The sequence below is a fragment of the Amblyomma americanum genome, chromosome 4 (assembly GCF_052857255.1).
Source record: "Amblyomma americanum isolate KBUSLIRL-KWMA chromosome 4, ASM5285725v1, whole genome shotgun sequence".
NCBI classification, from domain to species: domain Eukaryota; kingdom Metazoa; phylum Arthropoda; class Arachnida; order Ixodida; family Ixodidae; genus Amblyomma; species Amblyomma americanum.
In genome coordinates, this window is record NC_135500.1 from 50,243,485 (window position 1) to 50,531,842 (window position 288,358).

General features: G+C 48.1%; 6 protein-coding genes and 1 non-coding gene across 9 annotated transcripts; 2 read left to right on the forward strand and 5 right to left on the reverse strand.

Annotated features, from left to right (window-relative positions):
- Nucleotides 1–4,835: 4,835 nt before the first annotated feature.
- On the reverse strand, nt 4,836–41,836 carry LOC144130113 (uncharacterized). The gene is made up of 4 exons (XM_077664128.1): nt 41,728–41,836; nt 27,532–27,660; nt 22,217–22,453; nt 4,836–6,599 (listed from the first exon to the last, which is right to left on the reverse strand). Exons 1-4 carry the CDS (start codon nt 41,784–41,786, stop codon nt 6,527–6,529), a joined length of 498 nt encoding a protein of 165 aa, XP_077520254.1. The 5' UTR covers nt 41,787–41,836; the 3' UTR covers nt 4,836–6,526.
- A 6,468-nt stretch (nt 41,837–48,304) lies between these two features.
- LOC144127937 (uncharacterized) lies at nt 48,305–94,914 on the reverse strand. Of its 3 annotated transcripts, XR_013313637.1 has the most exons (10): nt 90,173–94,914; nt 89,167–89,259; nt 86,584–86,837; nt 81,729–81,849; nt 78,378–78,474; nt 76,054–76,179; nt 75,412–75,592; nt 55,948–56,045; nt 51,630–51,804; nt 48,743–48,882 (listed from the first exon to the last, which is right to left on the reverse strand). XR_013313637.1 is itself a non-coding variant. In XM_077660950.1 (9 exons), the coding sequence occupies exons 2-9, from the start codon at nt 89,204–89,206 to the stop codon at nt 48,755–48,757; spliced, it is 1,122 nt and encodes a 373-aa protein (XP_077517076.1). In that variant the 5' UTR covers nt 89,207–89,259; nt 90,173–94,914; the 3' UTR covers nt 48,305–48,754. The 3 variants fall into 3 exon arrangements, 2 of the variants coding, with proteins under 2 accessions (XP_077517076.1, XP_077517079.1); XM_077660950.1 differs by lacking the exon at nt 55,948–56,045 and having other exon boundaries at nt 48,305–48,882; XM_077660953.1 differs by lacking the exons at nt 55,948–56,045; nt 90,173–94,914 and adding an exon at nt 89,337–89,454 and having other exon boundaries at nt 48,305–48,882.
- Nucleotides 89,481–107,603, forward strand: LOC144127938 (vesicle transport protein GOT1B). The gene is made up of 6 exons (XM_077660954.1): nt 89,481–89,635; nt 89,862–89,953; nt 94,921–95,099; nt 96,906–96,987; nt 106,229–106,928; nt 106,974–107,603. Exons 1-5 carry the CDS (start codon nt 89,611–89,613, stop codon nt 106,271–106,273), a joined length of 423 nt encoding a protein of 140 aa, XP_077517080.1. The 5' UTR covers nt 89,481–89,610; the 3' UTR covers nt 106,274–106,928; nt 106,974–107,603.
- Nucleotides 107,604–121,898: 14,295 nt separating this feature from the next.
- LOC144127940 (ADP,ATP carrier protein) lies at nt 121,899–176,714 on the reverse strand. Its single transcript, XM_077660956.1, has 4 exons — nt 176,619–176,714; nt 175,689–175,887; nt 127,197–127,585; nt 121,899–123,574 (listed from the first exon to the last, which is right to left on the reverse strand). Exons 2-4 carry the CDS (start codon nt 175,855–175,857, stop codon nt 123,221–123,223), a joined length of 912 nt encoding a protein of 303 aa, XP_077517082.1. The 5' UTR covers nt 175,858–175,887; nt 176,619–176,714; the 3' UTR covers nt 121,899–123,220.
- On the reverse strand, nt 152,546–152,617 carry TRNAP-CGG (transfer RNA proline (anticodon CGG)). Its single transcript has one exon. It is a non-coding gene; the product is annotated as a tRNA-Pro (tRNA).
- Nucleotides 176,715–198,206: 21,492 nt separating the features above from the next.
- LOC144127941 (ADP,ATP carrier protein-like) lies at nt 198,207–201,166 on the forward strand. The gene is made up of 2 exons (XM_077660957.1): nt 198,207–198,435; nt 200,019–201,166. The coding sequence occupies exons 1-2, from the start codon at nt 198,279–198,281 to the stop codon at nt 200,759–200,761; spliced, it is 900 nt and encodes a 299-aa protein (XP_077517083.1). The 5' UTR covers nt 198,207–198,278; the 3' UTR covers nt 200,762–201,166.
- LOC144127939 (U1 small nuclear ribonucleoprotein 70 kDa-like) lies at nt 200,913–264,366 on the reverse strand. The gene is made up of 10 exons (XM_077660955.1): nt 264,074–264,366; nt 263,598–263,660; nt 261,916–261,970; nt 260,708–260,772; nt 259,140–259,202; nt 248,104–248,185; nt 229,170–229,271; nt 226,103–226,193; nt 214,096–214,215; nt 200,913–205,193 (listed from the first exon to the last, which is right to left on the reverse strand). Exons 1-10 carry the CDS (start codon nt 264,215–264,217, stop codon nt 204,698–204,700), a joined length of 1,281 nt encoding a protein of 426 aa, XP_077517081.1. The 5' UTR covers nt 264,218–264,366; the 3' UTR covers nt 200,913–204,697.
- Nucleotides 264,367–288,358: the final 23,992 nt, after the last annotated feature.

Below are 288,358 nucleotides of genomic sequence, written 5' to 3' on the forward strand. Positions count from 1 at the left end.
TTGCCAGGTTCGCATCCCATCAATGGCGGCCTGTCCGAGGCCAGCGATTCTTAGCACCCTGCGCTGCATCACACAGCACTGACCGCCGCATTGGTCAGTTGCTCCGCAGCCGCTGGGGACTGAGGGCCGATGGTTAATTGGTTTGTTCATTGAAGGTAGTGGCCAAGTGCTGCACCAACCAGGGTGGCCAAATCCTGTTCTGGTGAGGGAGTGCGTTGCCGGTTCTGGTCGCCGAGATCAGGCCGCACCCCAGGCCTGGATATGCAGCTCCATTGACACGCGGAGTTTTTTTTTTAACTCAGGTTTAAAAGTAGAGAATTGCGCGGCCCCGGGATTCGAGCCGCAGACCTCTCGCACGCGAGGCGGATGTTCTACCTCTACGCCATCGCTGCACCAACATCCCTGCCAATACCAATATCCCTTACCAATATCCCTCAAGAGAAAAGTATACAACACCTGTATCTTACCAGTACTCACCTACGGGGCAGAAAAGTGGAGGCCGCGGCCGTGCTAGCTGCATGACGTCTGAAAGAATTGGCGCACTTTCTGACGTCACTTGCACGACGTGACGTCGTATGCCAGGTATCGCGCGAAAGCCTGGCACCGCGCGTCGCCGCGAGGTGCGAAATCAGGAATTTTTGAAAATTTATTGCAAATTTCCTGCTCGCTTTTGAGGTCTCGTATGCGGCATGAACTCTCGGTGGCCTGTGCGCTTATAGTCCAATCATTTTAAAGTCTAACTCGAACACCCTTTTCTGTGGTCCTTCAACTAGATGGCTGCGACGTAGCAGAATAAGTTACCTGCATTGTCGTAGTGAGGCTTGAAGGAGCAGACCTGAAGAAAACAATTTAGAAGATGAAAATTAAGACGAGCCACTAGCAGCAGGCTCGCGTATTAGGCGAGTGCTGCGAATACGTGTATAAATAAATAAAACTCTGGTGCTGGATTATGCAAGAATATTCATTGCCGAATTCCCTGTTAATAAAATGGCCCAGCACAGTATTTGTACAGCAGTTTCATAAAGCGTTACACGGATGAATTTGCAAACATATTAATCCTCCCTCTCAGGGGTGACCTCAAAATAAGCCTACAATACGCCATCTTACGTGTGCACAGTCATAGCTTGGAAAAGAACCCAACTGCCCTGCTCTGGGCGTCCTTCTATGCCGGCGAGCATAAGATTCCACTCTTGAAAACACTCACCTTTATGCCACCATAACAGTCCTTTGCAGAGCGCTGTTGGTTGTTTCTTAGGCATGTTCCAAAAATGAAAGTGCCTCTGAAAGTCGCGACCGGAAGTCATCGTGGTGCTGCAGTTGGGTTGCATGCGTTGGTGCTGTTGGGACCAAGAGGGCGGTAGTGGTAAGGGTGGTCTCAAAATGGGAGTTCACAGAGAAACATCCTTTCACCTGTCACCCGCTCCTCAAATACTCTCATTCTCAGTGTGCTACCTGACCTCCTCGTAACTTTTTTGTTGCGGAATAAAATTTGATTTGGTTGCAGTTAGATCCTAAGCAGAGCCTTTCACATGCCGCATGCATAGCTGAAAGCCTATACTTTGCATTCTCACTTCACTTTTCACCTCTTTTCCGCCAAAAGGTGCAAGTTGACTTCCGCATCCAGACTGCAAATTACCAACGCACGCACACTGATGCCGTACCAACAGAAAATATTAAGCGCAAAACTGCGTTTTACCAAAGACTTTGTCTGTTCAGAGACAGAAACAGTAAAAAGCACATAATGCAGTAATTCAAAACTCTTCGGTATATTTCCTCTCAATTCACCGTTCTAAAGCACCCGACCTTGCTAAGGACACCCTTCTACTTATTTTTTTAATTTTTGTTGTCAGCGCGTAGTGATTCTGCATTCTACCTGCATTCCGCGCCCTTTTGCGTTTTCAATGTGTGAGGCCGAAGTGGGGCTGGACCGAGGACCAAGAAAGGCACACACTAAACAGAAATCAACCCAGATGGGTGTTTTTGGCTTGTCCTCTGGCGTCCTCCCAAATCGAGGTTCGATATACACCGTTAGACTCTGGGTAGATTTCAGCACCAAAAATACGGAGGACTTACGGTTGGCGAAGGGAGCAGATTGGGTGTAAATTTTTACACCAAAAAATACGAAGAACTTGCGGTTGACAATGGGAGTATATTTGGTGTAGATTTTTACACCAAAAAATACGATGCACTTCCGGTTTGCAATGAAAGGTTTCAACCGCGGCGATAGCTGAGCGGTGGCTGCGGTGTCGTGTTTATGCAGGCGCCGATTTTGCAACGCCGGCATCTAGGAGGAGGTGATGACAGCGGTCCGTTTTTCTATATTGCATTTTTGCTCTTTCTTACATGGCTACTAGAACTGCTAACTATATAGGCGGAACAGTGCTAGTTAATCACAATAATCAGGTTCGAATGCGCTTTGTAATCATGAACAAAGCCCAATCGAACTTCAATTTTGAGATATAACAACCAGCCCCGTTCCGTCCATGCGGTTACGAAGTAGTACTGTAAGGAACAGGGCAAGAAAGGTGGATACAAAGTGCATCGGACCGCTGTCTTCACCTCCTCCTGGATGCCTGCGTTGCACGATCGTGGCGCCATGCATAACACGACGTCCCAGTCACGTCGCAGCGTAATGCCGTACATCGCGGAAACAAAACGAGACTAGCGGTGGCGGCAAGGAAACGTCTTTAATCTGACTCCGCTGAGTATACGGCACTTCTGTAAAAAATGCACAAACCATGGCTCCGGCGCTAGCCGAAAGTATCATGACGGGGTGGTTCGCAATGGGCAAGAAAAGCAGAGTTGGGGAGACGACAGGCAATGAAACTGAAAACAAGACCATGGTAACGGATCTGCGTGCCAAATTCCTGCAACACATTTTCTTCTCGTAAAAGTATACCATCTCTTCACTGTGGTCTAAAAACCGAATCCCTGAAGTTAAAGAACCTGAATGGTGCACAAGCCACTTGCGGGCAGCTCCACATTGGACAAATAATGTTTTCCATCTCTCTGCCTTTAGAAGCTTTTAAAAAGAATGCATTTGTATATTGTATCCTTAAAATCCGTTCATTACTGTTACTTATTTTTGCAGTCCATAATGAAACTTTTTAAAGAAAATTTTGAATTCCGTGCTGCACTCGCGCATTGAAAATATTTTTCGAGCCCTATTTTCATCCAGTCTATAAGTCTTCAAAGTCGATAAAAGCAGGATTCGCAGTAAGGATTACACAAAAACATTGCATATAGCTTGTGCTCCGTGGTTTTATTTTCGAACAAAAATATAGTTCTTGAATAACACCATCTGCCGGGCTAGTTGGTTGCGATCCATATGTATCAGCAGCGCGAACACAAAAAGGAAGAAGGAAAAGATAGTACAGAGCACTGAACTTCCAACTTTTATTTGAACGAAAACTGAACCCGCACTTATATACACACACCAAGAAAAGCCCACCAGAGGGAGTGGTCAAGCCACGCGAACAAACTGGGACCCACACGATTTACAGGGCATCAAAAGTTAACAGGAATCACACTATACAATGAGATCAAAGATATGGAGCATGAATGACATGTGTAAACAAAATGTAAAAACAGAGTTGAGTATGCGCGAGTGACAAAACAGAGTTGAGGGCGCGATTTTGCTAAAAAACCAAAACATGAGACGGCGAGAATACGAAAAAAAATAGAACACAAGAACGAATTAACTGGGGCGCCATTGAGGAACTTGCCCGCACATTGCCGGGTATGTGACAGCAAAAAGAAATGCATTCCTAACTTTAAGAAGGCAACTGTCTTGAAAAAACATAAAAACCAAATAACGCGCGAAATCATTGAAGCAGCCCACATCTCACGGCTTAAGGAAGGTTGCGCTAGCACCCCTTCTATTTCATTATCTCAAAAATAAATCACCTTCCTGTCTGGTTTTATCTGATTTTACCCGGTTTTTAGAGGCACACTTCACATGTCGCTTTTTCGTTCTAGCCGTGTTAATTTTTGGCGCTCATCCTTCGTTTTGCTTTTTTTCCGTATTCTCGCCGTCTCATGTTTTGGTTGTTTAGCAAAATCGCGCCCTCAACTCTGTTTTGTCACTCGCGCATACTCAACCCTGTTTTTCCATTTTGTTTACACATGTCATTCATGCTCCATATCTTTGATCTCATTGTATAGTGTGATTCCTGTTAACTTTTGATGCCCTGTAAATCGTGTGGGTCCCAGTTTGTTCGCGTGGCTTGACCACTCCCTCTGGTGGGCTTTTCTTGGTGTGTGTATATAAGGGCGGGTTCAGTTTTCGTTCAAATAAAAGTTGGAAGTTCAGCGCTCTGTACTATCTTCTCCTTCTTCCTTTTTGTGTTCGCGCTGCCGATACATATAGTTCTTGGATTTTACCTTCATAGTGCGCGGTAGCTGTGTAAGTTTGTTAGACATTTTTTTCGAGACTGCAGTTTTAAGCACTTTACGGAACATTGTTACTAGCACGTCCTCAAAACACTGTTCGCAATTTAACTTGCGCATGCGACTTACATTCATTCCACTGGATGTTCGAAAATACTGAATTACACAGACCACCGCTACAAATAGCACTGGATTATCACAGATGTCAGTTACTAACCTACACATATATCTGAAATATTAACACCAGCAGCATTAAAAGGCTGCTTAACATGTCAACCTTATTCAACTGAAAAGAAATTGAAGATCCTGCGTAAAGTAAAGAAAAGGTCACAAAGACCTGTAGATTACAATTTTATTTTTTTTAAATGGAGGACAATAAACAACATTTGAAACCACAATTCTTGCAGGTATTAGAGATAGGGACAAACTTTAAATCAGCACCTAAAAGTAATCAAAACGATACAATAGCAAATCTTGAAAAACAATGCAGAGTTCACTTGAAAACTTCTTCGCTACACTTCAGGCTAACTGGTGCTGTCAGATAAGATTAGCTAAAAAAATGTTATGTACCAAACAATTCCCAGTGGCTAATTACAAGTGGCTAACTTCAAGATGCAGATTACAAACTACAGTAAAAGAAATACTAAACAGACATTCTAAAGCAGCCCACTAAATCTAGAGTAAAATATCACAGGTATACAACCTCTAGTGTTTGTGTTTGTTCTTGAGAAACACATAGGATGAGCATAACCTTAGAAAATGTATACAATACCTTCAATTTAACACGCAGTCATATAAAAAGAACAGAAAACAAAACTTTACACTCAATATATGGAGGCCTATGCTCTAGAGAAAGTTTATGCACCCCGAAAGATACCTTAGCCACCCATTTGAAGGAGCATGTCGCAAATAAAATGCAGCACTTATAAATTATATGGAAAAAATTAGAATACAGAAACACATGCACACATGCTTTTCAATCTAGCTAACAAGTAATGACTAATGCTGAAACACAAGGAATTAGTCAACCTGGTATTATGTGACCGTGCGCACTACAAGCAAAGCAAAAACACATGGGCTAAGGTCAAAGCACTCAGGACACAGGCATTCTCTTTGATCGCGAGAAAGGCATTCATCACCTTCACTTTAGGACGAAGTGAAGAAAAATTCCAGAAAAGTTTCCATGACCACTGATCAGACTAAGGACTAGTAACCTTGTGATTAAATAAGTAATTGAATTTCTGAAGACCTGTGTCTAAGCAGATATTTGCTTGAAAACTTAATTGTTCACCAAATCCATTATCACCATTATTTTTTTTCTAATAAAAGGATATGTATAAATGCTAGCAAATGTGTCATGTGGCAGAATGGGAAGTCTATTAAAAAACAAAAAAATACAAAATGCTGACAGTGCTCCCAGGAAGCTGTCCGAGCTAGATGCAAAATGATGAAAACCATGACTAGCCCATGCAGGGACAAGAAACCAGTGGGGTGATGATTCTTAGGGTCAACGAAATGTTGCTGTTCCTGTTTGTCATGTCTTTCCATGCTGTCACATAATGCGAATACAGCATTTGTCGAAGTTTAGAGCCCAAGGAGTTCGCTTCTGAGCCTTGTTGTGCGTCGCTAGCATTCCAGATCTCTTGAAGGTACAGAAAATCTTGCCCTGACCACCGTGAATGTTGGACATCCATGGATGCTCAGTGGCCTTATTACACGGCTTAGAAGCCAAACCTTTTGGCTCTGTACTTTCTGACAAAGGCTATACTTCAGTTTTCTCACTAATTCATGCTGATATTGTTTTCCTTTTTCTTCGCTCTGGCCAACTGTATCATGTTAACATTGATAAGTTATAGCAGCACAGTTTGTGTTTCACTACCAGTATTCCAAACAGTATTAAAATCTAGACATGTAAAATATGCACAGGCAGATAGAAGAGGCAGCTGTGAAGGAAAGACGAAGTGGTTTTTAAAAACTGATGAACTCAAAACCATCGAAGCGTGGTTTATTTTAAGCCAAATATTTAAAAGCACTCTCAAGAAAGGTCAGCAGACAGAGTGCCTTCTTTAGATTTTCCAAACGGAACACCCAGAAGGCTGCAAACAACAGAATCCCCACAGAAGCGATGAGGTTTTCACTACAGGGTGATGGCCAATGAACAGGAAAACTGCGCCTTGATAGGTGAGGAGGCATGCTGTAAGTGCTTGGTCCTGCAAAATTAAAAATGAAATATCACTGACATTTCCAACACTTGTAGAAGTGCAAAAAAATACTGTCGCATTTCAGTATAATGCACATTATGACTACACTATCCTAGGGATGAATTCATGAGGGGGTAATCTCCCCTCCTCAAAGTGAGAAATTTTACAAAGAAAAACCATGCTCAACCCAATTTTTTCAAGAATAAAGTCAAAGAAATGCGAGGTTCAAACATGTCACTGACCGATTTTTAAAGATAATGGTAACCAGGCTAATGTACTTCGAGCTATCAACACTGTCTAGCTTCAACTTCATTGCCCACCTTATGTGCAGAAGACCTTGGTGACAAGTTTTGTATGAAAACTTTTTCATTCATGATTCGTTAGTATGGATGAATCACGTTGCGAGAATTTTGCTCGGAAACCAGAGTGTCCATATTACAGAGGTGCAACTGTACATATGATTTGTCCATTAGAGCCATGATCACATTTAGTGGGCCACCACAACTATGCAAAAGTTTTAAAAAAATGCTGCAATGGCCTTCCTGCCAAAGATTTAAAAACCATATTCTAGCTATAAGACAACTGAGCTGCTCAATCTCATTTAATTGCAACCAGTGCAGCAACAGCCTAACTGTAATCGAACTAGAGGCTAGGTGGGTGAGTGGGTGGGTGGGTGGGTGGGTGGGTGGGTGGGTGGGTGGGTGGGTGGGTGGGTAGGTAGGTAGGTGGGCAACAGATGCGCCGCGCGTGAAGTCAGAGTTGCGCCGCTGCCGCCACTGACTCCACAGCCTCGCTGCGCCGCACTTAACCTCAGACCGCACGTGACCTCAGAGCTGCGCCGTCGTCGCTACCGACTCCGCAGCCTTGCTGCGCTACAGGTGCGATACAGGTGCAATACAGATGGCTACAACTACAAATACAGCTGGCTACAGCTACAGATGGCTACAAGTAGCTACAGGTGCGCTGCGCATGCCCAGTTGGGCAACAGATGTGCGTCATTGCTCGGCCACATCATAAACAGAGGGTGCGAAGCGCACGTTCTTCAGATGGACGATGGGTGAAGAAGCGGAAAGTCCGCGTGTATACTGCAACCGACATCAACGGCGACTTCGGGAAGCCAAGTCGACGGATCCCGAAGTTGTGGCGTGGTGTAAGGCGACTCGACAACGAGCCCAAGAAGAGAGGAATGCCAAGCGCGCGGCCGAGACGCCGGAACAACGAGAGGAACGGCTCGCCAAACGACGCCGTCAAGAAGCGGAGAGACGACAGCGACAAGCCGAGAGCGAAGCCTCGCCTGCTTCGGGCCAGCTATCGCGCACACACTAAGTTTAACCGGAGCTAAACCATCAGCAATTTTTTTTATGCGTTCGGGAAAAATGAGCACGTCCAGAGGAAATTTCAGATTTCCCGATGGGTTATTCTTAGATTTTGTGTTTGTTGGGAAATCCCTGCCGAGTGGTACTTTCAGCCACTCGTTTCACCGAGATGCCTACCGGATCCGCAAGCTGCCGCCGCTGACTGGATTCTTGACATCTGCAACCGTTGTACAGATTGCCTGTGCGCACCGCAGCCGTTTATGGAGGCGTGCAACCTTCTGACCTGGCAACACGCAACAATATCAGCTGATCAGGACACCTACATAAGGCATCCCAACACAAAACCTCCTCAAAATCTCCCAGAAATATCCCATAAGGACATTTGGAATGTCCCCAGGAAGTCCTCATTTTTCCCGAAGACATCCTAAAAACGTCCACATAAGTAGCCGTGTCCAAAAAGTTGTGCGTCCCAGGGACAGCCTAAAAAGGTTAATGCTAGATTTCTCGGCTCTGGCTCAATGAAATTATTTCTTATTTTTCATGCAGACTTCAGGCATCTAAGCGCACATATGTGCCAAATTTCAGGCACATGCTTACGTTACAGGTGGTGTAATTATTCTGTCTTCTCGCGTGAATGCTTGCTGGCTAGGCCATTCAGACTTACCTGTTTACAAGAAATGTGCTTTAACAAGGTGAAAATTAAGGCTGGTTGGTGCATGATCTTGTGACGGGAGCAGCGCAGCACGAGACAAAGAGAGAGGCGGGACACGACGCTGAATCACAACCAGATCTTTAATGCACGTTCGTCGAATATATGCATCTCGCTCGTATAAGAAGGAAACGAAAGAAGCATGAAAAACGCATAAGCTGTACACGTGGTGAAATATTACGACATCGCACGCAAATAATCAATTTCTCTGTCACGAAGCGCTATTGAAGGCATGCAGACGCATACGTCGCTCTTTGGTGGGATGTTGAGGCCTTCTTCAGTCTCCCTGGTCCGTTGATCAAAATATGACGGGATGACCATTGTGTTGATAAGCTGCGGAGCGCATTCATGCTCTCTGCAATGTTTTGCTAATTCACTGTTTATGGCGCTCTTTAGGGATCTTTTGTGCTCTCGAAACCGTTTATTCAAACAGCGCCCTGTTTGAACATTGTAGGTGCATCCGCATGACAGAAGTATTTCATAAACCCTGCTTTTCACACATTTCACATGTTTTTTCTTGCATTGATTTTTTCTTTGCTCGCTGTTGGCTTTGGCGCACAGGCTCCTTAACTTAATTCCCGTGGCGCTTGTACCGATAAGCGATGGAATTCTCAAAATGAAGAATCCGAAACCAATACAGCAGCAAATAAAAAAGTATAACCAGTCACTAACCCGACATCTCTGAAGTGCGACCTTTAGGGAGGCGTGGCATTGTTTGTAAGTCAGTAAACATTGAGTGTGTCGAATCTGCTCCGGTGTAATACCCTCACTTCTCTGCCGGTTAAAGCCTTCATTCCTGATCAGCTTGCGTGCACTAAGGGCATTGTACGTGGAGTGAACCCGTTATCTTCCATTCAAGAAATTTTGGAGGAGCTCCAGGATTCCGGGGCGGGAATTATTTCTGTATACCGCTGCCCTGGCGAGATGGCTGGAATTCGTGTTGCAACGATGTCAGTCATAACAACTTTTGCTGGTCGCACATGCCCCTCGGAGTTGAAAATTTGGCCAATTGTCTACTGCTCGGACCCGCTGCATCCTCGACCCCTGCAATGCACCAACTGTTGGAGATTTGGACGTAGAGGTAGAGCCTGTAAGTCGACGACCAGATGCCGGGTGTGTGGTGAAGGTCACTCTTCCGACAGCTGCACTGCTGAACAACCTAGCTGTTGTCTATGCAGTAACAGTCACAGCGCCGATGATGTCACTTTTTAAAGTCGGTCACAGGAGCAAAGTTTATTGGAATTAATTGAGCAGAATCGCTGCTAACGAGCAGACGCTTATGCACTCCTTAACCGCAAAAAAACATTCATACACCAGCATTGTGCGTTCTTCTACTCCTGACCTCCAGGCCGCATTGTCTGCCTCAATAGTGTCAACCGTCGAAAAAGCACTCTCAGTTGGGGTCGAGCGCATGCTCAGCAGCTTCACGCAGGCGTTGTCTGACATTGTTGCAAGTCAGGCTGTTTCTCAACTTCAGCCTGTAGTTCCAACAGCCTCAACATCACAGCAAGCCTGTGCTCAAAGTTTCGTTGCCACGTCATCACCCAAGGTGCCGTCTCACGTGCTGCCTCTCGACAGCATCGACAGCATTCTGGCAACACTGTTTGCACTAATGACGTAGAAATGGCTTGTCTTACGCAGAAGCGTCGTGCCTCAACCTCTCCTTCTAAGCCCTCCGTTCCTCAGGTCGACAAAAAGGGTCCTTGTAGAGCGTCTTCCAAGTCATATATGCCACAAGAGGCTGTTTCAGCCTCTATTCTCGAATACGCATCATGGCGGGTGTAAAGGTTCTCCAATAGAATTGCCGCTCTCTTGCATCTTCTCTTCCTGATTTAAAAATTCTTCTATCTTCTCATAACCCAGATATTGTGCTCTTGCAAGAAACTTGGCTCTCCCCTTTAAAGTCTTCTTTAAACAGGTTTCGTGTTTTCCGAGCGGACCACATTGGTAGGGGCGGCGGGTTGATGACCCTGGCTGCGTTCCAATACTCCCAAGTAGACGGCTACTTAGACGTCTAGCCGGACAGCCGCCATCTTGGGACGCGTTCCATTTCTCGGCGAAGCAGTCTCATAAGACTGCTTCGCCGAAGTCCACATCGATGCAGGCTAACTTGCTGTCTAAAGATGGCGGAGCTGATGTACGCGGATGAGCGAGTCGTGCTCTTGCGGGTGTCGGACTGTACACGGAGTATAGGAAAGGAAAAATGTGAGTCATTCCATTATGTTATTTGGTACGCAAACTAGTGGCTAATTAATCTTCGTGGACGTGCGATTCCTAGAAGTGAATCACGCAGGAGAAAATCGTGCAGTTGAGAGCTTTGCTACAGCAGCGGACGGTGTAAGTCTGTTTACGTGATCCGGCATCTGACGATGCCGGATCTTAATTAGCACCTTTATTTTAGAGAATACTCGTCGCTGTCGTTGGTTTCCTCGACGTGCGTTAAGACGGCTGGCGTGACGGTTAACAAATGTGTTCTTCTGTTGCTGTATTAGTTGCATCAACTCTTTCGCGTGCATTCTTTTTTATCTTTACACTCTCAGAACAAGTACACCGGCATGTTGCGAATTGATTTTAGTCTTTGCAGGATTAAAGATCGCTGCTGTATTTAGGTCTCTCGCTGTCTCCGAGTGCCACGTACGGCAGACAGCAGGTTTAATATCACGTATGTGTTTTCCTGTTGCAGTGTATATTAGCCGTATCGCATTTTGCGCATATTGATTACAGTCTTTTGTATTCTTTCTTATGTTTACAGAACCGTCTGGACGAGCACGTTCGAGGGGCATGTACAGTTTAGCATCAATAATAAAAGAATAATCGCATATCACTTTAGCGTCGTCTTCGGAGAGAGGCCCCGTCTGCTACAAGTAGACTGACCGATAGGCACATCCACCAGTCCGGTTTACGCGCAAAGTCATTGCAGATGAAATGTGTAAACTTGTTGAAAACACGTTTTTAATTATCGTTATTGCTCAGTTTGTGAAAAATAGTAGTACAACTGTTCATAAGCTTTAGTTACATTATTATGCCGCGAGGCGGCGTGAGCAGTAGACAAGTTCCAATACATGGACATGTAGACTGCTTCCTAGACGTCACACTAGACGTCTTGTTAGACGTATAGAGTATTGGAACGCAGCCCCTGATTTCGTCAAAATTGTGTCACCGGGCATTAATAACTAAAAAATTAATGGATTCTACTTGCGAGCTTCTAGCTATGGATCTCACTTTGCCGCACTGCGCTACTGTCACAGTCGCAAACGTCTATTTTCCAAATGGAGTATGCAGTACGGACCACCTAGACAGCTTGCTTGCAAACTCTAGCAGGGTAATCATAGCAGGGGACTTCAACTCACATCACGTCGTCTGGGGTTCCTATACTGATTCACATGGACATATGTTATGGGCATGGATGTCAGCAAATCATGTGGAGTGCTGCTATTCTCGGGCCATAACCTTCATCCGCAGACACTCGCGCTCAGTTCTCGATTTGTCCTTGGCAGCAAGAGGAGTAGGTATAGGGGCATGGTACAAAATTGACTGTGGCACATCTAGTGACCACCTGCCAATTACTTTCACCATATTGTGAGCCCCCTCTGAGATCATGGTTCTGCCCGAAAATTGGTTAATCTTGCAGCCTACAAATTATCTTTGCGCGCCTCCCTTACATCTGATCCTTGTTCATGTAGGTCCGACAGGGCTCAGCGAGTGTTTTCTTCAGTTTTGAATGCTATGGAGAGCTCCCAGTTCACTGTGCGTTCTGCTATTTGCAAGAAATCACCATCCCCATGGTCGAATGACGCGTGTAAGACAACTTTCCGTTGTAGGAAAGCAGTGTGGAGGAGCTTTTCGCATAATCAGAGCCCGGCAAATTGGACCAACTACAAATTTTTTTTCGGCCTCGTTTAAACGAACCATAGCAAAGGCAAAGGATGACTACAATCAAAATTTGAACACATATTTGTCAAGCCCACCAAGAAATAGGAAGGCTTTGTATCGTTTCATGGAACGGAATGTGAACTTCTCAGCCACACAGTTAACCAGCTCGGTGGTGCTCTCTCCACATGAGGCGAAAGATGAGTTAGAGCGAATTTCTCAATGGCTTGCTTCATGTTTTCAGGAGCAGCGTAGAGTCCCTCTGTTCGCCCCCTACCCCTCGTCAGATTATGTTGCGGTTGACAAATCAGAGTTAACAACTGCAGTTTCTTTAATGCAATCCTCAGCTCCGGGTTGGGACGGTGTTACGGTCGGTATGCTGAAAATCTTAGCGCAAGACTTCACTCAGGACCTCCTCGATCTGGTCAATACATCATTGGAAACTGCGTGGTTACCGCACTCCTGGAAGGTGACGAAAATAATATTGCTCTTAAAAGAAAGACTTCCGTATTGATAACATTCGGCCAATAGCTCTAACATCCAGTTTGGTAAAGCTCATAGAAAGAATTTTGCACAGCCGCCTATCAGCGCATGTTTCAGAAGTCAAAGCATTGAGCTCTGTCCAGATTGGCTTTCGCCGCGGATGCTCCATATGGCCTGCCCATGTCGATTTAGAGAGCACAGTCCACCTTTATATGCGCAAGAATGAAGTATCAGCATTAGTGACGCTTGACATTGCTAAAGTGTACGACAGTGTTGAATATTCGATCCTTCTCTCTAAATTGGCATTGCTACACCCGCCGCACTACATTTATGCATGGACCCGTGAATTTTTAACAGGACGGCAGTTCTTTTGCTCTAACGGTTCCTTCACCTCAGACACCTGTGCCCAGACCAGTGGCATGCCACAAGGTTCTATACTTTCGCCACTTCTGTTCAATCTGCTGATGTTCGAGTACACCCCGATGTTACAGTATACGTTTATACAGATGACAAAGCTTTCTTTGCTTCTGCAGCAGACATTCATGCCCTATATCGTTCTCTCCAGGATTACCTCAATGCGCTCGAGGTTTGGCTGGATACAATAAATTTGGTATTAAATGTACACAAAAGCAGCGTGCTAGTTTTTAAAACCAACATGCCTTTATATATCTCGCCCCACTAGCGCTCGGACAGCATACCTTAGGTGGAATCTTAGAGGTATCTAGGCGTCATTTGTGATGCCAGTATGGATTGGCGGCCCCACATCAAGACTAACGTTGAGAAATGCGAGCGTGCACTAGGTAGGCTACTACGAAAAAGTAATAGAAAATTTGGCATGCGCCGGGACACGCTTGTGCTTCTTTACAAAGCCTATGTCAGACCTATTTTGGAATTTGGCTGCATACTTTTTTCTGGCTCCCCAAAATATAAGCTTCATCCGTTGCTTCTGTTAGAAAGGCGCGCACCGCGCCTCTGCCTAGGTCTCCCTCAATCAGTTTCGACCGCAGTTCTGTACCTGGAGGCTCGTATTCCCGACGTTGACTCCCGTTTTCACCTTTTAACTCTCAGGACTTTTTTGCGGGCATTTGAGTCGGCTCCTGATGTGCCTACACCTGCTTTCGTTTCGCACCCAGCCCTCTTTCTCACTCCTCATTGGCCAAAGTTCCACCTCCCTCAAGTTGTTTTTACTCAGAACATTTTATCCAACATTGATGTGCATCTCAATTTTGTATGCAGAGTTGGTTAGACAGCGTCCCCTGTGGATATTGCTTTTGGTCATATTTTCTTACCTAATGCGAAACATCTGCCTGCAAGGACATTAAATAGACTCCTCTTTGATCACCTTGCCCATTTCCCGCATCATACTGTTATTGCTGCAGACGCGTCTGGGGCCGGCCAGAAGGCAGCGGTTGGCATTTTTTCAGAGTCTCTCTCGTGGAGCTTTTCGGCTAGAGTTCTGGATTACACAACCACATTTCTAGCAGTGTTTATGGCTCTTGTGCTGGCCGCTTTGAAAATTTCCACGACTGTTTTTCAAGTGATACTATTCCTCTCAATCTGTCTCTCTGTTTTGTTGGCGCTGGAGTCCACACGAAACGCTTTTTTGAGACGCTCACTAAAGTTTTTATTCCTGGATGGGTGGATGCCAGGTCACTGCGGTATTTTGCAAAATGATGCAGCAGACTTTTTGGCAAAATCAGCTCTAAATGCACCTCTTGCCTGCAGCGTCCCTAATCTTGTCCTTTTCGGAATGACTCGATTTCAGCGTTTTCAATTTATAACCGCCCCGTGCAACGATCCCTTACTCTCTACTGTTGACTACCAACATCTCATGTACCCATGGAAGGCTCGTGCGTGTAAAAGCCGGCAGTGTGAGGTAGCGATGACACTCATGCGGTGCAGGATTCCCAGTTTAAATCTTTACTTATGTTGATGCGGGTTCAGTCCCACAAACCTTTATGCGGCTTGTGGTGAGGTCGAGACATTGGAGCATTTCCTACTCTCTTGCCGGAGGTTTGCACATCAGAGGAGAGCACACCTAGAAATTCCCATTACAAAGTTGGGTCTCACTTTGTCGGTTCCCCTCCTCCTCTCTTTCGGCGCGAGCGCCAGGGGTTTTGCATTGCATCAAGTTTGCAAATACCTCCGTCATTCCGAAGTCGGATCATGTCGTGGTCGAGCTGGTGGTTGCGTGTGCGGAGTCGGCGTTTCGGGCGCGGCATCTTCATACGTGGTCGGTGGAGGATCATCGTCGTTTCGCTGGTCAACCTTACCTCAAAAGTTGATTGGTTGGGGGGGGGGGGGGGGGGGGGGGGTTAAAGAGCTTTGAGTAAGCGGATGGGCGGCGAAGCTTGGAAAAAGATTCCGCTGGCGAGAAACGACCGAGGTTGGTCAAGTCGGCGCTCCTAAGGTCAATACGTCCGGACTTTCATTAATGCCGTGAGGAATTGTCTCAAATTTGTGAATAAAGTACGACTCGCGTACGTTTCTCTCTTTCTCGGGGGTTGTAGAACCCACCCTGTAAGACTGTTAAGCATCAAATGGGTGGTTTTTCTCATTAATGTGTTTTGACAAGGGAAGGTTGGGTAGGGATAAGATATGCGCGCGGTGCTTATTCAAGCGAATTCGTGCAGGGTTAACGGTCTGCCCAATGTAGTGCATACTGCACACACTGCATTTTAGGAGGTGTATTACGTTGCAGGAATCACAATCAAATTTGCCATTAATTTTCAATTTGAAGCCTCAAGCTGTGCACAGCTTGATGTTTGCATGTGTTTGCAGACCTGGCATCTACTTTTTTCACAGGGTCGACACCCCAAAACTGGCCAGTTATTTGTTTTTGAGTGTATTAGAATGTTTTTCGGTCGCGTGTAGACTGTGTGAGGGGAGTAGTGAAAATTTTGGCGAGGCGCTCGCTTTGTTCGAGAATGTTGAAATGTTTTCTGAGGATTTTGTTACGCACGTTAGGCGGGTCACTGGTGAAGGCAAGTACGAGATTTTCTCGGTGATCTGTTTGCTCGCTGTATCGATCGACGTCCCTCCAGTATTTGCTCTCGGTTGAGTTTAGATGCATGCCTTTTCAAAGGCATCGCCGGCAATGGCAGGGGGGGGGGGGGGGGGGGGTATCGTTGCTTAATGAGGATTTCTCGCATATGCGTTTGGAATTTTTTTACGAAGTCTTCATCATGAGAACATATTATTTTAAATCGATGTGCCTGAGAAGTTTGGGATGCTTGTTTTAGAGTGACGAGGATGGCAGCTTTGGAAGTGTAGGCATTGTTGACGGTCCGTCGGTTTTCTATGTACAGAACTGGTAATTAAGTGAGCCTTCGTTTACCGAAATCTCAACATCTAGGAAGTTAATTGTAGTGCGGGAGTACGTGTAAGTGAAAGATATATTGAGGTTGACGAGGTTGAAGTTTTCAATAAAATGTATGAGTTCTTGCTCTGTGTCAGTCCAAATTAAAAAGATGTCATCCAAGTAGCGTTTGTATAAGGTGGGCTTAATGGGGCAATCTTTCAAAAATTTAGATTCAATACTATGCATGATGATGTTGGAGTAGGTGGGGGCCATCCTTGTACCAATGGCTGTGCCGTTAATTTGTAAACAGTGTTCATTGTTGAATTCGAAGTTGTGATATTCGAGTACGATTTTCGCCAGTATTTCTAAAACACGTGGAGCAGGGGAGCATCAAATCACTGATCGAAGCATATGAACAAAACAGAAAGGAGGAATCCCCTGCCCCACGTGTTTCAGAGGTATTGCTCACAGCAACATCTTGCAAGAAGCTGCAGGGAAGAGAAAAGTCGATTAGACGGTAGCCAGTCGTACTTGAGCCCTCTCCATCGTAGATCACCACCGAGAGGATCAGGTTTCGTGAAGTTTGCGCGCGTCATCGTGCCGGTTTATCACTGCCCTTCTTGCTAGTGAAGCGATTATTTTTAATGTTCTCTTTATGCTCCCTTTGCCATCTGGCATTTTTGATCGTTCCATCTTCTGGGCAAGTACTATATTTGAGATTCGAAACAGAAGCAGAAGCGATCACGACCGCAGTTATGCAAACACGCGAAACACACACATACACGCACGCGCGCACATACACACGCACACACACATACATACACACACACACACACACACACACTCGCACACTTTCACAAAAAGACGACACACTAGAGTCACGGGAAAAATTTTTCCAGTGACTCTAGGGAGGCTGGCCGACCAGGGGGAGTTCCCCTGGCCAGGAGAGGACGTCGACATGTGCCCCTAGCGACCTGCAAGCGCCCTGCAAAAGCGAAAGACAATCAAGCAATCAGAAGCTAGTGATACGAACAGTCACCGCCCAGTGAGATCACACCCGCCTGCGAAATCAAGAAGACCATAAAACGACCAGCACAAGGTGAGAGACCACACAATGTGAGAGACAGCAGCTGCTTTATCTTCTTCTGTTTCCGTCAGCTCTAGCACAGTGCAGTTCGCAACAGACCTTGTGCTTTATAGTAAAAATAAAAAAGAAGCAGCTTAAAGCCAGTTTAGAACCGCCGAAGATAAATTTTCATTTTTTTGTGCTGTTGTGTCCCAAATTGTTTAGAAAATGCGAGTTGTCCGTCATCTGGCTAAGTAGGTACTGCACTCCGCCTTGTGTGAACGCAACTTCGAGCAGCAGTTCATAGAGCGTACAGAACTACACATTTTTCTTTAAAGATAATGCTTTTAGGCTATCAAAATCATTTACTACGCGACATGTTATGCAGCGCAGACGCTATGGGGAGTGCTAGCTATTTTTGGGGCCGGCACTCCCGTTCTAGCTGTCGCCGCCGCCACATATCATCCTGCGTGAAAATGGAAGGCTAGCCTACTCCCACCTGCTGCTGCAAATGGACACCTTCGCGACTGCTAGCACGTTCGCTCACTCAGTTATAGTGGCAAAGGAGTTTGCATGACCGCTTGGCTATTTCCCGCGGCGAGGGGTTTCCCAAGGAGTTGAACTTAGTGGGGAGGAGGGAGTGTTGAATGTAGAGAAGCGGTAGTCATTTTTATTTGTTGATGTGTCACGTAACGTTTAACTATTTATTAGTACCTGAAAGGCCCACTAGGGTGAATCACATGAGGGGTGGGCTAACATATCACTGAATCAGATCAGTGATGAATGATTTGAAGTATTCCAGGCCAGGACGGATAAAAGCTTCAGCGGGCAGATAGTTCCAGTGTCTTCCGGTCTGGGCGAAGAATGATTGCAGATGCGCAGAAGTGTATGCTCGAGGTGTATGAACAGCTTTCGGATGAATGATGCGAAGTGAAAGGTGGTGTGCTGGGGTGATGACGGAATGACTGAACGGGGAATGATAAAACCTGTGGAAAAGGCAGAGTCTGGCTATTTTTCAACGGGATTCAAGGCTTGGGAGGGTAGCTTTTGTTTTCAATGCTGTTACGCTCGCATGATATGAATAATCGGAATATACGAATCTTATCGCGCGGTCGCGCGGCTCTGGACGAACTCAAGGTTGGTTTGGTTTATCGGGGTTTAACGTCCCAAAGCAACTCAGGCTATTAGGGACGCCGTAGTGGAGGGCTCCGGATAATTTCGACCGCCTGCGGTTCTTTAATGTGCGCAGGCATCGCACAGCACACGGGCCTCTAGAATTTCGCCTCCATCGAAATTCGACCGCCGTGGCCGGGATCGAACCCGCGTCTTTCAGGTCAGCAGCCGAGCGCCATAACCACTTAACCACCGCGGCGGCTCGGACGGACTCAAGGGTTTTGGCTAAGTTAATTTGTTGGGGGTTCCAGATTGAGCATGAATATTTAAGTTTAAGACGGACAAGAGTTAAACAGGTGGACAGTTTTACGGAAGCTGGTGCCAAACGCAAGTTACATTTTAGATAACCAAGAACACGGTTAGCTTCGTTGGTTATGCTCATTATGTGGGTGGTCCAAGAGAAATCCTGTGTTAGGCTGATTCCTATATCTAGATGAAGATGCGTGGGATATCATGGAACCGCGAAAAGTGTAGTTAGGAGCAGGATACGATTGACAACGCCGAAATGATAATAGAGTTCATTTATTAATATTTAAAGGCATTAGCCAGTTTGCGCATCACTCTTTCACAAGTTTTATGTCGCACTGCAGATGGCAAGTATCAATTAGTGATAGTCCGAAATGACGCAGTTATCGGCGAACAAACGAACGGTGGAATATAGATTACTTGGGAGGTCGTCAATGTAAATTAAGAATAATAGAGGCCCCAAAATTGTGCCTTGTGATACGCCTGAGGTAACAGAAGACATGGAAGATGCGTGATTGTTAGTCAAAAAATTTCGGAGCCAGTCATATACTAGTGGGTTCAGGTTTAGGAGTGAGAGTTTAAATAAGAGGCGTTGAAGGGAAACTTTGTCGAAAGCTTTTTCAGTTTAAGAAAGGAGTGTCCACGAGTGTGTTGGTGTCCGTACTAGAACTGATGTCGTGAGTAAAGGGATCCAATTGGGTAGAGCAGACTAGATTTTTCAGGAATCCGTGTTGAGAAGGGTGAAAAAAGTTGACAGTCTGCAAGAAGGTCATGATGTGTGAGTAAATTACGCGCTCCATTAATTTAGAGGGATCATTAATGAGGGAGATGGGACGGTAGGTCTCACTAGACGATGCAGGGCCTTTTTTGTGCACTGGCAGGATTTTCCCCACTTTCCAGTCGTGAGGTACAATGCCGGACTCGAGTGATTGTTGGAACATATGACAAAGAAGAACGGCTACAACATTTTTAGTGTCCTTGATAACTTTTGATTTAATTTCATCCATACCAGCTGATGAAGTTAGTTTCATGGAATCGATTAACGCGATTATTCTGTCATGGTCGAAACGTATGTACGTCATAGGAGAATGATCAAAATAAGGATAGCCAGGCATCTCGCCAACAGGTTAGGGAGTAAAACTGAATGAAAATGTATAATTTAATGCTTCGGCCGTGTCAGTGTGTGGAATAGGTGAACCGTGTTCGTCGCACTGCGGTATTGGCGGGGTGGCTTTTAGGTTTGTGGCCCTCCGAAGTTGCCTCTGGTTGTTGTGAAGTATATCAGGTAATGTGGATGACAAGGTCTTTTTTTTTTGCTTGCGGTGCGTGAGAAAGTTATTTTCTACAGCATGGCACGTTTACCATGAGCGCGCGACATTAGAATGCTTTGTAGTATCGGAAGAGCCTTTCATTTTTATCAGCCTTTTAACGTTGCCTTGAACCATAGCGATGATGACCGTGTGGTGACTGTTTTAGTGGGGATGTAGGTGCGAATGAGCTCGCGCATTTTATCAGTGAACAGAGACCATTTAATTACGACAGAGCGATGTGAGAAGTCTGAAAGGAAAAAGCTGAATAATTCCGTGAGGTTGCTATTCATGGTATCGTAATCGCCTTTGTCGTAGAGCTTTAATGCTTTCGTTAATTTTTCAGGGCGTAATAGGGGACTGTGATAGATGCTGTAGATTACCGAGTGATTACTCAAGCCTGATAGGTGCGTAAGCGGCGAAATGCTGCCAAGATGAATAGCGAGCACGAGGTCGAGAACGCTAGAAGAATGATTATCCTGCCTTGTCGGGTTGGTGACGAGCCGAAATAGACCAAATGTGAGGTACGTATTGAGAAAATCGCTCCCGATAGTATGCTTGTTTTATGTTCTTGCAAGGCCATTCCACGATATGAGAGGGAAATTAAAGTCGCCAAATATAAGCAAAGATGTGCGCGGATATGAGGTGGTAATGGACTCGAGCGCATCGTGAAAGTGCATGACAAACGAGGCATCAGCATCAGGAAGCTTTTAGCAGCAGCAGATGATAACGGGCGGGATAAATGCTTTGGAGCCCACGAACGTGATTTCCAAACATGAGGTGACGTTTATGTGGTAGCAGAGTAACCTTTGATAGGTGGCAATTAGGACGCCACCGCCACGCCTGTTCTCGCGATCGTGGTGGAAGATATCATAATTAGGGAAAGCGGCAGATAATTCTGAGTTAGAAACGGAAGGATACAGCCAAGTTTCCGTTAGTACCACTATTTTAGTTTCGGTGGTTTCAATAAGGCTGCGAAATCAATCTGATTTTGGTAACATGCTTCTGACGTTTGCGCAAATGAAAGGTACACACTTAGCATGGGATTTGGAGCGCGAGGCGGCCTCTAGCTACGGCTGAAGTGGAGGAACAATATGACAGGGAACGACAGACTGGGAAGGGTGGTAAAAAACGTATGAGGTGTTATCTGAAATAAGGGTAATATCTTAATTTGTAAGTTTTCTTTTCGGGTTCTAGACAAGTCATTTTCAGATATTGCATATGATGAGCCGTTAAGGTTCTTGGCACGTGACATGACAGATAGCTTAGTTCTGAAGTGAGCAAACGCTACAATTATGGGCCAATTTTTGCTCCTTTGGTAGCGTCCAAGCCTGTGTGCACGTTCGATGTCGGTAGGTTTGATGGTGACATGAAGACTTTCTCTGCGGAGTTTAATTACGTGCTTTTCAAACACGTACCATGTTTCCTGTGCTGCGTCTTTCAGATTGAAGAAAAAAAGATTAGAGCGACGGGCCCTGTCCTCACATCATCCATCCTGTCCGGCATGACAGTGGTTTGTCTAGCGTTGTTTCAGCAAACGTCTTCGTGCATGCTGCTTCAGCGTTTAATGCAATTAAAGAGGAGCAAACTTCTTCAATTTTATCGAGTCTTTGGTTTACCTCTTCGATAGCCTTGTCGGTTTGCATCCGCTTGCTGTGAATAGTTTTCATTTTTGTATCGACGTGAAACGGGTGTTAGGTAATAATAATAATAATAATAGTAATAATAATAATATTAATAATTCCATTTTCGGGAAAGGAAATGGCGCAGTATCTGTCTCATATATCGTTGGACACCTGAACCGCGCTGTAAGAGAAGGGATAAAGGAGGGAGTGAAAGAAGAAAGGAAGAAAGAGGTGCCGTAGTGAAGGGCTCCGGAATAACTTCGACCACCTGAGGATCTTTAACGTGCACTGACATCGCACAGCACACGGGCGCCTTAGCGTTTTGCCTCCATAAAAACGCAGCCGCCGCGGTCGGGTTCGAAACGTGTGTTAGGTGCGGGGTTTAATTCGATATCGCCGGATATGATAGGAAGATTACAAAGAATGTGAGCACATTCGTAAGCAACATTAAGAAAGCCATGCGGGCTCGGCAACGCTAACAAATCACAATAGCGAGTACGCGGTGCAAATAAGGAAAGTTGATTATTTACCTGCAGAATGAGCAGAGGATGGGAATGAGCGCGTTGCCGAGCCCACTGAAGGAAGGCGCGAGCCAGTTCGTCCTTAGACTGGGGAGTGTTGATCTTGCTGTAGATTCGACTGATGGAAGTCGCCAGAGTGACGGTGTCAAGCTGTAGGGCGGTTCAGTTGGGGGTTCTGTAGGGCAGAAGTCTTGAAGGGTGATGGTCGGTCCTGGGTCAGCACGTGGGCAGTCGGCAGGCGTAGAACTGCAGTGATCAGATGACAGTGGTATCAGCAGGCAGGAAGCAACATTAGAGGCACAGGGATGGCTTACCGAAACAAACATCAGTATCGATTGCCTGCAGAAGGAGCAGAGGATGGAAATCAGCGCGTACCATCGCGCGCGTGTTGCCGAGCCCACTTCTCTAACACTATGACTCTATCACTCCTGAGAAAGATGGCGAAAATTTTCCGTCACTTGCAAAAAAAAGAAATTCGTTACGAATAACGGGGGTGCCTAAATTCAGGAAGACAGTTGCGGGAGGGGGGATCACTGCTTGCGGCTCAAGGGTGCCATATGAGATCGGATTTGAGCAGCATATAAGACCAGATGACAAATCGTGTCATCAAGTTTCAATCTATCGCAAGCCTTCGTTTCATTCATGGTTATAAGGCCCCCCTCCTCGGAAAAAAAAAATACGATGCGCAGCTGTGAGGAAACCTAGCGCTGAGACGCGCGCTTGACTGCATGGACACGCATGTCGTTATTTCACTACAAGTGCTGTTAAGCACTCCTATATGTGTATGATTTGCTTTATTTCGCTCGCTCAATCATTCGCATCCGTATCGAATTTAAATATAAGTTCATATTCTAGCGCTCACTTCCAGTTCGTCAGATCCCCGACCACCCTGTAAATGCACTAAGCATGCATTTTCTCAGAATACATGGAATACGGTTTCATGATACTGCAGACATTTTAAGAAGATAACTAGAAAAATTGCCATAATATGGCGTTTGAACTTTTACTCATGGCAGAGCTTTATAGAACACAGTAATTATTGAGGGAGAACTGATACTACACGTATACGGCCGAGCTGAACGAGTCAGATATTCCAAACTCTGCATTCCTGACACTGTAATATGCATACGTCTCTGTCATTTTTCCTTGTGCAGTTTACTCACAATAAAGCCATATATCGCAGTAATATCGATAGTAATATAGAAGTAAATCGGCTTCATACGAGTACATACTTACCAAGGGCCGAAGGAAGCGGGCGCGAACCGGGCTTTCGCCGGTGGCGCCACCGCTGTTTCACGAAAAAAAAAAAAAGTCGCGCGCTTCCCCGCCAGTCGGCAAACCTATGCATCTACACATCATAGTTCGCATCTCGCGTCACAAACAAAATGATAAAGCCGACTGCCGGCGGCCTTAAGCGTGAACCAACAAACGAGCAAACTAAGAAGATGGGCGGCAATGTTATGATGCGCCTTGCTTCACAGCAGAGCTTGCTCTGTAACCATACGAGAGATATATGTCAGTGAAACTTCAGATGAAAACTTATTTGTCAAAACTTATGTTACGTGAATGTGCATGTATTTACTAAAGGCAGAGGCGTAACTGAAGAGTTGAAGGCAGGCAGCGCCCAGCATATGAAGCGGCTCGCATTTCGCTTTGTGCGCACTTAGCACCGTGACACTATAGCCTGTGGTGACAAAATCTCCTTCCCGATGCTGAAGTGGAAGCTGATCACCTCTGTAGTATACGGGTGTAGCTGGACAACATGAACTACGTGCCGCAGGTGGACGATGTCGGGGAATTCTGCTGGGCCATTTCGTGCAAGTCGGCCACATGACGAAAAAACATGGCGAAGCACGCTGAATGGGCCCCTGTACGGGAAAAAGAGTTCCAAAGCGAAAGCTTTACTTGCCTAGTCAAGCCAATTTCATTGGCGCCGCAATTCGACCTTCAAGTAAAGTTCAAATGGAGGAGCGGTGGAGGTTGTTAAGAACGGCGTCAGCAGGTCTCGCTTGGAAACAGCCAGCACACGATTCTCCTGGGTTGCTCCGAATACCTCCTGTCTACTCGACCACGACTGCTTCAACGACTGGCGTACTCGATCACCAGGACAGGGTCCAGCATCCAGCTGTCACGTGGCTTCAGTCAACACGCTTTGCTGAGTCGAAGTGCGGGACCCAAAAGAACGACGGGCTGAAGTTTGGACACAAAAGCGCGCATTTTCTGTGTCGCCTCGCGTGCGGAGAGACATCGCGGCGAGCAGGCGGGCGTTATTTTCCTCAACTGCCGCGTCCATGTCGGGAAACAAAATGGGCTCGTTTCCGGTGGCTCTTCGGCGTTGTAAGCACCGCGGTGGGCTGGCGATCATCGCCTCCAACCTTCGTAAGCATCTCTAAGGACAATGGACCGCTTTTGGCCCCTCTTCCCGACCTTGGGCGTCAGCTGTCATCTGGTGAAGAACAGGTGTAAACAGCGCATGGGAACCTTTGACTGGCCAGATGACATCACCTACCGGAGTAAACGTTACTCGACGGCATCCTCCTCTACCTCAGGATCAACACGTAACCGGGGCGTGTCCATAAGTGCGAGGGTGTGAGTTTGTGCGCGCAAGTGGAGGTTTCAGGCCACTCCAACCCCGGCGAGGGCGTCCTCAACCTAGGGTTTTTAGGGAAGAAGAACGCTATAAAAACTCGAAAACGAGTGCGGTCGAGTCATCCCACTTTTGATCTTTACGCTTGTAAAAATGTGAATAAACCCAATCTTCTTTCGCCGCCAACTCCTTCGCTCCGCGGCACTTCTGTCCTGGGGGTGGGAGCGAGCGGGCATCGACTTGACCGTGGCTCCGTCGAGCCGCGACCCCGAACCCCATCTACAACAACTCGTTGGTAGCGGTTGAATCGACCATGCGGCGTGGTGTTGCTTCTGCGGGTGAGTGCTTGAGATTCGCCAGGCTTGAAATGTTTGGATTAATACTTTGAACTGCTGGCAACCGAATCGAGTTGGTGAGTGAGACAAGTGTGTATGGCTTACGTCAACAGTTGTTCAGTGAAATCAAGGATCAGCAAACATGGATCTAATGAAGTTGATGAGGACAGATTTGCTTTCATTGTGCGAAGAGTTGGGTGTAGAGGTAGGGGTTAAGATGAAAAAGTCGGACATTTGCACATTGCTCTTGGAAACCTCCAAGTAAGGAACAGTTAGCGATGCGTGGGAACTCCTCATAGCGGAGCGAAAGAACGAGGAAGATGAGCGAAAGAAAAAGGAAAATGAGTGAGAAAAAGAACAGATGAACAACGGCTAGTGGCAGATCCAAGAGGAGCGGGAGCTCGGAAGGTTGCAGCTCGCGCATGACCAAGAGAAACTGGAATATGAGAGCTCAAGAGGCACGACTCCAGAGAGAGCGAGTCAGGCCGAATCGTTTCAAATGAACAGACTGATGCAGCCGTATGAGATTGGCGAGGATCTTGGTCATTATCTCATGAATTTCAAGAGGACGTGTGAGAAACGGGGTTACGCTAAGGAGACATGGTCACAAAAGCTACCAGTGGTGTCGCCCGGTGAGGCGGCCACTATAGTCGCGAGGCTTAATGCGAAAGACGCCGATGACTACGAGAAAGTGAAAGCCAGTCCGCAAAGAAAGTACCGACTTTCGGCGGAAGAATTTCGACAGCGGTTCAATGGCGCCAGCAAGAAAGGTAGCGAGAGCTATGCAGAATTCGCATTCAGTTTAAAGACCAACCTTAAATTTAGAATGGTTGAAGGGTGCTTCCACTTGTGCGAATGTCACTTGTGCGAACGAACTATGGAGCTTAGTTCGGCTACGATAGTTGACTGTCTGCTGTCAGTTTTCGCCCGAATTGGCTTTCCTGCAGGAATTCAAGCTGATCAGGGGACAGTTTTCACGAGAGCACTCACGTCTGCCTTCTTACAGAGGTGTCGGGTGAAGTTGATCCATACTTCTGTTTACCACCCTCAATCGAACAGCGTCGAGAAGTGGCACTCAGTGTTCAAAAGAGCGCTACGTGCTCCCTGCTATGAGCACGAAGACGACTGGGAAAGCCGCCTGCCGGCAACGCTGTTCGCCCTGAGAACCGTTTCGCATGAAACGACAGGCATTACTTCCTCAGAACTAGTGTACGGAAGGGCTCTTCATTCCCCGCTTAGGATGCTTAGAGAGATGTGTGAGGGACCCCACAGGGGGGCGTCTGCAGCTTGCAGGCGTTGGTGAGTGGCGACACCACGGGTTCCCGAGCATCCGCAGGGACATCCCTCCAGGGGGATGATGGTGAACAGTGCATCACCATGGACCCGAGCACCCGCGCTTAGCCGCGCGCGGCATCGCCATGTCCGGGGAAAAGGGGATCCTGGTGGTTGAGCCGATTCCGAGCGTTTGGACCTTTAAGGCCCCTCGGCGGAGGCAACACACCACTTTGGCTCCAGCCTGATGTAGACGGTACCTCCGGCCTGACCGGACCGAGGGAAATCGGCAGTCGCCTTTTCCTGTCCTCCCTTCCATCTTTTACTTTCCTATCTTCTTTATGACTACTGTCCTGTCTCCTCCTCGTTTCCCGTTCTTTTTTCTGCATGGACGGCTAGGGTTAACCTTGTGTGGCGAAATACGCTGGGTTTCGTGATATTTGGTTATAGTTGAGGTGTGCAGCTGGCGTGGGCAGGACTAGCTTGCAAGTTCATGTCCCGTCCCCTTGTTGGGCTCCGTGGTGGGTGGCTGGCACCATGACTGAAAAACTAAATTTTTTATGGCCCCCCTTCATTCCAAATCTGATCGCTCTCTAAAAAGAGAGCGGAACAATGAAGATTTTTTTCAAACTAGAAAACTGTCATTCCCAAAATTTCATGTTATTCATAGCAAAGCTGAAGAAAAACAACCAAGACTGATTTCCCCGTTCGTGGTAGCAAAGTGCCTGACAGATACCTAGGCCCTTGGGTACAAGGTATCAAAAATGGCTGGTGGCGACTTACTGGTCGAACTACGCGACACCGTCCAGCACTCGAAACTTGCAAACATTGTACCGATAGGGGAGATTCCTGTCCCCATCACGTCACACCTATCTTTGAACACAGTCCGAGGCGTCATATCGGGAATTGATTTTGTTCGCCTCTCTGAAAAAGAAATGCTTGAAGGCCTTGCCGAAGAAGATGTCATAAATGTTTAGCGGATAAAGATCCGGAAGGATAACAAGGAAATAGATACGAAACACATGATCCTCACTTTCAACACCAGCACACTACCTGAAAGCATTGAAGTCGGGTTCCTGAAAATAGATGTAAGGCCATATATACCCAACCCACGCAGATGTTTCAATTACCAGAGGTTCGGCCACAGCTCACAGTGCCGGCCGCAAAACTTGCGCGAAATGCTCGTCGATGGACCACCAGTCAGATGAATGTATTGCTGCCCCGCGGTGCACAAATTGTGGAGGAGACCATGCTCCATACTGGAAGAAAGAAAAAGAAATAATTACTCTGAAAAACACTGAAAACTTTTCCTTCAAGGAAGCAAGAAGGCGATACGCCGAAACAAACAGATGCTCCTTCACAGCAAAAACAAACTTCGCCGATGTGGTGCGTGGGCGCGGCGCATCACACCAGGCCTCGACACCTGTACAGGCCGCACGCAGTGGGCCTATGGCAGGGCCATCCGCGCCCCCTGGTGGAGTAGCTAACACTACTCCGCCAACCTCAAAGCAGGCTGCACAGACCCCCGGGTCAGCGGGCCTCAAGACCTCTTCCCACAGGTCGAGGTATAACTCAAAAGTCAGCGCGCGTCCTGCACGGTCGTCCAGCGCCTTTGCTGAGGCGATGGGCACGACCCAGGGCAGCCCCGTGCCGTCCACGTCGGACGGACGGCGGAGCTCCTTGGATCGATTAAAAAATGTGAGGCTCTGAGTCACGGGGCAAAATCAAAGTTGATCTAGTTTTATCTGCACACACACGCGCACGACAATAATATGGTTTTCATAATACACTGGAACTGCAGAGGTCTCGTAAATAACTATAACGACCTGAAAGACATTTTAAACACAATTTCTCCTATTGCTTTATGTGTGCAGGAAACCAATCTAGGCTCTCAGCACACAAAGGTGCTAAAGAAGTATACTGTCTTCCGCCGTGACCGAGAGGGGGCGAGCAGACTCTCGGGAGGCGTAGGAATCATTGTGCAACCTGGCGTAGCAACTAGCGAGATCAAACTGAAAACTAGATTCAAAGCCGTAGCAGCCACTGTAGTTGCTTACAAAACCATTACATATATCTCCAACCACGTCTCGAAGTAACACCACATGAATTAGAGAACCTTTTAGAACAGTTACCGGAGCCATACTTGATAGTTGGCGATTTTAATGCACACTCTTGTTTCTGGGGTAGTGAGAAAACCGATAGCAGAGGTCAGGTCATTGAGGATTTTATACTATACAACAATATTTGTTTACAGAACACCAGTAAAACTACTTATTGCTCCCAGTTCAGGAAAAATGAGTGTTTTAGATTTGTCTTTTAGCTCTCCATCAGTTTTTAGCTATTTTAAATGGGATATTTTAGACAACCCATATGGAAGTGATCATCTCCCTTTTGAAGTATGCCTGTCATCCCCACTATCAGTCACAGCGACAAAACCACGGCGTTGGAAGCTCAATTTAGCAGACTGACAGCTTTTTAGAGCAGAAACCACGTTAGAAAATATTGCGTTAGAAAATCTTAATGTCAATGAAATAAATGAAAAGTTCACAAATTTTATTCTTGCTGCCACACACTTGGCTATCTCCCAATCTTCAGGAATAGCACAACGCAACCATAAAGTGTGGTGGACACGAGATTGCAACGAAGCAAAAAACAACAAAATAAAGCTTGGGTTTATATATCGCAGAAGCCCCACACAGTAGAACCTTATAAACTTTAAAAAAGCAAGAGCTAAAGCACGGTACATACGTCGAAGTGCCAAAAATCATCTTGGCAGAGTTTCATTTCCTCGATAAACAGCCAAATGTCATCGAAAAAAACGTATGGGAGGCAGTACACAAACTGGATGGTCGCTACTCTGCGTTCACAGTTCCTCTTCTGACAGCCCTTGGTGTACAGACAAATATCAAAGAACAAGCATACATATTAGGTGAACATTTTTCTACTGTATCTAGTTCCTCTCACTATACAGAATCATTTTTAAAATATGAAAACACAGCCGAAAACGAAAGACTGCTCATAACGGGCAGTGCTCGCGAAGCATATATAATAGCCCATTTACGCTACAAGAGATTAACAGCGTACTTTCTTCCGGTAAACAGACTGCACCAAGACCAGATGAACTCCATTACGAAATGATCGCCCACCTGTCTGAACCCGCTGTAGACTCCTTCTTTTTTTAAAAAAACAAAATATGGTTATCAGAAGATACTTCCGGTGGCTTGAAAAAAAGCCATTATTGTATCATTGCTGAAGCCGGGAAAGGTACTTACCTCCCCTGGCAATTACAGGCCTATAGCCCTAACAAGCGTACTTGTCAAATCCTTTGAAAGCGTCCTTAACATTAGTATAATGCTTCTATTACAATCCCGTGATCTTCTTGACATCCATCAGTGTGGGTTTAAAAGGCGCGCTCTACAACCGACCATCTAGTCTGTCTAGAGAACACAGTCCGAGAAGCATTTATACACAAGCAACCCTGCCTTGCGGTCTTTTTCGATTTAGAGAAAGCCTATGACACCACACGGAGGTTTGGCATACTGCGGGATCTTGGAGATTTCGGCATCCGCGGCAGAAATGCTGAAATGCTTGAGTGACAACCGTTCATTTCAAGTACGCCTGGGTGCCACTCTTTCTAAGGACATCATTCAAGAGAAGGGTGTGCCTTAGGGGTGCATTTTAAGCACCACGCTTTTTATAGTAAAAACGAATTCCCTAGCAGAAATAATTCCAAAGTGTATCATGTATTCAGTCTATGTCGACGATCTCCAGATTGCTTGCACATCCTCTAGCGTTACATCGTGTGAGAGGAAATTGCAGCTGACAGTAAATAAACTAACATCATGGGCAAATAAAAATGGTTTCAAGTTTCCTACGCAAAAAGTGAGTAGCTGTTCTGTTCTCGCTTAGAAAAGGACTGCACACTGATCCCTCCCTGTATATAAATGAAGTCGCTCTACCAGTTCAAGAAGAGCACAAATTTCTAGGAATAACTTTTGACAAAAAGCTCACATTCCTACCACACATAAACACCCTCACAAAGAAAGCTTCTAAATCTCTGAATATACTAAAAGTACTCTCACGAAAACACTGGGGTTCCGATAGGACTTGTCTTTTACAGATTCATCGCTATGTAGTACGCTCTACATTAGATTACGGATGCATAGTTTATGGATCAGCGAGGCAATCGTACCTTAAGCGGCTAGACCCAGTACATAATTTAGGCTTGCGCCTTTCCACCGGTGCATACAGGACGTCACCCATAAACAGTCTGTATGTGGAAACCAACGAACCATCACTTACAGACAGAAGAACCATGCTCACATGCTTGTACATTTAAAAAATCCGTTCACTACCTAAAAATATGTCACCAAATAGTCACAAAGTGCCCGTCTAGTTAACAACAAACCATTAGCTATATTAAGGCCACTTCTCCAGCGTTTTGAAGAGATGCGCCTAAACCTCGGCGTACTGGAAAAATTACCTGGCATTGCTCGAAGACGAGGTCCACTGCCTCAATGGTACAATTTTCCTGCAATCTGTGACCTCACTCTCACACATTTCCGTAAGAAACAAACTCCACAGCAACATACAATACAAGAATTCCTTGCCCTTGAAGAAAAATACAGTAGTTTTACACAATTTTATACTGATGGATCAAAAACAGATAGTTACGTAGGAAGCGCAGTGGTGCGAGGGAATTCGGAGGAAATAGTACGACTACCACAGTGTTCCATCATCTTCACTGCAGAATGTTGCGCAGTATGTGTGGCCATAGAAAAAATACTAAGCGAGAAGCTCAAAAACGCTATTATTTACTCAGACTCCTTAGGTGTACTTGCAGCTCTCCATTCTAAAAACGCAAGCACCCCTCTGCTTGGTAACATCATACACAACACAGTAACTGCCACAGCTCAAGGACAAAATATAAAACTGTGCTGGGTCCCGAGTCATGTGGGAATAAAAGGCAATGAGAGAGCAGATTTGTGTGCTGCTAAAGCTCGTGGCAAGGAAATAAAAAAAGTAAATATACCCTTTAATGATTGCATGAAATTAGTACAACAGAAATTAAGGGGAAAATGGCAGTCGACTTGGAAGAGCGATGTTAATAATAAACTACACTAGGTAAAGCCGGTTTTAGGCGAATTTGAGTCGAGTGTGCACCAGGTACGTTTCAAGGAAGTGATCTTATGCCGTCTCCGAATAGGCCACACGCACATTGCGCGCAACTTCCTGCTAACAAAACAAGACAAACCTGTTTGCCAAAATGCGGAGATGAACTCATGGTTAACTACATTTTATTCTCTTGTGTTAAACTGGAAAAACTGAGAAAAAAGTACTTTACTTAATTTTATAATGAATGCATTCCCTTCCATCCAACACTGTTCTCAGATGATAATGCCATTGTTAACATACCTTCTATTTTTAGCTTCTTAAAAGGAGCAGGGGTACTTGAAAAACTATAAATTTTGAACCACTAGCTCGCTTTATTTCATGATACACTTCAGCCACTTTCTCATTCCTGAGAGGAAAGCTGAGGTCTTTATTTTTTATTTTATTGGTTGGGACCCTCAGGGTCCTTGCCCAGCCAAGGATAGCCGTTGAGGCTACCTGGCCTTCTTAAAGGCTTTTACCATTAGACATATACAATTTTCTTCTCGGTTATTACCAGGCAGTACAATCTTTTTAGGCCATCCTCACCATCGATGATTCTCCACATTCCTAAACACCCTAGAGAAACAGTATTCTATACCTTGAGCTTGGCGCATGATGGCCTTAGCTGCCTATGTGCCATAAAACCCAATACAACAAACAAACACAACAAACAAGATGTGGGAGGGGACAGGAGAGAGTCAATCAGTAGTTGAGTATGTGTTGCAGTTGCTAAACCGTCTGACTGCCGCGTGAGAGCTAGTGGACCAGAATCTCAAAAGGGCTCAGGATACTGCGAAGACTTACTATGGGTTTAGACTAGGAACCTTCAAGGTGGGATATCGTGTGCTTATTGTCAGGTCCGCACGCAAAAATAAGATGGAAGTTCACTAGGACGGATCAGTAGAGGTTTTAGATCAGCTGTCAGAAACTATACTACACTTTGAAAATGCCAGAGAGACGCCAGCAGATAAAGATCTACCATTGCAATTTAATGAAGCCCTATGTAGAAAGGAGCGGGGTTGTAAACATGGGCGTAAATATCCCTGAAGAGCTATAAATCGAAAACACTGAGTGGAAAGGCAGCATGAACGAACATGCTACGAACAGAATAGAGGAAATCATGTCCCATTCCACAACATGGCTCTAGAGCCGAACCAACTGCAGGTATGGAGGCGACGGCCGTGCGAATTCCAGGAGAGTTTTAGCGGCCGGCCGGGGAAGACAAATTTCATCACGCATGAGACAGAGCTAACTTCGACCGATCCGGTAAGGTCCAAACCGAGCAGAGTTTCTCCAAGGCAGAAAGAAATAATTGAGGCAGAGATAAAGCACGTGCTGGAACTTGGCGTGATAGAGCTAGTAGAGAGCGACTACACCTCTTTTCTGATACTTGTAAGAGGCACCAGGCAAAGATCCGCGACCGTGCTTGGACGACAGGAAGCCGAACGCCGTAACGAACGACCATTAGTACCTTATACCGAAAATCGAAGGCAGTGCGGCGCAGTACATCTCCACCCTTGACCTAGTGAGGGGGAAGAGGAGAAAAGAAACCGCTTCGGAAGCTAGCGGCCCGGCAAAATTACCAGGCTAAAAGCATTCATTCCCCCTCGAACGCAGTGACGACGGCGACCACCCCGTTTACCTTTGTGCAACGCAACATTACAGCGATACAACACACTATAGACAGTTCTAACGCACGTTACACGTTACTAGAAATTGTGCCGAGCAAAAAGGGAGACGCAAATCTCTTTATTCTGAACTTATACAGTTCCCCGAAAGACAGAGGTTCAGGCATTCCCGACCTACTGCTTAAAGCCACGCGCCTGGCCGCCAGGGCATAACTCCTGGTGGTAGGCGACTTTAACGCCCAACATTCAGTTTGGGGTTATCGCAAAAACAACCCCAAGGGCACCAAGGTATGGCAAACGGTCCAAAACCTGGACCTCACAATTCTTGACGATCCCCAAGAAAACACGCGGGTCGGAAATAGCGTTAGCTTAGATACTCACCGGATCTCACATTCTCCGAAAACATTCGCGACGCCCGCTGGTCCAACACAAAACACACGCTGGGAAGCGACCATTACATGCTAGCCACGGCATTTGACACGAAATTGCACAAACTGCACCCCATGCGCACTCGCATTACCGACTGGGATAGGTTCAGACGCTTACGAGAGCAGATTGCCCCCGGTCAGATCAACAACCTAACGATGTGGATCGCTGCACTCAAAGACGACGTCAAGACCACCACGGAGATCCTGTCATCATGAAGTTCAAGGCAGTTTTGACGCCCAGAACAGTCGGCTGAAAGCAGCAGCTGGGTTACCGACGAGACTGATATATCCAGTGTCCCAGAATGGATTCTGCAAGCACTTATAGGCAGAAAATATGTCACAACCACATCAGAAGAGAGGAAGCCGTACGCGGTCATTCCATACATTAATGGCATTTCCCAGTCTCAAAATGATAGGCGCAAGAGCTGGTGCAAAAGTGCTCATGTCAGCACCCAAAAAAATTAAGAAGCCTGTGCGCCAAAGTGAATAGCGAGCAAAGAAAAATCAATGCAAGAAAAAGCACCGGAAAAAAACATCTGAAATGTGTGAGAAGAGGGTATATAAAATACCTCTGTCATGCGGACGCACCTACATTGGCCAAACAGGACGCTGTTTGAATGAACGGCTTCGAGAGCACAAAATATCCCTAAAGGGCGCCATCAGCAGTGAATTAGCAAAACACTGCAGAGAGCACGAATGTGACCTGCAGCTTAGCAACACAACGGTCATCACGTCGTATTTTGACTAACGGACCAGGGAGATTGAAGAAGCCTTCAACATCCGACAAAAGAGTGACGTATATGCGTCAGCATACTTTCGATAGCGTTTCGTGACAGCGAAATTGATTATTTGCGTGCGTTTCCCTAATATTTTACTACGTGTACATCTTATGCGTTTGTCATGCTTTTGTCCTTTCCTTATTGCACGAGCGAGATGTATATATTCGACGAACGCGCATTAAAAATCTGGTTGTTAGCGTCGATTCCCGCCTCTCTCTTTTTTGTTACGTGCTGCGTTGCTCCCGCCACAAGAACATGAAATATGCTAGAATTTTACACACAAAGGAAATATGAATTCAAAAAGTCGCCCGATCCCGCCCATATAACAGGAAATAGCAGCGCAGTACAAATGTAATTTCAGTTTATTAGATGTGCTATTTGCATTTAAATGAATACAAACAGGAGACGCATATGTATGCACTCTGGCAGCAACGGTGACGCAGGAAACATCATTCTAAGCCGCACTCCTGTTTTTCACAGGCACGACAACTTGGCAGGTCCATCGTCTCTTCAATTGACCGTGGTCATCCCCAGAGGCTGTAATCACACGCTGTGATTCAAAAGTGTGTATTTTGCTCTGAATGATGAGTGATGATGACTGCTTAACGTGTGTAGCGTGCAATGTAGAGGTCGACAGTGAACATTACCTAAAATGTAATGAGTGTGAATACGTCTACCACTTAGGAAAGTGTTGCGGCACCTCAGAAACGCAATATATTGCAATGAGGGAAGTGACACGAAAGACATGGCGATGTCAGACATGTCGTGTTAGCAAATCAAGAGGTAATGCGAAAGGAAAGCACAAGGCTGACGCAGCTGAGAGCAGTGTTGCGCAGCAGAATGAGGACAGGCCTGACATCAGCTATGTCTTATACGACATTGAAGAGAAGCTCAGCGCTCTCATGTCATTGAAAGACACTGTTGAAAACATTGAAGCATCTGTACAGCTAATGTCGGATAAATATGACAAAATTCTTGCTGACACCGCGCGTCATGACAATGAGATAAAGGACATCAAGAACAGAGTCCAGGCGCTAGTAGCAAAGACAGACATTGCATTGCCGTCCGTACAGGAGCAACTGAATGATTTGGAATGGCGGAACCGCAAGCTCAACCTAGAAATACACGGTATCAAGGAAACAGAAAATGAGGACCTGCTAGCAAAAGTAAATGATGTAGCGCAGTCACTGGAAGTCACACCCCTCTCGAAAGCAGATATTGTAACAGTTCATCGACTGCCGCCTAAGCCAGATAAGACGCCCGGTGTCATCGTACGGTTTGCTGCACAAGACACGCGGGACGAATGGTTTCAGAAAAGGCATGCGCTAAAGACATCTGGAACTTCAGTTTACATTCAAGAAAACTTGACTAAGCATTGCAGGGCTCTTCTTTGGGACGCGAAACAATGGGCGAAAAGCCACAACTTCCAGTATGCATGGCACAGGAATGCAAAGATCTTTGTCAGGCGGAAAGATGGCGAGAATGCGTGGCGAGTCAAGACAGTAGGTGACCTGGCAACGATAGAACTGTAGTTTCCATGGTTGTTGTTTGGTTAAGCGGATTCTTTTTTTCTTGAATGTCAGGTGAATGTTACATAGATCCAGATAATATATACAACTTTCTTGGTGCAGGTTTCGAAACTTCGTTTAAGGTATTTCACGTGAACAAGCAGTCGGCAAGAAATAAAAGTACTTTACTAGACACATTTTTCAGTCAGTCAAGAATTCAATATCAGGTTATAATGTTCTCTGAAACTTGGTACACATGTAATATGGACGCCTACAGACTTCCTGGTTACAATACATGCAACTTGAACAGAACATACAGTCGTGGAGGGGGTGTATCCTTATTATTACATGACACCATAAAGTATGAGCTGCTGCCATCTTTTACACTTTGCACTAGAGATATAGAAGTACTATCAGTACTATGCGACAAAACCATACTGGTAACAATATACAGGCCACCAGAAGGAAATTATTCACCTTTTTTTTGCGTTTCTCGAACGTCTTTTTACATATGTTAATGAGAATAGACTTCATGTTGTCTGTGGCGGTGATTTTAATCTTAACATTCTTTCAAATTCATCAGCTGTGAAAGAGCTCAGTCTTCTACTTAAGACACATTACATAAAAAATACCATTAAACTACCCACAAGAGTTACATGCAGTTCTGCAACGCTAATTGGTTTATTTCTAACTAATTACGAATTAAACCAAACTGTGTCAGGAGTTATGGCTTACGGCTTCAGTGATCATCTTCCAATTTTTATATGTGTTAAGTTAGGTAGAAAACGAATAAACACCGCGCGATCTGTTTTGTATCAGAAAATTTTGCCTTCAAGTTTGATAAGGTTTTGTCAGGATCTACAGAACGTCGATTGGTCGTATGTGATAAATGCTGTTAACGCAGGTGACGCATTTGATTTGTTCCGTGACAAATTAAGTACACTTTTATAATCAATAGTTTCCTGTTATAGAATATCGTACCTCTAAAAGAATTCGAAAACCTCGGATAACGACTCAATTGTTAACCAAAATTACCATGAAGAATCAACTGTTTCGCAAATTCTTAGCCACCCGTGAAGTCAGCGACTTGCGCGAGTTCAAAAAATACCGCAACAATCTTAATAAAGCACTGAAGGTTGCTAAAGTAAGTTACCTTGAAAATTCATTTCAAAGTACCGCCAGTGACGTTAAAGTTACGTGGAACAAACTAAACAGTCTCTTAAATCGGTCAGCATCTTCAAGTTGTGTAGACGATCTTGTCATAAATGGTCGAACAATATCCGGTTCTGACTTAGCGAATGTATTCAATGAATACTTTGCTAATTTGCCGACACCGACGTTGACCGGTGCTGCAAGTTCTTTTATAAAACCTAACCACACAAACAGTATGTATCTCCATCCAGTAACTGAGAACGAAGTAATCACCGCGTTTATGTCCCTCAAAAACAGTTGCAGCTGTGATGCGTATAACATGCAAATCAAGCCTATCAAATTTGTACTAGACATCATAGCCCTCATTCTTACTGATATATTTAATATGTGCTTCAGAGATGGTGTCTTTCCTGCATCAATGCAGTTAGCGAAAGTAACTGTCATCCATAAAAAAAGGTGAAAAAAATAATCTCAATAGCTACCGTCCTATTTCTATCTTGCCAGTCTTCTCGAAAGGACTTGAAAAATTAATTCACAAACGGCTTACATCATACTGTGAAAATATGAATATGGACCTCCTGCATGTTTGTAAACAAACGAGGTGGCGCTGCAGTCGCTAGCGAGCTCGTGGTAGGCAAAAGGTCGGGGAGTGGCATCGCGGATAGGTGTTGACCGTGGGTTTTCAAGGCTTGTAGGCGCGTTTCCAGTTTCTGCGAATCATAGCAATGGTCGATGCTTCCAACATGGTAATTCGTTGAAGTACACGAGCTCGCGTTGGCCACGTGAGGCCTATAAAGAGAAATAGTTTGCCACTGTGTATTGTATATATGGTTAGTAGTAAACATATAGAAAGCGTTCCTGCCGTTTATTTATGCGCTAGGCATTGAATAAAACAAGCTTTGACACTCTGCACTAGCCGGAATGATTTTACTTCGGGACAATAGTGAGGGGAAGTGCTGGCGTTGTTTCGTCGGAGCAGACGTGCGCTCATCGTCTGCTGACATACGTACGTGTCGCGCTGCGCGAAAAGTGGGGACAGCGTCGTGTCCCCGATCTCCTGTCTCGCTTAGCGCTGTTTTTAGCCGCATGACCACGCACCAGCCAGGCCGACTTGTCATCTTGTTAAGCCGGTCGATTTGGTGAAAATTTTTGATTTCTAGAATTATTTTCTTCCCTAGCCCTGAAGTCTAGTTTCGTGGCGAAAAATTATAGCAAAATATTGAGTACAAATTTATAAATTACGCTTTTTAGAAGTGTGGTCGTCAAAAATTGTGAGGTAATTTATTTGATTTCAGTGCCGCATTTCTTTGACCAAAGCGAAAGCGAAGATGCCATAAACTTTAAGGTATGTTTTGTGACCTCTCACATTTTCTGCGACTGGATCACTCACCTTCGTAATTCGCATGAAAATCAAATGATTCCATTTGTCGCAAACTATTCCTGAGACGTTGAGGAGCGTAATAAATCTCGATTTTTTTCCCTACACGTGCAGTACTGTGTTAGTTATTTCTTGTAAGAAACGCTTTCATGTAACTATGCATGCATAAGTACTGTCATATAGAAAAAGAACTAATCGCGTCATCGTACAGAACAGGGCTTTATGTACATGCTGGCATAAAAAAAACTCCCGCACTATCTACTCAATTATTTGAGACCTTGGGGGGACTTGACGGACTTGACGACGGTGTTAATTATAATTACCCAGAACTGCACTAGGTATAGCTATAAATAAAAGGAATTACTGAAACTAGCGTAAAAATTTCATATTTGCACCAAGTTTAGTTACATATCGCATGCATGAATAACGAAAACACTTTTCATTGTCACGTCCCCTCTCAATCTTGCCACGTGTCTGTTAGTAGCACGCCTGCGGCTGCTTCATTCCAAACAAGCTTCGCGATCATGTACTACCTCATGAAACATGACACATGCATGATGCAATGAAAAAGCATATGGCGTTTAGCACACTTAAGGTACGCTATTCTAAGCACACCAACGCGACCACGCAAGATTGACACAACTTACCAGACTTCTTTCTACTCGAATGAAATAATTACATCGTCAGATCAAGAAACAGTTTCAAGTAAATATTAAATGTCATAAAACGCGCCATTAAAACATGCTGTGCTATTAACAAAAAAACGCATTCCTTGGGGGTGAGTGAACCTGTCGGCGCCCCGTGCACTCCGGCTCAAGGTGATAAGTACGTGTGCAGCTGCATATATCTTTTTTTTTTCCCTTGAGAAATTATCAGCCTACTATCCTGAAGTTCAGGTGAATGAACGCAGTAAATTACATGCTATTAAGTGCATTGAGTGGCAGTGCCTATCGACTCCCAGACTTCGTGCTTTACTACCGTGGCCCAATGCCTGTTAGCCAGTTTCCGAATGCGGCATTTATGCGCGAGAAACCTATCGAGGCTAATTTAATATTTTTTATGCTACTGCGCGGATCCAGCAGTGACGCAGCTGGTCAATACATGCTGCTTCTGCAGTGCACAGGCTTGAAGCAGCTGCGGTAGGCACGGGCAAGCGGAACCTGTTCTGCCTACCATGCGAAAGTCGCTGCTAACATCAGCGCCACCGCATCTTAGTGACGTCGCGGGGTGAAGGAGGTCCATACTAAGCGACGATCAGTACGGTTTTCGCAAGTACCGATCAACTCAGTTAGCTCTTCTTAAGCAGAAAGAATATATAATTAAAAATCTGGAGGCTAAGAAATTTTTACTAAGCATATTCATTGATTTCACTAAAGCATTCGACTACATGAATCGCAATCTTCTTATTGACAAATTACAATATTATGGTATATACGGCCCACCTTTAGACTTACTGAAGTCTTATTTGAGTAATCGCTCCCAGTACGTAAACATAAACGATCACCCATCATGTCCGTTGCCAATTAACTCTGGAGTTCCTCAAGGCAGTATATTGGGTCCACTTTTATTTAACATATATCTTAATGACATTTCAGCAATTGATGCCCGAGCAGAATTTGTAATATATGCAGACGACACCACCATATTACTCTCATCAGACACGTGCACAGAACTTCTTGGTACCGGTAACTCAATTCTACGTAAAGTTAGTAACTGGGCAAGGGCAAATGGTCTAGTAATTAATGAAACAAAAACTAAAGCCATCATTTATCGCGCAAAGTCTCGATCTGTTCCGCAAAGCACAACACTTACCCTCAATAATTGCACAGTAGGATAGTACCTAGTTTTAAAACGCTAGGCGTATTATTTACAGAAACCTTGTCTTGGGACGCCCATGTGGACCACATAGCTTCCAAGTTAGGAAACATGGTAGGTATTTTTCATCGCCATAGAGACTACCTTCCTCAGAAAATAGCATTAATCCTATACCATTCTCTGTTCATGTCGCACATAAATTATTGCATTCTTGTATGGGGTACTACCACACTAAGCAACAAGTTTAAACTGTCCCGGCTCCAAAATAAGGCAATCCGTGTTATGACCCGGTCTGCCTATGATCATCCGATTGCACCCTTGCTCCATAACCTGAATTTGCTAAGCGTTAATGATATACATAAATACCAGCTTTGTAAATGTTTGATTCGTGGCAAACTACAGAACAATAATTATCTTATTAACCTTGGTGAGTTGGAAATCAAAGAGCCATCCGGTTATAATACGCGAAATCCCTTATACTGGAAAGTAGAGCATTATCGAACTAATTATGCAACACAATCTCTAAAATATCAGATACCAACTCTTCTCAACAATTTTCTTCAAGAAAATATAGACATTCTTAACATTCACCTCAAACATTTAAAACAACTTTTTTTTTCCTTCATGATGATTCACGACACTATTTTTGTAATGTCCTTATTAGTTTTATATCTTAAGCAAAGTGCAGCTGTACCATACTTTTGTGTCCTTATGGCTATTTCTAATGCTCAGCGAGTAAGAACCTAACCGTTTTTTTCCTTTGGTTTCCTATGTCAAATGATGTGCTAGACATTTTTATGTGCCTTCATTGCTTCACGTCATAATATGCTGTGCTACTCATACTCCTTCCGTACCCATAATTTCTTCATTGTGTTGTCGGCTTGGCCTATCACTGCATTTTGTGTTTGCTCCTAACCGAAATTTGTTTTTCTTTTGCGCAGATACTTGAATCTATTGTACATTTGTAACTATTGTCTTCATTATACTTTGTTACTAGTTTCTGATCGGTGTTCGGTCTGTGTTCACTACTGTTTTGCCTTTGAGGGGATAAGGCCTTAGTCAAGCTGCGTACGCAGCTTTTTGCCTTATCACCTCCATTATATGTAATGAAAGACCATTTAACACAGTGTACGGAGCACTACGGCACCAGCATATAATAATGGCCAAAGTTTTCTCTAGCTCTGAGTAATCTGAAAAAAATTAAGCAATAAAAACATAATACAGGCTGGAAGTTGATGCACCTTAAGCACACGCAGAAGCAAACGCATATAAAGAGCAACCTGGGTGCCAAAAGAAATGACGAGATGGGCGTACGATACAGATACGCGGTTTCAGGTCACGGATATTCTGCAGTTTGAAACCTACCTCTCGTTTTGCCTTTCGCACGAGCCTCAGAGTAAGCTTTTTGGAGCGTGTTATCAAAACAGGAGAAAAAAAATTAATTCTACGAGGCGAAAATAAAAAACGAGCATAAACCAACATACCTTGATGACGTTGCCAACGGAAACTCGGGGATGAAATAAAATGCTGCAACTATATACATGAATTCAACGCAGCTGCCTTCTGTCCTGCGCCTTCTCACGGCACAGAGAACGCTCAAACACACACGTTACATACTCGTTACACCTCCGTTTTACTTTTCTTGTGACTAAGTGTCGAGATAAGACTGCTTGGAGCCGGCCGATGGAAAGAGGGGACGTCTTGAGGTAGGAGCCCTGGCGCGCCGCATCCATGGTATAGCAGACCGCGCGTGCGGCACAATACGGCGTGGGAAGCGAGATCAAGGTGATCAAGGCACAAGTAATCCGGTGGGGTTAGGAGTCAGCGACGCGAACACAACACAAAATATACCGCTGCGGCAGGACGGCAATGTAGGTAGAGCAGGTTAATTATCCGTGGGCACTCGCAGCAAGAGTCTGGTGGGTCTCCGAAGATCTCTCCCGCCTATGACCGCAGTGGACGGCCACGCTGCCACAAACAACACGCCACATTCGTCGGAGGCGCTCAGGGATGCAGAGTGCGCGCTAGGAGTCGCCCATTGCCTTGAAAGCCTGTAAGAGCGCCATTATGGTGTAAGGCCGTGAAGCTGCACAAAAGACTTGCGATGCGCCGCGCGCCGCTGCACCAGTTCCAAAAGGAATTATGTGGGCACGCCGAGGTGCGCGGGAAAGCTGCCATGAATCCGTAGCTACGAAGTTCACGACAGCCCAGTGGTGAGAGCAAGAGCTGCCGCGCGCTGGGGCTTCCGCGCGAGCGGCTAGGGGCTGCGCGAATACGTGTGCGCAAGATGGCTTCCGTCCAGCGAGGAAGCCGGGCGAGCGACGGGAGGCCATTACTACGCCTCTGCTAGACAGCGGCGCAACGAGGTCTGCTGGTAGTTGGAGATGCCTGCAGGGACAGCCGCACCTTGCTGAAGTTGGAAACACTATAGAAGGCGGGCACGTTGGTGACCGCCGCTCCCGGCGGTGCGATGAAAAGGCAGACCGCCGCCGCCTGCCTGCCTGCAGCATGGAGCCGACGGCCCACGAGAGATGCGGGGTGAACTGCGCTTTCTTCGGCTGTTCGAACAAAACTGTTTGATCTCTCAAAACGGCGAGTGCAAGAGCAAAACCTTCTCTCCCCGTAGCTTTTGGCGCGAGGGAGAGAAAAGGGAGCGAGGAGTAAATTTGTATTTTTTGGTGAAAAGCATTGGTCCCAAAAACATTCTCCCGGTTACCTTTCTGGGACCAAATTGCTATGATTTGTTTTTGTTTCTGCTTAACAACCTCTAAAAAACGTTTCTAGGCCATTAGTGGGCGCACTGCCCTTTTGCTTGTGTTTCTGTGTCCTGCGTCTACGGCCTGGAAATGTTCTATAAATGTTCTACGGGGACTAGGACATTCCATCCTTTCTTGGCGGACCTGGGGAGGTACGCTGTTTGCTGGGATGCGATTTTCACCGTCCCCTTCGGCCACGGCACTGCTGTCGAAATGCCACGCCACTCACCGTTCATGCTGTTTCAGGTTAGTTGTTACGAATATTCCTGTTATCGAGATGATGACGATGTCTGCTTTTTAGCGGTGTCATGCCCCCCTCCCCAAGTCCTGAACCGTTTTCACACTGTGGCAATGTATATATGGCGCTTTTTGGTTCTGGGAGGGGACATTGAAATGAACCCGTCTCCTACAACAAAGGCATCGGGAGGAAAAGCTGGAGCTTGTTTATGACGCTGTTCAAAGGCTCGAGGCTAGCCATGCGAACATCCTTGAAAGTGTTAATAAGGTCCTCACCATTCATATCGACTTGCAAAAGGATATGCAGTTTGTAACTGAACGTGTACATGAACTTGAGTTCAAAACCCAGACAAGTTCAGACCTGCAAAATTAATTTAATTCTATAGCTAAACGTGTGGAAGAACTTGAACTTAAGAATCAGTCAACACGTTCATCGGAGGCTTCCATGAGCTGCACTCACGATGTGTCTAACATCCATGTTAAAACTGATGATCTGGAAAACCGATCGCGCCGGTCCAACGTTCATTTCTATGGCATTCCTGACAATGATAAGGCTGAAACTTGGGAAGACTCTGAACGTCTTGTTAACGAATTTTGTTCTGATAAATTTGGTCTTACTGTATCTTCATTATCCTAAACTCACCGCATAAGACGTTTTTCAGACGACAAAAACCGGCCTATTATTGCTAAGTTGTTGAACGAAAAAGAAGTTGAATCTGCCATGAGTAGGGGCTACAAGCTCAAGAATACGAACTTCAGTATTTCACGCGATTACTGTCAAATTTTTCGCAATAAACGCCGCCAACTACTCACGTATGCAAAATCAGTAAAATCAGAAGGTGTCAAAGTGCGTTTGGTATTTGAGAAACTGTATACCAATAGTGTGTCTTACTTCTGGGATAACGAAGCCAATTTTGCAGTGCGGGTGTCTCAAGAGTGACGCAGACCTTCCAGTCCTCAGAAATTGGCAGACAGACCACCCTTGCGGTCACTTGCACTGCGCTGCGCTGTTTTGGGTACAAACTTCCTCTACACCAACATAAGAAGTGTTCTTTCTAAAAACGTGGCTCTTTCTTCACTAATCGATCCGTGCTGTTCGTCGATCATCGCGCTTACCGAGACTTGGTTAAATGACACGATTCCTGACAAATGTCCTTTTCAGCTATGATTCTGAATTTAACACATTTCGTTGTGACCGTGTGGGCCGTAGGGGTGGTGGTGTACTTCTAGCAGTTAGGAAAGAGACCACCGCTTTGCTTATTGACGTCGCGTCGTGCCTGGAGTCAGTGTGGGTTTGCTTGCAATGTGGCCCTTCTGTTATCATTACTGCAGTGTAGTCTACCAGTCTCCTGACATAAGCACTTCAATCTTAAGTAAATTTTATCGAATATTAGGCGAACTTGCTGTTCGGTTTCCGAAGTCAAGCTTCCTGTTGCTAGGTGATTTTAAGTTTCCGACAATTAACTGGTCCTTGCTATTTGCTCCAACTAATGATCCGGAAGCTCGGGCTTTCCTCCAGTCTTGCCTGGACTTCTCATTGCAGCAACTAATCTCTGAACCCACGCGTTGTTCCGTCACTTCTGCAAATGTTCTGGATCTTGTCTTAACCGATAATCCTTATCTTTGTTCTAATATTACGCTCTTAGAAGGACTTTCGAATCATTCTATAATCACCGGAAAGATTAATTTCAAGCTCCATAAAAAAATAACTCTCAAGAAACAAATCAGGTGCTACAACCGAGCAAACTTCGATGAAATTAACCCTGAGATGACAGTTTTTGGTGAAGACTTCCTTCTCGATTTCTTAACACGTGCAGTGGAGGACAAGTGGAACCTTTTCAGCAACAAACTTGCTGCACTTATCGACAGATATATACCTGTTATCAGCATACCACACACTATAACACTTCTTAATATTCACCCTCTTGTTATTGTCCTCATGTAAAGCCCTCAAGGGCCCTTGAGGTATCTATAATAAATTGCATGGGTTAAAGATTTTCTCTGTTCCAGGTTTCAGTTTACCAGTGTCAATAACCATAATTCGTCTCTCAGCCAAGTACATTCTGGCGTCCCACAAGGAAGCGTGCTTGGCCCCTTGCTTTTTTTACATTTATTAACGATTTACCAAACTCCATTTCTTCCTGAATCAGACTTTTTGCTGACGAATGTGTAATTTATCACAAAATTTATACTAACGAAGATCACCTAGCCTTACAATCCAACCCCGCGACAGTAACAGCATGGTGCTCTACTTGGCTTATGCAACTTAATCTTTCCAAAACAAAATTTGTCTTTTACTAACCGAATGTCTCGATTTCAAACAGCGTATTCTTAAAACAACACCCCAGTCGAGTTGGTAACCACATATAAATACCTCGGTCTTCACGTTCATTCAGACCAAACATGGAACCACCACGTTAACCTTATTCTTGCATCTGCTAATCGGTCATTAAGCCTTTTATATTCTTAAAGCATGCTCCCTCTCACCTCCGATTACGGGCTTACACCACTCTTATTCGACCTAAAATTGAATATGCTTCGCCTATTTGGGACCCAAGCATATTTAATAAATAACATCGAATCATTGCAGAATCGCGCAGCTCGTTTCATCTGCTCTGGTTATTCACGTCATACCAGCATCACAGCATTGAAGAAACGCGCTGACCTGCAAGATCTATATCTCCGTCGTAAAGTCGCACGCTTATCACTTTTTCATAAACTGTATCATCACTCAACGCTTCATAATGACTTTTTTTCTTTGCCTTCCTCCATTTTTGACCGCCGCGACCATCCGTTTAAAGTTAAGCGCTTGTCATGCTGTACATCTAATTATGCACATTCATTCATTCATTCATTCCACGCACTATAACCAACTGGAACGCTCTCCCTTCAGGTGATGCTACCACCACTGATCCGGAAAAATTTTATAAACTAATATCAGCCACTACTTCTGCGTAACATATTTTAGTACATTGTTAACTTACCAGTGCATTAGGTTTTTGTCTTTTATTTCTGCTATTGATGATTCTCGTTTTATTCTCATGCCGTTGTGGATAGACATTGTATAACGTGTATTAACTTTACTCTGTTAATCTTTCTCTTTCTTGCCATTTATTCTTCAATGTTTAATTATGTCGCTTTTGTATTTTTATTCCAAGGAGCCATATGCTTCTATCTGTTTTTTGTTTGTAGTTTCTTGAATTTTTGGCTTATTTATTCCTTTTGATTACTTGCCTGTACCGCCCCCCCCCCTATGTAATACCCTCAAATTGAGGGCCTTTAGGGGTATTTTGTATAAATAAATATGTATGTCGATGCCGAACACAATACGTGGGATGCCATTTTCCCTTACGTCGTCTTTGCTACAATACCGCAGTGCAAGAGACCTCCCAGATACGACACTGTTTAGGCTCGTCCATGGCAGGGAGGCAACCGCCACGTGCATGCTCGACGCCATGCTCCCGAACGTCACAGACGAAGACAACATTGACGTTGCTGCCAACATTCAGCGCGCAGAAGCCCGACGACTTGCCCGGTTGCAGATCAAAAATCAACAGCGGGCCGACGCCCGACGCCGACGTAACGCGGAATCCAAGAAGGGCGACCGTGTATGGGTGTGGACACCCATATGCCTCCGCGGACTTAGTGAGAAGCTTCTGCGCAGCTACTTCGGCCCATACATGACCATTCGTCGACTTGAACTTGACTTCCGATTAAGTGTCACCCGACGGAGCGACAGCATCACAGCGGTGCCGTCCACGCCCACTAGTTGTGCACGTCGTGCTAACAAACGGTCTGTATTTGCAGTCCGTGTTTTTTCTCATCTGTGTTTCCTCTCCGTTATTTTGCTTTCTTTTTTGTTGCAAAGCATCAAACCAATGCATTTTTCAGAGGGGAGTAATGCCGCGCATATCTTTGCAGTTTGTCAGTTTGTTCATTCATGCTCAAAGCCGCCGGCAGGCAGCTTTGTGATAGGGTGCCTCGATGCCAGCGCCATTGGGGCACCCTAGTTTGTGACGCGAGATGCGACCACTTATCTCGATTGATCATGGCCCCAAAAACTGCTTGCACACTTTTCCGGATTGTTGTAGTTGCTTATTTTGGCTCCTTATCTCAGAGCGGCCAAGAACTGCAGGCATTCTGTTCGACAACCACCGAGCACGCTTGTTGCATTCGCCGCCGCCGAAGAATTAAATACATTGTGGCTGCAGGTCACTTCAATAAAGCTTTTTGTAGTGATAGCTACATTACGGTAGCATTTCGAGCCTTCAGCGTGGTTGGTCACGTGGTTCGCGTGGCGCCGTGGCTGGTCACGTGATGCGGAGCAGCTGCTGAGCAGGTTCCACTCGGCCAGCTGTAGCAATCGCATCACTGCAGGTTTAACCCGAGCTAAACCACCGCCAATTTCTTTTTTAAAACTTTTAGAGCAACTTTTTGCTGCCTTCTTCACTGTCTGGTCTGCCTGCACCACTACATACCACTACGTGACAATATGAAAAGAGGGTGACTCGCCAAGCAACCGCACCAGGTGCCATTCATCTTATAGCGATGCCACTGATATGAGGTACAGGTTAAAGGTTGCCCAGGTCTACGCACTGAAATCCAGTCATTACGATGAAATGGAAGACAGATTCAATAAAGATGTTGGTAATGAACAAAATAAAGGTGCAGTAAAATGTGGTTACAGACAATTAACTTCAATATGAAAATATGGAGGTAGCAGCAATTAAGGCAGGTAGCAGGGGCAGTGGTACAGGTGGGCTCCTCCTTTTTCTCTTTGTTCACAGTGTCAGGGAAAGGGAGTGTGTCCTCCAATCAGTTGACGATGAAACAAACCAGTGAGTGGAAACATCTATAAAGAGCATTTATTTCTGTAAATAAAATTGAAATGTGTTTCTTTTAAATAAACTATATCTGATGAACATCACTTGCATTCAATAAAGCACAGAAGTAACGCCGTTCGTCTCGTGTTTTCCAATTCCAGCCATGAGCAAAAAATCACAATGCAGAGGACTGCTCGCTAAAGCAAGATGTAATTTCCGCGGCTGAGAGCACTTCTAACAAGCAGTGCGACATTCTGCACGAGCCTTGACTACAAAGAAGCAAGGCTGCAATACAGAAAACTGCCCTGAAATGCTGAGCACACGACAGTGATTCATGTGGAAAGCCACGAAAGGGCAGCGTATCGGCCTCTAAGGTGACAACTGATGGTCACATTTGAAAGTAGGGCTCAAGGATTGATGCAATGGCACTAAACATGCAGCCGCTCTGGACGCAATCACAATGTCACTGTAGAGTCTGGAATTTCACTCTTATTCTACCAAGTTGTGCCGCAAAGCCAAGCAACGTTTTCTGCATGCTGAAAGCTCCTCTCAGACATAAGGAGGTCTGTAAAAAACTTGCAAGTGCTTGCAGCGTCCCACAGATAGCTTGTTTGAGCACTTCTCGGCTTCAAGACATGCTAGACTGAAATTGTTGCCGCCGCAGCCAACCGGTCGTCAACTTCAGGCAGCACTTGTCATCGCAGGGCACCAATTTTCTGCAGCAGCAGCACGATCTCGTCGGCGCAGACATCAGGGTGTCGGACAAAGGGGTAGTGAGAGCCCTGCTTGAAGCTGAGTACCTTCAGCCAGCTGCCAGCCGTGCCTGAAGAGAGAGATGAGCAAGGCAGAGGTACACTTGAACATACTTCAATATACAAACAGCTTACGTCTCCGAACTAGCAGGGGCAGAGAGAGTAGCCTCGAATGCTGGGGCTTATGCAAGGATAAGTCTCACATGAAGAAATTAGTGCAGCTTCTTCACATGGATTTCTATTTCTTGCTGTTTAAAGTAGAAACCTCTTTTCAGAAATTTAACTGTGCTTTTTTTTGCAACAAACTGGCATAAGACCTTCGTTCCTTTTGACTGTCCGTTTAGCTGTGATGAAGCAGACAAAATTAAACAGTTGCTTTTTCAGCTAATCAACTACAGGGCAACATGCTTTTAGTCTTCACTTGAGAAAGTCGGAAATGGAGGCAACATCAAAGTAAGAGCCCGTGTGTAAATACAGTTGTGTCTTTTGTATGACTCCGGAAGGAACACACACTTAATTCAACTCAGGTGACAAGGAGCCCTCACCACATTGGTGCGAGCTCCTAGATCCCAGCTCCGTAGGGCCAAGAATCCACCCTCTCCTCGAAGAACAAGCGCTTCGCACCCTCTGTTTATAATGTGGCCAAGCAATGACGTGCATCTGTTGCCCAGCTGCGCATGCGCAGCACACCTATAGCTGATGCTCATGCGCGACGCGCTCAGCGAGGCTGCGGAGTCGGCAGCAGCGACGGCGCAACTCTGACGTCACACGTGGCGCACCTGAGCTCAGCACGTGGTGACCTTGGCTTTACATGGCGTAGTGAAGCTATCGCTTCAAAAGTGAATTCTCAACCATCTCGGGGAAGACTACGTTTGTGTGAGACAGTGTTGCGGGGCAGCGGCCAAGCAAGCTCCTCCCTCCAGCGATTATGATGACCATAGAGCTTTATTCCCAAGACCGTAGGCAAGGAACCCTCAGGGATTTCACCACGCCGGTCTGTTCCGGGAGCTTTTACCTCATTCGCTTCAAATTATTTTATTTTTTATCAAACTTTAAGACAAATTTTGGTGGTAAACACTATCTGCGCAGCCAGAATCCTATTGTATCCATACATTATTTCGCCGGTAATTGTATCTGTATACGCTGGATTTCAACATAGGGGAAATGGGATAATTGATAAATCTAAAGAATTTGATTGTTATAAGTGATACATTGTTATATCCAGTATCATTATAAGTGGATTACACTTGCAAAGACATGGCTCATACATTAATGACCTGCCACATTAGTTTGTTCTCCTGGGTTGACTGAACAAGTATTAATGTAGCTCGTGCCGCAGAATATCCAGCGTCAGCGTCACTGGCCGTGAGCGAAAAATTCAAGAAAAATCCCCAGATAAGCAACCTAGGAGGCACCTAGCTAGGTCACGTAACGTTGTGGCATCATCACAACCTGCCCATTGGATTGCGAGCAAACTGCACACCGTGGCAGGTGGCAGATAAATTAATGATTGGTCACCTGAGAACAGAAACCTGGGTCACACAAGCGCCACTGGTGGCAGCACCTGCCATCGCAGGGCTTGCTATAAATTTGGAAGTGTCTGCTTTCCAATATGAAGCTGAAATTCTGTGTATGTCTGTGCCATACGCACTTCCTTCTTTGCTTGCACTCGTTTTAGCACTGTTTCAACTTAACACAGCCTTTTACGAGGCCTCTTGTACTTTCAGTGTTTAAAACAACAGGCAATGTCAACTGTGATGCCGCATTAGAAACACAGATAGGTGAGATACAGCCTCTGTCCTTGACCCTTTAAGCAACACTGACACCCAAGAGATCAAAAGTACATCAACAGCCTTTGTATAGAATGTGCACCACAGCTTATGCAGCTCCATATGCGGAACAAAATAACATGTTAATTCAGGCGAGCGCCAGTTATTTATATGAATCTTACTGTAATCTGAACATAAATTGACGAGAGTCCAACAAATCCTGAGCCAAGTTGGTTCCGAAAAACCGGAACAGGTAACTATTTTAACCTGTACTTAACAAAGCCCCCAAGAATTTTTCAGCTATGCATTTAAGGGCTTTTGTAGCGATAGCTACATTATGGTAGCATTTCGAGCCTTCAGCGTGGCGGCGCCACCACGCTATCACGTGGTTGGTCACGTGGTGTGGAGCAGCTGCCGGCGGTGCGACGCCGTGGCTGATCACGTGGTTCGTCACATGGTTGGTCACGTGACCAGCCACGTAGTGCGGAGCAGCTGCACTGGCGAAACCGAGCGCCACAGCTGGGCGCATGCGCCGTGTCAAGTGAGACGAAGATGAAAAAGGAACGCCCAGCGAAACGGAGCGGCGAAACACTGACTTTGCAATTCAACTGAGTAAGTCCACTCGGCCAGCTGTAACTATCGGGTCACTCCAGGTTTAACCAGAGCTAAACCATCACCAATTTTTCCCCAAGATTTACAGGCTATACAAAAGGAAAAACTTAAAAAAAAACTACTTGTTGCCCTTTATCGTTTATGTTTTAAGTCTTTTTTTAATTTTAGACTGCCTCTGTTTACAACAGAGATTGGAGCATTCACATCTACTGGTGCAGATGCAGTGTTGTTAAAACAACTTACATACTCATCAGCTTGCAATGTTAAATTTTCATGTAATACATAGTGGCCCACTTACACCAGACAAAATATCAATATATGCATAGTTGCAAGAAATGCCACTATCCAAAGTGGCACTATTTCTTGTTGCTATAATACAGATTGGGCTGAAGCAATGCGGGTCAAGCAAGTAACGGGACATGGTCCAAGTGACTGACCGGGAGTCACAAGCTGGCTGTCACGGTCATAGTGCCACACGTCCCCAGTGGAAGCTCCCAGCACAGTGCAGACACCCATCAGTGCTTCGTAGGTAAGCAGCCTGTCATTCTCGCTGATTGCCACCAGGGTGGGCAGGCGCCTGCGGGCCACCGCCTCCAGGAGCTTCTCACCTCCCTGCAGAGGTGGACAGGGAGAGGGAAATGAGGCGACCACACACCTCACTCGGCATCCCACAGTGCACCCTGGCCCTTCTGAGTGCAAATCACGAGGACACTGCAATGATCGTGCACAAAGGGGAAGCCAACACTAATGCCATGTCTACTTCACCTTCACCCCATACATAAGTGACCAGTAAGGGGCACTGCAGCTGCCGGACTTCACACAGGCTCGAATGAGCTGTATTTTAAAGTAGGATTTCAAAAACTGAACACAAGAGGGCAATCCAGAAAGTATGTTCCAATTGTCCGTTTAGAAGTTCAAATTTTCTTTTAAATTTTATTCGTTCCACATTCTTGATTGCGAACCCGTACAATCTGTCACATCCAATAAATACTGTGGTGTACATATCACAACTAACCTCCCTCAGGACATTCATATTTGCCTAACCAACAACGCTAATGGCATGCTGGAATAAATTCGGAGTAACTCCACCTACCACCTTAATCCTTCACATAACTGTTAAAATTATCATTACGTCCCAGGTTTGATTGTGACACATCTGTTCGGGACGTTAATCAAAACTACCTGGATTCACTAATTAGAAATGCTGCACAGCAAATTCATTTCATACCCTCCGATTATACCATAATAGCCAGTACATCCTAGACGACGTCCAACTTTTATCTGCCATCTCCACACCCCCTGCAAGATCATCCACGCAGTGACCTTTATAAAATATTTATTCATTTATATTTGTGCACTCAACTCAAATATCCTACGCGTCACATTTATTTTCATACAGATCACATTTACGAGCTCAATACTCCATCCTGGAGAACAAACGCTTCCTTTCAGTCAATTCTAACCCATAGATCAGCAGGATAGAATCGGCTCTCTGCACCAGCAGTAACCACCCTAGACAGCCACCTGCTCGTGAATACCTGATAAGACCAGCAGTCACATTGACTACGATACTATCAACTTTTCCATATATAGGTAGCCATACATTTGCTTCGTTTTTGTAACAGCTCTCCGCTAATGCCACTACAGCCCTGACAGCACACCAAGTACATAAATATTCAGTCATCCATCTAAGTAATCCTTGCATAGGTTCTTTAGTGCTACAACACCAGTTCAAAATGGAAAGTTCAGTATGAATCCCACTGCTTCCCCGAGATACTGCTACACCACTTGCACCATGCAATGTGAAAGTATAAAACTGTCTGCTCTGACCAGGGAACCGAAAATACCTGAACAAATTCTTTCGCTGGACATGTGAAAATGTAGTAAAAGTTCAGCTCAAATCCATTTTAGCAACAAACTGGTGCTGAGCAGGACAGACAAACTGAAATATCAAAACGAATCTGAAGAGACTAGAAACAAAGCAAGTGTTATATACTCGCAAGGATGTCCGACTGTTTTTTTTTCCTGGCAATACATCCTTAATATCAACCAATGAAGTTGTTGACTCTTAGCTAACGTCACTGACGGCTGAGATCTAAGACGAAATTCAAGTGAAGTGTGCCTGACATTTTCACTTTAGTCATCCTCACTCATTAAGGTTGGCTCTTGGCGTTTATTGGGGGCCGAGCAAAACAATGAATAATGGAGCATGAACAATGGACAAGCAACAGTACAAAACACCCTCAACCAGGCAGCATGAAAGCAGCTCACAGCAAACATTGGCAAGCTGATGCTATCATTACTATCAGAATCACATCTAAATGTTCAATTGAATTCTTGTGCATAAGCAGCAATATTTTTTTCTCTTGCTAGTGGACAAAGAATAACCTCCATGAGTCCTAACAGTTTTATTTGCTTTTATTTTTTCCTTTGGCAAGTATCTATTTGCCCTTACAGAGTTCCTGGTAATACATCTCCACATTCCTGACCAGACATGGGCACCCTCACAAGGACGAGCCCTCATGAGGGCATCCTCATTCTAACCTTATGAAGGCTTCACCCCTGTGAGGTGAGGGTAAGAGAGGAGCGCAGAAAAATTTGTGAGGGCAGCAGTAAGGGATGACAGAGGTGGTGAGTTTCCCATCCGAGGCGCCTCAGAATTCCAGAACATGCGGGGATGCAGGAAAACAACTGAAATCGAAATAAAGCTTTCATTTGCAGGAAGCAATATGGATGAATCCATATGGTTGTCATAAGGCTAAAGACTAGAAAGCCTGACGAGGCTTTAGCCCCCTTTAGACAAGAATTGTATTCTAAAGGGGAGGGTACAAACGCTTTCTTTAGAAGACTGTTGTGTTCAACCCACATGAACGATTCTTCACATGCCGCAGGATGTTCACTATACTCGTGGATAACTTTTCTTGGCAATGCCGCAAAGGCAGGAAAGGGACAGAGGTGGCCCTCTGTCCCCGTGAGGTGGGGAGTGAGTTGTTGTTGTTCAGGCTAGTGGTGCGGAGAGGTGAAGGGGGAAGTCGGAGAGCCAGTGTGGGGTCACTAGGGTTGAGCAGCCCACTCCCCACAGCCCGGGGACAAAGGCCCGTCTCCTTTCATTTCCTGTCTAGCCTCTCTGCTGCATTGCCACAATAAGTAGTCAGCGGGTAATTATGCTGGTATTACCAGTGTGTTAATTTCCCCAAGCTCCATCTTTTGTCTTATCTGTGTAACATTAATTCCTCAGTCGTGCAAACTTCACGTTGTTACTATTAAGCTCTGTGATAGTTTTGTTGCACTTTGATTCTGAGTAAGACGTTTTGCAGTCCTATCTGCCATGCGCACCCCATGACTTCGGTCAGCGGCTAATCAAGCATAATCCCCATTGCCAATCAGCAATCAGAATATTTTTTTCCTGCACGTGAGGAAAAAAAAAAGGTCCCCCCACCCCAAGTTATAAGTGTGCAGTGGTGGGCAGGTTGGCCTGATTAATTATGGAAGTCTATTCTACCAGCAGCCGGGAGAATTTGCTGGCTGAACCTCTCCTGGTACTCGCTATTGATTGGCTGTAAAGCTGTGGTGAGAAGAATTATGCATTTTTCATGGCCCTGATTATCCCGGCATTGTTCATTTCTGCCGCTGCTGCAAGAAGTATGAGGCCGACTCGGCTATTGCAAGTAACGGCTAAAGCATGAGTGTAATCCCTCCGTTATTTTCTGTAAACATTCCTGGCTACTGTGAACTTCAGAGTGCATGAAAGATCCATGTGGCTCGACATAGCCTAAAGCGGACGCAATGATAGTTTGCACCTGGTGCGGCCCGTAGCATTTGACACATGTTGGCAATAACAAAAAATAACTGTAATGTTAAAACTGCTGGTTGTGAGGGTGAGGGAGGAATGTAGAAGTGATGGTGAGGGCAAAGAAGGTCAAAGGATTCAAAGGCGAGGGTGAAGGAGGAAATGCAAGTGCCTTCCTCAGCTCCCTTGAAGTCAAGCACATGGTCTTTATAATCCATAACACGGCACCGCAAATGCCTTAGAGAATCAAGTCCTTATGCTCAAAGGCACACTGTGTGCCTTTGTAGCTAAGGGCCTTGGAGGCGAAGCCACCATTCGGGACCTTTGTACCCTAAAAGAGCAGCATGGAGCAGCCTCCGAGTGGTTGCAAACACAGCGCCATCAGAGTAGAAAAGTAGAAGCAAAAAAAAAAACCTAAGCCACTAATAAACTTAGAAAACATCTTATAAATAGAAGTAAGCTTTGTTTCACTTGAATTTTTCGGCAGCGGTTTATATTTTATGCGCGGATGTCAACACAGCAAAACTGCTGCAGCAACATCAAGTACTCATGGTGGTGGTTAGAGAAGCTGGTGGTAGTTTTTTTTTTTATGAAGGAAGAAAGGTGAACATAACTTTCTAAGCCCAATACATGCATAAAATACCCAACTTAAATTTTAAAGCCCTCATTTCAGCCACGTTGTGCACAGCAACAGGCACTTAAGCTCAACAACTGTCTCTCCTTTTGGCTACACTGTGAAGCTGTGTCACTGCTCCTTTAGTACAAACACGCCCCTTTTCTAAAAAGGCATTCAAAGAGTGCCGTGTGACGGGGCAAAGTTTTCAGTTCCACCTAGGCTAAATCATGAAATACTACTAGCAGCTCCAACAGAATCTTGCGGCTCTTTTAAGATTGTTATTCTTTAAACTCGCTCTCTCAGTACTCCTGGTTTTTGGACAAACAATTCACTGAGAAAAACCACTGACCTCATGAAGAATTCCTTTTCGTAAGGTTGATTCTGAGCTTTGCTCTTCTTGAAGAATCGAGCAGTTGTAACAGGTGCTGTTCCAGCCTTCGCCTTGTTCTGGAGCGAACAATGAAGGCACCAACATGGACAATGCAGTAATAGCCAGCCAAGTGTTCCAAAACATTACTCAACATTACTCACTCTAGAGAGAGGGAGAAATAAAATGTTTGTAGTAAACCAGGAAAGTTGATCGAGCCATCTGAGTGGCACCTGTAGTCCAGAGAGCCACTGGCTTTCATCGACTGATGGATCTGCTCAATCAACTTTAATTGACAATCCAGAGTCTCACTGTTTAGGGCCAACTGCCACCGCTTATATGAAGGGTTAAGCACTATTAAGAGTTTTGACTTAGCCGTGCATTCCCACAACATATGGTAGAGCATAGGGCAAGCTCCATGACAAGGCCATATGTTTTGATATTAGGTAATCCTGCGCAAGATCAACAAGCCACAGGGAAAATGTCTCAATTTTCCTCCACACACGCGCACGCATGCACACACACATGCACGCATGCACGCACACGCACACCCACACACACACACACACATTTATTGCACAGAAAAATATATAATGTTTACATTGGTGGAGGCATCTAGATCCTTAGCCAATGGCTAGTAATGGATACGTTATCAAAATGCAACATATCCAGGCAGTTTATCATGCCTGCAACATATGAATATTTCACTAGTAGGGTGAAGTGTACTGTTCGTGTGTCATTTTAGAGCGGGTGCTATGTTGGTAAGGTGTTTGATGCTGGATGGAATGACGTTCCATACTTTAGTGCTGACAAATGATACCGTTTGTCATCTGTATACATTGTATGTTAAAGGTAGATTGAGGTTATTGTTATTGGCGTGTCTAGTGTTACTTGAAAGTAGCAACAAGATAGAATTGTAAGGTTTATTTGTGTTTAAAATGCTCTTCACTAGAAGTGCAGTCTTGTAATCGCGAATCAAATGGAAAGGCATGATGTTAAGGTTACTGTAAGTGGTTCTGATGATGAATGCCATGGTACCGACGCTATTATCCTTAATGCTCTTTTTTGGAGAGTAATGAGCGGAGTGAAGTGGATGCATAAGTGAAACACCATGAATGGATACAGTATTCTAGATGACAATGAAATGCACTGAATTAAATCACGTGCAATGTATCACTGCTAAAATGCTTTCTTACTTTAATTATTGTGGCATAAGCAAAGGGTAACTTCTTGCAGAGTGTTTTCATGTGAGGAGCCCAATTTGGAGAATCGTCTTAGGTTATTCCTAAATATTTGTAAGTCTGTACTTGATCCGACATGCAGTGCACATGTTTTAGGCCCGTTTTCTGCTAGAGGGGAAAAATATAAACTTGAAGTTTTTTTAATGCTAAGCAATAGCTTGTTGTTTCTAAACTATACTACTATTGTGTTCTCAAGTTCATTATCTGCAATTCTTTTGGTTTCTTTTAGTTATCTATATGTTAAAACAAGAGCTGTGTCATCGGCATATAAAACAGGATGTGCACACTGAAGGGAATTAGGGCAGGCATATAAAACTGGCTGTGCACACTGAAGGGAACTAGGGTAGGTGATAATAAATATAGAGAAAAGTATAGGCCCAAGAACCTGTGGCACTCAGCTTATTTTTTTAGTGCAGACTGATGGCCATTTATTTTACATATTGAGTATGATTAGTCAAATAACTTTTGAAGAAATTATTGGCACGCCCATAAAAACCACAGCATTATAATTTCATTAACAAAAGGTTATGGTCTACTAAGTCTAAAGTTTTTTTATGGCTACGAATATTCCCAAAGCAACATGGTTATTATTTAATGCACTGTTAACGATTTCTGCCACCGAAAGTACTGCTGTAGCGGTGGAAAGATCTTTACGGAAGCCAAGTTAATTGGACGCAAGTAAATCATATTTCTATATAAATTCCACTGTTCATTTGGCTATTACCTTTTCAAAAAGTGCCCTGATGCATGATAATAAAGAAATTGGTCTGTAATTCACTACAGCATTCGGGTCACCTTTGTACGCAGGTGTCACCCTCCCAATTTGGAGCTGTACTGTGTAAACCCCTGTTAAGAATAATTGATTGAAGGTCTTTTCTAAAACATCACATAGAATATCAATATTTTCCTTCAGTAAGTTTACTGATATTTCATCATAACCCATAGCATTATTTGCACTAATTTTGCAAGTGAAATCAATTATTTTCTGCGCTGTTATTTCTTTAAATATGAACGTATTAGTTTGCGCAGTTGGAAGACATATCGCATGAAACATTAAGAAGAGACGAAAACTGGTTGCCTATTTGAAAAAAGAAGTCGCTAAATGTTTCAGCCAGGTGTGCGTGATCAGTTTTAAGGCCTGGTAAAACCACTTGTTGGGGCGATGATCTTATAACAGAGCTGATAATATGCTATATCTCTTTGGAGGCACCTTTTGCTTTTGAGATTAGTGTGTCGTAGTATCGTTTTTGTAGCGAAAGCTACATTGGCCACGAACTCGCAGTTTTACCGTGCTTGCATTCCCACCGTGGTCGCACCGCACCGGGTGACCAACCACGTGACCAACCGCGCGACGAACCGCGTGACAACAACTAGCCAGACAACCAAACTAACCTGGACTTGCAATCAAGATAAACCAAGGCTAACTAAGCTATGGCTTAGCTTTCGCTACGTATATCCTGGCATAGCCGAGCTAAGCCACTGCCAATTTTTTCCCATTTATGACTTAGTGAGAGTGATAGGTTTCGAGCAGTTCTGTATTGCTCCTTACAGTAAAGGTTATTTCTATTTTGCTTCACCTTACTATGCCAGTGTTCTTTATTTTTAATTACTCGTAGTATTGAATCAGTCATACAAGGCCAGGTCAGAATAAAATACTCTGATCTCAGAGTATTGCAGTTCACGCTAATGCAGCTTGATTTTACCATCGACAGAAATTATTCATATGCTATATGAACCATCATCGTCATACGCTTTTGAAAAGTTTTTCTCTTGAAGAAACGCTCTGGCTTTTTGGTAATCCCATGTTAGTGTATTGCTGGTGGTAGTGTTAGCCACGTGTGGAGCAGTGGGGTGTATGAATATGAAGATAAGAAAATATAGTCAGCTACAGACTGCTGTTACACCTGTTTTACTAAATTGTCTTCAAAAATGGAAAGAGCTAGCATGGTCGATAATGGTAGAGGAGAATGTAGGGCTGATTCTGTTGGACTATGTAATTTTTTAAGCCATAGGATAAAGACCAAAAACTCATACACACAAGGAATTTCAGGCGTGAAGAAAGGGGATTTGGGGGGCGCTGAAAGGACAACTTAAACCGCGAAGAAAAGTTCCAGGAACCTGAAAGAGCTTCATGCTATGAAAAAAAGAGTCCCCCCCCCCACCCCCCCTCCCAGAGCCCCGCGGTCGACGCGCTCAGGCGCGGATATCTGACATGTACAGATATCTGCGCACTGCTCGCGCCTGCGCGCACGTCGCGCTTTGCGCAGACAGGATCCAGCCTACGCCCGTGCGGTGGTTCGTGTAGGCGCTCCGCCGGTACGCATAGGATGTGTCCATCGAGTTGGGGCTTAACAGCAAGTTCTGATACTCAATGCTTGCTTGATCGCCTACGTTAATATTAAAATCGCCAGCTATTCTAACCCTTCATTGTGAATTCGAAAAATCTAGGATTTCTTCGATTTTTTTTTTTCAAAAATGCTGGTAGTCGTGAATCCCGCGGTCGGTATATTACTCGAATTGTGACGCTGTCTTGTAGTTCAACAAATAGCACGTCATATTCTCCTACCCTTGTTACTCTGCCCCATACTATTTTTAAGAGCGTTAGCTCTTACTCATCACGTTTCGAGATTCCATGGGGTCTGCTACCACCCTGAGATCAGAGCGCCGTCTGTGGCAGCAACTAGAAAACAACATATCTCGCATGGAGACTTGTAGCGCCATCTACAATAGTATTGTAGAAACAACCACCTGCCGCGTGCCAATGATGACGTCTCATTGCAATATGGTGGATAGGGGTGGAACTATGTGAGAATGACGTCAGGGGTCGAAATGGCGGCATAGCTTTGGTTACTCGAATTCAAGACGGCGGCCATTAAATTTGGTTGTGCCCTCTCATCCCTTTCCCGCCTTACCCGCAAAAAATATCCTACAACGGGAGGAAAACTGTCCCGTTACGGGACCGCTATATGTGTATACATTCGTTCCGCTATATATATATATATATATATATATATATATATATATATATATATATATATATATATATATATATATATATATATATATATATACTCTGACAACAAGGGGCACCGATCGGGGCACAGCTGTGTACCGAATTTGGTAGGAAAATAAAAGCCTATGGGTTGTGGTATAGAAATAAAACCACAAATAAATAATAGGTAAACATTCTATACATGCAATTACTAATTAAAGCGTTACCATATCGCGCCGCAAGCCGAATTTTAGGCCCACCTTGACCCCCCAAACGAAACAAGTTCCGTTTGGGACGTATCTTGAAAAGGTGTAACTGGACAACGGGCGCGTTCTTCTTCGCTTTCTTCGTCTAGTAAACCGAACAGCTAACGCTCGTTACTTAACGTCTTCCAGACGGTGGCGGCCTTTTTTTTTGTATGCCAATGTTGATATGTACAGTGCCACACCTCTGCCTCTCCTACCATGCTTTCTTGCAAGCAACACAAAATTATAATTAGGTATGTTCAGGAATTCATTTTCTTTGAGCCAAGTTTCTGACTGCACTAAAGTTGTATTGAACATTCCTTCTAATTATTATTGCTAATAATGAGTCAGGATTTCTGTTGATAATATAAATATTACTGTACAACAATCCTAAATTACTAGGCCTGGTGGTGGCAGCGGTTGTTGCACCGAACATTTTGTTGAAATGATCTCGGTTCAGTGGTGCACAGTGTCACGGAATCATACAAACCTGGAGAGGTCAGGGGGTGTGGCGAAGTTTTCTGCTTTTCTGGACAGGAGTTTCTAATGGGCTACCCACATAAACTTCCAGTTCTTTTCCTCCTTCACGACAGCCATGCCCAGCAGGATCTTATATTCGGGGCACCGGTGTTCAATGATAAATACTGATTCTTCATAAGACCACTTGATTTGATTGGCCGCAAACCCTTTCTTTTTTGCTGCCTGCAAGACGTGGTTACTTTTTGCTCGCGACACGAATGTGACGACAATGTTTGTTTTTTCTTCATCTTTTGTGGGCAAGCGGTGCATCGTGTCGATGTCAGATTGGGCAACTTTCTGCTCGATGTTGTCAGCAATTTTCTTCACAATTTCCTCAAGCGATTTGTTTGGTTCTTGTGGGATGCCCTTGATTTCTATGTTGTTGTTCCTGCTATACTGTTTGAGCTTTGTCAGCTCTTTTTTCATATCAGACAGTGCGTGTGGCATCTGTTCTTTTCTGCCTTCAAAGACATGCATTCAGACATGCATTCGTATCTATCCCAAGTTCCTTCATTATGGATGGCACTTTTTCACCCATATTGAATAATGAGCAATCCAAGTTTTCAAGAAATAGGTTCTGAAAAACAGAAAAGCGACAGAGGCTACTACACAGTTGTAGGCGAAATGATCAGGGCTCGTTCTGGTGTGCTTTTGCCTAGATCGCTCGCTGTTCTGTAGGGTAGTTCGTGGATGCAGCCAAAGTTAAGTTCTCGGAAGTCTGTTGTAGGTCTTCCAAGCAGGCTTACAGGAGGTGATCCGATGATGCAGCAGGTTCCGCCAGGGACTTTTGGTTCTTCTGAATTCTTCAGGCATCGGAGGAGCGAGTTTTTTTTTTTTAGGTGGAGGGTATTTTCTGTGCTGCAGACTAATATGTTCTACTCTTTAATCATAGTTGCTAGGCATGGGCATGCAGTAGGAATGAGAATTTGCCCGGTGGGTTAAATCTGGATCCAGACTGTTCGCTACATCATTTACGGCTAGTCCTTCACGACCTGGTTTCCACGTTTTTTTTTGTGGTTTTGGCTTAGATTGCCAAGTAGTTTTGTTGCTCTTGAGGGAACTTGTTCATGTTTTCAAGCGCCAGGACACAACGCCACTTCTTTCGCACTTTCTGAAAACTGTAGATGTGGACTTTTGACCCTGTTTCAGTAGGCCTTCGAATGACATCTTTCACAGTAAGACCTGTCGGGTGCAAGGCATGAAGGGTGTTTTATTGAAGAACAATTACAAATCACAGCTTTTCAAGCCATCTCATAGGATGGTCTTCGCTTACCAATAACATCAGCTGATAGCACTTATCTTTATCCGTGACCCGGTATCTTTACCCATGAGAGGAAGATGATCCGTCTCGACCTCAAAGCTTAGACCACGAAGGTACTAGTCAAACCTAGCCACGGCCCACGTGACTGCCCGAGACTCCTTTTCCGTCTGGCTGTAGCGTCCCTCTGTAGGAGTGAGGGATCCAGAAGCGTAGGCCACAACACGTTGAAGTCCCGAAGGCTGATCTTGGAACAAGACAGCCCCCAGACTGTGAGAGCTTGCATCAGCTGATACTACAGTCTGGTAATGCGGGTGGTACTTTGCCATACACGTTTCCGAGCTGAGCAACGACTTGATGCGAGTGAAAGCTTCCTCTTGGCTGTGACCCCAAATCCAGGTGCTGTTCTTGTTCAAGAGAAAACGAATGGGTGTCGTGACATCAGACAGGTTTGAAATGAATCGAGCCACATGGTTGACCATTCCAGGCAACCGGCGAACTCCACTGACATCGACTGGTGCCGGGAGATCCTTGATAGCCTTGATCTTATCTGGGTCCAGCGAAATTCCTTGCACATCCACGACTCCAAGGAACTTGACAGAAGACACTCGGAACTAACACTTATTTTCATTGAGAGTTACCCTAGTTTGATTTAGGCGAGCCAAAATGTCAGCTAGGCGTCAGTCGTGCTCACGCTGGTTCCTACCGAAGACTATGTCAAGGCGTTTATTTGAAGCACAGGTCGGTTGGTCTTGGTTGACCGGCGACACGACGGGCACACTCACAGGCGTTGTTCGAAAAAACCCAGAAAAATCGTAGCGGAAATTGCGCATGAAATCGCCAGAACGAGGAGATCGCTGACGGCAAAAGCGTGCGACATGGCCCGGAAGACCGCAGGAATAGCATATCGGTCGATTGTCCTCGGTACGCCAGGGGTTCGTAGGGTTTCGGCGGGGTCGACGAACCGGGACCTGCGGCGGGGGTATAGACGGCGGTGGAGCATAAAAGGCCGGGCTGCTAGGGTAGGCGGCAGAGGTGGGCGAGCGCCGTGTACCGGTGATTGCTTCAGCATAGGTGAGCGGCGCTGCCACAGGAGGAGGTGGGGGACTGGATGGCAGAACTGCAGCGACCTGCTCCTGAATAGCACGACGGATAGTGGGCGTGAGAGATGGCGCCAGGTCGTGCGGAGGGCAGACGGGGTCGGGAATGTGATGCAGCAGAGAAAGCTGGCGAGCGATCTCTTCGCGGATGAAGTCTTTAACCTGCTGCATGAACAGGGACTGCTCAGCAGACGAGCCACCAAGGGCCAAGCCAGCAAGACCCCCCGCAGGCGCGCCGGACTGCCGCGTAGATGCGCGTTGCTTGCGGAGTTCGTCGAAGCTTTGGCACAGCTGGATGACGGTAGCGACGGAGGTGGGGTTCTTCGCCAGCAGCATCTGGAAAGCGTCATCGGCTATGCCTTTAAGTATGTGGTTGACTTTATCCCCTTCGGACATGGAGGGGTTGACACGCTTGCACAGGTCAACGATGTCCTCGATGTAGCTTGTGAACGTCTCGGAAGGGAGCTGAGATCGAGCACGAAGACGTTGCTCGGCGCGAAGCTTCCGGACGGCGGGGCGGCCGAAAACGTCGGCGAAGCTCGTTTTAAAGGACGACCAGGTGGGAAGATCGGCCTCATGGTTGTGAAACCATAGGTTGGCAACGTCCGTTAGGTAGAAGAGGACGTTGCTAAGTTTCACGGAATCGTCCCACCGATTGTAAGTGCTGATGCGCTCATAGGAGGCCAGCCAATCGTCGACGTCTTGGTCATCGGTGCCACTAAATGGAGAAGGGTCACGCTGGCGCTGCACCCCGTGACAGAGTACGGTGGCAGGGATGGGCTGCGATGGTTCACTCGGACCTTCCGGCATGGTGGCGGAGACGAGGAGCGTTCCACTTCGAAGTTCCAGGATGAGGACCGGGACGGGAACCGAGGCACCTCCACCAAGTGTCAAGGCGTTTATTTGAAGCACAGGTCGGTTGGTCTTGGTTGACCGGCGACACGACGGGCACACTCACAGGCGTCGTTCGAAAAACCCAGCTGCACTTCGTCTGCTTCTTCGTTGTCCCGCTTGAACTCGTCCGCTTCTTCGCTGCGCTTCGCCTGTCGGTCCCATTACAACTAGAATATCGTCGATCATATTGACGACTCCGGAAGTGCCTTCTAGCAGTCTTGACATGAAGCGCTGGAAGTATTCAGGTGCTGTCGCGAGGCCGACGACGGGAAGACGCCTGTAACAGTAGCGGCCAAAGGGAGTGATAAACGTTGTCGGTTCTTCACTCTCACGACTTAATTTGATTTGGTGGAAGCTGGACCTTGCGTCGAGCTTGGAAAAGACTTGTGCCCCACCAAGTTGGCCTAAGATGCCTTCCACTGTTGGCAAGACGTAGCGCTCCCGCTGGATGACCTTGTTAAGCTTCGTCAGGTCGACACAGAGCGTGTACCCCCCAGACGGCTTCGGCACAATGACAAGGCCCGAACACCATGCGGTTGGCGTGTCCACTTTCCGGATGACCCCATGGGTTTCCATGTTGTCCAGTTCCTTCTTCACGCTGTCCAGCAGAGGGAGGGGTATTTGCCTTGGAACGCTCAGTGAAATGGGACAAGCATCAGGACACAGGCGGATGTGGTATTCCTCTTGCACTTTCCCCAGTCCACGAAGATATTGACCTGGGTTGACGGAACGCTCTCGATTGAGTCCAAAAACTGAACGACGCCCAAGTCTTCGATTGCCGGTAGTCCAGAAGGTGGGTAGTCTGATTCTTGACCACATAAAATGTCTGGACAGTCACTCTGTTGCGCCACTCTAGGGTAGCAGGGAAAGTTCCCAGCACGCGAAACCGATGATTTCCGGGACCAGATACCTCGGCTTCTGCTTCATCCAACATGCGAGGCAATCCCGGGAAAGAAGGTGAAACTACCGTTACCTCTGCTCAGTCTATTTTGAACTTTGCAAGGTGGCCATTCAGGCGTAGGTCGGTGTACCTTGCCCGATGTGTACTGAGCGTGTGAAGACCGATAGAACCCAACAGCTCTTTTCGGTGCTTTGCCTTGCAAACTTCTGCAAAATGACCCTGCTTTCTGCAGAAAAGGCACGTAGCCTTGTGTGTGGGGCATTCGTTTCGCGGGTGGATACTGCGGTCGCAATAACCGCAAGCTGACCCATTTCACAGCGCTGGCTTGCCACTGCATGACGATGCGCCTGCCGTCGTTATCTTTTTGCGTCGCGACACGTCGACGTCCAGACTATCGAAAGCTGTGCTGTCGCGTGAGCTTGTGCGGGAGAGACGCTCTTTTTCAGCGTCCTCATGCAGACGTGCTTGACACAGTGCTTCTTCCGCCGTGAGTTTCGTGCAGGGGCACAACTGGTCAGATAATATTTCATCCCGCAATCCCACGTCAAACTTCTCCCGAACAAGGCTGCCTTCCATTTCGGGGCTTTTGTATCCGCAACGTTTTACGAGATTGCGAAGCGCCGTGAAGAAGTCGATTGACTCGCCCTGCTGCTGTGTTCGGCGATGGAACCGACGGCTTTCGTAAATCTCGTTGACGGGGTGCACGAAATGCGACGCTAGCTTACCCTTGACAACCGAAAACGAGAGGGTTTCCGGAGTTGAGGCTCCCAAAGACGACAAGGCGCTGCGTGCTTGAGGCCCCATACAATACAGAAGCGTGTGCACCTGCACCTCGTCGGTGGCTGTATTCAGGCAGGCAGAGAAGGCATAGTCTTCGTACGTCATTACCCATGTTGGCCACTCTCCTGGGCTTGTGAAGGTGAACGGTGGAGGGGGTTGAAGTCCGGGCGTACCGACATGCACGACGTTGTCCTTGGAGTGCTCGGCGTCGGTACCGACTGCCGCGTCCATAACCACCGCGTTGGCCACATCCCACTTCTGACGCTATATTCTGCTCTACCGAGTGAAGAGACAAGTGATTACCGTGCCTCTCAACATGGGAAGCCCAAACAAGAAGTCTTTTTTCATGCCCGCAGGCAGTATACATACACACTGAGGGGCACCGCCCCCCTCGCTCATAGCGCCATCGCGTGACAACTCAAACAAGCACAAGGCGGCGACCACTACAGTCTTCAATGATCTCCTTGACTTTCGGGTAGAAGCTGGAGATACTCGACTTCAGGAGCACTCATGGGCGTCCGGATGGAAGGCCAAGAGGGGCGGTTGCACCCCCGCCTGAAAATTTGGACAATAATTTTTTTCGCTAGAGCATGAACAGTTGATTAGCACACTCAGGTTCCTCATATCCGTAGAAGCGCCATTCAGGATTGCGAGCAAACTTCGCACTCTGCACACTATGACGTAATCTTGCTGGTGATGGCACGGCAGTGAAAGAATGACAGGCTGAAGATAACGAACAATTCTGAGAGGAACGCTTGAGGTTTTTTATCTTGAACTTCGAGATCTAAGCAATATATTATCGCGCGAACTTCCGGTTTCTCATAAATTGCCGGCTACATTTAGGAAAAAATCTAGACCGCCACACGTAGTAAGAAAAGTGTGACACCTTATCGTGCCGTCACAGTTGCTTGTAGACACTCCTTGCCGAAATGATGAAATTTCGACCGCCACGCCCCCCAAACCAAGCCTATATAAATCCGCCCCTCAAAAAGCTTGTACGCTTGAAGTGCACTGAAAGCCGAGGCCGGTAGTACTGTCATTATGCGATCCATTTCAACAAATTAAAATAGTACCACAATTATTTTGGTCCCAGATGAATGCAACCACAATTAAATTTTGTGTATGGCTACCTATCAAAAAAGGATAGTCAATTAAATAAGCTTTTTTATTAATGAAACCATGTAATTCGTAGCAGTCTGTTCTTTGCTTCATTTTCTGGTTATAAAAACGATTGTCAAGCACTGCAGACGAATTGATACAGAGTAAACACCCAGAGAGCCACACTGCCATGAAAACGGCTGCAGTGCGTCTTCTGTATGATTTGGCGCAGAAAAGGGAAGGAGACAACGTTTTTTCTCATAGATAAAACGTGTTCGAGAGAAACGCCGAAAATGGAGGCCCCCGCGCTTTTTTCGTACTGTAATGAAAAGAGGTATAAAGGAATACTGCAGCTAGGCTTCGGAGAGAACGAGTAAAAACATATGAAACGCCAAAAGCAGGGAAATGACGGCCATAAAACAGCCAGCACTCTTCGAGAACAGGCGCTGGCAAACGCCAAGACGCTCTTAATAACCAGCGAGTCAGCGACTTAACAGGGAGCCGTGGGGACCGACGAGCAGATCCTGCTTTCGAAGCGGCCGCCACACTACAGCCTCAAACCCAGCTCCCGGCCAATAACACAAAACAAAGTAAAACCAAATACACGGTGCAGTATGTTCGTACACTGTGACCAAATACAAGACCCCTCTTTCCTGAAAAGGCATCCGAGCCCTCTCCTGTGGGGAGCCTTCTACCCTTTGCTCAGCAGCTGAACAGGCCACTGCTCGAGCAAGATTAAAGGAATTGTGAGAAACTATTTCGAATAGTTTCCACCATTGTCTTGCGCAACGCATGACTCGCCAATTCGCGGCAAGCAGTCCGATAGCGGAGTCTTCAATGATATCCTTGACTATCGCGTAGAAGCTGGAGATACTCGACTTCAGGAGAATTCGCTTCTTCTGCTGGCAATGCTGAGTACTTATGTCCGCGTCCAGAACGAGATCATCACAATGTGTGGCGATATCCTGCGAGAGCAGACAGTTGCCGAAGCTAACACACCATTGGCTTTTTCTGTTCTTGCTGAAGAAACTGCAGATATTTCTAGAAAAGAGCAGATGTCTACAGGCCTTTGCTTTATTGACAAGGCGGGAGCCGAAGTGTGCGTTCGAGAGCAGTTTTGGGGATATGTAGAGCTGGAGCAATTAAACTCCGCTTGCATCGCCGCTGGAATCTTGAAGCTTTTGACGAATGCCGAGCTGATTCTTTCGAACCTTGTTGGACAGGGGTACGATGGATGCTCTACAAGGGCTGGAAAGGAAGCTGGAGTGAACAAAATAATACAGAAACAGTTCCTGAAGGCGCTATTTTTCCACTGTGCAAGTCACAAACTAAATCTTGCCATCAATGATTTGAATGACGTCTCTGAAATTCGAAACACAATTGGGATAATCAAACAAACCATAAACCTCTTCCCCGAGAGCGTGCTCCGGAGAAAATTGGTACCCGACATTCCGATGCTGTGTGAGACAAGATGGTCTGCAAACTACAAGTCTATTAGGAACTTCTCTCAGCATTACGTGGCCATAGTCGAAACACTCGAGGAGCTCGCGTCAACGGAATCATGCTCGAACGCTGCAACTAGACAATGAGCTCATATCCTCTACTGCGCAACAACAATCTCATCTTTCATCATCTGCTTGCACATTGTAGCGAAATACAGCGCTCGGCTCGAACCAGTTACGAATGTTTTGCAAGGTGTATCTATGGACATCCATTCTGTACATGACCACATCACCGAGCTGCAACGCATTTTTCGCGGCCACCGCACAAACACTGTAGAGGGGTTCTCTGACATCATGAATGCAGTAAGAGAGGCAGCCAATCACTTAAATGTGGTGATATCTGTACCAAGACAAGTCTGTCGTCAGGCCCACCGAGACAACTACGGGATTCAGTCGCCAAAGGAATACTACCGTGTGGCAATATATGTGCCGTACTTGGACTCTCTCACTGCTTCTTTAGCTCGCCGCTTTTCTGAAAGCGATGAGAGGTGCTTCAAACTTCTCCAGCTGCATCCATAAAAAATGAAGCAGTTGAGCCGTATTGAGTTCGCTGCCTTCGTCGAAGAACTCCAATGGTTTTACGGCATTGACAACTTCAAGGAAGAGGCCATCTCTTGGTACGAGATGTGGTGCAACAAAACTAGCGACCCATCAGAAATAACTTACTGCAAGCTTCTAGATCAGGCCAAGACATTCTACCCCGGTGTTCAAAAAGCCATAGAGGTGGCTCTGGCTTTGCCAGTTACTACCTGTACGGTAGAACGCTCCTTCAGTACCATGAGGAGAGTGAAAACCTGGCACGCTCAACGATGACAAACGACAGGCTGGACGGCCTTTGTATGATGAGTGTGCACTGAGAGCGTGCAATGAAGCACAGAAATGACTTTAACACCCGTGCCATCACGCAATTCGCCCAGAAAAATCCGCTGCGTCTGCAGTTCCTGTTCAAGGAAGACTGACTGAGTGACTGTAGTTGCGTGTTTGTGAACATATTGTGCTGTGTGCTGGTCATCAATTCGGGTGAGTCGAGAACCCGCACGCAGCAATACTGAGCACTCTTCTCCATGAAGTGATAGTACCTTTTTGCAATTTTTTATTAATTTTAATTGTTTGTTCGTTAATAAGCTACCATGTATCTCTCCAAGCCACGCATCATTTTGCTGTTTGTAATTTTTCTTTCATGCAGGTATTTTACGTATTTACTTATTAAAAAATAAATAAATTTACTCCACAAATAGTGCTTTTTGGCTGTGAACATACTGCTGCCCCCCCCCCCTCCAGCGCCAGCAACCAACCCCCCCCCCTGCAAAAAAATTCTGCCGACGCCCTTGTCCGCCCTCTTCGCGTTGTTGCCGGCACTGCTCTCGCCGCTACGGGGGCCTGTCTAGCACGGATCTCGTCCGAGAGAGCAGTTCAAGGTCCGCCCTCTTCGCGTTTTCGCCAGCGCTGCTCACACGCCGCTGCGCCGCCTGCCTAGCACGGACCTCGTTCGAGAGAGCAGTTCAAGGTCCGCCCTCTTCGCGTTTTCACCAGCGCTGCTCTCACGCCGCTGCGCCGCCTGCCTAGCACAGACCTCGTTCGAGAGAGCAGTTCAAGGTCCGCCCTCTTCGCGTTTTCACCATCGCTGCTCTCACGCCGCTGCGCCGCCTGCCTAGTACGGACCTCGTCCGAGAGAGCAGTTCAAGGTCCGCCCTCTTCGCGTTTTCACCAGCGCTGCTCTCACGCCGCTGCACCGCCTGCCTAGCACGGACCTCGTCCGAGAGAGCAGTTCAAGGTCCGGCCTCTTCGCGTTTTCACCAGCGTTGCTCTCACGCCGCTGCGCCGCCTGCCTAGCACGGACCTCGTCCGAGAGAGCAGTTCAAGGTCCGGCCTCTTCGCGTTTTCACCAGCGCTGCTCTCACGCCGCTGCGCCGCCTGCCTAGCACGGACCTCGTTCGAGAGAGCAGTTCAAGGTCCGCCCTCCGCGTTTTCACCAGCGCTGCTCTCACGCCGCTGCGCCGCCTGCCTAGTACGGACCTCGTCCGAGAGAGCAGTTCAAGGTCCGCCCTCTTCGCGTTTTCACCAGCGTTGCTCTCACGCCGCTGCGCCGCCTGCCTAGCACGGACCTCGTTCGAGAGAGCAGTTAAAGGTCCGCCCCTTCGCGTTTTCACCAGCGCTGCTCTCACGCCGCTGCGCCGCCTGCCTAGCACGGACCTCGTTCGAGAGAGCAGTTCAAGGTCCGCCCTCTTCGCGTTTTCACCAGCGCTGCTCTCACGCCGCTGCGCCGCCTGCCTAGTACGGACCTCGTCCAAGAGAGCAGTTCAAGGTCCGCCCTTTTCGCGGTTTCACCAGCGCTGCTCTCACGCCGCTGCGCCGCCTGCCTAGCACGGACCTCGTTCGAGAGAGCAGTTCAAGGTCCGCCCTCTTCGCGTTTTCACCAGCGCTGCTCTCACGCCGCTGCGCCGCCTGCCTAGCACGGACCTCGTTCGAGAGAGCAGTTCAAGGTCCGCCCTCTTCGCGTTTTCACCAGCGTTGCTTTCACGCCGCTGCGCCGCCTGCCTAGCACGGACCTCGTCCGGGAGAGCAGTTCAAGGTCCGCCCTCTTCGCGTTTTCACCAGCGTTGCTTTCACGCCGCTGCGCCGCCTGCCTAGCACGGACCTCGTTCGAGAGAGCAGTTCAAGGTCCGGCCTCTTCGCGTTTTCACCAGCGCTGCTCTCACGCCGCTGCGCCGCCTGCCTAGCACGGACCTCGTCCGGGAGAGCAGTTCAAGGTCCGCCCTCTTCGCGTTTTCACCAGCGTTGCTTTCACGCCGCTGCGCCGCCTGCCTAGCACGGACCTCGTCCGGGAGAGCAGTTCAAGGTCCGCCCCCTTCGCGTTTTCACCAGCGCTGCTCTCACGCCGCTGCGCCGCCTGCCTAGCACGGACCTCGTCCGGGAGAGCAGTTCAAGGTCCGCCCTCTTCGCGTTTTCACCAGCGTTGCTTTCACGCCGCTGCGCCGCCTGCCTAGCACGGACCTCGTTCGAGAGACAGTTCAAGGTCCGGCCTCTTCGCGTTTTCACCAGCGCTGCTCTCACGCCGCTGCGCCGCCTGCCTAGCACGGACCTCGTCCGAGAGAGCAGTTCAAGGTCCGCCCTCTTCGCGTTTTCACCAGCGTTGCTCTCACGCCGCTGCGCCGCCTGCTAGCACGGACCTCGTCCGGGAGAGCAGTTCAAGGTCCGGCCTCTTCGCGTTTTCACCAGCGTTGCTCTCACGCCGCTGCGCCGCCTGCCTAGCACGGACCTCGTCCGGGAGAGCAGTTCAAGGTCCGGCCTCTTCGCGTTTTCACCAGCGCTGCTCTCACGCCGCTGCGCCGCCTGCCTAGCACGGACCTCGTCCGAGAGAGCAGTTCAAGGTCCGCCCTCTTCGCGTTTTCACCAGCGTTGCTCTCACGCCGCTGCGCCGCCTGCCTAGCACGGACCTCGTTCGAGAGAGCAGTTCAAGGTCCGGCCTCTTCGCGTTTTCACCAGCGCTGCTCTCACGCCGCTGCGCCGCCTGCCTAGCACGGACCTCGTCCGGGAGAGCAGTTCAAGGTCCGCCCTCTTCGCGTTTTCACCAGCGTTGCTCTCACGCCGCTGCGCCGCCTGCCTAGCACGGACCTCGTTCGAGAGAGCAGTTCAAGGTCCGGCCTCTTCGCGTTTTCACCAGCGTTGCTCTCACGCCGCTGCGCCGCCTGCCTAGCACGGACCTCGTCCGGGAGAGCAGTTCAAGGTCCGCCCTCTTCGCGTTTTCACCAGCGCTGCTCTCACGCCGCTGCGCCGCCTGCCTAGCACGGACCTCGTTAGAGAGAGCAGTCGAAAGTCTGCCCCTTTTGTGGTGTCGCCGGCGCTGCTCTCGCGGCTGTGCGGCCTTCCTTGCACGAACTTCTTTCGAGAGAAGTTGAAGGTCCGCCTTGTGCAATGTCGGCGGCGCTGCTCTGAGCGCGGCCTCCCTAGCGCGAACTTCGTTCTAGAGAGCACTTGACGGTCCGCACTCTTTGCGTTGCCAACAGCGCTGATGCGTGGCCTGCCTAGCGCGAACTTCGTTCGAGAGAGCAGTTGAAGGTCTGCCCTCTTTCCGTTGTCGCCAGCGCTGCTCTCGCTGCTGCGCGGCCTGCCTAGCGCGAAGAGAGCAGCTGAAGATCTGCCCTCTTTGCGTTGTCGCCGGCGCTGCTCTCGCTGCTGCATGGCCTACCTAGCGAAAACCTCGTTCGAGAGCAGTTGAGGTCATCCCTCTTCGCGTTGCCGCCGGCGCTGCTATCGCCGCTGCACGGCCTGCCTAGGGCGAGCCTCGACCGAGATAGCAGTTGAAGGTCCGCCCTATTCGCATTGTCGCCGGTGCTGCCCTCGATGCAGCGCGGCCTGTCTAGCACGAACCTCGTCCGAGAGAGCTGTTGAAGGTCTGCCCTCTTTGTGGTGTCTCCGGCGTTGCTCTCACGGCTGCGCGGCCTGCCTAGCACGAACCTCGTTCGAGAGAACAGTTGAAGGTCCGTCCTCTGCATTGTCGCCGGCGCTGCTGTGCGCACAGCCTCCCTAGCGCGAACTTCGCTCTAGAGAGCACTTCAAGGCAGGGACCCCAGAACAGGGGGGCGGTCGCCTCCCCCCCCCCCCCAGTCTCCAATTGCTTGCACTTGGATCAGAGTTCTGACAATTAAAACATTTCAGTTGTAGCACTCTTTTAATGCAAAGCACAGTGTGGCTAAGCTACTTAATTGGCTTCGTAGCCAGTTGTAAAGCATTTCATGTATGAGTAACCCACACCATCATATCCAAACAGAAGTCGACTGTCTGACCAGTGTACATGATCATATGATTAGCAGAATTTAAGCAAACTATACATGAACTTTTTTAATACAACTGATCACTCCTTGTGAGTAAAGCTTCACATTTCAATTTGTATCAGATTGCCATGAATCTTTGCACAGTTTGTTCGTTCGCACTGAAAACCGCCGGCACACGGCTTTATCATTTTGTTTTGTAATGCGAGATGTGACCAGACTTATGTCCATTGATCATGGCCACTTGCAAATGCTTCCACATTTTTCCAGATTGTTGTAGTTGCTTTTAGTCTTTATCTCGAAGGTTCCTTGACAGCTTTAAATTCAGGGCGGTCAAAAACTGCATGCATTCAGTTCGATGACCGCCGAGCACGCTTGTGGCTATCGCCGCTGCCGAGTCATTCATTTCTTAGTGCACGCGAGTCAGCCCCTTAAACAGTTTCTTTTGGAAGCCTTTTCATTGTCTTCCTGACTGTTCGAGTGTCGTCACCACAACGTGGCAGTTCGCATCAATCTTTGAACACTGAAAAAAAAATAATAAAACCTAATTTTTTTTATGTAAATTAGTATTAAATAAATAACAAAAACAGCTCGAAGTCTTGCCCCCACCCACTCAAAAAAGTTCCCGAGTCTGCTTGAAGGTCTGCCCTCTGCGTTGTTGCCGGCACTGCTCTCACTACTGCGCGGCCTGCCTAGCGCAAACTTCGTTCGAGAGAGCAGTTGAAGGTCCGCCCTCTTCGCGTTGTCGCCGGCAGTGCCCTCGCTGCTGCGCGGCCTGCCTAGCGCGAACCATGTTCGAGAGAGCACCTGAACGTCCGCTCTTTTCGTTGTTGTCTCCGGCGCTGCTCTCGTTGCTGTCCTAACACGAACCTCGTCAGAGTTATCAGGGTAATTAAGGTCCATCTTTTTCGCGTTGTTGCCAACACCACTGAATGCTCTGCTGCGTGGCATTTCTAGCACGGATCTAGTCCGAAAAGTTGAAGGTCCACCTTTTTTGCGTTGTCGCCGGCGCTGCTCTCGCTGCTGCGCGCCGCGTGGCCTCTTTAGCACAGACTTCAATCTAGAGAGCACTTGAAGGACCGCCCTCTTTGCATTTGTTGGTGGCGCTGCTGCCCGGCCTGCCTAGTGCGAACCTTTGTTCGACAGAGCAGTTGAAGGTGCGCTCTCTTCGCGTTGTCTCCGGCGCTTCTCTCGCTGCTGTCCTAACATGTAGCCAATAATATACCTGTTGTATAGCCAATAATAAGCGGATCTGCTGCTCTTTGTTCCCACATTACTGACCACCACGTCAGAGAAGCCCAATATAGTCATGAACAAGGAAATCGATTTTTACACACTCTGGCGAAAGATGTCCTTCTACAGCTAGCACTGTCTTGGACGTAAAGCAAGCCAAGAAGCTCCAGGCTACTGGAGCCAACATCACTCCATGACATAATCTTCGTCAAATTGATCACATATAACTTCCAACGACATCACATTTAGACACAAACACCTGCACCAAAAAGCGAAGTTCCAGGCAGAGGGAACCAGATAGATGTGCCAGTCTGTTGCTAACTAGCACCTTTTTCACCTCCTTCACGTTCGCTTCACCTGGACAGCCCTGCCACACATTAGCAATTGACGGCTGTAAACTGCGCACAATCAGTGACCACCAACCTGGAAGCCTGAAAGGGGCTACACCGACATGCATTGCTCACCGCCTTCTACTCTCAGCCTTGGTTGTAGGCTCATTTAGCAATGCAGATTAAACAGCCGTGGCAAAGATCAGCGAAAAATATAATACAAGCTTTCATCATGGAGGCTTACGTGCCTTGAGGGGCATGCATGACACAACCTCACAGAGCAAGTGCATGTGTGAGAGGAAATCGTAAGCGGTGCGTGGACACAGCTGTGAAGTAGGAACAGCCAGTAAAGAAGCTGCCCTAACTACTGAGAAATGTGCTCAGCCACCTGCCAATATCCTGGCCATGCCAGACTCCAACGAGCGATGGAACGATGAATGTAGTTAGGCTTAGTGTCGACAGTTAAACAAATGATGATGACTGCTATGGTGTGATGATGATGATGAACTCGAAGATCTATGCTAGATGCCAGTGCAGCAAGAAGTATTCTGTTCCCCACACTCCCTCTGGGCGCCCCCTGACCTTGTCGAATCCCGACAGCTTGTAGGTGGTGAGCGAGAGGAGGGCGTCCTGCACCACCGGCTTGACGGGCAGCAGTCCCGAGTAGCAGCCAAAGAGTACCAGCGCTGACACCAGGGGCCGCAGGAGGGAGTTGCGGTATGCCTGCATCAGCCACCCAGTCAGCCAGGCGGGCTTCAGGGAGCTGGAGAGAGGCAGACACGCTTGATCTCAATACACTGCGCTTTCTACATGAACCATGCACCCCAATAAAAAGACTGAAGGGGCATTCTCGTAACTTCCCAGGGTTTTCAGCATCAACTGCGGTACAAGCGGGTTGTGATCACATGCACGAGTTTCTTTGTCAAATTCCCAGATTCCCTGATTAGTAGACACTGTGCCCTTCTTGGGGACATCATCATCATCATGACACCCCCCCATCAACCACCAGAACAGCACCGTGTGCACAAGGAATACTAGGTGGAAAGTGTTACCTAGGATACAAGCGCCTGTTGCCTTTGGACATGAAAGCTACTAGTGGTAAGGAATGGGCTTACAGCTAGAAGTCGGTTGCAAAGATATATAACGGCTTCTTTAGTAACATTGTTGCATGGCTGCACACAGCACGGAAAAGGGAGCTGTGGCCATGAAAGCAGGTGGCCTCACTTCGGGGTGATGTGGGAGTTTGGTGCCAAGAAGACGAGTGAGTCTATCTTTGGGCCAGCCTCTCCCTCCGTGAGCAGCCTCAGGCTGGGGTAGACAGACGCGCTGTGGGCAATCAACGTGTTGATCCTGCACAGTGCGCCAAAAGAAGAAATGAGATTGCACTGAGAAAAATGCAAAGGACAAAAGAACGCGGCACATGCACTACGACTAAATTTTTATGGAAGCCACCTACATATAGAGTCAGACCGCAACGAAATGCAAACAAGCATATTGCGTACTTTTCTACTTTGCAGAGATATTCGTATATAACCGGTTAATAAATATGTACTTCGGCAAACCCATTTACTCAGAAACATGAACCAAGTGCTAGTTGTATACTGCATCTGAAAGTATACACTGGTGAAATATTTTGGTTTCTTCACGGGCACCATTTGCATTTTATTACGGCCTGACTACATACATAAGCAAAAAACTGGACTTGTATGCAAAATACAGAACACTGCAACCATGCAGGGACCTCATACCAACATCACAGAGAAACAAAGCACGAGGTGAGAATCAGGTCATATTTAAAAACGAAATTTCACCATTGACTGATGAACTGAGCAAAACTTTTCCCATCAGAACCTTATAGACTCCCCAGATGTTTAGATTAACTAAATTAGGTGAAAGCTAGAGCTCCTCTGAAGCCAAACTACAACACGAGAGTGTCAAACTGACAGCACTAAAGTTACTGCAATCTCCAATTTTGTTAGGAAGGGATAAAATGATCTATTTGATTGGTCACCACTTCCGATTTTTCTACTGATTTTTTTTTTATGGTTCTCGGGTCTACATCTGTCTGGAAGCAAAAAAATTAGTGAAGCATGGAGCAGAAATTTATAGAAAAAAAATGTTTTTCTTTATGTGGGATCGTTTAAAATTCTGAACAAACCATGCTTCTGATTATCTCGGTGCATCGCAAATTATGAGACTTTCCGACAACGGAGCACTACCATCTCAGTATCAGTACGTATTGCCGTGACAAGGATAGGGCTACACAGGTGCCACTAACAGATGTGCTTAGTGATACCTAAGCTTAGCAGTATTACGATCCTAGGCAGGAGTTGCGATCAGGTGGGGCGTGAAATTCTCCACAGATTTTTGATTAAAAAGAAGGGAAGCACGAGTGTTAATGACACCTCTGTAGGCCTTCAAAGAGATGAAATTTCTTATCTTGGAAAGTTTTATATGAAGGCATGTACCACTCGAGGTTCCTTCCTTTCATGTCTAGCATTCTGTGTACTAATAAAGGGTGTTTTTTGGTGTTGTGGTGGGTTTTGTGTTTGGCTTTTAGCTTTCTGACTGCTTTTGCTTCGAATGTATCACACTGCTTTTGCTACGAATGCTCGACACTGCTTTTGCTAAGAAAATTTTTTATTCCTCTCTTTGGTTTCAAAAAGCATTTATCAGAAACCAGTACTTTATGAGCAGGAAATAAGAAGGGGTTCTGAGATTGCATGTGTGCTGTCTTGTTTTCATGCAGATTTCCTGTCACTGGCTGGGTTCGGAGTGATAATGCGCAGTGTCACATACTTGTGCTGAGGATTATAAATATGCCTCCTTCCCATCTAATAAGCAGCTGGTAGCGTGCGCATGTGTTGTCTCTTTCTTGTGCCGTTGTCATTGTGCTGCCATTCATTTCATTTTTTTCATGCACATCTCGCACAGAAATATTCATAGGGAGATCTAATTAAATGTGTTGGCAATGAAACAGCATTAGAAGCTCTTGATGCCTTTACCACAAGTGATGTGGCTTGCTTCCAGCCAATCAGCTGATTTGACTTCCAACGACTTTTTTTTTTCCCGAACTGGCTTCTAATGCTAACGCATCAAAAAATGCAGAAGCAGTAAACACGCAATAGAAAGTGGCTATAGATAAAAAAACAGTGCCTATGTCCACACTTGTCACTTCTGGAATTGTATGACACAGGCGAGAAAAACTCAAAATCATAGTTCAACAATAGCCCCAGTTCTCCTGTCTTTCTGCATTCCCCGAACTGCAAAACCGATGCATCATCACAGCCCATTTTGTTTACACATCACATTAACATGAACCTGTGTTCTTGTATGGAAAGAGACTCCTTCACAAAGAGCATTTTATTGAATGAAGGAAAAACACAAGGAGAGCTTGCCTTGGCGAGACAGGGGGATGATTTTTTCAATGCCAAATGAGGTAAAACCCCAATTTTAAGAAAAACAAAAAAGAAGGAAACTTAGCAGGCATTTCCTACCACTGGAAGACAAAAAAAAAAGAGCGCCATATACCACATAACAAGACACACCTGCGGATGCCAAGCTGCCTAAAGAAGTCCCTGAGCAAAGTGGTCCTCTCCTCAACCGTGTGCCAGTAGAACTTGTTGCGCAGGCTGAAGGCCATGTCTGTGAAGAAGGATGCGACCACAGTTAAAGCCCAGAGGATGGCATAGCAAAGAGAGAAACAGCACAGACCTATGCTGTGTCTGCCTGCTCTACCATTGTTTGCATTAATTTAATATTGTCATTTTAGGCACCCAGTTTGCAAAATTACGATAGACATTAGATCGACACAGGAAACCCCAGCAAGAAAAAAACAATATAGAAACCAACAGCTGGGCGAGTTGGTAAGCGTTGTCCTTATTTTGTCCTTTCTTGTCGTCTTCATTGTACTTTTCCAAAAATTAAAACAAAATAACACCTTCCCCTACACTCCCACCTCCGACAGCCACGCTGTCATCTTTACTAGCCACATTCTAGCATGGTTAGATCATGTGTTACACTAATAGTAGAGTAAGAAAAAGTTTCTCCTTGATATAAGCAAGTTCAAAGTGACCAGGCATAATTTCTCAAGGCCAGAAATTGCATATGTCAAGCGGATCTGGACCATGACAGCCTCTTGGTCTATCGAGTGAGCCCTCCTGCGCAAGCGTGGAAGAAGCAGGAGGCAGTCGTGCAGCCATCACAGCCCCTTCTTCACTGGAATGGAGGGTCTAAAGTCTGTAGTTGTTTTCTAACTTGAAACACAGCAACCTTTGCTGTTTCAGGGCTGTACACTTTGCTACAGTTCGGGATACCATTACTTTGACAAGTCCCCATTTGGTCACCATTTACTACGGGACTTGAAGAGTAATTGAGCGCTACGTATTTTAGATGAGCACACAGATAGACATGACAGAATGGGTGCTCGCTCCAGCTAAGTATATTCAAACACACACTCGTACATTTATTTAGAAGGAAGGGAGTGAGCGCATGTGCATTTATCCCATTAAAAACAGGCTAGACAGCATTTTATCTGCTATTCCTTAACAGGCTTATTTCACTTGCTCGCAAGAAGACTGAAGTGGTACTGATGCATGTGTCGCCTCTCTCCTCGAGCGATAAAAAATGCTTTGATAGTTCACACGCTGATCTACTCTTACTTCATGCTATAATTTTGATTTCCTCAAGCCGTCGCTCACAATTTTCATCATTGTAATCCTTGCAAGAGTGGCAGTGGGCGGGTAGATTCTGGTGCAAGACCAATTAATGCCTTCCTATCGATCTTGTGTGTTCTCTGGCACGTTTGCTGAAACAATGCCCAGTTTGTCTGACACATACGTTGCTAAACGAAAGCGAGATTTCGTAGACCACATCTAAACGCCCTGGACATACAGTTTTGCATGTTTTTTTTCACAGCCAGAAGTCGCAGGACCACTGCTGTTGACCTTGGGGCACATTTTGGACATTTTAGATGGGGCACAGAAGACCGCAGGGACATGTTGCCAACTCTTTTGAGGTTGAGGTTTCTGAGGTTATCTTGTCTGCATTAGAACCTATGATATGTACTATACAGAAATCACCACCTGTGAAATATTTATATTCAATTTTCTTCTCTCATGCTGTTTCTGTTTCCACAACCGAACTGTTACTATGACACCAAATTGTATCTGAGATAAAACAAGAGCTGCATTGATAAGAGTATTTGTTCATTTGTTGCCATTTCAACCAACTGCAAAACCGACACATCACCACTCTTGGGGCAGGCTGGCGTAAGAGCTGAAATGAATTTAAACAATGAATCAGAAATTGCAAAACAGTTTTTAGTACCTCACATGACTTGAAGACTTATTTGATGTCACAGGTGCCACTGGGCGGTTGAAACTGAACCGGGAACAGCATGAGAGAACAAGGATTCCGCATGGCGATTCATGTGTTACTAACGTCTTACAAATCATTCCAAAGAACAACATACGCAACCAAAAACTCAGTCCACACTCCTGTAACAACCAGCAAGTGGACACCACCGTTTTCAGTTATCACACATACAATATAACAGCAGTGTCATTCACACCAATGTGTCTTACACAAATACCATTGTAAAATGCAGAAAACCAATTTGAAATATGAAATGAACTTGAATAACACGTTTCAAATTAGTTAATGTAAGGCTAATTAATGTTGAGCTAATTATATTAAGTACAGGCATAAGACAGGATTCCGCAACTGCACCTTTTCAAGCTGAGCTCACAAAATTAAGGCATGGAAAGGTCTTAGTCAGGCCAATCCTGTAGACAGAGAATCTACATGAAATAAATGAATATTTTTTTAGAAAATAATGACCTGACAGCTGTGCTTACTCTACAGTGGAGGTACAAACATCAAGAAATTTCCTAAATGCTTTCTGATCTAGCATACTTGCTGTGCGATTATGGATCATACAAGTGCAACCAAAGAAATGCTTACATCACTGCACTTATGTACAACTGTTGTGAAGGCTAAGCCATCCATCTTGGAGTGCAACAATAAAGTTTAGAAACAATCAGGGTCAATCTTACTCAAAAAAGTTACTTTGAGCAATACATCTGTACTTGTGCAATGCAACAATCAGTGTGATGCAGTCATGAAAATCAGCCGACATTCCTAGAATTCCGCTCACTGAACCAAACACACTTGATGCATGATAAAGTGATGCATTATGTGCAATGTAATGTGATGTGTCAAATAGGCTGCAATAGCAAATAAAATGTTATATTACCGTCAATGCCATCAAAGTAGGAATCTCCATGATTAGTATAAAGCACTGAGCTGGGCAAATTGATATGCCATAGAGCATGTTAGTCTAGAACATAGAGCTGCAGGCAAATTGATGTGAAAAAGAATGGCATTAGGTCAACATCACAAATGACAGTGCATGGACTGATCTGTAACACATCACACAGAACGCACCTGATAAATACGACTTTGTTCTTGTTGGGGGTCAGTTTTAGCACATTTATCACACTGCACAACATTCCAGCACAGAGTGTTGTCGGTAGACTACTCTTTGAAAACACAGCCCAAGGTTATGACTATACAGTATACACAAATTGGCTGTTTGCTGCCTCCACTCAGCTTAAATTCCTGCTCTTGTGCTCTAGTACTTCTCCACAAAACTGCAGCAAGTCTGCACCAATGCTGTCCACTTTGCGATCCCTGGCAAGGCAGTATTCTGAGTAAAAGTACTGGGCAATGGTGCCGCTTACTGGTGCGGGATCATGCAGTCAACAACCAAGTGTGATCACCTTCGTGTATACAGCAAAATGACGTTTTGCCACACTCACTTTTGGTCCTCCAGCCAATACGTGCATGCTTAAGGTGGCATGCCACCAAGAAATTTACACAAAAAAATAAAAGTTCACCAGGGTAGTTTGGTGCCAGCACATCCACCCCGCGGCTCAGCAGTCGAGGAATCAGGTTTTCGGTGAAGTCGCGGTAGCTCCCCGGTGCACCGTGCAGCAACACTGCTAGGGGACGCCCAGTCTGCATTAAAGATAGTCGACATTACCCAAAGTGCAGCTACCCTGGCTGCTTTAGACCACCGAGATCTGACGCACTCACAGTGACATACTCTGCAGTAGTTGAGCTGCTGGAACACAAATTTTAACGCAATAGTGTCAAGGGTCCCCTTCAGCGGAGAACCTGGAATCAGTGGCAGTGTCTGTAAAATATGCCCAGAGAAGAGCAACCTGGGTCGCAAAACCCCATCGGTGCCTGTCTCTGAAACAGCCACCTGACGGGGCAGTGGCGCACCACATAACCGTTGCACCACTGCGCCAGGAGTGGTATGAGGACTCTGAGCAATCTATGGCGGTAAAGTATAGAACGACCCATTCTGCACATATGGGCATTTACCTCTAAACGCTATTGCACTATACCCTTAAGGCAGAGCTCAAGTGTCTCCTGCAGTTTTTCACACAATGCCTTTAAGAACAGTTCACATTAAGAAGCTTCAAAACTTTTGCTAAAGACACTATAGGCAAATGCACACCACGGTGTGTTGGCTGCAACAGCTTGCTGCTTTACAGCATACGTTCAAAGGTTCCAGTACAGCTGGCATTGGCAGCAGAACACAGATGGAGGTGAAATGGAATAACACCCGTGTGCTAACATTTTGGAGCACATGGAAGATACCCCAGGAGGCTAGAGATGCACTCTGGAGCTCTCCACTATGGCATGCTGTGAAGGCAAGGTACTCATATGCCACGCGACACTATGCTATTCTTCTGAAAAAGGACATGGGAACACAGAACGGCTAAGTGTATCACTTCAAGACAGCAGGACAAGCATCCGTAAGGTGGCCGTCAGCAGCTCTAGAAGGCACAAATATTGATTTTATATGATGTCAAAAGCACCTAGCTACCTCCCGTCTGTTTTGCTGGACATTACAATCCGTTTTAGCAGGAAAAAAAAGGCTATGTAAAAGTTCTTGAATAGACAAAAATTTGTTTCACTCTCACTGCCATCTTCACACAACAGAACAGGTGCATGCCCATTTGCCTAGTTAACCATTGCTTTAATGAGCAGCGTAACTGGAAATGGGGACGAAGAGGTGGCGCCCCTCCTCCTCCTTGTCACTCCTCATTAACAGAATTCGTTTCTTGTTTCCTTTTGCTTCAGGTGCAGCAAAACCTTGCACTGAAGGGAATGCCAAAATCTAGTTAGACTGAGCGATTGGTACGCCAAGGTTGCAAGTAGTAAGTCATTGTTACTGAAAACAGAGTTTGGATAAGCCAGAAAATCATGGTGAAAGCGAAAGACTTCAGCGACATTTCTCGATAATTCCAGCAACTGTGCCTGGTGAAGTGATCAAATTCTACACTGGCCATGCTTGGCTCACCGCTTTCATGTGCAACACTCTTTTCCACTGGACGTAGTACTGCCAAAGCAAGAGGTAACATGACGACTTCTGCTGAGGTGCAAAGCGTCACTCACTTCACATGCTGCCCACTCAGGTGCATGAAATCCTTTTGCGCAAACCTAAGCACCACCCAGGCACATGAAGCCCTTGATGTTGTACATGCTGAGGCTGTCATTAGCATGAAGTGGGCAAGGCTGCAGTAGCACCGGCATGATGTTTAAGCTCTCTTCATGCAGTTTCTCGGCTGTCTCGCTGACCTCGACGCCAGCTACATCACATGGCCTGGCACAGCTCCTTCCGTCTTATAGCACCTTTGCACCTAGAACAACACACGGAAACTAACGGATACTTGCTCTGGGACTGCCCACTCACTCCCTTGCGTGATAACTCCGGCATGTGCGACTTCAAATTATTTCTGCAATATATAGTCATCCTGGTGACCCTTCTCTTCATCAGCCAATCATCGACTGCTGCCACATTGTGACATCTGTCATTAAGGGTATAAATTTCTAGCACACGGACCCATTCTTCAGTGGGCAAGGCTGCAATGGCATTGGCAATCATTGATTGCTCTTCATTCAGGTACGCTATTACTCTAACGCTGATTGCATTTGGTCTGATGACTGGTTTTTTGCTGCTGCTCCCTTGCCCACATGAATTTATATCCCGGTGTTTGAATGAGTTACTCTGCACAAGTCACCTTCTCCTTAATCCAATCCAGGTCTCCCTAAGCCCTCGCCAAATCCAGGCAGCTCTAACAAGCACAATCAGTCAGGTAACGGTCCTGCACCCCTGTTTAAAAGTGAATACACTTCCCCTCACAAGGAGGCTTCTTCTCAACATTCTCGAACATCGAATCATTAAAATTCTTGCATTGCATAGTCAATTCTTTGGTCACACTCTCATCCAAGTACTGCAATTTTGCTCCAGAAACACCAACACGAAGACATCACGAACTTAAACTGGTACCTTAATTTTTCCATGCATATACATACTAACGTGTTCAAATTCGTTTTTTTTCCATGCACTGCTGAAACATGAAAAGCATTACCTGGAAACATTCGCTCCTTTGATTTTGATAGTTTCATAACAGCTATCAAAGACGCATAATCATTTGTATTCATGCCTGCAACCAAACTGTAAACCTTTACTCTGCTCCTTTTATTCCTACCTTTTTTTCTCTCGTTCTCTGTGCATCATTGCTTGTTAAATTGATTTTGTAGATGTAGTTTGTATTTTGTTTATACTTATTTTGGGCAGATTCTTATGTTCAACACCGCATATGTTACCGCATATATGTATAGTTTTAATCATCCACTCGCACATTGCACTGCACTGTGTATAAATAAATAAAGAGTAGCAGGACTGGACTTCACGACATGCAAGAAGCAGGCACCATCCGTTATAATCAGATACAACTCAAGTCTGCAGTGAAGCTCCGCCCACATTCAGGACCGCTGCACAGAATGCTTCCATGACAAAAAAGTAGTCCATATTTAAAACTTAAAGGTAATCGCAAGAAAAAAGTTACAAGCTCTAGAATTTTGATTCCTGGCTTGCTTAGTATTGTGAAACATTAAAAACCTGATTTCATTTCCTGTTGTGATTGGCCAGCAGAGTAATACAGCATGCCGCGGAGTGTGACACAGTGTTAGCAACTGCTATTTTTTCAAGTTGTACCCTACTATAATAAGTACTTCAACAAAGGCCTGTGTGATCGGTGGAAAGAGGCGTTGTCTTCATTAATTTCCTCCAATTGGCTGAGAGATTCACCACTTTGTCTGATTCACTATAGGAATGACTTGATAAATTTGACGTAACGCCACCAGTGTTTCGGTTTATGGGGGTTTAACATCCCAAAGTGACTCAGGCTATGAGGGACGCCGTAGTGAAGGGCTCCGGAAATTTCGACCACCTGAGGTTCTTTAACGTGCACTGACATCACACAGTACACAGGCCTCTAGAATTTCACCTCCATCCAAATTCTACCGCTGCGACCGGGATCGAACCCGCGTCTTTTGGGTCAGGAGTCGAGCACCATACCACTGAGCCACCGCGGTGGCTCTACCACCAGTGTTTCATGTGGCTGTAAATGAGAGAAGAAATCAGGGACTTCATTCGTGATTTACTCAGCAACACAGTCACCTATTAGTGCACAAAGGAAAGCTAGCAGTGTTCCAAGAGGGTACACTACTAGTGTAGCACAGCTCCTAATTGTTTTTCATTGGTTATACCCTTCAGTGAGCCTTTAATATTCACCGCACCTGTCCAGGGCTGCTATAGTTATCACTGTTCACAGACAGAGCTTTTTATTCCACTAGAATGACAAACTTGCCTGTGGACAGCGTGTTCACCTCCAGATGTAGCTTCAGTTTTGAGACACCAGAGGATGCATTTGTGATTAGTCAGCAGTGGTTCAAGTGCTTTCTAATGCTGCTAAAAAATTTGGGGGACACTTAAGCTCTGCCTCAAGGGTATCACGTGATAGCGTTGATGAATTAATGCCCACATATGCACAATAAGTCATTCTGTACCTTACAATCAAAGATCCCTGGGAGTCCTCATACAAATCCTGGTGTAGTGGTGCAGCAGTTAAGCGATGTGCCACTGTCCTGCTATGGCAGGTGCTGCCACTTGTGGGGCTTGCGAGACCCACGTTGCTCTTCTCAAGCAACCTCTCGCAATCAATCATTACACCTGCCACCATGGGCAGTTTGCTTGCTATCCGGTGGGCAGGTTGTGATGACGCCACAAGGTAATGTGACCCAGGTGGCCTACATGCCCCCTAGGTTGTTCCTTAGGAGATTTTTCGCAGATTTTTCGCAGATTTTTGCTCGCGGTCAACAATGACGACGCTGGCTTTTCTGCAACACTTAAACTCCGTCTCAAGGGTATGACGTGATAGCATTAATAGATTCTAGATCACTTTTTGCACTGCACATACGACTGCAGCAGCTATATGTCTAATTTAAGACTTCAAAGAGCTGGAAATCAGTTTTTTCCAACACTTCTCAGCCATATGTTTAGTCCCAGATAGTTAATTGTATAAAGACAAGCGTAACTGTTATTTGAGCTACATAGGCAGCCTTCTGACACTTTCAAGAGGGATATATGTTGAAACCGGCATTTTTGCTACTTTTACCAACGCACTCAATAAATAGCAGAAAGGAAGTTGATGCAGATGAGAGGCATGCTAACTAATAAGCTTGCTCTGTCATACTCAGTTACACTGCTTCAGGCAATGACACATTTCACATTTGATAAAAGCGATGGACTGAAAATGGTGACTCTCAAATACAGCTGGGCACTAGGCTGATCACCACTGCTAGACAAAGCTACATGCATTCAAAGCCCACCTCAGCCAGAGTGCCCTCATCCGTCATCCTGGAGCAGATGAAGTTCATATCGATCTCAATGCCATCGACGGGAGCATTGCGGTACTCGCGCCTCGTCTTTCGCCACTCCCTGTAGAGGGCGCCACAGGTGGACACCCGTAGCTTGTGCTCAAGCAAATCTACTGGTTGAAGGGCCTGGTCAGCATCCAGCGCATACGTGGAGGCATGGCGGACTTGGCATCGGCCATGATACCAGTGTGCAACCAGCAGCTTCCCTGCAAATTACAGGGTGCTACTCAGCATCAATGGCACACTGCTCTTGTTGATCTGTATGAGTATGGGGCAGCTAAGAATTCACTTTGTACTTTAAATTTTCAACATTTCAAATAAATTGGCAAATCTCTCTGAACAAAATTCCATCTCTAACTACAGGGCCATAAAGGTTGTTCAAATCTTCAAGCCACACGTCTCATCACTGCCTATCAATTTTCTCATAATCTTATGGTATGAATTGTATACACACGAGAAAACCCTAAGTGGGGCAACTTTCCCAGTCCACATTCTATCCACTGTAGCTTCTGATGTGTCGGAAAGTGAATCTTCTAAAGGGTCCCTGTACACACCTACTGCATAACGAGTTATACATTAAACAGGCACAGTACACACTGTACAATCAGCATCAAATGAAATAGCCGTAATGCAAGCACAAGAACACGAAGATATTAGTGGCTGGATAACGAATTCAAGTGGGCTCCATAAAAATTCGTGTTTAGTCATTTATGCACCATCAAGGTGAAAATAAAGTGGGCTAGTATTCAACTTCCTTCATCTTCTTGTTTTGCTGCTCATGTTTTGACTATTTTGTTGAAGTTTCATTTGACGATGACAGCACATATGTAGCTTTCATTTCTTTCCAACAGCAGGCTTTTCCATCCGCCCTCTACTATCAGAAAGCATGTGTGCTGGGATGACAGCACATTAATGTTACATCTGCCTTTATCTGACTGCCAAGATGGCACAAAATCTACATACTCGTAGCTTTGGAAAAATGCATCTCATAAAATGATAATCATGTACACTGCTCAAACAAGTCAAACTTGTTAGAATATGTAGCATTTCATTTAATATTTTTATAAAAAGTGGTAGGGTTTTAACGTAGTTAAGCAGAGTAGATGCAAGAGCATGTGTTTAGCCTGGTTGGCTCATAGTTTTGCTTTACTGGGAAGCCGGCACATCTGGCAACAATATTATACTCAGGTTAAGCTCTGATCGAGGTTAAGCTTATTTGATCTGTTCGCGCTGCAGATGTTAGTTGAAGAAGATGACGATGTACAATGCACGAGTGTGCATTGCAGATTAACAGGAGGCATGATCGGCTGTGGCAAGAGCATAGTGCTCTCGTAGAGTGGCCAGCGAAGCTAATCTGTTTGAGCCACCATGGGTTCAAAACCCAGTCGCAGCAATATTTATTTTATTTCTGCATGGGCTGTTGCTATGCTGGGTTTGACCAAGGTCACCATTCCATTGACTGCAGCCTGCATTATGCTCCTTCAAACTAATCCGAGCTTACCAGAGTTACTCCGAGACTTCACATGAGATTCTTTGGTCGGGACCGTGTTAAGTAGTGCTTTCAATCTAAAACTATGTACCTCTGTCAGATAACAGCAGCAACATATACGGGCTGTCTTAATTTGCCCACGGTCCTCCACATTGACACTATGACTATGTTCAACAGCTGGTTTTTCACCTCTGTGGCTTCCAATTTTCTGTGCTTAAGACAAATCCACCAGGTCTACTGTAACTTAGGCTTGAGCAAAACAACCAATACAGTATAAGTGAACACCTTAAGATGGTGGTTGTGGTAGGCAGGGCAAGAAAAAGCGTGTCGTGCGCAGAGCTCACAGCCGCCGCGCGAGGAGAATCGAGGAGGAAAGCGCGGCGCGGAGGAGAGTGTCGCTACTTTCCTTTTATCAAGGGGCTTTATGCAACGCTCACCGCGACTGCCGCGGCCGGCGCCTTCGCGCCTTTCGCGTTGCGGCACTTTTTTCTGCTAACAACAGATGACGCCACCACCGCCTTTTGGTGAAAATCTGGCGTTGGTGGCTTCTCCGTTTCTCAATCTCGGTTCAGACGTACGATTGCGAATTTGCATCATGTGCGGCTGAACAGGTACCGTTGTCAAACTTACTTCGAGACAAGTTAATACCCAAGTTCTGTGCGAAGTTTCACCGCAAACAAGCAAGCGGTTGAGGCGGGATGGAAAATTTTTTAAAGTTCATGACAAAGATGCACAATGTACTTGAACCGCCATCCCACAACCCTGCAGTACTGGAGAGCACCTAAAACCCCGATCTGCCACATACAACGCCAGAGGCAGCGTTTGTTTTACCTGCCAAACGATCGAGCGCCGAGGTTGAGCAGAAGTACGTACGTCACTATCCACAACGCACTGCATGGCTCAACAGCGCTTATAACGTTCGGGAAACTCGTCTCCTCGCATGGAGACAGCACTACGCACAAGGCAAACCCGGTGCGTCCTTGCCGGCCACGGGAACAAAAAAAAAAAACAACTCACGGCTGCAAGTCTGTCCAAGCGACCCTTACCGAGCTGATGGGGACGCCGTGTGACCGGGGGACGCAGCATGCTCGCTACCCGTCGCTGTGGGCGCTGCTCAAACCGGGGCTGGCTCAGCAATGCTGCGGTCACGAAAAAAAAAAAACGTTGCGTGGACTAGCACGAGCACAGCATGCCGCGCCATGGAGCAGTGCCACACCTTCCGGCAAGGAAAAAAAGAAAGAAAAAATAAGTGCAGCTGCATTTGTTTCGTTCGATGTCCAATTCGAAAGCACCGCTCGCGATACTCTCGCCTCCAGCTTTTATGCGCACGAGCAGTGCGCACAAGCAGGCGGCGCTCGCGCTCTTTCAAACATGGCGCCGCCCGTGCCGTGGATTTCGTGACGTGGATGGAACCGAGGGCCGCGGAATATTTACGCCCGCTTCCCCGAGTGCACGCCGACGGGACGCGCGTCCGATAACGGGCGTCAACAATGTTCGAGATCACAGACTTTCAGAGTAAGCGAACTGAAACGAAGCAAGGGGCGGGAGCGACGGCGCGCACCGAACAGCCGGTGTCTTGGATGTGCGATCCATGACGGATTTTCGGAATGAAACAAACTACTTTTTACGTCTCTGACAGCGCGCCGGCGTGATTAGCGTCCGGTTTAGAACCCGTTGGTTTCTAACCAATCGGCGGAGCCGTCCGTCTGTGGTTGACGTCAGCTTTGTGTTTTCGTTTCAGAAATCGGCGTCGGGCTAGCCGGCTTCGGCGTCGCTTTCCTGTTCCTCGGGGTGCTGTTGCTGTTTGACAAGGGCCTCCTTGCATTAGGCAACGTAAGTGACGGGCCAGAGCTGGCCGCACGCTTTGCGCAACACTTTTGAAAAGACGGGCAGTGCGAAAAGCAGACTAGCATGAACCGGGCAGAAACGACAATTAACTGCTTCCGTCATCCTGGAAAACGAAAGTACAAAATTCTCCCAAACTGGAACGCCACGTTTTGGGTGTTGTTCACTCTCCGCGGTATTTATGAAATGCTGTAGTTTCTGTAATACCTCAAGCACGCGCTCCACACTGTAGCAGTCATGGCGTGGCAGCCCCTTGCTCGACGTGCGCTTTGTGCCTTCTCTTCGAGGCCCAGCTGTCGGGGCGTCTTGTAGCGATTACTGGCGCTGCAACGCGGCCTCAAAGGCGAGCGTAACAGAACCGCACTCTGTCATCTCGGACTCGTGTCAGTGCGCGGTCTTGCGCTTGGCGTCGCTAGAATTCGTTTGTTAGCGTTGAGAGGGGGCCTCCCCGCGACAGCAGGCGTGCATGTGCGTGGTGAATTTTTCGAAGTCGTGGCCACGTCATAGACATATACTGGGCAAAAAGCTGACCTGTAGTGGATGGACCAGTGTCGTTATTTTGCGATGTGGCATATCCTTTCCTTCACTGGTTGACGTGTGTGTCGACGCACAGACTCCACATCAGGAATTCTGTGCAGTCATGTAGCAGATGGCGCATTTTATACATGTTTGGCCCCTTTATTGATTAGCTGTATTGTGTGCATGTGCATTATACCTTACCAATGTCGCAGAGCGCACACAACAATGGCTGTACTAGCAGAGCTGTCTTGAAAGACCATGGGATCAAAAGCTGATGTGACCAATTGCACAGATGGACGATGGTGGGCTCAGAAGAAAAAATAGGTGAAATACTTGCACTGCCTGCAGCATTTGCTGTGAGTAAGCTGTTACTAGATCAAGTTGTTTATTCAGCCCCACATCTAGAATCTAGCAAGTCAACAAAATCATTGGCTTCTTAGGAATTGCGCCTCCTTAACAGACGTCATTGGTAGTGGTGGTGTGTTTTGTGACACTGAACACAAGTGCACTAGGTCAAGAAAATAATAAAAAACAAATTTAAAACATGCAGAACAATGGAGGAATCTGACATAAGCTATACAGACTGTGCAGACGTAGACCTTTGAACTGCTTGTTTTCAAACATAGGCATTTTGGTTACATAAAATGTAATTTGAGAAAGTCATGCATACAAGATAAACTGCAATCACAAAAGAAAAAAAACATGCTGGAGGTAGGTGCAAGAAATGCTGGGAGGATACTTACCGTTAAAAATAAGACATTTATGCAAGGCTTTGCAGTTTCCATTTTTTGGCTGTAAGGCGATGGAGATGAATGTGTTTGTTCAGTGTTGGAGGTGTGGTATGGGGATTTTTACATTCATGCAAAAGCATTATATTAACGCATTAATGAAACCTGGCATTGTCATCGTTGACCGTAAAAGTGGTCCCAGAAATTTCAGATGACGTCACCGTGGTTTCAAGGAAAAGTAAAATTTCTTCCGAAGGTGCTGGGAATTGAACCCAGGACTACCAGGTTGCAACACGCAACCCATAGGCCAGAAAACCGCATTGCCTCTTCGCAAACAAACATGAACCTAGTTTATGCGTTACCTTAAGACTGTATGCTAATGAGTACGTGTTTCATTAGAAAGGAAGAGAAAAATTTAAAAATATATAAAAATACAAAGGAAATTTTTAAAATGCTTTCGCATTCAAAGCACGAAAGTACTAGTCTTAAAGGGACACTGAGGAGAACCCTATCAGAATTTTTTTGTTAGCAATATCTGGTAGTTCGGCATTTCATGCCTTTGTTGCCGCTTGTCCGGCAGCGAAAGTTGCATTTATTTCAAAGAAATTTGGATTCGAAGTTGAAAATTTTTTTCCCGCCGCGCCGATTCAAACTCGAGAACTCTTATGACGACACGGAGAACTCTTATGATGACACAGAACGGAGTGACGTGAAACGTGACGTAAACGGAGACTCCGTGATTTCTGGCGGCTAGCGGTGCGGTCTAGCAGCTGCCGAAATGAAAGGTACTGCCGCCGCACGTTGAAGGCATCTATCGGGGGTCGCCACCGTCACTTCGTTTACGTTTGCACCGGCGTCTTGCCAGCGTTACGATGGATCCAGTTCCCGAACCCGACGACGTAGTTCTCGCAAAAACTCTGGCCTGCATTTTAGCGACCTCAGCCTCACAGAGCGTGCGATGCTTTTGTGGGAGCACGGTTAGGTTAGGCGCCGGCGGGTGGTTTCCCCCTTCCTCGGAGAGCAGCCGTTGCAAACTAAATATCATAACCCCAGTGCGGGGAGTTGCGAGGGGTGCGTTGCGCCCATCGGAGGCTGGCCGGGGCTTTGGGGCCAACGGAATGTGATTCCTTGAACGGAGCGGTTGCACGGCGCAGCAGGCAGCGTCGAGGTCTCCCACGGTTACATGGGACCACACCTGTTTTACTCATGCCATCTTCATAGCAGGCCAAAATATAGCATTGTTTGGAGCATTTAAAACCAGTTCAACTTTCCTTTAGTTCTATTGTTTCCAGAGACACTTGTCCATAATCCACTTCTGAGCTGATGCAGTAATGTACAGTCACAGCATTTGTTCAGCACAAATTCACTGGTTTTGTGAAATGCTGCTGCACAGAAGTTGTGTAGCCTGTGGCATTGGACTCCAGCGTCTTCTGTTTGCATGAACATTCAGAATGGCAGTGTCTAAGGGCGCATTGTGGCGAAGCTGTACTTCAGGACAGTACACAAAACTTTGGGGGGTGCACAATATGCATTCTAATGTCCCACCCCTCATCTCATTTACCTCATCTGCCCACTACTAATTCACTGCCCTGAAAAATGCATTTAGCAGAGCATGATGCTTACACACAAATAATAACAGTAATAATAACATAGTGTGCCCACATTGTTGCTTTTACCACTTATGTGCTAACTTGAGTGCTTGAATAGGTAAAAAATTGGTAAGGTTTTAACGCAGTTAAACTGGGTAGGCGTGCGAAGACATGTTTAGCCTGGTTGGCTCATGGTTGTGCTTTGCTGGGTCGTCGGCACGCCTGACAGTGATATTTGACTAAAGTTAAGCTGTGATCAAGGTTAAGCTGATCTGATCTTTTCACGCCGCAAATGGAAGTTGACAAAGACAACGATAGGCAGTGCACAGTGCGAGAGTGTGTTGCAGTTCTGCACGAGGTGGTGATAGCATAGTGCTCTCGTGCAGTGAGTGGCCGGCAAAGCTGATCTGTTTGCAAGGCCATATATAGGTTCGAAACCCAGTGACAGCAATATTTTATTTCTGCACCCCCAAGGTCAGGGATGCCGCACGATTCTCAGTTGGGTTTGACCCCATGAAGTAGTGGTTTCGCACTTAAATCAAAGTGTGTGAAACATGATGGCTTAGCCTGATGCTTGTTTTGGATCTGACTGAAGAAAAAGTTCATTCCACAGTATATATATTTACTGAGCGGGAAGTGACAGAGAAGTCCTAGGTTGTTATTTATCTATCAAAAGAAACGCATTTTCTAAACAGGAGTTCCCCATTGCCCAAGGGCCGCTCATAATTGCGCCTCAGAGTGTAGATATCCATCTAACGGCTGCCATGCTCACATTTCCGTCCCTGTGCAGCCAGCAGTGTACGGCAGCCTAATCCCAGCACTGCACATATGTTGCCCCGCCGACACTTATGCTGTAGGGTGAATTATGCGATAGGGTGAACTGCAAAAAAAAAAAAAAAAACAACTTGAAGACAGCTTGAAAACAGTTCCTGCAAGTTAAATATCTCGACTAAAATCATGCTAATGGATACTAGAACAAAGGATGTGGTGCCTAGGGCTGGAAAGAGATTTAGTACCACAAATGTGTTTTTCAGTCTGTTCAAATCTGCAGCTAGTGCATTTAAATTTGCCTAGTAATTTGGGGTGAGAGTAACTAAAAATGGTGTCTAATTCCATCACCTCAGGAACACAGTAAGTTGTGCCTCTGTTTAAATAAAGGACAGTGTTCACAGGCATGCCACTGCGTGCTGTGGAAATACCTACAAGCATATGTGAGCTGTTCCTGGTAACACAGCCATTTCATATCAGTAGTTCAGTGCAGTGGATCAAAATTTGCCGAGGTAGCTTTCAGTTGCTATCGAATGGGTTTCAACTAAATTTTGAACACTAGATCTTGGTTATGTGTTCTTTCTTTGTAATGATGCACAAGTCAATAGTAAACGTAAATTGCCATTCATGGTTTGCCTACTTCCTATAAATCATTTATAATTGATTTTCTTATCTCCTGTTGTGTCTGTTTCAACAGCCAAACAGTCTCTGTGAAGCTGCAGCATGATCACTGCTTGTTCATTTGTTACTGTTGCAGCTCTTGTGGAGTTTGGGTGAATTAAAACAACGAGGCAGCAATTATATTTGAGTTTCTTTTCCCTTCTTGTTCTCATGAGAACATGAGGGATGAGAGAAAAGCTGCAGTGACTTAAGGGACGTGACGTTGAGGTTGATGTCATAGCCGCCGTTTGTTTTCGCCTGTCTGAACCGATGCAACATGAGAGAAGGATATCAGTTTTAAATTATTTACCTGAAATGGCAGATTCCACATTGTGGTTCATGTATACTGGTGCCTTGTGCACCATTCCAAAAGGAGAAAATAGCAACCAAAAATTTTGCTGCCTCTACCCGTTTGAAGCATGTCTTGTGCATAATATAATGCAGTAGCCTAGAGCTGTCCTTTCTTCAAACTGTCGGTTCATCTCTACACGAATTCCACCAACTTTTACTGCTGACTGCTCTCACCCGTGCTGATGGTTGGGAGACAGATATTGTAAAAGTGGGAAGAGTGGAAACTTCAGACATGCACCACAGCGATGCCATTTCTGTTCTTTCGAAAAGTTGCTGTTATTGAACACGCTGCCAGCTTCTCCGGTGAGCAGTGAATGCCTCCTCTCCCTGGCACTTGCAGATCCTGTTCCTGACCGGCCTGGCGTTTGTCATTGGCCTGGAGCGGACGTTCCGGTTCTTCTTCCAGCGGCACAAGATCCGTGGCACGCTCGCCTTCTTCGGTGGCATCTTCATCGTCATCTTTGGCTTCCCCCTCATCGGGATCATTGTGGAGACCTATGGCTTTGTCCTCCTCTTCAGGCAAGCACGGCAGGGGGATCATCTGAAAACAGTGGGGATGGGAGAGGGAACCAGGGGAACGATACAGGGACAGTGATGTTCAGTGCCATAATTGAAAATTTCCTCAATTAGACCGAAAAATCCCTATTTCAGGCCCTTTTTCTCTGCAGCAGCTTGAAAATGTCTACAATTTGGAAAAGCCATTTTCAGCGCTTAAAATGCCCAGAAACTCTATTGATTTCCCTTCTTGCCTAAACTTTTTGTACCCCAGATTTCCTGGTGAGGGAGAATTCCCTGAATGGAGCATCACTGCACAGGGAAAGTGTAGAAGCAGTCAGATGATTGACTTATTGGTTGGTTGGTTGATTGATTTATTTTCTTTCATGTCGGAAGCCAGAGAGCATCAAAACTGATCTATTTTGACTAGTTCGAAATATAATATTCTTGGTCTCAATGTAGATCTCTCTGTGCTTAGCTGCTAACTAAGCCCTTGACAGTGTCATAAACACCAGGCTTTATTTATAGATTGGTGGCAGAATAAATGAATTGATTCTTACTTGTCAACGCAACACTGTGTGCCATGAGGCACACTGCTAGAGACATCTCTGATTAAATCTGACCACATGGTAGCTCGTATTGAAGTCTGTGTTTGCAAGAAATTTTTTGCATTTTTATTTCATTTAAGAGTATCCATTGGTCTGCAAGGGTGGAAAATCTGGCTTGAAGATGTGTGTTTGCCACCTTGGTCAATGTGAGCGACAAAAAGTTATTCACTAGCCCCTGTTTTATTTTTTGCATAAAGAAGCCAGATTTGTTGATTATCAGGCAGAGTCAGAAGGGTGATGCAGCAGTGTGCAGTATTACAGTTCGGAGCACAGTAAGTCAGTTTCAGCATAGGAAAAGTTTGTTACTAGAAGTTTGTGGTTGGGACTGGTGCACCTGATTGTGTTCAGCATGGTAATGTGATCACGAGAAAAGACTAATTAAAGAAATGAAAATTGTTTTGTTTTGTTTTTTTACTGTGTGATTGCTGAACTCCTAGGCATGTTGCCACGAGGTGGGGTTGCTTCATTGTAAAATGAAGTTGACTGCCTATGCTCTCACCATTGTTATTGGCAGAAGCAGCATATGAAGAAGTGTATATTGATGCAGGGCTTGAATGTCACTTGGTTTTTCATTAGCTTAGCCCTCCTTTGGTCGCACTGTACGTGGGCAGAAGCAGCAAGAGATGCAACAGAACTCCACTTTCAACTTTGGGCATTTTCTCTTCTTCAAATGAGGTGGTACTTGTGCAGCCATTCTGGTGACTCAAAACACTGTCCGTGCTCTGGATTAGTGAAATTACCACCTGCATGATGGCCCAGCCAGACTTTACCCATATGCAGGTTATGCACAAAAAATTTAACCACATTGTGAGACAGCAGTTCAGTGGAGTGGTCTTTGGCATGACTCGCATGGAAGAGTTGTTCTCGACGAAGGTGAAACTGAGAGACTGTGATGAATAGTATGAGACAATGAACTTTATGCACGTTGCTTACAGTGTTTAGTACTACTTTCGAGCGAAGTTGAAGGATCTTTGGCATGGCACTGGCCACATGATTTGGCACTGTTGAAAATGGATAGCTTGCGTGGCCATAAAGTCTAGTGTGAGGCTGGCTTCTTGCTGTTCACAGGAAAGCTTTATCTTGACATGAACTGGAGCCATTCTTCTGAAGTGTACGGCAGCTCGTTTGCCCGGGCTGCTTGGTCATAGTGTGGGACACTAGTCCTCTGTGCTTCTGTGGCATTTTATGTTTGACGACTGCACCCGTTTCCCTCTCACTGCAGTGGGTTCTTCCCTGTAGTCATCAACTTCCTGCGTAGGATACCCATCCTGGGCAGCCTACTCAACCTGCCGTTCATCGGACCGGTAAGCTTGAATGAAGCCATTGCCTTGTACACTTTGCCTTCATGTTTCGTGGACTGAGGTTTGCATTTCACTTTGCCTTTCCTGCATATTGCCTGAAGTGTGCCGAGCAGGTCGTGCTGTTTGATTTGTACTACAGTCTCGCTGAAAGCTTGCAGAGCTGTGGGGACGTATTGCATTTTCTCATGAAAGTAAGCTGGAATTAAATTGAAAAAGTTGGACGTAAAATGGTGAAAAATGTTTTACTTTTTTCTTCGAAGCACGAAAAAGGAGAATGTGGTTTACTCTGAGCTCATCTGCACATGCTTTGCGCTGTTTTGTGAGCATGAGCCTAGCTGTGTGGAAGGCATGTGTGCAGCCATAAAACCACCTTGGTAAAATGCCCTTCGTGTCGACGTGGCTTCCATTCTCCCTAAAAGGTGTTCCACAAGGTGGTGTTCATTGTGCACTTCAAGGTGGAACAGGCACTAGCCAGTCACAGTAGCCCCCTGTGAACTGGCAGATACAGTTCTTCTCAGGCAGAGTATTCAAGCCTGTTTTGTTGTCGTCTGCTCGCAACAGTAGAAGCGGACAATTTTGCATGCACTCGGTGCTCGGCCGAAATGCTCCGTCGGATGGGTTAAGCAACTGCACTGCACAAAATTTTATACAAGGCAGTACTGCTTTCTTCCATGCGCTGGTGGCTGCTTCAGTGCACCATGATTTCAGCTGTATAGAGTGTTAGTTGTTCCTCTGTTGAGAAAGACACCTACGGTGTACACTCGGAGTTTTGTCTACTGAAGTTCAGTTTTATGAAATATCATTTAAACTGCATTTGCTGTATGACATAAAATACCAACCTGTTTGAAACATGAGTGATGCTAAATTCACCTGAAACAAAGAAATCACTGCTAGGTGCAGCCCACTCTTACAAAAATCTCCGAGTTCACTGTGTTGACGATTGTGTACAAAGCATATTAAAGGGTTAATAGAGCAGATAGATCACCATTGTTCACTTTTGGCCTGAAAGCCACGATGCTCGATTCTGCCTTAAAGCCACGATGGAGAGAATGCACTTCCAAGTTTTTAGACACGCTGTACATGCAGCAATGACAGGCATTGAAATATTATCAAAAAGTTATGGTTCTTTACGTCAGTGCCGGTCACTTGTGTTGGTTGCCACTCTCAAGGCACGCCCATTGTCAGTGTGCAAAGGGGCACAATGCGGGTGAAAGGCTGGAGGAAAGTTGGCAAAGTAGGTAAAAGCGGAAAACGTTGTTGCAACACAAACAAGACACTGCATGTGTGCCTTCTTCCTGCCCTCAGGATGCCCGGATACGAAACATGGGTCCAAATTATGGAACAATCACAATCTCAAGACGGTCACAAATCCCAGCTCCTATTGGTCGCCACTGACCAGCAGATATATCGACCTATAGGAGCGGGGATTTGAGCCTGTATTGAGACTGTGATCGTTAAGTAATTGGGCCCATGAACACTGGTGTGCCCTGCAATGAGTCCATTAACATTGTCACATTTTAAAGTGAATAAGCATGACTTGAACAGCTGCTTCTTCTCCCCCTGTCCCTCTCTATAAGTGAGCTATGTTTTGGGAATTGGGGCAAAGGTTGGCCTGGCAGAGAGTGGCTGTACCTTTCAGTTCCTCTCAATCTTAATGTTAGCGTGCCTGAACAGTGTCATGCTCAGCAAATGAAGTGACATCTTGCCAATAGCACCGGGGCTGGAGAGGAATGCTTCTGCACAGGGGCAGCTACATAGACCTACAAGCCACATATGTGTGAACAGCTTGAACTCTACCCCAGAGTCTACAGTCTACTGTCACTCTCTTTTGTTATGCAATGCGTCGTTCTAATCCTCTGCACAAGATTGACGAGCACTGTCGATTTTTAAACGCAGTGCATATTCAGCTGGTCCATAACACTACATACAGTCTGCCATCTTCAAGGGGCTGTCAAATTTTGATACTGTGAATGCAGGCAGCTGTTACCACTGCATGACCAGGATTTGCCTCTGTAAAGTGTACTCGGGCAATTCAGCACTCATAGATTACAAGGTATAGTCAAGCAATTCTGTCATTCCTTCAGAACCTGCCATTCCTTCAGAACCGTCACAGAAGCTTTATGAAACTTGTACCAGCCAAACATAAACGCGCATTTGTGGCTTGGAGTTCACATCAGACTTGCCTTGTTAATGCATTAGAATTTCCAGAACTCTGCAGCTCACTTTTTATCTTCGAAGCATGACTGCAAAATCAGCATCTAGTATCAAATTGCCACTTAGTCTTCCAACTTTGGCAAGTTATTCTACATCATCACCCATCTGCGCCAGTTACTTCCCCCGCGGCGCATATGCCTTTTTGTCTATTCACTACCTTGAGTGTCTGCATATGCATATATGTCTGCTGGCGCATGATAGACTTAGTTGCTTATGTGCCATTAAACTCAACACAACACAACGCATATACGTCTGCTTTTAATAAATCATTTTTACCTACTGCATTTCGGGAATGGACTGTGCTACAGGGTTTAATTGCTATTGAATGTGATGCTGGCAAATTAAGAGCGCTATCGAAAGGGACAGGAAGAGGGCAGAGTGGGTCAGAAATCAATCCCGGGTTGATGACATCCTAGTCGAAATCAAGAAGGAGAAATGGGCTTGGGCAGGGCATGTAATGCGAAGGCAAGATAACCGCTGGTCCTTCAGGGTAACGGAGTGGATTCCAAGAGGAGGCAAGCATAGCAGGGGGTGGCAGAAAGTTAGGTGGCGGATGAGCTTTATGGTGTCTTCGACTGGTCGCTTTAGATCGCTCTAGAGCTCTCTGAGAGGCGACCGCACATTCGGCTGGTCGAAACCGGCCGCTCTGACAACATTCGGCTGGTTCTCTCTGAGCGCTTGCTTCCAGCTCTGAGCACTCTGACGCGCTCCGAGAAAAAAGTCAGAGGGGCTGCGAGATGAGTTCATGTGACAGAGCCACTTCTGCCATTTCGCGAAAGCGGTGCGAGGCCTCAGCATCCCCTATGCGTTGACAGAAGCAAGTGTAGGCTTTTGACGCAGTCACGCTTGCTCTGTTGTGTTTTGCGAGTGCTGCGCTGTGTGAGGCAAAATGTTCAAGAAACGCCGGATAAGCATAAGCTAGGAACGCGGTCTGTGTTGCTGTCACATGACAACAGCGATTCCAGCAGCAGCTCAGACGAGGACGACAGTGCTATCCACAAGGCGATGTTCGAAAAATGAGCATCCCGTGGGACAGAAAGCCGCGGTAGTGATCGATACAGGCTAAGCGGTGACCGCGATGCAAACTGCATGCGACCACGTGCGGCTAAAGGTAATCAAGGGACCTTACATGCGGCTGCTGTTGACAGCAGCGGTGCCGCGTCGTGGTTCCGGAAGTTGCGTCCTTCTGCCTCCTGCGCTTCCACTCTAAAAACTCGCTGACCATTCAGCTTGACAAGTCTCGCTATACGCTAAGAGCAAGAGCGGCTTCCACTCTGTCAGATCCTAACCGTATCGCGGGAGCGACCAGTCGAAGACACCATTAGAAGTTTGCGGAGATAGCATGACTGCAGCTAGTACAGGACAGGGATAATTTGAGAGATATGAGAGAGGCCTTTGTCCTGCAGTGGGCGTAGTCAGGCTGATGATGACTTTACAAGTCTTCAGTACTTGACCAGTTCATCTCCATTTTTCTTCCTCTGATTGGTTGTAATTTTTGAAATCTTGTTCAAATGTTGTAGTAGCATCTTTGACCATGTGTTGTATGTATTTTTATTAAGACTTCCGTTATATAATACCATGAAAGGGCTTTAAGGGTTCAGTAAATTATGATGATGGCACTTGAAAAAGTGTGGTGCCTATGCATGGTTTTGTGGCTTGTTATGATTGCAAATGTAGTCAGTATCCTTGGGTGCCATGTAAAAAATCCTTAACAAGGTAACAGTTTTCTGAGCAGAAGGTGGTACATTATAGTCGGATTGTGGTCACTCCAGTTACTTAATGGTTAATATTTGTGCACCTGCCACCCTCCTGCGGTGTCCTGCCAGCAGGTGCAAGGAGAATAACCATCACATCATGGCAATCGGCTGACACTGTCGGCTTGAGAGCCTCCTTTGAAGGAGCATTTGCTGTTTTGTTCTTGAGTTATATCCGACAACAGGAGCATTTACTGCTTTGTTCTTGAGTTATATTCCACAACAGTAGACAACGTGTGACGAGGTAATAAAGCCTTTTGTTCTGCACCCAATTTTTTGTCTAAAGCAGCGGAGCAGTGCCTCAAAGTATACCACTACACTGCTTAATCTAGCGATCCCATTGTCTCACTGCTCTCCAGGCTTTCGTACCTCTTTAGTTTTCTTGGGACCGATTTTAACTTGTACTCATTGGCCAACAAGCTGTGTAGTACCTCTGAAGGGTAGTGAGATTTTTTGGTTTAAACACTCAAACCGCTGTAAGCAATTTTGGTGTCTTAATTTTCCAGAAAAGAGGACATTCTGTGTGAATAGGAAACTCAAAAATGTGGTGGAAGTGTGTTGTTGTTAAGAAGAACGTCTACAATGTGTTCTATGGCCTGAATTGTGTTGTATTATAAGTGATTATGAAATGATTGTATTGAAGTGCGAGGTGCACTTCTCTGTTTTCACTGTTTGTTATCGCCCACCTGATGATTTTGTTTGTGGTTTCTTTTCTTTTTTAGACAAATTTGTAATGTTTGTTTATGAAAATAACAAAGGGTTGTTATCAGAGGAGATTTCAATATATTGACATGAATTCTGATAGCCTTAAAAAAAACTGATTTTGAGAGTGTGCTTGTTTCAAATGGATGCGGGAATATTATGGAATCAGAAACAAGGATTACTGAAGCATCAAATATAATTCTTGATCTGTATATTACAAACTATGGGCTATCTTGCTTCTAGAGCGGGGTCTTGAGTTGTCCACTGAGTGACCATTTGTATTTGTGCTTAGGATAGCCCTAAGGTGGCACCTACCTTCCAAAACATAGCTGCTACATCATTGAAAGTATTTTAGTCAGAAATACAGCAGATATGTTGGAAGGATATCCTCTGTGAAACTGGTACCGCAGAAGCTTACACTAGGTTTGTTGACAAATTTGTTACTATTTATAAAAAGCACTTGATAGATAACAAAAGCCACATACATGAAAACTTCGGTTCACTAGAGATCTTCTGCGCAAAATAAAGAAACGCGAACGTCTTTATGCAAAATTTCTAAAAACATGCGAACCTCCAGATTTGAAAACATTTGAGGTTTTCTAAAATAAATTTTAAAAGTTAAACAAAGCAAAAGAAACATATCATTTATATTTTTTTCGTCATGTTTGACTTTGGAATAGAGTAAATGAAGTTTTTGACACGAAAGCAAGAAAGCAAAATCGGAGCTAATAAAAGAATTTGCTAAGGCGGTCATTTTTTGGAAAGGCTGTACATGCTTGATACATTTAGTCATTATTTTGTTAGTGGAGAACATGGGTCATTGTTAACTGAGCCTCAAAGCATCTGCTTGCCTGCACATCACAACACAGTATTTGCAGCCGTGTACTACCGTACAGCTGCGTTCAAGTTTCTTAGGCCTTCTGTAGTTGCGATGCGGATGGTTTGTATATCAAACCAGTAAAATATATGATTCATGACATTTCTCCTGCCTTGGTCCACGTCCGTGTATTTCATCCAATACATTCTGGATAGAATGAAAACTGCGATAGTTACATTGTAAAAAAAAAGGTGACTAGCTAGACATAAGAAACTATCACCCCATCTCTGTTCTCCCGGTATTTTGAGAAGGGCTCGAAAAAGTCGTTCAAAATTAATTGTACTACTTTTGCTCCAAATTTGAGCTCAATACAGTTTTTAAAAAATAAGTCTACAGAATTGGCGCTGCTTAATCAAAAATATTACCTCTTAATTAATTTTGAACTGGAACTTGTAACAATCAGCATATATATTGATTTCTCGCAGGCTTTTGACACAAACTATAGACTTTTTCTCGAAAAACTTGAACAGTATGGAATAAGGGATCTATCACATGAAATCATAAATCATATCTAGTGCACAGATGCCAGTTTGTTTGTAGTGAAAGGGGGTTTATACACAAATAAAACAGATGGAGTTCTCCGAAAGCTGAAAGGCAGGCAACGCAAAAAACAACCAGTCTAACCACTGAAGCGATCTTGAATAGCGCGGTGACATTTCATCTTTCTCGTAGTCATCTTCCTGACCTGTATCAGGTGCGGTCATTATGGTTTGCTGCAGTATAAGCGGCTTGAAATACCCTCTTGGCCATCTTCTTTTTAGCCTCTACATTAATGATATTGTTTTCATTCAGGAGCAGGTAAATTTCATTATGTATGCTGACTACATAAATCTATACTGTCTCTTTTGCCCACCAAATTAATTAGTAAGGTAGATGATTTCCTATTTAGGTAGAGCAATTAGTCAAAAGAAAATTGTCTAAAAGATAAATGATAACGAAACAAAAGGCCACATTTCCTGCACTAAAGGCAGGCGAATACCTTCAAAACTAAATTTAATGTAACTTGTAGCTCTACACATATTTAAATTGTCAATAACTTAAAGACCCTTGGAGTTTATATTTCCGCCACGCTTCAGTAGGATGACCATGTAAATTTTGTTCTTCAAAAAATTTGCCATACAGTAAATCGAAATCGCTATAGCCTTCCATCTTCAGTAAAATTATTACTTTACAAAGCACTGTTTCCTTCTTACATTGATTATTGTCATTTAGTATGGGGCATTACAGCTCAGTCAAACCTTAATAAAATTTTGTTATTGCGAAAGAAGACCATGCGCATTATCGAAAATGCATCATACACAGAACTTACCACCAAGTTTTTTCACAAACACAAAATCATGAGAATTCAACAGCTGTACAGATATAACTTGCTGCGACAATTTTATTAAGGCAATAGAAAGAACAACACAACACTAGTAAAAATTAGAAATCTGCACCAAGCAGTGCCTTCGTGTTATGCGCCATGCGCGGAATTCTGGCATATAACTCGAACAAGAACAAATTATGGGCTTCAAATTCTTCTCCAAAGCTTACCTACATGCTGGAACTCTCTGGAAACTCTAGGCAGAAGTATTCTATTAACTCCCATAGAATTCAAATCCTTCCTATACTCCAATTTCTAGCTTTTTTTTTTTGTAAAACAAGGCTGTCTTATGCTTTAACCCTTGTATTGACTTTACTGTTATTTGGGCATGTGCTTCGGCAAGTTTTCATGTGAAAACCACAGCTGCTCATAATTTATAATATCTTTTTGGTAGAAATGAGGCAGATTTACAATTATGTATTTATTTCACTGAAGTGTATGTTTTGAAAAGTTGTCTTGTAAAAAAAGGGGAAAAATGATGGGCGATTTGCATACTACAGCCAAATGCAAATTAGGTGTGCTAGCAGTTTGGTTTTAGAGTTCAGATCCAGTGTTCATGGATGGCAGTTGTTTGGATAGCGATAATGCGTTAATGTCCATATATGCAAAATTGGTCATTCTCTACATTCATACATCCCTGGGAGTCTTTCTACCACTCCTGGCACCGTGGTGCAGCGGTCAAGTGATGCTCCACTGCCCCTTTGTGGCAGGTGCTGCCATCGGTGGGACTTGGGTTGGGTTTTGATCCAGGTTGCTGTTCACGAGCAGCCTCTCATGATTAAAGGTGCACCATGATTGTTTCCTCAGTACTGGTTAACATCATTAGATTCATCGTGGGTTCAAGATACCAGTGCAAAAAGAATTTTTGAAATCGGAGCATGCAAACAAAAGTTATTCCGCTTTGAAAATCCAAAACAAAAAGATAGACGAAAACGCGTTTCACTCACCTATTTCACTCGCCAATACTGAGATTGGGCGCTACCAATCAGAACTGCACCTAGCCAACACCCTCTAGAGAATGCCTACTGCACACGCAGCAGAAGATTGCATGCAATTGTTGCTTTGTTGGGGCAGCCCACAGCACTGCATTTTGAGGGTTGTTCCCCTGTGAACATGGTGCTTTAAATAGGGCAGGGGTGAGGAACAACAAAGGAAGCTCCCTGATGTTTCTTTGTTGGTAAGGCTGGAAGTCTGTGGGCTGTCTCTCCAAACCTTACCTCCTGTCTCCTGTCCAGCCTTTTTCTTGGCATTTTTGTGCAAGATTTGTTGACTGGGTTTCTTTTTTCGCTGCCTTCTTGGTGTGGTTTTTAACAGCGTTTGCCCTCACGGAGGTTTGAAGCAGAATGGAAAGTGTCGCCCCTATAGCGTTATTCTTATTAGACTTCATTTGCTTTTACTGCTTCTTTCCAGTTTTTGTAGCATGCAGAAAGCTTTCAGTACTCAGAGACATAATATTTTGGACCCATTTCGTGAGAATACAGGAACAATATTCAAACTGTATGCCCAACCAATCAGAAAGGCAGCACCCAATCTGGATGCCACCTCATGGCCGCTTCGTTGCGACGCCATCAGGTTGAGACAAGCATTTCTGGAGAAGATTATTAAATATTATGATTTCGGTGATCTCTTTGGACGTTCAGGCATCACAATGTCCCTTACTCTGCGCACGAAGAATAAAGACCTCATGCTTTAGCTATGTCACAGGGACCCTTTAATTGGGCTGCTGCCTGACATGGTGGCGGGCTGCCCACTGCTCTTTCGGCAGGTGAGCAGCCTGCCACAATACCGGCTTCAGACAGATACACAACAGCTAAATGCGGGGAATAGCCACTATAAATGCTAGCGCATTATAACATTGTTGTCATCAGCACAAAGATGGTGCATAGATCACTCGTGTGCGGTTGCTTTTAAACAGGGTCAAGGGCTTCTCAAGCTGCTCCCTTGCAACATTTTTTCTTGGCCTCCTCCACATATTGTATGAAACTAAACATTTGAAGTTGAATTGAATCTCCACTCAAGCTCTCCACCTGCTGGAGTATATGTGCATCTGATGCTATGCTGTGAGGCTTGGCACCTTGTTGGCACACTGTGCTTCAAAACCTTTTTTTTTTTTGGCTGCATGCTTCAGAGCAGTGTTTGATACTGCAGTGGTTGTACCAAGCCTATACGCATAGTATTAGTCTCTTAATGCCTTTATGCATGTCTGGGTATATGACGTGTTGAAAAATAGTAGTCATATCAAGTGCTTGAGAGAGTGCAAAGTTTGCAACGTGTATGTGCCAGTGCCCTTAACGCATTGTTCTCTTCTCTGCGCACCCTCCCCCCTTTTTTCAGTTTATGGATCGCCTTTCAGGAGACAAGGGCAGGTCGATTGTGTGAGCTTTTGTGCTGGGCCCCGTGGTGGCTGCTGTCCGTCCTAGGGTACGCCGCCGACGCCTTCCTCTCGGCGGTGGCCAAGGCGGCCGCGGTCGCCCGGGACACCAGGGATGTGGCCGTGGCCCGTGCCGCCCAGGCTGGAGACGCCGCCGCCGCCCAAGCGCGGCGGGCGGCGGATGCGGCCACCGGAGTGGCGCGGCAGGTGCGGGACGCTGCGGCTGATGGCACGGCGAGGGGAGCGGCTGCTGCGAGCGGGGCCGTGTCCGCGGCCACCACCGTCGTCGGCGCCGGCACGTTCCAGGTTGTGACGGCGGCGAGTGCCGGAGCAGCGACTGCGGCTCAAGTGTTTCGGTCGGCGACATCTGCGGTCGTCGTAGAAGCTGGCGAAGCGGCAGCGGCTGCTCGCTCCACTGTGGGCGCCGGAGCGGAGAGGGCTGTTCAAGCCGCGCAGGCAGTGCGCTCTACTGCAGGCGCCGGAACGGAGAGGGCTGTTCAAGCCGCGCAGGCAGTGCGCTCTGCTGCAGGCGCCGGAGCGGAGAGGGCTGTTCAAGCCGCTCAGGCGACGCGCTCTGCTGCGGCCGCCGGAGCAGATAAGGCTGCTCAGGCAGCGCGCTCTGCCATTGCTGTTGGAGCAGTGGAGGCGGTGCAGGCAGTGCAAGCAGCGCGCTCTGCTGCGGGCGCCGGAACGGAGAGGGCGGCGCAGGCAGCGCGCTATGCCGTTGCTGTCGGAACTGTGGAAGCTGCCCAGACGGCCCGTTCCGCTGCGGGCGCCGGAGCAGAGCGGGTGGCAAAGGCCGCTGAGGCAGCGCGCTCTGCGGTTGCCGTCAGAGCTGTCGAGGCGGCCCAGGCAGCACGCTCAGCGGCGGATGCCGGCGTCGCCGGAGCGTCCGAGGCGGCGAAAAACGCCGCGTTCGCCGGCGCTGCGACGGCAGTTCAGGCTGTCCAGTCTGCGGCCGAGATTGGGCAAGTGAGAGCAATGGAAGTTGCGGAAGCTGTCCGAATGCGCAAAGCCGACGGGCAACCGAACAACATTGAAGCCGGTCGCCGCAACGAGTCATCCTCCAGAAATCGCCAGCGTTCCAGAAAGAGTCCGAAGAGCTCTGCCGGGTCGAACCGTCGCAAGGAACCACCGAAGCGCTAAACATCACCAGTCCCTCCTCTTCATGTTGTGTTGTGCCGTAACCCCTGGTGTTGTGCCTACTGCCGGGTTTCTTTCCTGTCCACCTGGTCATCAAGTCGCCCAACATCGTCATGATCTCTCGTTCCCTTTTCCTCTCATTTTGTATGCGAACACTCGGCCGGTAGCTCTCAATAAAGCTGCACGGTTCCTGTATATCGCTTCGCTGCTACAGTATCCACCGGCGTTATTTGTTCAGATTAGTGATAAGCCTACACTTTACTATGTGAATGGTATTTTAGCAGCTTTCAGCACAGTTTCGAGCAGGGACTCTGTTTTAACTGCAGTGGAACGAACCAAAGTCGTTTGTTTAATGTGCTCTACCAGCCTAGATCTATTTTGGATTATTGTTGTTTCACGCATGACTTTGTTAATTGGGTTGAAAAATATGGGTCATTATGTGATGGTAAAATGAAATTATAGGTCGACGTTCCTAAATAAATGATAAAGTTATTTAAGTCTAGTAAGCATATGGTTGGAGTTGCATATACAAGAAAAAGCCCCCCCCCTTTCGATATCGAGCTTATGTCCCTCTTACCTCGCGCTTTCCTCTAAAATATTTCGGGCTGCGTGCCTCCTGCAATACTAGCAGTTTGCAACGAACTTCGATGCAGGTCGGTCACAGACACCAACCTAGACGCAAACCAGCTCGGGCCACGGTTGGGGATTGACTTTGGCCTTGCACGTGCCGATTACTGCTTGCTGATTCCGGGCCGTGCTCAGCACTACGACGGCCCAATGATAAATTATCTTTTATAGTAGTGAGTTAACTAGAATCGCAGCTGCATAAAATACATCAAAAATATTTGCAAAGCCTTGTTTGCATTTCCTGTAGTTTAAGACAGGAAAAAGAGGTCAGGCACCTATTGCAAAGGAGTATGTGCTTCATGAAATCTGAACAGTAAGAGCATTGCGCAGTCACAGAGGTTTGTGCCTCACGACAAACATGCGACACACAAATTAAGCTACAGAAACGATACAAGCCAGAAGATCATTTAGCACCAACATGCTAAGCTTACATCCTCGGAATGAATTTGCACGAGCATCTATACTCCAAATCTACGACCCTGCTGTTAGAACCAGTGGCTCTTCCTCAAGCAATATTTCATTCAATTGTGATTCTGTAATGTCGCAAATGAGGGGGCCACTTTGCAGATATCTGTCAGAAAACAGTCCACTCTTCCAGCTTTGTTGCAAACGTAATGAGACGATTTTCTCAGGCACCACGACTGCGCGACATAAGCGTGTCATGTAGATATTTCGTACATTTGAAAAAAAATCTGCCGGCTGTTACACATACGATCACTTAACATGTAGCGATTTGACCAGTGGCTGTGCCCTGTTGCGCACAATTGTCTCAAAATTTACCCGACGTGGTTGGTGGCCAGCGGTGGCCCATTTTCTGCCTGTGCTTGCCTACGCGCCAGCGGCCAACTATTGCCAGGTGTCTGCCAGTGGTCGGTTGTTTGCTTTTTGCCAACCATTGACCGACGCAGCAGTTGGCCAGCCACTGCCCGACGCTAGCCCAAGTTCAGTCAGCCGAGCACATCGGCTGCCAACTGAAGGCCGGAGACGCCAACCATTGGCCGTTGGCCAAGTTCTTTTAGGTTAAGCGTCGTCCACGACTCGTCTGCTTGCGGCGTATGCTGAATACTGCAGGAGAAATAGGCAGTTTTAGATTATAGTATGGGCACTTATGGAAACTAAACGCAAACATTTGTGCGCCGTTTGTCGTTTATCACATCCGCACATTTAGTTCAGCGTATGCAAACGGAATAGCTTCGGCCTAGTGGTGCCATCTGGTTTATAGAAGCCATTTCTGTCAACAAACCGACATACATTTTTCTTTACGCCTAGGAGTGGCAGAATCTTCACTCAGATAAAAAATATACAGCAAATTTGCACCTTATCGTTTTTGCGGTAGATGAGACAAAACGAAAGCCCAATGCCCCATTTATGTCTAGTGAACGTCGTGAAGAAGCCAGTAACGACGACGAGTTCGCTCCAAAGCGAGGGGGCCTGCTTTGAAGCGCGTCGCCATATTGGAAACGTTATTTTGGCGTACTCGAGAGTCGCTCGACGCTAAACGGGAAGCAGCGTACGTTAAGGCTCGATTTGAATTGACGTTTGACGCATGCACAGTTTAAATCGTACACTATCCCATATGCCCATTTTATACTGGCACTACATTCCTCAGCATAAGAATGTCTCCTCACTCATCGTATATTTTTGGTAGTGCTGTAAGGAATTATACCTAATGGTGTATAGGTGCAGTGCTAGCATCTAGACATATCCTTGCAGATGCATGTGTGGTCCCCATATGCTGCAGTATGAAGCGAGAAGACTCGATTCGCCAGCATCCTTCAATCACAGATTAAAGGGACTATGCAATAAATTAATTGAGATTACGTAAAGCAGACGAGAGATAGGCATTCGATCACTTGTCACCCCAGTGCAAGAATTTTTGAGCTAGCATCAATAACAGCGAAGATATAGACGATTAAAAATTACGCTCCTCTCCCCCCTCAACTCGTACACAAGGAGCACCAGGAAATAGTAAAGAGAACAGCTCTGGGACTGGGCCCCGCCCATGAATACGTCATCCGCTGACGTTTATTTTGCAACTTCCGGTTGTCGCTCCTAGCCCCCCAGCAGCAGCGTCGGCGGCGTGGCGGCATCTCTCCGGTCTCTCTTCGCCTTCCTGGATTGCGGATCGTGTCGGGTTTCTTTGCTTGTCATCTGTTGTAGTTAGCAGTAATAAACCCGGACCTCGAGGTGCGACTGCTCGCTCTTACGGCCGCGATGGGCATCGAGCCCTATGCGTGCGCACGAAGAGCCGTGCGAGTGGCTCCGGAACTCCCGACAGAAGGAGGCGGCAGAGGAAAATAGAAACCATATGCGCGAAGGCAATGCCCCGACTCGCGCGCGGCGGCACGAGCAGACGATTTTCACGGCTACCGGAAGTGTGCCCGTGACGTGGCTTCCGTGGCTCCAGCGAATGAGAGCGTGTGGTGGCCTGGCGACGTCATGGGTAGTGTGACGTCAGTCTTCCACGATTTTATTTCCAACATCGGTCACTACGAGCACACCAATCGGCCCGCGAATTTTAAAAAACACGGTTTTTAAAAGTTCATAATAAATTGCCGGCTCAGTTCTGAAGACTCATACTTGGTGTGAATGCTTCTTAGCATCATTTCTAAGCATTGAGAACATTTACAAGTGTCTTTTTATTCGTTGCATAGTCCCTTTAAGAGAGAAAGTGCAGCGTGGGAGGTGTCTGAAATGACTCGCGCCTTCCAGCTCTGATAGGCGGAGCCAGCACTCGTATCAAGTACTGTCCGCAAAACAAAGGAATATTTTTGAAGCGAAAAGCTTCACTGCGCTAGTCGACACCGCGCTTCGCGCGAGCCGGCGTATGTCGGAGCACGAGTGGCGTCACGCACGGCGCAGGTGGCCGCCGCCGACTCCGTCTTTCTCGCTCCCTAGTCACTACTGCTCATGCGCCACTAGTAGCACCGAGCCACAGGTGTTCCGCCGCTGCGCAGCGCCGCGCCTTTCCTCAAAATGCAATTTTCAGTTTTCATTCTTTCCCTCCTTTATCTCTTCCTTTACGGCGCGGTTCGGGTGCCCACCGAGATATGTGAGACGGTTACTGTGCCATTCCCTTCCCTCAAAAACAAAAGTGAGCCGACGGCGTTTATAGAGTTCATTGGCGTTGGCAACTTTGCGAAGACCGTTCATTTTCACGAGAGGAAAGGCGCACAACCAGCTCCGCGGGTGAGTGGAGACCTCAATCTCGCTTTCATGTACGTGGCGTGGCGTTGGTGTCCAACTGCAAAAGCCTGCTTTGACTGCGTTCCGCACACTGGATAAGCAGCGCCCCCCCCCCCCTGCCACCCTGGAAGGTGGCATGCAGTTAATGGTTGATCGCGAGAGGTTGGTCACCAAATTAACGCTGCGGCCTATAGCCATTGCTACAGTGCCGCATGTCAGCAACAACGCTGTGAGCGCAATGCATTCAGGCCACATCTCTCTCACCACCGCCACATGTATCAAAGCACGCATGAGGCGTCCGCATATCCAGGGAGCCAGCTATGCGCCCTTCCTTTCCTCAATGCCACCGCCGTCTAGAACATTGTCAACGCCAGCATCTTTCGCTTTGTATATCCTTGATTAGCTGAGCTAATCCACGTTATTTTTTTTTTTTTGCAGGAAATACGACGGGGAAGTGACACGGCCCGGCAAACTTACTTCGACTACTACGCTACTGGAAAAAGTTCCATACTGGTGTATTCTAGGCCCAGAACTAGGCAGCGAGGCCCGTTTTCGAGCGGTTCCCCTGCTGCTGCCCAACTTCAACACGGTGCGGCAGTCGCTGCAGTCGGCAGTCCTCGCTGTCTAGCAGAGTCGCAGTAATGACCTCCCATCACTCGCCCGGCTTCCTTGAAGGACGGAAGCCATCCTGCGCACCCATATGCGCGCATCCCCCAGCCATTCGCGCAAATGCAAGCCCCACCGCGCGGCAGCTCTTGCTCTTTCTGTCGTAGACTTCGTAGCTACAGATTCACGGTAGCTTTCCCGCGCACCGATCGGCGTGCCCTCACCATTCCTTTTGGAACTGATGCAGCTGCGCCGGATCGAATTCTTCGCGTAGTTTCACGGCCCTACTCCATGATGCCGCTGTTCCAGACGGCGTTCGTGTCGGCAGAGTTCGCGGCAATGGGCGACTCCTGGCACGTACCCTGCATTCTTCAGCGCCTCCGACAACTGCAGCGCGCTGCCGGTGGCAGCGTGGCCGTCCACTGCGGTCATCAGCAGGAGGGCCCTTCGGACACCCACCACCTAGCTCTTGCCGCGAGCCCGCTCTAGCTACTTCAGCAAGGCGGAAATTTGGGCGAGTTGGTAAGTGTTCATTTTCGCTCTCAGCGCAACACGACGGGACACAAGACGAAGGACTAGCACAAACAGCGCCTGTTTGTGCTAGTCCTTCGTCTTGTGTCCCGTTCGTGTTGCGCTGAGAGCGAAAATGAACATCTAGCTACTTCGCCGTCGCCCAGCCATTTTATCGCAGCGGTATAGTTTGTGTTGTGTTCATGTCGCTATAGTGACCCCACTCCTCCCCCCCCCCCCCCCCCACACACACACACCGGCCTTGTTCCTTGATATCGCCTCCCACGCCGAACTGTGCCGCTCGCTCGGTCTTCTGCGCCATGTGTGCGGAACGCCATGGCTCCTATACCTCAAGACGTCCCCCCACTAAATATTTACACTTAGTCGCAAGAAAATAACACAGGATAGCTAGGAGGACGTAACGCGTATATGTTCGAGCGTTCGCTGTGCTGTGACTGTGAGAAGGCGCAGGAGAGGAGGCTGCGTGGAATTCATGGTTGCAAATAATCTCGACCACCTGGGGAACTTTAACGTGCACTGACGGGCGCCTATGCGTTTCGCGTCCATCGAAACGCTGCCGCCGCGTTCGGGTTCGAACCCGGGAACTCCGGATCAGTAGCCGAGCGCGGATCAGTAGCCGAGCGCCATAGCCACTGAGCCACCGCGGCGGGTGCTGCAACATTAAAAAAAAATGTTGCAGCACCCGCCGCGGTGGCTCAGTGGCTATGGCGCTCGGCTACTGATCCGGAGTTCCAGGGTTCGAACCCGAACGCGGCGGCAGCGTTTCGATGGACGCGAAACGCATAGGCGCCCGTCAGTGCACGTTAAAGATTCCCAGGTGATCGAGATTATTTGCAACCAACGCCCATCTTTCTGGCATTTTTTCTGGAAGTGCCTGGACAACCGCCTGTACCTTGGCACCAGTGGAAGGATTTGCGAATTTTCTACAAGCAACAGGACTGGACGAGAAGTCACAGGCTCGGAAGAAGGCCATCCTGCTACAATGTCTAGGTGTTGAGGGTCGTCGGGTTTTCCGCACGCTGACTCCGGAACCGAAGGCTGCGAGCGCCGCATCGGATTTCCTCGGCCAGAAGTGGAGCAAGCGAGTGCTACTGCGAACGTTTATGATGAAGCACTCGGCCTGCTGGAACGCCATTTCACAAGTACTGTGAACGTCCTCGTTGAGCTCCATAGGTTCACGCTGCGACGGTAGCTCCCAGATGAACCGATACGTGACTACGTCACGGCTCTCCGACAACTGGCGAAGACCTGCGACTTCGGCGACTTTCTTGAGGCAGCTTTGCGTGGCAAGGTTGTCGATAGCGTTTGAAGTATGGAATTGCGACAGAAGCTGCTGTTTAAAGGGTCGAAACTTACGCTGGATGAGGCAGTCGACATTCTGCGGGCGTACGAAGAGGCATCAGACGGCGTCCGACTTTATGAGTCGGTTACGACGCTTCCCGGTTCCTATCTCCATACATGGAGTCCAAGGGCTTCTTTGCCGACACCATGTTCGGATTCCGCCCGTGCATGTCGGCACAAGATGTCCTACTCCAACTGCACAGAGACATAGTCAGACCCACTGCCATGCGCCAAAATGTCAAGGCCATCCTCGCCTTCGAGCTGAAGGCGCTACGTTTGACAACGTCAAACGTAGCGCTATATATCCTGTCCAATTTGAGTACAACGGACTGTGGGCGCAAAGCTTTTGCCTACATTCGGGATTCCCTCTCGAAGCGTCAGGCTATCCTCAGGATCGAAGACACACGAAGTACCTGTTGATGACTGCATAAAATTTCTTGACTTGACCCTGTGCTTCACTGTTGCACATATGTGCTGGTCTTTTGAACCTAGGAGCAAAAAGCCGTTGCTTCCGTACAGTTCCTCTCATTCGAAGCTCGTAAAAAGGGGCATTATAGCGTCTTGCTTCAGTAACGCCATGAAAAAATCTTGCACCCACAGGACTGCCAATAGTTTTTATTATCAGGTTCAGAGGCTCGTTACTGCAGGATACCCCCTCAACGTCTTAGCAGCTGTAGCGGAGGGGATGCTGAAAAAGTTAAAACTTTCTGCCGCTGTCGACCATAGTACCAGAAGAAAAAATGTGTCTGTGATACCCTACATTCATGTTGTATCGCATAATTTGAAAAGAATTGGTAAGAGAGCCGGAGTAGATGTTGTCTTTTCAGCTCCTATGAAATTGAGAAGTCTGTGCGCGCGTGTAAATGGCCCCAAAAAGTCAAATGAAGGTGAATCCATCTGCACAAAAAAGCATGAGGTAAAATTTGTGAAGTGCGTAGAGAATCTGGTTTATTCGATCCCTTTGAGTTGTGGTGGTGCATATGTTGGACAAACTGGTCGTTGTTTGAACGATAGGCTGAGGGAGCACAAAAATGATGTCAAAAACGCTGCCCGCCACATTGGTGTTCACTGTCGTGATTGTTCGTGCCAGCCTCTGTATGACAAAAGCAGAATTGTTGATAGACACAAAGATCAGCTGACTAGAGAACTTATCGAAGCGTCTGACATCTTGAAGATGGGTCAGAGGTGCGTAAGCACCCCTTCTGTCGCTATCTTGCAGAAAGAACATGAATTTTTGCACACGTGTTAGCCTTGTGTTATCATATACGTGCCTGGTTGGAGAGATATCTGTCACGGTTCTGTGTGTGTTTTTTCTTTTTTTATCTTTTTTTTTCTTTTTTCTATTTTTCTGTTTTTTCAGTGTCCTTAGCGCCTTTATAAGCATGGCTCACTGAATAAAACATTCTGTTGTTAGTCAGCGCTGTGTATCGTCCTTTCTTGTCCTCTGGCCTTGTGCCGTTGCGCTGTTTCACTGGAAATCATGTCAGACCAACGTGCCCATCAGTTATTGTTGAACGGATTGTACACCATGGGAACACAGGGCACACCCCAGGGGTCACCGCTCCTCTTCAGTATTCCACGCCAAATGGCCAGCGGGTGGAAGGCATCCGCCACGCGTTGCACGCGGACAAGCGAGGGGAGCCCTGGAGACATGGAGGACTGCCTTCAGCGGGCCGCCACCATAGTTGATGGCTACGCTACCGGCTGTGGACTGCAATGGGCTCCCGTGAAATCTGAGCTCTTACAGACAACACGAGCCTACACATCTCTCTGACGGGAGGTCCCATTAGAGAGGCTGAGGAGATCCGGATCTTGGGCTTGTTGACAATAAGCTCAGTCCGGAGTCTACCATCGTCAAACTCAGGCGAGTAGGTGAGCAGGTCGGACGTTTCAAACAAGCGCGGTGGGTTACGGGGCAGGGGCGCGCATCGGCTAGCCCTTGCCTTCATAACCAGCAGGATCATATGCTCCGTGCCGTACCTATACGCACCAACGGCACCACGAAACAACGCGAGCAACGCATTGACGCCATCACTAGGAAGGCCACAAAGCGAGCATTGGATCTCCCAGTTGCTACCTCTAACGCGAGGTTGTCCACACTAGGGGCGCTCAACTCTTACCAGTAGCTACGGGAGGACCCTCGTGAACCGATACACGCGACTCTTGCAGACGGCAGACGGGCGCCGCCTGCTAGACCGCTTACATATACAACACGAATGCACCCCAGATTAGGCACTTCAGATCCCGCAGCTGTGGCGTCACAAGCTCTGGGTCCAACTACTCCCTAGAAACATGGACAAGCAGGCCCATGAAGGCAGGCAAGCAACGCGCGCTTGGGCACTGGAACGTCAACACGGGACACGCGCCGTGGTCTAGTACGTGGACGTGGCAGGGCCTTCGCCTTCCGGATTCTATACGGCGGATTTATAGGCTCTATAGTTCACCAGAGCTGCAGCGTGAACGGGCTCTCCTATCGAGCTCGAAATTCTGCGCACGCCGAGGAGGTCGCCATTGCGTTAGCCGCCTCGGACCCGAATTCGAGGATAATCATAACTGTGAGCATTATGTGGCCAGCGAGGTCCAGCCTTAGCCTACCATCTCCTAAGTCAGGCTCTGGGGGAATCGGGTACGTCCCTCACACAAACGCATCGTTTCGACCCCGGGCCACCAGGGTCTGCGAGGTAACGAATCCGCTGACGCGGCTGCCCGAGCGCTTATTTACCGGACTCCTCACACAGATTCTTCCGGCTCCAAGCCTAGACAACCACTCCTGCGGTTTCGCAAAATTCCGATTGACTGTTGCGAACAACCCGCCGCGGTGGCTCAGTGGTTAGGGCGCTCGACTACTGATCCGGAGTTCCCGGGTTCGAACCCGACCGCGGCGGCTGCGTTTTTATGGAGGAAAAACGCTAAGGCGCCCGTGTGCTGTGCGATGTCAGTGCACGTTAAAGATCCCCAGATGGTCGAAATTATTCCGGAGCCCTCCACTACGGCACCTCCTTCTTCCCTTCTTCTTTCACTCCCTCCCTTGTCCCTTCCCTTACGGCGCGGTTCAGGTGTCCAATGATATATGAGACAGATACTGCGCCATTTCCTTTCCCCAAAAAACCAATAATTATTATAATTATTGTTGCGAACAACGTCAGCTTTGCCAAGCTCCAGCAAAGGGGCTGAGTAAGGCGAACGAACCCCGAGGCGCCTCGGTGACCCGAGACACATGCCCGGACCTCACCTTCACTCGCAACATAAGACACGCTGACTGGATCAACACCAAGGAAACCCTCGGCAGCGACCACTGCATCCTCAACACCACTGTTTATACACGCCCCCTCAAGCGCCCCACCACACAAGCACACATCCCCAATTGGACCACCTTTCGCCAAAATTTCCCATCCGACGCCAACACGAACATCACAAAGCAAGGCTACACGAATTGGTCCCAGTTAGTCATATCGCACCTTCGCTCCCACGAGAAGCAGATACAGCTCACAGAGGCAGTCACGGACGTGGACAACCACCTCCTCCACCTCTGGCAAGCGCGCCGCGGCCTTACGCGCCGCTGGAAGCGCCAGAAACACAACAAGAAGCTCAAAGCGCGCATTGCGGACCTCACCCGGCAGGCAGCAGAGTACGCGGCCCAACTCGCTGACTCTAACTGGGTGGAACGCTGCAACACGGCGGCTAGGCAAATGTCGAGCCGCAACACATGGCGGCTCTTCCGAGCCCTCATCAACCCAACGCAGACCCGCACAGAAACGCACAAGCAACTACACAAAGCCATGCACTCATTCCAAGGAAATACAACGCAGTTGGCACAGGCACTCCGGGATCGCTACCTGTGCACAACTCAGGACGGCCGCACATCGGCCTTTTCCTACGCAGGCAGGGGAAACTCGGAGTTGGACAAGCCTTTCCAGCTTCACGATCTGTGGGCCAGTCTGGCCATAATGAAGAGGGGCACCGCGCCGGGCCGGGACAAGGTTACCGTCAAACTTTTGGCGAACCTTCCTGATTCAGCGTACCAGTGCCTTCTAGAATACATTAATGCGATCTGGACGGGGGAAACCCCACTCCCCATTGACTGGAAGACGGCCCTTGTCACCTTCATCCCGAAGGCCGGGAACCAATCGACACGGACAACCTCCGCCCCATCTCTCTCACCTCGTGTGTGGGCAAATTGATGGAGACGATGGTACGGGATCGGCTGTCCGAATACCTCGAACAACACAACACCTTCGCGGACACCATGTTTGGATTTCGCCCACACAGATCCGCACAGGATGTCCTGCTCCAACTCGACCGCGTAATCTTGAACCCCATCACATACCCCCAAAACGACAAAATTGTCCTCGCGCTCGACCTGAAAGGAGCGTTCGACAATGTAACTCACGAGGTCATACTCACACACTTGAGTCAAACTCACTGCGGCATCAATACCTTCAATTACGTGAAGCAATTTCTCACGGACAGACTATCATACATCAAAATACAGGACCAAGAGCATGGACCTTTCCTGCTCGGCACGAGGGGGACTCCACAAGGCGCGGTGCTGTCCCCTCTGCTATTCAACATAGCCATGATGCGCCTACCTGCCCTGCTGGGTGCCGTCGAAGGGGTCCAGCACGCACTGTACGCCGACGACATCACCCTCTGGGCTACGCAAGGATGCCTAGGGGACATGGAGACCAGCCTGCAAACGGCCGCCAGCATAGTGGACCGCTATGCCCGGGACTGTGGTCTGCAATGCTCCCCGCAGAAATCGGAATTCGTGCATCTGCGCCCCTCGCGCACATGCTCGACACAAATCAATCTCTCCCTGCAAAGCGGCCCCATTAACGAATCCAAGGAAATCAGAGTCCTCGGACTCTTCATACACAACCAGCGACGTTGCGACACAACACTCGCCAAGCTCCGGCAGGTGGGGGACCAGGTGGGCCGCATGGTCCGCCGGGTTTCCAACAAGCGCGGTGGGTTACGATGCAAAGACGCCTTACGGCTGGCGAACGCATTCGTGACCAGTCGAATCTTGTATTCGACTCCCTACCTCCACCTGCGGAAACAGGAAGAGGATGCTCTCGAGGTCATCCTCCGCAAAATCATGAAACGCGCGCTGGACCTCCCGGTCTCTACCTCTACCAGCCACCTCATGGGACTGGGGATGGTGAACACTTTCAGGGAGCTTCGGGAGGCCCAGCTCACCAACCAATACACTCGTCTCACAAAGACAGGGTCGGTTCGCCGCCTTCTAGCCCGACTTCACATCCAGCACACCCAATTCACAGAGGAGAGATGCCGCCTTCCCGTACACTGGAGACGTGCCCTCCACGTGCGGCCTCTCCCCACCAACATGTCCAAAGAGGACCATAATGGCAGGCGCCAGGCGCGGGCGGAAGCCTTGGACCGCCATTTTGGGAATAAACCAGGAGTCTTCTACGTGGACGCCTCCGGCCCGGACCCCAAGGGATGGTACACGGCCGCGGTCGTTCACGAGGGCAAAACAGTAGACGCCCTTACTTTCAAGGCCCAGTCAGCAATTCACGCAGAAGAGGTCGCCATCGCCCTGGCAGCCTCCGACTCCTCCTCCAAATACATAATCACCGACTCGCGAGGGGCTTGTCGAAACGTCGAGCAAGGGTGGGCTACTCCCCTGGCTTATCGCATCTATCAAAATTGTAGCCGAGACTCCGATCCTGCGCACCGATCTATTATTTGGGCTCCAGGTCACCAAGGCCTCCACGGAAACGAAGCAGCCGACGCCGCCGCCCGCGCGCTCTCTCTCCGGGCGTTTCCCTCGGGACCCGACGATGACCAGGACTCCGATTTCAATCCGGTTTACACTTTTAAGGAAATATGCGATTACTACAAATCCACCCACCAAACTCTTCCCACTCCTTGCAAAGGGCTGGGGAAGGCCAACGAGCGGGTACTCCTGCGCCTGCTCACTAACACGATGCTGTGCCCGGCAACTCTAAAGCATTTCAATCCTCAATTCGACGGGCGGTGCTCTCACTGTGGGGAGATGTCGGACACCTACCACATGGTGTGGGCCTGCCAGCAGAACCCATCCCTACCCCCTATCCCAAACCCCACCCGAGAGGACTGGGAGGCGACCCTGTCCGGCTGCTGCACCCTCCAGGCCCAATGGGCCTTAACGCAGCGTGCCCGGGCTGCGGCAACCGCCAATGGGGTGCCTGACTAGGCATCCCCACCTAGTGGTTGTAAGGGCGTGACCCTTCAGGTCACGGACCCCAACATCTCTCTCTATAATTAATAAATGTTTTTACCACCACCACCACCTGCAGACCAACGCCTTGTTGTGCCCTGCGACAGCAAAGCATTTTGATCCCAAGATAGATGGGCGGTGCCCACACTGTGGAGAGACTTCTGATCTATACCACGCGGTGTGAGCATGTCAACAGAATCCTACCCCTTCCGCCACCCTGCAGAGCATGGGAGGCGGCCCGGCTCAGCATGTTCATCCCCAACAGGCTTTGGCCAAACGGGCAAGGGCGGCTTCCTCCAGCGGTGTCCCGGCCTAAGGACTCCACTCAAATAAAGGCCTCTTTTTGGGTCCGAACACTCTCATTCCCTGATTAAATGCCAGCACCGTGCTTGAGCAGCACAGGCATGGGCGGGCTGAAAAAATTTTCCTCCTCTATTACTTTGTTCAAGTACGCGCAGTAATGTTCACCTCCTATATCGAATACGGATTATCGGAAAGTTTGCAAATGCACAAAATTGACTCCTCGTTTTGATCAGAGAAAACGAACACTCTGATCCGTGCCCTAATTTAAACGCAAATCACCTATAATATTATGTGAAAAGTCTGCGCAGAATGTGAAAGCTGTGCACGTACTGGTCGGCAAGCTGACACTTGATACCTCGTTGTAGAGAAATGACGAGAAATTCGCAATTTTGTGCGAAAAGTTTGTTCCCTCCGATATCTCTCGCGACTGTACTACAAAGTATATATTGCCGCGAATCTTTGTCTTGTTCTACTAAGTCACATTTCTTGTGGAACGTTCTACTTTGTCTTGTTTGTTTGTTTGTTTTTCATTCTTCAAAGTAGCCGATAGGGGCTTTATCGCTTGTATGCAATGCAAGACGCGACCAGATTTATCTTGATTGATCGCGTACAGGCAGAGGCGTTTCTACATTGTTCCAGAATGTTGTGGCAACTTTTGCACGGCGTATCCCGAAAGTTCACTGTCAGCTTTAAATTGAGCACGGTCGAGAGCGGCGGGACGACCGACGGGCACGCTTGCTGCTTTCGCCGCCGCCGAGTCATTCAGTTCATTGTGGGCGCAATGTGGGTGTTTCTTGTGGGTGCTTCTCATGGAAGCCTTCTTTCGCTTTCTTCCTCACTGCCAGGACTGCCGTCACCACTACGCGACTATATATAAGGAAGGCTGTTTCTATTGCAATTTGTGCTTCAGATTATATTCCCATCCTGTAAAAGTCCCAATGGGATTGATAGTACCTGAAATATATAAAATGCTCTAGAATTCGACGAATCCCGAGCTAATATGGCGGTCCTTTTTTGCGTGTGTGTTCCTTTCCAGCGGTAGGCTGCGTTGGTGTCCGCTCATCCTATCCAGCAGCATCTGTAAGCACACCCCTCGGCGATGGCCAGCATTGTTTTTCCCAAAAACCCGCCTTCTCGCCCTCCTCCGAGGCGAAGAAGGTCGGCGCGTTGTTTTCCAAGGTCGAGTAGGTTTTAACAAAAGCGGGTAATTATAGTCTTTTCCAGTCACTCTCGTGGAGCCGTACGGCTACAAAGGAAAGCTGTACAGCCGTCACGGAAAAAAAAATTGTCCTGATGCGGGGATCGAACCGAAGACCGCCGCTTTTCTCGCCAGGACAGTCGCTCCACAAACTCAGCGTTCCAGGTATGCTGTAGCAGGTGGCAGGGTGAGGCCTAATTGATGAACTCAAATTGGGCACGGTGAATTAGACCGAAGCGTTTTAGGGGAATCCCTCAGAGTGTAGTAGAGTTGACATAAGGAAGTAATTACTCATGTTACCACTATTATTAGCAGATGGACACAGGCTTTCGGTATCCTGCAATTGATAACTGACAAACGCAAGCACACTTACTTGACGACAACCTGTTTAAATCGCAATCTTGGATCACCTCAGCCATGTTACAGACACTGATGCACGTCTGTCAGGAAGAAGCAGAACTCCTCACACCAGGGAATTTTTGTACAATCGAACACAACAGGGTCGTTTCCTTTATTGCTCCCTTTGCATCGATTGTCGGTTTGGCGGTCCGAGCCTGCAAGGACTTGAGTTCTTGTTGCTACACGTCTCTGTCTCTATGGTACAACAAAGCACTGCCGTGCCGACATACGAATGGGCCGGAGCCGTAGTGTGGGTCCCGGGTTGGTACACCGCGATACGCGACGGGCCGCGGCTGCGTCTATTCGTGCCGGCACTGCCGACACGCAAGGCCGAGAGGTTGCACCGTTCCCGGCACGGCCAACACCGCTTCTGTGTACGGGCACAGCACAGGCAAACAGAACAACACAGGGGAAAAAAAAGGCTGCATGGTTCGAGAGTGCCACCTTGATCCTAAATTTATCATCCCACGCTTAGTTTAATGGTCGCATATGGCTAATAAGTTCACACGTCTCCCGCAAGATATAGAATTGGGCGAGTTGGACGTAGTGACTGTGGTTGGATGTTGTCCGACTTGGAAGGAAGCGCGAAGGAAGGCTACCACGAAAGAAGGACGACAGCGGTAGAGTTGTCATCCTTCCTTGTCGATTGTCCTGTTTGCGCGCTTCCCTCCAAAGGTGAACACATCTGGCCGATGCACGGGAACGGCGCAGCACCTCGGGCGTTGAAACTGTTCGGTGCGGATGGCGGCGTGATCGAGCGTGGCTGCGATCAGTATACAAAGGATCCCTATCGACCTCGGTCGCCTTGGCTCGAGGCGTCTGCCGTGCAGAGCGGTCTCCTGCACTTCCGGGCTCCCTGAACGGAAACAAGGCGGGAGACGGAAGTGCGGAGACCGCGGGTGATGCCCCGCGCCGAAGGAGCACGGGTCGCCCTGTAGGCCACACGTCTGCTTGAGACCACGGCACCTCGGGTTCCTCGGGGTTCCCGCTTCTCTTTTCTTCAAATGGACGCGATAGGGTAACGACCTTATTCCTGTCTGTTACTTTGCTCTCCTGAATGTGCGCGTGGGTTTAGGTGATACGCTAATTCTCTACTGCCTATTAGGTGCAAATAGCCGGATTTTCGTTGCTTGCAGTCGGCGAACGAATAATAATTAACCCGTTTCAGAGACTCGGAAAACACTGCGATTAATTCCCGAGATCGTCCTAGGTCCTAATATAGCTATTTGTTAAAATTTGCTCTCCAAATCAGCGCCTAAACCCGTTCATGAGATAAGTGCGTGATGAAGCCCCTATCGGAGGCGACGAAACCGTCGGTGCAGTGGCCGTGCAGACGTCGTGGGCATTTCCAGTCTTTGTCGCTTAGCTCATTGTAAACTACACCCCGCAACAGGGCGCCTAGAAGATGAACGACTTGATCTCGTCGTAGAGGACGAGCACCAGCGCACCGCCCGTGCCTCGGAGGACGTTGGAGAAGGCGCCCTTGAAGAAGGCGGCGCCGCCCTCCGTCTTGTAGATCTTGCCCCAGCAGTGGATCGTGCTCTTGTACTGGCGCTCGGCAGCGGCCCGGCCGCTCTGCATCATCATCCGCCTCCGCACGGTGTCAAACGGGTAGGAGATGATGCCGGCCACGGTGGTCACGGTCTGCGCGATCATCCACGAGATGACGAGGGGCGTGTTCTTGGGGTCCGGAAGCATGCCCTTGGCCGTGTCGAAGAAGCCGAAGTAGGCCGCCCGGTAGATGATGATGCCCTGCGTGGGTTCAGCCCGAGTGCGTCAACTTTGTGACCGCATCGAGATATGCTCGACATGCAACTTTCCAGGCAGACAGGGAACAGTCCAATTACGGTTACGCAAGCGCGGGAAATCTGCACGAACACTCTTAATTCGCAATTAAGGCTGGCACCACACGCCGCGTGACACTGAACCTTCAGAATTACCGCAGGAGCTTCAAATGTTTGGTACAATAATTGATTTTCTACGGGCGTCGAAAATAGTTGGTGTGAGCGAAGGAAGCACTTTTTATGTCGTACCTTGTGGGGAGGAAGAGTGGGTCATTATAATCATCATATTTGCGCAGAACCCCTTGGGACTCTCCAGTTTCCTCGGAATTACAAGTTTAAGGTATCCTCGTTGAGTTACGCGGTGTTCGCTACTGGCAGCCAACAGATGGCACTGCTGATTTCCAGTAGCTTTTCTGTATATGCGGGAGCACTGCAAGTTGGGAACTCATGTGCAACGCTTTTTGCTGGATAAGACAACTTAAGCTTGTGAGGTTTCAGAATTAAGACGCAAGATAAAAGCGCCAAGCGGGGCTGCCGTAAGTGTGACAAAACATCGGTGTGTCTGTGTGGGTTCTCTCTCTTTTCACTCGTTCACGGCTCACATTGGGACCTTGACTACGTCTTAGCATTGGCAAACTAAGAGGAGCTTTTCTTTGAGGATCGTCAGTCTTAATCCTGCGCAGATCGCATATTGCCATCCCCTCAGACGAACTCCCTACTGCTCTACAAGAGGAATTTCCGTTGAATTTTCAAACCATGCGCGGCATTTTCATTTCAAATAAATGCAACACAAAAGCAAACTGCCTTCTTTTCTACAGAGTGCAAGAACTTTCCCTCTCTCCAAGGCGTATATGTTCGTTTGAAGAAAAAGCAAACTGTGCGTCGCACACTCAGTATACCTTAAGTTTAAAAGTCTGCTACACTGGCGCATTTGTGCCGCTGGGCCACATGTGGCGGCAGCCCAAGGGTAACGGGACTGCAGAGAAAAGCCGTAGCTCGGCGTGCGACTGTGTAGCATTTGTAGCAAGAATCAGGCGTAATCCAACTGCGTTCGATAAGCCTCTTCCCGCTCACGCATTAATACAAGCGATAGAAAGCCGTCGCCTTCTCTGCAGCATTGTTCAGAGGGGCCTCCTCTCCTGCGTCACCCCTCGGTGAAACTTCGCTTCCAGCGGTCGGGAACTGCACCATGAGCAGACCAGGAGAACACATTTACGGGGCCACCCTGGACAACTCTGTTAAATCGCACCGCCCTACGTGGCGTGTAGCACCCATCATGGCCCTCTTCGTTCCTTACGTCTCATGCACCGCCACCATCGCGACGCAGAGCCGGCGCCAGGGGTGAACGCCCGCACTAACCGGCGTCACCGCTCAACGTAATGGCCGAAGCTGTTTTGCCACTGGCAACGGCGCCCGACCGCGGCCTTGTATAATCGGAGTGATGCGAAAGGCGAGGTTCAAAGGAAGACGCACGGATTAGAGAATTTTAGCTGAAGGAAACGATAAAGCTAAATTTGATTGGTTAACTTGAGTGGACTTGATAAGTTCTTTCTTAACTTACGTACATTATCATTCGATGTTTTACAGCCCACAGATATATACGCTGACCCATCTTCTCTTCAAAATGATCTCAATACTGTTCAGGAGTGGTGTAATAAGTGGCTAATGGAAGTTAACCCACGTAAATGTAATCTTTTGTCCATCAGCCGCCGCCGTAATCCTCTAATTTTCTCTTACGAAATATCAGAAGTTCCCGTACAACTAGTTCAGTCATACAAGTACCTAGGCATAACAATTTCTAGCGATCTTTCTTGGAGCTTGCATGTAACTAACATAATATCGTCAACAAACAAGGCGCTAGGTTTCCTCAAGCGCCGTCTTCACCATGCTCCGCAACATGTAAAGTTATTAGCTTACAAATCATTCGTCAGGTCAGAACTAGAATTTGCATCGCCCATTTGGAATCCTCATCAAGCTTACCTCAATAATGCCCTCGAATCTGTTCAAATTCGGGCTGCTCGCTTCGTTCATTCATCGTACTCTTATGACATCAGCGTTTCCTCCTTAAAAACAGCATCCGGATTATCACCATTATCGCTCCGCCGTCGCATTGCCAGCCTGTCTTTATTTCACAAATTCTTCCACAGCCCTATGCACATCGCACCTCACATTCTTCCCCCAGCACGCATATCTCATCGCACCAGCCATCACCTACAAGTTGCCGGTCCACGCTCACGCACCGTCACTTTTTCTAATTCCTTCTTTCCTCGTGCAGCCGCAGACTGGAACGGCCTTCCAAACAACGTTGCCATCATCACTTGCCCAAGTCTTTTCGCTGAAAATGTAAAAACTTTCCTGTTATTGTGAATCTGTGCTTTTAATTGTTGCCACCCCTTATGTAACACCCCTCTTTTGGGGCCTTTAAGGTAATAAAATGAAATGAAACGAAATACGCCTGACTGCTGCAGGGCACCCCCTTTCAATTCCTTGGTTGACTTCGGCAGACCGACTGTAATACAAGATAAGTATTATTATAATAGTATTATTATTTCTGCGTGTTTCATTCCGCTGCATTTAGTGCGCTGAGAATTTTTTTTTTCAGGTAATCATTCCCAGGACGCATTATCTCCAAGACGTTTCTCGAGATCGATAGTAAGGTGTTTCAGGACCTCTTTAAAACACCCTGCCCTTTTTTTGTTCGTTTTTTTAACGCATGGGACTCACATCATCGCGGTTTTCCCCATAAGTTGTGCCTAAGGCATTCGTGCATTGCCGCTCCGGCCATGTACGTAGTCCCTGGAAAGCATAACGACGCCCAACCTCCGAGGAACAGAGTCCACTGATAAGGCGCGGGCGCCGAAGCGTGAGCAGCGGCGCGTAAACAGCACGCGATGCAGCTTTTCAGCACTGAAAGAGACTGGGCCAATACCGACGGCTTTCCGCAAGATCACTCAGTGCTTGCTCTAGCAAACCCGCCAATTGGCAACGGAGCATCCCACGAGGATGCGCCGCTGGTGTCGGGCTGGGATCGCCTATACTCTGACGGCATGCCGTGCACTCCGAGTTTCCTTTCTCAGTGTGGATGTAAACAGGTCGTGCGCGCTAAGCTGCCTGAAGGCTGGGCGCTCTAACGTATACGCTTTGTGAACGTTCGCGACTCTGGAGCAGCAGAATGATCATTGATCGGCCCAGCAGTCAGCATGTATTGGACGCTCCTGCTGTATCTAAATTAGACAAACCTATAGACATGTGGTCTCCTTGTGTGCACTCGAGAATGAGCATATTTACCCACGTTCTGCTGTTCCCCCTCCACCTATCTTTAATAATAATAATAATTGGTTTTTGGGGAAAGGAAATGGCGCAGTATCTGTCTCATATATCGTTGGGCACCCGAACCGCGCCGTAAGGGAAGGGATAAAGGATGGAGTGAAAGAAGAAAGGAAGATAAGGCTGCCAAGTGGACAGAAAAAAACTAAACAGAGGATTCCTTTCGGCGCGTTAAACGAATGTCCTTCGAGCAATTCTCCCTTCTGGACTGTATCGCACGTTGCCCTATACGCGCGGCAGTCCGCGGCGTGCACGTTACTGACCTGCACAGAGACGCCGAAGCCGCGGTACAGCCCCACCATGCCGTCCGCCTTGAAGATCTTGGTGAGGCAGTTGCCCAGGCCGGTGAACTCCCGCTGCCCGGCGCCCTTGCCAGTGTCGGCAGCGAGCCGGGTTCGGGCGAAGTCCAGCGGGTAGACAAAGCACAGCGAGGTGGCGCCGGCTGCGCCTCCGGAGGCCAGGTTTCCGGCGAAGTAGCGCCAGAACTGGGTCTTCTTGTCGACGCCCCCGAGGAACATCTGCTTGTACTTGTCCTTGAAGGCGAAGTTGAGCGCCTGGGTGGGGAAGTACCTGATGACATTGGCCAGGTTGCCGCGCCAGAAGCTGAGGAAGCCCTGTTCCTTGGGGATGCGGACGAAGCAGTCGATCATGCCTGCGCGTTGGAGACAACAAGAGAAAGCTAAATATATAAAAAAGTACTCTCTCCGTGAGCATGCACACGTCACTGGCGCGCGGCACTGTTCCTGCCGCGGAGCAACAAAAAAACGTTTCCTCTTGGTGGGAATACGACACCGACCAACGCCAGTTCTTTGCTGCTTATACAAAGCTTGGAAGGGATTGATTGACTGATTGATTGATTGATTGATTGATTGATTGATTGATTGATTGATTGATTGATTGATTGATTGATTGAAAACACCTTTATTATCTTGGAAGGGAAGCGCACAGACTATGCCGTGCCTGCTGGGCGCCGAAGCGCGCACTGTCGATCTCCCACCGGCCGCCGGTATATAGACCTCTCCTGGCCGCGCACTTGGCCAAGTGTGGAACTAGCCACTGAGTACTCTGTGCAAGCGAAAACACGGCATGAGTTGCAATCAGAAATGATACGTGACTGTATACCCTCAGTGACGTCGTTAAATTTTGGTGGTTCATCACACCGTGACGAATTTGTCACTGAAAAAGTGTGCCCCTCCACTGAAAAGTAAATGAACAAAGTGCGTAAGCGCGCTGGAAGACGCCACTGCTGGGGTGCTATAGTGACTCTGAGAATCAGGGCAGGCATATAGCGAAGAATAGTTATAAAGTGTTTATCGAGAAGCGTTCTTTTCTCTCAAAAGATGTGGTTCACGCGGCACGGGAGTTGACTATAACACCTATGCACAGGCCCGCCACTATAGACATGCGTTACAAACTCTAATCCCCATTTCACTATGCGCCTCAACCGCCGGACAATGCGTCAGATGAAAATGTTTTCCTAGTCTGTCATCATCGAGACCTGTTACGGTGATTCTCCTACCGCTGTCTTCGGGGCGTAGCAGCAAGCTACAGCAGTCTGCCTGGGGCTGACCTTGGTCATTATACTGTCAAGGGACAGACAACGGAGCTCCATATCACATCCAATGATATCTATTCGCAGATCCATTTGTGACGATTCGTGCACATGCACCGGTGCCACGGCGAGCCGGTCAGTGACTTTTCCTGGAGACGGTTGGCCGCGCCGTCCTGGCGTCGGGTCGCAGCGGAGAGACATGACCATATTTGGTTGTGGCGGAGAAACATGACCATATATGGTAACCGTCGACGGCCCTGTCAAACGACGCTTGAGTGTCCCCGTCATTATGCACCCCTCGAGAGCGATCGGGGCGAGTGGACGAGAGGGCCGGAGACGGAGCGAGGCAGAAGACTGGGGCTGCGCATTGACCTGAGCCCGGGGTCTAGCCGTCGCTAACGTTCGACCTTCGCCAACGCGCCTCCACGCCTGGCAGCTCATCCAACGACCAGCCGAGAACGAGGGCAGCACAGCCACGAGGAACTCCCAGCCCGGCCGCTGCAGACAACCAGCCATTCATCGAGCCCGTGCCACACCACGCTGACTCAGCCCCGGCGACGACGAGCCCAGCTTCTGTCCCGTAAGCGGCATCGAGCCAGATGCTTTAATTAAATCACTTCAAAATCATTCTGGAGTCTGTGCATCAATCTCCTCGTGCCCAGTGTGGACCCAGGGCCATTTTAAGAAACTGGTTCATCACATTGGTGTCAGAAGTGGGGTCCACACTTAAATCATTGGGCAAAAGCTGGACTGCACCCCCGGCGAGAGGAGCTTGAGGCACTGACTATATTTGGTCTAATATGGAAGAAGCCCACTCGAGTGCACAGCCCTTTGGGGCAAGCGTACTTGCATTAGCAAACATGGTGGAGAGATTCACGGGCGACGGTCAGGGGCCGTCTATTGTTGAATTTTTTGACATGTTGGAGCAGGTGTGCAAAATGGGCGGGTTAACGGATGCACAACAGCTGGGAATGGCGAAATGTCGCATGTCAGGGGCAGCACATGATTTTGCCTGGAGAGATGAGGGAGTCAGGAAGGCGGGCACGTTGGCTGAATTTAAAAAGCTAGCGTTTAAATATTTTGACAGGGAACCTTCTAGCGTAAAGCTCAGGCGGTTCCTCGACGCTCGGCAGAAGCCGGGGGAAGACGCACGCGCGTTTGCCTCCCGCCTTCGCTTCCTTGGGAACGAAACCCTAGCGCGAGAACCGGGGCCTGATAGTTCGAAGCAAAAGCACGCCAGAGAGCTGCTTCTGGAGCAGATGACGTCCCAGTTCATCACTGGCTTGAGGGGTCCGGTGCGCAGGTTTGTTCTGTCTAAGGCGCCGTCTACTTTTGAAGGAGCGGTAGAGGCAGCTGTAGACGAGGAGCGTAATGAGTTGCTTGTCTCCAGTGAGGAGAAGGTGCGGCTTGTAACAGAGCCAAAAAGTGCAAGCGCCGACGCGAATGTTACTCAGTTGACCGATAGGCTAGACCGGCTGGAGGCGCTCCTCGCGGAAGGCCTACAGTTAAATAACAGGGGCAATTTCCGGAACCGTGAAAGGAGGCAGGTTCGCTGTTATGCTTGCAGAGGGTACGGACACGTTTCCAGATACTGTCCCGAGCTAAACCGCGAATCTGGTACGCCAAATGGGCAGCAGCGCGCGCCGACCAACACGGGGATGGAACAAAGATATATTGTGCCAAAAAAAACGCGTAGAGTCCCCCGCAGCCGAGCCGGTTGAGGGGGAGAGCAGTAATAGCTGTGCTATTGTAAGCGTTTTTGGAGAATCCTGCCCGATTGCCAAATTCGTGGTAAACGGGGTCACTTGCAATCTGTTGGTTGACACTGGCTCCCGGATAACGCTCTTTAAGCAAAAGTTTTTTGATCTGCTGACAAGGAAGGGAGACAGGCAGGTGCATGAGGCCCGAGAATCTCCGAAAGTAAGATTCGTGGGCATCACAGGAGCTGACCTCGGCACGGGAGGACTGTACCTTTTGCGCTTCACAATCGGGAACGAAAGTTTTGACCATCCCAGCTACATTTGTTCCGATGCTGTGTCGTTGCCGGATGGTATATCGGGCCTCGTAGGTCAGGACCTGTTACGGCAGCATGGCATCGATCTCATATTAAGCCAGAACTGCCTTTCCTGTCGCGGGGCTTTGGTCCCATTAGCAAATCGAGAGGCCGAGTACGTTGCACGAGTGGACTATGGGGAACAGAGCGCGAAACAGGGCTCGCTAACACACGCGGGCATTAGTGTTAGGACAACGAGAGAAACAGTGGTGCCGCCTCGGTCAGAGATAATCTGTGTGGGAGCGATGTCAGCTCAGATTGATGAGGGACACATAGGAATCGTTGAACCTATAGAGGGGCTCGCAATAGGACTGAGTGTGGCGGGCTGTTTGGTCACGGTTGACTCAAAGAAAAGGGTTCCCGTCCGCTTATGTAACTACTCGCAACAAGAGCTTCACCTGCCGAAAAACAAAAACATAGCTACATTCTCCACGGCTGAGGTGGATGAGCAGGGTACCCCGATTTGCACTACGGGCCTCGTCAATGAAAGGAAAGGAAAAGAAGGGAACCTGCAGTTTGACCTCTCTCACATCGACTGCAAAGAGCGAGGAAGAGTTGAGGGTCTCCTGCATCGCTACTCGGATGTGTTCGCTGCATCGAAGCTAGACGTGGGAAAGTGCGGAGTGATTAAACACCGCATTACGACTGGCGACTCGCCACCAGTGTACCAACGGGCCTATAGAATTCCCTACTCACAAAGAGAGGAAATGGATAGGCAGGTCCAAGAGCTAATCGACAAAGGCATTGTTGAGCATTCCAAGTCGCCGTGGGGGGCACCGGCACTTCTAGTTGAGAAACCCGATGGTTCATTTCGACTGGTAATAGACTACCGGCGATTGAATTCCATTACAAGGATAGATCCCTACCCGCTGCCACAGGTGCAGGAAACACTCGCGCAGCTTGGGTCAGCCAAGTATTTTACAGTTGTCGACCTCGCATCGGGGTTCTGGCAGATCGAAATGGATCCAAACGATGTCGACAAAACCGCATTTAACACCCCGTCTGGCCACTTTCAGTGGAGACGCATGCCGATGGGACTTGTTAACAGCCCTGCAGTCTGGCAGAGAACTGCGGACGTAATCTTGGCCGGTTTGCTGGGAAAGAGGTGCTTCGTCTACATGGACGATATAATAATTTACAGCAGCACCTTTGCCGAACACTTGGAGGCCATTGAGGAAGTGCTGGTCAGATTGCGAGCTGCTGGCTTAAAATTGAAACCTTCAAAGTGCCAACTTCTACAGCGGCAGGTCAAATACCTTGGACATATCGTTTCCGCAGACGGCGTAGAACCTGAAGCGGGAAAGTTAAGTAGCGTCCGCGACTTCCCTAGACCAACTGGAGTTCGAGGCGTTCGCGAGTTTCTTGGCTTAGTCGGATACTACCGAAGGCATGTGCGAGATTTCGCCCGAATCGCAAAGCCACTGACTGCACTAACAGCAAAAAACATAGAGTTCGTATGGTCGGAGGAGGCAGAGGTGGCGTTCGAAGAACTAAAGAAAAAATTAATAACCGCTCCCTTGCTAGGATATCCAAACTTCAGCCAGCCTTTCATTGTAGCGACTGACGCCTCGAAGTTTGCAGCGGGTGCAGTGCTGTCTCAGAATTTTGACGGTAAGGAGCACCCTATCGCGTTCGCGAGCCGGCAATTCAGTCCAGTCGAGCAGCGGTACAGTGCCACTGAGCGGGAGTGTCTTGCAGTGGTTTGGGCCGTGCGGCACTTTCGGTGCTACCTCTATGGCCACAGATTCAGGCTAGTGACCGACTGCCAACCCCTTAAGTGGCTTCTAAACGTGAAGGATCCGAGCTCGCGCCTCGCGCGCTGGAATCTGCAACTTCAAGAATACGATTTCGAGATAGAACACAAGCCAGGCAAGGTGCACACTAACGCGGACGCATTAAGTCGAGCTAACCTAGTACGCACCGTGAATGAGTTTTGTCCGGCCATAGATACGAACGACCTCCGCGCCGAGCAGCGAAAGGACAAAGGGCTAGAGAAAACATTTCATGCCATTTCTGGGGGGATCGCCCGGGATCCCGACAATTGTTACTTTGTTGACAACGAAGGAACCCTACGAAAGCGCACCCGGCCTACGCGGTCAGGAAGGAAGGCTGGCCAGGTGTGGGAAAGAGTGGTGGTACCAAAGTCAATGGTGCCGCACGTCTTGAGGGTTTTTCACGATGCCCCATACGCGGGCCATTTTGGAGTAATGAAGACGCAAAGGAGGTTGGAGCGCTACTACTATTGGCAGGGCATGCGTTCAGATGTTAAAGAGTACTGCGCTAACTGCCGTTCTTGCCTGGAAAGAAAAACTCCGAAAAACCGCAGGCCGGCCCCCCTTCAGGAATTCGAGGAAGTCTCGACGCCTTTTGAGAGGGTTGGCATGGATATCCTAGGCCCACTTCCGACTACGACAACAGGAAACAAATATGTACTGGTGTGCGTTGACCACCTAACGAAGTATGCTGAGATAACAGCACTGCCCGACCAAAAAGCAGAAACTGTGGCACGTGCCTTTGTAGAAACAGTGGTTCTGCGGCACGGCGTTCCGCGGCAGTTGTTAACGGATCAAGGGTCAAACTTTGTGTCGAGGTTGATGAAAGATGTGTATAACCTTCTGGGAACTGACAAAAGACAGGCCACCCCTTACCACCCGGCTTGTAACGGTGCTGTGGAGAGGCTTAATCAAACAGCAAGCAAACTGTTATCCCATTATGTTTCGCGAGACCAACAGGATTGGGACCTCTGGATACCGTTTGCTGTTTTTTCTTACAACACGGCGGTGCACGCGAGCTCCGGTGACTCCCCTTTCTACCTCTTGTACGGTCGCGACCCAGACACACCGAATGCGGTGGTTGATGGACAGAGACGGGTGCCATACGGGTCACTAGATGATTATCGAGCCGAACTGACGTCTCGATTGCAAGTGGCCCATGACGTAACAGCCGAAGCATTACGGGAAGCAGCCGACAAAAGAAAAAGGCGGTTCGACACTAGGGCTAGGGCGGTTCCTTTCAGGGTGGGAGACCGCGTATACCTTGAGTGTGTGCAGGTCAAGGCAGGGCTTGCCCGTAAGTTAACGCCCAAATGGAAAGGACCTTACCGCATAGTAGAGCAGCTATCGCCGGTTAATTTTCGGATTCGGGAGATCGCAGGGGCCTCAACCGCTGTGGTCCATGCTAACCGGTTAAAGCAAGCACCAACATGCTCGCCTCTTTCTGAAACGGCTGCCTCAAGGGAACAGGAGGGGGAGGATAACCTTCGCACGGAGCCCGCCATTGTAAATAACCCTGCATTGCAGAAAAGCGGTCAGAGCGGCCGGCACAAAAATTTCAGTCCATGTGATGAACTGGAACACTTCATGCAGTCGCAGCTCGGAGGCGCCCTTCTCGAGGAGGAGGCATTCCAATCTGGCAGACGTATTCCAGCCGCTAGGTACTACCTCCGTAACCGAGTAGTGGACAGGGAGGTACCTCGCTAAGACTACATTTCCTTGTTTTGTACATTACAAGTGCGCTTCGTTTAGTTTCATTTTTTGTTCGTTCTCTTGTTTGAGATTTTGTACATACTGTTAATTATGGTCTTATATTGTGCACTCGAGTGGTATCTACAGTGAAGAATTGTTCTGAAACTCCGCTCTGGCTCGGTGCTCGTGGGGAAGAAAGGAGCGACTTGTGCGGGATACTGGCCCGAACAGCGCGGCGTGTGTGTGTATGACGAATTCCTAATGTTCAATGAACATTCCTTTTAAGAAGGAGCGGATGTGACGATTCGTGCACATGCACCGGTGCCACGGCGAGCCGGTCAGTGACTTTTCCTGGAGACGGTTGGCCGCGCCGTCCTGGCGTCGGGTCGCAGCGGAGAGACATGACCATATTTGGTTGTGGCGGAGAAACATGACCATATATGGTAACCGTCGACGGCCCTGTCAAACGACGCTTGAGTGTCCCCGTCATTATGCACCCCTCGAGAGCGATCGGGGCGAGTGGACGAGAGGGCCGGAGACGGAGCGAGGCAGAAGACTGGGGCTGCGCATTGACCTGAGCCCGGGGTCTAGCCGTCGCGCCTCCACGCCTGGCAGCTCATCCAACGACCAGCCGAGAACGAGGGCAGCACAGCCACGAGGAACTCCCAGCCCGGCCGCTGCAGACAACCAGCCATTCATCGAGCCCGTGCCACACCACGCTGACTCAGCCCCGGCGACGACGAGCCCAGCTTCTGTCCCGTAAGCGGCATCGAGCCAGATGCTTTAATTAAATCACTTCAAAATCATTCTGGAGTCTGTGCATCAATCTCCTCATGCCCAGTGTGGACCCAGGGCCATTTTAAGAAACTGGTTCATCACACATTCAACCACGTCCGTCATTATGGTCATCTCCAGCAATGCGCCACCACGGCCGTCATGTAACTATCCGATGGAAGAAAGAAGCACTGTTGCTGTTCCGTGCAGTGGCCAGACTGCGGCTGTGCACACGCGCGAAGAAAACGAAGCCCGCTGGATGGACGCTTGGCGCGAGAGCACCGCCACGCGACGCCGTTCTCTGAAGCGTCGAAGATCTGGTTGTTCCCCGCACTGGGCCGCTCGTCTGGCCATCGCTGATCCGGTGAGTGCCGTCTCTTTTCCGCGCCCTTTTATACGCCGGGTATAGCCCCAGTTGAAGACTGCGCACAGTCGCAGGGCGTGTAGGGGTGTTAATTCTCGCCCCAGAAAGAAACAGAAAGGCTGGCTAACAGGTTGTCATAACGCCGCCTTTTGCGCAGTCCTCATCAACCGACCCGTCGGTCGTGGACCACCTCTTAATAGGCATGTAGTCTGCAAACGCAATGGTGATAACAATTCACAGTTGATCGACGGCCGAGCCGATCCGACGGCAATTGGTTAGCATGGCTCGTTGCCGCTGCATGTGTAGCCACACATGCTTTCATCCGGTTTGGTGACGTCACTTCTGGTTGTCCCTTTGCTTTCCTGACGTCACTTCTTATTTGGTGACGACGCGTTCTGTGTGGCGTCACATGAGACAGTTGCCATGACACACGCACCACGTGACTTGTACGTTCATCCTCTCGTCTTTCTTCTCCTTTCTTCCTCCTTTCTCGCGGCGAGGTGTCCACCGAGAAGCGAGGAAGTTACTGCGCTATTTTATTTCCCCAAAAACCGCAATTTTTTTTTCCAGTGTGGTCAGATACAACTCAAGAACGCAAATGCCCCTCAAAGGACACGCTCCAGTCAATGGCGTTGACCGACTCACATGACGCCGTGGCTAATGCCCTTAGGCCTTGCTGGCGTGACATCGCAGGGAGTGGCAAAAGAAAAGTGATTAACCGCGGCCTCATAAGAACCGGTCGGCGCCATTGGCTCGGGGGTCCTGTGACTATAAAAGCAAACCTAGACTTCTTTGCATGGTCCCTTTAATGCTCACCCGTTAACAATAAACGGCTTTGAGGAGACGAAAGGCGCAGTAACTGTCTCACTGTCGGGTCGACATCTCTACCGCACCGTGAGTGAAAGGATGGCGTTGCGCGCGGCCTAAGTCGAAACCCAGAGCCGCTTCCATCTGGCACTGCAAATTCGGTATGTGGACGCCTATGCTTCAAGCACCGCAGCATCTGCGCTCAAAAATCCGATTACCTAAAAGCGTAATCGTTTGCTTTTTTTTTCACCAGATGCAACAGGACCAACTAAAAGATCGCGATCACTTGGAAAGCGCGCGCGTAGTGGCTTCATAAATCGCGCATGCCGCCTGCGGAGCGATGACAACGATTTTGCGATTTTGTGGGGTTTAACGTCCTAAAGCAACGCAGACTATATGAAGGACACCGTAGTGGAGGGATCCGGAAAATTTCAGTTCCTTAACGTCCACTGACATCGAACAGTACACGGGCCCCTGGCATTTCGCCTCCATCAAAATGCGACCGCCGTGAACGGGATCGAAGCCGCGTCTTTCGGGTCAGCAGCCTAAAGCCATAACCACTTAACCACCACGGTGGCTCCCATAACAAGGGATGTGTTCTAGCGACCCGTTAATAATTAATAATAATTGGGTTTGGGGGGAAGGAAATGGCGCAGTATCTGTCTCGTGTATCGTTGGACACCTGAAGCGCGCCGTAAGGAAAGGAATAAAGGAGGGAGTGAAGGAAGAAAGGAAGAGAGAAGTGCCGTAGTGGAGGGCTCCGGAATAATTTCGACCACCTGGGGATCTTTAACGTGCACTGACATCGCACAGCACACGGGCGCCTTAGCGTTTTGCCTCCATGAAAACGCAGCCGCCGCGGTCGGGTTCGAGCCCGGGAACTCCGGATGAGTAGTCGGAGTTCCCGGTTTCGAAGCCGACCGCGGCGACTGCGTTTTTATGGAAGAAAAATGCTAAGGCGCCAGCGACCCGTTCAATGTAGATCTCAGTGAGTATGTATTCGCTTGTGGCAATCCACCCACCGCTTCATCTTCCTCTTTTGCCAAGCTCACCCGAAAAACATGAATAACACTGCAGCCAAGAGCGCCGCCGCGGTGGCTAAGTGGTTACGGTGCTCGGCTGCTGGCCCGAAAGACGCGGGCTCGATCCCGGCCCCGGCGGTCGAATTTCGATGGAGGCGAAATTCTAGAGGCCCGTTTACTGTGCGATGTCAGTGCACATTAAAGAACCCCAGATGGTCGAAATTTCCGGAGCCCTTCACTACGGCGTCTCTCATAGCCTGAGTTGCCTTGGGACGTTAAACCCCCATAAACCAAACCAACTGCAGCCAAGAGCGAGCTGAGCCCGCAAAAAATTGTTCAATGAGGCCGTAGGACGCGTTTCTGCATCAAAATACGATATATTACGCCGTTCTCGAAGTCTTAAAACCTTATACTTTTCACGTGAACGGTCTGAGAAGTGATCGAAACTTCTGGAGACTGCAATGGGCTGAATGCGCGGCAAGTGTTAGCCAGGACTCAGCGCAGCTTGGATACTTTCGCTTCACGACCTATTGCAACATGTGCGGGGACTGCGTTTCGCCGCTCGTCTTCCGAAGAAGCGCCACGTCTACGAGCGCCGCTTAACCCGGGCTCGCTTTTCGCAGCTTTGCGAGGCGCGGTCATGGGCGAGTCTGTGGCGCTTCCTCCGGCCGCTCGGTGTCGCTTTCGCCCTCGTTCGACTCAGTGCCTTGCAGCGGCTACGAGAAAGTCACTTTTTCGGAATATCTAAATCCGATATAGTACGGTGGCCATACAAGACTCTCAATAAATGACTATAGCCTAACTGTAATGCTTAAAAAGTTGACTATTCGCACGTCTTAGCTGCAGTATTCCGGTGAACGCCTCCGCTGACAATGCTAAGGTGAAGAGTGCGCGCTTCTAAATCAAATGGTCTATTTTTTTTTAATATCTGGCATTGCTGGGTGAAGCGTCCTCTGTAACTCCACGAATGCGCTGCAGCAGTGCTAAGTGGCATACTGTTGCAATACGAATATACCACCTTAAGACTGTTTACGATAATCAGTACGACAAGCAACACCAGGCACGCGCCAAGATAATAGCCGTGCTGTTTAGCAGATCACTCGCACGGGGTCGCATTTGGATTCGGTAGGTGACGTTTGCCCGCATGCAAACGCTGTCACACGAACTTATCACTGTATCTATGTTATAGGATACACAGGAACGGGTCTGTTCAGCGGTGAAAAATTTTCCAATATTTTTCGGCGCACTAATGCGTATAACCAATGCCTACTATACGTCTGTAGCTCAAGTGCTCCCGTAGCTCACGAGCACTCCTGCGCGACATGCTGCGAGACTCTATGAGCTTATGGCCGTCTGCAAAGCGCCACTAGACGACGGTTCGGGCCGGACATGCCCAACAATTCTAGAAAGGGCATTTTTCAGTGGGAAATCGTTTATTAACGCAATTTTTTCATATGATATAAAATTTCACTATAACAATAAATATATCAAAAGATAACCCGACGGCAGTCTTGCATTTTCTTTTCTAATAACGATTTTGCTATAACAAAAGCATTCCTCCATTGGTATATATTTTATGGCAGTCTGAACTGTTCGAGGCGATCGATGGAAACAGTTTACAATAAAGATTTTGCTACAGAAGAATGGACCATTACCTTCACTATTTCCAAAGAGAGTCTAATTTTCTAATATTCAAAAATTTTGTCACAAAATGTTGGATATGGTCGATTGACCGCAGCGGGAAGCTCCTAATTTCGATGACCTTGTGTTCGTTGACGTGCGACTAATTATATGATTACGCGGGCGTTTTTGCATTTCGCCTCCATATAGAAGCAGCTGGCACGGGCGGGGCGTATCACCCTCGCCAGCTATGTATGTGCACGCTGAAGCCGAACGCCGCAGCCTGCAGTGAACCATTGCGGTGTTGTTGTTCAAGGCCTTTCTTTTTTTCAACAGAAAAAGGCAGAGCAATAAGCACCCAAAAGCAGCAAGTCCAGCGAGTGTCAACCCTTGAGGGGGTGGCTAATGCGGACACAGTAAAATGACCTGCATTAGGCCTATTTGTCGCCGCGTTCACCAGATATCATTGAGAAATCTATGCTGGCCTGCGACTTCCGTGTGATACACGCTCTTGCACGTTACTTCCTGAAGTGACGTAGTTTGGCCAAGTGCGTACGAGCACTATCATCATCATCAGCCTCACAATACGCCCACTGCAGGGCAAAGGCCTCTCTCATGTCTCTCCAAGTAACCCGGTCCTTTGCCAGCTGCGCCCACCCTATGCCTGCAAACTTCTTAATTTCGTCCGCCCACCTAACCTTCTGCCGCCCTTACTACGCTTGCCTTTTCTTTGAATCCATTCCATTACCCTTAAGGACCGGCGGTTATCTTGCCTTCCCATTACTTGTCCTGCCCAAGCCCATTTCTTCCTCTTGATTTCGACCAGGGTGTCGTGAACCAGCGTTTCTTCCCTCACCCACTCTGCCCTCTTCTTGTTTCTTGACGTTACACCTACCATTCTCCTTTCCATATATCGGGTGTCGTGAACCAGCGTTTCTTCCCTCACCCACTCTGCCCTCTTCTTGTTTCTTAACGTTACACCTACCATTCTCCTTTCCATATATCGGGTGTCGTGAACCAGCGTTTCTTCCCTCACACACTCTGCCCTCTTCTTGTTTCTTAACGTTACACCTACCATTCTCCTTTCCATATATCGGGTGTCGTGAACCAGCGTTTCTTCCCTCACCCACTCTGCCCTCTTGTTTCTTAACGTTACACCTACCATTCTCCTTTCCATATATCGGGTGTCGTGAACCAGCGTTTCTTCCCTCACCCACTCTGCCCTCTTCTTGTTTCTTAACGTTACACCTACCATTCTCCTTTCCATATATCGGGTGTCGTGAACCAGCGTTTCTTCCCTCACCCACTCTGCCCTCTTCTTGTTTCTTAACGTTACACCTACCATTCTCCTTTCCATATATCGGGTGTCGTGAACCAGCGTTTCTTCCCTCACCCACTCTGCCCTCTTCTTGTTTCTTAACGTTACACCTACCATTCTCCTTTCCATATATCGGGTGTCGTGAACCAGCGTTTCTTCCCTCACCCACTCTGCCCTCTTCTTGTTTCTTAACGTTACACCTATCATTCTCCTTTCCATATATCGGGTGTCGTGAACCAGCGTTTCTTCCCTCACCCACTCTGCCCTCTTCTTGTTTCTTAACGTTACACCTACCATTCTCCTTTCCATATATCGGGTGTCGTGAACCAGCGTTTCTTCCCTCACCCACTCTGCCCTCTTCTTGTTTCTTAACGTTACACCTACCATTCTCCTTTCCATATATCGGGTGTCGTGAACCAGCGTTTCTTCCCTCACCCACTCTGCCCTCTTCTTGTTTCTTAACGTTACACCTACCATTCTCCTTTCCATATATCGGGTGTCGTGAACCAGCGTTTCTTCCCTCACACACTCTGCCCTCTTCTTGTTTCTTAACGTTACACCTACCATTCTCCTTTCCATATATCGGGTGTCGTGAACCAGCGTTTCTTCCCTCACCCACTCTGCCCTCTTCTTGTTTCTTAACGTTACACCTACCATTCTCCTTTCCATATATCGGGTGTCGTGAACCAGCGTTTCTTCCCTCACCCACTCTGCCCTCTTCTTGTTTCTTAACGTTACACCTACCATTCTCCTTTCCATATATCGGGTGTCGTGAACCAGCGTTTCTTCCCTCACCCACTCTGCCCTCTTCTTGTTTCTTAACGTTACACCTATCATTCTCCTTTCCATATATCGGGTGTCGTGAACCAGCGTTTCTTCCCTCACCCACTCTGCCCTCTTCTTGTTTCTTAACGTTACACCTACCATTCTCCTTTCCATATATCGGGTGTCGTGAACCAGCGTTTCTTCCCTCACCCACTCTGCCCTCTTCTTGTTTCTTAACGTTACACCTATCATTCTCCTTTCCATATATCGGGTGTCGTGAACCAGCGTTTCTTCCCTCACCCACTCTGCCCTCTTCTTGTTTCTTAACGTTACACCTACCATTCTCCTTTCCATATATCGGGTGTCGTGAACCAGCGTTTCTTCCCTCACCCACTCTGCCCTCTTCTTGTTTCTTAACGTTACACCTACCATTCTCCTTTCCATATATCGGGTGTCGTGAACCAGCGTTTCTTCCCTCACCCACTCTGCCCTCTTCTTGTTTCTTAACGTTACACCTACCATTCTCCTTTCCATATATCGGGTGTCGTGAACCAGCGTTTCTTCCCTCACCCACTCTGCCCTCTTCTTGTTTCTTAACGTTACACCTACCATTCTCCTTTCCATATATCGGGTGTCGTGAACCAGCGTTTCTTCCCTCACCCACTCTGCCCTCTTCTTGTTTCTTAACGTTACACCTACCATTCTCCTTTCCATATATCGGGTGTCGTGAACCAGCGTTTCTTCCCTCACCCACTCTGCCCTCTTCTTGTTTCTTAACGTTACACCTACCATTCTCCTTTCCATATATCGGGTGTCGTGAACCAGCGTTTCTTCCCTCACCCACTCTGCCCTCTTCTTGTTTCTTAACGTTACACCTACCATTCTCCTTTCCATATATCGGGTGTCGTGAACCAGCGTTTCTTCCCTCACCCACTCTGCCCTCTTCTTGTTTCTTAACGTTACACCTATCATTCTCCTTTCCATATATCGGGTGTCGTGAACCAGCGTTTCTTCCCTCACCCACTCTGCCCTCTTCTTGTTTCTTAACGTTACACCTATCATTCTCCTTTCCATATATCGGGTGTCGTGAACCAGCGTTTCTTCCCTCACCCACTCTGCCCTCTTCTTGTTTCTTAACGTTACACCTATCATTCTCCTTTCCATATATCGGGTGTCGTGAACCAGCGTTTCTTCCCTCACCCACTCTGCCCTCTTCTTGTTTCTTAACGTTACACCTATCATTCTCCTTTCCATATATCGGGTGTCGTGAACCAGCGTTTCTTCCCTCACCCACTCTGCCCTCTTCTTGTTTCTTAACGTTACACCTATCATTCTCCTTTCCATATATCGGGTGTCGTGAACCAGCGTTTCTTCCCTCACCCACTCTGCCCTCTTCTTGTTTCTTAACGTTACACCTACCATTCTCCTTTCCATATATCGGGTGTCGTGAACCAGCGTTTCTTCCCTCACCCACTCTGCCCTCTTCTTGTTTCTTAACGTTACACCTACCATTCTCCTTTCCATATATCGGGTGTCGTGAACCAGCGTTTCTTCCCTCACCCACTCTGCCCTCTTCTTGTTTCTTAACGTTACACCTATCATTCTCCTTTCCATATATCGGTGCGTTGTCCTTAAACTGAACCCTTTTCGTTAACCTCCACGTATCTGCCCTACAGCTATTATACACTTTTCTCTTGAGGGGTATTAATAAACTGTCATTCATAACCTCAGAGAACCTGCCACATGCGCTCCAGCCCATTCTTATTCTTCTAGATTTATAACCCGCATGATTCGGATCGGCGGTCACTGCCTGTCCTAAGTAGACGTATCCCCCTACCACTTTCAGCGCCTCGCTGCCAGCTGTGAACTGCTATAAGGGCGCTATCGTGGGATACAAAGGCTGCAGTGAAGCTCCGTTCACATTTAACATTGCCACACATTGTCCTTCCGCGACAAGGAATTATATCGTTTTGAAAGCTTGTCTTATTACCCGAAGAAAAGGTCAATCGCAAGACGAAATTATAAGAACAAGAGTTTTTTTTTTTTATGCCTCTGACTAGCTTAATAGAATGAAACATGAAAATGTGGACTTTGTTGACTGCTGTGACTTGTTGCGGGGTGGTACACCACCCTGTGGGCCAATGCGCCGTGGCTCTCTCTTTTTTTCTTTTTACTTGTACCCCATCTTAGCCTACACGAGGCATCCGCTGCCCATCAGCAAAAGTGGCTCGCCATAGTGAACCTTCACTGTTTTCCATCTTCCCAGCAAGGGTAAACGCTGCTGGCTTAGTTTCCAAAGTGCAGCAAACCAATCAATGTATTTTTTATTTATTTTTTTTTGAGTCCGTTAAATTTATTCGTTTCTCCCCACTGCCCTAAATTACACAGAGCGCACGTTAAGCAGCTGAGTAAAAAGGACCGGAAAAATCGTTTCATACTTCGAAACTGGTTCCCGGCACACTTTGTTTTCTTCTGACAGCGGAGAATTAGTCCAGCTCAGAACAGTTGGAAGCTCTCTTTTGATTGATTCTTGCTCGTTAGCTTTGCAAAGCGTGCGAGCAGCCAACGGTTTCTGACGCACGGGCGAACCTCGGGGCACAAAGAAACGCTGCGGCGTCTATATTTAAAGCAGCGCCTAAAAGTGGGAGGGCGGCCGACCCGATGCCCCAGAAGGGCGCATCCTCGCTCGAAGTCCCGGGTCACCTTCCCCTTGGAGGGAACCCGCGCGCCCCCTCCGGCGGCTGCTGAGGGTGTGTGTGAGAAAGAGTGTGCCTGTGCGACGCTACCAGTTCGGTAATGACAGCAGTTCAGAGAAGGTGCTTGAAAATCCGGTCGTCTCTTGGGACGAATTCCTGGTTTGCAGATGCAGGTGCCCTCTACTGGCAATGAACACCTACGTCTTTGGTGTCTCTGTTTTGCTTTCAGCCGGCGATGATGCAAAACTACCTTTAAAGAATTTTAATGAAGCCCCCGAGGTGGCGCAACGACCTGTAAACTCAAATTTGCAGGTGATTGAAGCAGCGTAGCGTTTTCGCAAACCCAGGGACCAGTCTTTACGTTTCTACGGGTCCCTGGGAGACAACAGCAGGAGTCAGCGAGTGCGCCGCTAGCAGACGACAACGGCAAGGGCCAGCAGACGCCCATCCGTTGCGTCACCGATGCCGTCACAGTTGACGTCAGCTAAGCTGCTTTCGCCGCCCGCCAGTCCCGCACGCCGTCGTGGCGCTGGCGTCGATAGAGGGCGGCATCCATAAGGGCATTCAATGGATGAAGCCACCACTGAGCTCCGCACTTGGCTCGGAGCCATCTGCCGCGAAGTCGATTTGTACGTCTTTATTTTTTTATTTCGATGTTCGCTGAGAGACAAGAAGCACGGGACAAAGTGGCGGAAAGCGATATGCGGAGTAGACGGGGAAGGGAAGTCGATTCGTTCCTTGGCGTTTTGTATCCCAGGGATAAAAGAGGGCATGTTGTGACCGGAATGCAAGGTGCCGCAAGGTGACCAGCGTCGAGTGGTTGTGAAATAGGACTAAGCTGCCCACCGCCCAGGCAACTATCGAGGCGAGACCGTTCGTTCATTTGCAACGTCCTCATTATTCTCCCTTCGTTCTGCCCGATTCAGCACTGGTCATCGACCCCTTAGAGGCCGCTCATGCTTCCCCAGAGTTCGACTGCTTTGTCCGCACTACCTGCAGCCTACAGTATAGCTTAGCCGCTGTGCATCTGCACACGGAACGAACATGCACCCTGTCGAACCCAAGCAGTTATCTAAAAAACTGCTTTCAGTATCTGCACAGTAACCGGCTGTGTGGTAGAATGCCACGTTTTTAGGAACGTTGGCCTCTCTTGTCGAGAATAAAAGTAGATACAGGGAGAAAAAAAACACCCTCCGCGTCATTTTTGGTCGATTGTTATTGTGGTGTCGTTTTCTTCTTGTGCTGCAGAATCCCCTTCCAGGGAAAAATGCCGCTGCCTGCCACCGGGAAGAGTTACTAGAGCTATCTGTTGTGCTTCTTAAGCTGCTTTAATTAAAACTTTCGTAGATAAGGCCAGTGGTGTTGAAAAAAATGTGCAGCCTGGGAGGGTGCATACACTTATAAATAAAATACAAATTTCAAGCAACGTGACACTCATTTGCATATTGTTTATCATCTCCTGCAAAAAATATTTCCTGCAACTGGGTTTATATGTGCAAGAATGCTGAGCCGCTCCTCCCTCTTCGTTACTTTGTTCCTTCTGATGTACTCTCGCGTTGTATTACGGGGCATCCCCAAAGGTGCAATTGATTTCGACGAAGGGAGTTATGACCTTTGGCTGTGCTGGTCGACAGGGCAATCTAATGAGCGTCGCGCCGAACTACGATGAACGGAGGCTCGATTTTATTTCGCAAGGGGGCTTCGAGGGGCCGCCTCTCCTCAGTCCTCTAGGGTTGTGTTCAAAGGAGCGACAACCCAAGGTCTCATGCCGCTATATTTTTCATGTTCTGGCGAAGGTTTCTGATTCTCTCTTTTTTTTAATGACACTTTCAGCCCCACTGAAATTTTATTAGTATCGCTGATAATGGGCGGATTGAATGCTTAGCGAAAAAGGTGTCGGGAAGCGATGCGGCGGTGAGCGTGCGTACGAGTTTAGATATATCGGTGATTTCAGTAGCGCATAACGCACGATTGAGCAGTAGTCCTTTATCCATTGTCTTCTCCGTGGCTCACCTTCGAGGCAAAGTGCGATGATCTGATGATGATCTCATCTGAAGTACGACGAACTGATTAATTCCAGAACGGGCGTTCAGTGACCCCTGTAGCCCCATTTCAGGTGGCGAAGTGTAACTAAAGACCGGCCCCTTCCAGCGATAGAATTGGCGAAGGTCCCTTAGTCCATACGTTTTCGTGAGCGCGCGAGAAGTTCGCGTGAGGTCCGAGCAAGCAGCGGGCAGATCATCCGGCGGCGAGTCGCAGCTGTTGCACGCAACGCCGCCACCGCTCTCTGGTGACGTGGGCTGTTTGTCGTCGCCGCAGGAAGGAGGTTGCCCCTCGGCGCGTGTCGTCACGGTGGGTGCGTCACAGCCTCCGCTGCCGGCGCACGCAGCTTGCGCAAGTATTGCCCGCCGGTGCAAAGTGCGTCTCACGTGCGCCGCACGTGCTGCTACGCGGGGCGGAAAAACGGCCGACGGCGTAGGCCACGCGCCGGATAGTAGCGGTGCGTGCGTGCCTCCCATGCACCGCGCAGAATGAAGCGCGTGGAGTCCGCAGGTCGTCGGCTGCCGTCTCTCGAATCGGTCGCAGCCTTGGCGGGGGCGGAGGGAGCTCGCCCTCGATGGCAGTCGCACAGCGAGACTCCGACATGAGAGGGTGCGGGCCTGGTGGTTCACCGGAAACGAGACACAGAAGAATCTTGTGCCCGTGTTATTCCGTCGTTCGTTCATCTGCTGTTCCGCCTTTTACCTACTGCAGAGTCTGACAAGGGGGTATTTCCACTCTCCAACCCCCCTCTCTCGAGAGGAGTGGGCGCGGCCTATCGAACGGCAATAAAGGGCGGAACTGGCCTCCAGTTACGTTTTCCCAGCTTGCGACCACAAGTGCCACATTTCATCGTCCACCGGCAATAATGATTGCGCACGCTGTTGTCCAATCAACGCGCAGTGCTGCCTTTGAGTAGAGAGGCTCTGCCTTTGCGCTTCCTTGCAACATGAAACCAGTCTCTTGCAGTGTCGGTGCTCACATAGCTACAAACACCTGCCTTGCAGCAGTGGACGACGGACAGGAGCCGCCAACTAGCGAAGCTCACGCAAAGCTGTCTCCTCTGTCCGCTTCTTAAGTACGACCAGCCGCACATATTCTTGAAACCTTCTCTAAAATGGCGCGATCTATCACGTTTTAAGCGAACTTTTCTGCGCCTATTGTGCTTCAATGTTTTCACATGAACACCCTTGAGTGAAACTAACATAGACGCCCTCCTTTGCGCTCAGGTGCGTGTTCTGCTCACCAAGTTCGTATGCCTGGGAAGAGCTGTCACATTGATCCATTTTTATTAGCTCTGAAATTGTAACTATTGCATGCTTCATGGTGCTTATAAGCGTGGCGTTCGTCACGCCTCCTGCGCGTCTGCCTTTTGCGCTTGTCCTTGCCCTGCGTGTGCCTTTCAAGGATTCGGCAATCAGTTTCTTATTGGCCTGTCCGTGACATCAGGCGTCCCGTTCTCCCCTTTTTCTAACATGTATCCTCGCATATGTCTTACTCGATCAGTTTTCTGATGATGGCGTCATTTATCGCACTATCACCAACACCTGTTGGTGTCTCTTCACATGTATCTTCTGTTGCGGTTCTTTACGAGATTAAACTCATCGTTTTGTTATTTTACATCCTTTCTTTAGTTAGGTTAGAGATTTGTTGTTGTAGATAAGTTACTTCTTGTGGTTCTGCTTTGCCCTTGCCATTTGTTGTCTTTCATTTAAAATGCTTAACAAGTAACATATTCTTTTCATTAGTTTTTATTGACCCTGTAATGCCCTCCTGCAACAATCGCACATGGGATTAGCAATAAATGAATAAGTAAATAAAGAAATATCGCACCAATCGTTCTTCAGACGGACCTGCTCAAGGATGGTGCAATCAGTGACGAGCCTCAACCATTTCCTCCTTTTCATATTTATCCATTCTCATCACCGCCACATTGATAGTTTGTCTTTTTCACAGATTTTTCCATGGCTCGCTGCGTGCATCAAGCCCCTTATGCATTGTAGGTCGAAACACAAATATCTCAACACATCGGTTATCCGCATCAAGTTTCCCGGCCACATTCACACACATTATCAGCAGCCTTTTTTCCCTGAGCAACGCCTGACTGGAACAGGCTTCCTTAGCAAGTTGCAACTGTCGTCTGCCCGTCAACATTTACCCAGGTAACAGCGCAACTGATTTCACGATTAATCCTGCACTGCCATATATGCTGCCACACCTCTTAAGGAATACCCCTCACTACGGGCCTTTTTAAAGACACCAAACTTAACAGCAAGCTTTCAAACATATGCAAATGCACATGGCAGATTTCGGCCGGATGTCAAACAACTGCTAATTTTTGCAGCTGCAAGTAACCGTATACCCGCCGTGGTGCATGGCTCGGTGCCTTCGGCGCTCGATTGCTGAACCTAGGTCAGCGGAATCTAATCCCGGTCGCGGCGGCCGCATTCCGATGGAGGCGAACTGCAAATGACGCATGCGAGCTGTGCGATGGCAGTGAACGTTACAGAACCCCGGGGGGTCAAGCGGAATTAGCAGCCCTCCTCTATACGGCGTTCCTGGGAGCCCACGTGAAACTTCGGGTTTTAAACGGTCCATGCACTGCAAAACTGAAGTATATAACCATCCCAGAACTCGCTCTTAACGACGAAAAGCTTTGTGATTTTTTTTATGTATGATCTATACACTCTACATAACTGCAATAGCTGGCAATACATCTCAGGGCTGGGTTCGCCGGAAAGATACGGAAGAGGCATTTGCCCTGCAGCCGTGGAGAGGCTGATGGCGACGACGTCGTACGCAACTACGTACGACGGCCTATCGAACCAAGGCCCCGACCGTCACGCGACCGACGATTACACGCCTCTATCGGAGGCGCGGCAACTATACGAGATAACGGAGAGAAGTGGAAAGAAAATAAAACGAGAGCGCGTGTATCAGCGTCGACCACTCGCTGGCGGTGATTAAGAAGACGGGATAGCACGGCACGCCCATAGAATGTGTCAGGTCTGTGGGCCACAGCGTCTCTCGAGTCGTCTGCGTCGCAGCCCTTATCACCAGTTGGTCCAGGGGGGTTTGAGGACACCGCCTCGTTATGCGGACCCTTATTCGGTGTCATCGACTCCGGCAGATAAGGGAAGCCGTGATTGCGTAGGAGGAGATAGGCGCCTCATCTAGGACGCAGATAAGGTCGTCGTGCTGTGTCGGCACAAAAAATCAAAAGGAGTGCAGAGCTTCAGGCGTCCTCTGGACGAGTGCGCCTGGCCGGGAGGACGCTGCTTCATTCATTCGTTATGCTTGAAGATGGTGATTTAGTGCCAGCGGCGCTTGGGAAGCTTGGTCGAACAACAAGATGGCAAACGTGTTTGTTGTCTCTGACCCATTTTACCTAACACTTCGAACGAGGGTAACTGAGTGCAATGGACAGCCTGTTCGACAGCAACACTATTCCCTAAGCTCGTGTGAGGGAACGTTTGCTTCAAATTCTCATCCTGTTTGGCATTCAGAACGGGTTCGCGCTTTTTATGGTTTATGGGGGTTTAACGTCCCAAAGCGACTCAGGCTATGAGAGACGCCGTAGTGAAGGGCTGCGGAAATTTCGACCATCTGGGGTTCTTTAATGTGCACTGACATCGCACAGTAAACGGGCCTCTAGAATTTCGCCTCCATCGAAATTCGACCGCCGGGGCCGGGATCGAGCCCGCGTCTTTCGGGCCAGCAGTCGAGCGCCATAACCACTCGGCCACCGCGGCGGCTGGTTCGCAGTTTTATCATGCCCAGCCGTAGCGCTGGCGGCAGCAAAAGGATATAGGGAGAACAAATCATTGAATATTCTCAGGGACTCAAAAGAGACCTGTCGAAATTATACGAAGGGCAGAATTAGCAAAGCTGCTCTTAAGGTGCTCAGAGAGTGCAACCTCTCAGCGAGCATAACAGTCCAACATAATTTAATCTGGATACCTGCGCACGAGGGCATCAGGGGAAATGAGGCGGCGGATGGTCTAGCTCGAGCTTTTTGTTTCCGAGTCGGACAGCAGCAGGAGAGCCGTGGTCTGAGCGCCATGATCCCCGGGGACAGCTATTCAGAACTACTCCAACATCACAGAGGGGTGAGATATAAATATCCGCCCCCGCATAAAGCACTAACAAAGGAGGAGGCGACAGATTGGCGTAGATTACAAACAGGTTCCTTCCCCAACCTCTTTATATACAACAAGATGTTCCCAACGCAATATAGGGGCACATGCCCGTGGTGCGGGGCCACACCCACACTATTTCACATAACATGGGAATGCGAACGAAACAACGCATTCCGGGAACACAAACCCCCGAGTGCGGAGCACTGGGAGAGCCGGCTCGTCAGCTGCGAGCTCGCCGTCCAAAAGAGGATGGTAGAACACGCACGGGATGCAGCCAAACTCAGTGGAGCCCTGGACTGAGGGACCACCCTTTGCTGAAGAAGCCTTCTCTGCAGCGCAGCGTGAAGACAGCGACACGCGAGGCAAACAAGAAGACTTCTGATCGCCTAAATACTTATGATTCAATAAAAGTTTTCCTATCCTATCCTATCATGCCCTGTAACGTGACCGTGAACGCTTTCGACTTGTTAATGAAGGGAAAATGATATTTTCAATGGCGCGTCTGGCTTCGACACCAAGTGAAATAATGTGTCAGAAATCTTAATTCCGCCAAACAAACAAAAATTTCAAGGACACAAAAAGTGAGAATATGTAGTCTACTACAGCCTTTGTTGAATATTTGTGGTGGCTCAGTGGATATGTGGTGCCCGGCTACTGACCCGGAAGACGCGGGTTCTATCCTGGCTGCAGCGGTCGCATTTCGGTGGGGGTGAAATGCTAGAGACCCGCGTACAGTCGCTTTGAGACTTTAAACCCCATAAACCAACCAGCCATTTCCGCATCCGGGTGCTTACACGCTTGTTCATTAGCCGTATGTGTCACCCCCTTACTTAGCACGACTGCGTACGCTTGATTCAGCTTCGTCTGTGGTAGCCTTTTCCCGCCAAACCGAACAGTGCGTGGACTGGTTGTTCAGCGGCCGTGGTTCGAAATATTACCTGATGATAATCCGGAACCCATTGCTCCGGCCATAACGTCGGAGCTTCCTGCATTATCCGGACAGGTTCAAATTGCTGCTGCGTGTCTGTCGAACCTCAGACCTTGTCACATTTCGACCACACAGCGCTCAGCTGATGTGTGCATTCAGCCGCTCTTCTGCGCGATCCTCGTTCGAGAGAGCACGCTGGCGCAATGGCTTGACTCGACGGAGAAGTCCAGCTGGAATCGCGACGCCATTTAAAATGCACTTCGAGCTTACTGAGCCAGCTGAAGTATTCAATAGTCAATGGAAGATGAGTTACTATCCCGGTGGAAATGCTATCCCGGTCGCGCATCGGCTGCAATTCAAACCTATAAATAAGCGATAAACACAGCGACACTCGATTGCCAATCAAGCAAAAGTCGCGCTGTTCTGTGCCGCGAAACATCCCGGCTCCAGTTCGTGCCAAACACTCAGTTACTTCCTGACGTTTCGCAAACCACGACGACGTTGTTTCGCAGTCGTGCGATGTGCGCGAGTTGGCAGCCTTGATAAACAGCGTCCGCGGCCTGCCGCCTAACTGGGCCCAAGGCTCCGGAAAGAAGGAAGGGGCAGGGGTTTTCGAGCTGCACGCCACCGAGTACCGTTGTCGAATCCGCCGTGGTCGACTTCGAGGAGGGACGCCTGCAGTGGCTTCCTCTTTGAGCCACTTATGCACGCGACAACCAGCAATAGCAGCTGGGTTTCAGCGAAGGGAATTTCGATATGCCCCTCTCGCTGCGGTGACGTCAAGAGCGAGGACCGCTCGCGCAATGCGAAAGGTGATATGCACGCCACACGCGATAAGACCGCGAGGAGAAAACTGTGTTTCCCATGAATGGACTGCGCGCCCTTGTGCAAGGAATGGAATTCTTCCGTCGCCTCACGCGGAGTGCAGCGCTTTCCGCCGCAGCACACGGCTCGGCTTGGATCAGGAGCCGCTAACACAGCTGCTTCCTGTGCGGAACTGGTCAGTGACCTCGAGGCCTCGCGTTCCGTTGCTGTACAAGAGCTGAAGCCCTGGACGCGCTCTATGCTACTCGCTGCAACTTGATTTCTGGGCACTTTTAGTGTGTCTAAATGTCCCCGACCGTTGCGTTCTGGGGTCCAGAGAACTGTGACGGAGGCTAGGGCCCCACATGGGCGCCCTCTGCCATAGAGCTACTACAGCCCTCTGCGCCTCCTGGCGGTCCAAGCAGCATCGTGCAGAGGACACCCATGACCGCAAAGGAGTGAGATGTGTTCGCCATGTGCACGTTCCCAGCTTAGACAGTGCGGGCAAATCTAGCAAGCAACGCAGTCCAGGGCAAAGCGGAAGCATTAGAACGACACCGCACACATCTGGTTTTAAACACACAAGCGCAATCACAGCGCTACGTCATGATGGGTGCCATGTTTGTGAGCCAGGAGCACAGCGAAAGCCTCCTACGGTGGCTAATACGCTTAGCAACAATGATAAACAACAAAATGGCCGCCCCTGCTTACCGCCGTGCTGCAGTGACGGTACTCTAAGTCTTTATTTAGTGACTCTACGCTTACCTTTGCGGCGTGGACACTTCGTGGAATTCATTTTGTGCGAAGCTCATCGAAACCTTGTGAAACTCGTCATGCGAGCCACCTGTTAGGAAGCATTCAGTGCAGGTGAGCACACGCGGAGCTGCGAATGGAGCGAGTTTGTATCTTTCCGGACAGCAAATTGCGCGTGATGCTCAAGCCCTGGCACGCGTAGCGCGCTAAAAACGAAAAATAAAAACATTTTTTTTGTTCCTGCATGCATTTCGCTAGTGTATTTCCCCCCAAAAAATTCGCCTCATGGTAAAGCGGACTTTTGAACGTTCATAATGCCTGTCGGCTCAAAGTGAATCCTTCACGATATCTTCACAGCTCTTCTGCCATGCACCGCGGGATTGGAACTAATTCTAGTCTTACTAACAATAAAGAGTAGGGATGCCTTGTCGCGAAGACAGGCAGAAAAGCTCTCCCCTCGCGGCAAATACACACCCATGTCATGTAACATGTTTGTAAAAAAGTAAAACGATGGGGCTCGTCCGGGATTTGAACCCGGGACCTCTCGCACCCGAAGCGAGAATCATACCCCTAGACCAACGAGCCGAATGGCGCGTTGGGCGCTGGTCGGCTGAAGTCAACCGAGAAACGTCGCTTTTGAAGAAAATCTTTCCCTAACTCGCATTCCGAAAGCGGAGCCAACCACAGAGACTTCCCTAAGTGTAGGGATTTCTGGTGCCGCTTAAGGGCAAACGGAATTTTGCTACTATTTGGGAGTACGCATTAGTTTCTAAATGAATATACTCTTTCTTTTTTTTCTTAACACATACCAAATAATAAAACAAACACGTTGCGGAGCGACAGAGAGTAAAGTGAGATATTGAAGGAACAGCGGCAGCTTTTGCATCTGCAACCAGTTTATGCTGACGCAAGCATCTGCTCGTAACGCACCTGTTTTCTCCGCAATAGAAACTCAGGCATTGTAAGCTCAGAATCCCTTCCAACACGCTGCCTCTGTGCAGGGGTGCTGACTCATGCTTTCTTATACATCGCTTTTAATATTTTCCTTTCAAGCTGAGCACAGATGCTTCCCGTATATGTAACCAGTTGTGGGCGTCCATTGCAATATGTGACCGCATTTTCCCAGTGCTAGGTATGCGTAGAGTGAAAGTCTTATTTTTTTTAAGCTGTTTAGCTTTGATAATTACATAACAAAAATTCTAACGTGAAGGAGTCTTTGTGAAGCAAGTTCACATGTACGAAGGTGAAGTCCTGTCCGATGAAAGTAAATATTTCTGTCCAGAACACAAGAAACGAATACAGTCTTTTTTCTTCTAATTCAAGCATTAACACAGAGGCTGCAGAGCTTTTCTTCTTTTTTTCCGTCCAGTGTCATGTTTCCACCGCTGTCAGAGACGAGTGATATGCGACCATTACATTCTCAAGAGGTGCAGTAAACAACATACATCACCTCCGCACCTCCCTCGGTTAATTATGTCCCTATGATATGTAATTGCTAGAGTTTGTTGTCAGAACTTGGGGAGCTCTCACTTTTTATATTTCTTAAAAAAAGCTAATAATTTGTTGAAATTCTAAAGAAGGAAAGGTTACATAAGCGGACTTTCGGCCCCCAACATGGTTCAGGATCCCAATCATGGGACTGCTCGCAATGCATGCGCTGTTCTGCCGTTAGCTTTGGTTGCCCTCCTGGTGAACACATATGAACTGAACTTTTTTTTTGCACTTAGTAGCAAAAAGAATGTTGACGTGGCGATGGTGATGGTGTGGATCAAGGCCTAACTGCATGGCACAATTGTGAGCAGTGGAGAACTCCTCTGCAGTCGTGTCGTCGTCGGGGCGTCAAGATTCTTACCCGAGTTTCCCTCGGGGAGCGTGCGACCGGTATGCGCATCACACTGTCGGGGCCCCCCTTCGAGGTCGGCGTATCTTTACAATCGTCCGGCGCAAGAGGAACACCCGACACACTAAGAGCAGCGGCGAGTCGTCCGCACTGCGCTCCATGGAGTTACGGACGCCTATCTGAGTTGTTCCTCGGCCGCACCACGTTGCTCATCCGCACCGTCAGTGTGCCGGTAATCATCATCAGCCTGACTACGACCACTACAGGGCAAAGCCCTCTCCCATATCTCTACAGTTAACCCTGTCCCTGTGCCAGCTGCGGCTACTCTATCCCAACAAACCTCTTTATCTCATCCGCTCACCTAACTTTCTGCCGCCCGCTGATACGCTTGCATTCTCTTGGAATCCACTCCGTTACCCTTGAGGACCAGCGGTTATCTTGCCTTCGTATTGCATGCCCTGCCCAAGCCCATTTATACTTCTTGATTGCGACTAAGGTGTCATTAACCCGCGTTTGCTCCCTCGCCCACTCAGCCCGCTTCCTTTCTCTAAATGTTAGACCTATAATTTTTCTTCCCATAGTTCGCTGCGTTGTCCTCAACTTAAGTTGAACCCTTTTCGTTAACCTCCACGTATCTGCCCCGTAGGTGAGTACCAGTAAGATACAGCTGTTATGTGCTTTTCTCTTGAGGGACATGGTGAACTGCCATTCATGATCTGAAAGAACCTGCCATATGCGCTTTACCGCATTCTTATTCTGCAAGTCATTTCACTCTTGTGATCTGGATATATGCCGTATTCTCTTACCACTTACAGCACCTCGCTACCAATTGTAAACTGCTGTCCCCTTCCTATACAGCTCAAAATTTCTTTGGTTTCCAGCATATTAATTTTTAGACCTACCGTTCCTCTCTGCCTGCCTGCATCATGCTTTGTAGTTCATCTCCTGAGTGACCTAGCAAGACAATGTCATCAGGGAATCGCAGATTACTGAGGCATTGTTCATTAACTGTTTCTCCGAACTGTTCCCAACACAGACACGGCAGTAAATAAATTATTGTAATCAGAGTGTGATAATTTTATTATTTTTGTTGGTAATTTGTAATGTAACCAACTTTTCTGGCCTCTTGTTTAGTAATGTTTAGTAATGCAATGAATTCTTTCTCGACAGTAAATTCAGCTAAAGCATTTAATTACTGCTACGTTTATTTAAAAAAGAACACCACTGCTTTTGTGTCGACAAAGCTTTTGTCTTTCATTTTGCCGAGTCGGGCACTTCGAAAGACTGAGAGACGCGCGAAAATCCTGTGCCAAAGAGCCAGAGCCAGGAAAATGGAAAGCTGCATGGCTCTGGCGCTTCAAATGAACACAAACACACCGACCCATTGTTTTACGATTTTTCAGCTGCGAAGACAGAGAAATCTCTTATCGTGTAAAATGCTGGGTTGCCCTAAACTATGTCAGCAGGGCGACTATTCAGCAATTGCGAAGAGCACCTTCAAAGCAGGAAAAATTTTCGACACTCACTTGAAGCTCAGCTGCTCCTGTGATGCAGACAACTGAGATCTGGTGTGCTTGTAGTAGCTGCGCCAAGTGTATTTCTCTTTTTATGCACGAAACTTAAGAGGTACGTAATTCAGAAGTAATTGTAATTTTTCTCTTAATTAACCTCAATGTAATGTCATTCGCTTTTGTGAGCAGCAACTGGTAATGTAATTTAAATGTATAGTCGAGATTACTGGAAATAATTAGTAAGGTTGTTTAATTACATTTCAAAAGCTATTTTGCCACGTCTGCACCACACCTCTCGGAGGTGATAGGAGCTCTGGCTCAGCAGACCTTAATGCTTACAGGAGTGTTGGAGAGCCTCACTACCCGGCCTAGGGGCGAACTCTATCGGCTCCATATATATTTTTGCAGAGCCTGTACTTGCGCTATTCCACACACCCCAACTAAATTCACGACGGCAACAATCATCTGCGATAAGAGCGTGGTGCAGTGCATATATGATACACGTTATATAAGCAAAGGAAAGAATGAAACAAGAACAATTGCGAACAGTAATGACAGCAGAAAAGCACGTACACGTTAGCTCCTAGAGATGATATACACTGAGCCAGGTTTAGGAACACTTCTGAAGGAGTCTTGGCGCCTTCGAAGTGGTATTAACCTGAGTTAGTACTCAGCTACCCACGGCTAAAATCTTCTCATTTTGCTGTTCGTGTTTCAATTGTGTTGCTCGCGTTTCATTTGTTGCTGATAGTACAGTGTGCTTATGGGAGCTTCCGTGCCCACTTCTAGTCTTATAAAAAGATTAACAAATTCCATGTTTTGAAATGGTCTTATGCTAAACCTACGGTTCGCAGACCCAACTTTGCTGCGATGTTTATACTTCTCCACATCGAACACTGCTGCTATCCCGCACGTGTCGAACTTGGAGTTAATGCGGGACAGCACGGAAGAGGAGAGGGACGAGGCATTGACTGCTGCTGGACCAACGCGCCGGCATAGCAGCCGAGGAAGCTCCATGTCCGCAGTCAAGTCACGAGCTCTTTGCATAACTGGTCTAGCTGGTGAAGTTCAGTCAGAGAGTAGAGCAGGGACCGTCGTACGCATACACACAGGGCAAAGCGGACACCAAGGATGCCGCTCATTGAATTCCGCTCGCGGTGCCCGCCGGCCGCCAGTGCCGTTTCCGCTCGAAGAAAGCGAAAGAAAGGTTAGCGCAGAGCGCGGGCAGCGTGCCCAACGGAGCGAAAGCGGTCGAAGCTGGGACGCTCGCAAGTCAACAACCGCGCAATAAGCTTCGGAAGGCCTCCCCGCTTTCGTCGCGTCCTCCGGCTGCGGCAGGTGCATGCGCAGTCGGTGCATGAACTTGTACGCGGGCGGGAGACAATGCGTCTTGGGCTCTTTCTTTCGCTGTCAGTTATTTGCCCTTTGCTTCTGTTGCTTGCAAGCACTTTGGCCGGGACACAATCGACGATGGAAAGAGGCACGACCGACGGGAATCGCGCCCACGAAGAAGGAGTCGCCACCTGTACCGCGCTAAAGACGATCAGCTCGAACCGTGTGCGAAGGGCGACGGTGTCAGGGGCGGCCAAGGAACTTCGGGCAGGACGAGCTCTAGCCCTACCCACAGGCGGGGCGAGCCTCGCCAGCTGCTCAAAAGGGGATCAAAACGTGCCGAATAGCCGATATCTTCGAAGGGAACCGGTGGACCCTTACGACAGACATCGGCACGGCCCGTAAACAAGCCGCAGAAGGCTCTGAAGCGGGAATGCGGTGGCGAGGAGCCGCATTCAAAGCCATTCTTGGCGCCGGCTATGGTGAAATACTCGCACGCCTTACAGAACTTCCTCTCTCTCTCTCCTTCTCTGCCGCGCATCAGAAACAAAAAAGGGAAGGGGGCCACCAGTTCCGAGATTAGAAAGGCGCCGGGCCTGTGCGGTGTCTTCCTGCCCACAGCCAGGTCCAGTTGGAAGAGGTCCCAGAGCATGACGCAACCGGGCCGCCAAGCCCTCACCCTGACCGTCGCTCGGGTTCCCTCTTCGCGCCTGCGGAGCAGCAGCAGCAGAAGGGGAGGAGGAAATGCCCGCTTAAGCGCCAACAACGGCTGCACGTGCAGACCTCTGCGAAGGGCGCACACGCGCGCGACCCTCGACTCGATTCGCGACTGCGGCCAACAGGCTGAGCAGAGCCGCGCCGCCGAAACACACAACTGCCTGCCCCTTGTCGAACTACAGCAGTCTTGAACATCGCGTATTAGCTGCAGTCAGAGGAGTTATTGTTTAGCGTGCGTCTGGTACTTTTCTCCTTCGTTGCCCCTCTGTGAAGAGGTATTTTCTTGAGCGTCAGCTGCGCCACGTTTACGGTGACTACTAGCGTAAGTGCATGCAGCTGCCCCAGCCCAGGGAACACGAGTGCCTTGGAGGTACGAAGAAAAAAAAAAGAGGAATTCCTCCGCTTCCAGTGCAGGCGCAAACTTCGCGACAGTTATGCATTTAGGAGAGCGAGTTGACGGGCTAGTTGGTATTGCATGGTGTAGGAACAGCGCTAAGAACAGGACAGAAGTCAAACATGGAAGCACAGGGACAGGCGCTGACTATCAACTGAATCTTTATTTCGGAGCACAAACATATATAAGGTGGCAGCAAGGGGGTACAATCGGGTATGCGCGGTCACATGGAAACAGTGAATAGTCACGTCAAATAATGCATTTTGACATCTGAGGCTGAGAAGGACGGAAGGAAGAGGCGATATAACAGACTAAATAGTTTAAGAGCGTACGTTGTTGGGCTAGTCGGTCAATCATGGTAAATACAAGGGGGGTGGTACTGCGCACAAAAAGACAAGGACAAGAAGATAACACAACAGGCGCAGACTCGCGACTAACTTTATTGACAACACGACACTCCTTTAATAGTTTCAAACTGTCACATCACACACATGTGGAAACCAAAAACTTGTCTTCATTCTGATACAGTTTGATAGAAGGGTCACTTACGCAATCTTTATCCTTCTTCTGTTTGATTCAAAACGCCTCCGCTAACTCACGCGCCACCTGGTCACGGCTCCTCCTCAAAACTTTTGTATCTGTCAGCAAAGGCAGGCAAGGGTTATTACGCGTAGCATCCGGGCATGCGCCACAATGCAGGGGTAAATTCGACCCTGTACCTGATTTCATGGAACGCTGGAGTTCCCTTAAGCGCTCATTCAGACATCAGCCTGTCTGACCGATGTATACCCTGCTACAGGTGAGGGGAATCTGGTATACGACACCCGTCTGGCACCTGACAAAACGAGTGGCATGACGCTTCTCGCAGTCCGCTTTCCTCTTCCCTCCGGACATGACCTGAGGGCACAATGAGGCCAACTTGCATGGGGCGGTAAAAACTACCGGCACGCCGTAGCGTTTCGCCACGTTCTTCAAGTTGTGGCAAATTCTGTGAATATACGGTAGAACCACTGGCCTCATTTCCTTAGAACGGCCACTATCCCGGCACGTCCTATCATTCAGTTTGCGCAGAAGCTTCTCTGCCACTGCAACAATGATTGAAGCAGGAAAACCAGCCTTCGTCATCCTAATTACCTGATTATTGAGGCTCTCGTGCACCAGGTGAGCGCAAGACTTAGACAAGGCGCCCTGCATGCAATACGTTCCGATAGGCCGTTTAACAGTCTTGGAATGTGCTGACCTGAAAGGCAACAGGTCTTTCCGTGCACGTGGTAAGTACATCCAGCAAACGTGATCTGGTGTTAAAGTCAGGTTAATATCTAAAAACTGTAGCTTGTCATGTTCCGGTAACTCGTGAGTAAAGGTCAGACCCTTCCCATGTCGTCTGAAAATCGACAAAAATTCTTCCACAATCACAGTGTGCGTCGCGCCAGGTCGATCTTTAAGAAACACTAAATAGTCATCAACGTACCTAAATATTTTCAGAGTTGTCTCATCGTCAAAATAGCGCACCAGATCACAATCAATGCTGGACAAGAAGATGTCAGCCAGTACAGGTGCCACACAGGAACCAATGCAAATTCCGTTGCGCTGAACAAGGACCTGATCGTTAAAAGATACAAAGGTAGAACCAAGATAAAACTCAAGTAAAGACATAAAATTGTTCAGCGTTATACCGCAGGCATTCTGAAAAGCTATTACACCCCTATCTTCAATACAAGACCTGACGGAGCAAAACAGGGCATCGTGGGGTATTGAAAAGAACAGGTTTTCAAAGTCAATTGAAAAGGCGTAGCCTACAGGTGGAGCATCCTGTAGGTAGGCGACTATATCATCCGAGTTCCTAGTCAAGAATGGGTCTTCCACTACCACCAATTTCAAACACTTTTGAATAAACACACTTACTTCACGCTGCCAAGTACCTTTTTCACTTACTATGCACCTAAAGGGCTTGTCAACCTTATGTGTTTTAACAGTAAAAACAGTTCTAAGCTATCGCGCTTGGAGTTAATAACTGCTCTAGACAGTTTATTTAAAGCAAGGTCCTTGCACAGCACAGAAGCTTGGGTCTTTACCTTTGACGGTTTCACCTTCTTCCGAACAAAGTTCTTCTCGACTGCTTGAGCAGCTTTTTCGCCAAATATCCCCGAAGGCAGGACGACAAAGCTTCCCTCTTTATCAGCTTGCAGAAGGACCAAGCCGTTGTCTTTGAAGAAATAGACAACTTCTTTTACTGATGTCTTGAGGCTTGAAGTGCTCCCACTCGCAGACCTCCGTGGCCTAGCAGCGGTCCGTAGAAGGCTGTCAACACCATCTAGTAGGCACCGCTCCTGGTCCTCATCAGATGCCTTCCGCGCCATCTGCCGGTTCAATGAAAGCTGCTCGTGCGCAGGCACACTAGGCTCAATGCTGAACTTCGGTCCTTTTTTCAGCACCTCAACAATTCCACTCGGTAACTCGGCATCGGCCAGTACTGACACGGAACCACCATTATCCTTGGATCTTGGCCTATCTTTGGGAAGTCGTAGTAGGAGACATTTCCACCAGAAATCCACTGCCTGGGCTGTCTGACGTCGTAAGGCCCGTAGCCTTACTTCTCCTACCCATTCGGGGTTTGTCCGGAACGCGAGCAGACGCAACCAGTCGTATAGGAGCCTTATCTGACGCCAAAGATCAGATCTTAGAATCTTGCACACGCGTCTAACATGTCCCGCAGAGGGCACCATGTACTCGAACAGAGCGATGAATTCCGAAGGCACCAGGCCTCTCTTCAGACAGAAACCCAAAAACCTTGTGCGGCAGGTCGCAGCTACAATGGCGCTAATCACAGTTGAAACATGACAGTTTGAAGGAGCAACACAAAAGAAAGGGCCCACGGTAGAAGAAACATAGTTTAAGAGCGTACGTTGTTGGGCTAGTCGGTCAATCATGGTAAATACAAGGGGGGTGGTACTGCGCACAAAAAGACAAGGACAAGAAGATAACACAACAGGCGCAGACTCGCGACTAACTTTATTGACAACACGACACTCCTTTAATAGTTTCAAACTGTCACATCACACACATGTGGAAACCAAAAACTTGTCTTCATTCTGATACAGTTTGATAGAAGGGTCACTTACGCAATATTTATTTGGTGAAAAAGCTGCTCAAGCAGTCGAGAAGAACTTTGTTCGGAAGAAGGTGAAACCGTCAAAGGTAAAGACCCAAGCTTCTGTGCTGTGCAAGGACCTTGCTTTAAATAAACTGTCTAGAGCAGTTATTAACTCCAAGCGCGATAGCTTAGAACTGTTTTTACTGTTAAAACACATAAGGTTGACAAGCCCTTTAGGTGCATAGTAAGTGAAAAAGGTACTTGGCAGCGTGAAGTAAGTGTGTTTATTCAAAAGTGTTTGAAATTGGTGGTAGTGGAAGACCCATTCTTGACTAGGAACTCGGATGATATAGTCGCCTACCTACAGGATGCTCCACCTGTAGGCTACGCCTTTTCAATTGACTTTGAAAACCTGTTCTTTTCAATACCCCACGATGCCCTGTTTTGCTCCGTCAGGTCTTGTATTGAAGATAGGGGTGTAATAGCTTTTCAGAATGCCTGCGGTATAACGCTGAACAATTTTATGTCTTTACTTGAGTTTTATCTTGGTTCTACTTTTGTATCTTTTAACGATCAGGTCCTTGTTCAGCGCAACGGAATTTGCATTGGTTCCTGTGTGGCACCTGTACTGGCTGACATCTTCTTGTCCAGCATTGACTGTGATCTGGTGCGCTATTTTAACGATGAGACAAGTCTGAAAATATTTAGGTACGTTGATGACTATTTAGTGTTCCTTAAAGATCGACCTGGCGCGACGCACACTGTGATTGTGGAAGAATTTTTGTCGATTTTCAGACGACATGGGAAGGGTCTGACCTTTACTCACGAGTTACCGGAACATAACAAGCTACAGTTTTTAGATATTAACCTGACTTTAACACCAGATCACGTTTGCTGGATGTACTTACCACGTGCACGGAAAGACCTGTTGCCTTTCAGGTCAGCACATTCCAAGACTGTTAAACGGCCTATCGGAACGTATTGCATGCAGGGCGCCTTGTCTAAGTCTTGCGCTCACCTGGTGCACGAGAGCCTCAATAATCAGGTAATTAGGATGACGAAGGCTGGTTTTCCTGCTTCAATCATTGTTGCAGTGGCAGAGAAGCTTCTGCGCAAACTGAATGATAGGACGTGCCGGGATAGTGGCCGTTCTAAGGAAATGAGGCCAGTGGTTCTACCGTATATTCACAGAATTTGCCACAACTTGAAGAACGTGGCGAAACGCTACGGCGTGCCGGTAGTTTTTACCGCCCCATGCAAGTTGGCCTCATTGTGCCCTCAGGTCATGTCCGGAGGGAAGAGGAAAGCGGACTGCGAGAAGCGTCATGCCACTCGTTTTGTCAGGTGCCAGACGGGTGTCGTATACCAGATTCCCCTCACCTGTAGCAGGGTATACATCGGTCAGACAGGCCGATGTCTGAATGAGCGCTTAAGGGAACACCAGTGTTCCATGAAATCAGGTACAGGGTCGAATTTACCCCTGCATTGTGGCGCATGCCCGGATGCTACGCGTAATAACCCTTGCCTGCCTTTGCTGACAGATACAAAAGTTTTGAGGAGGAGCCGTGACCAGGTGGCGCGTGAGTTAGCGGAGGCGTTTTGTATCAAACAGAAGAAGGATAAAGATTGCGTAAGTGACCCTTCTATCAAACTGTATCAGAATGAAGACAAGTTTTTGGTTTCCACATGTGTGTGATGTGACAGTTTGAAACTATTAAAGGAGTGTCGTGTTGTCAATAAAGTTAGTCGCGAGTCTGCGCCTGTTGTGTTATCTTCTTGTCCTTGTCTTTTTGTGCGCAGTACCACCCCCCTTGTATTTACCATGATTGACCGACTAGCCCAACAACGTACGCTCTTAAACTATTTAGTCTGTTATATCGCCCCTTCCCTTCCGTCCTTCTCAGCCTCAGATGTCAAAATTCGTAATTTGACGTGACTATTCACTGTTTCCATGTGACCGCGCATACCTGATTGTACCCGCTTGCTGCCACCTTATATATGTTTGTGCTCCGAAATAAAGATTCAGTTGATAGTCAGCGCCCGTCCCTGTGCTTCCATGTTTGACTTCTGTCCTGTTCTTAGCGTTGTTCCTACACCACCACAGTTATGCAGTTGCGACCACCTGAGTGCACTTCACGCACGGGGGGCACGCTTAATTCGTCGCCAAGACGTTCGTCTTTCTCGGGCGCCCGTGGCTTGGACAAGGGCAGGCTTCCAAGAACGGCGCACTCGGCAACCGTAACGGAATCGATCGAGGCGCTCCAAACAATGGCATTCACTTTCGCAACCAAGCCACTTCTGACCGTCGCAGCCTCGACCTTGATGATGATCGTACGGCGGACTCCTTTCTTCCGTTTCCTAGATTATATACAACGCCGGCGGTCTCCTTTCTTGTTTCACACGCCGGGTGACCGCCGCACGAAACCGCGCTCGTCATGCGCTGCTGCTGTGGTGGGGGCGAGGGTGTTGTAGCGACTTCGCGTCGGGTGCCACTCTCTGTAGCAGGGAAGGAGCACGACTCTGCCAATGTACTACGCAGCAGCAAGCCCTCCGCCCACCGCAGCCGCGTCGCGCTTGTCGCGAGCAGGCACGCACTCGCGGTACGGGTCGCTCGGCGCGCTTCTCTCGCTGGCCCCGCGGCGGTCCCGGCCAGCTTGCGGCCCCTCTCATCATCTCGCACGCACGCTGCAGCCCTAGCGATGTCGACCTCGACGCAATCTGTCAAGTGACGTCCGCTTTTTCTGTTTATTTTTATGCAGTTGGCTCTAGCACCTGCCGACGGACGGGTTTCCTAACCGGGCAGTGTTGTCTCTCTGCAAGGGCAACATGCCCTACGACAGATGAGGACCACTGCAGCAACGGCAATGTTCGGCGACTGTATGTTTACGGCACGATGTCTCACCGCCGACCCTCGGCATCGGCTCGCTAGGTGTGGCACAGCTCGTGCTCCTCAACGCCGCTGAGCAGCCACTTCTGCAGTGTACACCTCAAGCGAAACATCTGATTCCGAAGGACAGGGGATAACACCTGACCGGGGCGATCACAACAGTCACCGTCTCTCCCTCTATCAGGACTAAAGTTGTTTTGCAGGCGCGGTGTTGTGCCTCCCTTGCTGTGTCCCGTCCATCCCGTCATATGAGCTGCGCACCTGCCGAACTCGAGTACGTGTTCAGAAGATGTTCGGTACGCCACACATGTGCTCGAGTGCGTTGCACCCGGTTCGATTCTGGCCGCGCCTGCTTCGGCTCTCCGTAGAAGCGGCCAATCACAGAGTGCCCCTAACCGCGGCATATTAAAAATAGCTGCACCTGCTCAATAAATGATGTTGATGATAGTGAATTTTCATGGAGCAAGGGCATCTGAGGCCAAAGAGCGCCATGGCACAAGATATTTTCGTTTGCTCAAGGTGGGGTCAGATACCCCTTTCCCAAGCATTTCACCCCAAAGAAGCCGAACACTAGACCAGGGGAAAGCTTGTACCCATTGTATCACCGGTGGGTACCCGCCGGCACTGGGGATCGAGCCCCGCACCTCCCGCATGCGAGGCGGATGCTGAACCACTTGGCCACCGCTGCGGTCAATAAAAGATCCGCATTGCGCACTGGTCACACTGCTTCCAACGGTACCGTCTCACGCCACACTTTCTTTGCCGCTCTCATATTGCTCTCATATTCCTGAGCACGCCGTCGCCGATTCAATTCCTGCCTCTGGGGCTGCAATCAAGAGTACATGCAAATGCGCTCGAGTACCAAATTATTGCTGAACGTAGCGAAATGACTGGGCGGTCAAAATCTGTGCGCAATCTTCGGCTGTAGTGTGGTTTGTAGTCGCTACCCCTGCTTAGACGCGTAAAAAGTAGACGTTTTCTTTTTTAACGACCCTTCTATGCATCAATCTGCGTGATGAAACACCATTGCGGATTCATAGCGCATCCTCATTATTGGCCGTATAACCGACGTTCAAGTTTTTAGTGTATAGTTTAAAATGTTCCTATTTTCGGCTTTAAGCGCTATTGTCGATGTAGTCCGTTCTCTTCCCTTCATAAAACTGCGCGGGTGTAAAGTGTAAAATCAGAACTGTATGAAATTCTGTGAGTTTCGTAATTTGCTTCCGAAAAGTCTGCAGGTCCCGAGTCGAAAATGCTTTGGAACAGACGCGAGCAGTTGCGTTTTCTTTTAATTTCGGCAAACTTTATTCAAATCGTTAAAGCCGTTGCCCAGTGAGACGGTTACAGCGGAAAACGTGCATTTGGACGCGTAAGACCAGGCTCCATAAATCTCCGTCTCAACCGATTTCAGCATACACTCAGATAGCGTATGCTCCACTCAGAGAGTGAATGATGGCTACATCAATACCTCGCACCGTTCTGCAATGTCTGCAAACACCGAAAACCATGAAAAGCTTTTTCGGCCTCTCAAAAATATGAACAAACTTCCGCAGGCGGAGCTCATTCGCTACGTCGACTACAACAGCAAACTCGTGCGGGTGGGTCACGCATTCCTGGACTGCGAACGTACATCTTAGGTCGTTGTGAATTTATCCACACAAGGCAGTCTGGTAGTTGCGAGGGCGGCTACACCATTGGCGACAGCGCCAATGTCGATTAGAGCGGATAAATCTACCGGCGCAAGGAATTAGTTGTGAGCATAATGTCTCGCCCAGAGCGCGCGCACGCAGCAAAAAAACAAAAAAAAACATGCAGAGTTATGACAAAGCAACATATTAGTTCATCATCATCATCATCATCAGCAGCCTGACTACACCTACTGAGGCCTCTCCCATGTCTCTCCAATTAACCCTGTCCTTTGCCAGCTGCGCCCACCCTACGCCTGCAAACCTCCCAAGCTCATCCACCCACCTAACCTTCTGCCGCCCCCAACTACGCTTGCCTTCTCTTGGAATCCACTCCGTTACCCTTGAGGACCGGGGGTTACCTTGCGTTCGCAGTACATGCCCTGCATGCCCAAGCCCATTACATTACATATTAAGTTAGCGAGCTATACTTTGCTTCATTCGTATCGGCAATGCATGCACCTGGCCGACCATACGGCTATTTCATCAGTGCACTGAGTGCACCAGCATTATTTTTTCGTCCCACGCCCTGGCCGTCGCACCCTATGAAATGTTAGCGACGGGGCTTGATGCCGTGTCGCGCGCATTCCTGCGGCTTTCCGTCCGGTCATGTCATCTGTGGTTCTTTGTTTGTCGAAATGAGCGAGCTGTTCCGCAGTTTACTGCCTGCACCTGGACTTGTAATCTACAGCGCAGTCGCACGCCGGCAAGGTCGTGACCTCCATACCCCCACCCCTCCTCCGTCCTAGTTAACCCTCTCGTGATTTAGACATGGCTGGCGGTCGTGTTTGTTGTCTTCTTGTGTCGCGTTTAGAGCATACGTTCGCATAATGATATAGGCACGCGCTGCAGGTGTTGACGACAGGGCGTGCGGGCTCTTGATGACTGCTTTGCATTCGTTATGACGAGCGCCGCTTTCCTGCCCGCAACGCCCGCCGCTGTGAAAATCGACGGGAACGGCACCGTCGCGGCGTCGTGCCGCTGCAGTGCGGGGCCCTCGCTCGCTTCGGCAACGAGCTCTCACTCGGGGAGAACGCCTGCCTCGGGTCTGCCAGCTTTGCGATTCTTTCAGAACTTTCGTTGCTTCATTTCCTCCGCGCATGGAAACTAATTTGAAACAGCTTGCTAGCAGCTGTGGACGCACTTCACTAACACCTCTTTTAACAAAGGCTAAACTGTCCATCTTAACCGAAAGGAATGGAGTTGTGCGCGTGAAGTTTCTGTTGCAATTAATCGAAGGACATTGCTAAGTAGATATTTCACATGTAATTATTTTTTTCTACGCGATATACGCTACACATTGCAGATGCACGTCCTAACAATAACTCCCTTCAGCAACTACTTCAAGTACTCATTCTTCCCTGGGACTGTTAGTGAATGGTATAAGCTTGGCAATGATGCAGTTCACTTAACTTCCTAGAAACCTTTCTTTTTCGCGCCTCGATCTGTAGTCTTTAGTGTGACATACTTATCTTACATTCACATTCATATATTTTTGTTGAACCTGGTGGTTTTTGTTGAATTTTGCTTGCTTGTTACGCTTGATTATTTTTCTGTTGCCTATCAAATGTATGTATGCATATGGTGCATATGTATGCCACCATTCTAAAATCCAAGCTGGGGATATACTACATGTATAACCAAAAATGAATGAATGAATGATCACAGCCATACGCTGTGGTTTCAAAGCCGGTGGTTGGATAACCAGATAAGCGGATCACCTCATTCTGTCAGCTTTATCGTTCAAACGCATCTGGCCGCCGCACAGTCTTACAGGGAGGGAGGGGGAGGGCCCCCATTGGATACACGCCTGGTGCGTATACAAAACGTACTTCCCTCAATGAACTCACAAAGGAGGTTACGTTAACGTAAGGTGCGACTTTAAAGTGCAAGTGCGCCTACAGGAATATGTGCTTGCAGGCGCAAGTAAAGTGAGTGGGCAAAGCTCCTCAATACTCGGCACCGGCTGGCATGAGTACCGGAGAACGTGACAGAATTGGAGGGGACACTTAAGCCCCGCCTAAGGGTTTTCGACTCGATAGCCAATGGCATAATGCTCATACATGCAGAATTGACTTAACAGTGAAAGTCCCTGAGAGTCCTCATACCGCTACAGGCACCGTGGTGCAGCGGTTAAAGGGGCTCTCAAACACCTTCTGAGGGAAGCACGTTAACTCGCTTAATCGCTGCACTGTGTTGCCATGAAAAAAAAAAGCCAAATAATACACTTCTACACGCAGCAGAGGACCCACAATCACGCACTAAAGTTGGCGAGCCCTTCCCGGCGACTTTTTCATGCTCGCACCCTCCTCCGCTGCTTGCATCTATGTATACATGTTGAGAGGTGGCTACGGGTTAGATTCTTTCAGACGTCAGGCAGCTACCAAGGCCGCGGCCCATTAGCCGCGTAGTTCCGGCGGGTCGGGAAGCTCTCCCCCGGAGGAGGGGCCAGCGGAGGAGCGCCTACCTTCCAGCGTGCAAAAGTGACGAGCGAGGGAAAAGCGCGAAAACGTTGAAAATCATATCTTGTCTGCAGATAACTTAGCTTCTACAAAGCGCACTAGAAAATTTCTTGCTGGACAGTATTAGTGAAGAGGCATGCTTTCACATCCCAGCCATTCTGCAACTTTATTACTGCCCCTTTCAGAGCCCCTTTAAGCGAGGCGCCGCTGCCTAAGCTGCGATGACAGGTGCTGCCCGCCGGTGGCACCTGTGCGATCCAGGTTGCTCTCCTCAGCAACCTCTCGCGACCAATGATTAATTTAACTGCCACCTGCCACGGCGCACAGTTTGCTCACAATCCGGCGACTGGTTGTGATGACGCCACAAGGTCACGTGACCTCGCTGGCCACCTGCCTCCTAGATCGCTTCTCCGGGGATTTTTCACTCAGCCAACGACGGCGACGAAGGCGACGCCGCATTTTCTGCGACACGAGCTCCCTAACGCTATCGCGTTAAAAAAAAAAAGAAGCATTGAGGCGACAGCGCACAACAGGGAGAAAATCTTAGCCGGAGCTACATAGTCTCAAATTGTACATGCTTGCTTCTGCAGCTGGCACAGTGGCGTGCCTCGGGCATGAGCACCATCAGTGGCGCCTCTCATCCCCATCGTCGCATCATCGCCGCACAACTTCCTCTGCAGCTGTGTTCCATTAAAAGCGGATCAGTGGGTCGTGCACCGGGGTCTCGCGCCGCAAGCTGTCCACTCGAGGCTCTGCCTTCCCTCCTCCTCCACCACGTCGCAAGCTGCGCGGGTCACGGCTCTCCCGCACTGGCATTAAATCGTGCACGCCGATAAATTTAGCCCTGGTGCGGAGGCTGTGCCCAAGCCTCTCGCAGTCTGCGCGACACCGATGCGCGGCGTTGCGCGGAGAAGGTCGCCCATGTGCGAGGACGCTTTGCTTTCATTCAGGTGCGCGGGTGAGGAGGAGGGGGACACAAGAGAATCGCCGTTGCGGCTCGGCTGCACGTGTTCGCAAATCCGGTGATACTCAGACTGAGCAGTTTCGAAGAAAGAAACAATAATGCTGTATGTGAAACAGTGTCGTATACGATTGGCGAAAATTTTCCAGTAAACGCACTTGACTCCAATTCGCAGAGTTGTACGCTATTGCTGGGGAAAAAATTACCAAAACAACAATCCGATAAGTGTACGCACGGATCATACTGCAGGGATATGTGCCGGACGGATTTAAACGAATTACAAACAAACCAGTCATTGCATGGTGAACTTGGACGGTCTATGTCCACGGAGCAACATATCTTGTTTTCCTGAAATCTTTTATTTGGTCTCGCGTACGGAGCATACCAGCTTTCGTGATTCATGTTATGCGATGCATGCGATTAGCGTGCAAATTGGCAGTGTTTGTTGAGTGGCTAATTCGGTAGTGAATTGAGATTTATTTCGCGTCAATACGAAACTCATGCAGAAAGCTCACTGACATATTGCAGCTCCTGGAAAATATGTTTGTCAGCGATAAATATTCTAAATTAGTTGCAGCTCTCATAGAATGTTGCTCTAACGACAAAAGTCTGTAAACTTTATACGCATCGTGTTGCCGCAGCGTGTATGGCAATAGAAAGTTTTAGCTCCACCGTACGGTAAACACGTACGGTAACTACGGCAACTGCTACCGTACGGCTGTCCGGCTACGCTAGAACTGTCTAATATCAGTAAACGGATCTGACTAGGGAACGATAAAGCAAAGCTCTATACTTTATTAAGAAGCATCAACTGGCATCTTGTGAGCATTCCTACAGATCGGTATAATTTATTTGGTAATGCTTCGATGTCATTCATCCTCCTGGTTCTCGTCATGTACGTTGATTTCGCATCATAAGATGTCCTGAATATGGACTGCACTCTGCGTACCTTGGTTTTTAACCTTTCTTCATCACATACAGCATCGGTTCGCTATCAGTTGTCGCTTTCAGCCGTTCTTGCTACTGCTCACGCCTGTAAAGTTGTTATCGCAGCATCGCCACGCCTAGCGGTAAGCCTGCGCTGACCTTCACGGCTTGCTGTACCTTTCACGCACCACATGACACGGCTGTGCACGCGACCTTCGTGCAGCGCGCGAAAATTTATTTCGGCGCTTGCTCCGCTGAGGTCATCTGCCGAGCCCGAGTGAAGCCGAGCACTCCAGGAAGGAGGGGAAGGATGAGGGAAATAAAGAGAGGTAATGCCAGTGGTACACGAGTAGAGAACGTGCTCTGTGTCTGCCCTGATTTCTTTACAGCTGGGGCAGCGAGCTGTGTCACGCCACCCAAAGTTGTAGAGCATTAGTGGGGTGAGGAGAATCATAGTTGAATTTTGCGAAGGACGTGTGCTTGTTCCGTGTTGAGCGACGGTTGAGGCTGGGGTGAAATTGCGCGATTTGCCCTGGTGTTCCGGTAGTGTTCAGTTATTTGCTCTTTGTAGGTTGCGACGCCTTTCGCTGGCGTTGGATTTGGCTACGGGATCGAGGGCGCCCGCATGTCAATTTCGCGGGCTCGTTGATGAAGCAACTCATTTCCCTCGGTCCCAGCATGACCGGGTATCCAACGCAGGTTGATTTTAATGTTCGGATTGTAGCTATATGATTCTACTAGAATGTCATGTCGGTGTGTTTCTAGTAGTCGGCCTCGTATATTGCGAATCGCTTTGCTGCAGTCGGTATGGGTGTTGACGCTTGTGGGTTGGTGTATAATGAGTAGCGATGCCTCCTGTGTGGTGTGTATTATCGCGTGAGTTTCTAGAGTGGTTATGTTGGGAGGGTGGGAAAATGGCCCAGCTGTGTGGGCGGCAGGTTCTGTCCTGATGCATATATATCGCATACGCGTTTAACCCCATATTTCAGCGTGTGGCGTCCGTGTATATTGCTATGCATGTCCTGTCTCTGAGGTGATGGTTTGCTTGCGTTTGACGTCGTCCGTAATGGAGGTGTGACGTCATGTTTTTGGTATGTTTGGAAATACATGCACTACTGCATGGTACCTGAGGGCTTTGGCTAGCTACACTCTAAATATAAAGGTGTCAAAACGGAGTAAGCTGCACTCCCTTTCATAAAAATAAGTGCGCTAAAGGACAGCTCACTCCTCTTTTACTCCCACATAGGCGTATTCGTGTTTGGAGTGTAGCGTCAGATTGATGGGGGTTATTCGTGCTCGTTTCAAGACGTCTAGTTTTTTGGAAAAAGTAATACAGCGCTACATTTTAAGACGAGGGCACAGAAAGAACTTGACAGGACGGGCGCTGACTCCAACTATATTTATTGAAGCAGGCACATGTTACATATATAAAGAATGAGAGTACTGAGCGCATGCGCATTCATGATTTTCCTACAGTCATAAATGTAACGTGTGTCTGCTTCAATACAAACAAGAGTCAGCGCCCGTCTTGTCAATTTCTTTCTCTGCCCTCATCTTAAAATGTAACGCTGGATTACTTGTTCAAGAAAACTATGCATCACGAACTAGCCCCGCGACGTGTTTTGTTAAGCGAACATTCAAGGTGCCGCATCCCTGCTCGGTACAGGACAAGCTTGCAAATCGCCTGTCCCTGTGTTGTTGTGTTAGTTCGGCCAGAGTGGGAAAGAGGCCAGTGTGTGGAAGTCGCTGATTTGAGGCGTAAACGGGTAGACCCAAAGCTGCCTTGTGAATGGTGTTGAGGGAAGATTCGAGTTTTCTAGTTTGTGTCCATGGGATGTCGCAACAACCCTCCAGGAAGGCGCAGACACCATATAGTGGACCACTTAAACAAAGGCGGACCCTAACCTTCAGCGGAACTCCTACTGATGAGTCAAGCAGAATACCAAAAGAAAACAAGCACACGAAGGCTGCCTTCCACAATAAACTCGCTGAATTCACGTTTCACGCGCCTTAAATGTAGCCTCCGTATCTATGACTACAAGCTCCGTGCAGCCCTGAGACACGTGCCACAGTTCTGCCTGTCCGAAGGCCCTCTCGACGTATTCAGCAGCAGTGCACTGCAGCCTTTCGGAAAATGTTACGCGAATGCGACTCAGTTACGCGCTCAACAAGAGTGGTACTCCCTGCTGTAACGGAAGCATACGGCGCAGTTGTCTCGTTATTGGCGAGAAAAATCACTTGAGTAGCTGATCGCCAATGACACAAGGAAGTCTTCTGTATCACCGCAAAAGAGTCTCCAGTTAGTTTTTAATGCTGAAGGACATCAATACCTGTCTTCCTGGTGACTCTCTAATGTGTCACAAGCAATGCATGAACATGACACCAGGAACTCAAGGCTCATTTTTGTGAGGGACGTGTCCCACCTGTCGCGTACGAAAGCCCCTGGATGTGTGTTCTGCATACCCGCACCGCGATTGGACAGAATATACCCCAGAGGAATAGTGCACATGCAGCTGGGCTTGCGACGGAAGGGTTCGCCGCGATACATGCCTGTCCCGTCGCTCAGCCGAAAGAAGCTGACCTGTCTCGGCCTGCAAGGGACGCGAGACGATGCCGAAGGGCGAGTGGCAATCGCGCCACTCAGTACCTCCAACGCGGTACGTGACCGAACCAGCCTTCGCATACATCGTTTCTATCAGCTGCTGAGGCGACGGCTTTGATATGTTCACAACTGTCCCTCCAAAAAGCCGCGGTGGAGGGGGGTGACAGACGTCGCGACCATCTGCACCGATTCCCAAACTGCCCCGCGCGCGGCCACTCGCATACTCGAAACTCGCCCACCCCGCAGCACCCGATAGCCGTCACATGAGGACCTGGGAACAAGCACACCCGGCAGTGAAGGCGTTCATGCGTATGCGCTCCAGAAATTTCCTTCCAGGCGCCGACGGAACCCTCTCTCAACAACGCGGTCACCACTTACTATGCAAGAATAGGTGCCTCTCCCAACCGCTCCACCGCTCCCTGAATCCGCGCGAGAGCGCTGTCTGGAGGCACCTCCAGACCAATTCGTACGTATCACCGCATCCACCCTATACCCTACTCACTGCACCACTTGCCGGGCTCCAGCGGCCGACCTCTGCCGTTATATTTGTGTATGGCCGCAACCGCGGGTTGTCGGCACCACCCTCAACCCATTCCGCTCAGCATGTGAGTACGCTCTTCCAGCCGCCGACCCGATCAACCAGCCAGGACTGGTCACCCGGGAAGGTGCGAAGCTGAGGCCAGAGGGCTTCTAGACAGTTAGGAGCCCTCCTGGGCAGCAATACCTACACTTCTTTTTGAACTCAAAAAAGTTTATACCTCCTCAAGGCGGCTCTGCCTCGCCGGTGCTGATATTATGCGCCTCTCTGCATTACTGACAGCAGTGCAACACAGCAGCAGGCATCAGTTGTCTGACCAATCATAGAGCAGGGCTGGCTTGTAGCTGCTGCTTGAGAGGCCCATTGAGTGGCCGCGCAGCTGCCATGGTCGGCTAAGAGGCACATACTGACTTCACCGTACAACAATTTTAATGGAATAGAATTCCGAAAACTGGTCGAATACTGAACTAAGTTCTCAGGTGCCGTATTGCTCAGCTTCGAAATAATGTGCGGTTGCTGCCGCGAGTTCCCAAACGAACCATGCTTGACGTTCTCAACGACGTTTGTGGAACGGTTTCCATGACGTTACCGCGTGATGGCGCCCTCTTTCAGTCAATCAGTGGCCTTCGTTCAAGCGAATCATCGGTCTAGTTGGACGCGGTCCAATGGTGTGTGCAGGCTAAGAGTCGGGGAGCGCAAATACAGCCATAGCGGAACGACGGCACAGGCGCCCTCTCTGGGCTCTCCTTTCCTCTATCTCACTGTGGTAATGCTTCCGCACTCTTTGCCCGGTTACGGATCACTGGCACTGCAGCATGGGTTGCTCAAGCCAAGGCTGATCATGGCGGCTGAAAGACGGTTTCAGTGCAGCGGTGCGCTGCTATATATCTTGAACGTTGGCCTGTCAGTATACTTGTCTCTCCGTAGCGCGTCTTTTTAGTGTGGTAGCACTACTGGACGCATTTTCCGATTTCGGGAATACGTATACGTACGTATGTCCCTGAAGCCTGCTTTGTGGTAGACGGCCCACCTGCTCACCGGCTTGTGAGCAACGTGTCAGGTATGTACACCTGGCAGGCCTTAACTTCCTAACTTGGGGGAAGGCTTGGCTGAAGGACACACCTGGGTGAAGGCCTTCAGAGTAAATGCCTTGAGGGTAAATGCTTTTAGGTCTAAGGTCTTTGTGGTAAAGGTGTTCAGGGTGAAGACCTTCATGGTAAATGCCTTCTGGGTAAATTTCTTTTGGCGGAAGGCCTTTAGGCCAAAGGCCTTTATGGTAAAAGTCTTTAGGTCAAATGCACGTAAGGACCTTTAAGTGCCCACAGTTACTTGTGCAACTGCACAATATTCCCCGTTTAACCGTGCTAAACCATCTGCTGTTTTTTATTGCTATTTGTCACGAAATTTGTCGTAACGTTTCTGACAGTGACCTAGCTGGCCATTGAGAGGGGCGCACTGTCAGTGACGTGGAAGCGAAGTACTCTGAACTGCCAACTGCCCTATGCGACACAAACCTGCCCACGAAGATAGCTCGGCCAGCTTCGGCAAATCAAACGCAAATATCGATGGGCTTTCGTAGCGTTATGCCACCGATACTAAGCCGCGCTTCTATATACAGCACTGAAGTAGTTCGAGAGGCTTCTGTTGATACGCGCATGTGGGCTGCAAACGCTGCGTTTTCGTCAGTAGAGCGACGAACTGTCAGCGGTTGCGTTCAAGATGGAGCTGCCTCTACGGGACATCGGGGACACCATTTTGAAGCGTGATCAGCATGCGCCTTGCAGCAAGACCGAAGGAATGTCGTTCGCTTATTCTTCTTCCGGCTCCAATGCGGTCTGGTTGCTCCACGCATGCACACGCCGCCGCGAGAGCTGTTGTTACGTACGGTATAGTTACGGGCCAACTGTTAAATAAGTGTGCTGCGCCTTATCGAACGGTCTGGACTTATTTGACGTTGCTCATATGACATGCCTGCTCGCACCGAAAACAAAGGCGCTTTTAGCGCTGGCCAGACCTAGCGCCGGAAATTAAAAGCATGAATGATCATAAGGACGTCATCCCACGCTGCACACATCCTTTGGTCGCTTTACTGCGAGTCACATGCAGAGGCAGAGAACGTAGACCAAGCTGACCTCTGCACAGCTCCTGGTGTAAGGTACTCGGAGCATCTGCGGGCGCCGCGATCATCGATCCGGCCGCTCCGTGAGGCTCCAGCCGGCCACGCGTGGCTTCCGCTATGCGCGTTCGCCGATTGCTGCGTGCCTTAGCGTATCCGGCCGTGCGTTGATGCGATGACTATCGGCACGTACGGTGCAGCGACCTCACGCTGCCTTCTCGCGCCGCAAGTTTGACAGCCGAGTAGAGCAAGGCGCCAGACACCTCTTTTCTTTCTCGCGTGTTACGAACTTCCAAAGAGACCTCAAAAAGAGTCCACAAAAATTTCAATTTACATAAGCGTGGATGAAATCAACGTTCGTTAGATTCTCTTTTTTTTCTTCCAAAAGCCTCTGCATAAATGCACACGCTTTAGAGAAACACTCAAGCCATGGAAAGCAAGAGCCAAAATCTAGGTCCTCTGCATCGGCGGCCGGTCTTTGAGACCGCACGGTCAAGGTCACGGAGCCCGTTCCGAGGCCTCCATCCAAGCTTATCCACGCGGTGCTGGTTCGCGCGCAGCACACGTGCAAGCCGCCATGCTGCACTCACCCTTGTACTGTTTGTCCGGCGTGATCTGCTTGGAGACGTGTTGCACCTGCAGCAGCAGCTTGACGCGCTCGATGGGCGCCACGCTGGTCTTGGAGATGGCGGCCGCGATGCCGCCGGCGACGAAGTCCTTCAGGAAGGAGATCACTTGAGTGTCCTTCTTTCCGGCCATCGCTGCTGTTTGTCCGGCGAGGTGTGTGTCCTTCACCAAGAACAGAAGAAAGGAAGGCACAGCTCCACGGTCAGGAAACCGCACAACTTGGGCGCCGGTTGAACCGAGAGCACGCGTAATACATCACCGACTCTCAGCAGTTCTCAGCAAAGGTAATCGACAACGACAGAAAGTCGTGTTCTTTGAAAGTAACAGAAACTACACCAGCGCGGTTGTACCGTCGCAACGTTAACGGTTTCTCGATGTCTCGGACACCCGTCGCTGTGCAGCAGTGGTGGCTTCAACCACAAGTGGTCGCTGTCCCTTTCCTATGTTGTGGATGGCCGCCCCATACTCATGGAACGGGCGGAATAGCGAGGCTTTCGCAATCTCTGTGCTACCCGCACGCGCCGGCACGGTGACCTCCAGAGGCCGTCTGGCGATGCACAGGCTTGGATCCGGTGCGCGAATTCTAAGCACCAACTCGTTAGTTCTCTCCGTGGGGCAGAAACTATAGCTCATGTCATCCTAACCAACAATGCTGCATGCAGTGTAATCAACGGCGCTCTGGACTGAGTACCGTTTTCGACGCGTGTACCTCGGCTCAATATTCAGCGCTTAGTGCCTAACTCGTTTCTCTCATCTGTCATCGACTTTAAGCGCCTCTCCATCTACGCGGACAACCGGTCATCGATTATCGATTCGCTACCGAGCACAATTATCATTTCGCCATCGGAATATTTGGCGAGCTACTTATTTGGAAAAACCGTCGCGGTGCGTACCTTGCAAGTCTCGTCCGCTCCGCAAGCCCCTGGCCCGTCGCAAAGGGAACCCCGTCCAGATGCGGGGACTCTTATAACCGCGGTCCCCCGGCCTCCGTCGCGCCACTATAAATAAACGAGGCTCGAGCCTCGGCCCAGTGCTCTCCCCCGCGTCTCCGCGCCCCTCCTTTCCCGGGCCTCGTCTCAGACTCTTGTGCGTACGTATTTTTATTTGCCTGCGGTGGACGCCTGGAGTCTGCGCCGAGGATTCGTCCCAGGGGACGTTCGTTCACCGCAGACCCGAAAGGTCGAGCGCGCGCGACCGCATAACGACAGCGATGCGGGCTCGGGCCGGACGCAAGGGTCGTCCGTTCGTCGTCGCAGTGCGCGCAGGCTGTGTTTCGATGCGGCATTCTTGGCCTCTGGCGTCGGGACTGCAAAGCGCAGGCTACTGTTGCATCTGCGAATGGCCGCTGCCGGCGCCATGGATGTCTGTGCCGGGGCCCCCGGTCCAACATGTCCGCCTCCGCGGCGGACTCTGCCCGTGCTTCGATGCAAGCTTCGGTAAATGCTCGTTACTGATTACGCTACTCCTAGTTTATGGCTTTCTTTTGTTTATATTTCGCCTACAAACCCGTTCCTGACATGTTAGGTTAGCGGATGACTGTTTATGGCTGTCAGTGCTTGCGTTGACGTCCACAAGCAAGCGACTGCGCTATGATTGGTGTACGCAGAGCGACAGGTGCATGCATCTCTAGCACAACACGAGTGCAGATCACTTCTCGTCGCTGGAAAACTGTATTCAAGCTTGCAGTGCTTCCAGTTGTCGACTGAGTCGTCCTCGCGCTGATTACTGCATGCCATTACTGTCCTCTCCTCGTCAGCTGCACTTTTATGGCAGAGTCCACGCCAGGCAGTGCTCGCGGGACCAATCCGCGGACGAGCGCGAACACAGCTGCCAAGCTTGCTTTCAAGGAACCGCTCGAGTTTTCTCCGCGACCAAAAGATAATACAAAGAGGCGAATGGGCTTTCAAGAAAACGTGACGGATGATGTTTCCCGTCTTCTGCATGTCAAGCCAGTGCAGCAGTGCACGAGAGCAGATATGCTCGATAACGTATTCTTCTGCAGCGCGCCTTGGACGCCGAAGCTCGTTGTTCGCAAAACGAAGCGAAGGCAACACTCAACAAGCAAGGGTTTTTGAGCTTCAAGCTGGGCACAGAAACAACCAGGTGCAGTGTATACTCCTAATGAAAATAGCGAAGAAATTGGTAGCAGCAACGGAGGGTTGAGGGAGATCGGGGCTTGTGGGAGTGCCGGGTGCAGAACGTTTTGCCGCGGCTATGGAGTTGGATCTGAATCCTACACAAGTGTACAGGTAGAAGAATTCTTACTCATTGAAAAAGCACAGGAACTACGAAAAACAGTTGTAAAAAATAATAAAAAGCACCTCAGCATTACGAAATAGTTTCTCTGGGTAAAAAAAAATGTAATTATTTGAGATACATTCTGCAACTTTAATACTTGTGCCGCACAGGTATCGTGACCGTCATTCTATTGGATGGAGGCTGGAAAGGGTGATGTCTGGCCCGCCATGGGCCAGACTCGACGACGCATACATCATTGCTGAGATGCGTACAGCGCTATGAGAAATCATACACACTGTTCGCGGAATACCCGCACATCTGAGTTTACAATCACGCATGCGAAGGCTGGCGGTTCGTTTAAGTTCAAGCGAAATCTAATTTGCGTTCTCGAGACACCTGCAGAGAGAAACGCGCGAGGTCTCACCAGCTCCTAAGCCTATAGAGGCACGAGGAAGCTTAGACCCTTCCGCCATGAGTGTATCATGGCAGCCATTGAGCCCAGATGATGTAAGCATTTAATTCACACTTCGATTTGGGCCAGCCGGTTAATTGTTGAATCTGCTTGCTCGCTCTTATGCATGCGCGAAAGAGCTAATGTACCTGTCGCATGCATGCTTTCCTTGTTTCTCCTCGTGCGTCGAGTTCCGGTCGGGTAACGTGACATAGATTACATTGGGACTAAAACAAAGAAACAAAAAAATGTGTCCAAGGCCGCGTCACCAAGTATAACGAGCTCGGGTTTAACGTGACGGCGTGCTTCGATGCGGAGCTAGACCGCTCAACCTCTGCGACAACATCGAAGGCGCACGAAGCCTTCCTTTTGTCTTAAGTTGTCAGCACCATAATATTCGCGCAAACCCGGCGACTGTGGAACGGTACTTCCCCATTGGCCGAGAGAGCCGTGACGTCGCAACCACATGACCTCACGCGGGTAATTCAAACACCCCACAGCGATCGCACTGTGGTGACGTTAGTGCACAATTCATCCTAGCTCTACAGATTAGTGACGCCATTCCGCCACCGTTACGTACTTCCTCCGAAGAAAGCAAAGCGATTGCGCTGAAAAGAACAATGGTCGAGCCGGGTGTCGCAGCCATGCCCCTTGCGATACTCGGTTTCAACGGGCACGCAGGCGTCACAAACTCGCCTGTGGAGAAGCATTCCGCGTGTGCCGTCTTCGGCGCGGACGTGCAGGTGATGTCAAAGGTGTTTGGAGCACGCTTCAGGCGCTGGAACTTTTCTCGGGCGTTCTGTGGCGACCGTACAGGGGGTTTCTTCTGGCTACACTGGAGCGCGCAAGTGGCATTTGCTAGCGTGTCTATTAACTACCTACTGATTTTCGCTAGGTATAAGGCGGGAGAAGAGTTTAATCGCCGAAGCGAGCTCCCTATTTTTATGGCCGCGACTGTACGCCACACATTGACAGCTGGAAAGGTCGGGGCAAAGAATATGAATGTGAAAAGGCCTGGCGCTCGTCTCATGAACACGAGGGAAACCCCAAAAATTAATTATCCACGTTAGAGTCAGCATCACGGTTTGCACAATGTTCCAGCCCAGCGCCGGACTTAGGGAAGCAACCTTTTGTATTGCATTCCATTGCACAGTCCTTTTAATTTCAATTTATGAAGCGGGAAGTTGGGGTAAAAAGTTCCCGTACAGCTTGAGAGCACTCGACTCCAGTACATTAGTAGGAAGGCCGAGCATATGGGCGCAGTTGTATGCACACCATGGTGCAAAATAAACGCATTAAAAATACTCGTAATGTATGGAAATATTTTGGGCGTAAATTGTTCAGACTACGGAAATATCCAAACACATTGTCATCAATATACTGCTGAATATGCAAGTTCACAAAACTCGTGTCTATGCGGAATATAAGATACATACTGCGAACATAATTCAAAGTGAAGATTAGATTTGCTCCACAATTTCAACACATCTTTGAATTCTGAAAATTTTGCACTCGTAATATTTATTCTTTGTGCGACGTAAAAATTAAATTTTCTTGGAAGGGTGTTGCTAAGTATCTGATATAGTCATAGTTCGTTCGGGAATGGGGAACACTGCAACATTCACGAGGACGAATAACATACACTGGAACCTTTTCAGAAATTTATGCACTATTTCTAACATCGTCATCATATTTCCAGCCTACGTCCACTGCAAGACAAAGGCCTCTCCCATATCTCTCCAATTAACCCATGTCCTGTGCCAGCTGCGGTCACCTTATTGTACCCACGCAAACGTTCTAATCTCACGCGCCCAGCTGATCCTCTACCGCCCTCTCCTTCGCTTGCCTTCTCCTGCAATCCATTCCGTTGCCGTAACGGCCATAGTAACCTTGCCTTCGCATTACATGTCCTGCACAAGCCCATTCCTTGTTCATTTAAACTAGGCTATCACTGCGTTTCCGGCACAATTTCTAGGCTCTCGCTGCCAATTGTGAACTGTTGTTCCCTTGCTAGGCTGTTGAACATTACCTTGGTTTTCTGCATGTTAATTTTTAGACCCATCGATCTGCTCTGCCTGTCTAACTCGTTGATCATGATTTGCAGTTCACCTCCTGAGTGACTCAGCAAGGCAATGTCATCAGCAAATCGCAGATTATTTAGGTATTCTCCATTTATTCTTATTCCCAACTGTTCCCAAATCAGGCTTCGAAATACCTCCTGCAAACATGCGGTGAACAGCATTGGCGAGATCGTGTCTCCTTGCCTGACGCCCTTCCTTATTGGAATTTTATTGCTGACTTTATGGAGGACTATAGTAGCTGTGCAGTTGCTATATATATATCTTGCAGTATTTTGACATAAGGCTCTTCTACCCCCTGATTACGCAATGCCTGTATGACTGCTGAGGTTTCCACTGAGTCGAATGCTTTCTCGTAATCAATGAAAGCTATATATAGAGGTTGGTTATATTCTGCGCATTTCTCTATCACCTGATTGATAGTGTGAATATGATCTATTGTGGAATATCCTTTACGAAAGCCTGCCTGATCATTTGGTTGATTAAAGTCTAACGTTGCCCTGACTCTATTAGCGATTACCTTAGTAAATACTTTGTAGGCAACGGATAGTAAGCTGATCGGCCTGTAATTTTTCAAGTCCTTGGCGTCTCCCTTCTTATGAATTAAGATAATGTTTGCATTCTTCCAAGCTTCTGGTACAGTTGAGGTCATAAGGCATTGCGTATACAGGGTGGCTAGTTTTTCTAGCATGATGTCCCCTCCATCCTTCAACAGATCTGCTGTTACCTGATCCTCCCCAGCTGCTTTTCCCAGCTGATCCAGATCATGAGAGGGAGATAACTAGAAGGATAAGAATGGGCTGGAGCGCATATGGCAAATTCTCGCAGATCATGAGTGGCAGTTTACCAATTTCCCTCAAGAGGAAAGTGTACAACAGCATAATCTTACCGGTACTCACCTACGGGGCAGAAACGTGGAGGCTAACGAAAAGAGTTCAGCTTAGGTTAAGGACAACGCAGCGAGCCATGGAAAGAAAAATGATAGGTGTAACGTTAAGAGATCGGAAGCGGGCAGAGTGGGTGAGGGAACAAACACGGGTTAATGACATCCTAGTCGAAATCAAGAGAAAGAAATGGGCTTGGGCAGGGCATGTAATGCGAAGGCAAGATAACCGCTGGTCCTTAAGGGTAACGGAGTGGGTTCCAAGAGAAAGTAAGCGTAGCAGGGGGCGGCAGAAGGTTAGGTGGGCGGATGAGATTAAGAAGTTTGCAGGCAAAGGGTGGATGCAACTGGCAAAGGATAGGGCTAATTGAAGAGACATGGGAGAGGCCTTTGCCCTGCAGTGGGAGTAGTAGGGCTGATGATGATGATGATGATGATGATGATCACTGCGTTTCCAGTCTATAGGTGAGTACTGGAAAGATACAAATGTCCTGCACTTTCCTCTTCATAGTCTGCGAGTACCCGCCAAATTAACTCCAGCCCATTATTATGCTCCTAATTATTTCAGTCCCGTAGTCCGGATCTGCGCTCGACCAGCTCCAAAGCTTCGCTGCCTATCTTACACTGCTGTTCGCTTCCGAAGCTGTTGAACATTACTGCAGTATTCTTACATAATTGTTAGGCCCAATGTTCTGCTTTGCCTGTCAAGGCCTTTGATCACGCTTTGAAATTCGTGCTCTGAGTTATAATTAGCAAGGAAATTGTAGCATACTCACGCGTGAGTCACACTGCACGGAATCAAAAGCGCTTTATTGGAAGAATACCACTGCTTAAATAGCTAGGGCGGTGGCCGGTTATCAGCACACCCGGTGATAGCAACACAGGCACAAAACTGGCGCATGCTCTCTCGTGGCACACCTATACGTCACAGCGCGTGGTTGCACAATCGATCACATCCTTTCCCGCAACGTCGCACGCGGTGACGTTGGCGAGTGGAACGCAGAAGCGGCTGCGACGTCTCGGGCTCCACAGGTCCCAGGGCGGGGCTTTGATGCAGACGGCAGAGCGAACGAGGGACAGGTTTGATGGTCTGTGGCCCGGGGTTCAGAGCACCATGCTCGGCGAACGTGGTTCCGGTGGCGTCGGTGCATAGCCCCGTCACGTCTGCCGTCCGTAGCTCGTACAAGACGTGGCCTATCCGTCGCAAAACGCGGGCATACAACCACTCGGGCCCTGGCCGGAAGTTCCGCGCGTACACGGCGTCACCAGAATGGAGACCTCGTGGTGACGGCTGCCGAAGGCATCTTTCGTCACTCTTTTCCGGGTGAAGGCTTGACAGGGCGGTCCTGAACTTTCGGCCCAGCATGACTTCGGCTGGCGATTTCCCGGTCTCGGCGTGCGGCATAGAGTGGTGTTTGAACAGAAACCGTGCAACCTAGCATAATAGGGTGCCCTGCCTGTTTCCGTAATGCACACTTCAGTTCTCGGACCATCCGCTCCGTCCTTCCGTTGCATGCTGGGTGGTACGGCGCTGTATACATATAGCGTATACCATTTAGTTTCAGGAAACTTCGGTTTCCCTGCTTGCAAAAGCGGGGCCATTATCCGGCACAACCAAGTCGGGAAAACCATGTGCTGCAAACATTTTGCGCAACTTTTTCATTACTATTTATGGATGACTGGAGAGACGGCATCACTTCGATTTCTACCCAGTTCGACAGGGCGTCTGCCACCACCAAAAAAAAAAACACGCCCTGGACGGGTCCTGCGAAATCCACGTGTATTCTACTCCACGGTCGTTCAGGCTTAGTCCAGAAATGCGTTGCTGTTTTCCTGCACGGCGTGCAGTGCTTGACAAACTCGACGACCTTTTCGCCCGTCTTCGGCCACCACACGTACGATCTAGCGACTGCCTTCATGGCCGCCACTCCCGGATGGTTGGCATGCATAAGACTTAGAACTTGCTTCTGCAATTACTACGCGGCTCCCCCAGAGTACACAGCCACGATGTACGCACAACTCGTTTTGTCTTAACCAATATTCAGAATCATTCAGGGCTACCCGTTCTCGCGGCCAGCCCTCGAGGATCCATTGCTTCACCTGTGACTGCAGGGGATCACTCCTCGAGAAGGCTGCCACTTCCGTTGCGCTCCCTGGAGGGTACTCCACAACTTCCAGTAGGACTATGTCGCCCGGCGCCGCGGTCTCTTGGCGGGTTAGGGGGCCTGCTTGGGCAGTCGGCGTTCCCATGGGCCTTGGTCTTCCTGTACTCGAGCACGTGATCGCATGCTGACAACATGCGAGGAGAAATAACCACCGGAATTCGTTTCTGCCGCCGGAAAATTCCTAGCAGGGGTTTGTCATCCGTGCGAATGAGAAAATTCCGCCCACAAACGGATTGGTGAAAATGTCGAGCCCCAAAAACCACGGCAAGGGCCTCACGGTCAATCTGAGCATAATTCGGTGTAGTTCTGGACGCATACGCCACAGGCTGCTCATTTCCTTCGATGTCGCAATGAGCCAAAACTGCTCCCACACCCACGGATGACGCGTCGCATGACAACACTAATGGTGCATCTGTCTTACAATGCCCCAGCAACGAATTAGATGTTAGCAAGTTCTTCAGGCTCTCAAACGCTTCCACATGCTCTGCACCCCAGTTCGATGCTACGTTGTTATCCAACAAACGATATAGCTTTTCAACTACCTGTATTCTGCTCTTAAGGAACCAATTATAGAAATTTATACCCAAAAAGGCTTGCAGTTCCTTTTCGTTCTTGGGTGCAGGAGCCTGGTGGATGGCCTCGACCTTGACCTTCGACGGGTCGATGCCTCTTGCGTCAATCCGATGCCCTAGAAACTCAAGGCTCTCCTGGAAAAAACTCGCACTTTCCCGCTTGAACTCTGAGCCCTGATTTGGACGAGTGGCTGAGGACTTCGACCAACCTCCGTTCATGTTCCTCGATCGACTCGCTGGCAATCAGTATGCTACGTATGTAGGTATTTGCGGCATCCCGGCCAACACAGTGTTCATGCTTCTTTGAGAAACCCCGGGGGCAACGGACACGCCGAACGGCAAACGACAAATCTTGTATAGCCCCTGCACGGTGCCAATCGTGATGATGAAATAACTTTATTTGCACCCGTCAAGGAATCAGAGGGCGAAAAAGACGAGTCTTGACCGCCGTCATCTTCCTCCCCTTTCAGCAGGCTGGGATCCCTTGGGATTCAGCGGTGTCCAGGGCCAGACGGATGACTTCTTTTTGTTCTTCTTCTTTCTGGCTGGCCATTAAAGCCTCCCAGGACTCTATATTCCTGTCTGGTTCGTTGTGGCTAGGGCATGTCCACACCATGTGGATCATGTCTGCTATTTCATTACACTGTTTACACCTGGGGTCTTGGATCGCCGGATGCCATCTGCTTAGTGCGAGTGGGTTCGGAAAAACTCCCGCCTGTAACTTTCTCCATATGACCTCTTCCTTTTTGCTGAGGCCCTTGCATGCTCCAGGTAATGTCTGTCGTCCTAATCTGTAATGGTTAAGAATATCTTGGTACGTGTTCAGCTCCTCGCTCGTCTGAAGGGACTCTCTACTCGACGAGACCGCATTGGGGTCCCGGTGTGTGAGTCCTCGGGCCAATGCGTGCGCTGTCTCATTTCCCCGGAGGCCCTCGTGGGCCGGAGTCCAAACAAGGTTAATTAGTTCTGCCGGTGTCGGGCCGGCTGTGAGAATTTTGACTGCTTCGACAGATACCCTGCCTGCGTTGTAGTTGCGGATAGCCGATTTGGAATCTGTTATAATCACCCTAACATTCCGTTGAGTTAAAGCCAGCGCAATGGCTACCTCCTCAGCCGCTGTTGCATCACTCTGTTCGGTGCTGCAGCACGAGACTCGGTCTCCGCCCTCCCTGGTCGCCAGGGCTACGAAACCCGTTCTGCCTTCATATTCCGCCGCGTCCGTGTAAACCACGTCCTGTCTATTGGCTAATTTTTTCTGCAGAGCTTTCGCTCTGTCCTTTCGCCTACCCTCATGGTGTACCGGATGCATATTCCTTGGGAGTGGTGGGATTCTGATTTTGTTCCTTATGTCTGTTGGGATATTCTCCGTGTGTTTGAGCCGCGCTCGAGGTTCGAAGCCTAGCTTTTCTAGTATTTTTAGCCCCGAATGGCTGCGTAGAAGTCGTTGTTGTTGCGCTACTCTGGTAGCCTCAATGAGCTCGTCTAGGGTGTTTGAAATCCCCATGTTCAGAATTTTCTGGGTGGATGTGTACGGGGGGAGGCCCAGAGCGGTTTTGACGCCCTTCCTAATTAGGATTTCAATCTTGTTTTTTTCTGCTTTGGTTAGCCGTAGGTATGGTGCCACATATGTGATTCTGCTGATTACAAATGACTGAACTAGTCTTAAGAGGTTCGTCTCCTTCATTACCGCGTGTTTATTTGCTATTCTTTTGAGTAGCCTACACGTCTGGCTTACACTCGATTCGAGTTTTCGTATCGTTTCGGTGTTCTTACCGTTTGTCTGTATCCTAAGACCCAGTACTCTAATCATCTCCACTGATGGTATTTTGTCCCCGTTTACCGTTAGCGTTATCCCATGTTCATGGGGCTTTGTTTGTCTCTTTTGTGGGCCGAGGAAGAGCGCTTCAGATTTCTCGGCAGAACATTTGAGTACTACTTGTTTTAGGTACGACTCAATTTCCTCGATCGCCCTTTGGAGGGTACCTTCGATGTGCGCGTCACTGCCTCTGGTAACCCAGAGGGTGAGGTCGTCCGAGTATATTGTGTGGTTGAGCCCTTCTATACGCGTCAATTTCTGTGGTAAGCCAATCATTGCAATATTGAAGAGTGTCGGTGATAGGACCGAGCCTTGGGGAGTACCTTTGTTGCCCAGCCTTATGCCTTTCTCTTCCTTCCCTCCTAGGCTGATAGTAACTGTTCTGTTTGAAAGAAAGTCCTTCACGTAGTTGTATACCTTTCCCCCTACATTTAGAGTTTCTAAGCGTTCTAGTATGGCTGCGTGGTCAACGTTGTCAAAAGCTTTGGCCACGTCAAGGCCGACTATTACTCTGGTATCAGCTGTTTCGTTGTCTAGCACTTGTTCTTTAAGTTGAAGCATAACATCGCATGCAGAAAGATGTGTCCTGAATCCGATCATTGTGTCGGGGTAAAGCTTTTGTTCTTCTAGGAATCTGTTTAGCCTCGTTTGAATAACGTGCTCCATTAGCTTACCTACACATGAGGTAAGCGAAATGGGCCTCAGGTTTTCGAGACTTAGTTTTTTACCTGGTTTTGGAATAAGGACTAGGTTGGCCTCTTTCCACGAAGGTGGTATTCGGCCCTTGTCCCAACATTCCTGCATGTACGCTGTTAGGTTTCTAATTGATGCATCATCCAAATTCCTCAGCATGCGATTGCTGATTCTGTCTGGACCTGCCACAGTTTTAGTTCTGAGTCTGTTCAACTCCGCCCTAACCTCTCCGATGGTGATGGGCCCATCTAGAAGAGGATTCTCTGCGCCCTTGTACTCGGGGAGGGGTGTGGGTGGTGTGCACCTCAAGTACCTGTCCCTCACTTCAGAGATTAGTTGATCGCTAGTGCCTTCGTATTTATATACGAGTTTCTGTAGTTGTTGTCGTGCCTCATACTTTGTCTTGTCCGGGTCTAAGAGATGTCTGAGCACTTTCCACGTGTTGGCTTTGCTGATTCTGCGGTCCATCTGCTCGCAGATACTACCCCAGTTTTGTCTGGTTAAGTTCAGCGCGTGCTCCTCGATATCTCTATTCTGTTTTGCTAGGAGCTTACGTATGTTTCTGTTCCCCTTGTTTTGAGCAAGTTTTTCTTCTAGCTCCCTTTTTTTGCGCCACAGGCCTATCATACGCCTGTCTACCTCCTCTTGCGTTTCGTCTGCTTCCACCTCTTCGGTGGCTTCTTTAACTGCTGCGAGAAGGTCTGTGCCCCAAGATTCTATGTCCCTGATTGCGTCTCGGGTAGGAAGGTTCGCCCTGAATAGATCCCAATTTACCGCTGTGACCTTTTTGGGTCTCGGTGTGGGCGGTCCGTCTTCTACCACAATCTCAATAATTTTGTGGTCGCTTCCTAGGTCCTCCCCCGTGTTACACCACCTTGCCGTGATTTGGCCTCCGGTGAGTGTTAAGTCAGGTGTAGTGTCCCTACTCACGCTATTGCCCTGTCTTGTTGGTTTGATGGGGTCAGTGATCAAGATGAGCTCATTGTGGAGAATGCTGTCCCAGAGTTCTCTGCCCTTAATTTGCGTATATTTGTATCCCCATGCGGGATGATGAGCGTTAAAGTCCCCGACAATGACGATAGGGTTTTTGCCCGCTATCTGTTTCGTTTTTGCGAATAGCCTGTCGAAGCCGCAATCCTTTCTCTGTTTCGGAGAGCTGTATACGTTTAAGACGAATAGGCTTTTCTCTCTCCGCTTACGCGGTATCATTTCGATTAGAGTGTGATCTAATTGGACGTGCCCTGTCTCGTGCTGCAGCGCGGTAACGTTGCGTTTGACAAGGGTGGCAACCTGCGTGTTGTCCCCTCGGCCCGGGTACGACTTGTAACCGGGCAGCTTCGCGTTTTTCCCGCACTCTTGTAAAGCTATAATTTCGGGTTTGTCTCCGTTTGCAAGGAACGATTGTAAAACGGCCCGTTTACGCAGAAAGCCCCTACAGTTCCACTGCCAGATAGTATTATTGTTCTTTGGCCAAGGCATTTTTGGTTGCTTGGAATTCCGCGTATATCCATTGGTCCCTTTTCTCAAATTCCGCCGTGAGAGCAGCGTCTCGCTTTGCAAATTCTGCTGTGATCGTTTCTGTGACTTGTTTCATGAATTGCATTAGTGTTCCGTTCAGTAGTTTCATGTCCTGTTGTTGTTTGTCGTTTAGTTGTTCGAATTTGGTCTCAAGATCCGACTCTTTGGTACGTTTCTTTTTTGAAGGGGGTTTTTCAACCTTCTCTGTCTCAACCTCTATATCCTGCTCCACTTGCATAGGCGCCATTGCCTTTTCCTGTTGCGGGTTGTTTTCCTCGGGTTGTTTAGCTGTCGTTTCTAGCATTTTGATCCGCTCTTCTTGCTTCTTAATATAATCAGTTAAAGTCTTAATCTGATCTGCCTGCTGTTTAATAAGTTCTTTTAATTCTTTAACTGTCTCGGAGTCCTGGGAAACTTTAGCTGGCCAGCTCACCTTTGCAGCTTGCTCCTTGCGTGGCTGTTGCTGTCCGGTTTGTAGCCGGGGGAACGACTCTGACCGAAACCTCGTTCTGCTGCCGGATCTATCACGGGAGCGGCTGTTCCTTCGGTCTTCTTGCTTCGCTTCTTCAGCCTCCTGTTTGGCTTCCCATTGGCGTTTCTTGACAATATAAGGGGTGCGAAAGAGATTTTTGCACCTCTTGTCCCCGGTGTAGTGTTCTTTGCCACATAGTTGGCACTGCGGTGTACATTGGTGCCCCTCGGGGGGCGATGTCATGCCACAGCCGCGGCACTTGGTCACCTCACTGTCACAGACGTCCGAGCGGTGGCCAAGTCCTCCGCACTTGTAACAGACCTCATAGCGTTTCTTGTATAGAAAACACTTGAAAGTGATTCCGCTCAAGACTACTCTGCGTGGTACTTTCTCTTCTTCAAAGGTGATTAGGAAAGATTTAGTCTTCCCCATTCTTCGTGCATCTATGACTAGAGGGTTGAATCCGTTAATGTTCAGTCCTTCTAGTACATACTTGTGTGTGTATTCCACATCAATTCCATGGATGACTCCCCTGCCGCAACTCTCTGGTGCGTTCATGTAGGTGGTCACACCGCGTTCCTTGTCTCCGATCTTGACAGTTTCAAGTTTCTCCACCTTCCTCGCGTTTTCGTAGCTAGGCGAGTGGTAGGTAATCGTTCCTTGCTTGGCGTTTATAGCTAGTCTGTCCTTCAGTGCCTCCTCGTCCTTGATTCCGGCGTTCTCCCTGATGGCCGCCGCAATTCTCATCTCGGTGGTGCTCTTCAGCATTGTGAGTCCTTCTTTGGGACGCAGAACTACTTTCCATCCGGTCGCTGGAAGTCTCGGGAGGTCTGAGGCTATTGAACGTTCAGCGAGTTTCCGTCCCGCCTCTCTGTAGGCTCTCGTGTCGCTGCCGTCGGTCGTCGCAACAGTGGCGGCGTTCGCTGCCGCCGCGTCTCCGGCACCATGTCGGTGTCCTAGGTGGCGTTCGTTGTTCTCCAATTTTTCCGCTCGCTTCTTCAGTCGCATAATCCATTCTTCTTTTTCGGTTTCTTTGGGGTCGATGTCGGTTCCCACCACCGCCACTTCCATCGTCATCGTGGAGCCGGGCGCGGTCGGCGATGGCGGGAGCTCGCCGGTCGCCGCCTTCCCGGTCGAAGTAGGCCTATCGTAGCGTGTAGCGCTGGCGAACTTGGAGTGACGATATAGGCTTTAAAGATGCACTTACAGGCACAGATGTCGTATCCTCGGGTTGCTTGCACCTTAGGAAACAGGTTTCAAGGACATTTACGGTCAACGTAGGAAAAAATCCGCCATGAAATCACTGATTTCGCGGAGCCGACGTGAAACGCGTCCGTACTCCTCGACGCCCCCTGGCGGTCCTCGCCAATCGTGAGCAACTCCGCCGTTTCTTCATCGACCAACAGTTGCTGATAGGCCTGCATCAGATCCAGCTGGGAAAAAACACGCCCCCCTTCCTAATGTAGCGAAAAGTTTCTTGCTTGCCGCGGAAGTCCGTATACATTGCTTCTGACGGCCTGGTTCACAGTGCTTCGATAATCCCCGCATGTTCTGGGGGAGCAATTTTTTTTCACCACCACGACGATTGGCGTTGCCCAGTCGGAATATTGGGTGGGTTGCAGAATTCCTCTTGCTTCCCGCTTTTTACTTGGCTGATGCTGAACAACTCGTCGTACTCGCTGTTCACTCAATCTTCCGTATCATCCAGCTGCAATTCCACTTCCGTTTTCTTCTTTCGGCATGCTTTTGATAAGTGTCCCTTTCGACCGCAGATGAAGCACACAATCTTTGTATAATAATAATTGTTTTTTTGGGGGGGAAAGGAAATGGCGCAGTATCTGTTTCATATATCGTTGGACACCTGAACCGCGCCATAAGGGAAGGGATAAGGGAGGGAGTGAAAGAAGAAATGAAGAATTAGGTGCAGTAGTGGAGGGCTCCGGAATAATTTCGACTAACTGGGGATCTGTAACGTGCACTGACATCGCACAGCACACGGGCGCCTTAGCGTTTTTTCCCCCATAAAAACGCAGCCGCCGCGGTCGGGTTGGAAACCGGGAACTCCGGATCAGTAGTCGAGCGCCCTAACCACTGAGCCACCGCGGCGGGTCACAATCTTTGTATCTGCAACGCCATCCTGCGTGGGCTCCCAAACAGCGAAAACAACGCCGCTGCCTTTCTGGTTGCTTCATGCTGGCCACTCTTCCTACTTCCGCCGACAACTCCTGCTGGAACTCGGGCTCCTGTGCATTGCTACTCATTACTTTTAGCTGCTTGGCAGTCGTTTCAGCCGTTACTGCTAACTCGTATGCCGTCTCGAATGTCAGATTCTTTTCCGCTAACAACCGTTGTTGAATCACACTGTCAGAAATTCCAAAAACCAAACGGTCACGCAACATTTCCTCTAATGGAAATTTTGTGCCGCCAGAGCATCAGTTCTCGGATAACTTGCGCTCAAAGCGCTGACATAGTCAGCCACGCCATCTCAGTCTTGTTGGTCCCGCTTCGAAAAGACGTACCTCGCGTATAGTTCAGACGGCGTCGGGTTGATGTGCTTCCTGACTGTGTCGACGAGGACTTGATAGCCCACGTTGGGCGGTCGCGAAGGCTCGACGAGGGTTGCTATGAGGGAGTACGTCTCTGGCCCACAGCAACTGAGCAACACAGCTCGTTTGCTTGTTAGCTGCGCACGATAACTCAACGCGCTCGACATATTCTACCCACGACGAATTTTCACTGAGGTCCAACTCTCGAATGCGACTCCCGAAAGCCATGCTGCCGGCCAACAGGCCCTTTCACGGGTCCGACCGTGCCTCGTCGCCACTGTAACAGACTGACGCGTGAGTGACACTTCACAGAATAAAACCCCCTTAATTGAAAGAATACCGCTGCTTAAAGAGCTACGGCAGTGGCCGGTTATCAGCACACCCGGTGATAGCAACACAGGCACAAAACTGGCGCATGCTCTCTTGTGGCACACCTACGTCACAGCGCGTGATTGCACAATCTCACAGAAATGCCATCAGCAAATCGGAGGTTAAGGTATTTTTCATTAAGTTTTAGCTGCAACGCCTCCCACCACTCCAGCTAGTCAGCACCTGTGAACAATATAGTGGAGATACTGTCTCTCAGCCTGACACCCTTTGTGATTTGGGTATTATGACTGTCCTTGGGGGACGGGCGGGGGGAATGTGGTCGCTGTGCACCCTCTGTAGATATTTTCCAGTATTTTTACACATGCGTCTTGTACATTCTGATTACTAATGTCTCCATCACTGCTAAAGCTTCGACTGAGTAAAATGTTTTCTCGTAATCTGTGAAGGCTATATGTAAGGATTGATTATTTCTGCCCATTTCTCTATCACCTGATTGATAGTGTGAATATGGACTCTTGTACAGTAGCCTTTCCGGAGGCGCCAGCTTGTTCCTTTGGTTCACTAAACTATAAGATTGATCTAGTTCGGTTAACGATTATTTTAGTAATTATCTGCAACACGCAGATCGAGTACTGATCGGTCTGTGATTTCTCAAGTCCTTGACTTCCCCTTTCTTACGGATTAAGATGATGTTACGGTTCTCTCAAGCTTCCTGTATGCTCGAGGTCATGAGAAATTGCGTTTACAGGATGGAAAGTTTTCCCAGCACAATATCTGCATTGTCCTTAAATAGATCTGCTTTTGCTTCCTACTCACCTGAGGAAAAATTGGAGAATTGTTTTTTTGGAAAAGTAAATGGCGCAGTATCTGTCTCACATATCGTTGGACACCTGAACCGCGCCGTAAACGAAGGGAAGGGATAAAGGAGGGAGTGAAAGAAGAAAGGAAGAAAGAGGTGCCGTAGTGGACCGCTCCGGAATAATTTCGACCACCTGGTGATCTTTAACGTGCTCTGAAATCGCACAGCACACGGGCGCCTCAGCGTTTCGCCTCCATAAAAATGCAGCAGCCGCGGTCGGGTTCGAACCCGGGAACTCCGGATCAGTAGTCGAGCGCCCTAACCACTGAGCCACCGCGGCGGGTCCTAGTGGAGTTGTCGGTGGCACGCGCCGAACGGGTCTTGATATGCGGCCTCGTGCTCAGCGTGTCCCCGTCCCGTGGGCCCCACGACATTCTTCTACAGCCTCATCCGCGTCTGCGATAGAGGATGGTTGTCGGACGACGCTGTTCCCACGTGTTACGAGGTGCGTTCCGTCCAGCCCGGACTCGATTCCGTGCGACTGCGTCATCAACTCACCCGAGGCTTTCCCCCTTTTACATTGCTTTCTTCACAAGGCTTTATTCGCTTCCTCTTTCGTTACTGGCGGCACGCCCAATTCCTCCCCACCGCTGCCTTTGTCATTACCGTCCTATTATTTCGGCTACGACATAGGTCTGCTTAAATACCTCAGCTGAATGTAATGTCTTATCGATGTTGATATTGACATTCCCCTCTTTGTTTCTAAGTGCGTACATCTTAATTTTGCTCATGCATATTTTCCTCCTGATCGCTCTTTCGCTACCTCCGTTATTTGGAGCATACTCGATCCCATGCTCCTACGAGCATGGATTACTCTGTAAAGGAGCGTAAAGAGAGTAAACAGCTCCCCCCCCCCCCCCCCCCCCTTTTAGGGACAGGGTATGCTGCCCAAGTACTGGTGTAGATTTCGATCACCAAATATACGGAATACTTACTCTTGGTAACAGAGGCATAATCCCACTGCATAACATTGTTACTTGATGCAGTTAGCCTTCAAAAGGTACTTTCAGCATTCAAAAGGTCTTGAGGTTATCAATTAGCGCAGATTGAAACCTCGGTTCGAATGATGGGAAATGCAAGAATTCCACACATTTTGAAGAGCGAATGTGCTTAATTTGCTAACAGTAAGCATTCTGTATTTTAAGGCGAAAGCTTTTAATGGCACATAATCGCGGCCATGGATCTGTCCGGCGTCCGTTACATCCAGCAACTCGATAAGAAAAAAAAATTAGGCAGTGGCTTAGCTCTGGTTAAGCCTGGATATACAAGCGAAAAGCTTCAGTTATGCTTGGTTTGACGCCATGGTTATGCTTCGTAGCGTAGCTTAGTTGAAAGTTTGCGCTCGTGTCTCGTGGTGTTGTCCCCTTGTCTTCATTGTAGCGCTCCACAGTCTCATTAGTTACTCAGTGGCATATGTTTACGAGTTAGACACAGAAGCTACAGTATTAAACTTCATTTATTATTGTTGGACGCATTTTCTTGCAGTTTCTCTACAGCCATAAAGACAGCCCGGTGACCCGAGTAGTAGCAAGCGGCTGTCTCTATCGTTTCGCTGTTGTGCAGCCAACCCCCAAGCGAGTACTTCTGGTTCGGACGAATCTAGTTTCTCACCTTTTCTGCGTAGTCTAGCAGCAGCCGCACTCTCCTTCCCTTCCGTGTCGAGTGCGCACGCCTATTCTCTGGCAAGCGCATTATATAGCATCCTTGCGCATGCACATGTGCAGTAGCGCGCAGCTGCACCGAAAGGTCAGGCGGCGGCGACGGCTGCGGCGAGGAGCGACCACCTGATACGCGCGTGACGTCACTCGTTTTCGCGCATGCGCATAACTCACCAGCCGCCGCCTGCGCCGTGCGTGACGTCACTCGTGCTCCGACATACGCCGGCTCGCTCGAAGCGCGGTGCTGACTAGCGTAGTGAAGCTTTTCGCTTCAAAAATCTTTGTGCACGGTGAGATTCGAACCATATATGTGATATGTGAGACAGATACTGTGCCATTTCCTTTCCCCCAAAAGCAATTTTCATTTTATTAATAATAATAATTCGTTTTCGGGGAAACGAAATGGCGCAGTATCTGTCTCATATATCGGCGGTCACCTGAACCGCGCCGTAAGGGAAGGTATAAAGGAGGGAGTGAAAGAAGAAAGGAAGAGAGAGGTGCCGTAATGGAGGGCTCCGGAATAATTTCGACCACCTGACGTGCACTGACATCGCACAGCACACGGGCGTCTTATTTTTCCTCCATAAAAACGCAGCCGCCGCGGCCGGGTTTCAAAATTGGCCTTCTGGAAAGAAAATGGCGCAGTAACTGTCTCACATATCTCAGGCAGGGCCATTCGGCAAAGTGCTTCCGGCAGGCGTTTAAAAATGCAAGGCCGCTATGCGGGCGCTGCGGCGCGTCGCCTCCAAGCCGAGGCCTCGGAGGGAGGCGCGAATACGCGCCAACCAGTGCCCAAGCCCCGCCGGACGCAGATTCCGCTCGCAACATTTCTACAGTAACGGTTATTCCCCCAACGAACCCGCCGCCGTGGCTTTACGGCTCCCGACCCCAGGGTCGCCACTTCGATCCCGGCCGCATTCCATGGAGGCGAAATGCAACGATCGGGTAGATAGATGCTTATACCGGTACCCGATGTACCGAAGCGCCCTCGCTCACATCCGATACCACGTTTGGCAAGGGTTGCTTGATAGCTCGCAGGATTGCCAACAGTAAAATTGGTTTCTGGTGAAAGGAATAGCGCACAGCGACCCCGGAACAGGGGGGTGGGCAAGGGGTCGGCCGCCCCCCTCCCCCGAGTCTCCAATTGCTAGCATTTGGATCAGATTTCCGACAGTTGAAACGCTTCAATTTTAGGACTCTTTTAATGCAAAGCTCAGTCGAGCTTGGCTACTTGGCTTCGTAAGCAGTTGTAAAGCGTTTCGTATACGAGTGACCTAAACCAGTCATGTCCCAACAGAAGTCGATCGAATGTCTGAACCGTGTACATGATCATGATTACCAGAATTTAAACAAACTATGCACAAATTTTTTTAACCAATTGATCCCTCCTCGCGCGCATATCTATAAAGCTGTTCATTTCAGTTCATTTCATATTGCCGCGAATCTTTGCACTGTTTGATCGTTCGCATTCAAAACCGCCGGCACATGGCTTTATCATTTTGTTTTGTAATGTTAGATGCAACCAGACTTATCTGCATTGATCGTGGGCACGTGCAAATGCTTCCACATTTTCCCAGATTGTTGCAGTTGATTTTGGCTCTTTATCTCGAAGATTCCTTGCCGGCTTTAAATTGACCGCGGCCAATAACTGCATGCATTCAGTTCGATGACCGCCCAGCGCGCTTGTGACTACTGCCGCCACCGAGTCATTCAGTTCTTAGTGGGCGGGAGTCAGCCCCTTAAACAGTTTCCTTTGGAAGCCTTTTCGTTGTCTTCCTGAGTGCTGGAGTGTCGTCGCCACAACGTGACAGTTTGCATCAATCGTTGAACATTGAAAAAAAGTAATATAAAATTTATCATGTAAATGAGCATTAAATAAATAACAAAATAAAGACGAAGTCTTGCCCCCCTCCCTCAAAATAAAAATTGGCAGTGGGTTAGCTCAGCTATGCCAGGATATACGTAGCGAGAGCTACAGTTCCGCGCTGGTCACGCATGTTGTCGAGTTTGTTGTTGTGACTGGTTTATGGTTTATGGGGGTTTAACGTCCCAAAGCGACTCACGCTATGAGAGACGCCGTAGTGAAGGGCTCCGGGAATTTCGACCACCTGGTGTTCTTTAACGTGCACTGACATCTGTTGTGACTAAAATGTTAAGCATTGAAGAAGTACTTATTCAGTGAGACACATTTATTCAATTGTTTCTACAGAGATAAACACTGCCCGATGATCGGTAAAGTAACACGCAGTTGTCTCAATGCTGCCTACACAGTATTTAGACTGGTTGCTTTCTCTCAGATGCACAAGGTCAATCAATCCTTGCAGTCCAGGATCCGGAGTGCCCAGGTTCGAACCTGACCGCGGCGGCTGCGTTTCGATGGAGGCGAAACGCTAAGGCGCCCGTACGCTGTCCGTGCACGTTAAAAATCCCCAGGTGGTCGAAATTATTCCGGAGCCCTCCACTACGGCACCTTTTTCTTCTCTCAGTCTCTCCTTTATCACGCCGCTGCACTTTTATGCGTTCAGCGGAGCGGTAGGTGTGATCCATGCGACGCCTGCCGTGGAGACCGACACCGCGGCGGTTAAATTTGTTTTTGGGCAAAGGAAATGGCGCAGTATCTGTCTCACATATCGGCGGACACCTGAACCGCGCCACAAGGGAAGGGATAAAGGAGAGACACCGGAAGAAAGAGGTGACGAAGCGAGCGGCGCACCCACTCATCCTCCCCCATGTACCATGGTAACGGCGCATGCGCACAACTGGCCTCCCCCATGTACCATGGTAACGGCGCATGCGCACAACTGTCCTCTCGCGTGTACCGCGAAATGCTCGACTGGTAGCCTAGTGTAGCTCCCGCTACAAAAAGTCCCGAAGCCCTCCGGACACCCGAACCGCGCCATAAGGGCAGGGAGGAATGTGGGAGTGAAAGAAGAAAGAGAGGGTAGAGGTGCCTTACCGGAGGGCTCCTGAATAATTTGGAGCACCTGGGGAACTTTGACGTGCACTGACATCGCGCAGCCCACGGGCGCCTTTGCGTTACGCCTCCATCGAAACGCAGCCGTTCGAACCCGGGCTCTACACATCAGGAGACGAGCGCCCTAACCACTGAGCCGATCAAGAGTTTCATTACTAGTGAACCACATTTGATATCATTGAAAACGCGCATTTGTTGCACTCATAGGCGTGTCTGCCTCGCCTGTTTGACTTACTGTCCACGCAAACAGGATGAACATATCATCACCACCGTTACGAACGTTAACTAGGCTTTCTAGCGATACGGGTTCGGCTCTTTACTTTTGCTGTCAGTTGAAAACATACCTATCATGCTCTATGCAGCGGCAGCACGAAACGCACAGAAATCAATTTCACGGAGTAAGCTGCTGTTTGACTGGCCAGTGATTATTGATAAGCTCGGCGTGATGCGTATGTTCTGCAGGCGTGTGAACACACCTGAAGGAAGGAAAAAAAAAATCTCTTATTCACGCTGCACAACCCGAACGAAAAGCCCTTTGCTTTTGGATGTAGATTTTACAAGAGCCAAAAATCACGGGCAGATATCTCGCCCCACTCTCGGATCTTTGCATGTGTAAGAGTTCATTATAACGGCTCACAACAAACACAACCGGCAGTGATTTCGTGCTTACTGAGCAGACGTATCGTGGTCAGGAAGCAGCAGGCATAAGGAATGCGTGCTCTCGCGCGCAGTAACCTCACTCCGAAGCAGAAACTGCCGAAACGACGCACGTCTCGGCACTTTTCGAATCTCGCGCCGTGCACGAAGAAATATCCGCCCGCACTACGCGGCTGAGGTGCGACGCCGGGCGGCACGCCGATTCGCGCGAACGCTGACATGCCACAGATCATAATTCGTGCCTTTTCTTTGCAGGACTCCGAATAGGCGACGCAAAAGAATAAGCTCGGACGTTGCAGACACACGCTTGCACATCGCTGGATCGCGGACAGACAGCCCGTATCGCTGACGTCACCAGGCGATCGAGGAGCTGACGCACACCAGAAGCGCAGCATCAATGTTCTTTGGGGACCGATTGGTTGAAAGTAAGTTAAATTTTTTTTAAAAGAAAACTAACTAAAATTATTTTACAATTTTTCCAATTTTTTTCAGCGTGTGTTCGTGAAGTAATATTTTTTTTGCACGTTTTTTAAAAATTGCAGTCTCGGACCAAAAGGGCACGTCCGATAAAAGTGGAGAGCCCCCCACCGCCTGATCCTCTGCTCCGGTGCCATCGAAGAAAGCAGGCAGGAAGGACACAAGCATGGCTTTCGATCCGGTTTCATTCGCTAAGGATTTCATCGCCGGTGGCGTCGCCGCGGCCATCTCTAAGACGGCCGTCGCGCCCATCGAGCGCGTCAAGCTTCTGCTACAAGTGCAACATGCCTCCCAACAGATCACCGAAGCCCAGCGTTACAAAGGTGAGCCGGAATCGTGGCCCTTCCGGCCTAGCACTGACCTACAAAAAGGGGGACCCGGCGAGGCCGCCATCTTGAATCGCGTGCGCAGCCACTTCGGCCCCTCGAGGCCTTTTGACATTTTTGCAGACTGTTCACGTCGCCTACTCGAGTTCCCGCGACGGTCAAATATACAGAAATATGAGCGGAATGGCTTTCGGGTAAGTGTTACGGCGGCTGTCGACGTAGAAAGTGAGTGCCAACGCCGGCCGCCGTACGAATGAATGACCTTTGCTGGTGACCGGCGGAATTTCCCTAGGGTGGCCCTTGTGCAGATGTAACTTCGCTTACGAGCCTTGGCCGTGAAGCCATGTTTCGTGCGAGATGGAAAATTTCGACGATTATTCGACTACTGCTATTTCGTTAGTCGAAGGCCAGTGCGGTGTTCTGTGCATGTGCAACTGCCCTCTCCGCTTCCCCCTCCTCGAAATGTCTTGCCGAAGCAGCCGATTTCCTCGTGACCGCGTAGGCTTAATCGGTGTACGACGCACACCGTTCTATAAAAGCTAGCGTTGCCCAGTGCATTTGCTGCATTAGGAGGTAGCCTCGAAAGGGTCGTTTGCTGCACCTTTGACCTTGGGTGCGATGGCCGTGCCATACAATGGGTCGTGGCCAAAGTCTACCCGCATTTGTTAAGGCGAAAGCAAAATAGAACTCGGACAGAGCGTACTTGTTGCCGGCCGGGAAGCTGAATTTTGGGCTGCTGGTCGCCGATAACGAATTGCATGATTCCGCGCCTGTCATTCATTTGAACTGTCAGGCGCTTCGTCATCGGTTCTCTGCGATCTCGTCTGCGAGGACGTTTTGATGCTCTTGACCAGGCCTTGGAAAGTTTGCTGTTTGCCATGCCATCATTTTTTAGCTCCGCTTGATCGCTCCGGCGTCTGCGAATGCTTCTGAGCAGTGGTCGTTGAATTTTTACGGCTGGCATTGGGTTCGAGTGTGCCTATCTGCTAGTAAGAACTGTTGGTAATTGTGGCCGCATTAATTTTGCCTACGGTCCGGAAAGAAATATAGCTCCATATTACCCAAATTGCCGCATGTTCCATAAGGCTGCAATTTGGGCAAGGCTGTCTGTACTAACATGCACTGTTTGAGCTGTGAAGCATGTTGCATTGTCCGCAGCACATGCATTTTCCTATGAACTGCATTGAAAAGGCCACAAATGTGAAACATCTCGATTATTGTGGTCGGGTGCACGTCCGGCCTAATTGTGGTTGTGAAAATTTGATTGGCATATCGCCTGGGTGCTACGATTCGAGTTTTTGCCACCTTTGTGTGGAGCATTGACGCGGAGTAATTTCAGTTCTTGCATCTGAACTGAGAGAGCAGCCCGAGAAAGGATGTCCAAGGTAGCTGGTGTTCCCTAGTATTTTCAACTTGTTTTTCCCCCTCCTTTGCACTGCTCCGGCAACTCGGGTACAGAGCATTTACAGCTGCTGGTGACCAGCCCACTCCTTTTATTGTGTGTAGCTCTGGAAGAGCAGCATGTCAAGCATGCAACCGCTCGAGCTGGGTGCTGACTGTTTGTGCGACTTCCTTTGCAGGCATGGTCGACTGCTTCGTCCGTATCCCCAAGGAACAGGGCTTCCTGAGCTTCTGGCGTGGCAACATGGCCAACGTCATCAGATACTTCCCCACCCAAGCACTCAACTTCGCGTTCAAGGACAAGTACAAGCAGATATTCCTTGGGGGCGTCGACAAAAAGACCCAGTTCTGGCGCTACTTCGCCGGAAACCTGGCCTCCGGAGGCGCAGCTGGTGCAACCTCTCTGTGCTTTGTCTACCCGCTGGACTTCGCCCGAACCCGGCTCGCCGCCGACATTGGCAAGGGCGCTGGTCAGCGGGAGTTCACTGGTCTTGGCAACTGCCTCACTAAGATCTTCAAGTCCGATGGCCTTATGGGACTGTACCGTGGCTTCAACGTGTCTGTGCAGGGCATCATCATCTACCGGGCAGCCTATTTTGGCTTCTTCGACACAGCCAAGGGCATGTTGCCCGACCCCAAGAACACTCCCATCGTCATCTCTTGGCTCATTGCGCAGACTGTCACCACAGTGGCTGGCATCATGTCCTACCCCTTCGATACTGTCCGGAGGCGGATGATGATGCAGAGTGGCCGGGCCAAGAGTGACCTCATGTACAAGAACACTCTCCACTGCTGGGGCAAGATCTACAAGACTGAAGGTGGCGCCGCTTTCTTCAAGGGAGCTTTCTCCAACGTTCTCCGTGGCACCGGAGGCGCGCTGGTCCTGGTCCTCTACGATGAGATCAAGGCCTTCATCTTCTAGGGACCACACCACGCGTGGGAAGGAAAAAAAAAAGGACTCTTGAGAGCAGACAGTGGAAACATGCTTTGCCGAGGCTTTGCCCCCACAGACTTCTTGTTGTTATTGCAGTTTGTTCGATCCCCTGTTTACATTTTTCTTCTAATTTTTGTTGAACTATGTAGCCTCCGCCTGTGTCTGACCTGTGGCATGTCTTTGGGGAAGTGGACTGCCGTACTCAAGATGCTTGTTCTCCTCACCAATTGGCATGTAACTGAATTCAGCACACATTCCACGTGTCCACCGCTAATTTAAATGGGGATGACAGCAGAGAGCACCAATCGCAGGGGAGTCTTGGGGTGGCGAGGATTGCTGTTTCTGAGCAGTTTTTGAAGCTAGAGCAAGTAATAAAGGAGTAGAAAAGACATACTTTATTCTCTTGTCAATTACTGCAGTGCGAGTAGAGGACTGCAGCTGTCCAGCAGGCAGTTATGCTTACTTCATTAGCTGTGATGGTGCTGAAAATTGTTTTAGTTTGACAGTGCAACTTGCATTTTCCATGGCTGTGAGAGCACTAACATATTCCGGTGGTAACCGATCCGTGTAGTGCTTAAAATGCTTTCCTTAAATGTCGTACATGCAACATGTTTTGTCCAACTGGTCATTTTGACCTCTGCAAAGCATTCAAGCACTTGGGACACTTGCATGTTATGGCAGGTTTTGTCTAACCATGGACTGAATGCTTGGGGCATTTTGACTCGTGCCACCTATGTTGTGGCAGGTTATGCTTAGGTGCTGTGGGACTTTGTTCCCTATGGGGCCAAGTCGCTTCTTTCTACTTATGGTGCAGTTTGCCACCTTTGTCTGCAGCATTCACATGGAATAATTTGGCACTGGGATGCAAAATTTCTGTCAATATTGCAATTGAAACCAGCATATGCATAGTGAAATGGCATTAGGAAGTTTCTGAGGATAAGGTGCCACAGCTAGAATAGCATTAATTGGGAGTGGCCTTAGTCCTGCACTGCATGGAGGCTGATGTGGTATGCAAGGAATGAGTTTATTCATACATAACGCATGTCTGCACAGAACTGATGAATGGCTTTTCTTCCAAAATGTACGCAGGGTCTTCACGAGAGGTGATAGTGAAGCTAAATGGGGAGATGTGCATACTGAAGTCTTTATTACCAAAAAGAAAATTTTCACGCTGTTGAACAGAGTGACATGCAAAGGCACTTGGTTTCGAATTGGCTCGACTATTGCCTAAACATTGCCTGAACTTTCTCTCCAAATTTGGTCTACTATCGCCTAGACATTTTCCTCAATTTCTTTTAAACCTTCATACCATGCGACCTTCCCCTAGCCACACCGTATCAGTCATGTCATCTTGAAGGTCAAGCCTGCAGAGACCCATAGGCTTTTTCAGGATTGCTAGTGAAGTGGTACGAGACATAGGTAGCGAGGAGGAAACCGCTTTTATTGGCTGTCTTTAGACTCCTAGGCAATCGATGGCAAATGTGACTATAGCTCGCTGTGGGTCCTCGTGGAGTCCGCCAACCACAGGGCCGAGGTAGGGAGTTGGGGGCTCGGATAATTGGGGAGGCGGGAGTGGCTGGGCAAGAGAAGAGTGCAATGTGGCTGAGAGGTGCGACGTGGTTTTCCACCAACTACAGGTGCAAGCGGGCAGAGCTCAAATTGGCACTGGCGTGGTCACTTTGCAACGAGAAGACCAGATTTCGGGCCGCTATGGATCATGCAGTCCATAACAGTCGTGTTTGTACGAACGCACCAATTGCCTACTTGCAATGCAGAGTAGACAGCGCTGTGCGTGATCCCATGAAGGTGCAGTGGGTGTTTGCAGCGACCAGTTTAACTCTCCATGGATGGCTCGTGCATTTTGAACACTATTTTTGGTAAATCTTCCCTTCCATGGAACATGGGTGTGTGGGTGCAGGAGTAGCCAGAAGGGTGGTTCTGCAAGCCCAGAGGGGTGGCATTCCACTCGCTACACAGTTGGTGACATTATGAGAACAGCTTACCGCACATGCAATATCACGAAGACCCATAGGCCGCGCTGCACAGGTGATGCCACTTACTCCAGTTGAGAGGACTGAGGCCATCCATGCAGTCTACTGGTTGGTTGGGCGGTCGACTACACACAACGCTTATTGCTAGGGTGGCCATGTCAGTACGGACATTCGGTGCGCCAAATGTTTCACGCGTGTGACATTCACCTTTTTGATGGCCGATGGCGACAGGAGCATGTAGTTTCAGGCCATCTGCTGTTCTTGCCTGTTTTTGTGAATGCTGCAGGGCAAGGGTTAAGTTACCAGGTCAAAGGATACGGGGTACCGAATTATACTGCAACGCGGTGGGTACTCCGCGTGAGCACAGTATGCATCTGTGGCACATTAAATGCCGCCCATGTTGTTCTCTGTACAAAGTGGCAGGCAAGCCCATTGCCATGCTACACAGCTGCATCCCAGGTCACATACCACTAAAACGAAGAAATGCAAGGCCTCTTCGACTCTGTTACAAGGTTCAACTATTCAAAAGGTTTGGCCAAAGACGACCATGGTCCATATTCTGTACTGTCGACCAAGTGTGGCGGTCCATCTTGGTATGTGCCGAACGGTTAAAGGCTCAAGTGCCTCAGAGCGGTGATGGTTGCACGACAGCAACAAGAGCAATACTTCCCTTTGTTTATAACTTGCGCTATAAATACAACTGAAACAGGCACTTGGGAGTTGGCTAGTGGGAGTTTCTATGCAACCAATGAAATCGTACTTCAGTGAAAATACAGGCTGGCTCGTATGTATGCCATCCCTTTCTCACGAATGTTGACATTTAAGAGGCAGTTCAAGAACACAGGCTTGTTTCAAGGGAGATCTTGCAGCAGAATCTGAAGCAGGCTGTGTGAGTGGTCAAGCAGCTAGAGTTCGAAATGTACTAACAGGAAAAGTAAACTGACCACGGAAGCTGACTAAAAAAAATTTAATTGCTTGAAAGCTAATATAGCAGAAATGGTTTACTCTGTCAGTACATGCTAGGCATGGTACACCGCACTTGTCCAGTCAGTGATTTCCTCAACACATTGCTTAAGCGCCCTACTATAAGGATTTAATGTCACCTTCATGGCCTATTAATGTTTCCAGCTGACAGTACTTCACAGCGACAGGCCGGCACACTTTTTTTTTCCCCAATTCTTTTTTCTTAGTCCCACCATAGTATCAGTACTTCACAGTGGTGTGGAAAGAACAGAAGCAGCACGCTACGGTCAAAGAAAACACCTGCGGAGCTTTGCACCATCAACAATTTATTCAGGCTTTTTTGATATCACTGTCAGACAACGATGCAGAACAAAGCACTGCACAGTGCATTCACTTAAGAATCGGTCCCTGGAGCTCTCTCTGTTCAAACACCTCCTGTGACAAAGACTTACCTCACAACTGAGGCTCCCTACTTACCAACCCTCCAGGTCCTAGATGATTATGAGAATGAGATATGGCGATTCCCCTACTACACGGCTGCAAGAACACCCTCGTGCCATACGACTGGCACAATAGCTGCGCAGCTATGCGGGCTGATCTCAAAGCACCGTCCAAGAATGGTCTGGATGTGTGACCAGCATCCATCCCATAAAGGATCTCCGCTCTCAGTGGAATCATGCCATTTTGTTTTCAACAGAACTGCTGCGATGCAAAATTATGAAAAGGGGGGGGGGAACAAGTATGCGTGGAATGATGGTGACAATGTTGAGCGATGACTGGCAAGGGGACGCAGCAGATGACAAAAAGGAATAGCGCTTGTAGGGCCAGGCACGTGAAGCGCTACCATCTTCCGGAAGCCCATCCAACGGAGGCTTTCTGCCCCTATCACACCTGAAGTGTGAGCCACCAGTCCGTGCTGTCCGCGAATCCGTTGCCCCCCGGCTCCCAATGAAGGCGGCTGTACAACGCCTCAGTTGTACTCTTCGGCCCCCCGTTCCGTCTTGAAGGACGACTGGCTCTCGCTGTTGTACCCGCCCATGCCGCTGCTGTCGGCGCCGTAGTCCTCGGCGTTTCCGCCGGCCGACTCATAGCCGCCGCCCGGGGCTGCCCTGCCATCGGATGCGTAGCCGTCCTGCGGCAGCTCGCCGGGCTCCTGCTTAATGTCGACGCCGCCGCGTTCGGCTCCATTGCGCTCGCGCCGCCGTTTGTGCTCCCGGCTCCGGCTGCGGCTCCTGCGGCGCTTGCGCTCCCGGCTACGGCTGCGACGGCGCTTCTCACGCTCCACGGGCACGTCGCCTCCGCCATCCTCAGGCAGCCGGTCACTGCCCCGCTCCGGACGCTCGCCCCGGTCCGAGCGGTCTCGCCGCTCCGGGCGCTCCCGGTCGCGGTCGGACCTCTCCCGCTCCGGACGCTCCCGGTCCGGCCGGTCCGGCCGATCCCGCCGCCGCTCACGGCGGTCGTCTTTGCTGCAGGGAGAGCATTGCAGGGTCATCGTGAATAGTGCGACAGAATTCCATGGCCCTATATCCCAATTACTAAACTCCTCATGGCCACCCGAGGCAAACACCAACAAAAGCACACAGGTAACAAACATGACTTGAGCAGCATAACACACTCTCCTGCTCCTGCACCATGTTGCCGACTCTGTCAAGTCTTGAGATATCTGACAATGCCCTTGGTTTTGTTGGATATGTTACCACCCAAGAAGCTCATTTTGACTAATGGCAACAGTAATTAAACCAAATCTGGCCTTAGTCTTTCACAACTAATCCACTTTCTGTGCCAAAAGATGCGACTCTCTCATATAAAGAAACACCAAGATTCGCTACAGCGTGAATAAAAAGCCTCCTACAGCTTTCAGCGACAGGTGGTATGGAACGTTTGGGACAAGGACAGTGACCACAGAAATGTACACCCGCCAATTCTCAAGTCTCTTGCCTTCTTTGACTCTGGTAGGTCTAAGCTGCACCAACTTCCCCCCAATTTTTTTTTACAGGTACATAAAACACTATTAGTTACCATTATCCAACCTATGAAACACTGCAGAAAGGCTTGTCTTAACCCCTTACTGCACAGCGTATCATTTACGATAGGTATATTTTTCTTGTCCCAAGTAATCGTGAATGGCAAGAAAGGAAGTCTTGCTTATTAAAGGGCCATAGAAAGGGGTGTTTAAGCTTGGCTTTAAAATACTTGCACTATGTAGAGTACAGGCCACCGAGCGTGCATGCCGCGTACGAGACCTCTAAAGCTAGCGGGAAATTTACAATACATTTTTCAAAATTGCCGCTTTCACACCTCGCTGCGATGCGCAGTGCCGGGCTTTCGTGCGAAATCCTGGCATACGACGTCACGTCGTGCAAATGACATCAGCAGCCAGGGGTTATCATTGGTTCACAGCGCCAAATTCTTTCAGACGTCACGCGTCCAGCCCAGTGAGTGGGCCCGGCGGAGGAGCGCCGCCGTTTTGGCGTGCGAGAGGAGGGGGAAAGAAAGGCACGAAGATGTGGGAGTTCAAATTTTGTCTGCATATAACTCAGCTTCCACAAGATGCATTAAAATAATTCTTCCTTGGGGATAATTATGAACCGTGGTCTTTTAACATCCCAGACATATTGAACCTTTATTGAGACCCCCTTTCAGGGTCCCTTTAAGTATCAGTGCACACTGTATGGAACCATGCCTGCAGCAACTTAACCCCTGAAAGAATTTTTTCTAGTCATTTTTTTCAAATGTACGGGGAGGTAGCGCTTCGTGTTTCTAGTGAAAAATCGATGGATAAAAATGATTCTTTATTACAGCTAGAGGAACTGTTAAAAAAAAAACACTTAGATCATTAAATAGCTCTTTGTCGTTCTGTTACAGCATCTGCAGTGCGACAATTCTACAGACTGCGTTGAGAGAGAGGTATATTTATTCGCATATCACATATGATACAGCATGCAGTTATAGGAAATTTTGCCACTCTATGGCATTTTATAATTTTAGCGGCAGAAAGTATATTCCCTGCAGTAGAATTACTTTTATACTTTTTCCGCTTCCAGATTTCGTTAAGGTGGATAGAATGGGGAGGTGTGAAGCCCGCGGCGCTTTACCTCGGCCGCACGTGACCCCTCTGCGCACCGATGCCGCCAGGGGGAATGTGGCGCTGCTACTAGCGGCATGGTAAGCCCAGCCTGGCTCAGCCGCGTTGGCCTTGCACACGCCGTAGCAGTTGTCAGTTCAGTTCATTTCGTCGCCTGTATTGGAGTGTCTGTAGCAGCGTTTTTCATGGGAGGGCGAGATGCCTCCAACAGCAAAAAAGAAGACAGGGCGTTGATGTTTTTTGCCTGGGTGTGACACGGGATACAGAAAAACATCAGAAAAAGTCTCTTTGTTCCATGCCCCTGCCTGCCAAGAAATGTTTGCCAAGTGGTCTCAAGCGATCCCAAGGGCCGACAAGGCGGAGGAGAACTCTGCAGTTTGCGAAAAACACTTAGACTCACGATACATAGCCAACATTTTTTAGCTGGGCTTGTGGGTCAGACTTATTGGAATGTAGAAAGCGTCTAGAATAAACAGAAATGTAACACATGCTATCGGCGTGCTGTGTGACGGTACATAACGCATTGCATGACATTCTCTCAGCATGAGCACCCTGGTCTTTCACGCTAGCTCAAACTGATCACCATGGTTTGCTCTTTCTGTTGCCTCTAGGTTTGTCGTTCGTGACTTCAAGGCACATTATTAATGAACCTGAGATCTTGATACCGCGTTCCACTCCCGCCCTCTTAGAAGACGCAGTACCTGCTGTATTTCTATGCACCGCATACAGACAGCCTAGCTAACCCTAAACATATCCCTTCCAGGTGCCTACTAAATCTGCTGAGAGGAAAAAATCTTTTTTTTTTTTAATAAACCACAATAAGTAGACCAAGCAGAACAGAAGTGTAAAAAATTGCACAAGGTTTTTCACATTTGAGCTCATTTTATTCGCATCCACATGTGGATGTAGCGCCTCAAAGCTGCTACATGAACGTAAACACTGCAACATTTTCTTGCCCTGTACTGACTGTTAGACATGAATACAGCAAAACCTCGTTGATACGTTCCCGGTTCATATGACCAAAATCTACTACGTTTAAATTTTCGACAAACTGTGGTCGTATAATACATTTATTAACCAGCCGCACATGTGCAAACATACAAGTGGGCGAAACGAGAGGGCACGCGACATGTTTTTTGCGGCAGTCGCCCGTCGTGGTGGCTCTGCAGTGCCTCGGTGCAACGAGGCAAAGCACCACCACCACCACAACCAAGAACAAAAATATAAAAACCGCGCACTAGCATTCGCGACGGCCGTTTCTGCAGGGATGGGGTATGAAGAAGAGAAACGCTGAAGTTTCTTCGCAGTGCATAAGGGAAAGGAGGCGAAGCTTCAGTGAACTACAGCGATGCACATATATACGAATGGGCCGGGTCTGGGAAACGCAGCTTAAGGGCACAGGGTAAGCCCTTTACTTCCCATGCATTTTAGGCCATGTTGAGGTACATGTTTCTCACTAACTAATAACAGTAGCCTAATAATACATATATCATTGTTTGCCAAATTTTGTGCTCTTTTTACTGAACTAGAATATTTGAAATGTGTTGAAAATTCGATTTTTAATAAAATTTTTTCCGGTAGTACACAAATCTGGCCTTTCTTTGCGCATTTCAAAATTCATAACAGAATAACTGCTCAGTGAAATTGCTTAATTCTAGTTCAGTAGTTGGCAACACTTATGTAGATGATTGCGAAAAAAATCAGCCGTCTGTCTTGAAAGGCATTGGAAATAATGGTACCTTTGTAAGAAAAAACACTGTTTTGAGATAATAGAGCGTAAAGAGAAAAAAGATGTGAAAAACCATTTTTTATTCGCAGAAACGCCTCCACAGTAATTGGTTTAATAGTCCCCTGCTTCAGAGTCACTGTCGCTGTCATTTTTTCGCTTTTCGGCTTGTCGTTTTGACTGTCGGGCCTCTTTTGTAAGCTGTCGTGTTGCTCGGTCCGCAAAGTACATGCGCTTATGGTCAGCTTCCCTCAGCCACTTGATGGTGTTGCTCCCTGGGTTCAATCCACACGCCTTCAAAACGTTGGCCCGTGTGATGCTACCATCATTAAATGAAAGAACAGCATCCAGTGTTGCCATCTGTAGGGTCCGCAGCCTAACAAACACATTCTTTGGCGCGCATTCCCAAACAACATGGTTGAACGACTGATTTGCATTTTGAGTTCGCCCATGCAGGCACTTCTCTAGGAGCTCAGCCTTCGATAGCTCCCTATAAATGGGTTTGATAGCCTCCAAGACAGATGCAGGCAAACTCTCCTTGTGGAAAAATGGCTTGCCCTCTGACTGACTTCTGTTGAAGGCACACCACGTATCAGGTCCCTTTGGGCAAAGTACATGGCATGGGTCATCGTCTGTGGCCGATAAGTGGAAGAAGGTTGCCCAAACGGCCTTTCGCATTTCATCCAGGTTTCCTACATTTCTTCTGATGGCCAAACCATAGTACGTCTGGAGCTTGTCTCTTACTGCATCAGTCAGTCGGCCTCGGCCCGAGAGGCTCTTTCCATCAGAGAGTTTTCCTGCTTTGTTTCCTTTTTTTAGCCTTCGTAACCTTGTGCCCATCCTTTTTTGCACGTGCCCTATGCACTCAACCTTGGATATTTCAACGGAATCACCATATGGCATTTGTGCCTTCACAGCCATAAAAGCCTTGCTGTCACCATCCCCAAGGTATTTGACGTATCGAACGCCGTGAAGCTCCTCACTCCTGCCGAAAATTTTCAGTGCTCTTGCGACTTCCATTCCACCGCTGGTGCCTTGGTAGTTGCTTTGGCACACCTCTCTATGAGGGGGGTCACTGTTTGTACCCTTGATGCTGCACTTTGGACAACGTTTAGACAAAACCTCCACATCCAGCACTTTCCCAGAGTCTACACTGGTCGCAGAGACTATGCCGTTATTGGAAGTATGGCCTCGCTTCTGCCAGCTTCCATCAAGAGCAACTGCGATGTCTTTATCCCCCTCATTCAGCTGCACAGCTTCGTCAGCTGCCCTTTTCATCGACTCCTGAGCAGCAGCTTCGATGTGATCTAGAAGCTCTTGATTGTATTTCGCAAACTTTGTCGGCGGCTTAGGAAGGTTTAGCATAGCACAGGGTATATTTCCTGCAGCCATTCCCTTACCAATGGACCTCAAGGCATACACTAACCTGAGGTTGGCTTCATAGAGGCCAGAAGTAGTTTTCTTCGACGTCTCAAATCGTTGTGCGGCACTACACACTTCACAGTTCAAACTGTAAACGCTTGCAACACCTACCCGTTTTGTCACAATTTCGATGAGCTCAACACTTCCACCGCACTCTCTGCACACACAAATCTGTGTAATTGCGGCACAAATGCCGTCCATGTCCATTAAGGCATATTGGCTGCTGCTCTGTAGCACATCCTCTTCCTGGAAGCACAGAGAAAATCTTGAAAGCTTCGATGTCGAGGAGCTGGCGCGTTCGGCGTTCGGGATCTCATTCTGTCGTGGACATCCTTTTGCTTTTTCACGATGAGCGTAGCGGTTGCCGTGAAATTCACGCCTGACGAAGGCCTTCTTTGCCCTGGGCATCTCAACTTATCAGCAGCAACCAACACCGGCACAATTTACAATACTGATCGGAAGGGATAGCACTCGGACGCAGCTGCATGAAGGTTGCAGAAACGTGGAAAAAACGTGCAAAGCGTCTCAGGATTGTCTTGGCTAAAAAAGAGGAGCTGTACAGTAGTTGCCAGACAATTTTTTATATGTAGCTGATTTTAGACAAGTTTTGAAATCAGGTGGTGGACTTTTCGGTTGAAAAAATTGACGTTAATCCTGAAAGGGGGCGTGGCCGCTCACTACTTGGTTTCGGAAAAAGCGTTTTTCAGCCGTAAATATGGCTTTTTGAGGAAAGTGCGATCATGGAACATGTGTAGAAAGAATTGAACTTCTAAAGTTCCAAAAGAAAAAAAAACGTTTTTTTTCTAATTTTACCTTACCCTGTGCCCTTAAAAAGCAACAACACTGCGACAATCAGCTGCCGCGGTGGCTTTCCCACAGTACTTGGGTGCAAAGGGGCGAAGCATCCGAAAATGACAAGGAAGAGATTCTGGCTACTTTCGTCACCACTGTCGCCAGACCGAATGCATTGCGAATTTTCTTCCACGCTAGAGACAGCGCAAACGCGGACTGAATTCAGCGAGTACTGGAATAGGATCTCTTCAGCTCTTGTGCCAAGAAATGTCAATCGACATTTTTATAAAGTGAAATTTTCAATAAGCGTCTTTTTTACCTCATTCAACAGTTTTCTCAGATAATACTTTTTCTTTTCTCCGCAATAAAAAAAACGTATCAAAGAGGTTTTACTGTAAATATTTTGCTGTGAGAATACATGGTTCTGACAATTATCCTTTAGTTCATGACCTATGAAAGATAAAAGCGGTCGTTCTGCCATGACAGGCAGAGGAAAATTCCGCATTTCTGGCACTGAACTTGGCTCTTGAATGTGCAGCATTCATGCCTGCATCTCTGTGCAATTGGAGTGTTCAGAAGTTGGGGCTAATGGTTGCCTCCATCAAAGCCAGTGCTTAAAGTCTGGCTCCACTGAAGGGGATCTCTGGTGATTTGAGCCCAGGTATAGAGAGAGAAAGCGACTTGCGGCCTGTATTCATCATTAACAGCCTGACTGCGCCCACTGCAGGGCAAAGACCTCTCCCATGTCTCTCCAATTAACCTTGTCCTTTGGCAGCCGGGCCCACCGTATGCCCGCAAACTTCTTAACCTCATCCGCCCACCTAACTTACTGCCGCACACTGCTACGCTTGCCGTATCTTGGAATCCACTTCATTACCCTTAAGGACCAGCGGTTATCTTGCCTTCGCATTACATGCCCTGCCCAAGCCCATTTCTTCCTCTTGATTTCAACTAGGATATCATTAACCCGCGTTTGTTCCCTCACCCACTCTGCCCACTTCCGGTCTCTTAACGTTACATCTATCATTTTTCTTTCCATAGCTTGCTGCGTTGTCCTTAACTTGAGCTGAACCCTTTTCGTTAGCTTCCATGTTTCTGCCCCGTAGGTGAGCACCGGTAAGATACAGCTGTTGTACAATTTTCTCTTGAGGGAAATTGGTAAACTGCCACTCATGATCTGAGAGAACCTGCCATACGCGCTCCACCCCATTCTTATCCTTCTAGATATTTCCCTTTCATGATCCGGATCAGTAGTCACTACCTGCCTTAAGTGGACATATTTCTTTACCGGTTTCAGCCCCTCGCTGCCAATCGTAAACTGCAGTTCCCTCGCTAGACTGTTGAACACTACTTTGATTTTCTGCAAGTTAATTTTTAGACCCACCGTTCTGCTTTGCCTGTCCAACTCATTGATCGTGCTTCACAGTTCACCTGAGTGACTCAACAAGGCAATGTCATCAGCGAATCGCAGATTATTTAGGTATTCTCCATCAACTCTTATCCTTAACTGTTCCGAATTCAGGCCTCGGAATACCTCCTGTAAGCCGGTGGTGAATAGCATTGGTGAGATCGTGTCTGACGCCCTTCCTTATTGGAATTTTGCTGCTGACTTTATGGAGGACTATGGTAGCTATGCAGTTGCTATAGACCTCTTCCAGTATTTTCACATAAGGCACTTCTACACCCTGTTTCCGCAATGCCTGCATGACTGCTGAGGTTTCCACCGAGTCAAATGCTTTTTCGTAATCAATGAAAGCTACGTACAGAAGGAAGAAATCATTTTTAAAGGTCGTTGTTTGCTCAATTTATGTCACAGACCTGAAACAAACGATCCCCATGCACTACCAGTGTGCTCGTTATTATGTAGCCTTTGAGCTGAGTGGCCAACTCTGGACTGACTCGTTGTGTGAGGACATGGGTTTCCATTTTTTCGTCCACCTCTTGTGTAGTGCTGCAAACTTTGTATTTTTCTCCATCTCGGCCTTTAGAAAACATGTTAATGATTCCTGCTAAAAACCACAGCGAGATTTTCAAAACGATCAAGAAAGAATCTTCCAACCACCACTGACAAGAAGAATAAAAAATGGCTGCTTGCTTTGGATTCACGCAGTCTCTACATTATAGCACAGGGGGTGTCTAGATCCTTTGTCAATATTGGTGGAGGGATCTAATACTCCCGAGACCCCCCCTAACTTTTATAAGCACTGATTCATAGTGCGCTGTGCTTGTCGGCAGCTGCTCCGCATTGTGAGGGTTGTTTGCAAGCATCTATGGGCCCCAATTGCTCAGTCGGTCGCACTTCTTTGGAGGTGCTTTTCCATCGGCTATTTTCATGGAAAATGTTTCGGCAGTGGAGCTGTCCAACTTTCTCTTTGTGGAAGCATGGTTTTTACACACCTGTAAGCCCATATCGTACCACTTGCCCCAAAAGATGGCACACAGAGGCCAGAGAATGCCACTTTGATACTTTCGGCATTAAGGTGCCATGTTCCTGTTTGTGGATGCACCACTGTGAATGTCTACCGCAGCCCGTGGCGCGCTCGGCGAACTTGGCAAAGCACCAAGACGTTGTGTGCTGTAAGCTAATGCTTAAACATTTGCATTACACACTCGTCACCGCCCTGTGTGTTTTTTTAACCTCGAGTACAAAACGCGCACCTGACCTTCAGGGCCGGTGTTCGGCATGTTCGCTTTATCTGGCCGCGATTGGCCGGCACCGCCGGCTACCACAAAATTGCCGGATCGCGTAAAAGTGAACGATGCTAAACACCAGCGGCACGAATGCGTCTGACCCTGTGCATTTGTTGATACGGACTGAGATATGATATGAATTATCGACCCTTGCAAAAAAAATCTGTTGAAACTGTTTTCCCGCATAATGACCCCCCCCCCCCCCCCCCCCCCCCCCCTCCACACACCCCACAATGATGTCAACTTTTGTGGAAAAAAAAAAAGTAGGTTCATTACGCAAATACATACAGTATTTCCTCTAACTGCCACCTCCTCGCAACCCTATGAGATCAAGTGACAGAGTGTGCAGTTTGTGCTTTACATTACAGTTATCACAGCTTTTCCTTTTCCCAAAACCATCTCCCCCACTAGGCACTGTCAGGCCTTTTCAAAAGGAACCCGTAAGGCAGTACCACAGTCGTTGCAAGAAGGTTTTTGCACCAACTACCAAAGCCAGTATGATCGAGTTCCAACAGCTGTTGCTTTAGAGCATCCTATGCATCACAAAAGGGGCCCCCCAAAAGTACAAATGATGACTTTTGCAGAAGGCCCCACTTTGTGATAAGAGGCGCAATGCAAGAGCCTTAGCACTAGCTACAATGCGAACACTCACCTGCTTCGATGCCTTCGCTCACGATCTCGGCTGCGGCTGCGCCGCCGTTCCCGCTCTCTCTCAGGAGCTCGTACCATCCGCTCGTCACGCTCCCGAACATCTCGGCCATCCCTGTCACCCCTGTGGGCAAAACGCATTCATGCACGTCACTACAATCTCCTTCCAGTACGGAACTAACGAAACTTCAGCCTAAGCCGCTGTCAAAGCATGAAGGATGACGTGCTTTCTGCAACATATGCACTCTCCGAAGCTGCTGCCATTGCTACCAATCTGCACGAAAAGAAGACTGCTGGAAAGTTCCTGCTGTAACTGCCTTGAAACAATTTTTTAACAAGAGAGCCACCACACGCTGCAGGCATTTCACAAAGCCTCACAGGTTGAACAAGTCATTTTAAAGCAGCAGTTTTAAGGGTTCCTTCTGCAGAAAATCCAGTGGCATCTGCTGTGGTTGAAAAAACAAAAAACAAAAACATATTGGTTGAAAAGGTGGCTATGTCACTCGCGAAGCGGAAAATTTGAGTGATTTAAACACTAGAGAACTGGTGATTAGAAGGTCGTAACATGACTCAAATGTCCTTAGGGCATGTATGTATATAAAGTACACCTCAGACCATTTATAACGTAACCGCTTATAATGCAGGAGCGCATTATATGCGGCTTTTTGTGAAACCGCTTTGCTTCCCATAGAGTTCAATGTATTGTCGTATCACTTAATACGCGGCTGCGCGTAACCGAAGACAGTGTATAGTGCAGGTTCTGGAAAGCCTGGCGGCCCGCGTACCGGCGGGCGGGAGGAGCGTGCTTCCCAAATTGCGCAAGAAGGGGGCAACAGGCGGGGCGGGGGAGCGTTGTCAGAAGGCAAGGCTGAAGGCAGGACAGGATAAAAAAAAAAAAAAGAAGTCGCAAAGCGGGCGTTTTTCCTCTCACTCTTCCACAGCGGCTCCATTGAGCACACTGACTGAACAAATCTTGAAAGCACGTGATGGCACGGCCAGACGAGCATACTGGAGCGGCGGAGGCAGCGAGGCGACTGCGTGGCATGACGCTGCAATCGCTGCTCGTACCACGCGCTCGTGCGGCAGCATCTTGTCACGCCTGAGCCCATGAGCGAGACGTGTCATTGTTGCATGTAGCGAAAAGTTGACAACATAGGCAAGTCAGCTGACAAAGTGAGCAAGTTCCGATGAAGTCTGCTCCTCTGAAAGCCAGGAAATGGCAAGCTCTCGAAACCAAGCAGAGCATTGTTAGGGACGTCGAGAGCGGTTTGAAAAAGGCTACTGTGGCAAAAAAGCATGGTGTCGCCGATGCTATTGTGTCTGCCATTTGGAGGAACAGCGACAAGATGCGACAACAGATGGAGGAAGAGTCCCCGTCACTTGCAAGGAAGTAGGTTTGTGCATCGAAGTAAGAAGATATCGCCGCTTTGTTTGCACAGTTTCGCAAGGTCCGGGCCCAGAGCGTTCTTCCTGTGAGTGGCTCGATACTGCAAGTCAAGGCCAGGTGGCTTGCAAAATTTTGGGGCATGATGGTTTCAACCCACTGAACGGTTCTTTCAGCGGTTCAAGGATCATCATCACCGACCCCGATGGCATTTTGTATGAAGTAGCTGCCACACATGAAGACATCGTGGGAGCAGTGCGTGGTCGCGATGAGCCTCTATCCGAGGATGAGGCCGACGAAAACAGTGAAAATGCAGCAGAAGTTTCGTACTAAGACGCACTCGACTGTTGCAACAAACTGCACCTCTAGTGCACTCAAGAGAAACCTGAGCGAGCAAGCGCTCAAGTGCCTCACTGGTTTCGAAGATGTCATTAGCAACGCAGCTAAGTCACAGCAAGACTAAAATTACGTCGTTCTGTCGTTCACTATTCACTATGACGCTTCGACAAAAAGGTCAAATAAACTTCTTTGTTGCCTGTGATTGCAGTGTTGTGCACCTGATGCATTGTCAGGTGCACTTTGAAAGGTAGGCTGGCCATTCTGAAAACGCAAATGCATGAAAAAGCTACGTTTTGGTTACAGTGGAGTACCGCTTATATTGCGGACTTTCCCAGACTCCCGCGGTATGTGTTATAAGCGGTCTATGCTCTAAATGAATTGCACTGAAAAGTTGGGGTAATTACTCTGGAATCAAACCCCTGACCCTTAGGTTGCAAGTCAAACACGCTACCCATAGGCAACGCAGGCATGTTCGTATAGCTTGGTTAAGGAGGCGGTCCCACTCTGACGGTGAACGGAAAAGGTTTTTGGTGATATTTGCGCGTCGACTGTACCTCGCTTGTTAGCTTCACAAATTTTCGCCGCTTTCAAAAGATGCACGTGGCTTAATGACAGTTGCAAACTTGTTTCAACTGTAAAAGAAAACGCAAAGATGAAAAATGGCAGTTGAGCTCAACTTGCCTCAGGAAATGCAAAATTGTAGAAAACCTATGGCACCTAGAGAAAAATCTTTCGAGATATTTTGAGATCTGATGCTATTGAGCATGGGTAAGCATTTAGAAAAATGTGTACAGGTTAGTTTATTAGCCACGCATGTTTGAAAAACGTAGAAAACAGAACAATGCAATCTGCAATAACTTTTGAGATATGCATTGTCCTGCGGTGACTTTTTGCACAGTTTGAGATTGTGTAATTGTCCTTCCTTTCTGACAATATCATTCATCTGCCTCATTTAATTTAAAAGTTGTTCCTGATCAAATTTAGCATTTTTTCGAAATAGTTGTAAACAAAATGCTAATACTGTTCAGGTAACAAGCGCTTGGCAATGCTGAGATTTTGCGCGAAGAAACTTAATACCTCACTCTACATGGCTGAGCATCACCTTTACTCTACGGCTTTCGGAGAATGTACACTGCATAGTTGATTTTAGCTACCTTTTTCGTTGTGCTTATGAAGGGCACAAGCTCTTGAAACATTCTGCGGCTTCTTTTTTTCTGGTAAATACACTCTTAAAATATCGGGCTCTCATTTCTTTAATCAACTTGTCACAATTATCAACTACAAAGTCCACAAGATACAAACAATAATGGCAATAACGCAGCGACATGCGATAAATGTGGTAAGTAGCGCCATCTACATTATAGTGCACGTGTACTAAATGGTCACAGTTCAGAAAAATGACGAGTGTGGCGCTGCCAAACAGCTAAAGTTAGCTAAAATCGGAAGGTGTTCACGAGCATACCGGAGATGTACTACCAGAGGAGTATACCAGTTTACCAACCCTCTTGCGCATGCGCAGTGGCATTGTTGGGGTGAGGCGGAGCCACTGCGCGTGTGCAGCCGGCGTCCGGTAAACCGGTATACGTCTCCAGTGGTACGTCTCCGGTATGCTAAAAACGCCTGATGTCTCAACGATGTTTGCACGTTGCCCTCCATTTTGCCCTCTGTACTGTGTGTTGAACATGTGTTGAACTTCCAAGCAGATTTCCGCCATATTGCTTTGCTGGATTGCTTTTTCACATGATGCTAGGAAACGCATTCTCGACGTCGTCTTATTTTTTGAGGACAGCTTTGGCATTGCTAAAGAGACAGGAAAGGAAAGGTGACAGGCTTTTGCTTTGTGCCGGCGGTTGTTCCACTGTTCCGGCTAGCGGTGTTGAGGGGAAGTTGGAGAGCGCTCGATTCGCCTGCACTCGCTGCACCAGTTCGGCAAAGTTCTGAGGCTGTGCCGCGAGTGTGTAGTGCTACCTCCGGCAGTTCGAGCGCAGTTTGGCACTGTCTGCTTCCAAAACGGATGGTCGAGTGCATGCCTGGTCTTCTGCTAGCCTTGGCGAAGCCAATGAATTGCAGCTAGCTGTTTACAGCCTGCATCAGCGGCTGCCAACATCTCGTACCTCATGAAGGAATGTTCAAACAGCACATCACAATAAAATGTTGCCATGAACCAGGCTCGATGCGTGCATGTGCACCTCGTGATGTCTTTGCTTTTTACAGTGGTGTCAATTACGCGTAGCTGTTTCTTTGAAGAACTCGAGCAGCGTTCTAGCTTGTCGACGAGTGGAATTACTTGAGTCTCCGCCGTTTATCACAACGCGCAAACCATCATCTACCTCCATGGTGGCTGCAGCTGCACTATTTCGGCACTTACCACCGAGAAGGTGCGCAGTTTTTCTGAACTAGACTCTGTGGGGACCTGCCCTGCAGCCCCCCGAGTTTGCTTTCCCGCGAGGCACCGTGCAGCGGTGGTCTCACCTCGAGGCTGAGCGCAATCCCTTGTGAGTTACATTAACTGGCAAGAGAGGGTGCCAGCATCGCTGCGCGGAGACTGCCAAAGCCCGCGCGCGGGAGAGGGGTTTCGGCTGGGATCGTCGGGCGCGACCGGACGTGCCGCTCGCGGCTCCGCTCTTCGCCAGCGGGGCGAAGAAGCGACGGGGAGACAGGCTCCCGTACTCGTCCCGTCCGGCCTGCGGAGTTTATATCCCTTGCCCTAGCGCGGGCGAACATTCGCTCGGAACCTTGCTGGTGAGTCGGACGACCTCGATTCATTAGCGTACCTTGTTGCTAGCTGGCAATAAATGCCTGTTTGTGTCAGCCAATGTGGCGTTCCTTTGTTCCCCCAGAGCAAGGCCCGCCGTGGTCGGCGAGCGCTCGGTAGCGTACGCGATCATGGGGTGGGGTCCGGGCGGCTTTGAACCGTGTCAGCCGCGATTGAGTGGGGAGAACGTATTTATCTCCCCAAATCAACCCCACATCTGGCAGCCCAACGTGGGGCCTGCTCTTGGAACATTGGACGACTGTCGGTTCGGTTCGGGGAACGCTCCTTGTCCGGACTTGACAAGTGCTAGGCCTAGAGTGAATTTTGATCGCTAGGACCTGCGGCATGCTTTCTTGAGTGCGAGTATTGCGCTGCAGCATGTTTGAACTTTTCGACATGCTCAGCACATTTTCCCCTGGAGTTTCTTCGTGAGAATCACTTGGTCCGCATCGAGGGAGCGCGAGGCCTAGCGCCCACGGAGTCGCCGAGCCCGAAGCGAGTGAGTATGGAAGCCGCGTGGGTGGTCCGAGTTTCTGTATATATTTTCTCTACTGTCTCTTTTTCGACTCTGGGAGTCGCGGCTCTGGGAGCCGGGTGGCCTGGGGCCACGGGTGCCGCTACGAGCTCGCTGGTATTGCAGCTCGGCACCGGGCGCTCCGACACCGTCCGATACGGTGGGCGCCGACCGCTCAGAAGCTGCTTTGAGCAGTGAGCGGGGTAGGACCACCCCACAAAGCTGACATCTCCTCGCGGCTGCGCGCACATAACCCGTTTCGGGTCTTTGTTGTGGTCACGGTCGTTGTCGGAGCGGTAGTTAGGCCTGAGGCTTTTCGGAGCTGCCTGCACCACGTTAAAAGAGACGCGACCACCGGATCGTGTCGTTGAGAGGGGGCGCACTTTGCTGCCCACCCGTTTTTTTTTTTTGTAACCTCACACGAACTGAGCAGCCTCGTTCAACTCAAGAAAGGGCTTTGTTCACTCGAACTTTGCGTTTGCACAGCCGCCGACACGTTTTGTTAGCGAGTTAGGCATTGTGCCACGAGGCCCTTGCGGATGCAGTTTCCCCTCCCGTGACCTACGTTAAAGGCACGCTGAGAGCGTTTCGGCAATTTTGCAGATCCGGTGGAGCCACCCAGGCTTGCTGATCGGTGCACATCGTCTCGCTGCCACCTGCTTCGACGGAGCGGCCTGTATCCTGTTCGCCGCATCCATCCGGGGCAGCTGTGACGGGACCAGTCAGCAGTCACCTCCGGCTGCTGCTGCCCTGGCGACTACTGCAGGATCCTGGCCTGCAGTTTTCCCACCGGCCTTCGATTCGCGGCCCTGCGGACACGGTAGTCCGCGGGCCATATGAGTCGTCCCAGCGGAGACCTTCACGCCGCCTTCGGACGCTGTCGGCGTGACCTCCGCTGCAAGACGTGCCTCAAGGACATGAAGACCAGGAGACTCCTCCATAGCATGTACCTTCAGGTGCGTCGGTCTATTTAAGGTTGGGGGGATGTGGGGACCTGCCCTGCAGCCCCCTGAGTTTGCTTTCCCGCGAGGCACCGTGCAACGGCGGTCTCACCTCGAGGCTGAGCGCAATCCCTTGCGAGTTACATTAACTGGCAAGAGAGGGCGCCAGCATCGCTGTGCGGAGACTGCCAAAGCTCGTGCGCGGGAGAGGGGTTTCGGCTGGGATCGTCGGGCGCGACCGGACGTGCCGCTCGCGGCTCCGCTCTTTGCCGGCGTGGCGAAGAAGCGACGGGGAGACAGGCTCCCGTACTCGTCCTGTCCGGCCTGCGGAGTTTATATCCCTTGCCCTAGCGCAGGCGAACATTCGCTCGGAACCTTGCTGGTGAGTCGGACGACCTCGATTCATTAGCGTACCTTGTTGCTAGCTGGCAATAAATGCCTGTTTGTGTCAGCCAATGTGGCGTTCCTTTGTTCCCCCAGAGCAAGGCCCGCCGTGGTCGGCGAGCGCTCGGTAGCGTACGCGGTCACGGGGTGGGGTCCGGGCAGCTTTGAACCATGTCAGCCGCGATTGAGCGGGGAGAACGTACTTATCTCCCCATTCAAACCCCACAACTCGCACTTCTTTCAAACGAATGCCATGGTTCAGAGGGTGCCATGTTCCACTGCTGAAATGAATTCATGTGAGGTACAGTGCCGCGAGAACCAGTTCATGCGTGCAGGTGAATCGAACGGACCTATTAGTCGGGTACAACTCAAGAACGAAGCAGCACATGCCCATCAAAAGAGGTCGCCCAGCCAAGTGCGTCGACCGAACAGTTTTCTGTTTGGTCTCCACCGGTGCGCTGCGACAGCACCAGTGGAAACTGAAGCCGCCATGACCGACTGATGCCGAACATGACCCCACCGAGAACATTCAGCGCTTTCGCGCAAAAGTGAGCCCCCCCCCCCCCCCCGCAGCTGAGACAATAGACGGGGGTGCCACACCAACTATTACCCTGTCCTTTCTCCCTGTATTTTTCACATTTTTATTTCCCTCCTACCTGTCAGCTCGCTATCCCTTTCCTTTCTGCTGCCCCAGCTTAGGTGCTCCTAGAGACGATGGCAGATGCCGAGGCAGCAAAAATATTTTCCTTTCTTTTTGTGTTATTATTCTTTTAATAAACTACTACTGGCTATGTAGCCAAGGCTACGTGCAGACTTATCCCGAACAAAGAACATTCCACTCTCGACGACACGGGACAAAGCGCCGTCTCCTTCCCTCTCTTTCGCAGACTTGGCTGCATGCATATCCACAGAAATTGACGTGATTGGCTGGAGGGCTCCCTCTGAGTTGCATGTGCCGCTTCGTTCTTTAGCTGTAACCACGTGGTTGTAACCGACTATAGTGCTGAGAAGTCCCCCCCCCCTAGAACTGGCACAAAGGACCGCCTCCTTCCCTTTCCAGCTTATCCGAGAGCTTAGCGCCCCTCCTACGGTCGGGGTAGACTGGTAACGCCAGGTACAAAAGGCACAGATTACAAAAGGCACCCCCCCCCCCCCTCGTTTAGTGTTTATTCTCAGTCGGCCGAAGACGCCCTAAGTGCCTACAAAACTATCCCTTTGTAGCCGACCCCTTTTTTGGCAACGATCCAATTTCATCTCGACAAAGTGATTTTTTTTTGCACTTCACGGATTTTTCGGACTGTTCGATTATTCGGACCATTTTTCGGGTCCCTCTGAGTCCGAAAAATCGGTCAGCGACTGTACGTACAACTCAAGAACGAAGTGGCACATACCCTCAAAGGAGGCCCTCCAGACAGTAACGTCAACCGTACAGCTATCTCTGGCTATACAGCCAAGGCTAAACAAGAGAAGAAAGGAAATGGTCCTTTGTTCCTGTGCCGCGCATCCTTATGCCGAACAAACGTCACGCCACCTCTGATGCCGCTTGGACAAAGACGGTTACCCTCTTTGTCCCGGCTCTTTTTCCCTTCACCGTTCCACAACCATAGCCCAAATAAAGGAAGCCCCACTCATGACGACAAGGACAAAAGGGCCTTCTTCCCTCTATAGCTTAGCCTTGGCTGCATAGCCACAGAAAGCTGTTCGGTCGACGCACTAGGCTGGAGGGCCGCTTTTGAGAGGAACATGCTGCTTCGTTCTTGAGTTGCACCCGACTATAGCTGGTGATTGTCGTCCTTTATTTGTGTCACGCGCATTAGGCAAGCTAGCAAGCCGCAGTTCAGCTACCGTGTGTGGTTGTGGAAAATCCAACAAGGGGCAGGCAGAGAAAGAAATACAGTAAAAGCTCGCTAATTCGACACTGACGGGACCGCAAAAAATTGTCGAATTAACCGAATGTCGAAATATCGAATGAACCACAAAAAACATGAAATTTGCCCCAGCATGACATACCTTTATTTGGCAAAGAAGTTTGTTATCGTCGTCTGCTTTTTCGGGCGAATTTGAGCGGCTACAATAGCTCTAACAGCTGCTAGATGCTCCGCAGCACGCGAACCATCCGGAATTTGTTCACAGAAGTCTTCCAGCACGGACAAGGCTTCTGCGGCTTCTTTCACCGTGCGCTTCGGCGTTTGGGGCAAGTGCTCACAACCGTCATCTTCCGACGAATCGTCGTTGTCGGCGCCTGTCACTTCTTGGATGATTTCGTCCTCGGTCAGCTGACCGGCAATGGCGACACCATCATCGATGGACAGGTAATCCGCGAGCCGCACGGCAGGAGGCAAAACGCTGTCGAAACAGCTGTCGTCTTCTGTGGTTGCGTCAGCTGCTTCTGTCGGCAGTTCCCCCACACCGCAGTTCGGTTGCACAAAACCGCTGTGCCGAAAGCAGTTCGCAATAACTGCTGTAGGCGTGTTGGCCCATTCGTGCGCCAGAATGTTCAAAGCACTGAGGAGCGTAAGGTCGTACTTCTTCCCACCTTCCATACAGAGAAGCATGCGCTGCAATACATGCTTTCTGTACTTGCATTTTATATGCTGGATTATGCCCTGGTCCATGGGCTGAAGGGCTGCGGTTGTATTCGGTGGGAGGAACACAAGCTTAATCCATTCCAGGCCCGACACCTTGCAGTGAGCACTGCAATTGTCCACAACCATGAGGACCTTCCGTTTCTCAGCTCGAAAACGCCGATCCATTTGATGAAGCCAGGACTGAAATATGCTGGACGTCATCCAAGCCTTCCTGTTGGCTTGGTATTCAACCGGAAGGCACCGCGCGTTCTTGAAGCACCTCGGCTTCTGAGCCTTTCCGATCACTAGGAGAGGCACACGCTCTGTTCCCGTCATGTTGGCGGCAAGTAGCACAGTGACCCTTTCTTTGCTTCTTTTCCCTGCTGTGCAGGGGTCACCTTTAAAGGTGATCGTCTTATCCGGGAGTGCTTTAAAGAAAAGCGCTGTTTCGTCGGCGTTAAATATATTCGGAGCGTCGTACGCAGCTAGGTGTTCACGAAGCCCGGTGATCCACCACTCCTCGATCCTGTCTTCGTCCACGGATGCTCTTTCGCCACACACACTCTTAAAAGTCAGATTGTGACGGCTTCTGAAGCGAGCAAGCCAACCTTCAGAAGCTTTGAACTCTTCAAGGTTCATTTTTGTGGCGAACCTTTCAGCCTAGGCACAAATTAATGGCCCACTCACAGGGAGGTAGGCCTCACGTGCATTTCTAATCCATCGCATTACGGCTTCTTCGAGTTCCGGGTGGGCCGCAGTCCGCAGTCGTTTCCTTTTGTCACCGTAGGCTTCACTGTCAAACGCCTCCATAATGCTGTTTTCATTCTTCATGTAAGTGGCCAAGGTGGTTCTTTTAACATCATACTTGACCATCACGTCAGAGCGTGAAACACCATCCTTCAGCACCTTCAATATTTCCACTTTCGTGGCTAGGTCCTTCGCCTGGTTGTACTTCGGCCGCTTTGCCGGTGTCGCCATCGGAGCAGGACGCGATGGCGAGGCGTGCAGGCACGGCGCGCTACGCACTCGAAAACAGCACAGTAAACACGCTGGCAAAGCACGCAATATCCAGAAAAGGCGTGTTAAGGTTCAATAACCGCGATCGTAGCAGCAAGAAACACGGGGCAACGACGACACACGCCAAAACGAGACTTGCTGAAGATAGGGTTAACACGACGACTGAGCACGACTGCAAGAGGCAACGAAGCACAAAGAAAGACACCGGGCACTTCGGCCACTGCTAACCTTGCTTCCCTCGCCCTCTCTCGCACTGCTGATGACGATGACCGTACGGATGGCCTACGCTACATTCTTTTTTTCCAACTTTACAGCAGCGCCGCTCTTGGCGGGCCGTGGAACTAGGTCGAATTAACCGACGGGCGGTAAAATTTGTCCGAATTAACGAGAGTTTTGCCCCATAGACTCCTATATATAATTGTAGGGACCATGCGTGCAGGTCGAATTATCCGATTGTCCGAATTAACGGGGGTCGAATTAACGAGCTTTCACTGTATGCCGAGCCACCCCAGCCAACGCCTCCCCCCACGCACGACGGAGACAAGCAGCCGGGTTTGCCATAGTTCGTTTATAACCCTCCGAACGCAGGCACAGCAACAAAGAAAAGCCTTCACGCAGCAGGGGTCAAGAAAGGATCGGGCCCTTCGGGGGCAAGACGGGAAGCAACTTTCTCAGTCATGGATCAGTGTCGTAGCCTGGTGGCAGAATCTGAACTACTCGCAAGATGGCGGCAGTGGAACCGCCACCTTAAAGCAGGGCTGTGTATGTTGTGCAGTCTTTCAGATAAGAAAATGCCTGTGTGGGCATGAGGAGCAGCTGCTGGGACCCATTAATGCTGCCGCAAATTTTGCCAGAACAGTGTTTGGAAAGGTTTGGTTTATGGGGGTTTAACGTCCCAAAGCGACTCAGGCTATGAGAGACGCCGTAGTGAAGGGATCCGGGAATTTCGACCAGCGTGCACCGACGCTTTAACGTGCACAGACATCGCACAGTGCACGGGCCTCTTCGCCTCCATCGAAATTCGACCACCACGACAGGGATCGAACCCGCATCTTTCGGGCCAGCAGCCGAGCGCCATAACCACTCAGCAACTGCGGTGGCCAGGGTTTGGAAAGAGCAGCATCAGTGATCGCTCAGGTGGAACCACCCAGACATGCAATCGGGCCAGGCTTATTAACAGGACAGTGAGACAACTCCACCCAATCATTATCCCCGGTAAAAATTGATTCTCCCACCTTATCTGGGTACGATGCCATCTATGTTTAATGTTGGTTGTCAAAGACCAAATGGAAAGCAGCAAGACAGTCATGTTGAGGTGAGCTCATCGCAGGCGAAAAAGTGGCGATCGCTCGTGACGAGCTGAGGTCCTCATGAACCCTTAAGGCCTGGCCACAAGGCAGCATTTCTTCATTGTCACATCAGCATCTCAACCAACAACTTTGTTGTTCAGTGCGCGCGCAACCTGAGAACGTAGATAAAGCCCCTCAATTACCCCCTGTCTGTAGCTGATCATCCTATTCAGCGGTGGCAGGAACATACTGCGGAGCAAAGAGGACATTAGCATGGGGACAGAAGGGGTGCTCCTGCCTTTGCAGAAACTGACTGTGCCTATGGCAGGTACAGCAGCGGTATGGATTAATCCGGAAATTGCTGCCAATACGCAGCTAGTCACTGGCCCTCATCATTCCCCACCTTTGAGGCATTTCCAGTGGCAATGCCGAGATCTGGCATCGCCAAATATCTGTGTCTCCCTACGTCGCCTCGCTTCAGGCGTCGGAATTTTGCCAGCCATAATGCTGACGTGACACCGAAGCAACGCTGCCTTATAGCCGGACCTTTCAGGGGTTAAGACTCTGCTCGCAGAGCTAGCTCATGCATCTTAACACGAAACTTCTGCATTACAAGGGGAAGCTTGTAGATGCTGCAGTCATTAAGTGCAGCCCGGATGCAGCCATGTGCATATCAGCTGCTGCATGATAGCTGCACTGCGTGGGCCCATGCGCAACATTGCTGTGAACTGGTGTCACCAGGGAAGGGCACATCAGGCAGCCTTCCAATTATCAGGTTTGACACCTGCAAAAGGAAGCATGGAGAAACACAGGGCACTCACATGTAACGGTCGTCCATGCGAGAGTCCTCTCGGCCAGAGTGCTTGGTGTTCACATCCGGCCCACCTCGCCGCGTACCACCAAGGCCACCACCTACAGAGCACAGACGTGCAATCAATGAACATGGTTCACTCCAGATGGGCACAAAAGACCTTTCCCCCTTCCGTAAGGCAAACAAACTTTTCTCAGTTTCATGAAAATGGGTTTACAACAGCTCCTGGTATTGAGACACTGAAAGAACCTGTTAATTTTGTAATTAAATAATATAATTTGTCCCCATAAAACTCACCCTACCTGTGGTACAAGTACACTTAGAAAACATTTCTTTAGCCGGAAAAACGACAAAATTATGCCAAACAAGTTCACAGTTGAACTTTTCAAACACTTTTCATGCTCAGAGTGCTCAAGCAACGTAATCATTGTCTTTCATCGTAATTGCAGTTTACCTAGATGGGCTTATGGTACAACACAAACCGAGAAAAACAGACAGCATGTTTCAAGAGGCTGCAATTTAATTTTCAAAATTGTTCTAAAAGCTGTTCTAAAGATTCTGCAACTTTCATCCATATAGAGTAAAACCTCGCTGATATGTTTTTTTAATTGTGGAAAAAAGCGTATTATCCAGGAAAACGGTGTGATCCAAAGCGCCTGATTTTGGGAAATGTAACTGTTGAATGAGGTAAAAAGACATTTATTGACAATTTCACTTCATAAAAATTTCGATTCGCATTTCTCGGCACAAGAGCTGAACAGATCCTATTCCAGTGCTCGCTGAATTCAATCCGTGTTCGCGCTGTCTTTAGCGCGGAAGGAAATTCGTAAGGCATCCGGACCGTCGACGGCAGTCACGAAAGTAACCAAAATCTTTTTCGGATGCTTCGCCCCTAAGTACTGTGGGAAAGCCACCGCAGCGGCTGATTGTCGCAGTGTTCTTGCTTTTTAAGCTGCGCTTCACAGACCCAGCCCGTTCGTATATATGCGCATCGCTGTAGTTCTTGTAAGCTTCGCCTCCTTTCCCCTATGCGCGCATGCTAGTGCGCCGTTTTTATTTTTTGTTCTTGGAGATGGTGCTTCGCCTCGTTGCATCGAAGCGCTGCAGAGAAGCCACCACGGCGGGTGACTGCTGCAAAAAACCGTGTGCCCTCTCGTTCGGCCCATTTGTATGTTTGCCCATGTGCACTTAGTCAATAAACGTATAATACAACCACAATTTGTCGAATTTTTAAACGTAGTAGCCGGGAAATCGTGATTTCCAGGAACGTATTAATGGTGAAAAATATAGTTTGGTTTAACGTCCCAAAGCGACTCACGCTATGAGGGATGCCGTAGTGAAGGGCTCCGGAAATTTCGACCACCTGGGGTTCTTTCACGTGTACTGACATCGCACAGCACACGGGCCTCTAGAATTTCGCCTTCATCGAAATTTGACCGCCGCAATCAGGATCGAACCCGCGTCTTTCGGGCTTTTTTAGAATTCGACGAGTTTAAAAGTGCCGAACGTGTGAAACATGCAGGTAAAGCATGCGAAATAGTTTTGCCCCAGCATCTCAAATGGCGATGTAATCACCGAATAAAGCGGCGTCGACGTTGAGGCTTCTCTGCAGTGCACAGCGAGGAGCAGAGGCTCAACGCGGTAGGTAGGAGGAGTCAACCAACGCGTCAGCCAGTCCAGTGGCGGCTTGCCGCTCAGGCATCGGCGGAATGATAAGTAAATCAGAGTCCACGTATATTTTTATTTCTGCGGGCCTAATTTGCGGCTATAGTGTCTGTGACTGAAAATGTTTATTCACAGAAACCTAAAAACAAAATAAAAGTGAAAGCAAAGCCGCCATGGGACTGGCTGGCGCGTTGGTTGACTCCGCCTGCCTACCGTGTTGAGTTCAAAAAAAAGGCGGGAGCCGAGACGTTTAATCCGATTTAATTAGGGCTACCAGCCGCACAGGATAATTTGAAGTTTCTAAGAATGCCGGAAATGTAGATAGAGTTCCCGCTTTAAAAATACGAGTTCAGATTCCTCTTTAGTGCACCTTTAATGACGTCACATACGACAGCACTACGTTTCCAGCGAATAAACGGTTCTTTCACGGAAGAAAACCGATGCCATCTCACACACACACACACACACGAAGTGAATCTCACAAAGCATTGTTTAGCGGTATTGGACGGCGCTCAGTTTCGGCAGTAACGATGTCACGAGTTTCCTCGCACTTCCCTAATGCAGTGAGGAGTAGCCTGAACAACGTGGCGGTTTTAATCGACGATTACATCACCATTTTAAATGCTAGTGCAAAAAATAATTTACATGCTTTACCTAGTTCATGAATAACCTCGATTTATCAAAAAACCATTTCAGCTTCCCTTTAATGTCCGCGATTTTGAGCATACGAACCGAGAAATCGTGTGAACCGGGAACGTATCAAGGAGGTTTTACTGCACATCCTCAATATTTACTGAGGAGAGAAAAAAAAACACCAGCACCAAACTCGCTGCCTAGCTCTTTTGTCAAGACTGGTGTTTTCGCAGATGTATGTTAACCCTTTGAACTGCAGCAGGTCATATCACACTTGCATCAAGTACTGGCAAGCAAGAAATGGTGCACCTACATAATTTTGCATGCTGAATACTACTGAACTATTGAACACAGTGTGTTTTTATCTTCCTCTAATAGGCCTCCTTGGTATTGCGTGTTTATACAAGCGTGGGTTTACAGTTCAATGAGACCTATCTTGATAGGAAAAAAACATTTTGAAAAATTGCAAAGCTTTTGGGCCGTTTCTGTCCCAGTCAACAGTCCCTTAAAGCAATTTTCAATTCTGATACAGGTTGTCTCATACGTCTGAAAGACTGAGGTACAGATACGTACCACATTTGAGGTCACCTAACAAATTCATCGGTACAACTGTGTACCCCTTTTCCTACAAAAATGAGCAATCAAGATGGCTTGAAAGTGATCTCATTCAATTCCTAGAGTCATTCTGAGTGCAATTTTACTGTATGTATGCATGCGAGGCATACACACAGCTTGTGCCTCATAATGAGTTAATACAGACCTCCAGAGCATATACTTACCAAGGCGGCGGGGCAGCCAGCCCTTGACAGTTCGCCCCCGCTCGACGTCGACCAACACCCGGCGTCCGTCAATCTTCTTCCCATCGGCATGCTTGTAGGCCGCTGACACAGAACGAGGCCACTCACACTCAACATACGCCACCACGCTTCTGCCAAGAGGGAATAGCCCACCCTCGAACAACACCATGAGGGACACCATGGCCAGCCACTTATGCATGTCACGGCTGGACTAGAGGCAAGGCCTCTGATGTGTTTACAAGCTTGCCACTTAGATTCAAACAAAATAAGCTAGCTTTAACCAGCTAGGGCTATTGCCACTGCCCTCCTCAGTCCCAAATATATCCCTCCACACAGTGGAACAACTTTGCTGAGGTGTAAACTGACCTCCATGGAACCCCATTATTTAACATTTCAGGTACTCCACAACGATATGTAAAATGCTTAAAACCTAAGCTCTGAGGCCTGGTGAAATGCTTGCTAAAGGACTTGAATATGAAGTGGCTACCCTCACTGTGCTCGAGCGTGGTCCCCAGTGAAGCTCACTTACCGGAGTACTTACCGGAAGCTCGCTTGGAACTTACCGTCACTCCGGTTAGTGACAATAATAGCACCTCCCCTCCCCCAATCCCTTGCCCATTTGTTTCAAGCCCTAATAAAACAAGAGGCCTTACCACTGCTGGCGTTTCAACAGTCTGACACACTGGATTTGTCTAGCTTAAAGTAACCACAACATTTCAGTAATTTTAAGCATTACAAAGTAATAAAAAGGTTTTCCGCAGATTTAAACTACTAGAGTAACGAAACATTCGTGTCCCATCACTTGTTCGAAGCTGAAGGCTATGAATCCATTCGTGAACACACTCAAGCCACAGACCCAATAAGCACATTGTTAAACAAAGTACTTCGCTCAAAGAACACAACTCCGGCAGGTTTAAGGAAAGGTGATTAGACATACTTTGCTGGATCCGAAGCAGCTGTTCAAAACCCACTTACAGTGCACCCTAATCAATTAGCACTCGCTAAATTCGAACTTCTCATTATTCAAACTGACACTTTAGTGCTGCCAACATCAAGTGCACTTTAAAAAAGCTGCCTTACATACGGAAAAAAATTTCAATTCCCTTCCCAATCAACTTCCTGCAAGTCGACTGTACAAACTTCTCACGGGACAATTTTTCATACAAATCATGCAGTTCTTGCTTTCAGTATACACATAAACACACAAATAACATGCAAACAAAAACTGAACGAAGACAGAAAGAGTGAAACTTGAGATCAAAGCCAAATGTAGCCCACCTTCTAAATGTGCCTGAAAGCAAAGAGCTGAGTGGCCGGCACAGTACAACCTGCAGCCTTGCAAGGCGCAATGCTTTAAGCGTTACACAGATCAAGGGTCAGGAATGACACAGAAGACTGATTTCCTCTGCAATCATTTTCACAAAGTACCCTGAACTGACTAGGTTGCCAGAAATGCATCTAACATTGCAGCCATGGTCGGAATGGGTGCAAACAAGTGGCACTACTTCCCTGCATAGTTTGGTCCTTAAACAAAATGACAGTCTAATCCCACTCTGGTGCCATGCAGCCATGGGCATATTCAGTGGCACAATGCAGTACTGTTAAAGGTTGGGCTATTGTGCACTGCACAGCAACCACCACATACGATTCAAAGAGCAGCTTAATGATGTAGCTGGACACGCGCCCTCCTCTCCCACCAAAAGGACAAAACATACATCAAACAGAAAAGCAGTATCCACACATTACCAATCATACATAGAGCATTACTTTTTTGGCACTAGTAACAGACTGTACAATCACTGAAAGCTTACGTGATGCCAAAGCTTTCAACTGGAAATGATGAAGTGCCAGGTTACTTCAACCTGCTATCAACTACGTACTCTATCTCATAAGTCATTTGCAGCTCTAAGGCTGTGGCGATCTGAGCCAATCAGAAAGGCATGCGCCGCAAAACGTGTTCCTCCATGCCCCTCGCCCCGCGACTGGAGGCTGCATCCCTAGGAAGGAAAAAGTACCAAAGTCCAGCTGCTGCACAGAGGAGACTCGGTTGACTCGGCAGATGCCATGTTCAAAAATGGTGGCGCACCATTTTACAGCAGGCCTCTGCCGCGCTGCATTGTGCGTACTTACTCTGCTAACTGAACTAGAGAATGAAATGCCCGCTGTCCTTTCAAAACACCTTCTTGACCTACCTTTTAAATCGCTACAATAATTGTTGAGAATAGTCACAACAATGCTCAAATATTTGAAGAACTATTTACTCTCTTCCTTGGCCTCGATTAGACAAGAGAGCTGTACCTTTCACTGTGCTGCAAACAACTTGCGAGATGAAGTATACATAGCGTGCAGAGCAATACACTACCCTGTAATACCAACAGCAACAACAAGCTCATCCCTACACCAGTGCACTCTGCACTGTGCATGCGGCACATTCAGACAGACAAGGCACAGAGCAACAAACACTGTTGAGTTGAAATGATGGTGGCCTTCATATCTTGTAGAGCAGCGGCTCTTTGGTGGCAGGCTCAAATGCGACAGCACACAAGTACGGAGCTTTACCAAAATCCAGTCGAGCTGGATCACCAATGTCGCTTGAACAGAGTAATGGTAGACATTCTACATTAACAAGTGTCCCTGCCACAGGAGATGTTTCCTGTGTTACCACTAGCCTACTCACGCCAAACAAACTGACCACTAGGCTGACTCACTAGATGGCATGACAGCACTATCACTAGACATTTCTAGACATTTCAGTTCCAGACATCGAAAACAAAAGCAATTCACTGACAATGACCTCAGTCCAAAAAGAGGCCAATGAAAGCGAACTTTCAATAGGTCACAGCAACGGCAAGTTGGCAAAAAATGGTATCTGCAGGCCAAGTTCCCGCACATCCTTGGTGACAATGCAGCCAGCATCCTCCCGTCTTGTGGTCTGCCCCCATTTCTTCTTGGCCCACCAAGATTACACGAGGGCACAAGGGCACACAATATTGACAAAGGTAGTGTACATTCCCCACCAATAACGTCCGACGAAGTGATTATGCAATGCACACACGCAGCTCCCATTTTCGTCACCATTGAGTGTACAAGTCACGAAGTGCACCAAGAATCAAAGGCTTAAAAAGGTGAGTTACCATCTGATGTTATCTACAAACGGAGCCAGAAGTTCATGGAATACAATATTAAATTTTTATTCCATCGCCATCTTTCCAAGCGTAATGGAATAGACATGTGCAGCCTAATTGAGACGGCCACAAATTATGCACTTCAGCATTAGATCTCAAGCAGTGCATCCCATATGCCGAGACAATAAATTTCATTGACAAAGGCAGGTTCTTAAAACTTCTGACAGCGGTACACACTGATGCATGGCAGCCAGATGTGTGTACTTATGGCGGAAAGTAGAGCTAGATGGTGTGTACGCATTCTTTCCATCTGAAACAGTGCAAAGATGTGCCCTTAAGTGTGTCTGAAGTGTACATCTTCCGTTGCCGCCTTCACGCTGTTTCAGATCAAAAAACTGTGCACTTAAGCACATGGCAAAAGCTTATGAACCCGCTGTGCTTTTATTTGGAGTGTTACAGTCAAACTCATTTGCAAAGGCGAATACAACCAATTCCCAGAATTCACTACAATGCCGCCAGGGTGGGTAAAAAAATAAGAAAAGAAAAAAAACTTGTTGCGCAAGTTGCACACAGTGGTGGAGCTGACCTACCAGCAGCCCGAAAATAACACGAGAATCTGGTCTCTCCTATTACAGATGGTCACTATTCTTCCCATTTTACACAGTCACAGATGCAAGAGCACACGGCAAAGAAAAACTCAAACAAAAGAACCTTTCCTGGTGCACTGCCCTTTTGAAAATGTTCTTCAGAAAAAGCTCTGTAATGAACACACATTGCTACCAGATTACAGTTAAAAGAGTGGACAGGCTATCTATGCAGCTGCGCTTTAAGACTTAAGAGTGCCATGTGCAGAATAACCACGTCAGGACATGCAACAACATCAAAGATTTTATGCTGTAACGAGAAAGACGACGCGACGACTGCTGAAGACTTACGGACCTGTCTAGCTCCTTTCATTGCTTTTCGTCATGGGACTCCTAGCCATATACTCGTTCCCTTTAGGACCTCCCTATGCCGAATGAATGTCGGATTCGACATATCTGCACTACACTCCACAGTGGCAGTGTTTAAAAGCACCTTCACTTTAGGTGTTAAGGCCGTAACAGTGGCCACTTCCGTCTGCGCTATAACAAACTATAGGAACAGCTAAAAAAAAAAAGGCAGCGAGCGGCTTTTAAGTATTCAGAATTTTCCTCTCCTTCTCTCGAGGGTTGTTAAGGGAGACAGCAAAGGAGGGCCTTACCCGGACACACACCTTACCACCAGATACAAACCAAAGCTCCGTTTAGCGAGACACTAGAGCAGAGACCCCCGACCACGACATAGTAGCGAGAGTAGGCGCCCATCAGGCATCGCCAAGTCTGTGGTGAAACAAGACAGAAGACGCCGAGTCACCACACTGGCATGACCCCCTCAAAAGCCTCGGCCCACTTAGGGGGAAAAAAAAGTGCGGATTCAGCATGCTTTGCCACAGCACACCCCCACAATGGCTGAAGCATAAGTGGCACCAGCTGTTAACCAACGGTCACTATATTCCATCATGTTACATGCTGCAGTCTGAGATAGCGGCTCACGCCAGACTCAAAAGAGTTTCAGAGCAGTATGGCAGTTAAGCGGTATTAAGCTCGGAATAGTCTGTTCCGGCTTATGAAATGGCACGCCAGCTTATGGCCGATTCACCCGACGGTCCGTTCGCCGGCGGCCCGCACATCACGTGTTCATGCGCCACTAAAAACTGGCCTGCGATCCGATGACGCCACGCGGATGCGACGGACCAAAAGAGCAGACGACGCATGCGCTGGGTGTACCACTGTTGCCAGATTATTTTAAAGCGTTTGGCAACGCTGGTCAAACTGGTTCTTCCCCACCGACCCATGACTGCGATTGAATGGTGCAGGTGCGGCCCTTTGTCCAATTCCTCAATGGCCTGGGTCGTCTTGCTAGCTGAGTCGATCAATTTGTCATGGTAGCGAACACAGTGCAGCTTGTGAAAACAGAGCGCCAGCTCAACGCCACTCAGCGAAATGCGGCAGCCAAAATACTGGCAAGAGTGGTGGTTGCCAGAGCTAGCGCGCGCATCTTCACGGGCCGCCGCTAATTCCCGCAAGGGGAGAGGCACTTGAACTTTCTTGGTTGTCCAGTTCGCGGGCCGACAGCACGCCTCTTGATTTGGTGACGCACAAACACGTGATGCGCGGGCCGCGGGCGAACGGACCGTCGTGTGAATCGGCCATTACTGTCAGTGAATGGATAATAACTAATGTTCACCCATCTGCCACAAACAGCTTCCCCAAAGATGGCGTTAAAACTTTGTTCCAAGTCAGTGCACCCCACTCAGCATTCCCCGGATGCCAATTCAATATTCACTGCAGCGAGCAATGCAGCCAAGAGTGAAAGTCGGGGAGCAGTACGCAACTAAATGCTCTTTGGGGGGAAAACGCAGCCCCTCGTTAATATTTTCGACGACAAGCACTGAATTCAAGTCAGAACTGTGCTTCCTACAAGACAGCCAGTGAGTGCATCAGCAAAATATCGCAATTAATGCTGTTCGCCACAACTCGAGTGACTTCTACTAATCTTCCCCCAGACTTCCGACGACTTGTTCTAGGCATGTTCACACCTAGCAGTGAAAAGGATGGAAGCAGCAAAAGCAGCAAAAGCACAAAAAGAAGAAAGAAAAAGCGGATAATGTTGCAAGAACATGATCCCGGGCCATGCGCTGGAAGTGTTCATGTCCATGTGAACAGGTTCACTTTTGCACGTGTCAACTGTTTCCAGCCCCAAAAGCGGAGGTGACGGCTGTGTGATGCCCCCTTCCCCCTTTCCTGTCATGTCCCTTGGCTGATAGTGCAACCTTGCTGAAACAGGTTGCAGCAAGGTTGTACTAGATGCAGTATAACTTTGCTGTAACAGATCCAGTCTCAACAGATGCTACCGCATAACTAGGGGTTGGAGTTTCTGATTTAAAGAAAAAATTCAAACATAAATGTACACTAAATTCATTTTTACAAATTCAGTTTAAAACAAAAAAAGTCAGTAGCATTCAGATGCCACAGATTGCTGGCTGTTGAGTACGAGTAACAACTGGTCCCGAGAGAAGTAACACCCGCAAGTGGGCTTTTACCACACAAAGTGGATTTAACGTTGTTTGAGGGCGGAACAGATCACAGGACTGTCAACACAATGGTTTGGTCCAAGGCCCTTTCCCAATCATCAGGCTGGGGGAAATCTTGAAACCCCTAGAAAACCGGTGGGTACCCAGTGGCACCGTGCATCGAACCCAGCACCTCCCAAATGCGAGGCGGACGCTCCATCTTTTAAAACAACTTCTGAAAGCCAGGAGCACAGTTGTGCCTTTCGAGGAAATGCTCTGCTACTTTAGACAAATGCCAGGTGCAGTTCGAGAGGCTCCACTACTTGTCAAGCCTCGTCTACTTGCATAGCACCTGCTTACAGACTGTCATCCGATCAGAGCGGTTACTTGGCTAAAGGGGTCATGACATGGTCTACCAACAAATTGTGCTTTTACATTGCAGCTACCAGCCTCGATGCTGTTCTGCGTACTCAAAAATGAAGTAGGGCTCTATGCACGCATTTGAACTAGAAATTGCAATTAGAAGTTATCGGCTCAGCTCCTCCCCTGGCAGCAACAGCCAGACGTCACAACCCGACAGTGCCATTGTCTGCTGCAAAACTGCCACGCGCACGGTCGGTGCGGAGCGAAGCGAGCACCTACTTGAGCCTGACCGCGGCACGTTGTGGTGAAGTAGCAGAGACTGGGCAGAAGCTATACAGGAAAGGGAGGCCTTTGTTGCCTTTGTCCCCCTGGTGTGGGCTTGTCAGCACTATAGCGACCCTGCATCGTCTGTCCAACTTAAAGACCATTCATGCAGTAGATAAACCGCTCTTTTATTCAATTATTTTACCCTCAAGGCCTGGGGCATTACTGAGGGGAGTGGTTGAATGAGATAAATACCATACAGAAAAGATAACACGAAGCAGACAAATTAATGATCGACATATACAATGGTGGCTAATGCGGTTCTAAAATGAGTGTCTACAATGCTGGCAATCGATCCGGGAAGGTGGTTCAGTCCTTGGATGTTCGAGGAATGAAGCAGTTGCTGCATGTTTTCGTCCTGAGTGGTGCAATACCAACCTTGTGTGCGTGGTCCAGATGAGATGAGATGTACGAAGGCGAAGGGATGAGTGCGCTACGAATCTTGGGACAAATATGGAAAATTTTATGGAATAAGCAAATGCGAGAAAATTTCTGACGAGAAGCTAATGAAGGAAGGTTTAACATGCATTTCATTGATGATATACTAGCAGTACGATGGTAGTTATGCAGAATGAAACGAACGGAGTTATTCTGGACAAGCTACAGGGCATAGGTTAGGTTAGCACAGCTAGGGTCCCAGATGAATGCAGCGTATTCTAGTTTGCTACGGATTAGTGTCTTGTACAGGAGGACTTTAAGTGAGCTGGGTGCAGAAGAAAAATTACAGCGAAGATAATCAAGCATGCGATTAACATTGTTAATTATGGTGTTAATGTGAAGGGACCAAGTAAGATCAGAAGAGATTTCGATGCCGAGATAACGATAGGAAGTGACGGATTCGAGCGCACTGTTATTTAGGTAATAGACGCTAGGACTGCAGGAATTTCTAGACATGTAAGGCTTTACATTTAGATGTATTAAGGTCCATTTTCCACAAGTCACACCAATTAGTAATAGCATCGATATCATGTTACAAGGCATTAGTATCGTCCAAACTGCTAATTTCCCGAAAGACAACACAATCATCAGCAAATAAATGAATGTTAGAAGAAACAGAGTGAGGTAGGTCATTAATGTATATTAGAAAAAACAAAGGACTAACACAGAGCCATGAGGCAAGCCAGAGCCAGCGGAACATAATGAGGAGTTGCGATTGTTAGATGATACAAACTGGAACGGTTTAAAAGAAATTGTTCAAGCAAGAGTAGGATGTTAAGTTCAGGTTCAGTCTGGCTAGTTGAAGAGGAGGAGTCGATGATAAACTTTTTCAAAAGCTTTCTTGAAATCAAGAAATATGCAGTCAGCTAGTGAGCCTTTATCAATGATAATATGAAGATTGTGAGTGAATGATGTGATGCTAATTGCGTTTCACATGATAGAAATTTTCGGAAACCGTGCTGGGCACTGTTGAAGAACGAGTTAGTTTCCAGAAAGTTAGCGAAATGGGAGTACAGGATGTGCTCTAGTAATTTGCAGGGAATGCTGGTTAATGAAATTTGGCGGTAGTTGAGAGGAGAACTTTTGCTACCTGATTTGTGGACCGGAACCACCTTCCCGACTTTTCTGTCAGCAGGTAGAGTGCAGGAGTCGATAGACTGCTGAAAAATCTTGCAAAGCATAAGTGATGAGTATGTTAAGGTGCTTTTCAAAAATTTGCTGTTAATTAGGTAAGTGCCGGGGCTAGATGATGTTTTAAGGTTGTCAATTAATTTCATGATGCCGCTAGGATCAATGCAGACAGGGTCCAAGCAAAGCGAACAAAGAGGCCAAGATAAACTATATATGACTTCTGAGTGCACGGGGATGCTACATATACCACCGAAAAAAAAAAAACACCAAAGAAAAAAGCTCAAATAAACACCAAAGCAGGCCAGTCGAACTGTCAAGAAATAAACACAAAGAAGTCCAACCCCTAGATATAACATAAAAATGTGCATGTTGGCTTGGTCTTTCTATAACTTCATTTACAGCAGATTCGGTCACAAAATACATTCGCATAGAAAGGACTAATTTAGAATGCCAATAAGGTAGTTCGTGCTTCGTTACGGCAGAGTTTTCAGTAACAGCAGCAGCAATCATGTTAGCTGCCACTTTGCGACAAAAAACAGGAAAAAGCCTATTCTAAACTTAGGTCGATGGCACTAGCAGGTTAAGGAACGATGTCGGTACTCTTCTCTATGTAGCCCGTTGTCCTCTATGCGGTGCAGGCTGGGCCATTTTATGTTTATCTTCTTTTGTGCCCACACTAATTTATGTAGTTCTTAACAAACTACAGCTCGGACACCTTTCAGTCATTAACATGTCGCACAGTTGCCAACTTTTTCTCTGCGCGCTTTAGTTTAGTTTAGTTTATAGGGGTTTAACGTCCCAAAGCAACTAAGGCTATGAGGGACTGCGTGTGAAGGGCTCCGGAAATTTCGACCACCTGGGGTTCTTTAACGTCCACTGACATCGCACAGCCCACAGGCCTCTAGAATTTCGCCTCCATCGAAATTCGACCGCCGCAGCCAGGATCGAACCCGCATCTTTCGGGCCGGCAGCCGAGCGCCATAACCACTCAGCCACCGAGGCGGCTCTCTGCGCGCTTTGATGACATACATACTTCCTGCGAGATGTTGACATTATAGCACACACACAGGCTAGGACATCTAAAAGCAACAATGTAATTGCAAGGCTATCAACTGGTGGAGGCCAACTGGGATCGAGGACGATAAAATAGTGTGCCTGCCACATTTCGTGTTCGTGAGTCCAGCCAGGTGATGAAAAACTGCCAACCGTTGCCAGTGAATGGTCCGTTGGTTTCGGATTCCGATACTACTCATGTGCCGCACACTCCGGACGTTGATGATAACCAAGTTCACACTAGTGTCCCCTATCGCTCGTCTCAGAAAGTGAAAGCCAGCATCAGTGCACTGAGTAAGTGGATGGCATGCAGTTTAAATTATTGGGTGGCAGAACCAATTCGCACACAAATTGGCTAAGTTTTTTGCACACGGAGCTGTGTGCGCCCTAGCAAGACCGCGGGGCTTAGTTTGAACTTATTATTTTTCATTCTTTTTAGTTTGCCCCAACTTATTATTTGTTCCAAAGCTCAAATTAGAGACGCTTTCATGTGCAGAACTATGCACACATGGGGCATTCTACTAGTCGAAGGTCGCCCACAGCCAGCTTTGGTCCCACAAATAGCACAAATAGGTTGGCTCCACAGGTTGTGAGTATTCAATATTCTATTTGACCTGTGTGTGCAAGAAAAAACAAGAAAGCACTAGCGGTGGTGCTGCAGTGAGATGCTTAACTTACAGAAAGGGCCCTTCTATTTCAGGTTTTATTTTTTCAAGAAACTCTGAGATAAAAATCGGCTGAATGTTTTTAGTTCAAATTCAGGTACAAATTGGGTTATTCAGAAAAAATTCTATAATTTGGGCTTTTTCGGGCCCTTTTTTCTGCACCAAAAGACTATTTACTATAAGCACTCATTTTTTTTTTTGTGCAGGACACAGAATATTCTATTTTTGAAGCGAAGCTTCACTATGCTAGGTAAAGCCGATTTCACCGTGCATTGCCAGTTCACCTTCAAGTGAGCCAGAAGTCGAGTGTGGCTATAGGCCTTACCATATGTGGTCCGCCATGGTGTCGCACCACATCACCTTTGACCTTTTGATTCACCAGTAGAGGGCGGTAGAATGGGCCGCAGCGTTCATTGGGTGACCAACCTCTCACGATGAACCATTAATTTAACTGCCACCTGTCAGGGTAGGCGCACTGCCTATCCAGTGTGCGGAACGCACTCAACGTTACAAATGCCAAGCTGAGTCTACTTGCCCGACACACCACAGCTTTCGCTTTTTAATCGGGTTCAGCAGTAGTTAATATTTTTGCTTAGTATTTCCCAAATGACATAGAAATCACAAGCTGCGCAGAAAAGAACTTTTTCTTATCTATTACAACTATTTTGTCGCGTAAACTGCCAATTTCCTACGCAGCATTTCGTGCTTGCAGACCTGCCTGCCTTGTACCCTGCAAAACCAGTCAATAAACGTAACAGAGGCTTTTTTGAACGGGCAACAGTCCTGGAGTAAGACATCATCAGTGTGGATATTGCTTGATACATGATGCCGAATAAAATGCTTGTTCAGTACTCATGCTTCAGTGTCTCGCTTCTAGAAGTTACTTTTCGAACATTTCTTCAAATTAAGGGGGATCAGATCCCAATAATTGGAAAAAAGTAGATTTTTGAAAAGTACACTTTTTGGTATCTAATACCCCTGTCACACGGTACTTCTTCACGGCCTTTGCCGTAAAGTTGTCGTAGTGCACTAAAGGAGGAAAACCGAAAAGGAGCAGCAGCGCTGCTACACAGCAAATCCAAGGGAGCTAGAAAGCGGCTTCCGTGAATGCCAAAAGTCACCGCTGTGTGTGAAGCGGCGCTAGTAACATTATGAAATTAAAGCAGACGGTAGCACTTCAGCTAAGAGGATAAGAGTGCTTTCGTGTATGTTTGAAAAAGTAGCTATCACGATAATAAACGTGAGTTCTGACGGTGAGAAACGGATATTTTGAAACAAAAGTTTTTTTTTTTTTCATCGTTCCCGGTCCAACCACGGTAGGCGCACTTTTCCGTTCGGCTCCTCGTTGTGTGTGAGAAGGGTGCTTTGTTGCTTATGTTCTTGTGCGTATTTCAAAGAAATTAGGTGGTGCCTGGTTAGCGTGCTGCCATAATCATGAGCGACGAACCACAAGACGCTAGAACGAAGTGTGTAATTGCCATGAAGAGCAAACGAAGAAAAAACAGCAAAGCGAGAAGCGCAAGCACGTGTGTGTCGATGCGGCTGCTGAAAAGCGTTTATTAGCAGTGAGATGTCTTAAATCATAGCCTCCTCTACGGTTAAGTGCACTGTAACGCAAAATTAACCATTAAATAAGATGAATTAGATATTTTTTTACGTTCTCAAAACTAAAAATCGCATCAATTTTTTTATTCTTTGAGCTTGCTAGCTGTCGCTGCCGTCTGGGTTGCTCCTTTAAGCAACTTTAAGGCCGTTGACGGCCACCTTTGCGGCTACGGACATTTTTCGCAGGGGTCTCGATGCTTTGCCGTGTAGATGCGCGTCACGCACCTTTGGGGCAAAGGACCTTAATTCCTAAGGCCTTACAAGTGCCCGTGTGACAGGGGTATAAAACACTCTATGTTGTACTGAAATATTTCACCCAGAAATAAACTCTAAACGGTCCAAATAAATTTATTTGTGAGCAACTACGCATAGACAGTGTGTGCTAGTTTAGGTGTGCTAGTTTAGAACTTTCAGGCTTGTTTTCTCGAAAGTTTGTTTTGAGCTTACCACCTTGCTAGTGCAAAACATAGCGTGGTAATGAAAGCACGGATTTTAATCCCATTTGTTTCGTTGTAATTGCTGAAATGTGCCTTGTCAAGACAGTCTCAGATTTACCATTTAGGCTCACCATTTTTTTTTATTACACAATATTTGGAGCATGATACATTCAAAACATAAAGAGAAGGTGCATACTGTCATTTAGAAAAAGGAGAGAAATTTATAAAGAAATTAAGAGACTCTTGATTTAGACCATGCTTCTTAGTAATTATTAAAAACAGTTACAGACCCATAGCCCATTTTGCTGTCACGCTAGGCTTTCCACGAGCAAGCAACATGTGACCAACATATAAACAAGGATAAAATAAGAACTACCGAAGATATTGTGAAACTTTGTAGCTGTCTCATGCTATTTCAAGCCAATTTTCCAAATTTCATTACTCTAAGTCAAAAAACAAAAAAGTTTGCACAGATCCCCCCATAACTGATGTCATGAATAAAAGGTGCTAAGAGAGGTTTATGTTCACCAGCTTCATTTAGGAAAACGTGAGTACTCTATGCCCTTTCATATATAACTTAAGGAGTCCCTCAATCCCCTACCTTTAGAGTTTTCTCTAGAAAGGGTATTTTTGGGGAAAAATTGGACTCCACCCGAAAAAGAAGGGCTCAACTGACAAAGTTATAGCCATAGCTGCCACAGATACAAAGCGATCTCCACTAGAGAAACGCAACAGAGTCAATGTATCCCCTTCAAGCGCTGTGTCCACATAAGTGGACGCGACCTAAGCCTGCTCATATTTTCGTACGTAAGGCGATCCACTTTTGAATACCGCGCTCTTACCATTTTGACCCTGCCTGTCAAGTTTGTGGCGCCATCTCTTGCAGCTACAGCGAAATGCGTATGTAAGAAAAAGGAAAGTATGTGCTTCACGTCTTTTTTCTTGGCGGGACGAGTAAATAGCTTTTCTTTTTACATTCTATCTTCAGAAATGATTGTGAATGATGCATTTTAGGGGTCGGAATGTGTCGATAGGTTAATGTAGAAACGGCACACTAATTTTCATCGTTACAGAAGAAGAAAAAGTGGCATGGTGAACGTTCAGAGTGGCGCGTCCAAAAATGTGGACATGGCGCCTTAATGCCAAATACCAGTGGCGTTTTCTCCCCACAACACACCATTTTTGTGCACGTATGGTACGAAATGGGCTTACTGCTTACGGACATTGAGAACTATGCTTGTAAAAAGAGAACGCTGGACGACTCCAGCACTGAAGCGTTTTTCATGAAAATAGCCGATGGAGAAGCACCTCCAAAGAAGTGCGGCCGACCGAGCAATGAAAACCTGCAGAAGGTCGCAAAGGACCGCCACTTAGCTGAGCCGCTGCCGACAAGCACAGCGCGCTATGACCAGTGTTTAAAATCAGGGAGGTCTAGGAGGGTCTCAGGCCCTCTGCCATTATTCAAAAAGAGACCCGAGACCACATGTGCTAGATTGGAGAATGCATGAATCCGAAGGAAGTAACCATTTTCAGTGACGGTCAGAACATTTTTTATCGTTTTGAAAATTTCGCAGTGGTTTCTAGCAACAATCATTACATTTTGCATGAAACCACCCGAGATGGAGAAAAATACAAAGCGGCACCACTACACAAGAGGGGATGAAAAAGGGGAACCCGTGCCCTCACACTATGGTCAGTTCAGGGCTGGCCACTCAGCTCCAAGACTACAAAACAGCAATCAGCAATTTGGTAGAGCGAGGGGACAGTTTGTTTCAGGTCTCTCACATAAATTGAGCAAACAATGGCCTTTAAAAATGATTTTTCATTTTTGCAAAAGCCACGCGTAAAACAGGCCGCAAGATGCTATCTCTCTCTCTCTCCCTTTCCACCTGTGCTCAGACCACTGAAGGCAACTTGCATGCAGCCGGACTTGAAGCATTATTTATGATGGAAGCAACCACTGGCCTCAACTTCTGAACACGTTAATTACACAACGGTGCCGATGTGAAGGCTGCACATCTAGAAGCCATGGTCGGTGCTCGAAATACCAAATTTTCCTCTGCCTGTCATAACAGAATGACTGCTTTCATCTGTTTTATAAGTCACGAACTACAGAATAATTCCATGAAGTGTATATTCTCACAGCTAAACATTTATTCATGTCTGAAGATCGGTTAGAAAACACAAGCAAATGTAGCAGTATTTACGTTCATGTATCATGTTTAAAGGGGCTGCAAAACACTGCTTGAACGGATGCTGGCTACACTTCAGGTGGATTCTTTATGTCACACAGATGCTGACTCAAAAAGAATTACAAGAATCGATGCATAGGAACGGGAGTTATTCAATGAAGAAATTTCAAAATACAAGCAAACAAAATGCTGCCCTCAACTCGATTTTCGTGCAGCTTCCCATTCCCAATTCACTCTCCCTATGACGACACTTGGGGCGACCAATCAAAACAGCCTATCTGAGCAGGTCGCGGAAGTTTGCACTCCATGGTTGCCTGTTCTCCGCAACTCGTTCTTGCCAAGGCTGGCAGCGCCATATGCATGGTTACAACAACCATGTGAACGCCCAGCCTGGCCCAACTGACCCAGCGATGCTTCATCATCACGTCGACGGCACGGAAGAGAACACTGATCAGTGACGTTCCCTGACTTATGGATCCGAATTCGAGCACGAGATACTGCGATGGTGTGACGGCCTGCGCAAGATATCAGACACATTTAGCATAGCACGTACCGCTACTGCTTGCCGCCCACCACGGCCCGTCACTCCTAGCGCACTGGTTGGTCACAACGAGCAAGAAGCGCGCGCTGTTGACGGGAACGTGGCGCCATCTGGCACCGCTGCCCTGTGTTCCTCCACAAGCTGACCATGCACTCTGCTAAATGTGAAACAAACGGCGTTTTCTTTGCATCCTTCCTTGGAACAACAAACGCTTATAGAGTGCAATGGCTCGATCGGATCGATTCTGCAAAGCCGTTCTCAGATACATAGAGAGTAGCCATAAGTGTTGTGTGCTAGGTCGTAGGATGTTTACAGAGAGGCACAAAGTCCTTCGATGCAAAAAGTAGCCAGAGCCTCTAGTGGTGTATTTTTGTTGTACTTGCTTTACAGCGCTTTTATCTAAAGCAAACAAGTTGGTTTTGCTGATGTAATACAAAACACAAAAACTTAACAAAATGTATTTCTAGTTATTAACCCAATTTGCAGTATATTTACTATGTGTCCAATCATCGAGCTCCCACCAAGTGATGTAATATCCACTGCTAAAAACCGCCACTGTATGGTGACACTGTCAGCGCCACGAATTTGTTTTTGTGAGATAATGAAAATATTAAAAAACGGAGTATATGCGGTACGACCCGAGCTAATAGCATCACTATAACTCATTCTACGCAACCAAGAGGCAAAACAATGCACTGATTATGTGTTTCGGGGCCCCTTTAAGGCACCATATGTCCACAAATGTGGACGCGAGTAAAATATGCTCAAATATGAATATTTTTGCATAATTTTTTACACATCACTTCTGCTTAGTCTACTGATAGTCATTTATGCAGAAGAAGATTTTTCCTTTCAGCAGATTTAGTTGGCGCCTGTAAGGGATATTAACGCAATGATCACCATGTGATATGCATAAAAAAATTAAATTTTGCTACTGCCGACTACAGTGAATAACTGTCAGCCAGAGATCAGGCTCTGCGGCAGGGTTAGTTACACCTGGCTAACCAGGTGAGCATTGTGAACAATGCCACACGGATTGACCCCACCACGGCGGGGTCCACGCGTGCAGTGCAGCGTCCGAGTGGTTGCTGTTTTCGGATCAGTCACCAAAGAAAACCACGTTTCTTCATACCAATTATTCGACTATTCGATTAGTTCACAACATATTTGAGTAGTTTCGAATAATTTAGAACGTGTAGTATTTGATTTGGTCAGTGAAATGAACAGGAGGACATTCAAATGACTATTTGAAAATTGCGAATATCTGCGCACCCCCACACAATGAAATCCGGTTACAGCGTGGTTCCAAAGAGAGTCATAAAGCAATCAAAAATCACATTTTCAGCTGAGCAGTGCAATGCACAGAAATGAAAATGAAACTGTTCTGACCCTGCTGCCAGGACTAGACATTAACTGCATCAATCACCACACAGCAGAAGTGACCTAGCTGGCAAGCCTAAGCCCTGAACCCATCTGGATGCTTCCATTCAATGCAACTTGCGTGCGTTGCAGATTTCCTTGCAGTAAAGTAGGAAACAATTTCGTGCAGCAGAAATCAATGACTGAGAAATCTGCGTGCTACCTGGTTTTCCGCCAAATTTTGCTGCTTAGCTCGTTTTCATGGTCAAGTAGAAGATACTGAATAAAAGGCGGACGCCAGCTACAGTGCGTCAATCACAGACAAGATGCCCATTTCAAGTATGATAAAACTTAAACTTGGTTGCCCTTTCCAGGCAGCGATCATGGGGCATACACGGCGCAGTCTGAGGGCGAACACCAGCTTAAAAGCGATAAGACTGTAAAAGGAGAGTCAAAGAGCCCTAATAACGGCAACTTTGTTTTACATGTTCTTCACAGAACGTCCTTGCATTACTGCAGTGAAAAACTGCATGCAAAAACCTGAAGTAGTGCTCACTGCACCACGTATGCCGCCCTTACCTCCAGTGAAGAAGCCAGCGTCAATGAAACTTGAAAAATGCTACTTGGAGCCCCATGTCAGTGTATTACATGCACATTGAATTTTACTTAGGGGCATGTTTCCCTGTTAGGGCATGTTTCTAGGGGCATGTTAGCTGTTAGGGGCATGTTTCCCAGCTCTGCGGCATCAGCGTAACACAACAGATAAGATAATTCAGGAGCAAAGGGGAGTGGCATTGCTCGCTGCACCATGGATTTGTGGCGACCTCAGCCCGCTGCGGTGTGAACTAGTGTTTGTGCCATTCGCGCTTACATGCACACAGGGTGCCACTTGATGCTACAGTGAACAGCACATTCAACACCGCAAATAGCTGCCACTGATTCTCACGTCACGCGGGTGTAGTAGCCAGTGGTAAGTTTCCTTGTATGTTCTATGTGTTCACAACGCATCTTCAAACAGCGAAGATGATCCCCAGTGGCACACACTGGTTGGTGCAGCCATTGCTGGTGTGGTGGCAAAGCGAGCCTGACAACTAGCCTCACAAAATACAACACAGTACTCAAGCAAGGTAAAATGGAGAAGCAAAGGTCACAAAGGATTTTTCGGCACTTGTCAGCCATAGCTCAGGGGCCAGACTATCGTCAATAAAAACAAGCTCAAACAATATGAGACTATGTACATGTGTGTAACCATTTCGGCAAGGCTTTTGAAGGTCAGCTTGTCTAAAACGCGAGAAACGCCCCAAATACATTTTCAGGAAGGACTGTGGCAGAGTTACAGTGGTACGTAACTCACATGCAGTTCTAATAGCCTCTTTGTGTGCTTCCCTCCCTGCTCCCAAATCTTTGCAAAAAACAGTCAGAAACCACAGGCAGCATGTCTTCTTAACAACAGCAACACTACAGCCTGCTCAGTTGTCTGAAAAACAACAGGTATAAGAAAAAGGCGAGTGTAAGAATGTGCTTCATTTACGTGACATTTCACAACAGCCAGCAGAATGTATAGTACTACACACTAAACAAAATTTCTTGACAAATATTTGAAAAAAAAAAAAAGACATGCCAGAAGGCTGGAAATTGAGGCTACTTCGTAAAAGTTAACTTCAACAGTATTAACACAAACTGGAGAGCCGTCCTGTATTTCCTCTGCCTGTTTGCTCTAATGCTGCTACAATTGCAATGACACATCCTTGCCATATCAGATCTGCAAGGATACAATGTTCAAAGAGCCACAACAATGCACCATGAACTGCACTAGCCGTGACCTTTGCTTCCCCTCACAATCGGTTTTCAACAAGAGGCAAACAAAACTATATCAAAGCAAAAAAAAACTGGCGGAAAGCAGATAAGAGAGAGAAAAAAGTGCGCAGTGGTCTTGTTCGGACCATGCACGCACACAAGACCTCAAGCGATGGTGCCAGCCCTTCGACTCTCCGCAGAAGCAGCACGACGCCTCTTCTCTCCGATGGCCGGCCGGTGATCACACTCATCCACTCGGAGCTGTGGGTCGCTCCTCCTCCCGCCCCCTTCTTACCAAAGATGGGGGAGGTGTTTTTGTACCATACACAACGACAGTGCAACAAATGCACAGGCAAGTGCAGCGGCAGTTCACACATCAACTCAGCACCACCCATCCCTACCCAGCCCAGTACAAGTATGCACAAACACCAGCAGTCACGCTGCTGCCCCCAAAGACCGCTGCATTTTTGTTCCCCACCACAATCCCGCCAAACCAAGATCATGAGACAAAAACCGATGGAGGGAAAAGAAGAGGCAAAGTAAAATACCTTCGCTTCAAACAACCTCAGAGCACGTGGTTCAAACAGAAAAAAAAAAAAAGCTGTGACTGTGCGCCTATCTCCAGATAAGAGATCAGAAACGAAAATGAAACAGTAAAAACAGCAAACCAGGGGTCTGCAAAGTCAAGCTAGATTGTACTCTCATGCTTCCCAGCAAGGCCTACAAATCAAACTGGAGGAGGGCGCTGGCCAGTGCTCACACACGGCCAAGCAGGTGGGAGAAGGTACTCACAGTGCATGTCCCGCTCGTGCTCATATTCGACGAAGGCGTAGCCCCGTGGCTTCCCGGTGATCTTGTTGTGCACGATGACAATCTGCATGGCAGAGGACATTTTGGTACAATCAGCCTGCCATAAACTTAAGTTGCGCAAGGCTGCTCTCAACAAACTAGTTCAGTGCACCTAGCTGAAGCACAACTTAATTTCACACCCATGTCCTAACACAAGAGAACCACACTAGATATGACAAAAGAGCTTGCACCAATTCCATTCAGGAGACAGATAACGTCTAAACGATGAATCACTGCACTGCTCCAGGGAAAGTAGCAAGTTGGAGGTCAACTATACTGCAAAACCAGCCAAAGCGATTTCATCTCTTGGCCTTTCCAAGCTTACAAGAGCTCTATTTTCTGCCAAAATTGCGTCTTTGTTGTTAGAATACAGTAATCTATCGATATACCCTAACTTCACTTGGTCCTCAGTACAGTAAAAGCTAGTTAATTCGAAATCGCTTAATTCGAACCGCCGGTTAATTCGAACTGATGCCCGGGTCCCTGCAAAGCCCTATGTATATCAATGGGCCGGAACGCCCGATAATTCGAACGTACGGGTACTCACGTCGGTTAATTCGAACTAGGAGCCGGCAGCCGACATTGCTTCTCGTAAATAGAAGTCGCCTCGTAACGAGTACAATGCATTGAAAATTTTTTTTTTTTAATATGCACAGCGACGAGAATAAATAAGCCAGCGCGCATTTTTGCACGCACGAGGCGAGCCGCCAATTTCCTTGCTGGAGCCTCCGGCGTTGTTGTTGTTGCGACTGAGGGAAGGATGAAAAGGAAAGTGCACGGGCCTGCCGATTGGCTCAGGCCGAGCCATCACCGCTGCCGCGTGCAGATAGAGGAGAGTTCAAAGATAAGAGGAAAGAAAGAAAAGAAAAGACGCGCGTCGCAACAACCGCGTACGCTGGCTGAAAAAACAGATTAAGCGGCCGAAGCCGCGCTCGCTCATCGCTCGCTGCACACCACTCTCCGGCGCATGCCGTAGCAGGTTTTCTCTGACGCGCGGGCCCCGCCACCGCCGATGCTCCGGAGCAAGCCGTTTCAGGTTTTCGTTGCGCTGCGGCGGCTGCGATCGGTGGAATGCACGAGTAGTCTTTTCTTGTCGCATTTTGCATGAGCTTGCTCGTTTGTGGGGTATCTCGCCGCTGACGTCTCATCGACTGTGCCGATCATGGCGAGCCGTGGAAAGTACTCGGCAAAGGATTTAAAGACTAAAGTTGAAATATTGCAGGCGGTTGAACGTGGTCTCTTAACGAAGACAGCGATTGCCGAGAAGTATGGCATCAAAAAAAGCACGTTGTCTACCTACATCAAGAACAAGGACTCTATCATCGATGCTTACCAAAAGGAGATTGAGCCCTCGCGGAAAAGACTACGGACGTCGGCTCACCCCGAGATGGAGACTGCTGTCATTACGTGGATAAAGGATGTTCGCAGCAGGAATATTCTATTAAGTGGACCCATAATTGCTGCGAAGGCAGCGGACTTCGCCAACCAAATGGGCATCAGCGACTTCAATGCATCGGAAGGCTGGTTATCACGTTTTAAGGCCCGCCACGGGCTGACGTTTAAGAACGTCTGCGGAGAGGCAGCCGCAGTCGACAAAGAAACCTGCGAAAATTGGGTCTCAGGTGAATTGAAGGAATATCTTGCCGATTACCCGCTCAGCGATGTTTTCAATGCTGATGAAACCGCACTTTATTTTAAGTTGCTCCCAAACAAGACTGTGAGCTATAAAGGTAATACGTGCTCGGGTGGAAAGCGCAGCAAGGAAAGAGTTACCGTGCTAGTGTGCGCGAATGTGACGGGCACGGAACGGTGCTGCTTGCTCGTGATAGGCAAAGCAGCGAAGCCTCGTTGCTTTAAAGGCGTGAAGACTCTCCCTGTTGAGTACACTTCGAACAAGAAGTCGTGGATGACGCGAGCTATCTTCACGGACTGGTTGCGCACACTAGACAGAAAGTTCGCGGCACAGAATAGAAATATTCTTCTGTTCGTCGACAACTGTTCGGCGCATTGTGACATCAATGGACTGAAGGCGATCCGTCTGGCATTTTTGCCAAAAAACACTACTGCTGTGCTGCAGCCTATGGACCTCGGGATTATTAAAAATCTAAAGACTCTGTACAGGCGCCACCTCCTAGAACGGATTCTTGTATGCATGGAAAGCGGGAAGCCGTATGATGTCAACCTGCTCGGAGCTTGCCACATGCTGGCAACATCGTGGAACGCCGTCAAGGCAGACACTATCGCTAACTGTTTCCGCAAGTGTGGCTTCAGTGAAACCACAGAAGCCTGCTGCACAGCCGACTTTGATGTTCAAGTGGATCAAGATGATGGCTCCATCGTGTTGGACCCTGCCTACGCTGTTTTATCGGAGGGTGTGGACTTCGAGAGCTTTGTCGACGTAGACAACGGCGTGGAGACAACGGGGCCTTTAACTGACGCCGAGATTATCGAGGCTGCGTCCAGTCAGCAGCACGACTCACGCGCGGCGAGCACGCCTGACAGCGACGACGAGTCCGACAAAGAGGACGATCCGTTGCCTCCTCCGAGCGCATGTGAAGCAGCATCGGGACTCGATCTGGCTGCGCGCTATTTCTCCACCGATGAGAATTCGGATGCTGCGCTGGAGATGTTGGGCAAGCTGCAGACAATGCTTCTCGAGTCGCGGCGAAGAACGCGCAAACAAATGCAAATCACCAATTATTTTTCATGTTGATATGCTTCGATCATTATTCTTTTGTTAATAAACATGTTTTTGAAGCATAAATAGTGTCATATTTCATCATTAAGCCTGACGCTCACGTGGGTACATTTATCATTAGTTCCAGGCGCATAAATTGATTGGATATCTTTATTTCCTTTGGTGTTTGGACTCGCATGATTTTAATACCCGCAATCGCCGACCTCAAAGAGTAGTAGTGCGTATTCCTCGATAACGATCCCAGATATGGCTATTTTGGCTTCGGCCCTAGCAGCCAAATGCAATGGCCATCTTTTTTTTTTGCCGCCCGCTCGTTAATTCAAACTCCGCTTAATTCGAACAATTTTTCGGTCCCCCACGAGTTCGAATTAACGAGCTTTTACTGTACCAGGCTGTACACCAAGGTGGCAAAACTTTTTTATTCTTCCACCACCTGGTAACTACGCACGCTAGTTTTAAACAAAATGCAGTCAGTGGCTGCTATTGCCAGCCAGTCAACACCAACTTGTAGTGACCATCATGATCGCTGCACTGCGCCTCCCATGCTGGCAAGCACGAGCATGGAATGCTTAACTCTGGTGAGCGCGAGCTTCTAACACTGGAGAGCTCGAGGTCAGTGAACAGCTCGGACGCTTTGCTCGTACGCTGGTTAGGACTCGCCGCACCGATGCCCGTTGTCCAGTGGAATATGTGTGGCCACCACTGAGCCCACATTTCTGGTGACCACGAACAGCCCCCAAGCACTCGCAACCGTCACTGTGCGGCCCACTGCCGATTTCCTTCCCTTCGCACGAGGAAGAAAATAAAGATGGCGCCGTGTGGTGGCATGTGAAGCCATGGCTAGCAGTTCTGTGGTCTTAATCCAAGTCAGCTGTCTTGTTCCTTCGCTCCTGAGGCATAAGCCTTCAAACTATGCGGCTCATTCTGAGAGCCACAGACGCTCTAATCGTGATATGGGATTCAAAGAGGGAGCAAGCTATACTCCTTTTTCATCCAGAGGACAGCTCACTCCCTCCTTACTCCTCTCTGTTTAGTGTGCACCATTCACTAAGCAGAGGCCATGCAGGAGGCAAAAGGCCCATCTGAAGCAGCTCCCAGTGTTTCATAGCAAGAGCTCAAGGCCAAGTCGTAAAGTACGAATGCAAATTTATACTCAATATAAACATCATCATCATCACCACCAGCTTGGCTACACCCACTGCAGGGCAAAGGACTCTCCCATGTCTCTCCAATTAACCCTGTATTTTGCCAACTGTGCCCACCCTATGACTGCGAACTTCTTGATCTCATCTGCCCACCTAACCTTCTGCCGGGGCCCCCTGCTCCGCTTACTTTCTCTTGTTTTCTTGGAATCCACTCCGTTACCCTTAAGGACCACTGGTTATCTTGCCTTAACATTACATGCCCTGCACAAGCCCATTTCTTCCTCTTGCTTTCGACTAGGATGTCATTAACCCGCGTTTGTTCCATTACCCACTCTGCCAGCTTCCGGTCTCTTAACGTTACACCTATCATTTTCCTTTCCATGGCTCACTACGTTGTGCTTAACTTAAGCTGAACCCTTTTCGTTAGCCTCCGCGTTTCTGCCCAGTAGGTCAGTAGCGGTAAGATGCAGCTGTTGTACACTTTTCTCTTGAGGGATATTGGTAACCTGCTATTCATGATCTGCAAGAACCTGCCATATACGCTCCAACTCATTCTTATCCTTCTAGTTATTTCCCTCTCATGATCCGGATCAGCTGTCACTACCTCTTGACAAAAATTTGAGTGCCTCAAAGCACACAGTATAGTAAACGGCAAACTGGGAAGCGCAAGTTGAAATTGACATGAAAATAATGTGAAAAGTTGAAATCGACATGAAAATAATGTGAAAAAAAAAAAACGCTACCTTATGGCGTGCACATGAGTAGCATCACGTTTATTTCTCTTCCAAACTTCTGACAGGTGTTGTGCTCTATTAGGCTGAATTCACACTTCTTGAACATCGTAAATGTGGCTACAGTTTTCTGCCTTCATGTTGTAAAATAAAGCGACTGCTGTACACTCCTTGAGATGTCTGTTCCGCCTCCAATGCTTTTTTTCTTTCTTGCAGACAACAGCTAGCATACATGTATTCGAATGACTTCAAACATGTTTGCTTTCCAATGCCTGTGCATCAAACGATGCAACCATAACCTATATAAAAAATAAAAGCAGAGAGGAAGAAACTAAGCAAGGTGCTCTGAATTTCTGACGCACCCAAGCCCCACCTTTCAAGATAAAGTGGGAGAGCGACATATTGATGCTTTGGTGGCACACTAGGTAACTTGTGGGGGCAACGGCATGCACTAAAGTGAGGCACAGGATACGCCAAGGACTCAAAACTGCAAAGGCGAAAAACACAAGGTAATGGCAAAGGTAAGTGAATAGGTAAAAAATTGTAAAATAGTTCAATACTGCCACAATTCGTAACATAAAATTTGGCCAGAACCTCAAGCTGAAAAAGCTAAATTTACTTAGCGAAAGAACTGCAGCTGAGAGAGACCTTTCCATAGTTTAACACTGTTTCGAAGCTGCTCGCAGCAACTGCAGAGGCTACAAAGAAAACAAGCAGCAAACGCCAGTTTGGTTGGCCTCCCCACACAGCACAGCAGCACGCAGCGGCGCCAAGTCAGGTGCCAGCTAGGGTGGCTTCCTCCCATTACAGCAGTGCCCGGTAAAAAATTGGACACCCGGATAAAAGCTGTCGCCATTTTCACCACCTCTGCTCTGTGACAGCTGACGTGAGCAGAGGACAGCTACTGGAAAGCTACAACAACCGAACATGTCACTGGTTTCGGGGCCCCATCAACGGGTGCTGAACACCTGGCTACCTGATGTTCTTGCCGCTGTATATATTCAGTATTGCTGTTGGCAAATGTGAGAAAAAGCGTGAACTATTGCACAAACGTTTGCAGCGCCGCCAACAGTCACCCACGTAGTGAAGGAAAAGCCTGCTGCCTGCCATCTGAGCTGGCACAGCTCTGCACTTGGCAGTTCGATATATATCCTTTTTATGACAAGCCGCATTCAATATACCACGTGTCCTAGCTAAATGTAACCAAGCTTTTAAAAAAGATGAGCTGTTCTAGCTCAGTGAAACCAACTCAGGGTTCTTCAGAGTCACGTTGCCTAGTCTGCAGTGTTTTTTTCATTCTTCAAAGTTGATTAATCAGTTCAGTCTAATTAACTATGTTTTTAATTACTGACTTAAGGACAAATTAAGTGAAGTAGCAGTCACTGACCATAGTCGAAAAAAGAAAGACGTTTCGAAACCCGTACGGGTTTCTTGTTCACAGTGAGCGGGACAAGAGCGGTGGCGAATTTATATCCGGAGAATGTGACGTAAAGATCGGGCGTAGATGCCTGGCATGGGGCCAGCGTTCTTGTTTAATGTTGCTTGTGATGTTTGGATGAATAGCGATTCCAGCAGGAAAGAAACATGACGACGCGCCTTCTGCTGGAATCGCTATTCATCCAAACATCACAAGCAACATTAAACAAGAACGCTGGCCCCATGCCAGGCATCTACGCCCGATCTTTACGTCACATTCTCCGGATATAAATTCGCCACCGCTCTTGTCCCGCTCACTGTGAACAAGAAACCCGTACGGGTTTCGAAACGTCTTTCTTTTTTCGACTATGGTCAGTGACTGCTACTTCACTTAATTGCATCACCATGCCTGACCAGACGGATTTCCGTCGAACTCTTGACTACTTAAGGACAAAGTGTCAATGTAAAAGTTGTAGATCGTCTTGAAAAACTGCTAGCAGCACTGTTTCCATCAAGGTACAATTTACGCAGCTTTATTTATTGGCCTTAAAAGAAAGCTAACATGCGACCAGCTGCTGGGTCGCACCTCTGCCCCGATGTGCACGCAAAGGCTGATTGGGGACAGCACTTCAGTAAAAACAGATTTTGTTCTCTAATATGAATCTTTGGACATTTAAATGGCACCGTTGTCACGTTGACGCTTTTAAATTGTGCGAGTTAGGGTTTAAGGCCGGTCCAAAAACTACTTTATGTTAACGATATCTCGGTGCAAATGTTAGAGTCAGCTGTTTTTCAGTGATCTACAATTTTTCTATTGACAGTTTGTTCCTCACGGTAATAATTAAAAGGTTAGCTAATTATGCTTAACTAATTAGTTCACGTTGAAGAACGAAAAAAATACTGCAGACTAGGTCACGCGACTAAACAACCCTCAGTTGGTCCCACGTGGCTAGGATATTCCGTGGCTTTTAAAGCTTGGTTACATTTAGCTGGGACACCTGGATAATGCATGTTTTTGTTAAAAATGTTTACGAACAGTTCGATATAGCCAATAATTCGCAATATCCGTGTTTGCCATGACGAGGTTTGACTGTACAAACATGTGTACGTACGGAGCACACCCAGTTTTCCCGAACGAAATACCATTAAAAAAATTCTCCGACAACACCGCCTCAGTGTTTGACTTAAAGAGCGTTAGCTAAAAGAGCTTCAAGTGTTTACATTGGTGTGCTTAGCAAATGTGGAGAAGACCAAATCCAAGCATCACTGGATGTTTCCTTTCCGGAAAAAATCTCTTGGATGGATGGATGGATAAGGCTGAACCCTTTAAATCGGGCGGTGGTTCAAGCCACCTAGCCATGACTTGTGAAATGTCCCTCTTGTCTTGATTGCTAAGACACAAGCACCGCCATCTACCTTATGGGTTTTGCACTATTGCAATTTACAGCCACCTTGGCTATACTCCGTATATTTCTTCATTATATGAGAATAAATTTTATAAATGTGTGCATCAAAACACGACGAATCGTTCGATGCCATCTGGAACCCCCTGCAACAAACAGTTCAGCCATAATGGCTGTTTGAAGCTCTCCGGAATGCACAGTTTGCGGGTGGAAAAGTCGTTGCGATTCCCACACATATTTTGGGCTTCACCTCAATTAGTAATTTTATCCTCACGAACATGCCAAGTCATTTGCCCCCCGCACGTTTACCTCAAAAAAAAAAAAAAAAGCACTAGAAAGATACAACTGTCCACTCAGTGATCATTTCATTTTCAGAACATATATTCAAACGACCCCCTCAACGTTAGCCTCACTGGTTATGCAATTCTAAATCGTCGCCACTCTCACCGCTGCCATCCGGTTGTTCATCGCCACTCTAAAAGACGTAGCCGTCCTCAGAACCATCCAAGCTGTTACTGATGGCGCACTTTTTATAGCTTTTACGCACCAAGTCGGCCGGTATCGCTTCCACACATCCACGATCCACTGGCACAGCAATGGAATATCGGGCCTTCGCATGCACCTTGTCGGTGTGAGGGCATAAAGGCGGTCGGCCATCCACTGGGCATACAGCCGCTTCACGTGTGCCTTGAATGGCTTGTTCAGGCACATGTCGAGTGCCTGTAGCATGGACGTCATGCTGCCAGGTATTATAACGAGGTCGGTGCCGGTCTCGGCGAGGCAAGCCTTCAATGCATCAGTGCAGCAGCCTCAGAAGGAATCCAGTAAGAGCATCGACTGGCAAGGCACCTGGTCTTCGTTCAAGCCAGTCACCGACTAGGCCACTCTTCATCCAGGAATTTTCTTCCACACACGATTCCTGTTGGCAGTGGTGTGTTAGGTAACGTCTTGCATTTGAAAATCACATATGGGCGCAGTTTCGTGCCGCCAGCCAAAGCACTGCATGACTCTGCAGTGCAGCATGGAATTTCCACCGGTCAGCACGCCGACTGATTTGGAACGCTTTTTTTCCATGGTCATGTCCATCGGCATCTCAAGTACACAGGTGTCTGGTCAGCATTTCCCACCTCAGACAGCAAATAGCTATGCTCCTTCCAAAGTGCAATGACACATCGTTGAAAGTTAAACAATTTTTCCTCGCAGGCATCAGGAAGCCGCTGGCACATGGTTGTTCACCGCCGCATAGAAAATCCATGTCTTCGCATGAAGCGCTGAAGCCATCCACGGCTTGCACGAAACTCGCGTGGAATGTTCATTTCCTCGGCCAACTTCAGCGCTTCCATCTGCGCCATCTCAGTTGAAACAGCATGGCCACGACTTCTCTGCTCCTCAATGAACTTGGCAAGCTGCGTCTCGAGGTGGGGGTACGCGCCAGTCTTTGGAACACAAAACGCTCGCCTGTCCCGGTTCTTTGTTTCAGGACTTTTCTTCCTCTGGTAGCAAATGCACGACTCGTCGACGTCATGCTGTCGCGCAGCAGCTCTGTTGCCGATTTATTTGGCAGTGGCTATAATTTTTAGCTTCTCGTTCGCTGTGCAACACTGCTGCCAAGTCGCACTCATGGCGCCAAAACAAAGCAGGCAAACAGTGTAAACTGGGGTGTAGGATAGGATAGAAAAACTTTTAATATCCAACAGAAAGAGGGTAGCCAGAGGGCTACCCGCCTAGACGACGGCCGAAAGGTCTTGACTCTCGGCGGCAGCTTTGGCCAGTCGGACGAGTTGTAACTGAGTCGCCGGGTCGGAGCTCAGCAGTAAGGTCTCCCATTGATATTTTGTGTTAATACCTCGTCCCTCCCGGGGAGCATGAGGTCATTCCCATAGTATGTGGTCCAAGGTGGCCCTAAGTTCGCAGCTCGTGCATTTTTCTGAAAATTGCCCTGGGTACATAAGACTCCAGAGGGCCGGGTTTGGAAATGTGTAAGTTTGTAACCGGCGCCAGTTGATGGCTTGGTATCTGGACAAGGATCTATCCGCTGGAGGAAGTCTAGCTCGTTGCAAACGATAGTGTTGTGTAATTTCTCTGTAGGTCACCATGCGATCCCTGTCTGTAAAGAGCACCTCGCTCGGGTCTGCCCGGAAAGAAAAGCCTCGGGCGAACTCGTGGGCCGTCTCATTACCAGGCAGGGATGCATGTGCTGGTGTCCAGACTAGCGTAATTTTCCGGTCTATTACATGACGGCTTAGAATTGTATTCGTTAGAGGGGAGACCCGGCCCCTGCTGAAATTTAGTATGGCAACTTTGGAGTCACTGATGATGTATCTCGCTTTTGTGCCTACACATGCCAGTGCTATGGCAGCTTCCTCTGCAGTCTCTGGGTTACCCGAGAGTATGGAGGCACTTATTTTGAGGAGTTATTATTGACGACCGCGACGGTCATCGTGTTCTTACCATACTCAGCGGCATCCACGTAGACCACGTCCTCGTCTTTGTAGGAGCGGAAGCGTTTCTCTAGCGCCTCTGCCCGCTTGGCCCGGCGCACTGAGTGATGAATAGGATGCATATTCCTGGGTAATGGGGGTACAACTATATTGTCTCGAATTTTTCCGAGCATGTCAACTTTGGCGGTTGTTCTGTTATCTCGGCTAAGATTGAGTTTTTCTAGAATGGCCCTGCCGGTTGTGGTCCCGGCTAAGCGTTCGATTTGGGACGTTCTCACTGCTTCCGTAATTTCTTCCAGGGTATTATGCATTCCCAGCTCTAGGAGGCGGTGAGTGGATGTACGGATTGGCAATCCTAGAGCTTGTTTCGTGCATCGCCTGATAATTCCATTTATCTTTTCCTTTTCTGAAACTTTAAGATCAAGGAAGGGGGCAGCATACGAGATACAGCTTACTACGAACGCCTGTACCAGCCGTAGGAGATTCTGCTCTTTCATGCCGTGTCTTCTGTTGGCAATCCGCTGTATGAGCCGCATAGTTTGTTGCGCGCAGTTTTCCATCTTAGTTATTGCATCACCGTTATACCCGTTGCTTTGTATAATCATTCCTAAAAAAAACTGGGGTGTAGTACACGAAACAGTGCCTGACACTACTCAACAATGCTGACTGAAGGAAACATGGCCAATAGCATGGGGGAAGAATAAACTGATTATGAATGTGGATTTGGCTATGTCTTTTGTTGGGCCCTCATCGGCTTGACAAGCGTCGATGACAATGGGGATGGCAGACTAAATGGGGGGAGGCCGCCGCGCATTGCCGTAAGTCGACCCCCCACCGACAAAAAAATTTGTAGATAACCCACACTCCAAATTTTTAAATGTGTTTTTTCAATCTTCGGTGCGGGTTATACGAGAGTAAATACGGTATTCCGTAAAACAGTGAGTGGGGTAGCATGTCATCCGCCATTTTTATGCAGATGTATTCTGCCTCCAGTAGAAAGAACATTTTTCTTCTGCACAATTATAAGCACAAAAGCATCTTCGAAATAGAAGTTATTTCTCTTTCCTTTGGGCGTCTCAAGGCATTTCAATGTTGCTGTCTTCATCAATTCTGGCACTTTGTAAGAAAAAAAAAAGCATTCTCACCTTTTTGATGGGCCCAAACACCTCAAACTCGCGCCGGAGCTTCGATTCAGAAGTATCGTAGTTCTGAAAAAAAAAAAAGAAGATGAACAATTTGGCAAGTTAACTAAACGCAACGGAGGTCTGCTTACATAACTGCGCCTTTGTTGGTACACTACATTAGTTACATCTCACGTGTAGTGTGGTTTTTCCATGGTCTGCAGCAATTTTAACCCATGACTAGAACCGGCGTGACACAAACATTCCCCTTTCCTCTCAGCATGACACAGGTTTCCTCCTTTCCACTGAGCTGTAGCTACCGTGTAACCTGTTCCAGCTTGGGAGCAACTCAGTGACAGGATTTCCTTCTTTTCCCCTTGATGCAGCAACACCTGGCCGAAGCTGTTGTGAAGCCGGGTTTTCCTCCTTTCCACATGCCCACCTGCCATCCTCAGGCTTCAACCTTTGCCCTAGCGAGGCATCTAGTGCTAGCACACTAAAAAGGAAAGGGATCAACTATTCACACTGCAGGACCCTTGCACTGCTAGAGCAGAGCTCTTCCTCGGCGCCCACTGACTACAGAACCGGCTGTGGGCGACAAACTCTGCACCAGGAGAGGAGCACAAGAGCAGCAGGCAGCGGACAAACTCCTCCGGCTGACCTATTTCAACTCCCAATTACTCAGCAATGAAAGCTTCTGCTGCACAAACAACAGCAACAGTCATGCAAGACCTGCATTCAAAAATTTCACTACGAACAAAAGCTCGGTGGGATTCTCCTCAGTGGTACTTTAAACGGAAACTCCAGCATTTTTCTCCCTCTGATTTCATGCAAACTTTCCCGGTACATTCGCCGCTGTTTTCTGGTCCTTTGTGCCAAATTTCGCAAAGGGGCCATGTTCTGTTGCTGCATAAATAAAATTTTTTACTTTCCCATTTAATGGCCTCAATCGGGAAGATTTCTACGGGCAACCTTCAATGCATGACATGACAGGACGCACGGAAGTCTACATTTGCTCTGCGTTCGCTGAAGGACAAAATTTCAAGCTCGCTTTTGGTAATTTCAGACAAATAATGACCCGAGCTCTTACTTAAGCTCGCCAATTTGGCCAATCAACGTGCACACAACAGGTTTTGTGGCAGTGTCCGTGATATCACATCGCTTGTTTGAAACAGAGTTTCGATTGCCTGGTTTTTTTATCTTTTTGAATCCCTCTACTTGGTATTTAAAAACAAAAATTTTTTGTACCAGACCGAGGGGACCCTAAGGGGCATTATACACTCAAAATGTTCAAAAAAGCATGCAGAGTTAGCCTTTAACTTGTTGGCAGTGTAAGCATGCCAGCATAAACTGAAGGGCATACTCTGCACTTCCATTAAACAGCTGCTCAAAGCAATCCTCAATGTAAACCCATGCCACCAAGCACCTATGAAATTCAGCCTTTTCATTTCGCCTGCATTAAAATGCGACCACCATGGTCAGGATCGAACCCATGTCATTCGGGTCAGTAGCAGAGCATCGTAACCACTGAGCCACCGCAGCGGCTGGTCACAAATTTCAAACTACCATAAACAGCTTAGATCAACACTCACAATCCGAGCGACAAAGAGAGTCTTGAAGGGGTCCATGGTGCCCGAGGTATTGTTGTATGGATCCCCTGTAAAAGGCAGTAGAAGAGGTAGTTAGCTGTAGCTCTAGACAAGCCAACATAATTCTATCACAAAAACCCCTCCATGAAGAAGCCATGCAAACGGGAGGGTGATATATTCAAGTTAAGTTTAAACTTTATGAACAAATCAATAATTGCCAAAGTTTTCATGAGGTTAGTACTGCTTTGCTTCCAAACAGCAACACTTGGTAAATGAAGTCAGCAGCCAAACATACTGTATATTCTAGGGCCTACTTGGCTGTGAGGCTTAATATCAAAATTCACAACGCTTGACTATAATGACTCTAGAAATGAAGCAGAAAATAAGCCTTCCTTTTGCAGTTTTTAGTTACCAAGCAATCAACACTACACAGCATAAGCACGGTGTACCGTTACATAGCTCAGCACGTTAACCTGGGGCTGGATTCTCACGAGGAAGGCTTTCCCAACCAGTTGGCTCTGGCTTGCGTGAATGGCCGGCGTGCTGCTGTCGTCATACAGCCTGCACACTGGCCATGTGCACAAACCAGAGCCAACTGGCAGCCAACCATGTGAGAATCCGGCCATTGATGCCCACTTCGATAAGGCAACCAAGGTCATAAAAAAGACCTGAGGATTTCACGCAGATTTGTGCAAATCATACACTGTGACAGCAGAGGATTCACTTGTGCGTTGGTTTGCTCAACCTTTTCTTTTTTTCATGATATAAGCATGCAGCACACTGGCTGTATCTGCACCGCTCCTGGCTCAAAACGACATTCTTCCAATTGTGCTGAAGAGATGAGCACCTCGCACGCCGTATTTTAGAAATGAACCGTAAATTCACCACTACCTCCCAGGACGCAGTGGTTGTGGTGACTACATACTGTGGACAGGTGTGCTGGTATTCATGGGGTGATGGAAATTATGCAACTACAGACACACAAACCTACAATGGGTCAAGTCTATATTGCAAGACAAGTCTATATTCATGACACGTGCAGCACGTTTGGATGCAACAATCTCAAAAACTATCAAGAAGGCTTGCATTATCACTATCCTTTTCCAGCAAAGCTGATGGGACATCACATGAGGATAGCATCAAATAAGAGCGCCTCTTCCACAATTGTGGTATCCCGGATGCCAGGAGAGAATGAAAGCAAAGCCACTCACATAGCGCAATATCTTGCTCTAGCTTGTAGGCGACTTGTTCGGCTTTCTCCCTCCTCTGAAAGACAAGCAACACGCTGCATCAGGTTCAATTCTTACAGGCACAAATACTTATAAATACAAAACACTGCTTTCAAATTTATCCTTAAGCAGTACGGTGAACATCAGTTTCTAACCTGGTTCTCTTTAACCCCGTTGCAGGTACACTTTTTTCAAGAACTGGTAGCAAAATGGTAATTTTTTTTTTAATTCAAGGAGAAGGTAAGCTGGCTAGTGCAAAACATAAAATCGTAAAAAATGCCTTTCTTTCATGTAACAATCTTTATTGCACATATTTGTGCTGTGAAAATTGTCTATATAAGGGTAACAAAGCATACAGGAAGAGCTTCCAAAACAATACCTCTAAAAGTCACGAAATGTTTATCACACTTAAAAAGTCACTGAGATCTTCCAATTCCAGGCTTTCACAAGTGTGTGCCCATGCTCAAAGCACGGATTCACATACAGTACTTTCTTGCACGAGATCCCACACGAGGAGGTGCGGGAGGGACGTGTTTCAAATCAATTTTGCACCATTCATGGCTGCTCGCAACTGTGTCCTCTTCATCTATTTCACTGCAAGGAAGCTTCTCGCTATTGTCGTCCACACTCAAGGAACAAAACAAATTGGTTTATGGTTTTGGGGGGTTTAATGTCCCAAAGCGACTCAGGCTATGAGGGATGCCGCAGTGAAGGGCTCCGGAAGTGTTCACCACATAGGGTTCTTTAACGTGCACTGGAATCGCACAGCACACGGGCTTCTAGAATTTCACCTCCATTGAAATTCAAATGCCGCGGCTGGGATCAAACCCGCGGCTTTCGGTCACCAGCCGAGCGTCATAACCACTGAGCCACCACGGCAGCCCGAACAAAACAAACTGTAATCTTCAGTATCCGCAATGTTCATCTGTGCACTATCAAGTTTCTCCGTTCAGGCCAAGCAAAAAGCAATCAGCCCTTCAGTACCCGTGCTGCCATCTCTTGGCAACCCGAAAAATGCTTTGGACGAGCTGTACTTGTCTTAAACCGTAATCGGAGTGCCAAAAAGCACACGAGCTGAACTCTCGTGACGAGCCAAAAATAACGGCTTATGAGTAGCCTGGCTCATCCAAGTTCGCTAGGGGCTAATCAGTATGACGTAACGTCAGTTTATAACCTGGTTTGGAGAGCAGGGCTTATATCCATTTCAAGAAAAGCTATCTTTCGCTTCTTGTACAAAATACTAAAAAGTCACTTAAAGAGCAGCGCATCAGTACATTGCATTTGTCCGGTTACCCCACTAGAAATTGGAATATTTTCCACTTCCATCGCATTTCAAGAACGATGTGTTTAAATATTCTTTCTTTCTGCGTACTGCAGCAGATCTGAATTAACTTGATGAAACTCGTCTCCCCGAATTACGCTAAGATTGTGGAGTAATTTTTTGAAATCTGTTTTTATAATCAAGTTAGGACCGCCACGGGTTTGTACGACTGTTTGTTTACACTGGTGCAACTGCCGTTTTTTCTTTTTTTTTACCAGGCGTCCAACCCTTTGTGCGCGCAGCCGGGTGCCAGCCGTGCTAGAAACTTTACGCACCGACGGCTGCGCAACGAACACCGGTTTCCGTGTGACCACGCTCTGGGCACATCACAGCCATCGCTTACCTTGCGCTCGATGCGTTCTTCCCGAGTCTCCACGCGGGTGGGAGGCGGCGTGTCCTTCGGATCCTGGAACAAAAGCAGAGAGCGCGATATACGATGGGCACCTCTGTACCGGCGTGGGATGATCATGTGCCCATCCCAAGGATGCCTGCACAGCGCAGAACACCCTAAGGGAGCAACAGCACGGGTAACAGAGCGACGGCAAAGGTTTAACCACTGCCGCCGCCATACAAAAAAAAAAAACGCGATCGGCAGTTCCTTTCCAGCCATTTAGAGCCAACTCGAAAAGCAGAATACGGCCGCGCACGCTCTCGCAGTAGGCCTAGCACAAGTGCGACGGCGACGATGAATGCAACACGCACCTCGCGAGACGGGCCAGCACTGCAGCAGCTTTTCACACGCCAGACTGCCCGTTGGAAACCGAGCAAAAACGCTGAAACGCGGCAGGCATGACCTGCTACTGGGAGGTGGTCGCTTACCTCGAATAAGTTCAAGTAGTGCGATACGCCGGTGTAGGTCCCCTGTGTCTTTTCGTGGGGCAACTTGTCCATCGGCGGCAAGTACGGGATCGGGTCTCGAGGCGCAAAAAGCGCCAAGAGATTCGGCGGGAGGTACTGAGTCATTTTGGCGGCGGCTGACGATCCGGCGGCGACAATCCAAGGCTTTCTTGCTTTTTCACAGGCACGAAACCAGATGCATCGCACAAACACAGACTAGCAAAGCGCCGCAAACATGGCCGCAACCAAGCAACAGCGGTCGTGCAGTAAAAGTAGTTCGGCAGGCACGGATGCCGCGTGTCACTACGTGGGGCATCACGAGGCGTCCGGTTTAGCAAGTAGTGCAGGGTGTAATGTGAACTGTACTACAAAGGAATGTTTGATAAAAACTCTACAGCACGCGCGTTTGTTGAAGAAATTAATACCTCGAAGCAGCAAATACTCAAATTTTGCCAAGCGATAAGTGAAAAACTGCTGTTTACAAGCGAGATTCGGAACCGAAACTGATCATTTATCGTTGCCAAACTTTAAATCATCTTTATCGCCCCACAAAATCAGCATATATTTGCTGATTCTTGCACAAAGCACACTGTATTCCAAAGCAAAAAAGACGAACTGCGCAACAAGAACACGGACGAAAGGGAGGCAGACACACACTAACGCAGACTTACAACTTTACTAAAGGAAGGAATACAAGGCAAATATATATAGCGATCCCAACGCACTTCAAATCTGATCAATATGGCACGTGACAATCTGCCCAGGCGATAAACAGACCACACAAGAACCAACGCTTACAAGATAATCTTATACCGGGCCGGCCCTTTCTATGAAAACAAAAAGCAAAGGAACGCTTAGCGACAGTGCACTCTTGAGAATTACGCGTTCTCCAAAGTAAGAAAATTCAAAACAAAACCACACCACTGTAGCCATCTGATACCACTGAAGCTCGAACCGCTTACAAGCGCAGGTGCTGACACCAAAACCAAGAGACGAAGCACACCCCCTTTTGAAAGCAAACAAAACGGGAAACAAGAACAACCACATCGGTTATCGTCAAAATAAAAAAAAACAGTGAAAAAAGGCACCAGGTCAAAAGGGTAAAAACACCAAGAATCAGCTCAAGAAGCTACGTCACAAAAACAGTGAAAATAGGCACCAAGTCATTTAAAAAACAAAAAGATGAAAGACGGGACAACAGTTTAAGACAACAACGGTTTTAAAAAAGGGGGAGGGGTGAATGAAATCCGAAGCGTAGGAAAACATCTCAAACCATGACAGAACCGAAACAAAACTGAGATCGCTAATCAAATGAACAACAAAAGCATCAAACGCAATCAGGAGGCACTGCTCAATCACCAGGGCACAAACAGGCCACTAGGCTACACATGCCCCCGCAAAAACGAAAATTCTTTGGATGATAAGGAAATGGAAGCCTTGCTAATACAGTTGTCCGTGGTGCCGATGTAAAAAGTTTCGACGACGAGACCCTCCCATTTGTCATTCAATCTGGCCAGAAATTCCGTCTTTTCGAACCATGGTACACAGTCCCGTTGCTTCATTTTTGTGCAGTCCGCACAATGCTTAGCCAAAAACCCTCCATCGTTGTTTGCCACGCTCAACCGGTGCTCCCTTGCTCTTTCATTAAAGCATCTGCCGGTTTGGCCTATGTAGACTTTTCCGCAACTAAGGGGAATGCGGTAAACAACGCCGGAAACGCAATCTTTGAACTTCCTTAGATGTTTGATTTTGCAAGGGGTCTTCTTAGTGTTCTTCATCATCACGCACACCTTGGACAGTCTGCATGGAGCCGAGAAGACAACGTTGACGCCTCCTTTTCTCGCCACTTTCTTGATGTTGTGCGAGAATTTGTGGATGTATGGAATGACATGGGCCTTCTTTTGCTCGGCGTCTACTTTGTCTTTGCGTTCTCTCTTAATTTTTTGAAGCACATTTTCACACACACTCGAAATGACGTGCGGAGGGTATCCAGCTGCTTGCAAACGCTGAAGCTGGTACTGGAAGCTCTCTTGGACTTTGTGGTCACAGGACTTTTTTAGGGCCGACTCAACACATAGGGAAATGATGCCTCGCTTGACCAACTTCGAATGGGCACTAGTGTAGGGAAGCAAAGCCTTTTTTGACCTGGGTTTGAAGGACCAGCACACACGCTGTTTGTCAAAGTGCAGATCTAAATCCAGGAACTGAAGATGACCGTCAAGCGGTAGCTCACTGGTAAACCGGAGCCCGAAAGATTCAGATGAAAATGCCGAGAGGATCTTTGAGGCCAAATCCTGAAGATTGCCGTCCCCCGGTGGGGTCAGGAAGATTAGGTAGTCATCGACGTACCTGCACACGCGGGTGACAGCCATCCCTCGCAGCTTTTCTTGAAGACGTCGGTCAAAGGATGACAGAAAAATGTCGCTTAAGGCTGGAGCTATGCTCGAACCTATACAAATGCCTGCTTTTTGAATATGATAACTCTCATTGAAGTGGATGACGGAAGACTTTAGATAGAAATCTATAAGTTCCAAGAAGTTGCCAGTGTTGAGGCCAACTGAGTTCCGGAACTTCGTCTCTCCGTGAAGCTCCACGCATTCTCTGATGGCAGCGAACAGTCCTTCGTGCGGAATGGAATAATACATGTCCTCGATGTCGACGGAAAAAGCCGTTGTGGAAGTTGGTAGCCCTTTTTCCATCAGCTCAACGACTTCTTTGGAGCTTCTAACGAGGAACGGGTCATTGCCTAATAACACATTCAAATGTATCTGCATGATGTATGATATGTATGATGTATGATGAAGAACACTAAGAAGACCCCTTGCAAAATCAAACATCTAAGGAAGTTCAAAGATTGCGTTTCCGGCGTTGTTTACCGCATTCCCCTTAGTTGCGGAAAAGTCTACATAGGCCAAACCGGCAGATGCTTTAATGAAAGAGCAAGGGAGCACCGGTTGAGCGTGGTAAACAACGATGGAGGGTTTTTGGCTAAGCATTGTGCGGACTGCACAAAAATGAAGCAACGGGACTGTGTACCATGGTTCGAAAAGACGGAATTTCTGGCCAGATTGAATGACAAATGGGAGCGTCTCGTCGTCGAAACTTTTTACATCGGCACCACGGACAACTGTATTAGCAAGGCTTCCATTTCCTTATCATCCAAAGAATTTTCGTTTTTGCGGGGGCATGTGTAGCCTAGTGGCCTGTTTGTGCCCTGGTGATTGAGCAGTGCCTCCTGATTGCGTTTGATGCTTTCGTTGTTCATTTGATTAGCGATCTCAGTTTTGTTTCGGTTCTGTCATGGTTTGAGATGTTTTCCTACGCTTCGGATTTCATTCACCCCTCCCCCTTTTTTAAAACCGTTGTTGTCTTAAACTGTTGTCCCGTCTTTCATCTTTTTGTTTTTTAAATGACTTGGTGCCTATTTTCACTGTTTTTGTGACGTAGCTTCTTGAGCTGATTCTTGGTGTTTTTACCCTTTTGACCTGGTGCCTTTTTTCACTGTTTTTTTTTATTTTGACGATAACCGATGTGGTTGTTCTTGTTTCCCGTTTTGTTTGCTTTCAAAAGGGGGTGTGCTTCGTCTCTTGGTTTTGGTGTCAGCACCTGCGCTTGTAAGCGGTTCGAGCTTCAGTGGTATCAGATGGCTACAGTGGTGTGGTTTTGTTTTGAATTTTCTTACTTTGGAGAACGCGTAATTCTCAAGAGTGCACTGTCGCTAAGCGTTCCTTTGCTTTTTGTTTTCATAGAAAGGGCCGGCCCGGTATAAGATTATCTTGTAAGCGTTGGTTCTTGTGTGGTCTGTTTATCGCCTGGGCAGATTGTCACGTGCCATATTGATCAGATTTGAAGTGCGTTGGGATCGCTATATATATTTGCCTTGTATTCCTTCCTTTAGTAAAGTTGTAAGTCTGCGTTAGTGTGTGTCTGCCTCCCTTTCGTCCGTGTTCTTGTTGCGCAGTTCGTCTTTTTTGCATTATGATCAACCAACTAGCCCGACAAGTCCTGTTGTATTCCAAAGCCACTGTTTTCGGCAGAGCGCGGCGTCCAAACAAGGCCTACCGGGGATTTAGGCCGGCGAGTTAAGACGGTAAATACAAGTAAAACAAATAGGCAAGTAAAAAAAAAACCAAGCGTATGACACGTTGCAAAAGACCACCTAGAAGCGACTCCAGACGCGATCCTTCATGAATCCTTAATTACTTATTATCAAAATTCTATCCCGGTGATTACTACCCGGAAAGCGCACTATGTGGCGAAATAGCCACTTACGATCGCATATTGTGGAACTATAAAGAGAAGGCACTGGAATCTAATACAAGTACTTGTACCTGCACTCGAGCAACGGGAGGCGGTGTTGGTCAGCTCAGACCTGGGCGTTCAAACCCAGGTCATTGAGCGGGCTGCTCAGGTCGCTGTCAGCCGTGGATTGATGGCCACCTAGCACGGATCATCTGCATTTTGCCTTTTCTGACGAAATAAATGTTTCGCAATCCATCAATCAATCAATTACACGTTGCATACTCAGCGGTCTGGGGCCCTCTCTGCATCATCATCAGCCTGACTACGCCAACTGCAGGGCAAAGGCAGAGGCATTTGCCCTGCAGTGGGCGTAGTCTCTCCAATTAACCCAATTGGAGTAATGTCTTTCCAATTAACCCTGTAATTTGCCAGCTGCTCCCACCTAACTTTATGCCGCCCCCTGCTACTCTTGCCGTCTCTTGGAATCCACTCCGGTACCATTAAGGACCAGCGGTTATCTTGCCTTCGCATTACATGCCCTGCCCAAGCCCATTTCTTCCTCTTGATTTCGACAAGGACGTCATTAACCAGCGTTTGTTCCCCTCACCCACTCTGCCCGCTTCCGTTCTCTTCACGTTACACCCATCCTTTTTCTTTCCATAGCTCACTGCGTGATCCTTAACTTAGGCTGAGCCATTTTGTTAGCCTCCACGTTTCTGTCCCGTAGGTGAGTACCGGTAAGATACGGCTGTTGTGTGCTTTTCTCTTTGCGTATCACCTTTCAGACACGGACACTGCTCCTTCTTTCACAATCGCCTAACGCTTAACCTGCCCTTAAGAGAGTACAATTGCGATAGCAAGATATCCTTATTTTATTCGGAAGTACTCCTTCGTCGCTGAGGTTCTGCCTACATACCACTTTTTCACAACATACATGGATCGCGGGATGTCCTCATACCATTCCTGGTGCAGTGGTTAAAGGGACCCAGAAAGGGCCTCTCAAAAAAGTTGCAATATGTCTGGGATGTTAAAAGACGCCGCTTCATAATTATCCTCCAGCAAGAATTATCATTAATGCATCTTGTGGAATCTGAGTTATATGCAGACAAAATTTGAACTTCCGCGTCTTCGCGCCTTTCTCTCTCCACTAGCACGCGAAAACTGAGTTATATGTAAAAATTTGCTTTTGGGGAAAGGCATTGGTGCAGTATCTGTCTCACATCTCAGCGGGCACCTGAGCCGCGCCGTAAGAGAAGGGATAAATGAAGGACTGAGAGAAGAAAGGAAGAAAGAGGTGCCGTAGTGGAGGGCTCCGGAATAATTTCGAATAATTTCAGCCAGAGGCCATCATCATCATCATCATCATCAATAATTTCAACCACCTGGGGATCTTTAACGTGCACTGACAATGCACAGCACACGGGCGCCTTTACGTTTCGCCTCCATTGAAACGCGGCCGCCGCGCTCGGGTTCGAACGCGGGTACTCCGAATCAGTAGCCGAGTGCTCTAACTAATGAGCCAGCGCGGCGGGTGAGCAGAGGAAAGCTATCATTGGTTCTCCGTGCCAGCTCTTTCTGACGTCACGCGGCTACCATGACCGCAGCCAGAAGCTGCCCCCTCCCCCCCCCTCACCGGGGAGCTCCCGCGTGGTTTTGGACGGATGGATGGATGGATGGATACGGCTGAACCCTTTAAATCGGGCGGTCGCTCAAGCCACCTAGCCAAGACTTATGAAATTTGACTCTTCTCTTGATTTTAGTCACCAATCAGACAACCTTCGCTTGGTTACTTCTAACCTCTTAAAATCCACTTTCCCTTCACTATCCCTAAACCCCAATGCCTTGGGTAATACCCCTGTCACACGGACACTGTAAAGGTACTTTGAACTAATGCTCCATTACTCTAAGGACGAACGCGCGCTGCCACACGGACGCGCCAAAGGACACCTAGCTCAAAGGAGCTTCGAAACAAGGCAGCTCGAGTTCGTCCTTTGAGGCTTCAAGGGAGTACTCTCTCTCCCAGCGAGTTAACAGCATAAATAAATTGAGAAAAGAAACGTTCAATTTTCGTTTTATAAATTCACTTCTAAGATTACTGGTGTTTTAAAATATAAGATCATTTGTTTTGTGGCAGTCTCACCACGCCATACTCTCGTTCCAGATATACAGCGAGTTGTGCTCAGTGTGGCCAGCACTGTGATGTTATGCTCTGTACTTGGAAAATCATGTCATTATTGCAGTTAAAATTGCGTTGCATTAACATATTACGGTTATAAAACTAATTTACTAAAAAAAATGTGACATTTATGTATTTACGTGTGCAGTGAGGCTTGCAATTTAAATAACGCTTTTCGCCGATGAGGGCGCTAAAAAGTTCTTGCGAAGGTTATTCCGCGACCGTGTAGCACGGACGAACTCCCTTGAAGTAGTGCTCCTTTGGGAGCGTAAAGGAGCATTAGTTCAAAGTGCCTTTAGAGTGCCCGTGTGACAGGGGTATAAGTCAGCCCCGCTGCTTTCCACTGTAGGGTGAAGCCCTTTACAGAAAAGCATCAAGTGTTCAGCCGTTTCCTCCTCATCTCCGCACGCAACGCACAACGTATCTATCTCGTATTGGATGGATGGATGGATGGATGGATACGGCTGAACCCTTTACATCGGGCGGTGGCTCAAGCCACCTAGCCAAGACTTATGAAATTTGACTCTTCTCTTGATTTTAGTCACCAATCAGACAACCTTCGCTTGGTTACTTCTAACCTCTTAAAATCCACTTTCCCTTCACTATCCCTAAACCCCAATGCCTTGGGTAAGTCAGCCCCGCTGCTTTCAACTGTAGGGTGAAGCCCTTTACAGAAAAGCATCAAGTGTTCAGCCGTTTCCTCCTCATCTCCGCACGCAACGCACAACGTATCTATCTCGTATTGGATGGATGGATGGATGGATGGATACGGCTGAACCCTTTACATCGGGCGGTGGCTCAAGCCACCTAGCCAAGACTTATGAAATTTGACTCTTCTCTTGATTTTAGTCACCAATCAGACAACCTTCGCTTGGTTACTTCTAACCTCTTAAAATCCACTTTCCCTTCACTATCCCTAAACCCCAATGCCTTGGGTAAGTCAGCCCCGCTGCTTTCCACTGTAGGGTGAAGCCCTTTACAGAAAAGTATCAAGTGTTCAGCCGTTTCCTCCTCATCTCCGCACGCAACGCACAACGTATCTATCTCGTATTGGATGGATGGATGGATGGATGGATACGGCTGAACCCTTTAAATCGGGCGGTCGCTCAAGCCACCTAGCCATGTCTTGTGAAATTTTACTCCTGTCTTGCTTTTAGCCACCAATCAGATAACCTTCGCTTGGTTACTTCTAACCTCTTAAAATCCACTTTCCCTTCACTATCCCTAAACCCCAATGCCTTGGGTAAGTCAGCCCCGCTGCCTTCCACTGTAGGGTGAAGCCCTTTACAGAAAAGTATCAAGTGTTCAGCCGTTTCCTCCTCCTCTCCGCACGCAATGCACAAAGTGTCTATCTCCTGGTACCTGACTCTATACGTCTTAGTCCGCAAAACTCCAGTCCTGGCCTCAAACAACAAAGAACTTCCCCTACAATTATCATAGATATTTTCTTTGACAATTTCCTGTTTAAAGGTCCGGTATGTTTCTAGTGCCGATTTCGTCAGCATCCATGTTTTCCACAAAGCTCTCTCTGTTTCTTTAACCTTTTTCTTAACCGATAATTGCTGATTTGCCCCCTTACTGCTGTCCAGATATTTGCTTGTCAATTTTCTAGTTCGCTTTCTCCATTTCGTGTCAACATTCTTTATATACAGGTATCTGAAAACTTTCCTAGCCCACCGCTTTTCCTCCATCCTTCTCAATCGTTCCTCAAATGCTATCTTACTGCTAGCCTCTCTGCTCTCGAAAGACGCCCATCCCATATCACCCTGTACCCCCTGATTTGGTGTATTGCCATGTGCTCCCAAAGCTAACCTCCCTACTCCCCGTTGCCTAATTTCCAGCCTTGCTTGAACATCTGGCCTCATACACAGGACCGCATTCCCGAAGGTCAGGCTAGGGACCATCACCCCTTTCCAGATCCCTCTTACCACCTCATACCTATTGTAATTCCACAGTGCCCTATTTTTCATGACAGCTGCATTCCTACTAGCTTTATTCATTACATATTTTTCATGCTCTGTCAGATACTCAACACTGTTATTTATCCACACCCCAAGATACTTGTACTCATTCACTACTTTTAGCACGAACTCCTGTATTCTATGCTCGCCGCCCTCTTCATTAAATGTCATGACTGCAGATTTTTCCTTACTATACTTGAAGCCTAATCTATCTCCCTCTGTACTGCATATGTCTAACAACTTCTGCAGGTCTTCCTTGTTGTCAGCCATTATCACTATATCGTCCGCATATATTAGTCCCGGTAATGTCTGTTTAATCAATTCCCCTTGCTTGAAAAAAGATAGGTTGAAACCTAGTCCGATCCCCTCTAGCTTGGCCTCCAAACCTTGCAGGTACAACATGAACAACAAAGGGGACAGAGGACATCCTTGTCTAAGCCCCCGCTGTATCTCTACAGGCCCTGATACATTTTCTTCCCATTTTATGAGCACTCTGTTACCTCTATATATATCTTTTAAAAGATTAATTACTCCATTTCTGCCGACAGGCGCGCCGCGGTGCGGCCGTTTCTTTGGGTACTGCGGGAACTGCGGTGCTACGGCAGCTCCGCGACCGCACCTGCATATAGCCGCAATTTACTGCCCTGCGGGCGCTAAAAAAAAAAAAACCCTGTCCAGCGTACTTCCACAGCGTGGTTGTGTTGCAGGAAGTCTTTGCGTTATCAAAAGGATAAAATTGACGCGTTAATCATGACATTTAGTTCGGCATTAAAGTTAATTGCGCCGGCGCTTAGCACGCGCTTATATCGCTACCGTCTTGGTGCTCCATGACAGAGAAAACTTTTTGGTCAGTATCAAGCATTATGTGCACAGGTAGCATGCAATTTCAATTTCCATGCACTCTTAATCCTCCCTGCCGGCCATAAAGCACCCACCACAATTAGCGCTTTCTTGTCGCCAGCTACGTGGTGCGCCAGTTACATCAACAAATTATCGTTGTGAGCTCAACTGATTCGCAGGGCTAACAGAAAACAATTTTTGTCATGGTTTGTGCTATCTGGCGCATAAAAACGTATTTTCGCTTAATTTATCAAAGATTGAATCAATATCAGCATAAAGGCAGCTTTCACTGATTGTGCGGCCCGAAGTCGCGTTTATTTTATTCGGAATCACTCGGCGCGTGTGACAGCGTCGCGTAGCCGCTTAGCCAAGTGTCATAGAATGTAATAAAATCGTGTATATATTGCTGTGATTCAGGCAGGTACCAACAGCAGAGAGCCTTTTACCCCGCCGATCCCTCTGAGATACATGCAGAAATAGCAACTGGTAGCGGTCGTGCTTACATCCCCATGCACGAAATGTGTTTAACGGGAACAATATAGCAAGCTCAGCGCACGGATCCCGAAGACGTGGGCTCTGCGGCTGTGCCACTGCACGGACCGCTAATCCGCTTACCTTCGTGATGCAGGTCTTTGCTCAAATCATCACCTTCGCTTTCCTGCCGGTCTTAACGGCCAGACCACCTGGCATCGTTGCAGACATCCGGACGCCACACCAAGAAGGCGAACTTTGTGCTCGTCACCCGGTACGCCACCGGCACTTGGGAGCCCCTGGCAACGCCATGGTGCACCTCTCGAATACTGGACCAAACAAGCGGCGTTGGAGGCAGCACCAACAGCACCGTTTACGTCAGCTATAAGACAGCGACACCCACCTCCGGCACACTGTGGGCTAGCTCTGCGGCTGTGCCACTGCACGGACCGCTAATCCGCTTACCTTCGTCATGCAGGTCGGTGGTCCACATACTCTTTTTGCTAGGAAAACTAGTAATTATTGTCTCGTGCAGCTGCCGAGCCCATAGTGCTGCTTCTGCCTTGCTGTTGAATGTGTCAATGTGATTCGTGCTTTACTGTTACTATCGGGCGACGTTGAAACAAATCCGGGACCACCTAATACTGATGCTGTTTTGGCCAAACTGCAAAAGTTGAGCGCTGGTCAGCCAAAACTGATTCCCGAAGTCCAAGGCCTGAAAAACCATCCAGTAGCAACATATAGAACAATATCTGCCCTAAGCGAACGAATTGCGAATCTTGAAACCCAGTTTGAGGTAATTAGTACCCTGTGAACAGAACTCGAAACACTCCAAACTAACACTGCTAGAACGACCCACCAGCTTTCAGAGATAGACACACGTCTGGATGACCCCGAGAACTGCTCAAGAAGAAACAATATAGTATTCTATGGACTTCCCGACCCAAATGAAAAAGAATCCTATGACCAATCAGAAAAGATAATAATCCAGCACTGCCTTGATAGACTGAACCTCGTAATAGACCCCAAAGACATAGAGTGCGCACACCGCCTTGGCCGTCACAGCATTGGCCACCAAAGACCTATAATAGTGAAGCTGTCTGCTTTTAAAACCAAAGGGTCATTCTTTCGAATGGCCCTAAGCTTAAAGATACAGATCTCAGTATCGGCGAAGATTTTTCTCGACCCGTCCGAAATGCCCGATAGCACTTTGTGGCTCTCGCCAGAACCTCATCAGGACCCTTTTCCCTTCGGTATAAAACGGTGCACATGTGACCAAAACGTTATATGTTTGACCAAGGCACACAGACAGTGAAAGAAATCGCATAGGAATCATGTCGCCGGCGGATCGCGCGCAAGCAACCACAGGCTACCCGTCGAGTTAATAATTCTTTTTCTATAATCTACACCAATATACGCAGTTTCCTTCCAAAGCGCGAAGCCCTGTCTAATCTCCTGACATCTTCAGGCAGCAACATATTAATCTTAACTGAAACGTGGCTGACAAGCGACGTGACAGATAATGAAATTCTGGATGAATTGCCAAATTTCAGCGTTTACCGCAATGATCGTCAAGACACACGCGGAGGAGGTGTCCTTATTGCCATTAACAACCAAATATCATGTTCCCATGTTAACATTACTACAGATCTAGAAATATTGTGGTTAGAATGTTGCACTCGACCGGAAACAGTTCTACTTGGCGTCTGCTACAGGGCCCCCAACAGCAACCCAGGATTTAACCTGAACGATGCACTAGTACAAATCACTAGAAAACACCCTGCTGCGCAAATTGTTCTCCTAGGCGATTTTAACTGCCCTGGCATCGATTGACAAAACGTAGGCTCACTAACCGCCGATAACCCGGAAGCAAGAGAATTCGTGGATGTTCGCTTAAATTTTAACCTGACGCAAATGCTGGTCGAGCCGACACGCGTCGCTCACGGATCTTCGAAAATTCTGGACTTAATACTGACCAACAACCCCGAAAGCTTATCGATTACTTACCTGCGTGAAATCAGTGATCATAAGGTTATTCATGCCATATTCATGTTCTCTCCCACATCCCGCCAGACGTTGTAGAAAACCATCCGTCTGTACGACGAAGGCAATTACGAGGAAATCAACAACGAGCTAGCAGCATTCCTGCCTTATTTTCGATCCACATTTCATCATCGCTCTGTCACTGATGACTGGTCAATTTTCAAAAAGAAGATCGAAGAACTGGCAAACAAATTTATTCCCTCTATCAGTGTTCGAGCAAACCGCCAAAAACCGTGGTTTTCACACAATCTTAAGCGATTAGAAAGAAGGAAAAAACGGCTTTATAGTGCAGCGAAACGGAGCCCAGGCGCAGATGCATGGGATCGGTACTATCAGGCCGAGGACACGTCTTACAATGCAATTCGCTGCGCCAAACAAGCATTCTTCCAAACCGATCTACCAAAAACCCTAACGAATAACTCCAGGAAGTTTGGGGAAATAATAAATCCGCAAGCAACTCGCACCATCGCTCTAACGAATGCCGCAGGCGAGGATGCCAGTGACACTGAATGTTCTCAGATATTTAACCGCGCATTTGTATATGTTTTCGCAGACGAAACTGCCTCACCATTGTCCACTCCGCCAACTGTAACACTGCCAGCAATGCCAGCAATCACACCGCCAGCAATCACAGCGCAGGGTATCGAAAACCTTATCGACAGAATTAAGTTTTTGTCAGCCGCTAGGGTGGACGAAATGAACTCAAAAGTACTTAAAAACACAAAACAAATCTTGGCCATTTATCTCTCATTATTGTTTTTGCAATCGCTGTTGACAGGAGTCTTACCGGATGACTGGAAGGTGGGGAGGGTCATCCCGGCCCACAAATCAGGTAAAAATGATTCACCGCTAAATTATCGTCCCATCTCCTTAAACAGCGTGCCTAGCAAAATCATGGAACATGTCATCTATTCCCATACCATAAACTTTCTAGATTCAAACAACTTCCTTGATCCGGCTCAACAAGGGTTTCGTAGGGGGCTCTCCTGAGAAACCCAACTTGCAATATTCACTCACGACGGCATGCTAACCATGACCGCAACCTGCAGACCGATGCGTTATTTTTAGATTGCGCGAAGGTATTTGACAAGGTACCTCACCAGCGCCTAATACTAAAACTCGCCCTTTTAAATTTACACTTTAATATCCTGGAATGAATTAAAGAATTTCTAGCTAACCGCTCCCAGTTCGTTTCTATTAACAACCGCCGCTCAAGCGCTCTCCATGTTAAATCTGGCGTCCCTCAGCGATCTGTGCTCGGCCCACTATTGTTTCTAATATATATTAATGATCTAGCTTCACATGTGTCATGTAAAATTCGCACCTTCGCCCTTCAAAACGACCTTAACAGCGTCCATAAATGGTGTGACCTCTGGCTAATGACGCTAAATGCTAACAAATGCAGACTCGTTTCCTTTCATAGTCAACACAAACCACTTATTTTTTTCTACGCAGAATTGATAACTCGTTTATAGAAAGTGTCCAATCGTTTAGGTATCTTGGTGTCACCCTCTGCAGCGATCTTTCTTGACGAACACACATTACGACAATCATATCATCTGCTAGCAGATCCCTAGGATTCATGAAACGTCATATTCGTCATGCGCCGCGACACGCGAAGCTTATCACTTACAAAACCCTCATCAGACCCAAACTTGAGTACGCCAGCCCCATCTGGAGCCCACACCATGCATACCTAACAAATTCACTCGAATCAGTTCAAAACCGCGCCATTCCTTTCGTTCACTCTGCATATTCATATACCACCAGCGTTTCAGCTAAGCTCTGAAGAATTCCGGTCTTGAAAGCCTCGCAGACCGCCGCCGCATTGCCAGCCTCTGTTTGCTCCACAAGTTTTTCCATGGCTCTCTAAATCAACCACCCTACATTACTCATTCGAACCGCATATCTCACCGCACTGCTCATCCGTTTCAGACTGCCCGCTCTGTGTGCGGCACTGCAACTTTTTCAGGCTCACTGGCTCATTACATCCCCCGAACTGTAGTGGACTGGAATACCCTCCCCACCTATGTCGCTGCCATCACGCACCCGTCTGTATTTTAGGATGCTGTAAGCAATTATATTTAGAAGAAATGACTTGTACTTGTTGATAAATACGTTAACCCACCCCTTATGTAATACCCGCGGTGTAAGAATAGTAATACCCCCTGAAGGGGGCCTTTAAAGGGTCTGCGAAACACCGCTTGAACGGATGCCGGTTACGCTTCAGATGGATTCTTTGTCACACAGATGCTGACCCAAAAAGAATTACGAGAATCGATACAGCGGAACGGGAGTTATTCAAAGAAGAAATTTCAAAATACAAGCAAACAAAATGCTGCCCTCAACTCGATTTTCGCGCAGCTTCCCATTCCCATTTCACTCTCCCAATGACGACACTCAGTGCGACCAATCAAAACAGCCTATCTTAGCACGTGGCGGAAGTTTGCACTCCATGGTTGCCTGTTCTCTGTAACTCATTCATGCCAAGGCTGGCGGCGCCGTTTGCATGGTTAAAACCATGTGAACGCCCAGCTGACCCAGCGATGCTTCACCGTCACGTCGACGGCGCAGTGATCAGTGACGTTCCCTTACTTATGGATCCGAACTCGAGAGCGAGATACTGCGATGGTGTGACAGCCTGCGCAAGATATCAGACACATTTAGCATAGCGCGTACCGCTACTGTTTACCGCTAACCATCACCCGTCGCTCCTAGCGCGCTGGTTGGCCATGGCGAGCAAGGAGCGCGCGCTGTTGACGGGAACGTGGCGCCATCTGGCGCCACCGCCCGGTGAACCTCCACAAGCTGACGATGCGCAGTGCCTGCTAAATGTGAAACGAAAGCATCCTTCCTTGGGACCGAAACGAACGCTTATAGAGTGCAACGGCTCGATGGGATCGATTCCGCAAAGCCGCTCTCAGATACATAGAGAGTAGCCATAAGGGTTTAGTGCTAGGCCGTAGGATGTTTACAGAGAGGCGCAAAGTCCTTCGATACAAAAAATAGCCAGTGCCTCTGGTGGCGTGTTTTTGCTTTACTTGATTTACAGTGCTTTTATCTAGGGCAAACAAGTTGGTTTTGTTAATGTGAATAATACACAAAAAGGTGACAAAACGTATCTCTAGTCATTAACCAAATTTGCTGTATATTTACTCTTTGTTCAATCATCAAGCCCGCGTAAAGTGATGTCATATCCGCTGCTAAAAACCGCCACTGTATGGTGACACCGTCAGCGCCACGAATTTGTTTTTGCGAGCTAATTAAAATATTAAAAGCCACAGTATAGGCGGTACGACCGATGCTAATAGCATTACTATAACTCATTCTATGCAACCAACAGGCAAAACAATGCACTGAAAATGTGTTTCGGGGCCCCTTTAAGGTGAATAAAGTTAAGTGAAGTGAAGACGTCGCGGTGATTGAAAACCCGTACTTTGCCTGGACAACCTTCGGTCTGCAGCTGGCCGATCCGGTTACAGCTGGCATGCACATCACTGCACCATCGAGTCAAATCAATAAATATGCATTATCATAAACGGTAGCGTACGCAAAAGACGGCAACAAACGACACGCCAACGCAGAAATATGCTTGTAAGTACCGGTTTCCAGTCCGCACCCTATCGACTACCCCCGGATATGTATGTGACAATGTGTAACAATGTGTGTCAGATAACCGTAGAACAGCCTGGGAAAATGTGTGTAGTGATGCACAGCACACACCCACATATGTTAGGTGATAGAGCGCATCAGCGAAGGAAGCGAATAGCACTTAAACACGCATTCTATGCGTCGCCGGCGCTACTCGCCCGCAGTCCAGCGCGTGCTGCGCGCTGCCTACAGATGGCGACTGGGGTCGAGAGTAGGAGCGCTTCCGCAGCCTGCGTGCGATGGATGGAAAACTTTATTGGGTGCTGCAAGTAGTGATAAGTAACCACTAAGCGGGCCGCTCCCACGTCGGGACCGGAAGACCAATCCTCACGGCCACGTCGTGAGCCTGTTGGACAGCCCAGAATTGTTCATCCAGTTCCGGGGTGCGAAGTGCAGCCCCCTACTTGGACGCGTCCTTAATCGCCGAGTCTTCAATTCTTGCGCAAAACCAGAACATGTGTTCGAGCGTGGCTAAATCACCACAATCCTGGCAATAAGGCTCCGTATACGTCTCAGGATAAAACATGTTCAACCTCCGTGGGCAAGGATAAGTACCAGTCTGTAGTAAGCGTAATGTAAGTGCCTGAGCCATGTTTAGTTTAGGATGCGGCAAACCGTAAACCCTGCGATTAAGAAGGTAATACTTCGTGATCTCGTTGTATGTGGAAGGGGAGTCTCTGTTCTCGGGGAGTACCGCCACGCCGTGGCGCGGGGCAGAGCGGAGGGTAAGATCTCGCGCTGCCTCATGAGCGGACTCATTGAGATTCCCCTCTCCGAGGGGCTCCCTGAATCATCCCAAGGTGAGCAGGAAACCAACATAAGTAGTGTTGAGAGATCTCACAGGTCTGCATAATCTTAAAAGCAACCTTAGCCACCGAGCCCTTCTCAAAGGCCCTAACGGCCGACTTTGAATCACTATACAAAAGGCCTGCGCCTGTCAACCAGGGCGAGAGCAATAGCCGCTTGCTCCGCGACCTCTGGCCTATCAGTCCGAACGGTAGCAGCGTTAACGACACTGCCCTCATTGTCCACGACAACTACGGTAAACACCTTCCTCTCCTCGTTAAATGAAGCATCGACGAAGCCAACCTTCTGATTCCCATCACGAATGAGTCTCAGCAAACAAGCCCCCCTGGCCTTTCTTCTACCCACATTTCGCTCCGGATGCATGTTCCTGGGAACAGGTTTGACATGATACCGCTGACGGACCTTCAAGGGAATACCGACGTGAAACCACGAAATCTTCTCCTGAGGAACACCTAACTCGCTCAGATTCTGCCGACCGGCGCTAGTCGTGCCGACCGGCGCTAGTGCGAGGTTAAAAGAATCTGGTCTCACGATAGAGTTAGAAAGGCACACCGCAGGGCTCAGTGATATCGCCTTTCCTATTCAACGTGGCGATGAGAGGCCTCCCATAGAAACTGAGCCAAATCGAGGCGATAAATTTCAGCATGTATGCGGATGACATCAACCTTTGGAGTAAATAGGGGAGCGATGCGAGTACAGAGGAACGCCGGCAGGCAGCGACCGACATCATTGTCGAATACGCGGCGGAAAGGGGACCTTCGTGCTCGCCGCATAAATCGGAGTTGTTCGTATGCAGCCCAAAATACCTCCGCTGCAAAAACAGTGGGAACTTTCATATTCATGTAGAGGGCAGGCCGGTGTTAAAACTAGGACAGATCAGGATCCTGCGGATGGTCATCCAAGCGCACGAGCATAACAGAGAAGTCCTGAAGAAATCAGAAACCTACGCGATGCAAACCCTCGGGCTCTTGAGGAGGATCGCGACCAAAGGAAGAGGTCGCAAGGAGAGACACTTACTAAAACTTATTCAGGCATACGTAATAGATTGAATCAGTTACGCGATGCCTTACCACGACTTCAAGGCCGGAGAGAAAGACAAACTAGACTCCCTAATCCGGAGATGCGTTAAGAAGGCGCTAGGACTGTCAATGTGGGCCCCTCGACCGAGCAACTGCTCGAGTTCGGGGTGCACAACACGTGGGCAGAATTGGCGGAGGCATTGCGAACCTCCCGGTTAGATTAAGTACGACCGAGATGGGCAGGGCGACCCTTGTAAAAGTGGGACTCGAGCCAGACAGAGGGACCCAAACCAAAGTCGAAATTAGTAGGTAAAGCAGAAACGCCTTGGCAGCCCCCCCCCCCCCCCTAGAAACATGCACCCGGAATTTAACGTAGAAAGAAGCATGCAACCCCATGCCATGCCACCCAGCCTACGCCCTAAGCGTAGTGCCGCACGACCTTAAACACACGGCCTCGGGCTCGATAACAGCAACCACCTCCCAGGGACACCGGAACCGGGTGCAGAGGGGCTAGTCGCTTCCCCCTCTTTCCAAACTTTTTTTCAGAGGGGGCAGTGCCCTCCACTTTCCGTCCGTTTACGCTGAAATCAAATTTTTGACAAGAGCTATAGTTAAATTTTTAAACTGGTAGTTGTGTAGTCCAGTGCTTTCCAAAAGCACGATGATCAACTGGACGTACAACGGTGGCACAATGGCCGCTTATGAAACCACAAATTAAGGCACGCCGCTCAACATACCAGTAACCAAACCCTTCATTGAATCACAACTACTTAAAAAGATGCACAAAAATTGGTGTACTACTCACTTACACATGGAGAGGGAACAACCACACATCAATGGATCAGAAATATTGCCCTCATACCACCGCACTGTACGCGGCAAAATAATACAGAAGCGAGGCAATCACTGGATACTGTGTATTTCCGCACTACCTCTTAAGGTCCAAAAAAAACTGACTGCTGTTGTGTGCCAGAAGCAGCGGCGTACCGTGCGTGTGTTGGCAACTGTGGACACAAGCTGCATGCGTGCGTATTGACGCTGTGTGTGTGTGGGGTGCCGGCGGCATGGCTTCAATGTTGTGTGTCAGTATTGTATCATGTTCTTAGTTGTGCAATAAATGAAGTGCAGACACAACAAATGGCGACGAGGACCGGATCAAGAACGCTCCAAGAACGGCCTGAAGATCACCACATCAAGCGACAGTAACTGGCAGCCGCAAGAAGAGCATTGACAAACACGAAGTGTCAGGCCTAACTCTGCGAGCCCTACGCTGGGCGGGAGAACAATGGCAGCTCAAGCAGCGCTAATCGGTAAGCTCGACAGTTTCGATGACACTGTTGAAGACTGGTCGTCGTATATAGAAAGGGCGGACGAATACTTCGCGCTCAACAGCTTACCGGAAGAGAAGAAGGTAGCGGCTATAATTACAAGCATGGGAGCGAAAACTTACGCTATCCTTCGCAAGCTGACCACGCCGAACAAACCCTCAGAGAAAACGTACGCAGACATTAAAAAGTACCTGGGAGACTACTTTTCACCTGTGCCTCTTGAAATGTCTGAGCGACATCGGTTCTACAAGAGACTTCAGAGAGAGGGCGAGTCTGCTAACGAATATATGGCAGAACTGCGGCGGCTTTCACAGAACTGCAACTTTGGGTCATTTTTGGACCAGGCACTGCGGGATAAATTTGTGTGCGGTCTTCGCTACGTGCAAGTCCAGCAGAGATTGCTAACCGCAAAAAAGGTTACGCTAGAGCACGCCCTTGACGAAGCAGTAGCACATGAACTTGCCGTGAAGGACATAGCCGAATTCAAAAGCAGGGAAGAAGTGCCGGCTTCCGTGGCTCATGTCGAGAAGGAAGCACGACGATGTTACAGGTGTGACCGCAAGGGGCATCCACCGTCGAAATGCAAGTTTCTCACAAGTGTTTGCCACAAGTGCAATAAAGTTGGCCACATTAGTACCGCGTGTAAAAGCAAGTCAAGCGACGCCAATAGAGCACCACGCCGGTCAAGCCTTACTTACAAGAATAGGCAGGCTTCAAAAAGTCAAGTGCATGCCATTGAACAAGACAGTGATGCATTTGAACTTCTGGCACATGTCGACGATGGGAACAAAAGCAGTCCGATCTGGCTGAAGCCACAGATCGAAGGGCACACATTGGAAATGGAGATGGACACTGGATCCAAGTATTCTCTTGTGCCAAGAACCACGTACGAAGCGCATCTCTCTCATCTGCCTCTGGAGGGAACTTCAGTACGGTTCAAGACGCTGACTGGTCAAGCCTTCAGACCTAACGGTGTGGCAACAGCCAATGTCACGTTTGGGAAGTCAACGCAACGCGTGCAGTTCTTTGTAGTCGACACTCCAGGACCTCCGCTCTTTGGAAGAGACTGGATTAATCGTTTCAACCTTCTCGAGCTGAGCAGTGTATTGAGGATCGACAACCAACTGGGGCCACGTGCAGATCAACTGAACAAGATCCTCGCAGAACACAGGGACGTCTTCGATGATAGCATTGGAAAACTCAAGCACATCAAACTGAAACTGCGTCTTCAAAGTGGTGTGCAACCGAAGTTCTGCAGGCCACGACAGGTGCCTTATGCCTTGAAGGAGAAAGTGAACACTGAGCTTGAACGGTTGGAAGCAGTCGGCATCCTGACAAAAGTGAATCACAGTGATTGGGCCACGCCCATAGTGCCTGTAGTGAAAGCAAATGGAACTGTCCGCATATGTGGAGACTTCAAAGCCACAATCAACCCTCACTTGGTGGTGGACCAGTATCCCTTACCCCGCATTGAGGACATCTTTGCAAAGTTAGCAGGAGGACAGAAGTTTTTAAAGATAGATCTGAGACAAGCCTACCTACAAATGGAAGTAGACGATGAGTCCAAGCCGCTCTTGACCATCAACACAGAAAAAGGGCTGTATCAGTACAACAGAATGATTTTTGGCATCTCTTCTGCGCCAGCTGTGTGGCAGAGAACAATAGATAAAATCCTGCAGGGAATCCCAATGTGCCATGCTACTCAAGACGACATTCTTGTCACTGGTGAGTCAGAAGATTCTCATCTCAAGAACCTAGAGCTAGTGCTCAGAAGACTGCAAGAGTATGGGCTCAGAGCTAACCTCCAGAAATGTTCGTTCTTTGAAGACTCTGTAACATACTGTGGTTACAAGCTCGATGGAACCGGGTTACACAAGACAGAGGACAAGATCAAGGCAGTGATACGTGCCCCTACACCCAAGTCCACGTCTGAGTTGAGGTCATTCCTTGGCCTTGTGAACTATTATGGGAAGTTTATTCCAGACAGTGCTAATCTTCTCAGACCACTGCATGCACTTCTGGAGAAATCATCACCATGGAAGTGGACAAAAGAATGTGAGGTGGCATTTCAGCAAGCAAAGAAGATTATAGCCTCAGAAACTGTCCTTGTGTACTACAACCCGAACCTGGAAGTACGTCTAGCATGTGATGCTGGCCCCCACGGACTCGGAGCAGTCCTTTCGCACAAAATGCCTAATGGGAGTGAAAGACCCATCGCATTTGCATCTCGAACCTTGAAGGCTTCGGAAAAGCAGTACTCTCAGATAGATAAAGAAGCACTAGCCATTGTCTGGGGTATACAAAAGTTCTATGCATACCTGTATGGAAGACACTTCAAGCTGATCACAGATCATCAGCCTCTGACACATATCTTTGGCCCAACCAGCAGTGTTCCTGCGATGCAAGCTGCACGCATTCAACGTTATGCCTTGTTTCTAGCTGGGCTCGACTACGAGATACAGTACCGCAAGTCATCGGATAATGCCAATGCAGATACATTGTCACGCCTTCCTCTTCCAGACAGTCCTGAAGATAAACCAGATGAAGCTGAACTTTTCTACCTGAACCAAATGGAGCAACTACCTGTAACAGCTCATCAAGTCAGACAAGCCACAGAGCGTGACCGTCTGCTATCGAGAGTCCGCTACCATGTTTTGAACGGGTGGGACTCGTGCAAACAAGACAACGAAATCCTTCCATTCTACAGGCGTAGAGATGAACTCTCTTTACACCACGGCATCATTGTTTGGGGCATAAGAACTGTCATTCCAGCTGTATTGCGAGAAACAGTCCTCAACGACCTGCACTCTGGACATCAAGGCACTGTGAAAATGAAAGCGCTTGCACGTTCGTTTGTGTGGTGGCCATCTGTTGACACCGATATCGAAGCCATCACTAAGAAATGTGCAGGGTGCTCCAGCGAGAGCAACATGCCACCAAAGGTCTCTCTGCACCCGTGGGAAGTGCCGAGTGGACCATGGCGCCGAGTTCATTTAGACTTTGCAGGGCCATTCCTGGGCAAAATGTTTCTTATCGCTGTTGACTCATTCTCAAAATGGCCTGAAATACATGTGATGAGTTCAACTACGGCAGAGTGCACTGTGGATGCACTGCGCGTTATGTTTGCATCTCACGGCATTCCAGAATGCATTGTCACGGACAATGGTCCTCAATTCACATCGGAAGAGCTTCGGACCTTTCTCATGCAGAATGGTGTGCGACACACATTTAGCGCGCCATATCACCCGGCGACGAACGGTCTTGCAGAAAGGTTCGTGCAGTCCTTCAAGCACAGTATGAAGGCCATGAAAGGAGAGGGATCCATCATCAAGAAGTTGACAAACTTCCTTTTGGCATACCGTACGACACCCCACTGTGCTACTGGTGAGACACCAGCAAACCTTTATCTCGGGCGCGAGCTACGCACTCGACTGGCACTATTACGCCCACAACCCGGTGGACGTACGTATGAGAAACAAGGGTCATCTCAACCAAGTAAGCCTCAGTGCTCCTTTTCTGAGGGGGAAGAAGTTTCTGTGCGCTCCTATAGGGGTACAAGTAAATGGGTGCCCGGAACAATCGCAACCAGAACAGGGCCTCTATCATATGAAGTGGAAGTTGGGGGAACAACCTGGAAACGTCACACTGATCAACTGCGCAAGGGTCACACTGACGACAAACGCCATCTGGATTCGGAACCTGAATTCCTACCAAGTATGCAAACCTCCCCGGACAACGAGACATCACCTGCTTGTGTTCCAGATGAAAACAAATCTGCATCACCTCGACGTGATCCATGTGTGAGTGCACCAGAAGACAAGCTTAATACTCCTCGGGTAGCAGTTCCCGTGAGCCTCCCTGATCCTATCACAGGTCGCCCAGTGAGAGTACGTCGACCACCATCGAAACTGGACTTGTAAAAAAAATTACAAGGGAGGAAGTGTTGTGTGCCAGAAGCAGCGGCGTACCGTGCGTGTGTTGGCAACTGTGGACACAAGCTGCATGCGTGCGTATTGACGCTGTGTGTGTGTGGGGTGCCGGCGGCATGGCTTCAATGTTGTGTGTCAGTATTGTATCATGTTCTTAGTTGTGCAATAAATGAAGTGCAGACACAACAACTGCAACTTCTGGAAATGCGGAAAACCTGCACAAAACATCCGCAACTAACTTATAGACTGCCCCTAACAAGACTGAAAAGTCTACTCCTGGCACGCAAATGTCCAAACACCACAAAATACAAACATCTGGAGTTTTAAATATTCTAACACCAGGGTACATACCAAGCCCTTGAAGAACTCGTAAAGAAGATAAACCTGATCATTGACCAAGCCTAACTCCCCAATCTCGGCAGCCAGCCCTCGGTAACCTAAACTTCGCTACTGAATGGAAACCTTAGGAGTCAGATATATACAATAGCGTATCCTGAAGTACAACACTTTCTTCTGTTCGCTTTCTTTTGTTAAAAGCTCTCTTTTCTTTTTATTTTACAATCCGTCTTGTTTCATCTTTCTTTAGCTCATATCGCCTATTAGCTACTCATTCATTGATCTATTTTATTTTATTTATTTCACCAACCATTTAGTCACACGCATATGCCGATTTATAGACGAGCTAAAAATTCGCTGTTTCACTGAAGGCTAATAAAAAATTTTAAGTATAGGCTTTAGAGACATCGCGATGGTTTCTGCAGCACAATATTACCTGTGTTGGCGGACATCATAACACAGAAGAGCAAGGTTGCGGGCTAGTTGGTAAATGCATTGTACTCAGTAACAGCGCGATGAAACGCGGACAACACGAAGAAACGACACACGCGAGCGCTGACTCACAGCTCTGAGTTGTGAGTCAGCGCTCGTGTGTGTCGTTTCTTCGTGTTGTCCGCGTTTCATCGCGCTGTTACTGAGTGCAAATCATAACACAGGTGAGTTCCAACGCGGAAGGTGCGGGCCGTTCGGTGCAATCTTCGGATACGAATTACCGGACGGTGCTACGCGGTAGCTGGTAGCCATGGCGGTTCGCGCTTTGCTAAAGGTATGTTAATAAAATAATACACCGCGAGAAAATCTGAATGCGGTCGCATTTCGTCCAGAGAGCGGCTCTCGAACTACAGCTCTTCGTAATCTAACTCTAATCTCCTCGCAGCATTTTCTCTCAATGTGAGAGCCTCGCAATAACCAAGGAATTCTACTTTTTTTTCTTAAGGAAGAAAATCACTTTTGCTGTGCTGTGCTGTGCGCGTGTGTTTTTATTGCTCCAGCATGAACTAATCACGAGCACAACCTGGACACAATTCTTATTGTGTAAATAGTTTGTGTATATTACCTCTCCCCTATCCTCTCTTCCTGTCCCCTCACCTCTTTCATTTCCTTTCTCCATTCTGCCTGCTATCCTTTATTTCCGCTGCCCCAGCTCAGGTGCTTCAGTATCGATAGCAGATGCGGGGCCTAGCAAAAATCTTTTCCTTCCGTTTTATTATTATTTTAATAAAACCACTTATTATGACAGTTTGTTCTGTTGCCTGTGATTATTTTTGTACCTTGTTAAATTCACACCCTGCTAAAATTCCTTGTGGATTGCAGTATCTGTGAATAAGGATCCGTACAGTGTTAAGAATCCCTTTCGTCTCACAGAGATATCAGCAAAGGTGGCACCAGGTGAAGAGCCCCTCTTGGCAACCTCAAATTCTGGCGCCTGCGCTCCGCTGGAAATCGCAAGCCACGACGACATGC

What these genes read in the sequence shown, in the direction of transcription:
- LOC144130113 (XM_077664128.1), bottom strand. Translation starts at nt 41,786, where the DNA reads ATGTATATAGTTGCAGCATTTTATTTCATCCCCGAGTTTCCGTTGGCA. An exon ending in GAGCTGTGGCCGAACCTCTG is followed by an intron (nt 22,454 to 27,531) that starts GTAATTGAAACA and finishes TGATCACTGCAG; the next exon opens with TTCTACGCCTGCCGACTGCC. An exon ending in ATCCTCTGCTCATTCTGCAG is followed by an intron (nt 6,600 to 22,216) that starts GTAAATAATCAA and finishes TTAATTTTGCAG; the next exon opens with GACCAAGCACTTACAGCATG.
- LOC144127937 (XM_077660950.1), bottom strand. Translation starts at nt 89,206, where the DNA reads ATGCTGCGTCCCCCGGTCACACGGCGTCCCCATCAGCTCG. An exon ending in ATGAGGGCACTCTGGCTGAG is followed by an intron (nt 81,850 to 86,583) that starts GTGGGCTTTGAA and finishes TCTTTAATGCAG; the next exon opens with ACTGGGCGTCCCCTAGCAGT. An exon ending in AACTCCCACATCACCCCGAA is followed by an intron (nt 75,593 to 76,053) that starts GTGAGGCCACCT and finishes GCCTCTCTCCAG; the next exon opens with CTCCCTGAAGCCCGCCTGGC.
- LOC144127938 (XM_077660954.1), top strand. Translation starts at nt 89,611, where the DNA reads ATGTTCGAGATCACAGACTTTCAGA. An exon ending in GGCTTTGTCCTCCTCTTCAG is followed by an intron (nt 95,100 to 96,905) that starts GCAAGCACGGCA and finishes CTCTCACTGCAG; the next exon opens with TGGGTTCTTCCCTGTAGTCA. An exon ending in ACCTGCCGTTCATCGGACCG is followed by an intron (nt 96,988 to 106,228) that starts GTAAGCTTGAAT and finishes CCCTTTTTTCAG; the next exon opens with TTTATGGATCGCCTTTCAGG.
- LOC144127940 (XM_077660956.1), bottom strand. Translation starts at nt 175,857, where the DNA reads ATGGCCGGAAAGAAGGACACTCAAGTGATCTCCTTCCTGAAGGACTTC. An exon ending in GCCGGACAAACAGTACAAGG is followed by an intron (nt 127,586 to 175,688) that starts GTGAGTGCAGCA and finishes TCCAACGCGCAG; the next exon opens with GCATGATCGACTGCTTCGTC. An exon ending in GCTTCGGCGTCTCTGTGCAG is followed by an intron (nt 123,575 to 127,196) that starts GTCAGTAACGTG and finishes GAACCCACGCAG; the next exon opens with GGCATCATCATCTACCGGGC.
- LOC144127941 (XM_077660957.1), top strand. Translation starts at nt 198,279, where the DNA reads ATGGCTTTCGATCCGGTTTCATTCGCTAAGGATTTCATCGCCGGTGGC. An exon ending in CGAAGCCCAGCGTTACAAAG is followed by an intron (nt 198,436 to 200,018) that starts GTGAGCCGGAAT and finishes CTTCCTTTGCAG; the next exon opens with GCATGGTCGACTGCTTCGTC.
- LOC144127939 (XM_077660955.1), bottom strand. Translation starts at nt 264,217, where the DNA reads ATGACTCAGTACCTCCCGCCGAATCTCTTGGCGCTTTTTGCGCCTCGA. An exon ending in TGTTTGGGCCCATCAAAAAG is followed by an intron (nt 248,186 to 259,139) that starts GTGAGAATGCTT and finishes TCTGCCATGCAG; the next exon opens with ATTGTCATCGTGCACAACAA. An exon ending in CTGGCTGCCCCGCCGCCTTG is followed by an intron (nt 226,194 to 229,169) that starts GTAAGTATATGC and finishes TGTGCTCTGTAG; the next exon opens with GTGGTGGCCTTGGTGGTACG.